Here is a 265432-nt window from a genome sequence, read left to right on the forward strand (position 1 = left end):
AGGTAAGCCACGAGTCCACGGAGCAGCACAGATCCAGTGGCTGCCAAAACAGCATTTACAATGAGAGGACAGTCCTGGATTCAGAGATGCTGTGACCCAAGCACCTTAGAAGTGCAATTGGAGTGCGCTGGCAGCTCTGAAGGTGACTTAAAGCCACCCAGAGGATACTTCCATCAAATGTGCATAGGAAGGGTTTGAAATGGAAAAAAGCAAGTTTTTTCCTGAAGAATTTTTACATTCTCATTGGGCAAATGGGGCATCAATTAAATCTGTTCCTTACAACACAATCTTTGGGACTTTGATCACGTTTTGCAAAAAGGGAAACTGAACCTGCGGTACTTAAGTGACCTGCCTTAGGGTAGTAACAGGTGCTCCGACTCCAGCGCAGCCTCTGGAAGGGCGATTAGGACAGTTTACCAAGTGCGTGCCACACGTGCAGCAGGAGCCCTATAAGTGCTACGTTGGTGGGGAATTCTCTCTCCATCTGGCCAAGTGACAGGGGCAGGCAGGTAGCCCCCGCGCTGCCTCAGTTTCTCCCTCTGCGGGCTCAGGCGGGCTCCAGGCTGGGGCGCTGCGCTGGGGCGCTCAGGGAGGCGGGCGGGTCTGGGCCCGCCTCGGACCGGGGCGACGAGGGGGACGGCCCCGCGGAGTCACGTGGCGCGGGCCGCAGCCGAAGCAGAAGTGGGAGCGCGGCGGCGGCGGGGTGCGCTGCAGGGAGTGCCGGATCCGCGGCGGACGGCGCGCGGGACCCCGGAGCCCCGGAGCCCCGACCCGCGGCGAGCGGGCGGCTGCGCCCCGGCGGCGCGGCCAGGTGAGCGCCCGGCAGGGCGGGAGCGCACGCGGGACACCCCGGACCTGCGCCTGGAGACCTGCGCCCCGGGGGCACCCGCGCACGGTGGGCAGCGTCCCGCGGGGACTTGGCCCGAGCGCCGGCGGCACGGGCAGGGGTGGGGCGCGCCGTCAGGGCTCCCGGCCAGCAGTGCCCCGGGCCGGGGTGGTGACGGCGCGGGTCCGGCCCAGCCGCCAGCCACTTCCTCACCCCGGTCGGCGCCACCTCGCGGGTCGGTGCCGGGCAGCCCGGGTTTGAATGGGAGTCGGGGCCACGCGGCGGGGTCCCGGGCTAGAGGGTCGCGCCAGCGCCGGCGCTCGGGGTTCCTGCAGCCGAGGGGTCCTGCGCCGGTGGCGCGGTCCCTCCTCATCGCCTCGGCCGAGCTCGCTGACCCTGGGGACCGCACTTCCCGTATTACCCAGGTGGTGGGGGGCGGGAGCGACTTCGCGGAAGGCGCAGACCTTCCCCAGAGACGCTCGGAGTTTCCAGGGAATTCGGGAGTCCCTCCCGCGCCCCACGACCGTGTGCGGGAGCGTATGTGCGCGCCTGTGCGATTCACGTTTGGGAACCCCAGAGAGGTCACTGCCCTCGTAGCGGAAGAATTCGAGGGTGGGATGGATCCCTTTTGCACCAGGCCTTTGGTGCCCGGACTCCGTCGGAGGCGGGGCCCAGTCATTTTGGCACCTTGTTTTGAATTTGGTGAGAGGCTGGTGGGGCGAGGGGGTGCCACTGCAAAAGGGAAAAAGGTGGCCTCGTCAGTCAGAACTTAATTTAAATTTCACTTCCACCTGTGTGATCTGGGGTACCTTGAAGAGCCCTCTGAGTCTTGGTTTCTCCCCTAAATACTGCAGGACCCCCAAGCCTGCTTCTCGGGGTTGGGTTAGAACTGGAGCCCATTCCATGGGTAGGGTACTCTGGCAGTTTCCACCCCTGGCCAAAGGCCTTTGCATAAGTGCGGACCATCCTCCTTATTGTTAGACCTGCAGGGAGGCTTTACAGAATTGGACGTTCATGTTGGCCCCAAGTAGTCGTCCTGATTGCTGACTCGTGTGTGCCAGGGCTCCGCATGACCAGCCTCACTGATGCTTAAATTGCCTAATGCTGGTGCTGCCTCCCCGACCAGGCCAGGTGCAGCAGGCGGAGGAGCTAAAGCAGGGCCCCCATGAATAGCCCCTCTGCACCCTCTTGGTGGAGCCAGTGGAGAACTACTGGTGAGAAAATTTTTGGAAACATTTCTTAGTTTAAAAAACGGTTAAAAACTCAAAAAAAGAAAAGGGTATCCTTATGTCACCACTTTAATGAACATAAAATGGAGTCATCCCTTCTCCTAGCCTCCACTGGTGACCCTTCTCTTGAGTTTGTAAGCAGACAGCTTTTAAGGAAATGTAATTTAAGTCAGGGGCTCGCGCAAAGCATGCGGGTCCAGTAGTTCATGAATCTTTCTTTCTTTTTAAAAAAAATTCTTAATATTTATTTTTTTAGTTTTTCCTTATGTGGTGCTAAGGATCAAATCCGGGCTGCACGCATGCCAGGCCAGCGTGCTACCCCTTGAGCCACATCCCCAGCCCTGTTCATGAATCTTTCCACATCAAATTGCTTATAGATCTCCCTCATTCTTTCAGTGGCTCCCCAATTCTTTTGTGTGCATCTTCCATTCAGAGATCCCTCTCCCCGCCTCGTGATGAGCAGTGGAATTGTTTACTGTTTTTCTACTACAAATAACTCTTCAGTGAACTTCTCCATGTCTCTCTTTTCTTTTTTCACACGTGTTCTTGCTGGATCAGAGCATATGCATGTTTCATATTTTAAAAGATTCTCACAGGTTGCCCTTAAAAAATGAAAAAGTTGACCCAAGGTCCGCTTGGCCTGTGGCTGCCCCCACACTCGGTTCCTTCTATGAAAATCTCGGCTGCAGCAGTGGCTGGGGCCTGCAGGAGGGCGGGCACTGCTCAGGCTTCAGCTGGGCCAGGTTTAACAGAATTGTTTCATGAAGTCCTGTACTGCCCAAAATAGGCAAAGGGCTTTGAAGAGAAGAAAGCCTCTGTTTCCTGGGCTGGGGTTCTTGTGTATCAAGTTCACTTTAAAGCAAAGGCCATGAAACGTAAAATTGACAAAACCTCTTATTATATCTCAGCCATGTTTGTATTTACACTGTAAACCATATCACACAGTTACCCATCAAGGGTGAGAAACAAAATAACAACAAATAAAAGGACTTCCAGGCTATTTCATTTTTAAAATAAAAAAGCGGAAACAAAATGGAGATTGCCTGGTGACTTGTGCTCCTCCCTGGGGTCAGGGCCTTGGAGACCTTGCCTTAGGTGCTAAAGCATGGAATTTGGTGGTTGACCCTAAAGATCTTTGGCTGAAAGGATCTCTTTCCACTTGGTGAGAGGCAACATCAAAGAGTTGGTGTTGATGGCTGAGCTGACCCCTGGGCTTCTGAGCGAGGAGTAACTGGATTCTGGGGAAGGTTAAGTCCAAGTCTCTCCCAGGGTCAGGGTTGGAAAGACCCGAGTTGCCCTGGAGACTTAGCAGTGGGGAGCTCGGGAGCTGTGTGGCCTTGGACAAGTCCCTTAACCTCTGTTGAAAGGGGTAGGGGCTGCCAGTTTAGTTAATATCTGGCCAGATTCTACCATGGGACTCTGAGGTTTAGAAGGCAGGTGCTGAAGAATGAGGGGCGTGGCACTCAGACTGGGTTCCCGTTCTTGCACCTCCCCCGGTCTGTGACCTTGAGCAAGTGGTTTCCTCTCAGGACTTTCATTTTCCCCTCAGGCATTTATCATTGAGACAGCTGATGGACAGGTGTGGCACCTGGGGAGGGCTGGTCATGGGTGCTTCCCAAGGGTGAGCTGGGCATGGGGCACCCCGTTCATTCCTTTTCCTGGCTGATGAGCAGGAGGTAACTTCGGGCTCCCTGAGGAGATGTGTTTGAGGGCTCCACAGAGTTCTTGGCGTCCTTCCTGGGCCTGCCCCAGTCTTTGCTTAGTGGGTTCTTCTGGTTGAAATCTCATTCCCTCCTGGCTCATCTTTTTTTTTTTAAAGATGGGATCCAGAGCTCCCCCAGAAGTTTTCTCTGAGCCTTCTAAGCTCCTAACCCCACCCCAGACCAACGTGGGGATCTTCTCCCTGCCCTGTGGCCCATGTGTGTCTCTGTGGCTGCCCTTGGCTCTGCCTTAGGGTTGTCAGGTGCTCACCTTGGCAGAGAGCAGGTGCAATTAGTGAGTTTATGCACTGCTAGCACGCCCGAAGGTGGCTCTGGTTAGGGCATGCAGTGGAAGGAGGAAGGGGCAAAGGGCAAGGCCTAGCCTCTCCCCATTCCCCCTCATTTGCATCCTGTTGGCATAGAGTTGGACGCTTGGTTAATGTAAGCACCAACCGGCTGATTAAGGTGAGTGTGTGCCAGGGGTGCACACACTCTAGCATCTCCTCTACCAGCTGCTCCTTGAGGGCAGTTTGCCCCAGGTTATAAAGGGAGGGGCTCAGATTTTGAGCAATTTAACTGCAGGCTGAGAAGGTTGGAAGGCCATACCACCTGGTGAACCTCTGCCGCTCACTTCCTGGTCTCTGGGCTGGGAAAGTTCTCTCTATTGCTACTTTGTAATCTTGGAGGTTACAGAGTAACAACAACTCTGGGATTTGGAGAAAAGGGAGGAGATAAGAAGGACACACAGAACAATTGATGGTAATAGTCAAATTGGCTAAATCTAAGGAGAGTCATTGTTTTAAGGGCCTGAAACATAGTATCTTGTTTAATCCTTATAAAAGACAGATGTCAGGTTTTTTTTTTTTTTTTTTTTTTTTTTTTTTTAAACAGGAGTGAGAATGAGTCCAGGGGGTTTAGGGGACTTCTTGTAGTGGCAGCCAGCTAGCAAGGTAGGCCCTGGTGGTCCATCTCCCCTCACTCTTAGATGCCATCTCAGGGGACAGTCACTGTGCCTTTGGACATTTGGGGCAGGTTAGTGGGGGAGGTGCAGAGTGAGGGCTCGGGGAACTACTGCAGGATTTGAGCAGAGGAGTGTCATGATTTGATTCATGTTCTAAAATGATCCTTCTGACCACTGGACTGATGACCACAGGGGGCCAGGGCAGAGGCAGGCAGCCCAGGGGTGGTTAGAAATTCCCTAGCAGGGTAGAAAAGGCTGCTGGGGTGGGGTGCAGTCTTGGCTGCTTTGGCTAGTCAAATAATTCTACAGGGAGAGAAGGGGTCACCACCACCATGCTGGGGTGATTTGGTTATTCAAAGCCCGCTTGACAGTTGGGACATTGAGATTGGGGGCTCCTCCCATACCTGACTTCATTTAAACCTCTGTGGCCTGCCTAGACTCTTTGAGTGGCCAGAGACTCTCCATCTCCAGAACCTTTTCTTAAAGTGCATCCCGACAGGCCTGACTTCCATGACCTGTTACCTAAGCAACCCCTCAGTTATTAAAAGCGATTCACCCCTTTATTCTGCTCTTCTAGCCTCCTATTTCTGCTGCCTTCTCCCACCTCCCCGGAGGGACCAATGATGCCCACCATGGTCAACGTGGACGCTCTTCCAGAATACGAGAAGAGTCAGATCAAGAGAGCCCTGGAGTTGGGGACAGTGATGACTGTGTTCAGCTTCCGCAAGTCCACTCCTGAGCGGAGGACGGTGCAGGTGATCATGGAGACACGGCAGGTGGCCTGGAGCAAGACTGCCGACAAAATCGAGGGCTTCTGTGAGTACCAGCTGGGGTGGCCGCGTGGCCATCTTTCCTGGCCCCAGCGCCTTCTCGTCTTCCTCCTCTGGCTATTACAGTTGTTACAGTGAATGTTGGTTTGGCATCTTTAATATAAGTGAGGGCTGGGGGTCAGAGGTAGAGCTCCTGCCTAGCACGGGGTGGGCCTGGGTTCCATTCCCAGCACCCTGGGAACAAAACACACGGACCCCAGTGTTGCCATTTGTTAGGGGTCTTGGGGAGGGGGAGGCCTAGAGCAGGTGGGGAAGTGGAGCCAGGAAGGTCCTGGGAAGTCCCAGAGGCCCAGCTGCCTACTTGGAAATGACATTCGGCCAGTGTCGGGGATGGCAGCTGTAGGGGCTGGTGGAGCCCAGCTTGCTGAGACTCCCAGCTGGGGGCTGCAGCCCAGGCCTTTGCTTCTGTGTCCAGGGGCTGAGAGCATGTCATTGAACCCTCTGTCACTTTCCAATAAACTTCTGGTCCTGGTAGAGGTCCCTGTCCTTTCCCAGCCCTGGTAGATTGGGCCATTGGCTCAGTTTCTGAAGTTTCTAAGACTGTTTCTAACAAATAAGAGTAAGGGCACTTCAACCATTTGCAGTTGCAGAATGTTGCTTTAATTTTTATTTTTATTAACTGCTTTTTAATTGAAGAATTAAGCTGTACTCTTGGGAGTTGGGAGTCAACTTATAAATGTCTTTTCCCCTGCCACCTCCCCCAGGCCCCAGAGGCAAGCTCATTACCAGTTTCTTTTGTCTTCCAGAAATATCCTGTGCTTTTGTAATGGGAGATTTAAAAAAAATGATTAATTTATTTTAATTAAGTGTATGTGGCAGCAGAATGCATTTTGATTCATTGTACACAATTGCAGCATACCTTTACATTTCTCTGGTTGTACATGATGTAGCTCACACCCTATGTGCAGTCATACAGGTATCTAGGGTAATAATGTCCATCTCATTCCACCATTTTTCCTGCCCCCATGCACCCTCCCACCCCTCCCTCCCCTTTGCCCAGTCAGAGTTCCTCCATTTTTCCTACGCCTCCCTGCTCCCTGTTACGGATCAGCATCCACTTATCAGAGGGAATCTTTGGCCTTCAGTTTTTTGGGGATTGGCTTACTACACTTAGCATGATATTCTCCAGCTCCATCCATTTACCTGCAAATGCCATAATTTTATTCTCTTTTAATGCTGGGTAATATTCCATTGTGCATATATACCACAGTTTCTTTATCCATTCATCTATTGAAGGGCATCTAGGACCCCAACTTCCTTAACAAGACTCCTAAAGCGCAAGAAATAAAATCAAGGGTTAAAAATGGGATGGACTCAATCAGTGAGGTGAAGAGAGCCTACATTTTGGGAGCAAATTTTTGCCACACGCATGTCAGATAGAGCAATGATCTCCAGGATATATAAAGAACTCAAAAAACTTAACACCCCCCAAACAAACAACCCAATCAATAAATGGGTGAAGGAGTTGAACAGACACTTCTCAGAAGATATACATATATTCAATCAACAAATATATGAAAAAATGTTCAACATCTCTAATATTTAGAGAAATGGAAATCAAAACTATTCTAAGATTTCATCTCATGCCAGTCAGAATGGCAGTTATCAAGAATATAGGAAAAAAAAAAAGAATACAACAACAATAAATGTTGGCAAGGATGTGTGTGTGGGGGAAGGCACACTCATGCATTGCTGGTGGGACTGTAAATTGGTCCAATCAATTGGAAAGCAGTACGGAGATTCCTTAGAAAACTTGAAATGGAACCATCATTTGACCCAGCTATCCCACTCCTTGGTCTATACCCAAAGGACTTTAAAATCAGCATACTACAGTAATGCAGCCACATCAATGTTCTTAGCAGCTCAATTCACAAGAGATTAAAAAAAAAAAAAAAAAAAACCACCCACAAATGAGAACTACTATGTAAGATTTCTTACCTTCATTTCTTTTTTCACTTGGGAGTGGTTCCTTATCAGGATTGCCTCATTCTTTCCCAGCCTCATAGCATTCCAGAGCATGGTCACAGTGTACAGCTCAGCCCACAGATGGACATTTTGTGCTGTTTCTAGGCATTTATTACTAGCTGCAGTAGCTACCCCTGTGTTCTTCAAAGAAAGGAAAAGCATTTTTATTGAGATAATTGCCATATCTTACATACAATTAACCCATTTAAAATGAACAGTGCAGAACTCTTAGAATATTTACAAGTGTATTCAGTAACCACAACAGTCAGCTTTAGTACATTTCGTCTCCCCAAGAGACCCCTTGTCCAAATTGTTATAATGCACGCACATACAGATAGGCAATAACAAATCCCATCATTATATGCAATGATAATGCACTAATAAAAAATAGAATAAGAAAAGAGACCCCATGCCTATTAACCATCCCACTAACCCCAGCCCCAACTTACTGTTTAAATTTCCCTGTCCTGGACATTTCACACAAAAGGGATTCTATCATGGTCTTTTGTGACGGGCTTAGTACAATGTTTTCAAGATTTATCCTCTTTGTGGTATGGGCCAATCATTCCTTTTTACAGCTAAATAATATTCTATCATAGAGATATTCTACACTTTGTCTCTCCATTCATCTGTTGATGGACATTTGGGTTATTTCCACCTTTTGGCTAATGTGAATAATGCCACTATGGACATTTGTGTAAGAGTTTTTTTTTTTTGGTACTGAGGATTGAACTCGGGGGCACTCCACCACTGAGCTCTACTCCCAGCCCTATTTTGTGTCTCTGAGTTGCTTAGGGCCTTGCTAAGTTGCTGAGGCTGATTTGAATTTTGCCATCTTCCTGCCTCAGCTTCCTGAGCCACTGGGATTATAGGCATGGGCCACTTTCGCCTGGCTGTGTACGAGTTTTTGTGTAGATGTATGTTTTCTTCCTTTGGGTATTTACCTAGGAGTGAAGATGCTGGGCCACATACTAACTAGTTTAGTCATTTTAGGAACTGCAAGATTCCAAAGTGACTGTACATTTATGTTGCCACCCACGGTGTGGTGTCCTTGCATTATTATGTGCATATATGACCATCGGTGGGTGGGGCTGGCTTTCTGGGAGACTTATGAGAGTTCAAGGGTACAGTGTATTTCAACTTTAAAGGGCGGCCTGGCAACACCTCACAAGAGATTGCTGCATGTTCCACTTCAGCCACGAGTTCCGTGAGAGCCCACACCCTCCCCCACATGCCAACGGCTTCTGCACTTGGCCATTCACAGGTCTGACAGCCTGGCGTGGTTCTGAATTTGATTTCTTGTCACCAGTGAGGCTGACGAGCTTTCTGAAAGGTCTCTCTGGCGTCAGAGGCAGCAGGTCTCAGGTGACAGCTGGAAGCCCTGCTTTGAAAGGTCCTTATGTTTAGGCAGTGAGTTCCCACTGGCCTTGCCCACCTCCCAGGCAGCCCAGAAACTGGCAGCTGTGGCGGGGCCTGTGGGATGGGAGGGAGATGGTAAGGTGGACGCCGTTTGCCACATGGAGAGTGGGCCGTGGGCTCCTTCTCTTGAAGACCTGCAGGCCCCAAGCCTGGCTGGCCCACAGAAACACCAGCCAGGGTGTTAAAAGTTCCTGTCGCTGGAACCTTCTCCAGAAGCTTATTCTAATGCACACGAGGTAGGATTTTGCTTGGAATGCCCACCCTGCCTTTTAGACAGGCATCAGAACCCCAGTGTAGGCCTGGGTGACACCCACTCCTGACCAATGCACCTGGGTGACATCTAAGGAAGTGAGTGGTTCACAGCCGTGGTGATTTTACCTCCCCCCTGCCCAACAGGACATTCGGCAGAGTCTGGTGGTGTTGGGTGGTCACAGCTGGGGACACAGTGCTACTGGCATCTGTGGTGCAGAGGCCAGGGATGCTGTCTGGGGATGCAAGACAGGCCCCAGGACAAAAAATTACCTGGGACAAAGTACTGGTGGTTCTGTGCTTGCCTCGCTTAGAGCTTTGGAGTGTCACCGGGTGAAATGGGTTTTCTTTAGACTCTGCAGAGGAGGGAGGATGGAGTTCCAGCCCATAGGAGTGGGTGACAGATGCTGAGTCCAGCCACTGAAAGACCACATGATTTGGTAGCACAGCTAGGGTGTGCGCCAGATACCAGGCAAGCAGAGAAGGTTCTCGCCTTCTGGGGTGGGGGCCAGGTGGGGAATGGAGGAGGCCTCTGATGGAGTGTTGTGAGTGAGGTAGAGATTGGCCAGGTGTCTGGTGGATACTGTATGATGCAGATGGGCTGAGATCTGGACCAGCCCTGCTGGGTGAGTCTTCATTTTTTTTTTTTTTGTGGCCTGGGCTATGGTCATTTGGTGCTCAGCTGGTATGTCACCTGGTCTGGAAATTTCCAGAATCCTCACTCACACATGTGGTACCTTGGTGTGGAAGGCTGGAAGGGCTCAGTGAGACTGCTGACCAGGGGCTTACCACATGGTGGGGTCAGGCAGCAGCTGCGAGGCATCTTATGACGGCCTTGGAAGTCCTAGGAAATCCCTTGCAGGAGCTCGGGTCACTAAGCCGGCTCAGGTTTAGTACAGGGTTGCTCCCCTTGGGAGGGAGTGGCGTGTCATCCAGGTGGGCAACATGCTATCACAGGACCTGAGAATCCTACACCTGGAATTGTGGCTCACGTTCCTGCTGTGCCCCTGGCTGGAGGTGTGGCTGGAAGTGGACATGCCACTCCATGTCCTGTTTCCATGTCCATCAAGTGAGGTCATGGTGGTTTCTATCCTATGGGGTGAGAATTAAGTGGATTTCATCTTCTGTACTTTTCTGTATGTGGGAAACATTGCATCGCGGCAACTTAATACAACAGGGGCCAAAAGTAAAAAGCCACGGGTGGGGAGTCCCCAGCCCGGCCTCTGGTGAGCGGGGGTGGGCCTTGAGGAGCTCATGGCTGTCAGCTTCCTTTTCCTTCCCACTTGGACATGTCAGCTTCGTGTTACCTCAACCAACACCTGAGGTGGTCGGCCTGTAAGGAGAAAAGTCTGCTTGGCTCCCGGTTTTGGAGGTGTTGGTCCATGATCAGCTGGCTCTGTGCTTTGGGCCTGCGGTGGCACCTCATAGTGGGAGTGCATGGCGGAGGACAGCTGCTCTTGGCCAGAAAGTGAAAGTCTGTCCTTCAAGGATACAACCCAGTGGCCTAAAGACCTCCCTTGACCCCACCTCTCAGGGTTCCCGCCACCTCCCAGTGGTGCCACGGGCTGGGGATCAAGCCTTTGGCACACGGGCCCCTGGGGACACTCGGACCCATCTGCAGCACAGGGGGTGGGGCTGGACCTGCCCTCTCTGACCCTCTGCCTTGAGAGCTAAGGAGAGAACTTTTCTTGCTCTTGAGCCGGGGCCGCTGCAGGTGGGGGGAGCTTGGGGACTGTGGTGACAGTGTGTGGCTGCTCTTCCCTTCCTGGCCCAGTGGTGCTGTCTCTTGGTAGGAAGGGGCTGCCCCTGGGCCTCTCTAGGTTGAGCCTGAGCTGTCACCTTGATCCCAGGCCTTTGGGAGGCCTGGAATGTGCCGTGGGAGCCTGTTCATGGGTCTGCGGAGGCTGGACGGGGCCACGAGCTGCTTTGGGGGTCTGGGACCGAGTCCATCCCAGCTGAACAGCTTCTCTTCCAGTTGCCACCCTTGCTCAGGCACGGTCTCTCTGTCTGCTGACTTCGGGCGAGTGTGGCCGCTGGTGGAGGAGATTGTCAAGCAGGCGCTGTGGCCGTGGAGTTAGGTTCTTGGTGCCTGCCTCCTAGTAATAGTAGTAACGTCGACGGCCCGAGGGTGCTCTGGGCAGGAGTCCCTGTGTAAGTGTGTGCTGTGCGACTCTCGCCTCCAGACGATCCTGAGAATCGGGGATCATTCCCATCTTGCTTATGTGGGGATTGAGTCTCAGAGAGGCCCAAGTGACATGCCCAAAGCCAGCAGAGGTCAGGAAAGGGCAGGACTACGACTGGAACCCGTTCCACCTCCTGTCGGAAGGTCCTTCTCCTGCTCAGGGTTGTCACTTTCTTCACAGTGTGACCAAGGATGCAAGGAGCGCCCTGCCTGGGAGCCTGCAGGGTCCTGTTCACTCTGTGCTATGGCAGGAGGGCAACGGGTCAGCGCCTGTGAGCCCGGGGCTGGAGGTGCCGAGGGGAAGGAGACTAGTCTCATCTGGGGGCCTGGCCCCGTGGGGAGTTGGAAGGGAGCCCCCGGAGGAGACCTTGAGCCAAGTGTGGGAAAGGGCCTGCGGGGCCAGGGGCGGCCAAGTCAGGTTGTCGTGGACCTTGGCTCATTCTGGAATCCATCCTGGGTTCCCATTTATTTAAAAAAAAATAATAATAATAGAATAGATTAGAAAGTTTGTGAAACAGTGAAATAGTTGTTTTCTCACTGGGTTCTTTTTTCCCATATTTTATTGGTGCATTATAACCATACCTAATGGCGGCTTGTTAATATTCACACACACACACACACACACACACACACACACACACATAGACACACACACACGCGGTGTGGTTTGGTTGTTAGTATTCCCCTTTCCCTCCTCCCTCCTCCCTCCCTCCCTGGTCTCTTTCCTCTATTGATCTCCCTTCGATTTCATGAGATCTCCCCACCATTCCCTGCCCCCCTTTTCCTCTCTACCTTCCACATGTGAGAGAAGACATGACCCTTGACCTTTGGAGTCTGGCTGATCTTGCTTAACCTGCTGCTCTCAGTTCCGTCCACTTTCCCACAAATGCCATAATCTCCTCCTTTATGGCTGAATAAAACTCCGTGGTGCGTCTCTACCTCGTCTTCATCGTCGTCCATGGTTGCTGGCACCTAGCGGGTTCCGCAGTCTGGCCCTTGTGCTGCTGTAAGCATGGGCGTGCGTGGGTCACTGTAGTGTGCTGCCCTCGGTGGCTCCATCCCTGGTCTCTGTCTCACTGCGTCCTTGCCTGACAGTGGCCCCTGTGCTGCCTCCGTGAAGCCTCGTCCCCACAGTGAGACTGGGCCGAAGCCCGAGGCCCGTGAACACGGACTTTTCAGTACAGCGGGGCGGTGGCTGGACAGGAGCACAGGCTCCAGGGGCCTGAGTTCAAATCCTGGCCCTGCTGCTTGCTAGGAGTGTGGCCTTGGACCTCTCGGGTCACCTCTTTGTGTCTCTGTAGAATGAGGATAATAAGGGGGTGGTTCCCACAGGGTCCCTGCAGGACTCAGTAAAAGGCAGTCCTGAGGCACCTCCGAGGAGCCTGGCCCAGAGGACGTGCTAAGTGTCACTTGCTGTCCCCGCCGTCGGCGTCACTGTGGATGCAGAGGGAATGGCACCACAGCAGGGCTGAGATGATGTGGGGGCTTCCGGGGCACCATGCCCCTTTCCTTCCTGGCTCTGGGCCGATGCTGCGTCCCCCTGGGGTGCATCCACCTTGGGGCCTCCAGGGTGTTCCCCTTCCTGGCCTGACAGCCCTGCCTGCCTTACGCGGGGTGGCGGGGTATTGGTTTTTCCTGTTGGTCAAGGATTGTCTTCCACTCTGGATGACGGGCACCAACGTGATTATGATTCAGCAAATACTCCAGGAGGGTCTCGTGTGTCACCCCACCTGGTGCTTGTCACTGGGGAAGGAGGTGAACAGGACGGTAGAGCTCCCTAGAGGAGCTTGTGGTCTCAGGAAACATGGAAAAAAGCCAAAACAATGCATTCTGTCTTTTTGGATTGTGATGGATGTTAGGAGTGAAAGAAACAGTGTTGTGACAAAGAGTAAGCAGCCTGTTGGTGGAGGTGACATTTGAAGAAAGACTTGAAGATGAGAAGGAGGGAGCCACGGGAGGCTTTGGAGGGAAAGCATTCCAGCAGAGGACGCAGCAATAAAGCTTCTCTAGTAAGTGAGGCTGACAACAGTAACAAATTACTACTACGACTACTTCATCTTCCTCTTCTTCTTTCTTTAACAGTACGGAAGATCAAACCCAGAGGCACTCTACCACTGAGCTACATCCTCAGCCCTTTTTATTTTTATTCTAAGACAGGGTCTTACTAAGTTGCTGAGGCTGGCCTCAAACTTGTGATCCTCCTACCTTAGCCTCCTGAGTCACTGGGTTTATAGGTGTGTGCCACTACACCCAGCTGTAAATTACTTCTTGATACAGGTTCCTCCTGCTCAAGTCACGGTCCAGTGGGATTGTGGTAGGACCGTGCAGTCTGCTGTCACCCAGCCCCTAAGGTGTAGAGGCCACTCACTGTAAGATCCTTGTGTGGTCATTATGTCGGGGAGGAAGAGTGGAAAGTGGTTCACTAGCTTTGTGCAGGTGGGGCCTGGAACCCATGTGCCCTTTCCTCCCACCTCCTGGTGACAGACCTGGCATGTGACTAGCTGCAAGGGTGGGCCAGAAGGGAAGGGGGTTTGTTGGGCATCCTTCTAGGCTCTTCCATGGCCCCTGACAAGTAGGGAGGTTGTGGGAATCTGAGGTCTTGGGGGAATTCGGGAAAACGAGCAGCCTCACGGCTGAGGAGGGCAGATGGAGACTGTGGGTGCTGGGTGCCTCCTGCTCTGTGGCGGCCCGGGGTGGAGACGGTCCCCCGCAGACAGCCTCCTCTGCCTCCTCTGCCTTCTGGGTCCTTCTCCCGCAGCCAAAGCTGGATCGCCCAGCACGACCCCCCGTCCCTACCTTGGCTGCCTGGCTGTGGTTCTCAGGGGAGGGGGAGTCCCACAAGAGCTGTCCATGGTGTGGGCACGAGTTGGCGCGCCCTGAGGTCAGTGTCCTCTGGCCTGGGCAGCTCTGGCTGGACATGCAGGTGGGTTAGAGAGGTTTCCTCTGCTCCTGGGGCTGCGGGCAGGTGCCTGTTGCAGTGCGTCCCCCTGAAGTCCGTATGTCGGGGTCCCAATCCTAGGGCTTCAGAATGTGAGCCTATTTGGAAACGGGGTCTTCGCATAGCTTAGGTGAAGTCATCCTGGGCTGGGGTGGACCCCTCATCCAGTGTGCTGGGGTCCCCACGAGAAGAGCAGAGCCCATGGGGGGAGGCAGACTCAGCTGCATGCCAAGGAGCCTTGAGGTGCCGGCCATTGCCAAAGCCAACAGAGGGCAGGGACCATCTCCCCCCAGAACCGACCAGCCTTGCTTGATCTCAGCTTCTGGCCTTTAGGACGGAGGGCCAAGCACCCCTCCTGCAGGGAGGGGAAGCCGGGGCTGCAGGAGGGGTGTGCACAGGCGGGAAGTTCTGTGGGCAGCATCTGCGCTGCTGTTTTGAGCCCCTGTCTCAGCACCACTGGGAAGAAGCCGTGAGCTGCTGCTTTCACCTTGCACAGGTTGTGTGTGCTGGTGGCCACGGGTGGGCGAGAGTTTTGGGGGCTAAGTATCTCGGTGTGTAAAGGATGTGTTCTGAGAAAACCAATGGGAACTTACTAATTTGTAGAATGGAAACCAGCAAAATTACATTAGCAGGAAGAGACCCTGCAGAGCAGAGGCAGGAGGTGCTGGTCTCGGCTGCGGCCTGGGGCCTGGTCCTATTGGCTTCCTCAGACCAGCCACCCTGGGCTCTCCCTGGCTGCTGCCAGCTCGGCGTGTGGAAGGACCTCTGCAGGGCATGGCTGGAGAAGGGTGGGGTCCCTGGAGTAGCAAGGGGTCAGGCCAGGGTGCCGAGGCAGGTGACGTGCCAGCTTCCTGTTCAGGGCAGCTCTGATCGGGTCTCTCTGACTTAGCTTTATTTCTCCTAATTAAAACAACTCCTATTCCCCCTGCCCCCTAGAAGCAATAGGATTCATTAGTAGAAATAAACTACCTTGGGGTGAGGAAAAATCCCCTTTTCCACCCTGAGTGTTTACATGCGACATCCCCACCTCCTGCCCCGCCTATTTTTTCCCCCCAAGATGTAGATATGTTTCACCAAGGGTAATCTTTCCCCGGACATGCTAGTAATCTGCCTTTTCCCTTTGGTACTCTATAGTGACCATCTTATTATAATGAATTTAAATGTTGAGGCTGGTCTAGAGAATAATATGACACACAGTCCAGGCTCAGGAGGGAGGGCTTTAGGGTCTGACTCCCTGCATTCAAATCTCGGCCCTGCCACTTCCCAGATTTATGACCATGGCCACAGTGTACCCATCCGTAGAATGGGTTGCACTGTGGGGTCTCCCTCACTGGATTGGGGGAGGTAACCATGTCTGGCGTGTTGAGATGGTGTTTGCCACGGATCTCAAGGCTTAGATGAGAGTGAGCCTCCATTGCTGTTAGCGGGGGTAGTAGTTCTATACTCTCTGGTAGGCAGAATAGGGTCCCCTAATGCTGCACTAGCCCAAAGATGTCCATGTCTTAATCCCCTGAACCTGTGAATATCTTGCCCTTTTTAGTAAAAGGCTCTTTGCGAATGTGATCATGTTAGAGATCTTGAGATGGGAGATTATCCTGGGTTATAGGTGGGTCTGATGAAGTCTCGATGGTCTGTCACATTGGAAGACGGGACCCTGCTGACTTTAAAAAATGGAGGAAGGGGCTAGGAGTCGAGGAATGCAGGTGGCTTCTACAAGCTAGCAAAGTCAAGGGAACTAGTTCTCAGAGCCTCTGGGAGGCCCAGCCCTGCTGACACCTTGATATTAGCCCGGTGAGACTGGTGTTGGATTTCTGACCTCTGGAATTGTAAGATAATAAATTTGAGCTGTCTTTTGCTATCATGTTTCTGATAATTTGTTATAGCAGCAACAGAAAACTAATACACTCTTCAAGTCAACTTGGACAAGTTATAATATTGGCTTTGGATCTTTTTTATTTGTAAGAAATAGAATATAAATAAGTTAAGTCCTTGAGTGTACACTAGCTCCCTAGAGAGTATTATTATTATTATTATTATTATTATTATTATTTTGGTATTTTGTGTACTTTATTTATGCCCTGAGCCTGTCACAGTACATGACATTTAGTAAATGCTTGCTGAATAAATTGAAAATGATAACAAAGAGAAAAATATGGTCATATTATTAATCTGATAAAGAAGTTCTAATTTTCTCTTAGTATATAACAAACCACTCTAAACTTAGTGGCTTCACACAATGATTTATTTTCTCTCTCAGCTCTGTGAACTGATGGGACTGTGTGATTTTACTTCAGATCTTTCATGTAGTTGCAGTCTCCCTAGAGTATTAGTAATTCTCACGACTCAGTATTATCATTCCATGCTTCCCCCCCTTATTTTGAAAATTTGCCAACAAATCTATGTCGTCCATGTTCAGTTTTTTTTTTAGTTGTAGTCGGACCCAATACCTTTATTTTATTACTTATTTTTATGTGGTGCTGAGGATTGAACCCAGCACCTCGCCTGTGCTGGGTGAGTGCTCTACTGCTGAGCCCCAGCCCCTTCCATCTTGTTTTGATGGACTAGAGTTTTCCAGCTTATTTTTTTAAACCAATGCCCTAGTTTTGGGGTATTATGTAGTTTTACAATTTTCAATTCATCCTGGGCATGTTCTGTCCTGGGCATGTTCCTCGGGACGTGTTACTGAGTCGCTTTTGGGAGGATGGGGAGGCTCTGAGGTGGGCTTGGGCCCAGGGGCTCCTGTTTCCCAGGAAGCCCCCGCTGACTCGCAGGTCCCCCGCTACCCTGCCCGTGTTGGGCCGCAGCTTTTACAGTCACAACTGCATCGCACAGACCAGGTCCTGCGGGTGTGGCTCCTCTTCCTTCCCTCCTGTCGGCTGTTTGTTCTGGCCCAGGCTGGGAAACCTCAGGAGCCATCAGGCCCCTCTTGGCTGGAGGCTCGCGGGTCCGCCCCAGCACCACCAGGACTGCGGCTGGAGGGGGGGCGGCTGAGCCCTTGCTGTGGCCTGGGCTGCTGATCTGCCTCTAGGTCCCAGGATCGACCCCCAAATCTGATGTTTCTCTTAGTTCTCCAGGAGAACTCTGATGTGGACGGAGAGCAGTCACGCTCCAAGGTTGGCGGCTGGGATTCAATCCTGCTTGGTCTGACTGCTGGGATGGGGACCGCGTGTCGTTTTCCTTCCTCAAGAGAAAGGCTCGGGTGACCTTCCAGTTTGGAACTGGTTCTAAAAATATATGGCTGTGCAGAGTTGCCAGAGGAGCTCAGCCTGGGATGGAAAGAAGAGAAGCTGCTTCCGCCAGGCGGTGTCTCGTCTCTGTCCTCTGTCCAGCTGCCCCCAGTAGGTGCTCGGGAGCTTTGGCTGTTGAATGTATAACTGTCACCTTGAGTTATTGATTTATAGTTTTGAGAAGGAACCTAAAATTTTATCATTTTAATTTTTGAAACAACGACTTTATTGACTCATGATTCATAATTAGGATACCATATAATTCACCTATTAAAGCGTACAACCCAGGAGTTTTTAGTGTATTCACAGACATTATTATAGTCATTTTTAGAATGTTTCCATTGTTCCTTACAAAATCCTCTTCCCATTCTTTCTTTTTTTTGGGGGGGGGAACTGGAGATTGGATCCAATGAGTGCTGAACCACATCCCAGCCCCCTCCCCTTTCTTTCATTTTTTTTTTTTTTTTTTAGAGAAAGGGTTTTTCCAAGTTGCTCAGGGCCTTGCTAAATTGATGAATCTGGCCTCAAACTTGCAGCCTTCCTGCCTCCCGAGCCACTGAGATCACAGGCATGTGCCACCACGCTCAGCTCCTGTTCCCTAACACTGTCGTCTCTGCTTCTCCCTACCCCATGACAATGATCAATCTACTCCTTGCATTTGCCTGTTCTGGACACTTCCTATAAAGGAATCACGTATCTGTGGCCTCTGGCATAAACCTTCTTTCATTTGACATAATGTTTTTGAAGTTCCTCGGCCTAGTGGCATGCACTGGGACTCCATTTCTCTCTGTGAGTGAGTAAGCTCACTGTATGTAGGGACCACATGGTATTTATCTATTCTTCAGTTGATGGACATTTACGTTGTTTCCTCTTTCTGATCCTATGAAGGACGCTGCTGTAAACATTTGTGTTAAAGGCTTAGTGTGGATATATTTTTGTTTCTCTTGACTATGTATCCAAAGGTGGATTGCTAGGTCATTTTTAATTCTGTTTAATTGTTTAAGAGGCCATGACAATCATTTTCCAGAAAAGTCCTGCATTTTATGTCCCACCAGCCACACACGAGGAGTCCAACTTCTCCACATCCTCCCAACACTTGGCATTATCTGTCATACCATCCCAGCGAGGTGACGTGCTGTCCCTTCTGAGGATACCACCGCAGCCCTCCAGAGGACCCATTTTTGCAGATGGTAACCTGTCTCAGTTTGCTTAGTGGATGTTCAGGCTTGTGTCGTGCATGAAGTGAGTCAGGCTTCCATCATTTCAAGGTTCGATGCCTCAGCCCAGGGTGTCCAAAGTTAGTGACCCTTTGTGCAAAGTTCTGGAGCTGCCGCTTCCCTTCCTAGCTGCCCACTTGAGCACTTCTGCTTCCTGTTTGACCACTTCTAAGAGGGGCCAGGAAAATGGCATTGGAAGCACTGTGGGCACTGAGACAGGGGGGTGTGTTTGCAGAAGTAGGGCACCTGGAAGGAGTGGTACTTATTGCATTGATGGAGCATCTGCCATTTGCGTTGGCCCTGACCAGCATGTGTGCAGTGAGGCGCTTGGGTGTGTGTGTGTATTCGTGGATAGTGTGTGGTCATCACCATCAGCCCGTGAGTTTTGCCCCTTTTACTGATAAGTAAAGTGAACTTGAGTGCCTTGACAAGGTTACCAGGCCCTTGGGAGGGGCTGTACCAGTCAGCCTCAATTACTGTGTGCCCAACATCATTAGGAGGTTGAAAAGACAAGCTTTAGACTGAAAATGTTTGCAAAATACACAGCTGATAAAGGATCTGTGTCCAAAATAGACAGAGAACCCTGAGCATTCAACAGTGAGAAAGCAACCCAAGTAGAATGTGGGAAAAAAGATCTGAAGAGAGGCCCGCTCTCCCTACCCCACCCATTCCCACCACCTCTCCACCCTGTGAAGCCACAGCTGGCAACTTCTGGGCCAGCGCTGTCTGGGGGAAGTATGACATATGCCACCAGTGTCGGTCATGTGTGTAGTTGAAAAGAGAAATGGGTGAAACTCACTTTGAAAATACATTTTACTTAATTCAGTATATCCAAAGTTATTTTTTAAACATATATACAATATAACCAATGAGACAATTAATGTTATTGTTTTGGGTCTGAATCTTCAAAGTCCAGTTTGTATTTTAGAGCTACATCACATGTCAATTCAGACCAAGTCAATTTCGAGGCTTCATGTGGTCAGTGGCTGCCACCATGGACACGCGGTTCTAGAATACAGTTCTTTTCTCTTTTGCATGACCCAGTTTTCTGCATGTGGCAGGTGCTGTGGTGACCGAGCTGTCACTCTGCTTGGTGAGGTCCCACGGTTTTCATGTCCCCTGGAGGCTGAAGAGTTGGACTCCTGGACATCTGTTGCCTGTTCGTCCACCTGGGCATCTGCCCTGGACTTAGGTGTGGTGCCGTGGCTGGGTCTGGGCATCCTGTTCGAGCTGTGCTTCTGCAAATTACTGGGTGGTGATTGGGGGACCTTCTCTTAGGCGCTGCCTGGGTTCTGTAGCTTGTAGCTGGGAGCTTCTGTGTTCTTTGAGACTCGGCAATCCGCAGTATCAAAAGGACGTAGAGCAGTCTGCGGACACATGTCCCAGGGTCCCACCACTCACTGTAAAGCTGATGGAATTAATTACATGGGTGTGGGAGAAAATAGAGCCCTGGCAGGGAGACCTCGAGGGCTGGAGCTGGGGTTCTCCTGAGAAGGTGGCATTGGGTAGAGACCTGGAGGAAATGAGTGAGCTCCGTGGAAACTGGGGAAGTGTGCACCGGGAGCAGCAGCACCAAGCCCGAGGGGCTGGGTGCTCCAGGTGGGAGGAGGCCAAGCAGGGCGGTGGGGGTTAAGGAGGCCACGGTGTGAGGCTTTGGAGGCCACTGCTGGGGACCTGGGCTTTTCCTCCAGGGAAGTTGGGAGCCTTGGGTGCCTGCAGCAGAGGACCAGTCCTCGCCGCTGCCGGTTCTCGGCCTGGCCAATCTCCTTGCCACCCAGGCTCCCCGGTTCACATTGCAAGTCCAGATTTCCATTTGGAGTCTTGTGACGTGATGTCAGGTGGTCCATGGGGGCCTGCAGCAGAGCCTGTCTTGCTGGACATGGTGACTGACGTGGTAACTTGGTGTCTTGAGCCAGCCTGGTCACCTGCTTACACCAGAAAGAGGGAGGAGGCTCAGGCCCAGGCGAGATGGGCAGTCCTGTGGGATCCTTGGCCAGCCACAGGCTGGGTGATACGGTCCGTGGGAGGAGGACTGAGGTCCAGGCGGCAAAAAAAGAGCCACTTGTAGGCAAAAGGGCCACTTTTGGCTTCATACAAGGCAGGACCCTCATCCACCCCCCACCTATTATCATCCCCGTTGCTGTCACCACCTGCATTGCCAGAGCTGATGCTTGTAGAGCTCTTGATATACACTCAGCCCTGTTCTGAGAGGGTTCCATGTATTATTGCCTGCTTGATCCCACAATCCAAGGTCATACTTATCCCCATTATATAGATGAAGAAAGGGAGGCACAGAGGGCAGTCACCAGGGTTACCCAGCTAGGGAAGTGGCCAGCTGGATCTGAGGGCAGCTATGCAGAACTGACCAGGTCATGCTCTGCTGCCTCTTATTCCGCTGTGCCATCATGTGGGACTGACTTGGGTGCAAGCTGCCCTTTCACTCCATCACTGGCCCTGGTCCTGGATCCTGTAGAGGAAGAAAATGGAATGGTCCACACTGAGCTGTTGGGTTTGCTCTGGGGATCTGGAGGCAATGGAGCAGTCGAGGCCATGGGTTCCAAAGGTGCATCTCCTCTTTGGTGGAAGGCTGGTTGGTAGCACAATGAGCAGCTCTCACTGGGCAGCGCTGTGCCCATGGGGGTGCATGCCCGCCTGGGGAGGGGGCGTGGTGTTTTTACTGGGCCTGCCAATCGACATCCAGGATTTTTCAAGGGATGTTAGAATTCTGAATTCCTGTGTGACTTCCCTCAATTAAAGATGTTAACAGTGGCAACATTTAGACCAGTGCATTTGACCCAAAGGCTCTGGGTTGCAGCCACTACCTTAGAGTCCTCGAGGGGCAGAGATCCTGGTCTCAGCTGAGACCCAGAATGTCTGGATACCCACCACTGCCAGGCTGCTGAGCCTCCTTTACCCTTGGCTCCCTGACCACCCACCATCACGAGCAGACAGATGAGAAATCTTCTTGGTTATTGTCCTGATGCAGCCCAAAGTCCTGTTCCTTGCGTCGGGTCTCCCTGGATCAGCCCGTCTTCATTCTGGGTTGTCCCTCCAGAGCTGGTGTGTGAGGCCTAAGGGCAGCCTGCATGTTCCTCCCAGGGCTTCTTCGTCTCCGTGGAGGAGCCTCATCCTTGCTAGGGTTGTTGCAGGGCAGCTGCCAGCCTGGTTGGAAGTCTCGCCACCTGAACTCCTACTTGCTTTTAAAGAATCGAGACTGAATTTGTACACCATAAAATTCACCCTTTTCAGGTACAAGTGTTCTCAAGGCTGTGCAGCCAATGCTGTAACTCCAGGGCATGTTCGTAGCCTCCAGTAGGACACCCCCCCCCCCCATCCTGCAGCAGCCACACTCCTCATGTTTTCCCTCCACCAGCCCTGGTGACCTTTGATCAGCTTTCTGCTGTGGATTCTGCAGTGGGAGAGCAGCACATGCTGTGGCCTCTTGTGTCTGGCGTCTTCAGCATTGTGCTTTCGGGGCTGCTGTATGGGGTGGCATGTGTGAGTGCCTGGTTCTTTTTCTATAACTGAATGGCATTCCATTGTGTGACTGGACTGCATTCAACATGGCCATTCCTTTGTTGATGGACATCTTTTGGCTCTGTGAATGGTACTGCCAGGAGCATCCACATGCAGGCTTTAGTGTTTCCACTTTTCTGGGTCATGTGCCTGGACATGGGCTCGCTGGATCACATGGTCTCCTTTGGTGTAACCTCTGGAGGGGCCACCAGACTGGCTTTCAAAGAGGCTATGCAATTTTGCATTCCATGGCTCTTTGGACTATTTTGGGTTCGAACCCTGATGCTTCAAGATCAAAATGTCCAGAAGACCCTCATAGAGAAGTGGGAGGGCCAACGGTGTATGGTAGAGGGCCATGTGGCCCCAGCTCTGCCATCGACCACATGGCCTGGAGCAAACACCTTAACTTCCATGAGCCTCTGCTTCCCCCTGCAAAACGGGGATCCTTGGGGTGCCATGAGGCTCCCATGAGATCAAGGGAGAAAAGGGCCCTGAGTGGTGAAGATGGGGGCCCACGGGGTTGGTGACTTCCTCCAGGCATTTTGGACTGTGCTTGCTGGAGTCTGCCCAAGGCTGAGCACTCACACGGCTGGGCAGGGAGGAGGGTGTGTATTTGTTTGGAGTGGCTGGGGATGCTAGTGCTGAGCTGGACCTTGTCTCCCTCCTGCCCGACAGGCTGCTGGCTGCAAATGCCTGGGGGGTGACCACCCAGCTGTGTGCAGATGGCCTGGAAGCCCAGGGGGGTGTCGCCTTCAGGGGTGCCCGTGCTGGGCGTGGAGTTGGCGCATCCAACCCCAGACTCCTCCATCCCCTCCGCGGCCCTCGATCCACACCACTAGTTCTGCATGTTCTGCACTGGCTCTGAGTTCCCTGGTGGGGGTGATGGACCTGATAACATACTCCCTTAGGGTGTGTCCCTTCCCCTGTCTCACTGCCCGTCCCCCACCTTCCAGTGACTCCTGAGGTGCCCTCCCAAAGAAGCTGCTCGCACGCCATCTTGGCCTGTTCTGGGGAGCGCGGGTGAGGACAGAGCCACCTCTGCCTGTGTCGGGAAACACGTGGGCTTGGCCACACCGGGACTCCCTGTTTCTCTGTCCCTTGGGGCGTGTGTGTATACATGCGGGCACATTTTCCTCTCGGCATCTTTGCTCATGGTTTGTGGAGTCAGTGGTTGTGAATTTGCCTACTCACCAACAGTGATCTGTGAGCCCCTAACCAGGACTCACTTTTGTGGTCATCCACTGTGCACGGTCCCCCCACATGGTGCAGTGAAGAATCCTGTGCCCAGCTGAGGTCACACACAGCTCTCTGTCCTCTTGTTCTGGCCCCAGGCTGCACACAGGTGTCCTCTGCCTTCTCTCTGGTGCCCTGTTTTCTGTTGTCTTGTGAGCTTTGGCCTCGTGGCTGCTTCAAACGGCCCCAGGCCCAGCGCTTGCTCTGCTGGGCTTTACGGCCCCTCCTGTCATTCATTCATGGGTCTTCAGTGTCCCAGGCCCTGCTGTTCTGTGGTGACAAGTAGGCCAGCACTGGTCAGATGTCCTCGTGACTGTTCCCGGTGCCTGTGAAAGTAGTTTCTGCTTCTCGACCAGGGGGTCTGGGGGAAGTTCTGCATCTGATGGCAGCCCAGGAAACAGCAACCAGACTGACTAATGGTGACCTTTCTGGCCCACAGCCACATCTAATCTGTGACCCCAGAAGGGTGTGAGCCTGTATTTCCTGGAATGACCCTGATGTGGTCCCTCTGCTTTGGGAGGTCACGTAGCTTCACATCTCACAAGCCTGGTCTCGGCTCCTGGCTCTCCCACTCAGTGTCTGCATCAGTACATCTGGGATGTGGTGGCACTGACCTGGGGCTGGAGTGAGACTGGGGGCTGGGCCGGTGCAATCTTTGGCTCAGTGCTCCGCTGGGCACTTTGGTTGGCACTACCAATAAGGAGGGGTGGCCTTGCTTCTCTTGGGTCTCGGGCTCCCCAAGGGCAAGACCATCACCAGTGGCTATCACTGGGGAGGAAGATGTGCCCCCCAGGCCTGGAGACCAGCGTTGAGCTGTTGTTTAACTTTTCTTTTGCTGCGTAACAAATGCACACGGGGCCTTAAAACAGCCAGAACTCTTGGGGCAGGGCTTTGGGCAGGGCTTGGGGTGGGGGCCCCATCTCACCTGGTGTTGCCAGGGTGGTTGCCAAGTGGATTAGGCTGAGACTGGCAGAGTGTTGCTTCCACTGTGTTCTGTTGGCCAAAGTTGGTCACAAAGCCAGCTGGACTAGAGGGATGGGAAATGGACTCCACCTGTTGATGGGAAGAGCAGCTGTCTGTAACCCACCAGAGATGGAGACCTGGTGGTCAGGGTATCTCACTGGGCCTTGACCTTGGATGTGTTATCACCAAAGGCAGCTCCGGTGCCCTCCACGAGGACAGAGGTGGGAGGTAGTGGCAGGGAGCCCAGGCTGGCCATTGGTAGGAGCCCCTGCTCGCCGCACGGCCTCTCATCTTGCAGTGGGTAAGCCCAGTTTCCTGATGTCTCTGAGACGTTCTCAGAGGTGGCAGGCAGAAGCCTCAGTGGGTACTGAGGTCCAGGCTCTGGAACTCACCGATGTCTCTTCTGTCTCTTCCTATGATTGGTCAAAGTAGGTCACCAGGCCAAGGAGGGGAACTAGATCTGTTTGCATGGTGAAAGGAACTGTGGGATATCATGGCTGTGTCATCCAGTGGCCCACAGTGTCCCCCTCATCTGCCATTCTCTTGAGGGGTGCTCACGGTCTGCTTTCCTGGCACAGGGTCCTGGGGCAGCTTTAGATGCCCATCAGTGATGGTGTTCAGTATGGCCGTAGCTTCAGCAAACACAGCTGGTAGCAGAAGTTCTCCTGGGCAAGGAGAGAAGTTCTGCCCTTCAAGGAGACACCAGATGTGCATGCAGAGCTCAGAGGGCACCTACATTCTTCTGTTGAATGTTTATTGAGTAGATACTGTGCATCGGGCCAGGGCCAGGTGAGCCCCCTTGCTTGTGGGCCAGCATCCTTAGTCCTTGGAGAAGAGTGAGCCCTCATTGAGCCCAAAGGAGAAGTCCGGTGCTGAGAGGCAAGGCGCAAGACGGACCAGGTTGCCATTCCCTCTCTTCCTTCCTGTCACGTGGCCCGGCACAGACACTTCCTCCCTGTGGGTGCATGGCCCCCATCTGTGAAGTGAGGTTGCAACACCTAGTTTGCATGGCTGTCATGAGCATCCAGGGAGCTGGGTACTCGGCTTTTAGCACCCGAGTGTCACTGTGTTCTCTTAGCCTCGCTCTCCTCAGACGAGTTCCTTTTTATCTGAGAGTCTCGGCTCAGTTTGGACCTCACTTCCTGTCCCTCTTTCTGGAATAGGGCCCTGTTGGTCTCTCACTCCATCACGCCTCTCTCTTTTGGAGGTTTGTTATGCCAGTGGTTACACTTATGGGGACATTTACTATCCTTCTCCCTTAGACTCTCAGCCTATCGGGGGGCTGTGTTTCTCTCTCCGTTGCTCCAGAGCCTTGCATGATGACCACAGACCAGGTGGGGCATGCTGTTCTCCCCCTGCCTGGGCACCAGGGACGTCCATCTGCTGCAATACCATGAAGCTCTGGAGGCCAGAGCTTTGGGAACTGTCGGTCCAGCAAGAACCATATTTCTGGAGACCTTGGTGGCCTGGACAGCAGCCAGGCCAGAGCCAACAAGCTGGGAACACCCTTCATCAGATGTGGCAGGCCTGGTTGGCGCTGTGGGCAGAGGGAAATGGTTGGAATGGCTTGCATGAGATGCCCCTTGTCGTGAATCTCCATGGAAACCGAGGGTTGCCTAACCATGGCTCTGGCATGAGGGAAAATGATGGGGAGGGAGCATCAGGGAGCTGGTATTTAGGTGGATCTCGAATGGGAGGATTTGCTTCCTCTTCCCTACATTAGTGGGGTTTTTCTGTTTTTGTTTTTGGTGGAGGAACTTGGAATCACACAAATTCAGCTTTCAGTGAGAACTCCGGTGTTCTTTCCTGTCGCTGGGTGGCCCTCCCTGGTGTGAATACACCCGGGGCTGCTCACCCACTGCCCTGAGGGCAGACCAGTTCCCATCTCTGAAACAAGGGCAGACTTTTCTCACTTTATGGGATTGTTTTGAGGATTCAGTGAGTTAGCTTGTGAGTGACGGCAAGAGGGTCCTGAGCTTGGGCTGAGAGTGGTGGTGACTGACGGAGGTGACGATGGCTTTTATCCATTGCTGTGTTAACCCCCCCCCCCCCCCAGTTTTAGTGGTGGGTATTGGAGCTGCTTTCAGTCCAGGGCTTTTCTGAACAGTGCAGAGGAATACAGCAATAAAAATGCAAATCTGTAGCTGTGGCTTTGGAGCTGCTTAGTGGAAGGTACTGCCTCCCCAGATGGGTGGCTTTTGTATTGAGGTGGGTCCTGGGACTCTGATGTGCCTGGTGGGACCCTCCTTGTCACCCTGCACCCTGCCCTGAACCTGGCGTGCGTCTGATCGGGGCTTGTCCACCAGCTTGCCTCCCTGGAGCTTCAGGAAGTGGCCTCTGTAGCAGTGAGTGCTGAGCGCTTGGCCAGGCGAGCAGGTCACCGAAGCGCAAAGCCCCAAAATAGATCTTTCTCTGCTAAGCTGCCTAGCCAGTCGGGGGTGGTGGTGAATGCTTTGCATAATTTCCTACCCAAAAGGAAAGGTTTTATTGCAAACAACCTTTTAGGACCACCCCCCGCACACACACCAAAAAAAAAAAAAAAAAAAAAAAAGAAATCAAAAAGATACAAAAAGGTCAAAATGAGGCTCAGGTTCAAATCCAAACCTACCACTTACAAGCTGTGAGATTTGGGGCAAGTTCCTTAACATCTCTGGGCCTCGGTTCTTTTCTGTGTTCACTAGTGACGGTGAGCCCTGACTCCCAGGTGTGTGTGTGCGCAGCAGCTGGTACCACATTTGCACACAGCAGAGATGCTGCCCATGGGGACTGTCTCCGTCTTGGTCTGTCCCTTTTTTCCTCTTTGCTTGTTCCCGAACCTGAGCTCAGTTCCTGTTAGCTTGGAGGCATGGCAGGCAGGAAGGGGATGGGGGTTAAGCTTTGGTTTTGACTTTCTTGGGAAGAGGTTTCCAAAGCCTCCGCTGCAGGTCACTAGCCAGACAGGTAGCACTTGGGCACTCATTCTAGACACGAATAGTGGCCTCCGGAGGGACTGAGGGCTAACCCTGGATCCTGTGGGTGTGTACCTGGCAAAGGGGCCTTTGAAGATGGGATTAAGTGGAGGAGGTTCAGATGGGAGATGATTCTGGATTATCTAGCTGCATCCAATATGGATCTTGTTAGAGACAGGCGGTTGGAGAGCGTAGATGGCGTGGCATGAAGACCAAAGAAGAGGTAGAGTGGCCATGAGCCAAGGAGTGGGGAGGTGGCTGCTGGAAGCAAGTTCTGGGGCTTCCGGAAGGAGCCAGTCCTGCTGGCCCTTGAGTGAGCTCCATGACACTGGTTTTGACTTAGGAACTGAAAAAGGAAATTTGTGTTGCTTTAAGCCTCAAAGGGTGTGGACATTTTCTGTGGCACACCCAGGGTGCTGAGCTTGCTAGGCACGTGCGTGATGGCTTTGTGGGATGGTCACCCTCAGAGGGTGGCCTTGCGTTCACTTGAAGCTTCCGTGCTCCTGACTTGGATGGTCTGGCTTCTGGGACGGGGTACCCTGGCTGCCTGGGCTGACCCCACAGACCCGGTTCTGTGGTTGGGTGGCCAGTAACGACTGCAGAGAGGCCTCCTGTGTGCACAGATGCCACCTGCTCGCAGCAGAGTGGCTTCCTGTTGCCAGACCCTGAGGGGCTGCCCTGCCACCTCACCCGGTCCAGCTGGGGCCAGGGACTCTTTGAGGTGTGAGCCTCCCTGTCTGGTGAGGATTTCAAGCTATTGTTCTCTTTAGATTTGGCAGCAAATGGCCCCTAGGGATGTGAGTTCATGGGCAGGTGTGGTGGGGCAGGCCTGTAATCCAAGTGGCTGAGGCAGGAGGATCGCAAGCTCAAAGCCAGCTCCAGCAATTAAGAGAGACCCTGTCAAATAAATAAATAAATAAATAAATAAATAAAATAAATAAAAAGGAGGTAAAAAGGGCTGGGGATGTACCTCAGCTGTTCTGTCATTCTGTGCCCCTGGGTTTAATCCCCAGTGTTTTTTTTTTTTTTTTTTTTTTTATTAAAAAAAAAAAAAGCATCTCGGCTTCTGTGGAGAAACCAGACTTGGACTTCAGGAGACTCTAGGGTTGGCCCAAGGCTCTTTGTGGGGCCGTGTTGGCTGTGTCCTGGATCCTCTTACCATGTTTCTCATGTGCTACCTTGTGAGGTAATAGGGCATTGTGGATTGGGCCTTTAAATATCCAACAATCATTCCAGTGAGGCTGAGAAAATGTCCCATGGTGGAATTGTCCCACTGGTTGCCATTTGTGACCTTTGCCCTCTGTCCTTGCTGGGGTGTCACCTGGCTGGATGGCGGTCCCCTGTGTGGGCAGAACAACAGTCCTGAGACACTGGAAGCTAATGCCAGGAACCTGTGATTGCACGACCTTGCCTAGTAAGAGGGACTCTGCCGACACAGTTAAGGCAGAGACCATGAGCCGGGAGATCATCATGGGTAGTCCAGGAGGGCCCAGTGTGCTCCCAATGTCCTTCAGAGAAGGAGCTGGAAGGTCAGAATCAGAGATTTAAAGATTCTGACTTTGAAGATGGAGAAAGAGGCCCTGAGCCAAGAAGTGCTGGTGACCCACAGAAGTTGAAAAAGACAATGAATAGCTTCTCCCTGGAGCCTCCACAAAGGAACATGGTCCTGTCAACACTTTGGTTTTAGTTAATGACATACTTCTGGGGTGAAATCTAAGCATTTCTCACCAGTGTGACTTTGAGGTCAAGTTTTTTCGTCTTGGAATTTTGACCTGCAGAATCATAAGATAATAAATTTGTGTTGCTTTATGCCACTAAGTTTGTGGCTATTTGTTATAGCAGACATACGAAACTCATACACTCTCAAATAGGCATCTCCTGAGGTCCCTTTGCTTGACCCATTCTTTAAGTATCTATGTAGCCCTGACTACTTGCCAGATACTCTGCTGGGAACAGAGGTTACCAGGTTGACCAAAGTGAGACCCCCATTTCTCAGGGGCTCAGGGCATAAAGGGGAGAGAGATAAGAAGATGGTAATGCTCAGACTGTCACATGGGGTGCTGTGAGATTGGAGAGAAGGAAGCTGGGAACCAGGGAGGGTTCCTCAGACATCTTGAAAGAAACTTTGAACTTTAAGTAGAAGTTTTGCAAATGTCCAGTTATCCCATAATCATTCCTTTACACCTAGCCATCCAAAGTGGAACTTGTCACCAAGAAATGAGGGTCTTCCTCTGTAAAATCCACTTCTTCCACTGTCCCCATCTGGGTAGGGGTGCACCACCACACTCCAGTACCCACGCCACAACCTGCAGTCCTCCTTCCTCTCTCCCCCATCTCCTACATCAGATCCACCTCAGGCTGCCTCTGTGTTTATTCCGGGTTCAGGGAAGGCAGAACTGGGAAGAACACCCAGGATAAGGTGTCCCCCTAGAGGGGCAGCAGCCTAGTGCTGAGGGCACCTAGGTTGAGGTTGTGGCTCGGGAGTAGAGGGCTTGCTCCACACGAACGCAGCCCTGGGCTCCTGGGTCTAAGTCCCAGCACTGAGTCGGGGGTGGGATGGGGCACTCTAAAGACAATCTTCCTGGGGTCAAACTCCAGCTCTGGTTACCCATGAAGCTTTAGGTCAAGTTGCTTGCTCATGTGCCTGGGAGATGGGAATAATAATGGTACCTGCCTCATAGGGATTTTTAGAATCTCACGTGTTAGAACTCAGAACCATGCAGGTCCAGTGATTGGCGTTGGTGTTTGTGGGGGACCCTTCCGTGCAGTGTTCAGTTCTGAACATGTGGTAGCCAGCGTTGTTTATTAACTGTGTCCTGAGTGGTCCTATTAGCCTCTGTCCCTGGTGCTTGAAAAGCCCTCTTAATGCGTCTTGAGGAGTCTACCCATTTTACAGATGGGAAAACAAGTCTCAAAAGGTACAGGAACTTACTGAAGCCATTCTGTTGGAATGCTCTGCCATGGATTTCTAGGACAACTCTCGACCAGCCTCCTGCTTCCTCTGGACAGCCAGGTAACTGATTAGAGCGCTTGGCCCCAACCTGCCTCCGGCCTCTGCCTCCCAGCTGCTCCAAGGGGTTTCCTTGTGCCCCATGGATTCTCTGTGACCAGGCTCCTGTTGTAGACTCAGGTTGCATGTCCCTGTTGACATTATGCCAAAATAAGACTCACTGGACTTCTGCACGGTCCACCTGCGGTGGGACACGGGAAGGTACCTAGTACATTACTGCCCACTTCAGTTGGGAAAGATTGCTGGTTCTTTTGAACAGGTGCAATCGAGTTTTTAGACTTGAAAGTAAAACTGTTTATTCCTCTAAGATCTTGCCTTCTGTGTTTCAGAGGAGGGACCGAAGACTCCAGTACCTGTAGGAGGCCAGGCAGGTGACCAGAATTAGAGCAGTGGGCCTGGGAGACAAAGGATCACAACCACAGGCTGCATACACACTGCAGCCCTGGCGGGGCAGCTGGAAAGCAGGCAGGTGGAGGCCCATATGAGGCAGATCGGTGGCTGGAGTCGCAGGTTGTTACTGTGAAATCTCATTTTTAAAATGAGCGTTGACTCATTTAAACAAACAAACAAACAGCAAGCTCGTCACCTAGCAGGGCACATCTGCAGCCCCCTGTGGTTCTCAGACCTGCAGCTCTGTGGTCTGTTTCAGCCCGTGAGCTCCTCACAGCTCGCAGCTGTCTGGTGGGGTAGCGTCCCTTCCTTTGCTTTGATCAGCCACAGTGTTGATCGATGTGTTCTTGGGGGCTTGGGGGTCGGCAGAGGATCCTGGGGAGACATGACCTTTAGCAAGTTATAAAACTCCTCTGAGACTCGGTTTGCTCATGTAGAAGGTGACCTTTCCGCTCCAGCCTTCCAAAGTTCAGTTGTGATGATGGAACAAGGACCACTTTCCAGAGGCCTGGGGAAGAGGCAGACTGACCAGGCGAGCTCAGGCAGTGTGGATTTCTTAGTGTGCGTTCCTTTTCTGAGTAAGGAAACTTAAGAAAAATGGAAAAAGGAACTGACAGAGGCCAGAGTCCTGGGGCTCATCACCAGAGACTTCTCTCCAGGGTGACACTGCCTGTCACCCAGGCGTCCTGCCACCTTGCCTACTGTTTGAGTTCTTGTCTGATAATGGTGGCTTTGCGCAGCCCTGGCTGTGGTCTGGAGATGCTCCGTCCGAGGCGGTGGGGGGTACGGGAACAGTGAGTGCGACAAGAGAACGTGCTGGTCCTCATCCTGGCAGGGTCCTTCTTAAAAACAAAACCAAAACCAAACCAGGGCAGGGCAAGCGGCAGGGAAGAGGGGCTGGGAATGAGACCAGGAAGCAGAGAGCACGCGGCCATTAAGAGACTTCGGGAATTGAGTCCAGGGCCTTAACCACTGAGCCACGTCCCCAGCTCTTTTTTTGTATTTTATTTAGAGACAGGGTCTCACTGAGTTGCTTAGGGCGGCCTCACTAAGTTGCCGAGGCTGGCTTTGAACTTGCGATCCTCCTGTCTCAGCCTCCCAAGCTACTGGGATTATGGGCGTGCACCACCGCACCTGGCTCGATCTTGTGTTCTTAACCCCTTTGTTTTTCCCTTTTAAAATGGGAAGCAACATCCAGGTATTCAGTGTAACGAATTGTCGTGAGATGAGCCCTGTGCGCAGCTTCACCCTGACCCAGGCCTGGAACGCTGCCCTGTCCCCGCTGGCTCTCACTCTTCTTTATAGCTTGCCATCCAAGCAGTGACATTTGGCCTTTGCTCCTCCATGACACCTCAGGAAATTTTCCCAACTCAGCTGATGCAGATGAAGGTCTCTGCTCCCTTTGTGAGTTACACAGCTCCCTGTCCTGGGTGTGCCTAGGACCACTCAGCTGTTCCTCTACCTTCAGGGGGATTCTGGGTTTTTGTCTGTTGATTTTTGCCTTTGCAGACTCGGGGAGGATCTCACTCTCACTCTGTTACTGTGGAGCACTGCTTATCGCAACAAATCCAAACAATGCAAATGCGAATTCAAAAGGGGCTCTTCCTTTCCCAAATCCCAGGGGCAAGACATATTTACTATTTAGTGGGTATTTTTATTTCTTAAGTGTCTTTCCTAGGTGTATTTCCACACCCATGCACATATAGTTTTTAAAAGAGACTGGAGCCACTGTCTTCAGAATTCTGAATCCAGACATACTTATAAAACAGGTATACATACTTTAGTTTTTAAACCATAAAAAAAAATTAAAAACCTGGGGCTAGGGTTGTGGCTCAGTGGTACAGCATTGCCTTGCATATATGAGGCACTGGGTTTGATCCTCAGCATTACATATAAATAAATAAATAGATATTGTGTCCATCTGTAACTAAAAAAAATATTTTAAAAAAACCACCAAAAAAAAAAAAAAACAAAAAAAAAAAACCCTGACTCCGTCAATCAGGAGTGGGACAGAGTTGCCTCCAACTGCTTTATGGCTCTGAGCAATTTACTTGAGCCTTTCAGACCCTCAGTTTCTTCATCTATTAAACAAGAGACCACCTTGTGGTCCTGCAGTCTGCCATCTGCCCCTGCTGTGCCCTGGATGGTCCTCTGGTCAGTCATGGTGGTGGCTTCTGTCTTCCTCAGGGCTATACAGTGCTCCGAGTGTGGCTGTTCATTTAGTCAGTCCCCCGCTTGTGGACAAGAGGCGATTCTGCTCATCCAGAATAGAAATTTCCCGTCCCGCTTGTTCACATGCGTGTGCTGGTCCATCTGCAGGGTAGATTCCTAGAAGCGGAATTCCACCGTATGCACAGTTCCCTTTTCCATAGATTGGCATGCCTTCCCCTCACCAACTGCATCCTTGATTTCGGGGGTCATTGATTGAATTTCTCGCCACAGGCACTTTCCCTCACACGTTTCTATGCTCAGAGCCAGAAATCGTAGTAGAATCTGGGTTTTCATGATGACGAGGGGTCTGCCCCCTGCCCTGACTTTTTCCATGTCTGTGATTTGCATTCATTTATGGGGATGTTTATTTACTTCAAATAATACATGCTTGAGATTTGACATGACAAAATATTTTGAACATAGAGAGCAGAGCACAGGAATAATAATGCACCCATCACCCCGTTCTGCAGTTCTTAACGTTTTTGTCATTGGCTTGAGCTCTTTATTGACAATGATAGATGTAGTTATAAAGCCTCTGTCATTTCTCCGGCACAAAATCATTTCCTGAGACCTGGATGTGCAGGTGCAGAGCTGGTGCAAAGGGAGTGCCCAGGAGTAGATGTGCAGTGGGGCAGGCTCAGGGTCAAGAAGGCTCCCAGGAGCAGTTGCTGTGTCCCAGCAGGCAGTGACCCTGCTGTCCCTGGAACACGCCACACACTTTCCATCTCAGAGCCTTTCACTCTCTATGGGCTCTGCCTGGAATATTCTCAGACATCAACCCTGGGGGAGATGTCCCCTCCCCCAGGGAGGCCTCCCCGATCACTTTCTATGGGAGCCCCCTCCCCCCATGCCTTACTGTGCCTTGGTGTCATTTTTGCACTGGTTTGTTCATCTGTCAGAATGTCATTCCTGGAGACGGGGATTTGATCTGCTTTGTTCGCTACTGGCTCCCCGGCTTCCATACTGCGCTAGGCACTCGGGCTCTCAGGGACTCTTTGTTGACTGATGAGGGGACGTTGCGTTGGCTGGAGGACCTGTGGGGTAGCAGCAGCAAGGGTTTGAGCGCCAGCTGTGCCTGAGGCCCTGCTGGCGTGATCTGTTGTTTCCTTGAACCCCCTTGTCAGGAGGCCAGCCCTGTCTGTCAAGTCTGTTGATGTCCCCCAGTTGCTGGTGGGGACATGGAAGTTAAAGGACTTATGGGCAGCACACTGGACATGCTGGGCGGGCTTGTGATCCTGTGTCCCCAGCTGCTGCTAGGAAAGGAGGAGGCCAGTTGTGGATTCTGTCCCCAGGCTGTGCAGTCAGCCTGGCTTTTGTACGCCCTCAGTAGGACTTGGGTCCTTGTGCAGAGGAGACTCCGGCTGAACCTGCCTGGCTGGAGGGTGCTCGGGGACCCTGGAGGCCCGACCCACCTCTTGCCCCAATCCCACCGTCTCTGAAAGGGAAGGAAGCGTCTCACCTCCTGGCTCTCTGTAACAGGAACTGCAGGAGGCCACAGTGGCCACCCAGCCTCCGTTTGCAAAACGCTGAGTCTGGTGGGGAAATGGAGGGCCGGCCTGCTCACCACAGCGAGAACTCACTGCAGAGGCCACCCGGGGGGCCAGTGCGTCTGCTCTACCCTGAGCAGAAGGAACCAGCTTCTGTGGTCTTGCAGGAACCAACTGAGCTTGGGAGCTGGGAGGTGGCTGGTTATCAGCAGTGGGCTTATCGTCTGCCAGCCTCAGTCTTCTCCTCTGATAAATGGGGTAATGGTGATATTGTGAGGTTTGAATGAGGAAATGCTCATAAGACTTGGCTCGTTGTGAATACTCAGGGATATTTGTGACTGTGGTGGTCCTCCTGTACAGGGAGCCTCGCTTTAGAAATCATCCTCGGGTGAAGCACCTGAGGGTATAGGGGTTTCCTCCATTGCAGGCTCTTCTTTTCCTATTTGAAGATAATTTGTCATTTTATTAAACGTCCAGGAGTGGCTGATATCCACTGAAGGCCAGACCCGGTGCCTACAAAGCTAGAGAAGGAGATGGCCCTGTGGTCAGGGAGGGTGACCCGCTAGCTGTAGGGAGCTGTAAGTGCCAGGTCAGGCAGGAGTTCGCAGTCCCACTGGCAACTACTCCAAGGTCCCTGTGTGCACGGTCCTGTGCTGAACACGGAGGCAATGTGGGGATGTGTGGTCACTTAAGGTGTGAAGAGAAGCTGGAAGTGTCCGGGAGAGGAAGGGGACCCTCCAGGGGAGTTGTCGGAGTTGGACCTGCCAGTCAGGGGCGCCCTGCCCTTCCCGAGCCCCTTGAATGCCTCTCCTTGTTGACCCTGGCTGCAGGAAGTGCTTAGAGCAGGAAGACTCGGCTTTGGGGTGGAGAGAGCCCAGGAAGGCTCGTGGCTCAAAGTGAAAACCAGCTCTTTAGAGAACCAGGGCCCTGGTTCCCTGAGGCTGCCCTTCCAGCCCTAGGTGGCTGGGTAGGCCTTGGCCTGTGTGTGTGTGTAGGGTCCCTGGGGCTCAGAAAAGGCTCCTGGAGACCCGGGTCCCCTCTGTCATCTGCCCCTGCCCCCTGGGCCTTTCCTGGGCTGGCTGTGTTAGCCCACGGAGCCTGAGCCAGCATGTGGCCAGTGTGACCCAGTCCCTGCAGTGAGGCGGAGGCACCTGGAACTCCTTTCCTGTCCTGCTCCCACTCACCAAGTGGGTGGCCCTGGCGTGGCAGCCCTGAACACCTTGACATCCCTCTGCTGGGAGAGACCTACCTGGCTTTCAGGGAAGGTCCCACTTAGCCAGAAGCTATCCTACTGTCCCAAGGCTTCTGAGAGGACATTGTGGGAGCGGCTCCCTGGAGCTGGAAGGGGCAGGGGAGGTGGCGGGGCTCGCCTTGTCTTCAGGCCTCTCACGTCGGCTGCCCCCACTCGGAGCCCTGATGCCTCTGACATCAAAGCCCAGCTGGGTGGCCCTGAATGGATGACGTCACCTCCCAGCCGGCTCTGGGAAGAGAGGCTGCCTTCTCAACGCTGGTGCGCAGATGAAGGAGCCGGCGACTCCGGCACCCCTGGGCACTCAGCAAGGACTGGTCTGTTCTCTGACCCAGTCAGGTGTTTCTGTCCTGAACCTGACCTCTGGGGGACTCTGTTTCTATAGCTGCTGTCGGGTGGCTTCAGAGTCTCGGCCCAGGAGCCAGCCTGCGGGGTGCTGGGACGCACAGGCTCTATGGACTGGCAGGACTCGGAACCCACTCACCCAGCCCCCCTCAGCCCGTTTCCTCCTCTTCAGACTGGAGGCCAAGAAAATGATGGCCGCTGCCTAGGGCTGTGGAAATCACGGAGCCTGCCCAAGTCACTCAGACAAATGTGGCAGAGCTGACACCCAAGCCAAGGAGGGGGCACCATGAAGCTCACCATCCTCTGCCTCCTTCTCTGAGAAAAACAGCTCCCAGAAACCGGGGGGGGGGGGGGGGCAGAGCGCCTTGTCCTGACCCTGCGGGGTAACCCAGGCCCAGAACCGGACTGCAGCCAGGACTAGCCACGTACAGTGTCTATTTCTGGGATGGACAAAGGCCTCCCCCCATCCACCCGAGGAGAGTCCTGAACGAGCTGTAGAAGCCCAAGCAAACACACCTCTTCTGCGCCCAACCAGGGAGCTCCAGGGACTGACGGGAGATTCAGCCCTTGGAGAGGGGAGCCATGCCTTGTCCCCATGGGTCCCCATCCAGGAAGACCTCCTGCCCTGCTTCCATCCAAGCCGTCCCTGCCACAGTCCTCCGCTCTGGAGCAGCCGTGGAAGGAGCCACAACTCTGAAGCCCCAGACAGCAATGGCAGCAGCTCTGAGAGCTCTCCATCCGTCACCCACAGTCCTCTTTTTCCCCATCTGTGGGATGGAGACAGTAATCTCTGCCTCATGTGTGTGCAGGTGCCAGGAGGTCCCGGGAGGGAGGACGAGGACCAGTGTTTTCCATGGGAGGATTCAATCGCAGTCAAACCTTTAGAATTTGAGATCACTGTCAGTATTCTTATAATCCTTCTTTTCCTCCAAAAAAGACATAAAAACACACAGAAAAGACAAAAACGTGAGCTCAAAGAATGAGATGTAGGTGCTCAGTGGTGCTGGCTGGGCCAGGTCAGTGCAGGGTGTGCCTCGGCAAAGGGCCGTCCTTGAGGGGAGTCCTGGTTGGCACTTCCGCAGGTGCCCAGGATACCTGGGCTCACGTTCATGGAATTGTGTTCCCAGACTCTTTGGTAGCTGCATGACCTTTACCCTTTCCGAAGAGTCCCCAGTGCCAGGCCGGGCTCTGGGCCCCGTGGGCACTTCCTTTGGGTTTCCAGGCCTGGCTTATCAGGAGGCTGCAAGAGCATCTATTTCTGGCCCAGCTAGAAATAGTGTGGCTGTTGCAAGGGTGGAGCCCAGGGTTGGTGGAGGATTGGGAGTGGCCGGCTGGGAGGAGTGAGGGCCCATCTCCCCAGGGTCCCCAGAGATGGTGCATCAGGCGCCCTGGCTTGGCATGATCTCCAGGTGCGCCTGGGGGCGTGGGCAGTGCGGGGAGCATGGTTTCCTTTTCAGTTCCTGCCCGTCTTTCTGACCAGGACAAGAACACCTGTTGTGTACTAAAATGTCTTTCTGTCTTTCTTGATACTGAGCATTTTTTCCTTGGCCTTTCAATTTAGATAATTGTGGATTCACATAAGGTTGTAGGAAATAGTGGACTTCACATAGCGTCCCCCAGGTCAACGTCTTGCAGAACCATAGAGTATGATGTCACAGATTCCCCGGTTTTCCTTGTACCTGAGTGTGTGACGGATGATCTTGTCCCCTGTGTGCTCTACCACAGTAAGGTCAGGCCTTGCAGTTGTCCCTACCATCCTCTGTTCCTCAAATGTCAGTGTCTTTTGTCATCAAAGACATAACGTTTCTTTGTTACACTTGGTAAAGTGCACAGATGGAGCGCAAGTGGCTGTTCTTACACGCGTGTCCCTTGGTGACCATCCCGTGAACGCTAGACAGTCCCTGGGCCCCACCAGCCTCCTCTCCAGGGGACCCTGCTCTGACTTCTGCTCCACCCATGAGTCTCACCTGGGGATTTGGCTCCCTTCTCCTCTCCACAGAGCATGGAGCCGAGGCCTTGGCCGTGGCTAGAGACCTGTTTCTAGATAGGATTGAACACGGTGTCTTATTTCCACTGTTCTGACTTTTTGTGATTCCTGTTACATATGGTGAGTGGTACTGGTTTTGTTTTTGCCAGAGACCTAAAATCATTCTTATGATGTGTCCATGGGAGTGAAAAAAGGTGAATTAATTTCAAGAAAAATACAGATAAATAGTGCCTGTTGCCTGTAGCTAGAGCGAGCTGTAAGGTTGATGAACGAGACATCGTTTCAGAGCTTGATGAAACCCAGAAACGGCAAAACCAAAAAAAGGGTCAGTCCACATCTGTGGGGGAAGGGGTCTTCATATATCAAGGGCTTTCCGAGGTAATTTTGATATATAGCAATGGTTTAAAGCAGAACAAGTTTAAATTCTCGCAGGCTGTATAAGGTAGTGACTGCGTCCTGTATCATCTTTTCAAGTCTTGCTCTGTCTGTGCGCTACCTGGGCTGTTTTATACCTAATGCTTGTTTTAAAATGGACTCACTTATTTTTCTTATGTGGTGCTGGGCATCGAACCCAGGGTCTTGCGCATGCTCGGCCGGCGCTCTACCGCAGGACCTAATTTGGTATGGGATGGGAACTTGATTTCACAGCCTAGATGCTAGGTGCATGTTTTGCCCAAGGTGTATTAAAATGCCTTGCAATGGAGACACGGCGAGGTGGGCTCTGCCTCAAGCCACCTGTCTCCCATGCCCCACGCACAGGATTGTTCTCTCCTGGCTTCAGCAGAAGGAAGAGCACCGTGTCTGAGTGACGCTTCACAGGGGACGTGGGAGAGGAGCTTGACGGTGCCTGCTGGGGGAATGGGCAGCCCGGGACACAAAGCTCTTTCTTCCTTTATCTCCCGAGTGTGGAGGCGACTGGAAAATGGCTACTGCTGAGGGCGTGGAGTGGGTGGGCTCTGTGCTGGGAGCTGCCCAGGGGGCATGGCTTAGGTCCAGCCCTGGCCCCTGACTTGCCCACCCCACAGGCATCTTAGGGGCAGCGCCCCTCTAGCAGGGCAGGGGGTGCCTGGTGTGTAGATGGGGTCAGAACAGGAGCTGAGTGCCAGCTCTGGAGTCGCCATCAGAGTCTCCAGTTTCCCTGCCCCTCCGTTGCAGGGAGGAGCCTCAGTTTCCCCACTGTCCCTCCAAACTCTTGTCCCTGGAATATTTCTGTGTGAGCAGAAAGCACTAGAGTATAAATTACGTAAAGATGTGAGTTATCCAGAATGTTTTCTTCATGTGGAAGCAGGCTGGCTGTCCTCACCGTCCATCAATTATGTTTTTTTTTAAGTAAGGAAGGTAAGGACATCCTCACCCCCCGCCCCAGGGGTAAAGCAGTTTCTAACATCTGTAGCTCTCAGGACAGCTGATGTTTTGTGGAGTATCTACCTGTGGGAAGTGAGCCATTTCCCCATTTTACAGATGGAAAAAGTGAAGGTTAATCCAGGATACAGGGACCCACCCACACTGCACATCCAGGAAAGGCAGAGTTGGCTTTGAATCAGGTCTGCCACATTCTCCGGAGCCAGGCTCCTTCTGCTGGTCTGTGTTGGGCCCTGGAGCCCTTTGCAGCTCCACGTTCTGTGCCTCTCGCTCTGTATCCAGCTCCAGGGTTGATGCTGCACGGTGAAAGGACCCAGCACCCCTGGTTTTTAGAGCAGCCTGACTGGTCCGCAGCTCTGGTCTTTTCACTTAGTGTGAACCCACCCACAGGGAGCGGCTGCTGAGAGGGGAGAGGAGGTCATCCTAAGAGCCAAGTTAGGCTGGACAGACCCCAGGGCCCCCAGGGCCTGGCTCTGTGGTATTTCATTGGTTTACACAAAGAAAGAGAAAGGAGACACTTGGCCACCCCCACCTGGGTCCACCTGCCAGGTCTTTGGGCTCCCTCCCAGCCTTGGAGCTCTGCCAGGGCAGGGACCTCTGTCTGCTTCACCCTGGCACCCACGGCACTCAGCAGCTCGAGGGCCTGGCTGAGTGAAGGTGGGAGTCGCAGGAGGTGGGGGGACATGTGGGCGCCAGGTCGCTTGCCTGTCTTTCCCCACTTGATCTTGATATTTTCATCAGGTTTGTTGGCAGAGGATGCCACCTAAGGACAGGCATAGGACCTGGGGGGAGGGCCGCGGCCCTGGTGTCAGGATGGGATCATGCCCCAGGGGTCTCCAGGAGCAGAGGGAGTGGGAGGAGGAAGGAGGAAGAATGGAGCCTGAAGGTCACAGGCCCAGCCTGCCCAGGTGTTGGGGGGGTGAGTGGGGAGTGAGAGGAAGAGGGGAGATGGCCAGGGGCTGGAAACCCCGAGGGTGTGTTTGAGGGTGATGGGTGGGAGGGCAGGAAGAGGGGCTGGCCAGCTCCAGAAGCTGTGGTGGGGAGGTGGCGGGACGGGGAAGACCCAAGGCCGTGCTGGGAAGGAGGTGGGGCGAGCAGAGACAGGCCTGGTCTGTGGCCGAGTTATCTTGCTTCTTCAAGCAGGAAGCCTGGCGGCTGAGCCCCACCACACAAGAACGCACGGTCTGAGCTTTGCCAGCCAACCGTAGCTGACTTTGAAATAATGTCAGTCGCTTTAATGACTGTGCTGTTGGCAAGACATCCAGCCAGTGCCGACCATGTCATCTGTCCTGGCCCATCATCCTTCCCCCAGTGATGCCCATTGTTGGGAATCTCCTGGCATCTCTTCCCATCACACAGACGGGTGCAGTGTATGAACGGGTATTCCTCTCCAGATGAGCTCATGTGCCTGGAAGCGTGTCGGAGAGCTACTTTTTTGGATAGCAGCTCACTCCATCATATCCAGTGGGTACAGACGCTGCTGGTGACCCATGCCTCAGCGCCCACCTGCTTCCTCAGTTTTGCTTACTGCTCTAGGTACCAAAAGCAGCTCACCTCCTTATTTTTTTCCACTAATACAAAGTATCTACAATAATAGATACCTAGGTATTTGATTTTCTAATAAACTAATTACTGGGCATATTTACAAAAAATATTTACAGGAATTGTTCTGAATTACTGTTTTTTTTTTTTTTAACCCTCAAACTACCTTGTACAGTACTGAGACTAGCAATGAAATAATCTGTTAAAAATACTAAAGATGTCGTTTAGATGGGACCCTGGTTGGTACCAGGTGTGTCAGAAGGGCTAGGACTTGAAAAGGACCCAGCAGAGTGGGTGGGACACCAGGTTTGATGCACAATGACCCTCGACCTCTAGAGCGTGGGCTTGCTCCTGTCCTTCACAGGCCGATGCACACCTTCCCTGGAGACTGCCCGAGAGCCTCGTAGCAGCTCTGAGATCTGGATGGTGCATTTGGGGAGAAGGTTTTTCTAAGTTCTAGTGCCTGCTCAGCTAGCGAGGATGGTGTCGGCACGCCGTGCAGTGTACACATGCACACATGCGTGTGGACTCGCAGAGAGATGCGCACGTCCTAGTAATAGAAGTTGTCATGGTTTTTTCCATGTTACCAACATAAGGATCTCTGCCTCAGTTTTCACACAGGTGAATTAGAGACCCTGGGTTCTTCCTTAGGACTTCAAAGTGTCCAGCCTTGTTTGATGACATTAATAATATTAGAATAGGTGACAAGTGATAGAAGCTTCTATATCGTCAGTTAAAGTTGTCGGCCTTACTTTCATTGGCAAACACATGCGCACACGCATGGCCACACTCACTTGATCCTCACAGAAGCAGGGAGTGTGAGCACTGTTGCTCCTGGTGTTCACACGAGGAAAAGGAGGCACTGGGGAGTGAAGCTACTGCTTGAAGCCCCGGGTGGGCTGGGTGGACCCAGAGTCCATCTGCCTAGTCACCAACACGAGGTCAGAACAGTGGCTTGGATCATCCTGGTCCTTGCTGCTCTGTGCCTTGTGGCTGGGAGGATCATTTTCTGGTGAGGCGTGCTTATGTGCTCCAGGATTGGTGCTGGGTGTGTCAACAAAGATGCTAATGAGCCCCCCAGGTCTTGCTAGTGACGGTACTTGCAGGTCAGTGACCGCCTAGCAGAAAGGACAAGAGGCCTGCCTCCCTGCCTCCAGGTGGGCCACTTCTCTGGTGTGGTTCACGCTCTGGTGCTCCAGTCATCACTTGAGCAGGGATCCCCGACTCTGGCTCGGCTTCCAGGGAACCGTTCGTAAAGTGTTAGAAAGGCGTCTGTCATGTAGGAAGCTCGGTAAGTTTTCCTCTGTCGTTGGAGCCTTGTTTTTATTCTCCAGAATGAGGCAGGTGTGTCTAAGACATCGAGGGCAGGTGAAGTACATCCAGCACCTTGTCTGGCTCAGGGCTAATGATTAAGGTGAAGACAGCCCATGTTCATGGATAGGAAGCCGGTGCGGTCAGAGACCAGTTCTTCCTGGCTTGATCCGGAGGTCCACACAGTCCCATTTGCAACCTGAGAGAAAACAGGAAAAAACCAGATGTGTTTCTTTCCCATTCTCCGAAACCCAGGACAGCAGGAAATGCCTCACTTTGAGAAGGGAAGAGCCTGTGTGCTTTTTCCTCTGTCTCTTCCCGACTCGGGGCTCAGGGCTCCCGATTCCAGACAGGTAGAGTTTTCTCCCTCATGTCAAGCACGCCATTCCGAGTGGAAGCTGGCTGTGGGTGTTTTCCGATTCAGTTCAGTTTTGGTGCTGTTTATGTGGTGGTAGTGTCAGACCTCGCGGGTTAGGGTTAAGGGCAGAGTCCCATGAGACCACCCCCGCCTCTCCAGCCCCAGGCTGTGACCAGTGCCTCTGACTGACCAGCTGCACATCAGGGTTCCCCTGACCCTTCCTCAGGATGCTACAGCGACTCACAAACCACGGGGTACTTTTTTCTTTTTACTGGTTTATTGTAAAGAACATTTCAGATGAGCAGCCAGCTAGGAGAGGTGCACAGGGCAAGGGGTGCAGGAAGGGGGCGTAGGGCTCCCACACCCGCCCTAGGCATGCCACCCTCCAGGAACCCAGAGACAGACTCGCACAGTCACCTCCACGGGTCTTGACAGAGGAGCCAAGGCAGCTCGGTGCAGAGAGGAGCCTTAGGGTGGCCTGGGTGGCGGCCTGCGTTTCCTTTTCCTCATGTGTTTTCGTGTCTCATCCTTCTTTGGGGGCTGTGCCCGTCTCCCCTTCCTGGCCCAGTGCCTTGTCCTCCTCTGTGCCAGTCTGACCCCTCTGCCCCTGTTTGCCCTGCCACTTCCTCTCTGTCCTTCCTCTCTGTCCCCTTCTCTCTCTTCTCTTTGAACAGCTCTTACTGGGCCCACCGTGTGCGGCCTCCATGCTGGGGTGGGGTTGAGGACAGAGGGCTAGCGATGCACAGACTCCCTTGGATAAGCTCTGGACTGTTCAGTGCTGTGGGTGAAGGGGAGGAGCAGTGCCTGGTATGTATCTCAGCAGGCAATGGGAGGTTGCCCGAGTTCAGTGGCAACTGACCTCACATTGGGAAGGACAACTTGGAGCTAATAGGGCTAAGAACCATTCCTGGGTGAGCTGGCAGCACATGCTAATATCCTGTGGTAGAGTGAGAATCGTAGCTAGAGCATCGGGAGTGGGCCAGGCTGGGGGGTCCACAAAGGCCTGTGGTTCCTAGTCCTAAGAATCAATGGGACATCACTGGAAGGCTGATGCCAGGAACAGCATGGGCCTGTCATAGAGATGGCTCTGGTGATGGGCTTTGCTGAAGGAGGTGTGTCGGGAGGCTCCTCAGGGGACAGAGCAGCTTGGTTGCCTATCATGACAGCTTGGGTTGTAGGGTTGGTCATGGAAATGGAAAGAATTTGACAGCCTCAGAGCAATTTTGGAAGTAGAATTAGACTTGGTGATGGTGGAAAGACAGCGTTACATTGTCTGGACATTTTTCCTTAGTTTCATGTACGTGTGTCAATTTTTGTATTATTCTTATGCAAGGTGAAAAGGTCAGATTCCCTTTAAGAGACATTTTGTGGGGAAAGAGAAAAGTTAGACTAGATAGGAAATTACAGAGCTGGGCCATGATGGCGCACACCTGTCATCCCAGCAGGAGGATCTCAAGTTCGAGGCCAGCTCGACCACTCAACAAGACTCTCCAAATACAGAGGCTGGGGCTGTCGCTCAGGGGTAGAGCATCTTTGGGTTCAATCCTCAGTACCAAGGGAAAAAAAATCATTACTTAAGTCACTGGACTCTGCCTGTCAGTCAGCTGGGTGGGTGACAGCTGTTTTTGTAAATGAACCTTGATGCCATTAAAGGCTTTAGGTAACTGCAAAGGCAGGCGCATGCGGATTTCCCCTAGAAAGTCACCAACTCCAGCGCAAGGAATAGATTTATTTTTGAGGAACAGATAGAGCCAAGATCGGAAGTCCGTGGGTGTCTGTGTTGGGTGAAGAAGGGGGGCATGCTCTACTGACCACAGTGGGGCCACCCATAATTGACAAATGATTTCTAAAACCTTTTGTTTTGAAATTGTTTTAGACTCATGTGGCTGTGGCAAAAATAGTGGCATTTCTGTGCCCGGTTCCTCCAGGATCCCCGGTGACAGTGAGTTTCCTAATGTGATGATAACCAGGGTCTCTGGGACGGTACCGCTGACTAAGCCGCGTACCCTCACGGCTTTCAGCCCCTTGGTCTGGTGTTTCCTTCCGTGGTGTTGTAGTGCGTGGTCCCATGGAGTGATCACAGGAGCAGCCGTGTGTGACAGATACACCTGGGGTCCAGAGCAAGCGCTGTGCTGACCGTCTCCTCCTCTGTCATGACCATGGTCAGCTAAACAGACCCGGGGTGAGAAGGCAGAGGCTGTCCGCTCATCCCGCCGGCCTGTCACCTGAGAATGGGCCCAGTCTTTCCTGCTGCTTCAGCTGTGACTCCAAGAGGCCTTTTCTTGTTGGGTAACATGGTGGCTGCAGCCCCTTGACGAGGCATTTCCTTTTGGAAATCACGGAGAGTAGGTCTGGGAGGTAATGCATAGGCTAATCAGCTCCGTGAAGCCATTGTCCAGTGTATACCCGTTTCAAACATCACCTTCTATGTGACAAATGTATACAGGTTTTTTTGTTAATTAACAGACAAAACATAAAATGAGCTTTCCCCCCTGTCAGACCCACCCAGCCTCCCCTCCCCAAGCCAGCCTCCCCTCCCCAAGCCAGCCTCCCCTCCCCAAGCCAGCCTCCTCTGGGCGCAGAGCTGATCCTGCCTTCCTCACCCCCGTCTGGGAATCCCTGCCTTTCCTGTTTCTCTGTTCCGTGTGTGAACTGAGGTGTAGGAAGCAGCTCTTTTGGTTGTTAAGTGACAGAAACTTGTCTCCAACTAACCTGCGCTGACTTTATTGGTTGTCGTTAAGTGCCACCTCCCAGGGTGGAGCTGCCTCAGAGCCTGACTGGGAGCAGTCTGACTCGGTGGTGTGACGGGGCTTGATGTCTCTTTCCTCGTGGCCGGCAACAGGGTGCTGCTACCCCAGACTCGGGGCCAGTCTGGCAGCAGCCCTGAAATGTTCTTCATAAATGGTCCTGGCCAGGTATGTCCCAGGAGAAGGCTTAAGGGCCCAGCCGGGGCCATGGCTTGTCCTGGGACCAGTCACTGAGCCAGTCAACGGCCAACCTGGGGGTTCCCGGGACCCCTGCTCCCCCTTCACCTTGAGGCTGAAGGCAATGGGGGAAGGGGTGAGCCAGCACAGGGAACAGGTCTGACCCAGGAAGGGGGAGTTGTGTTGTGTTGTTTTTGGGCAGAGAAAGGGAAGGAAGGGACTAGTCCGGCTTGCTGTTTGGACTGGTCCATCATTCAGTGGTCATCCTATGAGGGCCAGGGAGTCTCCCTTGGGCCCCGTGGCTGTCCTGGCCCTGTAGCTTTTCATCAGGAGGGTGGACTCGCATTACAGGTGGGCTGCTTCTGATTGGCCCGTGCTTATTTCCTCAGTGGACATCATGGAGATCAAGGAGATCCGCCCCGGGAAGAACTCCAAGGATTTCGAGCGTGCGAAAGCGGTCCGCCAGAAGGAAGACTGCTGCTTCACCATCCTGTACGGCACCCAGTTTGTCCTCAGCACACTCAGTTTGGCAGGTGGGTGTCATTTTGTGTGCCTTTCTCCCTTGCCGAGCCACAGTTTCACTCTGAGGAAGTTCTCTGGTAGCGGATGCTCATCCTTGCCACTAACATGCCTTTGGAGCATCATGGTTTTAAATCCCAGCCCTACTGTGTGTCTTTGGGCAAGCTACATAACCACTCTGAGCCACAACTGCTCAGCTGTGAGATGGAAAGAGCAATCATGCCGGCATCATGGGATTCTGTGAGGAGTTTAAGTGTCAGCCTGGCTTATGTTGAGAGTCGAATAAATGGTGGTAATGTGATTGCCACAGGAAGGCACCTTGCTTTCTACCAGAGCTCCTGCACAGAAAACTTGGTACTGATCTGAAGGAGCTGAAGTCTTACGTGTGTGTGCAAGCAAACACATGCTACACGTGCATGCACACACAGACACACGTATCCGGAGGTGAGATTTCTAGTCATCCCTGTGCATCATCACAAAGCAGAAGTGCCCCCTCTGATCTTCTGAGAGCAGATGGACAGGGTGGGCTCTTTACACAGAGCTGAAGCTGTGGTTGCTTAAGGTCCAGCCTCAGGGTATGTACAGCTGTGACTGAGGGGAGAGGAAATAAATCCTGCTCAAGTGGACCAAGGGGGACCATGGCAGCCGAGCAGTGTGGGACATCCAGTTAGGGTTGGCCAGCCCTTACTGACGGCTCTTGCCCAGCGTCTTGTGTGCCTTGCTCTGTGAGAGATGTCAGTGGGGCCAAAAGAGGAAAGACACCCAGGTGCTGCTGTCACAGAGCTCACAGTCTGCCTGGGGAGATGGCTGTGGGGACAGGAAGTTATAGCACACCGTCCCAAGAGCTGCAGTTCACAGCAGTACCCTGCAGCAGGAAAACGGGGTGCCTGGTCCCAGGAAGGCTTTGCAAAGTGACTTCTAAACTGGGTTTTAAGGCCGTTTTGATAGGAGTTAAAGGAAAGAGGGAGGGCGGTCCAGGGAGGAGGCATGGCCTGAGCTGGAGCTTGAGCAGGGGTAGTAGGCCGGAAAGGGGGAGCACTTGATTGGTGGTGTGGGGAGGGAGCAGAGGAAAGGGGCCCCTTGACATGGGCCTTCACAGCTCCAGCCAGGGAGCCCCACGCCCACGGAGCCCCACGCCCACGGAGCCCCACGCCCACGGAGCCCCACGCCCACGGAGCCCCACGCCCACGGAGCCCCACAAGCAGGCTGAGCGCGTACCAAGCTTTGGCATGAGTTCCTTCTAGAGCCCTGAATTCATGACCCTTGGTTCACTCGCTGGGACACTTTGCCCTGCTGAGCCCTGGCTTCCTCCTCCTCCTGGGGAAGGAGTGAGAGTGGAGGTCTTGGGGTGCTCCTGGCAGAGGAACCAGGTGCCGGTGCTCAGCACGTGCTTAGTAGATGGCAAGTGTCGCGGTGCTGCTCCCTGCTCCTGAGGGCTCGAGGGGCCGAGCCAGTGAGGTGGCCTGCCCATGGGCAGCCCTGCCATGGTGTCATGGACTGGAGAGGCCGGCCTCCTCTTGCAGCGAGGTCAAGCTCTGTGTGCCACCTGTTGCTGCTTCCCTCTGTCCAGGGTGCTACCTCCCCTCCCACCAGCCTCCTTGGAAACAGGAAATGTGTATGGAGGGCGCCGGGATTGTGGCGCACATCCTCCCTGGCCCTGCTTCTGATTCACCACCCTGGGCTAAAAGCAAAAAATCTTCAGTGAGACAAAACAAGAAGTTAACGCCTTGAGCCAGAGGCTCTCCATTGCGGAGATGTCCGCGTCCTAATGCCCGCGGCCTGTGCGGCCTGTGCGTGCTTCATCTGACACGGAGGCGGGGACTTTGCAGATGTGACTGAGTTCAGGGTCTCCATGGGGAGGTGATCCCAGGTTAGCCAGGACCCAGTGTAATCATACGGAGGGAAGAGTTTCAGCTGCAGAGGTCAGGGTGCTGCTGGACCCCAGCCAAGGAGTGCAGGCAGCCCCCGAGGAAAGAAGACGGGTCCTTCCCAAGGGCTCCCAGCAGGAGCGCAGCCCTGCCAACCTTTTGGGGTCTTGACCTCCATAATGGAAAGAGATACCTCCGTGTTACTTTCATCCGCTGGATTTGTGGTAATTCTTATTGTGATAGAGGCCCTGAGACCTCAGCCTGTGTTCCCACTAGCACCCCTGGGAGAGTTGCCCACCCTTCCTTCTGAAGTAGTATCTTGGGGTGGGGCCTAGGCCCTGGGATTTTGGAAGGCCACCCAAGCGATTGTCTGAAGCTGGGTCTGAGCACCCCTGGCTTGGCGTTCAGGATCCTCAGCTTGTTATCCACAGAGTAGGGCGCCATTAGGATTAGGGGTAGGGTGGGCTGCAGGTCCCAGTCTGCTCTGGCTGCTGTAACAGAATGCCGCAGACTGGGCGGCTCACAGTCTGGAGCCCGGGAAGTCTGAGATCGTACAGCCAGCATGGTGGGTTCTGGTGATGTCCCCTTTGGCTGGTTGATGGCCGCCTTCCCTGTGTGCTCACGTGGCCTTTCTCAGCGTGCGCTCGGTAGGGAGGGAGCCTGGGACTGTCCTCCCTCCTAATCCCCGTGTGGAAGACCCGTCCCTATAACCTCATCTCAGTCTAGTCACCCCCAAATGCCCACTCCAAGGCCCGTCACATTAGGACCTCAACCCAGGAATTCTGGGAGGACACACCTTCAGTCCTTCATGGCAATCAGGGGCCATGTGGCCTTGGACATATCACCAAACCTTAGACTCGGTTTTTCCGCGCTGGGGTAGTGATGGCGCGCCCCTCGTGGGCCCGTCAAGAGGAGGCAGATACAGGCAGGCTCTCAGAATGGCACCAGCTGTGTTCAGCAGTGGCCTCTGAGGTAGTTACTGCCACTCTCGGCCGGGTCCAGGTGGTATGGGAAGCCCCCCTGCCACCTGTGGGAGGAGGCCCAACTCCAGTGCAGCCTCGTCTCAGTCAGGAGCAGGCCCCAGGATGGTGACGGTGTGAAGGAGACGCCCCTGGTGGCCTGCCAACCTGGAAGACAGTGCAGCTCTCTCCCGTCCCCCTGGTCTGTAACTCTGCTGGGGTTGGGGGTTCCAGGCAGAGTCTCCCAGTGATTAACAATGCTTCTGTGCTGTCCCGCTCTCCAGCTGACTCTAGGGAGGACGCCATGAAGTGGCTCTCTGGCTTGAAGATCTTGCACCAAGAAGCGATGAGTGCGTCCACCCCCACCATCATTGAGAGGTGCCTGGCTTCCCTGTCTCTGTCCTCGCTCGCCCACCCCTTGGGCAACGGGCTAAAGGGAAGTGGGTGGGGTGTTGGGTCTTGGAGGTGCACCTGGAGCCTGGGGGCCATGGGCCCGTGGGATTGTGGGCTCTCCAGTGCTTCCAGTCGGGCCTCTGGTGCTACTCTTTAGCCTTGGCCTTCGGGTGAGCAGAGCATTGGGACCGAAATGGAAACTTCCACTGGTGTGGCCTGTCAGGAGGGCGTCCTTCTGTTAGGACTCAGTGGGGGGCAGGTGGCCCAAACCGAGGCGTCAGGGCTGGAGTTTGTCCCCTGTCACTCCCTCGTGGTTGACAGAGGCTTTCTCAGGATTGTCTCTCAAGGTGATGGTACCGATGGGATCTGAGCATGAGTTACTGCCCCCAGTAATCCAAAGGCCCCACTTCTGCAGTTTTTCTTAACCAGCTATTTGGGGACTAGTAATTGTCATTAGAAGGAAACACCGTTACGCAGAAGCCCAGCCTCTTCTTGTGGAAGGGGCCCTCTTGGGTCAAATGGAGGTCTTCACCCATAGGGAAACCTCTTCCCAAGCTGCCCAAACACTTCTTTTTTTTTTTTTTTAAGAAAGAGTGAGAGGAGAGAGAGGGAGAGAGAATTTTTTAATATTTATTTTTTAGTATTTGGCGGACACAACATCTTTGTTTGTGGTGCTGAGGATTGAACCCGGGCCGCACGCATACCAGGCGAGCGCGCTACCGCTTGAGCCACATCCCCAGCCCCCCAAACACTTCTTATTTTATGTTTTTGGTACTGGGGATTGAACACAGCGGCACTCGACCACTGAGCCACATCTCTAGGCCTTTTTTTGTTTTATTTAGAGACACTGTCTTGCAAGTTGCTTGGGCCTTCACTAAGTTGCTGAGGCTGGCTGATAACTTGCCATCCTCCTGCCTCAGCCTTCCAAGTGGCTGGGATTACCAGTGTGTGCCACCACACCTGGCCCAAATACTTTTTGCTTCTCTTCCTTTTGTCCCCATCCCTTAGAACTTGCTTAGACTTCACTATTTTCTAATTTCTTTCTTTCTTTGTTTCAATCTCTTTCCAGTTGGCTGAGGAAGCAGATTTATTCTGTAGATCAAACCAGAAGAAACAGGTAAGACCCTTGCACAGTTTTGCTGTTTTCCATGGACTCTAATTTTCTTTTTTTTTTTTTTTCCAAATGTTCCAAGGGGCTTGGAGCATGCTTTGTGGTGGACAAGGTCCTCGTGAGATCACACTTGGCTGATGGAGGGCCAGATGCCAAGCTGAGTGCTGGGGGTTAATGGTGACAAAATTTTCTTTTTTTTCCTCCACATTTTTTTATTGGTGCATATCGTTGTACAGATGGATGGATTTGTTGTTAATATTTTTAGGTGCACGCCATATGACAATATAATTTGGCTACTATCACTACCCAGCACTTACCCACTCCCTCGGTGCCTTCCACGCCTCTCCTCTACTTATCTCCCTTGGATTTTCATGAGATCCCCCCCCCCCCCGTTTCTTTTCCTTTTTCCTCTCTGGTTTCTACATATTACAGAAAACATGTGAACCTTAATTTCTGAGTCTGGCTTATTTCACTTAACAGGGAGTCTCTAGTTCCCTCCATTTCCCTACAAATGCCATAATTTCATTTTTCTCTGTTGTAAATTGTGATGCGATAAACATGGGATTCACGTATGTATCTGTAGTAGGACCTACTTTAACTTTTAGGAAACATACCGAGGACTGGTATAGCTGGGGCCTATGGTCCATTCCTAGTCTTTTGAGGACACGTCCTACTGATTTCCTCAGTGATTATACTGATTTGCTGTCACAACAGTATAAAAGTATTCCTTTTCCCCCCACATCCTCTTCAGCATTTATTTATCATTTGTATTCTTGATGACTTCCATTCTGACTGCTTTGAAGTGAGATTTCAGTATAGTTTTGATTTGCATTTCCTAACTGTTAATGATGTTGAATTTTTTTTTCATGTAATTGTTGACCATTTATGTTTCTTCTTTTGAAAACTTGTCTAATTCCATTTGCCTGGTTATTAATTGGGTTATTTCATTTTTTTTGGTGTAAAATTTTTTGAGCTCCTTATATATTCTGGATAAGACAGAGGTCAGAAGAGTAGCTAGCAAAGATTTTCTCCCACATGATAGATTCTCTCTTCCCATTCCTAATTGCTTACTTTGCTTGGCAGAAACTTCTTAAGTTGATGCTATTCCATTAATTAACTCTTGGAATTATTTCCTGAGCTTTAGGGGTCCTATTAAGAAAGTTGTTGCCTGTGTTTGAAAGTTGGAGTGTTGGGCTGGGGATGTGGCTCAAGCAGTAGCGCGCTTACCTGGCTTGCGTGCGGCCCGGGTTCGATCCTTAGCACCACGTACAAACAAAGATGTTGTGTCCACCGAAAACTAGAAAATAAATATTAAAAAGTTCTCTCTCTAACTCTCTTTAAAAACAATTATATATATATATATATATATATATATATATATATATATATATATATATATATATAATATAAATGAGAGAGAGAGAGAGAGAGAGAGAGAGAGAGAAAGTTGGAGTGTTGACCCTGTATTTTCTTCTAGAAGTTGAATAGTTTCTGGTCAAATTCTGAAGTCTTTGATCCGTTTTGAGTTTACTTTTGTGCAATGTGAGACATAAGGGTCTAATTTCATTCTTCTACATAGGGATAACTGGTTGTCCCAACACCGTTTGTTAAAAAGGCTGTCTTTTCTTCAATGTATGTTTCTGGTACTTTTGTCAAGGATTAGTGACTGTACCTGTGTGGGCTTATCTCTCTATCTTCTGTACTGTTGGTCTGTGTCTGTTTTTGTGCCAGTACCAATCAGTTTTGTTACTACAGCTCTGTAGTGTACTTTGATCACTGCAGCATTGCTTTTTTGGCTTAAAATTGCTTTGGCTACTCTGGGTCTTTTATTCTTCCACATGAAATTTAGGACTGCTTTTTTCTAGTTGTGTGAAGAATGTCATTGGTCTTCAGATGTACATTACTTTTGGTATATGGCCATTTTTTTTTTATTTGAAGGGCCATTCGTTATAAATACTGTAGAAACATTATTATACTTTGTACAATCTACTATGCAAATGATAATATAATACTGAATATTAAAGCTTCTTTTTAACATTTCATTGTGAATAAACAATGAGTCAGAAGGAGACATGCAGAATAATTATGTATGCAATTATTAAAGTGGAAATGATACTTTCAGAATAACAATCTAATAAACTTGTTGAAATTCTACATTTTTCATTATGATATACTTGACTGATATAGCAAAAGAAAATCTCTAATGCTTGAACATCAGCGTTTAAAACAAACTTGTATACAAAAAATTCTCAATATTTCATTTTGGAGGCTTCCTTATTTAATGCACAAAATCAAATTCCATTCAGTAAATACTGCTATACCAACAATGTCCTAAAGTTTTTCAGTTGTCTGCTGGTGATCCTGATCCACATACTACATTCATAAAAGCCAAAAATAAAATAATACGTAAGGATGAAATAATAACTTTAAAAAACCAATGATAATTAAAAGGTTCTAAATTTTATATTTTGTCAAACTTTACTGTATTTACTACAATTTTGGTTTTGTAGACTCCGTGATACTAAATTGCCTGTTGGATTTAGTAATTTCTCGCATCGGTTCCTGTAACTGTCCAATTTGCTCATCACGAAAGTCATTTTTTCTTCTGGGAGGGAGGTGCCAAAACATGCTCTTTCAGTTGAATTTTGTCTGTATTCATTAGCTTGTTCCCATAACATTGATGCATACACCTCCCATTCCTGCAAGAAATGCTGGGCCTCGTTAGAACCAATGGTCTTATGTCGCCTAAATTTGTCCTTCACGTACTGGTCACCCAGAGATTTAAGGTCCGGGTGGGTAGAACCCAGTATAGTTGCAAGATCCGCCTATATAAGCTATGGACCCTAGAAACATGCATTCCAGGCATTTCACCATGCGTTATATGGCCATTTTAACAATATTAATTCTTCCTGTCCACGAACATGGAAGGTCTTTCCATCTTCTGAGGTCTCCTTCAATTTCTTTTTTCAATGTTCTATAGTTTTTTTTTTTTAATTTTTATTTAACTCTAGAGATCTTTTACCTCCTTGGTTAGGTTTATTCCTACATATATTATTTTTTAGAGGTTATTGTGAAGGAATTGTTTTCCTGATTTCTTTCTCTGCAGATTCATTGGTGGTATATAGGAAAGCTATTGATTTTTGTATGTTGATTTTGTAACCTGCTCCTTTGGTGCAATTGTTTATTACCTCTCAGTCTTTTGGTGCAGTTTTCTGGATCTTCTAGGTACAGGCTTATTGTCATCTGCAAACCGTGATAATTATGACTTCTTTCTTTCCTGTTTTTATCCCTTTAATTTCCTTTTGTCTAATTGCTCGGGGTCGAATTTCTAGCACTATATAAAATAGGAGTGGTGAGAGGGGACATCCTTGTCTTGACTCAGATTTTAAAGGAAGTGCTTTCAGTTTTTCTCCATTTACCATGAGGTTGGCTTTCGGTTTTTCGTATTATAGCCTTTATGATGCTGAGGCAGGTTCCTCCGAATCCCTAATGTCTTCAGGGATATCATGAAGGGCTGCTGAGTTTAGTGGTGACAGTATATTCTGTGTGGGCTGAGCCTCCATTCCAGGGAGGATCCCAGTCCAGCTTCAGAGAGGACGTGACCCTATTCACAGACATTTGAGCACCTCTGTACCTTGGGAATAGTGGGACGCAGGATCCCTCACCCCTACAGCTTGTGGTGGGAGCGAGGCTGACAGTGAAGGGGCAAACAGAGTTACTTGGCCATGGCTTGTGGGCCGGGCTGGGCAAGCAAGCTGGGTAACCCCATGTAGCGTGCTGGACAGGACCTTGGTGGAGTATCCCAGTCAGCACACCCAGCTCTGTGCTAGGCATTTTCTTTTCTTTAACAAATATGTGGTTTTGGTTTTTCCTTAGCTGAATGTGGTGTAGTTCCAAACATCATTCCCTTATCAAGGGACAGAGTTGTTCCTGATCCTTATGTTGTTACTGTCAACAACGCGGCTCTGCAAATCCTGCTGTGTTTGTGTGAACTTGAAGGTATCCACGGGCAACATGGGCTGCTGAGTGTTGCTGGTGTGACATGTGCCTGGGCGTGGCAATGTGTGCTTCCCGCAGAGGCTGGAGCCCAGCGTTGGACCTCACCCTCTGTTAATCTGATGGGTGAAAGGCAGGGGTGTATTTTTGCTTAAATTTGCATATCCTTCTTTTGGGCAGGGTTGACCCCTTTCCTTTTCTTTCTTTTTCTTGGGGGTTATGATTCAGTTCCTTTTAATAATGAAAAGATGGAAGCTATTTATTGAGCACTCACGCTCAGCTGGTGGGCTCTGTGCACTTTGCAATGATTTTCTCTTTTTAGCTTCACACTTGACCTTTAAATTTTTTTTTCCTTTTCATTTATTCTTGGTCTAGAAATATCTGTGTCATACTCAAGGCAGTAACTCAACAGCCAGCACTTCCCTCATCTTCCCAAGAGCCTTTCCATCCTTAGAGTCCATCTCTCATTGAAGTCGGGCTTTGGGTGGCCTCTGTGGCTTCCCCTCAGTGCGGTGACAGGAGGATTTGGAGCTATTAACCATGAGGTAGTTAAGACCTGGGAACATCAGCTCTGCCTTGCTTCTTCCTCCTGGGGTCCCCTCCCTTGTCCTCCCCTCCATGTTCCCTGTCTTGTGCACAGATGGCCGTCCTCTGGGGACACTGGGCTGGAGCCGGTGAGTCCCGTGTTGCAGATTTTGTACACCCTGGTTTCCTTCAGCCTTGGAGGGGGCGCCTCCCCACTGTGTTTTCCTTCTCTGTGGTTTATGTGATTCATCATGGACACTGGCAAAGGGTGACAGAAAGAGCCATCCTGGCTACCCCTGTCCCCACCGGGGTGGCATGGGGTTGTTGTACTGGTTTCAGACTCTGCTTCTCCTTCTTATGTGGCCAAGAATTGGAAACCTCGCTGTCGCCCAGGGTGGTTCTGCAGGTCTTGTGTGGAGACTCACCTTTCCCCGCTCTGGTCCAGGCCCTCAGCAGAGAGGGCGTCCTGTCCTGGATGGGGCCCTGGGCAGGCGCTCCCGTCTCCCTCCCGGTGGCTGAACCCTGCTGCTCTGCCAACATGTGGACCATCCCACCTTTTCTGTGAGGGCAGGAGGGAGCGTTTCAAAGGGAGCTTGGTCAAGGGAGCTGTGAAGAGCTGCTCCTTTCAGTTCTGCCAGTATCTCGCCCTTTCCCGACACCCATGTCAGTGGACTGGCTATGAAAACCACGCGGCCACAAGAGGAGCGCAAGGACCGGAGGGCAGGCGTGGAGCTGGCCTGGTTTGGGTGGAGCCCTGATCACAGGGGCTTTGCTTGGCCCAAGCCACCATCTGGCTTCTTGACTTCTACAGAAGCAAAATGGACGCAGCTGGTTTTGTGGAGAACTTGATGAGCAGCCCCAACCCCCAAAAGCTCTTGCATACTTATGGGAAGCTCTTAGCTCACTGCCGAGGTAGGGACCCGTTTTCTACTGAGGTCCCTGGGGCCAGAGAAGTTGTCTAAAGCCGCCCCGCTTGTTGAGGTTGGCACTAAGGTTTGTTGTCCCGCTGTTGGATATTTTTAAAAAAATTTGTATTATTGAAAGTCGGGGAAATCTGTCCTTCTTCACCCTGACTGGTCACTTTACAATTAAAATGATAGGATTTTAATTTTGTTTTATTGTGGCAGAAGATAACGTCTCAGCCTCCTTCAGGCACGTGGTTCGGTGGGGTTAAGGCGTTCCCTGTCTGCAGCGACCCCCACCGCTGTCCGCTCCAGAAATTTTTCTTCTTCCAAGCTCAGACTCTGGAGGCATTAAGGGGCAGCTCCACTCCTCCCCCAGCTCCTGGAAGCCCCGTGCTGTCTCTGATGTCCTTAGGCCCCTCTTCTGGGTGGAATGGGAGACTCCATCTTTCCGCCCCTTTCACCCAGTGCACTGTCTTCAAGGTCCATTCCCCCCCCCCCCCGTCCCCCCCCAGTCGCGTGTTGGAATCTCCTTCCTTTTCCAGGCAGGTGATGGTGCGCTGTGTGTCTGTCCTACCACATTTTGTCTATCCGCTCTTCCACGGTGGGTGCTTGGGCTTTCTGCTCTGGTGAGTGTGCTGTGTGAGCGGGCGGGGGGGTGGTGGTGGTGGTCTCTGCCATCTCTGTTTTCTACTCTGGGTCTGCACAGAGCAGTGCAGGTGCTGGAGTGGTGGTGATTCTCCCTGGCCTCTGGAGGAGTGCTGTCCTGCTTTCCCTGGCGGTGGCACCCTGAGAGGTTCCCCCAGCCCGTGTTCCATTTTCCCCACCTCCTCACCAGGACTTACTTTGCTTTCCCTCCCTGCCCGCTGGGTGGATAGCACTGAATTTGCATAGCAGAATTGGTTTCCTTTCTCCTTCAGCTCTGCAGGGACAAAGGGGCCACTGAGCTGGGCCTTCAGGGAGGTGGGAGGGGAGGGCATTTTTTTTTTTGCAGGTGGGAGACAGGTGTGGGTCCATTTATCTCCCCGAATGCAAATGGGTTTCGTGTGGTTAGTAGCTGAGGTTTCAGCACAGTACAACTCCCTGGGCAGATTTTGTTGTTCTGGGCACTGCCTCCGCCATGGGAAATTTTTAGAAGTTTTCCTTGAAGCGGGGGTTGGGAGCTAGAGAGGGGTTTTTGAATTTGAGCAAGCCTCAGAGTCCCCTGAAGGGTTAGAATGCAGGGGCCAAGGAAGTGGACTCAGTGGATCCCGGCTGGGGCTGAAGAATTTGCTTTTTAATGAATTCCTGGGTGAGGTGGATGCCACGGGTCCAGGAACTGTTTGTAGAAGGACCCTCCAACTGCTTGTGCAGATTGGGAGCTGCTGAACACTCGCGGCTGTTTAACATAATGAAAATTAAATAGAATTAAAAAAAAATCATAATCCCAGCTGCGAGCTCTTCCGAGCTGGAGGGACCATCTGCTAATGGCTACTGGTGGAGAGAACCTAGAACACAGTCTGAAAATAGTGTCTCAGAGCCGGCATGGTGGTGCACGCCTGTAATCCCAGCCACTCAAGGGAACCAAGGCAGGAGGATCAAGTTCAAGGCTAGGCATGGCAACTTGGTGAGACTCTGTCTCAACAAAACAAAACAAAAACCCCTAAAAGGGCTGGTGTAGCTCAGTGATAGCCCTGGGTTCAGTCCTCAGTACCCTGAAAGCAAAAAACAAACAAGCAGCCCCTTGTTTGCAGAAGCCACACAAGTCTGGCAGCCATGTGCGGAGGGCCTGGATGTGGAATGTCCTCAGCAGTGGAGAAAGTTCTGCTGCTGGTTGTGTGAATCGGGACAAATGGTTTAATTTTCTTGTGCCTCAGTTTCTTCATCTGTGAAAGAGAATAGTCCTGCCTCCCAGCTGGGGTTGATCTGTGGAAACCCTGGGGCAAGGCCCAGATCATGTGACTGTCATTGTCATGGTAGAGGTCTTTGATGGCAGGGTGGGCTTCAGGGAGCCGCCAATGTCACTTGCTTGGCAGTGGCCGCCTGGGGTGCAGCGTTGAGGGACCTGGGACTTGACCAGGCTGAGAAGGGAAGAGCAGCATGATTTTGTTCAGTGATGAAGAGGGAGGGACCATTGGTGGCTCCTTGGCGGGGGGGTGTGTGTGGATTTTTGCTATCTTTCCCCAGAAGGGGGATCTGCTCTGGGCAGCTCAGGGACTGCCTCACAGAGCTGGAACCAAGGCCAGATGGCAGGTCTTTATTCCCATGCATGGGCCTGTTATTGGATGCTAGCCGCCCTGGGCGGGCGGGCGGGGTGGGGGGGGGCGTGACCTTGGGCTAGGCACTTTCTAGCTGATGATCAGCCAAGAAGGTGGAGCTGAGCTCCAGGAATGTCCAGTGCTGGCTGGGGACCACACACCCAGAAGTGGGGAAGAGGAGGGCTCTAGAGAAGCTCTGGCTCTGGTTTTGCGGTCCAAGGCGAAGCCTTTGGGACAGTTGGGCTTAGGTGTTGCAGATGCTCTGACTCTCATGCTCTGGGTCCTAGATCTGTCCCCTGGTCCTCGGCTCTCTGCACCTCACCCTCTCTGTTCTTGGACATGGGAAGCTTCTTTTGCCCAGTGGCAACCTGGGCCCCTGAGGGGACTCTGACGTCTCCAGTGTGAGCCCGGGACCACCACTGTTCTAGACCCTTTCTCTGCTGCCTCTGTGTTGCTGGCACCCACCCACGGCCCCTCCACCTGCAGGGGATGAGTCAGGAGGGGTAATGCCCCCCACCTGCTGGCTTCTCTGCCCACTAAGCCCCACCCAGCCCTTGGGGGGCTTCCTGTTCCTCTGGCAGGCAGCAGCTCACAGGTCAAGGGCTCTGATGGCAGAGAGGCGTCAGGACTAGAGTTTGAGAAGGTGGGAGGTGGGGACTCTGGGTGGCCAGAGCATACCAGCCTTCCTCAGGGGCAGCCACTGGACCATCACCTGTGCTCCCCTCTGAAAGTAACAGTGGGGCTGAGCTCCCTGTGTGCAGGAAGCTGGGTCGTTTCCTGCCCACACCTGGGGCGGGTTCCTTTGACCCTCTCTAGTCCACCAGACGCTGGGCTCTCTGGCCGGAAGGGTCTGGATCTCCTGCCTGGGGGTCACAGACTCTAGTCTCATCTGTCCCTGTGGTGTGTGCACTCCCTGGTGGCAGTCGGACGTGGCTGCTGTGGCAGTCTGGGCTGGAGTCCGAGTCTGGCGTGGGCAGGTCCCAGCCTCTCTGCCTGTGCTGCCTTCCAGGGCTGTGGAAGCCAGGGCACCTGGAGCGCACCCTGCGCCTGGCGCACGCTCGTGAGTTTCAGCTGTGGTCGCCACTGTGGGTGGGTGACCTCTTATGTCCCCTTTCCTGGGAGGCGCACTCCTCTCCTCTTGAAGTGAAGCTGACGGTCAGCGCACTGGGGGCAGTGTGTGGAGGTTGGGGCGCAGCCCTCTGGCCGCGAGGCTGTTCTGGAGTTTGATTCTGACTCTGGCTGTGCAGCTCTGGCCTCTGGTGGGCTCCCCAGTGACCCCCACCTGTTCTGAACCCTGGGGCCGCTGATGCTGCCTGCCCCTCCCCTGCCCCTCTGGCCTTGGTAACCTGGCCTGGCTTTGAGCCCCTGTGCAGTTGGTATTGGAGGTCCCGGCCATCTCTGGAGGGTGAGGCCAGCCCTCCTCATGGGGCATCATCCCCATACACCTGTCTCCTACCACGACCTTGGCCATGCCTGAGGGGTGGGGCCAGCCTCTGTCACTGGAGTCCCCTCCTTGAACCCTGAGTGTTTGGTTCCTAGCTGCTCAGGAAGCAGCTGCCAGCCAGGTTGCTTGTGGAGGGGTGGGAGAGGGGAGGTGGGAGCATGGGGCAGGCTGAAGCCTGCACAGCTGAGCCCTGGAGGCCCATGGATCTGGGTCTTTTCTCCTTTGCAGCATCAGCCTCCGAGAGTTGAAGGCCATCTTACCCCTGGTCAACTTCAAAGTGAGCGGTGCCAAGTTCCTCAAAGATAAGCTTGCGGTAAGTTTCAAAGCTGAGCCTGGGAATCTTAGGAACTCAGGGCTACGTGGTGCCTCTCCCCTGAGCCCACGGCTGCCTGGGAGCAGGGGCTCTGTGGGGCGATGCCCAGAGAGTCCTGGTCTCCAGTGCCCCTGTTCCCGTCCAGTCAGCAGATGGGGTGATGGCTGCAGACGTGTTCCCCGACCTTGCAGGCATGGCATGGTAAAGACCGCTGGGCTGTCGGCGGCAGAGCATCTGTGCTCATTGCTCTTTTCCCTGTCGCCTGGTCTTCCTGCTGCGTTGTTTCTTCCTAGTAGCTTGAACATGGGTATTTTTTGCAAAATAGTGTTTTATAAATAAGTCCTGTTGGTGTGCTCATGGGGGATGGCTCTGGATTCCCCTCACCTGTCCTCTAGCTGTCTGTCCTTCCACCTCTCGTTGAGTTTGCTTTTGTTGTCGTGTTCTGGAGCTGTTGGAGCAGGACAGTGAAGCCCCTGAGTCATGGGATATGGAGGGTCAGGGGGGCTTCTCTGGGTGGGGCAAGAATGCACAAAGATAATGAAGGACGGGCACCTTGTGATTTGACAGGAAGTGGGTACTGGATCTCAGTAGCCCCATGGGACTTGTGGCCATGCCAGTGTCAGCCATCATCCATAGGATTCCTCTGCTCATTCTGTCCTAGTGAGCACCTGGGGAGCTCACCCGTTTCGTGGCTGACCACACCATGCTTTGACCTACCCCACTGTCCCACACTGGTCCTCAACAGAAACAGACAGGCGGGATTTGAGAAGAGAAGGAAGATGAGGCGAGCATTTATCATTGATCCCTGAGTGATCAGAATCTTGTTCTTATCAGGCATTTGTGTAGCCAGGCATTTTGTGTCTGCTATCTTACTTGGTTTCAGGGAAGATAAGGAGGTTGGTGATGGGCCTCCTGTTTAATAGATGAAGATACTGAGGGTCTGAAAGGGTCAATTAAATTGCTCAGAGCCCCAAATAGCAGTTGATTGGAGCTGAATTCTGTCTGTCTGACTCCTGATTAACAATCAGGTGTTTTTTTTTTTTGAATTTATGCTTTAAAAAATGAATTATGTATATATACTTTATAAGTATGTCTGGATTCAGAATTCCAAAGAAAGTACCTCCTGCCCACAGGAGGAGGAATTGTTCACGGTGGCTCTCGGAAACCTGGCTGAGACTCTTCCCCTGGGGGCTCAGGGGAGGACCGTCCTTGGTGGCGGTCCCTGTATGTTCTCTCAGACGGGTGACTTGGGAAACTTGTGGACAGCTTGGCTCGGGAACAGAGGAGGCTCTGAGCTGTCCTTGAAGGAATGGGGTCCAGTGCCTGCAGGCGGGGCAGGCCTTCTTAGGTGGACACCCAACACTGTGTGGTCACTGGTTTTTTTTTTTGAATTTACAGGAAATTGGTGCACATAAAGATGAACTCAGCTTTGAACAGTTCCACCTCTTCTATAAAAAACTTATGTTTGAGCAGCAGAAATCGGTAAGAGGAATCCTGAGCAAAGGGTCAGATGATGCTCTCTCTCCTGTTTTGAAGCCTGGCTTGTGTCTGAAAAAACCCTCAGGAAGTATCTGACCTCCCATTTGGTCAAGGAAACATAAGATGGGAATGACAGTGACATACATTTTCATTTATTAGGTTGGCAAAAAGAGTGAACTGTGGGGGAGCTACAGGGAAAGGGGCAGGGTGGGGGCTTGAGGCCTGCGTCCCTTTTGGTGGGGTGTGAACCTAATCTGAGCCTATGAAGGTACAGAGTGCAACGACTACTGTCTTATCTCATTCTGGAAGGAAATTAGCAAATTATTCATAGCAGCCGGCTCTGCGCTGAGGGGTCACGTGTGTTTCTTATTTTAACACTTTTATTCCTATTTTTTATGTGGACTTATTTTTTCATGAAAACAGTAGACTTTTAAAATTAAGATGCACGTACATTTTGACCTGAAAGTGGCATTTTGGAGACTGTTTTGCAGGAATGAGGGCACTGGACTAAGGATGTAGTCCAGATGTTTATGTAGCTTTTCTTATGCTGCCAACATACCTGGGAGTCTTCTGAATGCCTCTCGGAAGAGGAGTAGCCTGTTGACTCATGGCTCCTCCACACATGTGCCTTTAAGCGGCTGATGACAGTTCTGTTTCTCCTAGCCTGGGAGGATGCTGGTGCTGACCTGTGGGGAGGGCAGGGAGCTAGGTCTGCTTTATGAAAGCATGGCCCACCACAGCACTCCAATGTCTGTTTGCATGCAGGTTCATGAGCCAGGAGAGAGTGAGGAAGAATACGTAACTCCCACCGAATGTTGATTTCATCCGTGTGCTGGAGGGGTTGGGAGGGTGGGCAGGAGGAGAAATTAACTCTTCTTTGAACATTATTTCCTCTGACTGGTTCCAAGTTGCAGGTTACTTTGGTAATAAAAATGCCCTGTAAAGCATCAAGTTGAAAGAGGGGGCTGTTCGGGGCAATGCCATTCCGCAGCCAGGGGGTGGCACATGTTTAATGGAGCTCTTGCTTTTACAGCTGGAAAGGGCTTTGCAGACTGTAGAGGGGTTTCCAGAGGGAGCTTCCAGGGAGCGGGGTGCACATGGGACTTGGAACCAGTGGGATCTGGTTTTTCCCGCCACCTAGCTGTGTGATCTTGGACAAGTCCCCGACTGCACCGAATCTCAGTCTTCTCTTCTGTGCAATGGAGGTGATGAGTCCCATCCCACAGGGCACTGGGAGGGTCCATGTAGGAGACCAGGAGTTTCAAGTGCCGGTGTGAATTTTATTAGATTATTATTATTGATTGTCTTCTGCATGCAGGGCAGGCTGACTATGCAGTGGGTACCTATTAGCCACGGAACTTCACAAGAGGTGGAGAAAGGGGAGAAGCCTTCCCTCTCTGCCTAGACTGGGGAAGACTCATATTTTATGGAGTAAGAAATTCAATTGCCATGTATTCACTTTTCACACATATAATAATTCATTATTGTTTTGCTAAATAAGAGGAGAAAGATTATAGGCTCTGGAGCTGGGGGAAGTGGATTCTACCCCAGTTTGATCTCTAACTGACCCGAGTGATGCTGGGGGAAGCCATCTTTATTCCCTGATGCAGCTTCTGCATCAAAATGAAGATATTAAATCAGATCAAAGGTTTCAAACTTCTAAAACTGTAGAAGTCCTCCTTTAAATATGAGACCTGAATAACAACAACAAAACTGCATGTTTCATAAAAGCTGATCACAATACTCTTTTAGGTCAGAATCTATTACTTTTATCCATAGTTCTTGAGGGTAACAAAAGTGTTTTGATGGTGACGTGCACGTGAAATCCTGGCGATGACCCTTGCTGCCTTATGCACTTGACAGTGTCTGTGATAATTTGCCTTGAAAGTTCAGGACGCTGTCCCATTGGATTAATGGCAAAGCTTGAGAATTGGTAGGTCTGTCAAAGGCTGCTCCCCCTGCCTGCACAGGTGGGGGCCTCCTCGGTGGGAAAATTGTACCTACATTGTTTTTTTGCAGTGCTGGGGATTGAACCCAGGGCTTGGCACAAGCCTACCCTGCCCTCTATCACTAGGCTATATATCCCCAGCCCAAGATATATTTCACCTATAATATGGGTTCTGTTTTTTATTTAAAAAAATTTTGGAGGAGTTACCCTGGATTGACCTCAGGGGCATTCGACCACGAGCCACATCCCCAGCCCTATTTTGTATTTTATCTAGAGATAGGGTCTCACTGAGTGGCTTAGTGCCTTGCTGTTGCTGAGGCTGGCTTGGAACTGATCCTCCTGCCTCAGCCTCCTGAGCTGCTGGGATTACAGGTGTGCACCACTCTGCGCCTGGCTGTATGGGTTCTTTTTAAAGCATGTGTCAGAGAGAAGAAATTTGAGTTTTGCAGGATCCCTGAACCTCCAGGAGTATCCCTGGGTGGGACTTTGGGGAAATTTGAACTCTGCCCAAGGTTGCCCCTTGGTGGCCAGAATGCCACATTGAGCCTGCATCTGATTGAACTTATCCTGTCCAGTGGCTTAAATATTTTAAAAATCAAGCTTTTGTTTAAAGGTTGGGAGAGCATATATTAAAATCCAAATTTTTGGGCATCCTTAAAGAAATCGAGATCCATCTAAAAATGGGTCCACAGCTCCCCGAGGTGGTCAGCAAAAGGGAGGAATGTGTCCCGTTCCTGCTTGTCCCAGCCCTGCCCAGCTCTCTACTCATTCATGTTGCCTGCCAGGCCACAGCAGTTCTGGGTCTTACATGGGAGGATATAAAGCTCCTCTGCTGCAGTTGCAAACTCAGTGGTTTAGAATTTGAATGACCAAGCCCCCAGCTGTGTAAACAGTGTTGGGCTGGTGGAGGGCTCCTTGCCCCTCCCCTAATCTGCTAGCAGACTGTCCGATTCTGAGCTGGCTTGAAGCACCTGGCAGAGAAAGGCAATAGCTTCCTGACCGAGTGGGGAGCGGGTATTATTGGATTTCTCAGGTGCCTTGGAAAGACAGAGCTGTCCTGATGACTCATGAGCCTCAGATTTGAAACTGGGGAGTGGGTTTATGCTAATCAGTAGCCAAATGCCAGGGTCTTTCCTGGCTCCAGGAAGCCTCTGCGTCCAGTGGCACCTCCTCCGCCATCCGTGTCTCTCATGCACAGAATGTGGTGGAGCTCCTGAGCCCTATCAACAGGAACAGGAAGGATGGGAAGGTGGGGCAGTCCCCAGGGGTGTCACACTGTGCTGTCTCCAGGTGTCTGGGTTTGCAGAGCCCCAGACCACCAAGCCTTCAGTTCAGCACCAGCTTGACCTGGTGACCCAAGTGCCAAGTGAGCCCAAAGAGCCGCTGGCAAAGCCACCCCCCATTTACAGCTGTGCCAGGAAAGGAAGTACTTCTGCATTTGTCTGAAAGAGTGGCCCTTAGCTTTTGGGGGTGAACTACTTCTCTGGGATGCTGATGGAAGATATGGATCATCTTTCCAGAAGAAAAATAACACACCTGTGTACACTGATGTGGACCCTCCCCTTGCTTCCCCAGCCTGTGGGCTGCCTCTGGACTGTCAGCGATATTCCTCATCCTCACAATTCCAGGTAGTTTGGCAAGAGGACCCAGGTGGCCTGGTCGCTGTTTTATATCATTGGTGTTAGTCACAGGTCAGTGGCTGCATTTCCATTTTTGTCCAGAAAAATTACTCAAATACTTACACAATTGCAGTGTCCAGACACAGACAAGGGCTGTGTGTGTGCGCGCATTTGTGTGTCCAGTGCTCAGCAGATGAGCTGGTGTGAGTAGAAGCAGGAGGAAGGTGCCCATGTCACAGGCCGGTAGAGCAGAACTGAAGCCGTCTGGCCTTTCTTCCTGCCCTTGGATTTGAAGACAAGAAATACCATCTTTGAAACACTGAGGATTTGAAATGTAGCGATGCTGGGAGGGAAGGTGGCATGGTCCAGTGGGGCTGCCCAGCAGGTTCGATGTTTTGAGAGTGATTGTCTGAATCTGGGAGCGCATGTGCAAATCTCATGCTGGGATTTGGTTCCAGAAAGATGGCCTGTGGGAATGCTGGTTCGTGGGCCAGGTTGGACATGTGAACGCACAGGGGCCTCCTTATAAGACTGGTGTGAGAGCAAGTTGACTGACACGTATCGTGAAATAAAATGTGGCTTTTCAAACCAGTGAAGTGGGCTGCTTGAGGTTGCAGAATCGTGCGTGAAGCAGGAGACAGCAGCTGGAAGTTGCGGGAGACGCCGGTGATGTGCTAAAGTGCTAAAGATCTAGGTAGATGAACACCTGTAGACCAAGCTCCGAGAGGAAGCCGATCTGATCACGAAGAGCGGTCGCTTCTCGGGAGGACTGAGAGGGAGGGAGACTTCTCCCTTTTGCTCCAGAAGTTTCTGTTCCATCTAAATGGTTACAGCTAACATGGATTCCCGTGGTGATATTTTAACAAGTCTTTTTGTTGGCATCGTGTGACTTGTCCAATATCATTTTGTGTATGTTTTCCTTTTCAGATTCTTGACGAATTCAAGAAGGACTCTGCGGTGTTCATCCTGGGGTGAGGCACCTCTATATGTCATTGCTTTTCAGGTTAGCTCTGCCTTGGGTGCAGCTGGCCTTTGTGAAGGGATACCACTGTGCCATTACTGATCTCTAGGGACAGGGTCCCTGGCAGGGGACCGGCCAGCCCGAGCAGGTGGCATGGGAGAGGGGCCACAGCAACGGGGTGGAGAGTGTTGGGTGGATGGTCCAAAAGGCTCTACAAAGAAGCCTGTTTGCCTCGGGGTTCCTTCCTAGAGTGTGCTTCCTGGACTTGACAAGTTAGCAGGGTTCCTACAGAAGCTAAAGTGAGGTTAATGGAGATTCCTGGTTAAGCAGGTTGCACTGAATTAAAGTGGGTGAAGCGTGTAGAGTGCCTCCTGGTGCCGGGCACGTGGTGAGGACTCAGGCCTATGGTGAGAGCATTATCCAAAGTCAGTGCTGCAGGACTCTCAGGACTTTCTGTGCCTCAGGAGTCCCCAGGTGGGGGATTTGTCAGGGGTCTTGCAGGAGTCCCCAGGTGGGGGATTTGTCAGGGGTCTTGTGTTTCCCAAGCCTGTCTGACCGGAAGCGTTTGCCATGGAGTGAAGTGGCACCTCAAATATGGCCTGTGGGGCACCGACAGTCCTCAGTGAGGAGTGACTTTCCCTCTGTCACTCTCTAAACTAGAGCCCCAAGATACCAATGGATGTGTCAAATGAGTGGACTTTCAGAGTTTGGGTGGAAGGGTTAGTGTGAGGCCCGCAGACTGCATGGGAATGTGTTTGTAACGAGCAGCAGACTTGTGACTCTTGGCGTTGGTAAGGGGAGCGGCTCCAGCATGTTAGGTCTCCCATGTAGTGTAAGTCCAGCTCTTTCCCACCCTCTGGAATGTGCTTCCCTGGAAACCAGCAGAGGCTTGTGCCCATTCAGTGAGGTTCTGGGCTTCTGGTAGCTGCAAACGTCCTCTCTTGGAAGCGGCTGTCCACAGCCTGCTGGGGAGGGGGTCCTGCCTGGGTTCAGAGTGAAGGAAGGGTCTCCAGAGCGAGGGCCCCTGCTGGCTCCCTGGCAGAGTCCTGCACACTGCAGCTGCTTTTCAGAGCCCCTGAGGGCTCGGCACACTCTGGGCTGTGGCTCTGAGGAGGCCCCAGGCTCTGGTGCGTTTGCTCCTCTAGCATCAGCTCCTGCTATAAATGGGCTCCACATGTGGCCCTGTCCAGCAGCGGCTGTGCACACTGTAGCCCTGAGGTCCTGCCCTCCCTGCCTCCTGGCCCCCACCCTCCCCTCTGGAATCATCACCCGCCCTCTTGCTTGGGCCCCTGCTGGACACTTTCCATCTCCATCCCACTCACCCCTCCTCCCTCTCTGGATCAATGCCTCTCCTCCAGGAGGCCTCCCTGACCCTCCAGGTCTGGGTGGGGCCCTCTGGGCTCTCCCCCGGGCAGCCCCTTCCTGCCTCATCTCTCTTGCTTGGTTCCTCTGTCTTCCCTGTGGCCATACTTCATACTTCATCCCCAGACCTTGGATGGCACTGGGAATGGCCAAATGCAGAGTCCAGGCTCCACTTTCTGAGATTCTGGTGTTAGGGCCCCTCCTTGAGACCTCCTAGGTCAAGGACTCTGCCATTCACTTGCATCATCTGGGGGCCAGCCTGGTACCTGGCAGAGTGGGGGCTGGGCACTCTGGGTGGAGCGGGGCCCCCTGTTGATATTTCTCTCTCTAATGTGCTCTCTTTCCCTGAGGGCAGCAACACTGACCGGCCGGATGCCTCTGCCGTCTACCTGCAGGACTTCCAGAGGTTTCTCTTACATGAGCAGCAGGTGAGAGAATGGCAAGGGTACTGAGACTGGGGGTGCCTTCAGGGGACACCGTGTCCACCTCGCCTCTGACTGTTATAGAACAGCAGTAGCCTCTCTGACCGTGGTGCCTCGTGCTTCAGGCTGGTGTTGAAAGCTCTGTGACTGGTGGTGACCTGGGGTCTGAAGTCTCCCTAGATACTCAGCCTTGGGCAGGGCGCTCAGCCTCTCGACCCATTTACCCTTGGTAAATAGGGATGAGAGCTCACACTGCTCTGAACTGTGGGGGGTCAGAGAAGATTGCAGCAGGGGTGTGTGCGTGTGTGTGTGTGTGTGTGTGTGTGTGTGTGTGTGTGTACACAAGTATAGTTGCATGATCTTAAAATTTCTCTTTATATTACTGGAGTCTCATTGATGTTTTCCCTTATCTATTTGACTTCTTTATCTTTTTGAATAGACTTTATAGTTTTAGAACTGTTTAAGGTTCACGACAAAATGAAGTTCATTTACGTAAAAATACTGAGTTGCCAGATATTTCAAACATACACAGAAGTAGATCGTGAACCACGCGTCTCCATTACTCAGACTTAGAATTAGGAACATCTTACCAGTTTTATTTCACCTCCCTCCCATCTCCACCAGTCTCCCTGACCTGCCCCCTTCTCCTTTCCTTTGCTGTACTTTGTGGCCTGGATTTTGTAGCCTTTGACTTATAAATGCTTCAGTAGCTCTCTTTGCACAGAAGGGGACTTGTTTTTAAAAGCCACAGCCACAGTCCTCCTATTTCACCTGACCCAGTGAGCGGTTTCTTGGTGTCTGCCACCCAGTACCCTGCCCGGGTTTGGGTTTCGTTGATGGTAGAGAGGCTAATGACAGGAGGGAGGCACGTTTTGCATAACGGCCCAGGCAGTGGCGGCAGGTCCCTGGTGCTCTGGGTCATGGTGAAAGGACTTTGATGGGCGTTGTGCCCATCATACCCTGCTTATGTAGGGCCCAGGGAAAGTGACGGAGGGTAGGCTAAGACAGAGGGGAAGTTAAAAGGAAGGGGGAAAATTAATTCTGTTGGGCACAGTTACTTGTGAGATTCTGTGCTCTTCTTTGCTTGGATTGTTCAGTTTTGCAGGGAACTATTGGAGTTAAGTTGATACAATTACTGATACCAGTAGCCAGGATGTTCCAGAACTTCCCAGTAGGCTGACTTGGGTGTAGATTTAGCCCCACCTAGTGGTTACCTACTGTATTGCAGGATTCCCCCAGTGGGCCCCAGCGGCTGGGTGCCCTTAGAGCTTAGGGTCATAGGGCCAGGAGAAAAGGGCAGGGGTGCTCTGTGCACCTGGGGAGCTGTGACATTTGTTTGGGATGGTGGTGCTCATATAAAATGGCTACTGTAGTACTTTGTGCAAATTATTACAACTTTTCTGGAAACCATTTGGCTATGTGCTGTTAAGATGAAAACACTGAACCAAGATGCGTACAGTTTGATTCAATAGTTGCCCTCCTAGGCACATGTCCCGAGGAAATAACAGCAGTATTCTAGTAGGAATGGAAACGGGGAGCTCATCCACATTTCTGGCAGGGACCTAAGTATAGCCAGCCCTGGGTGTTACTCCACAAAAAGGGGTTGAAGTTCAGCCCCTAGAGCCCCTGGGCCTGGGTTTGGTTTCAGGTTCCCCATTAGGTCCCGTTATTTAACGACAGAGGCCTCTGTTCCCTGTTTATGTTGCGTGGAGAGTATCACACACCCTCTGGAGTCCTGGTACATCCTGGATGAGTCACTCTGCTGAGTGAGCTCAGCACAGGCCCCGGCAGAGCCAGTGCCCAGGGTGACTGCCAGCACCATTTATTTTTATTCTCGTCATCGTTCTTTGTCGTTTTCATTGTCGCAGGTGCTTAGTGCAGCCACCCACATCATGTAGATGCTTTTTTCCCACCTAGAACATTGAATTGTCGTCTCCCTCAGGCAGAGGTCTCTTTGTGCACAGCCAGTCCAGTGTCGGATTATATTTGCTAAGAACTGTGCCTTTTAATAAAATCAAATGCTTCGTGGGAATGGAAGGAAGGGAGCCAGGTCCGGCGTCTTTGGGACATCTGGGCCAGACTAGGGGTTGCCATCAGTATCCTACCCCTGAAGCTTCACATTGCCTATTCAGAGATCTACGGACCACATGGAGATGAACTCGCTGCTCCTAGCCTCCGCTGTCTGTGCACAGATCCCAGCGGATTTGCATGAGGCCACGGCAGGGCTTGTTGTGGTTTTGCACCCCATGCCAGCGAGGCAGGTCTTCGCCACGCCATTTGCACCTGTGCTTCAGCTTTTTGTCTTTCCTGACACCCTCCTCTGACCCTTCCCACCCAACCACACTCACATCTGCCAGCACATTTGCTTTTATTATCCATAAGGACAGAGGTTTTAGGATATCTGAAATCCACAGTCAAAGCTGGAGTGTGTGCCACAGTTCATTCCTTTTGCCTGTGAATGTTCGGGGCTTGGGGGTTTGGGGGTGTGGAGAGGAAAACGGAGTGACCATATGCGATGTGTTCTTTTCCTAAAGGACTTTGGAATCCCAAGACTGCAGAAGCTGTTTTGGAACTGGCTGGGTATATTCCGGGCCTTAGCCATCTCTGAGCAGCCTTGCTTGGCTGACCCCCTGAAAAGAGGGCATGATCAGATTCTATTTCCTCTCCAAAGTTTAGTTACTTGGAAACTGGACTCTGCCACTTATGAGCCCTGTGGACTTGGGGTCATTTTTTAATGGTCCTGGGCTTCTGTGTTCTGTCTCTAAAATGACAGTAATAGTACAGGACTTGCAGCCTTGTATGGGCTGAAGATAGCCATTGGGGATGGTAATTGTTTGTACAAACTGTCATGAATTGAGTGTGTGCCAGGTGCCATGTTAAGCCCATAACCTTCTTCTATGTAGTCCCTTGCCGAAGCATGCAGCAGACACTATTATTATAATTTCAGTTTCATGAATGTGGACACACAAAGAGGGCATATATCTTGCCTCAGGTTGCCCTTGTGGAAGGAGAGGACGAGCCGGGCAGGTAACCCTGGCAGGCTGACATAACTGCCATGCTCCTTGGCTGCTTCATACCAACCAATGGAGTAGACAATTGCAGGGCATGCATAGGCAACCAGCTTATGGGCCAAGTGTAACCCTCTTCTTGTTTTTGCAAATAAAGTTTTATTGGAACATAGCCGCACCTATGTGCCTGCATATTGTCTGTGGCTGTGTTTGCATAGGCAGTGGCTGAATTATCACCCTGTGGCCTGCAGAGCCTAAAATATTTGTTCTTGGGTCCTTTATAGAGTCTATTTGCTGACCCCTGGCCAAGGCCTTGAAATGTGGCCCCTGATGGCCAAGGATGGCCAAGGAATTCAGAATTGGTCAATAGTTTGGTCTTTGCAACTGGATAGACCCTGAGTGGTGAGGAGTTTTGTCAGTTGTCATTTTGGCGATTTCTTGTTCTGTCATTTCCAGGAGCTGTGGGCTCAGGATCTGAACAAGGTCCGGGAGCGGATGACCAAGTTCATCGACGACACAGTGAGGGAAACTGCCGAACCCTTCTTGTTTGTGGATGAGGTGAGTGGGGGGCTCGCTGCTGCGTGGGCACGGCTGGCTGTGCCTGTGTCCTCCAGGGTTTGTTTCCTGGGTGTCTTCCCTCGGAGGGCACTGCCGTCAGCGGCCCCGGGTCCCTCTGTCTCTGGGGGGCTCCCCAGGTTTGGGGTTGTTCCTGCCTTTCCTTTCTGTGCCTGTTCCCTGTGTGGCTGTATGATCTGCCACTGGAGGGTGCCACCAGAAAGACACGTCACTGTGAACAAGATTGAAAAGTGTGGCTGGGGCAGAGATGGCTGTGTCCACCTTGCTCAGGGCAGCAGGGGAGGCCCGAGACGGGGAGGGTGGGGGAGGCTGCTCCCAGGTAGAGTGCAGCCCGGGTCACTTGGGCTTCTGATTTTTTTTTAATTTTAAGGAGTTAGGTGTTGGGATAGGAAGTGTCCTGCCTTTGGGTGTTGTGATTCAGGGAACATTCTGGGTTTTCAGTTGGGTTGTGAGTTCACAGACGTTTGTTACTGTAATGACGGAAAATTTCTGTGTAGGAAGAAAACGTTGTGGGATAAACATTAAAAAAAGAAAACATTGCTGGGAGCAGGAAGCCCAGCTTGGCTGTGGCCTTATGCCATCTGAGGCGGTGTGTTGAGACTCCGGGAAGCCATGTGTGGGTGCCTGTGTCAGAGCTGCCCTCTCCCCATGTGGGCACAGAGCAGAAACAGCCAGATGGGGTCCTCAAGCCACGGCTCTGCCTCTGTGTCTCTTTCAGTTCCTCACGTACCTGTTTTCACGAGAAAACAGTATCTGGGATGAGAAGTACGACGTGGTGGACATGCAGGACATGAATAACCCCTTGTCACACTACTGGATCTCCTCGTCCCACAACACGTGAGCTTCCTGCCAGCCTAGTGGGCCGAGGGCCAAGGGGCCAAGCCGCCGGTGCCCCAGGGGGCTGCCCTGGCAAGGCCTGTCACACAGGGTAGAGAGGGAGTGCCAGTTGCTCACACTGGAATGTGCAGAAGCTTCTGGAAGGGGTGGGGGACACAGCTTCCTCTCTAAGTTGGTGTTGGAGTAATAATCCTTTGTCAATGGCCCTAAACCCTAAGTCAGCAAACCTGCCTTTCTGCAAGTTGGGCGTCTCAGTGGACATAGCAAAGCAATTCAGTTGGCCGTTGACTGGTATTTATGGAGCGTCTGCTCTGGGCCAGGCCCTGTCCCTGGGGGGTGCAGAGAGAGAAAAGAAAGGTGGGTAGGATGGGAGACAAGGAAGGTACACCGAGTTCTGGTAGTGCTTGCCTTTGAGGGTGAGGGTGCAGTCCTGGGCTCTCAGGCACCCGAGAGTGGTAGGCTGTGCTCGCTCAAGTGTCACTGCGGGGGGTGTGGGGGGCACTGAGAAAAGGCCTGGGGGTACATCATCCTCTCAGTATCTCAGAGAGTGAAGTATTTCAGGGGAAAATCAACTCCATGGTTCTGTCTTCCCTGCCCTGTCCATTCTTGTCAGAGTGGGTTTTCCCAAACGTAGGAGACAGTAAAGGGAAAACCCACAGTCCCTTGACACGTGGGGGGCTGTGGTGAGGAGTGTATGAGTGTCCCTGTGGACATTTGGTGGGTGTGGATCACAGCAATGAATGCCACCAGCTGCTACTGGGCACCTACTCCGTGCTGCCTGCAGCCCTGAGAGCGTGCTGAGGGCCAGCACTGCTGATAGCCAGGCCCAGTGGGCGGCCGTGGGTCCTTGATTTATCATCTGCTCTTTCTCACTCCCGACACCCTTTGACCAAGTTCTAGAAAGAACACGCCATCCCAGGCTCTGGGTTGCCAGGGGCCATCATTCTCTTCTGGCAGGTGGCCTATGTCTAAGTTAGTGACCAGTGCAGCCCGGGGACTGTGTGTCTGACCAGGCTTGGTTCAGGCATTTCTGAACAGGGAGAACTCGGGGCTGTGGGGACTTGGGCTCTGATGTTCCCTGAGGACACCTTGAGGTGCATAGCTGCCCTACGTGCTCCCTCCCCTCACAGCCACCCCGCCTCCCGTCTCAGGTACCTCACAGGTGACCAGCTGCGCAGTGAGTCGTCCCCGGAAGCGTACATTCGCTGCCTGCGTATGGGCTGCCGCTGCATCGAATGTGAGTAGCCTGTCCTGGAGGAGGTGGCACAGCTATTGGGGGCCACTGCCTCTCTAGCTGCTCGGAGCTTTTTGGGTTTAAAGGGCTGAATCGGAGACGGGCAGGACGGGCCGAGGGAGGCCTGGTGCCAGGAGTACCTGTAGTGAAGTACCCTGGAAGACACCTGTCTGTCCCTGAGTCAAGGAGTGACTGCTCAAGCCTCACCCAGAATGCTTTGGGGCACCCAGAGAGTGTCCCAACAGAGTGGGAGGCTGGGCCACCCTCTCTTTTTAAGAGAAGGCAAGTAAATGCCTTCTACTTCTAGCACTGGTTCCCAGTGTGCCCAGGCACCGCGTCTCACCATCACTGGGGCATTCGTGAGCATCTGTGGAAAGGACAAGCAGGGCGTCCATGGCTGGGCCTATGGCAGAGGCCTTAGTTCTGTCCTGCCTTCTTGTCATCTGTCTGGCTTTCTCCCTTCCAGCTTCACTTGATCTCAAAGGTTCCTAGGCAGATGTATTAGTCAGCTTCTGCTTAATGTCACAAAAGGCCTGTCATAATTAACTTATAAAGACAAAAGGTTTATTTTGGTTCACAGGGTGGGAGTCATTGCTTTGCAGCTCAGATGAAGCACATCATGGCGGGAAAGCATGGTGGAGCAAACCCTCTCACATCATGTGCTAGGAGGAGGAAAGGGCTTGGGTCCCACAGTCCCCTTCAAGGATATGCGCTCAGTGACCTGAAGATCTCCCCCTAGGCCACACCTCCTAAAGGCCCTGTCCCCTCTGATTAGCACTCCCCTCAAACCTGGGACCAAGCCTCTAACACTGCCGTGTTTGGGACAGCATAGCAGTGGATTTGGCTGAAAGAAGGCATAAACCGGGGGTTCCGATTCCAGTGTTACCAAAAACACTCACCATGGTATAAAGTTTAGTAGTAATTATTCTATAGATTCTCCCAAAAAGCAAATGTGAAAAAATAAAGTCAGAAGCTCTTAGCTTAGGTGAGGAGAGGGTTGAAAATTTGGGGGTTGCTCACCTCCATAGCCTGCTCTGTTTGAATATTTCACCTGAACCTTTGACAGCCTTTTCATGCCCTCTGTTACTTCCACTGACCGAGAGGCAAGCAAGGCTTCCCCAGGGGACGTGGGAAAAGCAGACACACTGTGGAGAGCTTATTTAAAAAGAGGCGTTGGGACTATTTCTCTTTGGAGAAGCATTGGGTTATATGAGTGAGTGGGTAACCCCGGGTACACGGTGGACCTCCGTGCTCTGGAGGGGGGGGTGCTCCTCGGAGTCCTGGTCCCTGGGCTACTGTGGGAGCAGCCCTGACCTTGCTGCCCTTGACCGGATGGCTGCTGCTGAGCTGCCCTGTTTCTCCCGTAGTGGACTGCTGGGACGGGCCTGATGGGAAGCCCATCATCTACCACGGCTGGACGCGGACCACCAAGATCAAGTTTGACGATGTCGTCCAGGCCATCAAAGACCATGCCTTCGTTGCCTCCAGGTCAGTTGGCCAGTTGCCTTTAAGGGAAAGTGGCTAGTGTGGGACAGACACACACACTGAACTTCCCACCCCCTCCTTCCCCAAACACTGGAGGTCTGCACCCCCTCTTGGCCAAAGTCGCTGCCAGGGGCTGGTGAGAGGTCCACGGTGGCCTCAGCGGCGTGATGGTCTCTTTGATGTTCCTGGCATGTAACAGCACCATGAAATGGGCGCTGGGATCTCTCTCGGAGTCTGAATCCCGCTCTGTTCATTAGCAACCTGATAGGCACTCACCGTTCACTGCTGTGGTTCCCACATCTTAAAAACAGAGGTGAAATTACGCGCACCTCACAGGGCGCAGTGAAGACTAGACACGGTGATATCTACCCAGTCCTCGCACTGTGTCTGAGTGTTTTTTCCTACCTGGTAGGTGAAAGAACAATCGAGGCTTGCTGTTGGAGAAAATGCCCATTCACTGAGGAACAGCTCTGCATATTTATAGAGCCGGGGGTGGTTTGACAGTTGTGACAGTTTAATGGTTGAAGGGTTTGACAGTTGGCATGGGGTGCTTTCTGATTGGTGGGTAAGGATCATGTGAACCAGCAGGGCTAGTCTGATTGGTGGGTAAGGATCATGTGAACCAGCAGGGCTAGTCTGATTGGTGGGTAAGGATCATGTGAACCAGCAGGGCTAGTCTGATTGGTGGGTAAGGATCATGTGAACCAGCAGGGCTCACCATTGGACGGCTCTTCTGGGGGGATGGGGAAATTAGTCTTTGGAGCCGGGGCGACTCCCAACAGAAGAAACCTTGAAATCGGTGCACACATAGTCTGCATTTCAACCTCTCCCCAAAGAGGCTCAGCCCTTGCTTGTGCTGACTTCCACTGTCCGTGAAGCCATGAAGGACCCCGAGTTAACAGAGATGGTGAAATCAGTCAGACTCTATTAGCTTTTTGTCACTGTAACAAGATACCCGAGATAATGAACTTATAAAGGGAAAAGGGTTATTTTGGCTCAAAGTTTTGGAGGTTCCAGGCCATGAGTGGCCCTGTTGTCTTGGGCCTGTAGTGGGGCAGCACTTCATGGCAGAACAAGACCACTTACATGGTGAGCCAGGGAGCAAAGAGGAAGAAAAGGAGGCCAGGGTCCCACAGTCCCCTTCGAGGGCTCACCCCTGTGACCTAAGGACTTCCCACTAGGCCCCATTTCTTAGAGGTTTCCACCTCTCATCTGCCACCTGGGGACCAAGCCTTTGGGGACATTCAGCCTTCATGCCATAGCAGACTTCTTGGGGAGTGTGCTTTGATTTCCCAGTGCTTGTGGCTGGGAGTGGCTGTGCAGTCACAGGGCATGGCCTTGCTCATAGCTGAGGGAGGGCTTTGTGGTCAAAAAGGGGACCTGCAAGGCTGGACCCTATAGTCAAATGCATTGTTTTGTGGTAAAATGGATGAGTGTTCATATTAAGACGGATTTTTAAAAAGATGATAGGCAGCATCCATTCCATTCAGAGTTGGCTCCTAATGGAGTTTTCTGCTTCTTCTTTGTTCTGGAAGCTCAGTTGTGTGGACCAGGATGGGGGCTTAAATCTGTGTTTCCCAGGATTGACTTGAGGTGAAACGTGGCTAAATGATTTTATTTTAAAGCCCCCCCCTCCATTACTCTGCTTTCCACTGGTGCTGTGGCTTCCTATTTATGGTAGTGACACACCTGCATTTGAAATAGTTTTGCTTCATAATAAATGCATTGCACAAACCTCAGATGGATTCTAGATGGAAAAAAACTAGCTATATATTACATTTCTTTGCTAGTTGGGGAAATTTGAGTATGCACTATCTATTCAGTGATATTGAATTAATGATAATTTCCTGAGTTCAGTAATGGTGGTGTGGGCAGGCAGGAGAATGGCCTGGTTCTTAGCAGATATAGGCGGGGGGAGGGGGTTTCTGAACCTCCTTTCAAATGGCTCAGGAAAAAATGTAAATGAGTGCATGTATGTACCTTGGGCACATTACAAATCATATATAGGCATAGATATACTTGTTCAAATGATACACACACACACAAAATCAGTTCTTATCAGTGGCTTCTGTATTCCAAAATTTATTTCTAACTCCAAATTGCAAAGCACTTTTGAGGTCATTTCTGGGCATGTGACAAGTGGTGGGAAATTTGGGTCATCTGATGTGCACGTGCCCAGCTCAGATGCAGAGATGCTTTGCCTTCTTGTTTTCAGTCCTTGAAATGCAAACAAGTGTCCTTTTGGTCATCTCTCTCATGCCATGTTTTTCATATTTTTGAACTTTGGCTGGTGACTTCACCTTTTGAAGTGGCCCCAAGCACAGGGCAGAAGTGCTGGGTGGGGTTCCTGAGAACGAGAAAGCTGTGATATGCCCGAAAATCCATGTGATAGATCAGCTGCCTTCAAGCACAACTTCTAGTTCTGTTAATGAATCAGCAGGATATACTGAATGAGGTGTCTCCAAACAGAAGCTCATTAAAAAAAGGTCTTCAAATTAACAGTTGATAAAAATGTGACCAAAGGCTTGAGATTCTAAGCCAGTCTTTCCCCTGAGGAGTAAATGGCTCAGGTCAGTGTTGGCAGCGACTCATGGACCATGGCCCCCACAGACAATGAGATTCAGCTGTACCTGCACACACAAAATGTGCATGATGCACACATACACAAATAATATATCAGTGTATACACGTGCATACAATGCCCATACGTGTGATAGATGAACATAATGAAACAATTAACACTTTATAAAAATAGGAAAAAATAAATAGGATAAGCAGGTGCACCCAGGAAAATGCTAACACTGGGGCCTCTAGTTGACACATGAGTACTCATTGTACTTTGTTTTCACCCCTTTTGTAGGTTAGAAGCTAAAACTTCGGGGGCTTTTTTATTTTTATTTTTTTAAATTTAAAGTTGTGCATAGGTTAAAAGAAAAGTACTGAGAAAAGTTGCTGTAGTTTGTACCTGGACACAATGAACATAGGAAAGTGGCTGACTAGTGCTCTGGGGTCAGCAGGGCCTGAGTTCTGGCGCGGTGTCCACCTCCTCGGCTGAGCCTGGGCGCAGGCGTCATGGGTCCGTGTGGGGCAGCCATGGAGGTGCCCGCCCGGCTCCTGAACTGACCCTGCCCTGCTGCTGCAGCTTCCCTGTGATCCTGTCCATCGAGGAGCACTGCTGCGTGGAGCAGCAGCGCCACATGGCCAAGGTCTTCAAGGAGGTGTTTGGCGACCAGCTGCTGACAAAGCCCACGGAGGCCAGTGCTGACCAGCTGCCGTCGCCCAGCCAGCTGCGGGAGAAGATCATTATCAAGGTAGGCCGCCTTGCCCCAGGTGCTGCTCTCCTTACCAACTTCATGGCCTCGAGGTGCCTCTGTGTCCCCCTGGGTTTCAGGGGTAATGTAGAACCCACCTCCTTCGCTTGGTGCACTAGCGAGTGCGGCTACGTCCTGCGCAGGCGCTCTCCACGCACTGACCGGTGATTGGTCTAATAGGAATCTGTGATTGCTCATTTGTTCTTTGGCACCACGCCCCTCTCCAAGTGACCCCAGAAGCTGTTCCAACCCTCTGGAGTCCCCAGGCCCGTGAGGGAGGTGGATGGGACGACGGTCCTGGGCCCATGATGCCAAGGGAACATTTGGGTATTGTATTAATAGGATGGAGACCAGAAGCAGTGGCTTAGAGTATTTGAAACCATTTCTTATTCATTTGAAGGAGAATGTTCTAGGAGATTTGAGTTCCAGCCTGCAAGGTGACCCAAGGACCCAAGATCCTCACCACCTACTCTCCCATCTCCCAAGGGGTTTAACTAGGGCTCTACAGACCCCGAAGAGCCCCTGGCTAGGATAGGGGAGGGCAAATGAACTTGAGTGGGAAACGCTGCATCTTCTTTTTGGAACCGGTCTGTAAAGCTCGGGGCTTCCTTCCATTGTTGAGTGTCGGCAGCAGGCCACCTGGGCTTTGTCACCAGCAGAAGGCACAGATACTTTCATATCACATTCAGTTATTGTAGATATCTCAAAATAACATTGTGTTACCATGTGGGAATTATGGAGGTGATTAGATCTGCCTGTGCATCTTATTTAAGATGCTAATGAGGAAGCATGCCTATTACTATATTGAATTATTTTTATTTAATATCTTAATAATTGTATTTCAGTATAATTGGCTTCCCTTATAATTGTATGCATTGTTAACATTCTGAGAATGGGATCTGTAGTTTTCCCCACAGCACAAAAATGAGGACAGTCTGCCCGGGAGCCTGGTTCTCGTTTGTAGGGGAGCTGAGGCTTGGCATGTCTGAGTCCAGCTCACACAGGGTGGCATACTAGGCCTCTGGGGCAGAGCATTTCCTGTGAGCAAGAGCTGACTGTTGTCCATGGCTCTTCCTTTCATGGTCAGTGCATGTGAACTCTGTCCATGACCGTCCAATGGGGGCCGAATCTGAAGGCTGTACCTGGCAGCTGTTAGGAGGGAGATGGATTTTGTAGACAACTAGCAAGGCCACAGGGAAGGATGGACAGGTCTTCACCAGGTGCCTTGGTCCACCTCAGCACCTTTGGGCTGCTGTAACCAGTACCATATGCTGAGTGTCTATCAACAAATTAACTTCCCACTCACTGTTTTGGAGGCTGGGAAGTTTGAGGTCAGGGTAGCACTGCGAAGGCCCTCTTCTGGGTGTAGACTGCCAACTTCTTGCTGTGCTCATGTGGTGGCAGGGGCAGGGCAGCTCTCTGGGGCCTCCTAGGAGGGCCCTAATCCCATTCATGCCATCTTTACCCCGTGACCTTACTCCTCCCAAGGGCCCACCTCCTGATACCATCACATTGTGATTAGGTTTCAACATATAATTTGTGGGGGGGACCCAAACATTCAAACTACAGCAATAGGCAGGGAAGTGGGGGGGATGCCTTCCAGATGGGGGAAGTAACAAATGTGAGGTTGTGGCCATGCCAGCACATGGCACATTCCCTAAATTGTCACTGGGCCACCAACAAACATTGGGCACAGTCCCTCTGTTGTAGGAGGTCTGGTATTGTGGGGGACAGATCTGCCAACAGAGAGACGCTGCACAGTATAAGGGGGCTTTTGTCAAGCCCACCGGATGAGGGGATATTGGTGTCCTGTGGCTAAGAGTGTCAGTGCACTGGGACTGTTGGGTCAACGCCACGGGCTCCTCGGGCGGTTGTCACTGAAACACCAAGGGAGCTCCCTGCATGGTGAAAGCAGTCCAGGTGCATGGGGGCCTGGCTGGCAGGGGTCCAGGGCTCCCTCAGCATCTGGCAGGTGGGGCTTCAGGGGGCCTGGCTCACCTGAGCACATGAGGTAGTGACTGTTCTCTGTGCAGTTGTTGAGTACTTACTATCTCTAAGTGCTGTTCTAGCACACAACAGGAAGCAGAACAGAATCTCTGCCTCATGGGCTTATATGCTCACAAAAGACTAAAGACAAGCAGAATATGAGAAAAACAGAGCAGGACTGGGGCTGGAGGGTGGCAGGGATGGGAAGGTGGTGTGGCCTGTTTTTGGACCGAGTGGTAGGCACGGCCCCTCCAAGGACATGGCCTTGAGGACAGAGCTGAATGCAGTGGAGATGACCAGGCAGCGGAACAGACAGAGCCAAGCTCTAGGCAGGAGGATGCAGGTGGGCGCTGGCTGGCTGGTTGATGGGGAGGAGTTCTCTTGGATTCCAGATTTTCAATATGGGTTTCGAGAGAGACTGTGTGGATTTCTTTTCCTTCAGCATAAGAAGCTGGGCCCTCGAGGTGACGTTGATGTCAATGTGGAGGACAAGAAAGAAGAGCGCAAGCAGCAGGGTGAACTGTACATGTGGGATTCCATTGACCAGGTGGGCCTGGGTCCCTTCCCATGTGTGCTGTGGATGTGGCTTTCTGCACCCTTCTTGGAGCCCCCCTGGGGAACTCTGAAATCATGCCATTTTAAGCCAAGTGAATTGGTCTTCACAATTAAACTTTTCCATTTGCATTTTTGTCTTATTTTGAAATACTTTTATATTAAATGTAATATGTATTTACACAGTAGTTGAAAAACTCCCATATATCCTTCACCCAGTTTCTCCAAATATGAGCATTTTGCATAACCCTGTACAGTATAATGATCAGAACCAGGAAATTAACAATGGTATAATACTGTTAACTAACTTACAGACCTTATTTCAGCTTTACAAGTTTGTCTGTGACGTCCTTTCTCTGTTCTCCATGGCACTATATTTAGTTGTCCTCCAAGCTGTAATAGTTCCACTAGAAATCTTATTTTTTGAGTGAGTAAGGCATTTAAAACTCTTAGGGCCTCTTCTCGTGTCCTTTAACCTAATAGGCAAATCCATTTGGGTATATTTTTATGTATCTGTTCTTACATTTCTAGAAATAAACATAAAGGTGGTTAAAATTTATGGTAAATAAAAAGTCATAATTAAATGTTGCAGAAAATATCTTTAGACTCACTGGTTGAAAAATCCAGAAAAATCTTAAAGTAGAAGGGACAGGAAAAGATAGTCATGTGGGGCATGAAACAATCCCATCCATCATGAAAGGCTGCAAATTAAATATGCAGGAGAAAATTTGGCATGCAGGAGAAAATTTGACATTAAGTCGTATCTACTCCTAGACACACTGATTTAAAAAGTCCCAAGAATGACAAAAGAAGTAAAAAATAGATGTCTTAAAAAAGAAATGTCTCAGAGGGGAACAGATTCTGCGAAAGCACCATAAATGTCTGAACCTGGGAAGGGGAATCCCCAGTGAATGCTGGGGAGGTGCCCTGCAGGGAGGGCCCTGGGTCCCAGAGTTGACGGGGTGGAGACTTTGGGGGACTGATGCCAACTTTGCCCTCTAGAAGTGGACTCGGCACTACTGCGCCATTGCCGATGCCAAGCTGTCCTTCAGTGACGACATTGAACAGACTGTGGAGGATGAACTGCCCCAGGTAGGCGGAGACCCCGCTGCTCCTGTCGACTCCCCTGGACTGCCTTCTTGCTGGGCCTTGGTGCCATGTGGCCTTTTATCCTGATGTTGGATGGGCTCAGGATCCTCATCCCTCCGGAGCTTCCTCTTTGGGTACCAGAGCCTTGCTGGCTCTTTGATTGGCTGGCTGGCCCAGGGGCTTAACCAGTAAGATTCAAGACTCTTTCCTACCGTCTGCAGGACCCAATTGGCCTTAGGTGGTGGCCCTCGCTGGCCAGGGAGTGCATGGACATTTGGATACTCTTTCTTGCGGTGTCCCCTGGCCTTTCTGGCCGTGTCCAGCTGTTGGCCGTACCCCATACTCCCCAGGGAGTGGTTCTAGACTTTCTAGAGCAGAATCGAGGCCTTTACTGGGGACCTTTGACCCCATGTCTTGGGACTCCAAGAGGCCACCGCAGATGGGAGCTTCGAGGAGAAGGCAGGGGAGGGCAGCGGGAGTCATCCTGAGCACCCCCTCTTCTTTGTGGGCCAGGACACGCCCCCCACGGAGCTGCACTTTGGGGAGAAATGGTTCCACAAGAAGGTGGAGAGAAGGACGAGCGCCGAGAAGCTGCTGCAGGAGTACTGCGCCGAGAGCGGCGGCAAGGACGGCACCTTCCTGGTGCGCGAGAGCGAGACCTTCCCCAACGACTACACCCTGTCCTTCTGGTACCTCCCGGCCCGCCCTCCCGGGAGCTGGCGGGGATGGCTGGGGGCCTGCAGTGGGCGGGCGCTGACCTGGCCCCCCCCCCCCCCCCCACGCAGGCGGTCGGGCCGCGTGCAGCACTGCCGGATCCGCTCCTCCACCGAGGGCGGGGTCCTGAAGTACTACCTGACCGACAACCTCACCTTCGACAGCATCTACGCGCTTGTCCAGCACTACCGCGAGTCGCACCTGCGCTGCGCCGAGTTCGAGCTGCGGCTCACCGACCCCGTGCCCAACCCCAACCCGCACGAGTCCAAGCCGTAGGTCCCCGGCGGGTGGGAGGCCCCGGGGCGGGTCCACAGGTCGGAGCAGCCAGCCAGGGGGCTGTGCCTGTCCCAGGGACCACGAGAATTCTGAACCACTAGCTGCCAGACGGGCGGCTGGCCGTGGCCTTGGCCCTCTCTGTCTCCTCCCCTCCCCCCGCTGGCTCCTTCCTTCCTTCGCTTTCCTTTCTATGCATAGTCCTGTGGTCTTGGACTTCGTTCTAGAGGTGAAATTTGGCCCAATGATGTCCTTTGTCCTGTCAAAGCTCACTCTGACAGTGAACAGGAAAGGCAAATGATGGTAAGGGTATTTCCCTCATTTCTTTATTTAGCAAAGTGAGTCTCAAGTTATGTCTTGCAAAAGGCCAACACAGTGTGTAAATAACTTTTAAGCAGAATTCTATTTCTGAGGAAGAATAATTTAACTTTTTTTTTTTTTTAACCTTTCCTGTCTGTTTTCATTTGGGTCGCCTTTTAAAACTTGGTATTTCACATATGATGAAATAACCAGGACCCAAGCAAAGTCCCCCAGAACCCCCTGTGCTCTCTGCTCAGATTTCCTGAGACCTGCTATGGTTTCTGCCCCACTTGTTGAGGCTGGTCTTTTAGACTGGGCTGGATGGGTGGGTGAAGATCAGTGGGTTTATTCTTCTGTCCTTCGGGCCACCCCATTCAGTCTTCCAGTGTTCTTTTGAAAAATTACTGTCCTCAGAGCTGCGAATGGGCAGGGAAGTGCCAGTGTGATTCCCATGGCTGTTTCCAGGGACAAGTTCCAGGACTTCCTGGAGCCCATTATTTCATCCCTTGTGGGTGGGCAGCTCAGCACCCCAGAGGGCCCTCACCTGGCTCTTTTCTGTATCCTGGGCACAGCTGGTACTATGACAGGCTGAGCCGTGGAGAAGCGGAGGACATGCTGATGAGGATTCCCCGTGACGGAGCCTTCCTCATCCGGAGGCGGCGGGAGGGGACCGACTCCTATGCCATCACCTTCAGGTAAGTGGCAGGGGGAGGTAAGGAAGGGCAGGAATGGGGCACAAGAGGGAGCTTCTGGAAGAGTCCTGCGTGATGGGGTTCTCTCCCCAGCTTCAGCAGCATTGATGACTAGGGTAACAGCAAGCGCCACCTGTGCTAGTGTGTCCCAGACACTGCCTACGTCCTGTGCCAGCTCTTTGTGGCATTGGCATTACCCTGTTTCTCCAAGGTGGAAACTGAGGCACAGGGAGGGTAAGTATTTGTAGAAGCATGCAGCAGGGGCCTGGGGTTTGAACCCAGTCAGCCTAGATGTGTGATGTCATAGCTCTGGCCTGAGCCCCTCAGCATCTGCCCCCCAGCCATCTCCAGGACTGTGATTCTCTAGTTCCACCCCCAATTCCCCTCCTACCAGTGATGGGGGAGAGGGTTGGTGTTCAGACCCCAGGCGTCATGCTGGCCTGCCGCCTCCCAGCCTCAGGTTTCCTTGAGCTCTGTGCTCATGGTGACGTCATGCCATCCACGGAGTTCCTGACTGTCCCTGAACTAGGTGGCCTCCGAGGTCCCATCTGAATGAGCCTTTCACTGCAGCCTGTGATGGGCAGGGGCAGGTATTACCAGTGAGAAGACAGAGGTCCAGAGAGGACTTTGCTTTCATCTTTTCTTGGTAATAGCTTTTCTAACAGGTGTGAGCTAATATTGATGTTCTTGTGGTTTTAATTTACATTTTTAGTGATGTTGGACATTTCCATATACCTGTTGGCCGTTTATATGTCTTTTGAGAAATATTTATTCAGATACTTTGCCCTTTTTAAAATCAGTTTGTCATCATTGAGTTATTTGAGTTTCTTATGTATTTCGGATACTAACACTTTATTGGATGTTCAGGTTGCAAATGTTTCCTTATTTGTCTGGTTTTTGCTTTTGTTGCCTGTGCTTTTAGGGTTGTATCTAAAATATCAGTGTCCAAACTAGTGCCCCGGGCTTTCCCTTATGTTTCCTTCTGGTAGTTTTACAGCTTCAGATCTGACATTCAAGTCTGTTTGGGGTGAGTTTTCTATGTGGTGTGAGATTATTTCATTCTTCTGTGTGTTGGATTCCAGTTTTCTCAACACCATTGATTGAAGAAACTGTTCCTTTTGTATTGTGTGTCCTTGGCCTCTCTTCTGAAAATCGATTCCCCATAAGTGCCTGGTCTTACTTTTGGGCTATTTTGTTCCGCTGGTCTAGGGCTCTGCTTCTCTGTCAGCACCGTCCTGTTTTGATGACAAGTCCTGGGGTATGTTTTGAAGTCAAAGAGTGTGAAGCACAGCTTTGTTATTTCTGCTCAAAATTGCTTTGTCTATTTAGGATAGACTTTAAAAAAATTTAAGAGTTTTTGATTGGCACATAATATTTGTACCTTATGAGATCATGATGTTTTGGTTCATATATTCCTTGGGTGGCAGCAAACTCAGGGTGACTACATATCTGTCACCTTACACTTTTATCACCTCCTTGGTAAGCACATCAGGGTAGACCTTAAAAAAAAAAAATTGTTTTTATAAGATCTTCTTGGCTGTAAATTTAAGATCAAAATTTTATTTTTCAAAATGTTTCTGTTCTTAGAAGAGCTAGTGAGACAGAAGAGTGTTCTGTTTGGATTTTTTTTTTCTCTTTTTTCAAATGCATGAAAAAACAGAAAACCCATTTCCTTTTTGAAAAGTAATTCTGAAGTTACCTATGGGGCCACATTTGGATTCACTCTAGTCCCAGAGGTCTAGAGTGGGCAACAGTGATTTTCTTGAGGCTTTGCAGGCCATGTGGTCTCCTGGCAGCCATTCAGCCCTGCTGTTCTAGGGAGAGCGTGGCTGTGCACAGTAAACAAATGAATGGTAAATATTTCGATAAAACTTTATTTACAAAAACACACAGTAAGTCAGACTTGGCCCCCGGGCCTTTGGGCGCCGACCCCTGGTCTGGATACCTCGGGGGTTTCTACAGTCAAGCCTGTGGTGGGCAGGGAGCCAGATCTGGTGCAGAAAGACCCACGCTGTCGTTTCCAGTGCAGTCTTGTGTTCTGTAGGAGGGCGGCCACTGTTTATTGACCCAGTCCCCTCAGGGTGGATGCCCAGGTGGTTTCTAGTGGGCAGGGCCTATACAGCGAGTGTGTGGCCATCAGAATCTTGGTGTGCCAACTCCATATGGTTCCCCCTTCCCCTAGGGCCAGGGGCAAGGTGAAGCACTGTCGCATCAACCGGGACGGCCGGCACTTTGTGCTGGGGACCTCTGCCTACTTCGAGAGCCTCGTGGAACTTGTCAATTACTATGAGAAACACGCGCTGTACCGGAAGATGCGCCTGCGCTACCCTGTGACCCCTGAGCTGCTGGAGCGCTACAACATGGTAGGTGGCCAGCTTGTGATTTTGTTCATTCCTTTGGCATAACTTTGAGTACTTACTGTGTGTCTGCAGCTGCTGCAAGTCTGAGGATCCAAAAGGAACACAGAGATCCTGCCCTCCTGCTGCATACAGTCTAGCTTGGAGGAGGCAGACAATAAATAAGAAAATATACGTAGCAAGCGTCAGTGATAAATGCTAAGGAGAAAGATGGGAAGTTGGGTAAGAGCGTACAGAATACTAAGGGGGAGGTTTCAGTTTTCAAAGGGCCTGGCACGAGCTATGCAGTATCTCGGGGAAGAAAGGACAGCAAGTGTGAAGGTCCTGAGGTATGAGCCTGCCTGGAGGCACAGAGGGGAAGCTGGCATGACTAGAATCAAGTGTGCCCAGGTGGGGGTAGAATTTAATAAGGATGGGTCAGTGTGGGGCCGGTTCAGGTAGGGCCTGGTAGGCCATTGTGAGTCACTGGCTTGTGCTCTGACCATTGGAGGGTTTTGAGCAGAGCGTAAACCTGCTGTGATTACTGTGTCTCACTTCCTATGGGAAGGGTTTATTAATTTGCTGAAAAAAGGTGGACAGTCCTGACTGAGCCAGGGACTGCTGTAGACACTGGGAGCAAAGCCTGCCCTTGGGAAACTTAGGTTCTGGAGAGAAGAGAGTCGGCACAGTGACGTCATGGCATGTTTTCAGTGAAGCAAGTGATGCTGGATAGCGTGGGGAGGGTGGCGCTGCTGCAGGCTGGGGGTGATCAGAGGAGGCAGACTGAAGTGGCTGAGAATGTGAGCTGAAACCCAGTGAGTCAGCCTGGGAGGTGTGAAGGGAGCCGGGACACCAGGTAGAGGGAGTGGCCACCGCAGGTCCCTGAGGCTGCTAATGGACAGAGGCTGGCAGCCCGCTGGGGTGAGTGGGGGAGGGAACAGAGGCAGGAAGGTGGGACTCGGCAGAGGCTCTGGGAAGAAGGCCCCGCTTTATAGCGTGTGCCAGTTCCTGTGGTGTAAATCCTTCCTCGGTGGCCTCGATTTCAAGCTTCTGTGTGCCTTCCTTGAACTCAGGGACAGGAGAAGACATGCTGGAGGCTCCATGAGCCAAGAGCTCCCTCCACAGTTGGATCTTCAGGTTTATGTTTTTACAGGGAAACACAGTGCCTGGCACACAGTAGGCCAGCACAGGGCCCCTGTGATTTGGGGGAGGTTCCCAAATTGGGGAGAACTGCTCTGTAGCTTCTAACCATCTCTACCCATGAGCCACAGTAAGTTCTGTGTGATTTCCACCCTCCCCTCGGGTGAGTGCCAGGACATCTGTAGCCCTTGCTGTGTCCAAGGGCTGTTCAGGGGGCAGTGCCGTCCACTGACATCCCTCTCTCTCTTTTTTCAGGAAAGAGATATAAACTCCCTCTACGATGTCAGCAGGATGTACGTGGACCCAAGTGAAATCAACCCTTCTATGGTAAGGTCCTGCTTGCCCCATGGCAATTATACAGGACCAGAGAAGGTTCTGGAAAACCTGGCATGCGCATGCGTGTGGGCGCGCGTGCGCGCGCGCGCTCTCTCTCTCTCTCTCTCTCTCTCTCTAAACACACACACACTTTTTGTTTTTTTAATAGAAAGGATGATTGGTTTCAGGGCAAAGGTTAATAGAATCCATCCACATGCAGCTGGGCCTTGCTAAAACTCTGAGGTTTGATGAACCACCTTTGGGCCAAATGGCTTCCAATTAGAAGTCTTTCAAATGTGTTTTTCTAGCCAACTGAGCCTGTGGTGTGTGTTCCGTCTGGTTCTCTGACCTCCTCGATGCAGACGCTATCTCGCCTTCCCACCTGGCTCTTATGAACCTCCAAACAGGTGGGCATGAGGTCTGCCTTTGCTCCCGGCTCCTCCTCGCTCTGGTTTTGTCTCACATGTGGTTTGAGCAGGTGGAGGGAGAGCCACAGTGGGTTTTCTGTATGGGAGACTGGCCCTTGGCTGGTGTGCAGCCCCTGCCTAGGAAGCAGCCTGCTGGTGGCCTCTGTTAAATACAGATGGAGTTTTTCTTCTTTCCTCTCTTCCTTCCCTGCCCTTTTCTTTCTTTTTTAAAAATTTCTCATCCTTGGCTGATGCAAATCTTGAGCAAGCAGTGAAGTCCCGAGGAGCTGGTCGTCCTGCACCAGCTGGCCTCAGAGACTTTGGTTAGCACTGAAGAACATTTGGAAATGAGAACGGTCGCCCCTCTGCCCGACGTACAGGTTCTGGACATATGCCTGGGGCCCTCTGGAGCAGTGGCCAGGGGCCTGTTCGTCTTTGCCCTTGACGGGGTGTACTTTGGAGTTTATTTTGCGGGCTGCCAGCTCACATGTCCGTGAAGGTCAGGCAGATAACATGGGTGAGTGGAGCTGTCCGGGTGTAAGAAATATTTCAGTCTTTTAAATCTTCCCCCACAGTGACAAAATAGTGCAAGTTTGGTGATGAATGCCGACTGGCATTTGGCCTTTGGTCAGCTGGTCGGCAGGGGTGACGGAGCCTGCGGTCCTCTGAGGGACCCTCGCCCTCAAGGGCACCCCTCCACAGCAGCTGCTGGCATTGCCTTGCGGGCGGGCAGCTCGGCTTCGGATTTCTTGGGACAAGCCAGTAATCTGGGTGTTTCACATGAAATCTCCTAATTTTAAAACTCTGGCAACTAAGCCAAGTGGTAGAGACGGTCTCCTCTTCCACCGTGTGAGCCGTGAGAAGCCCCTGAATGCAGCACTTGATCCAAACTGCCACCTGTGATCAGCACCTCCAAGTAAGATTATTACTGTCACGGGGAAAACTGACCGAAGGAAAGAAAGCACGTGGAGGAGAGGAAGCGGTGACCCCCGGTGCCACCTGTGCCTTGTGTTGACCCTCCTTCCTCAGAGTTGACCCTCCTTGCTGCTCCGTCTTAGGTTTCCTTTGCTCATCTCTTAGTGACCATTTTGTCAAACCTGGTAGGCTGAGCAATTTAAGCAAAATCTCTATATTGGAATTTAACCTAAAAATGTTTTTAATGTTGTGAAATATTCTGGCGATTCTGCTCACTTAGCTGTTTTCCCATCAGTGGCCGCTTGGGTCATTTCTGGTTTTTGTTGTTCTAGTTAATACTAAAATGAGCCGCTTCACGCAGAGGCTCCCGGCATGTTTTGCATTCTTTTTCTTCGGTAAGCTCTTGAAACGGGAGGACAGATCAATAATCCTAGGTAACCACGTACTGGGCACTGGCAGTGGCTAGACCATTAGCTCTCATGACAGCCCCACGAGGCAGGTTTTACTTTGATGCCCATTTTACAAAGGAGGGAACTGAGGTACTTCAAGGTTAACTGCCAGGAGAGCGGTGGTGTGGCATGGCGCTGGACTCTGGTCCTGGGCAGGCTGGCTCTTGGCCATTTGACCTGCCATGTGCCTACTTGGGCATCTGGGGAATGGCTGGTTTCTCTGTAGCTTATCAGGACCTCTCTTGCCACCCAGCGGGCTGGAGGCTTCCTCCTTATGGAAGCCATATGGCACTTCCCTCTGCCACAGGCTGCTTCCCACTGAGGCCTTGAGCCCAGCTCTGGTCCTTCCACCTGCCTGGAAGCAGAGTGCCCAGGTAGATGCTCCATTTGCAGTGAGGAGAGAAAGGCAGGAAGTCTGGGTGGCCTCTCTTTGGAGGTCCTGAGTTTCTAGAACCCTCGCTGCTTTCTATGGAACATCATGGACTATGGCAACAACCCACCCTAGTTGATCCAGTTCTGGGCTCAGGGGCTTACCAGCTGTTGACCTTGGGCAGATCACCCAAGGTCATCTCTGTACCCCATTTTCCTCTTCTGTAAAACCAGCATACTACCACTTCTACCTTCCTATTGAGGTAGTTGTGAGAGCTAAAGGAGACACCGTAGGTAAAACAGGCTTAGAACAGGTCTATCTTGATGGGGTGGTAGGCGATTGTCATTCCTGTCGTTACATGCAGTACCTCATTTAATAGTCTCAGCAAACCTGGTATGTAAAATTTTAATTCCAATTTCACAGGTGGGAAAACTGAGCCTTAGTAAGCCTTAAATGTAGAGAACTGGGAAGGGGCAGAGTGATGATTGGAACCTGCGTGTCGACACCATTGTCTGCCTTGGAGAGTGGGTTGCCTGCTCCCTGTTCCCGTTTCCCTTGGGTGAGAGGAAGGGAAGCCCTAGATCTAGGTGGACTTGACAGTTCTGCCCATGAAGACTTTCTTGCCACAAGGGTGTAGTTTTGTCTGAGCTTCTGCTTGCCAAGCAGCAGGCATCCAGCAAATTCTTTGAAGAAAGATCGTATCTTAAGTCCTGTCTTGTTCCTGTCAACAAGGGCTGACCTTCTGATGAATTTCATGGAGCAGCGCTTCAGCTGTTCCAGTAAAACGTCAGGCCTTGAGAGAGGCTGGTTAGAGGGCCACCCGCCTAGTGGGAACAGCGGTGCGGCCCTGGATGGCCCGGAAACGGGGCTGTCCTTAACTTCTGGGGGCACCTGGGCAGAGCGATCCTCTGAGGACCTCAGAGGTGGTGCCTGTGGTGTGATCTGAAAGTTGTGTCCTCTCTTGTTGAGGAAACTGAGCAATACTGGGTCACACCCAGCTCAGGCCATTGTCGGTGCCTCCCGGGGACATTTGGGCCTTGGCTCCTCTGCAGTGCTGCCCTCTGGCCAGCAGGTGGCGCTGTCACCCTGGCCTCGGGAGCCTCCTCCTAAGAGGAGCCTCACAGCTGCCAGTGATGCTGCCCCTTCTCTGCGGCTGTCACCAGGCCTGACCTTTTCCTTCCTGTTTCCCTGAAAGCCTCAGAGAACCGTGAAAGCTCTGTACGACTACAAAGCCAAGCGAAGTGACGAGCTGAGCTTCTGCCGCGGGGCCCTCATCCACAACGTCTCCAAGGAGCCGGGGGGCTGGTAAGGCTGGTGGGGGTGGCTGGCATGCTTGGCAGGTGGGTGCCACTCGTCTCTTCTCGTGGCGGCACTCAGGGCTTGCTGACCTCTGCTCCCCTTGTCTGACCTTCTGGGCTGGTTTTGGCCTGCATGCTCTCCACTGGGAAGTAGGTAAGCAGCGGTGTTAACGGTTACCAGATCTTGCACACTTCACATCGTCACGTACCGGGTATCACTGCCGTCACGATGGCACTCTGTTAACTGCTTTTACGCATCATCTAACCAAATCCTCATTGCGATCCTGTGGAGCTGTGCCTGATATTGTCCCCACTTCACAATGTGGCCAATGAGTCTTCCCAAGGGTACACAGCAACAGGCACTTCCATTACACAAGCCCCATGTGTTAGGTCAAATTCAAATTCCTAGGCTATCACTTAGTCCTGTGCTCTGTATTATGGCCTCATCCTAAACTGAGGAAAGTAGGTTTTTTAGGGCAGGGGTACCTGGGTTTGCTGAGGTTTGGTTACCTCTTCTCTTCTTTCACCTTGGAAGAAAAATTTGTTGCCTAATGATACATCTTCAGGCGAGTGGTTTCTTACCTGAGAGCAGTAAGAACTCACTGATGACCAGGGGCACTGGCAGAGATTCTAGCACTACATCAGACTGGCATTTCTTCCTCCCAACATGATAGTGAGACCTGACTTGGAAATCCAACAGCATCCCGTGTTGGGGTCTTACTGTGTTAAACACTATGGTAAGCATTTCCTTTGAAAGCTCGTTTGTCCACATGATGGTGAGTTCTGTTGGTACCTGTTTTTTTATGAATGAGGAAACTGAGGCACAGAGAAGTGTAGTAAGTTGTCCAGGGTCACACAGCGGGTGATTATAGGGCCCATACTCTAGTTTCATACATAGTGAGGCCCCTCTCTGGACTTGAGCAAGGGACCTCAGTCCAGGGATTTTTAAACTTGTTTTAAAGCCAGGAGAACCCTCACTCCAAACCAGTCGTTACCTGCTTTTTATTCTGGGGATCCAGGTAACAGTGGAGTTCCCTGTGGAGTGAGGGTTTGGAGCTGCCCTGCAGGTGGCTCTGTCCCTGCTGCAGCCCCTGCTGCTCCTGCTTGTCAACAGTGTTGTCCACCTGTCTCTCCCAATGCAGGACTTAGCTTTGCTGGGGTCCCTCCCCTCGGAGTGGCACAGCCAGAATTTGGTCTCCTCGGGCTGCGGGTGCTCCCCATGAGGCTCCTGAACTTACCTCTGTGGGAGTACCAGTTCTCACTGGTGGGCAGATGATGGACTTCTGTGGAGGTGGGGGTACAGCCCAGATAATGACCCCAACTCATTTTTCCAATTCCAAGGCTTTGGAATGAGTGAAGAGATCGGCGTGAGTTCCTTTGGCAAGGGGCCCTGGGCAAGTTGCCCACCAAGGTGTCACTTCTGACTCCTTGATGGCCATAGCGCTACCTAGTGGGTTGCCCGTGTTGGACCAACTTTTCTTCATCCTCCCAGACTAGTTCCTGCAGAGCCAGGGGCACCAAATAATTTAAGTTCCAACGGGGCTACTTTTGAGAGTGAAGGGAATGTTGTTGCTAATAATTATACCTGGCAGCAGGTGGCACTGCTCAGTCCTAGGCAGATGGTGCATGTGGTCACCCTAGATACAGGGTGACCTTTACTAGCCTTTACCTGAGATGGGTGTGGAGAAATGAAGGGGAGGAGGGTTGAAATGGGCTGAGAGCTGGCAGTCACTAGGATGGTACCATCCATCTTCATTCTGCCTGTCCAGGCCCAAAATTAAAGTGCTTCCCGTCACCACAAAAGAGATTTGATCAGTATCAAGAAAGGTCTCAAATAGTGGGGAGGCAGATACAAGGTCCCACTGCTGACAGCTGGTGCCTGGAGCACAGGGAGAGCTCCGCCTGGGTGGCTGAGTCTGAGGGTTCAGTAGGAGAAAGGTGCACATGAAGGGCCTGGTGGTGTGGCAGGGCAGATGGGCTGCCTGGACATGTCAAGCTGGAGTCCGCGAGTCCCAGGGTGATACTGTGCTGGGCTCTGATTGCCAGACTGGAGTCTGGGTCCTGGAGGCTTTGAGGAGGTGCCGTGTGGCATGGTCAGAGGTCCATGTTGGCACAAGCCCCCTGGCTGCAGGATGACCAAGCTAGAAGGAGAGGCCTGCCCACCTGAAGAGACTTGGGAGAATGTGTGGTACCAAAGTCGGATGGGTCTGGCTGGACCACAGGTGTCCTCGGTATCACATGGGTGTGGGAGCAGTGCTTCAGCTGAAGGGACGGGGACCTACTCGTCCCATTCTACACAGCTGTGGTGAAGCTGGCATTTGATTCAGGGCTGTCTGGCTCCAGAACATTCTTCGTATGGTTTTTATGTCTACATTTGCAGCCCTTCTTGAAATGGGGTGGGCGTCAGCCGGAGAGAGTGGGTGGTCTGCGGCTTCCACTGAAGCATAGGAGCGCCTGACTTTCTGGGTGTTGGACCAAACATCAGCATCATTGCAACGAGGAGAGCAGTGAGCTCCCAGCAACTCGCTGGTGATTAAAACAGGAGGCAGAAGCTGCCTTTGAAATCCTCTGCTGTCACGTAATGACAGCCTCCTCTGGTCACTTGGCCAGTTGCCGCTTTTCCCCATCACAGCCAGCCAGCAGCTGAGGATCTAATGAGCGGTAATGGATTATTAATACCCATGGGCGAAGGCTCTTGATGCCCTCTGCTTTTATCCAGGTGGAAGGGAGACTATGGCACCAGAATCCAGCAGTACTTCCCGTCCAACTACGTGGAGGACATTTCAACAGTTGATGTTGAGGAACTGGAAAAACAGGTGAGTCCTGCCGTCCATCATCCTGCCTATGCTGTGTTTTGGGAGTCTGGAGCCCATCGTGGGGGGTGAATTTTGACACGTGCTGGTTGTGGTTTCTGAGATTTGGAATGGGGAAGACAGGGTGACATGGAAATCGGGATGGAACCCAAGTTGTCATGGGTGGAATTCGCTGTGACGAGCCTGTCCTACTCTAATCAGGCGGTGCTGGGCTTGAGGCTCTGAATAGGCAGCGAATCCCCACAGGAGGGAAAGTGGCCAAACAGGGATTCTGCCCTTTGCTTCAAGCAGTTTGCCAATGGAGATCATTGAGCTTGGGCAGCCAGACGTGCAGAGCGGGCTTGATGTGAGGGGTGCGGTGGGTCCAGCTGGTCGGGGAGAGGTCCTCGTGGGACTTTGCCAGCTGGGTTTCTGTTCCCCAGCCTCTGCCTTGTGCCCAGAGGCTCAGGGAACAGCCACTTTGACTGTGGGCCCAGAGCATTCATTTCCTAAGGGACGTGGGAAAATCTGGAAGGGCTTCCTAGAGGAAGGGACATGTGAGCCTGAAAAGTCAAAATGGCGGGAGGTGGGCTAAGCAAAGAGGGGGCTGTGTGAGAGCTCCCACTGAGGCCGAGGTGCGGCCCTCTTACCATGTGGGTCCTGTGTCACTGCTGTCTACAGTCACTCTTAGCCTGGTGGGGAACGGTGGGGCGGTGTAACCACCAGGTGGATTCACAGGTCTGCCCTCTCTCCTGGCAACAAGATGGTCACCGTCTCAGCTGGACGCTGGATGGTTTGGGTGTGCAGGGACCAGGAGAGCCAGCTGGTGGGGGTGGGGGCAACCAGGGCTTGGAAAGATCATAGAGCATAGCTGTTGCTCCCATAGGCCACAGGAAGCTGCAGGGGGTTCTCGAGCTGGGGTGTCGGAGGCCACATGGTCCCATTTCATAGTATTGTCAGATAAAGGGTCCAGGGCGTGTTTTGAGATCTGTTCTAGGATTCACAGGACTTGTTTCTATGGATGGGGAAAATGAAATGCTGACCCTGTGGCTCCTGCTCACCACTCAGTCCCCTTCATCTCCGAGCTTCGTTATTTAGCTCTCCCGGTGGACGGTCCTGTAATGAAAACGCATTTTAAACAATTCCACAGGCAGTGTCTGCTAAACGGTGTGCTTTGGAAACTGGTTGTCTTTTTATTATTCTTGTTACGACTGCCGTGAGTTATGTCTTGTTTCTTCACAGATTATTGAAGACAATCCCTTAGGGTCTCTTTGCAGAGGAATCTTGGACCTCAATACCTACAATGTTGGTACGTGCACACATTGTCTTAGCAAGTCCCCCAAGGCCTGACCCTGGAACCACCCCAGGCAGACGGGTGGCAGACGCTGGCCCTGTGCAGTGGGCACTGATGTCGGCTCCTGCCCTGCATGAAGCCTAGTGCATCTGGACTGGGCTGGTCAGTGATGCGGATGGAACCAGTCAGGCAGTGGGTGCTGAAGCGGTGTCTGACCCATAAGCTCTTGAGGAGTATTAGCTGCTGTCCCCAACGTCATTATTTCGGGAACTGGCTTTTGAAGCTGTTGGCCAGGCCCAGGTGAAACTCGGAGTCAGGAGGCTGGGCTTCTGAGATCAGATCTGCAACTTGGTTGCTATGAGATGGCATCCTGACACTTCTCTCTGTTCAGCCAGGGACCAGGAAACCAAGACTGCCCACAGGGGGTCTGGGGCGAGGGGGAAGTGAGGGTGTGGCCCAGACGTGGGCTTGTGCAGTGGTGGCAGGGTTGGATCTGCATGGGCTGCTGGGGCTGGCCACAGCTCCCTCGAAGTGGGGTGCAGGCAGTGAGGGACCTTCTGGGCCGAGGGCCTGGCCTCCTCCCGCTCGGGCAGCCTCCCTCTGCTGCAGCACACTGGTTTGTCAGCCTGAGCTTGCTCCCCACGAGGCCCTCCCTGAGGAGTCCTGGTCCCTGAGGGCTCAGAGGACAGTGTCCCAGCACTGTGCTTTCTGCCTGCATCACGCGGTTCTGGTTTCCCCTGGCACCAATCCAGTAGGGTAGCCGGGTACAGGAGTTTTTGCTGCCATTGCCAGTTGACAGAACCCAGCTCCTTAGTGACCACCACACCTGAGGTCCCAAGGTGAGCTCCTAGGCGCACGGGGCTGGGGGAACTCCCCTTCAGGCCCCGACACCCTGGAGCACCTGCCTCCGCTCCTGCGGAGCAGAGGCACAAAGTAGGGAGTCGCTACCAGGTCTGATCTTACCTGTGCGGCCTCACAGTTTCACTCTTCCAGAGCCTCAGTTTTGTGTCCTGTAAAATGGACACAAGGTAGTGGTACCCCACGAGGCTGTGACGAGGACCGAGCAAGACACAGTGCCTGTCACTGCTTAGAGTATTGCCTGGCCTCCAGGAGCTCAGAAAGCTTAAGCTGATCTTTTTAGGCAGGTCATCTCCCCCTCATAACTATAAGTTTCTTTTCTATAAACACGTTCTCCGTGGAGGCCTCTCCAGGCCTCTGCTCGCTGGCTGACGCTGGCGGTCCCTGATGCTTTGCTGTGGCTTCACCGCCCTGGTGTCTGCCTCCGTGTCTCCATGCTCTGCACTCCTGTGTCCGAGTCCAGGTCTCCCCCTCCTAACGGAAAACCAGTCCTTGGATTTAGGGTTTACCCCAAACCCAGAGGTCTCAGCTTGGAATCCCTCACCGAGCACATCTAGTTCTAAGTAAGGTCGGGTTCTCAGGGCCTGGGGCCTTGACGTTGTTTGGACACCACTGCTGAAGCCACTAGACACCTGGGGGCAGGATGTGTGTGGTCCAGACACTGCCTGATCGAGAGCAGATGCTCCAGTCAGTGCCCGGACGACCCGCAGAGGCGGCTTGGGGTGGTTCCTGGGAGAAACGTCTCAGGCAGCGTGTAGTCTGCTCTTTGGGGCTTCTAACAGGACCTCCATCCCCCCCCCCCACAGTGAAAGCCCCCCAGGGGAAAAACCAGAAGTCTTTTGTCTTCATCCTGGAGCCCAAGAAGCAGGGTGACCCTCCTGTGGAGTTCGCCACGGACAGGGTGGAGGAGCTTTTTGAGTGGTTTCAGAGCATCCGAGAGATCACCTGGAAGATTGACACCAAGGTAGGCCTCTGCTCATCTGGGCACAAGGTGACAGGCAGGGACACTTGAGATCCCTGGGAAGCTGGGCCCAGTCTGAGTTTTCAGAAGACTTGGCGTGTGCAGTGTCGCCTACCCAGGAAGTAGCGCCTTCCTCTTCCCCGTTTCCTGGTCCTGTGCGTCTTTCAAAGCAGCCTAGATCCTTCCACAGCCAGCGATCACGGAGCTCTCCTCCCTGGAACGCAGGGGTGACAAAGACCCACCCTATGGCACATCATCTTCTAGATGGGAATGGGCTTTTTTGGGTTCTTCGAGCATCAGAACCTGGCTAGAGTGTTTTGGGGTTCTGGGTAGGGATAGGTGGTTTGGAGTCGGGCAGGCTGGACTTTGAATCCTGGCAGGGTTGGACACCGGGCCTCTGCTTTCTTGTCTGCAGGATGAGGAGCCAAATACCTGACTGGTAGGAGGAGGTGAGGTAGGGACCGTAGCCCATGATGGCCTTGGTCATCCCTGTGCCAGGATGACGTGGCTGCCACATCTTGAGGGATGGCGTGAGGTGCTTTGCTCTTTCTTGTGGCTACAAAGCTGGCTTGCTTCTGAGGAAGATCTCAACCTCTGCAGTCCCCCATGATCTCAGGATGCAGTCCATTCTTGCTCCTCCAAAGTACTTGGAGTGCCCACCTGCCAGCAGCCTGGTAGCCCCTTGGCCACCAGGGGTCTGCTGACTTACCCTTTCTGCAGGGCAGTTACCATCTTCAGAAAGCCTGTCAATGGCATCCTCCTGGCAGGGCCTGCCACTTTCCCCTGTCCTAGAAATTCAGGGGCCTTGTCACACCACCACTAGTCACTTGGGATGACCTGTGAGCTTGTGGCCAGCAAGTCAGCTTGTTCGCATGTTCCCTGATAGGGACATCTCACCTGTCCCCTAGTTACTCAGGTCTGAGGCACAGGGGGCGCCACCGCCCTGAGGTTCATTTGAAAAATCGTCCCTACCCAGGTGTGTCCCCCTTGCTGGCTCGCTGTGATCTGTGTGATGGCACGGCCCTTCCTGAGCATGTTCTGGTTGGTCTGGGTCCTTCTAGCTGAGGGTGGAGAAAGCCAGCCTGCGAGTCCGTCCCAGCAGCCTCCTCGGGGAACGCGCCGTGTGGGCCGGCACAGGGCGTTGACTGGCCCCTGTACTTGGCGCCTCCTGGAGAAGAGTGTGGCTTCACTTGAGGTGCCCTGGCCCCTCCCTCTCCTGCCCGTGAAGTTTTCTGAAATTGAGCCTAGCTCTTCCAGGCTGCTTTCTGCTGCCTTTGATCTATATCCTCTGTAATTGGATTTTACATTTGCTAAAATTTCGTGAGAACAATCTTAGTCTTCTTATTACATTGAGGGTTAAAAAAACAGGAGTCGGCAGAGTTGACCGCGTTCTGGCTCTGGCCACAGCCGCCCTGTGTGAGGGGCTGGTGTGGGTCTGAGGGGCAAGGCCCATCCCCACCCTGGAAGCCTCGCTCCTGAGCAGGCCTCGCGGCTGCCTGGGGGCCGGCTCAGGCGTGCGTCCGTAGGTGGTCTCTGTCGTCTGTCCACACTTCGAGGTGGCCTAGTGGGCAGCACCTTCAGTGCAGAGAGCGACATGAAGCAATTTTGAAGAAGCAACTGGCATTTCCTCTTAAGCTGGTATTGTCACCTGTGAGGCTGAAAATGGGGTAAGGTCCCCACTTGTCACAGCTGTGCTCCATGAGCAGGGACAGTATTCCAGAAGCCCACCTATGGGTGGCATGCCTACTCACCTTTGTTCTAAGCAACCCTGTCGTCAGCGGAGGCAGACAGTGTTATTGCTGGGGTGTCCTGTACCCCCACACACTCACAGTGAAGATCGTGCACCAGGAGTGCAGAGCCGGGCTGAGGAGGACCTAGCGACCTGAGGTTTGGAAAGGTCCTCATCTCCTGGGAGCATTTGGCTCTAGGTGGGCTGATGTCTTAAGAAGTCATGGCGTGCTCCACGCCCACCTCCCTCCTCTGGTTGCTTTGTACCCAGGACTCCTGTGAAGCATGGGAAGGGCTGGTGAGGGTCGGGCTGGTGAGGGTCGGGCTGGGTAGAGGAGCTGGGGTGCTTCCTTGGGCATTGCCAGTCTGCTTTGGTGGCGGAGTTAACTCAGCACCCTGGTGCAGGTGTCCGCACGGAAGAGCCTGCTGCTTGCCTTTGCTTGCTCACCTGCCTAGGGAGGCGCCTCCTGGGGCCACCTGCATGGCCCCCATTACTGAGCCACGAGGCTTCCTCGTTTAATTCCTACAATGGCCCCGTGAGGGAGCATTCCTGTGAGCTTCATTTTACAGTTAGGGGATCTGAGGCTCAGACTGTAGGATTTGCGCAGGTGACCCAGTAATTCTCAGGGCCTGGTTTCCACTTTCTACCATTGTAACCACCTGAGCACTTGCTGTCTGCAGGGCCCTCCCCTAGGGGGTCACCATCTGCACATTAGCATTAAGGCAGGACAATGGAAGAGGGATTGTCAAAGCTGAGCCTGGCAGAAGCTGGCTGGGGCAGAGAGGCGTGGATGCCTTCAGGAGGGCAAGGTCCCTTCCCCTGCCCCATGAGAGCTTCCCAGAAAAGGGAGGACTTGGATGGGTCCAGGAGAGCTCTGCTGGACAGCCTAGGAGCCACCAAGGGGTGAGGAGTCTGAGGGTGCTGCTGGGGTTTGGGGACTGGCTGTGAACTGTGGTGCTGGATGTAGGGGCAGTTTAGTGACATCTTCTCCAGGGACTTTGGGTCCCTGCCCTTAAGCATCTGGTCTTCACATCAGCTGGCTGTGTTTCCTTGGGTAAGCTGCTTAACCTCTCTATGTCCATGGAGATAATTTCTGCTTCTTGACATTTGTGGACAAATAATATCCAGCATGCCTGGAGCTGAGCACCATTCCATGGTGACTATATTAAATATTCTCTTACGGTTCCCCCAGGCCAGGGAGAGGCTGATAGAATCTGAGGGGCCTGGTGTGGGGTGAAGTGAGCAGCTCATCCTTACCTGGGTGGAGTTAGATTGAGCAGTGGACCTTCTGGGAAATGCCGCCTGGGTCCGTGACCTGGGGAGAAAGGAGAGCCTCGGGATGGAGCCAGGATGGGCGGAGCTGAAGGCTGGAGCTGGCCTGTAGGGTGCTCGGGGCCCGGAGATCTGGAATTGATGAACTACCACTGGTTTCGGGGGAGGGATGGGGTGAAAGGCAGAGGTAACAAGAAAAGAGGGGTAATGTCAAAGAGGTATCCTCCCTGCCAGCCAGGCCCCCATCTACTTGTGAGAGCTGTGGCCAGGACTGGGCGGGACACCAAATCTGGGTGGAAGCTTGTTGTGGAGGAGGGGCAGGGCGTCTTCAGGACAAGAGAACATTCAGCTCCATGGAAGGTCTGAGCTGGCAGGAGGGGCCCAGTGGCTTAGGGTTGCTGGGGTGCCGTCTTGTGGCAGCAACTCAAGATGGTGGCGTTGTAACAGGAGAACAACCTGAGGTACTGGGAGAAGAACCAGTCCATCGCCATTGAGCTCTCGGACCTGGTCGTCTACTGCAAGCCCACCAGCAAGACCAAGGACAACTTGGGTAAGGCCCTCCCCGCGACTCCCCCGCCATGAGCAGGGCTCCCTGTGGAATCTGATGCTCCAGGGCAAAGCGTTTCCTGCTGGCTCTTGACTGCTCCTGGCAGTGGCTCGACTCCTTTGTCCTCGGCCCCTACTTGCTCCGAGGGCAGCCACTGTAAAAATGACCATGAATGTGGTGACTGAAAACAGCACACATCTGTTGTCACACAGTCTTGAGGCCCTGTCACCAGGCCAAAATGAAGGTGCCAGGGGCTGCAGTCCTTCCAGACCCCCAGGGGGAGTCCATTTCCTGCTTTGCACAGTTTCTGGTGGCTTCTGGCCTTCTCTTCCTTGTGAGCGCAGCAGGCCCACCTAGATGATCCAGCAGGGTCTCCCTGTTCCAAGCTCCTCAGCCACATCTGCACTGTCCCTGCTGCCCTTTAACAGCAGATTCATAGGTTCTGGGGCTGAGGTCCTGGGTGGGCCAGGGACCACTGTTCAGCCGACCTCTGAGAAATTACAAAGTGGATCTTCACCAATTCTCCATAGCAGGCGGGTCCCAGCCCTCCAGGTCCAGGGGAAGATGCTGAAGCGCAGGATGGGCCCGGCCAGGTGTAGCCAGTTTCCTTCTGGTTGTCCCACCCCAGCTGGGTGGGAGCAAGCGAGGTGACACATCCACACCCTCCCGCCTCGCCTTTTACCAGTCCAGGCACTCCTTCCTGTCACGTCCTGCCCACAGGCGGTAGCATTTGGTTCTCACTCCTCCACGATGCGGGGTTTGTGCTACTTGTGTCTCTGGCATCCTGAGGAGAGAGCCCATCTCTGTATGTTTCCTTCCCAAGACCTGCACCTTCCTGCTGCTGCCCACATACCCGTTCCCCCCCTTTCTGTCACTGTGCCACGTTAGTGCTGTGTGCTTCAAGGATGCTCATAGTTTTAATCACAAATTGTCATCCATCTAGTATGAAAGATGAGGTTCCTTTTTATTGTGTGGGGCCCCTGAGGGAGGAGTCCATAGCAGCATTTCATCACTGCCCGAAGCGTCCTGTCGAGGGACTTCTGGCTACCTTTCACCACCCGAGCACCCACCCATGGCAGCAGGTATTAGGAAAGTGTGTGGGCGAGACCTGCGAGAGTCAAGTGCCAACCACCCACCTCTGTCCACAGAAAACCCTGATTTCCGGGAAATCCGCTCTTTCGTGGAGACGAAGGCCGACAGCATCGTCAGACAGAAGCCCCTCGATCTCCTGAGGTATAACCAAAAGGGCCTGACCCGCGTCTACCCGAAGGGACAGAGAGTTGACTCTTCAAACTACGATCCCTTCCGCCTATGGCTGTGTGGCTCCCAGATGGTGGCACTCAACTTCCAGACCCCAGGTAACTGGAGGGCAGCTGGGGGCCAAATGGTGGCCGCGTCATTCCAGGCAAAGTCAGCTGGGGGCCAGTGATGTGTCTTAGGAACCGCCAGGGCTCAACCAGAAGGCCAGTTAATGCAGAGCCCAGCAGCTGAACCGAAGGAAGGGCACTGTGGCCACTGGCTGTGTGATCACGAGTCTAGCTTAAGAGAAGGAGCTGTCTTGGCTTATATAATGGAAAAGTCTAGGAGCTGACTTGTAGCTTCAGGCTCACAGGATCCAGGTGTGCAGTGGCCGTCTCGGGGGCGTCTCCTCTTGGCGCTCACTCTCCCCCAGCGGTATTCGGCTGCCGGGGAAAACCACATACACGGACTTAAATCACGGTGCTTTCACTCCTTCCATTCTCTTCATCGCCTCTGAGTGGAACTGCCATTTACTTAACAAGCCTCCCATGGAGGTGCATCTAGGCCATTGCCCATCCTTGGCTCTCAGAGGGAGCATTGCCTTTTGGACCCTCGAGTGAGCATCATTCAGATGCAGGTGACATCTGTGGGGCAAGGGTCTCAGAAGGACTGGGTGGGGCACCCGCACTTGTGTTCTCATTTGATATGCTTTACCTGCAGAAAACCACTGAGCACCTGTGTGGGGTTGTGCCTGAGCTGAGACCCTTTGCAGACAGTGCCCCCCTAGAGACAGTGGAGGGGAACACAAATGGGTGAAAGTATGAATTCATGTTTTTGGCATAACTTCACCAGGATCAGATTTTTTTTTTTTTTTAGTACTGAGGATTGAACCCGGGGGTGCTTAACCACTGAGCCACATACCAGCATGTTTTATTTTTTGAGACAGGGTGTCACTAAGTTGCTTAGGGCCTTGCTAAGTTGCTGAAGCTGGCCTTGAACTTGCGATCCTCCTGCCTCAGCCTCCTGAGACACTGGAATTACAGGTGTGTGCTATTGCACCCAGCACCAATGTAATTTTATTGAGCTTTTAAATTTTTGCCTGCTGATAAGTGAAAACTGATATTATCCTGTAGATAATTAAAGCTGCTCTTGTAGGCATTTCTCCTACCAGTGATGATGTTAATCTATTTTTCACTTACTTAGGGAGAATTTGCATTTTTTTCATGCATACCATTCATGTGATTTATCTAATGTGGTAGGTTTTTATAGCATATATTTACCACAGCTCTTAAGAGGCTAAAGGTTTATATGTATTCATTTGCTTGTCATTTGAAGTGATTTAACTTTTTTTTTGTACTTGGGATTGAATCCAGTGGGGCTTTACTGCTGAGCTACATCTCTAGTCCTTTTCTAAATTTTGAGACAGGATCTCACTACATTGCTGAGGCTGGCCTTGAACTTGCAATCCTTCTGCCTCATACTTCTGAGTCACTGGGATAACAGGCATGTGCCACCCCACCCAGCTAAAATGATTTCACTTTGATGCAGTTTGTTTTTTCTTTGTAGATATTGAGCTTCCAATTTTTAGCCTTTTTTCCCTGTCATCGTTTTGCGGTGCTAGGGATGGAAGACGGGGCTTTGCATATGCTAGGCAAGTGCACTAACCCTGAGCTACGCCCAGCCCTGTTTTAATCATCTGTGGTCCTACGGTCATACTTGGAAAAGTGTTCCTATGTCTGACATTGTCTTTTCAGTTACATACCTATTGGAACAACTGCCCCAAGTTGTCTAGGAGAGCGGTACACCGCTTCCCAGACAGCACCCCCAGCCCAGGGCCATGTCCCTGAGCGGCCTTACATCGCGCTCTCTCGGCTGTCCTTGCAGACAAGTACATGCAGATGAACCACGCGCTGTTCTCGCTCAACGGGCGGACGGGCTACGTCCTACAGCCGGAGAGCATGCGGACAGAGAAGTACGACCCGATGCCACCAGAGTCACAGAGGAAGATCCTGATGACTCTCACCGTCAAGGTAGAGCCCTCCTGGGGGCTGGGCCCACGCTGCACTGGAGGCCCAGAGGGCATCTGGGGGCGCAGTCCCATCTAGAGTGCTGTGATGGGAGGAGGGGATCTCCTTAAATCCAACCCAGTGAACTTCCCTGGTCCTCTGCGGGAGAGGCATGAATCTCTCCCTGGGTGGTCAGCCTCTGGCCAGGAAGAGAGAAAGGCAATGTGGACATGTCATCGGGTCTCAACCCAGGAGAGCTTATCCCCCTGTTGGCCAGTTTTAGGGGTCAAAGTTTACTTAATTTAACCCAACTTTCAGACAATGTGTTGTTTTTTTCTAAGAGTTTTTGGAAAGTCGAGAAGTGGATTGCATTTCTCATGAGATTAAGGAAGAAAAAGTGAAATGGATGCCACCTAAGGTCTTTGCTTAATAGGGTGCCCTGCTCTCCTCTGCCCTGTCTCAGTTCTGGGGCACCCAGCCTTGGTAGGTGCCCACCTGGCATGAGTGTGCATACCTGTGTGCTCAGGGAGACCCATCTGTTGGGTCAGATGACAAGTGGCTTGGTTCAGACTTCTCCTTCCACCTGGGAACCCCGCAACTCTCCACCTCACTTCCTTGTTTCTCAGCAGGAAGCAGTGATGGTGGGCACTCAGGAGCCACACCCTAGGGGGTTGCTGTGATTCTCCTGTGGACGAGGCTGGCTTTGAACTTGTGCAGCTGGACTCTAGACCCAAACAAAGCCCATGCCTGACTGACGTGTGGATAGGCTCAGCTGCTCATGGTCGGACCTGGGGGATCAACCTGCTTACCTTGGTGTCCTAGGTTCTTGGTGCCCGCCATCTCCCCAAGCTTGGGCGCAGCATCGCTTGTCCCTTCGTAGAGGTGGAAGTCTGTGGAGCCGAGTATGACAACAGCAAGTTTAAGACAACGGTCGTGAGTGAGTAGCCTGGGCCTTTCCTTGAAATGCCACCCAGTTGGATCACATGCTGTCCCCAGGGGACTCCGAGTGCACTTTGTGGTCTAGCCTTTTCCTGTGCCCCTCTTGTCCACCATAGTTCTGGGAGGGGAGGGGAAAGGCAAGGCCACTTGGTGAGGGCTGGAAGGCAGGGCTTTTGCTCTGCCTTGTGACACTAGGTGGGTTTCCTCTGCGACAACCCAGACCTGACACACTTGTGGATTGAAGGCTAAGAAGCAGAGTGGGGGACTTGGGGACACATGTGGCTGACTTGGCACCATTCAGTCTAACTAGGGTAACCTCAGCCATAGAGGGCAGGAAGGACCTGTCAATTATGGGCCTTTTAAGAGCAGAATCACTGTCCCTGGCCAAAGGCAGCCTACTGCACGACTGAATACTGACCACGTGGCCTTTCTAGAGGTTAGGTCCTCCCTGTCAACTCTAGAACACGCTCTTCAGAGAGCCCCAGCCCACTCCCCTTACTGGACAGAGGCCCACTTCTCACCCGTATTTCTTCAGCCTCCTGCTCCCATCACAGGAGGTGAGGTGGGAGATGTGCTCTCTTCCTCTGTCCCTGAGGGCCACGGCCACAACTGCAGCTTGCCCACTGGGAAAGGGGGTGGGGAAACCAAACCTGAAGATGATGGCTTGGATCTTCTTGGATCTTGGTGCAGACATGTTCCAGGAGGGCGGTGCGAATGCAGCCTCTGACGAGCTTTGGTCTCCTTACAGATGACAATGGCCTCAGCCCTGTCTGGGCTCCATCGCAGGAGAAGGTGACATTTGAAATTTATGACCCAAACCTTGCATTCCTGCGCTTTGTGGTTTATGAGGAAGACATGTTCAGCGACCCCAACTTCCTGGCTCATGCCACGTACCCCATTAAAGGCATCAAATCAGGCAAGAGGCATTCTAAATCAAGAAACATAATTTGGGCCAGAATTGTTCTTTGATCTGGGCTGCTTGCTTTAAAAAGAATGAAAAAGCATTTTACCTGGTTTTGATTAAATTGGTGCAAAACTGATTGGGTGGCTTGGAGCTGGGCCCCCTTTGAACATTTATTTCGTCCACAGGTGGGAGGCAAAGGGTGAAATGGGGGGTTGTGTCTTTTAAGACTTCCGTGTGCAAACTGGAGCATTAGTCTGTCATTGAACTGGTGCTGCTGCCTGAGCTCCCTGGCTGGGATTTAAGACTGATGGGAGCTCAGTCTTAGGTCCAACTCTCCTGGCCTTCAGAACTCACCTTCCTCTTTTATAAAATTGGAGTGTTGTTAATTTTCCTTCATGCTGAACAAAATCCCTTCATGGGTAGAGAAGGGTCATTTTGTGTTTGCCTGGGACCAGCTTGTAAGAACCTGGGTACTGAGATTGCCCATTGAGTCTCAAATGCTCAAGCCCCTCAGTGCAGCTGCCAGAGTCCTGGTGGGCAGGGGCTGTGGCCCAGGAGCTCAGGGCTGATCTTAAGATGGCTGTCCTTATGTGGAGGGCAGTTTCTCTAATCTCCTTTCCTGCGGGATTCTGTGTATGAGGTTTGACAACCAGGTGTCCACTGGATGTTGAATTTCTTCCTTGCCCCTCCTGGGTGTTTCTGATGAATGAGAGGTAAGTTTGGAAACCTTCTAGAAGTCACTTTTCCCTCTTTTCTAAGAAACATTTTTCAAGAGAAAGATGTTACTATCATTTTAGTCATTTATATTAAAAAAAATACAATCTCTTGGTGTTGTTGGGAAACTTAGGCCACTTATAGAACTGGACTGGATATTATTAAAACTTGGAACACGTCACGTGTTCTTGAATTTCTCGTCTTTGTATCATAAATCTGGCCATTTCTTCCACTGGGTACTAGCCCAGCTTCTGAGTAGCAGGCATACTGGGGCCTCTAATCAGCCCAAGAATCTGCATGTTTGGCCAGCTCCTCAAGTGGCCTTTGGATGACACTGAGAGAACTGCGTGGGGCCCAGGCTGCCCATCTTACACTGAGGAAGCCAGTCCCTAAGCAAGTAGGTTGAACAAGCATTTCAGAAAATGTTTAAACCCTCCGATTTCATAATTTAATGCCTATTCATTTGTAAGTTCCAGAGGCCTGATATTTGGCAGCCCTTACTGGGTAACTTGCAGATCCTGTGAACTATTTTAAACCTAGCAGTTAAGCTGCGATGCTCTAATTTGCCATGTGCTTTGTTTGGATTAGCCTCATCAAGAAGGCTTAGGAATGAGGCAGGAGGCGTAGATTTTGGTAAATCCTAACAGTCCTAATGCCATAATGGATTTCTTTTTATGTTAACTGTGCCTACCATTCCTGACAGTACTGCTACCCCTTGTTACTCTGATGTCCTCCTAAGGGATGGGGCAGGAGCCTGTACTCTCTCCCAGTCCCCTGGGGAAAGGTCAGAATGGATGGAATTTCCTTAGTGTCCCCGCCAAAGTACAGTCCACCTAGACAATGACTAAATTGGAGATATAAAGAAAGAACAAAATCTCAAGGACGATTATAGATGTGACCCTCCCCTAACTGTGAGCTATACCGGGGACCTCCTTACTCCCCTTGCCAGCTCCTAGTAGCACCTGATGCATCCATATTCATGGGAGGAATAAAACAAAATGAGTAGTGCCTCTGCGCACAAGGCATCGAGGGCCTTCTGAACTCGAAAATGAGCTTGGCATGCTGTTGTGAAGGATGCATTTAAGCCTTTCACCAGCTGGGGCTCGGGAAGGAAGGAAACACCAGTTATTGCATTAGGCTATTGCATTAGACTATTGCATTAGTCTTTCTCTTTTAATCCTCATAGTAATCCTGCAAAAGGGATTTTGTCGTGTTTGCCTTTAAAATCTGAGCACTTTGTGAATTAACTAGTTTAAGTTTGCAAGACCAGAGCTAGGACTCCCCCTCCCCCTAATTCCTCCTGTGCTGCCCTCTTGAGTCCTCTTACTGCCACTGGGTGCTTAAAGCCCCAAACACTGACCTTTTTTAAAAAGATGTCATGATTTCTCTTTCCTCTGTGATATAGAATTTTTATTCTTTTTCATTATTTTTGGTGAAACTGAGGAACACCTTTCCTCATCCTTAACTCCAGTATATGAGAAGAGCTCCCAGTGCATCATGCTGACAGTGGGCACTGAGCAGGATTCGGGGATCTGGAGACAGCTAGTCTGGGGCAGAGCTCCTGCTGCTGGATTCAGAGGCACAGGTGGAGTATCTGAGTGGCCTTCTGCTCGGAACCATGCTATTGGAGTGCACGGGGTACCTGACCGCCTCCTGGAGCACCCAACAGCATGTCAGCACTAAAGTGACTTCTTCCCTGTCATCAGTAGACTGTAGCTCATGGTCAATGCAGAATCTTAGGCCCCCAAGTTAGAATCTGCCTTTGAACAAAATTCACAGGGACTCAACATCTGGAGCAATGACAGCTGCAAGGTAGGAATTCTGTGATCTGCTATCCAAGCAGAAAATCCACAAGCCAACATCACCCATAAGGTAAAAACCAGAACCTCTCTACAGAAGAATCCTATGAGACCAATGTCCTCAGAATCCTATAGGGCAGACTGACCTGAGAATTTTATACCCACTCCAACTGTCACTCAACTGGAAAATCAAAGTCGGCTTTTGAAAATGTACAACTAAGAACATAACCAAGACATCCACAGTGAGCACTGTATAATTTAAGTTTGTGCATTTCATTTTGTGTAAATTTTATATAAGAACAATACAAAGTAATACTGGGCTCTGGTTAATGAGATGCATTAAGGGTAAACAGTGAAAGGTTAGTGGTTGAATCTAGGTGCGGGGTATACAAATGTTTCTTGTATTTTAACTTTTCTGCATATTTAAAAACATTTATGATAAAATGTGGGAGAATTATGGTTATAAAATGGAATGCAAATACCACAAATGATGTCAAGGGGGGAGAAATGTTATCTTTACCCAAATTAGGGGAAGAGAAAGAAAGGTTGGATGGGTACCTCTGCCCTCTTCCTGAGTGGCGGAAAGTGAGAGTCAGTTGATATTGTTAAAAAGTTCTAAATTGATTAGAGCATATTTTGCATGGAGAAAGAGTGTGGGTTCCCTAGCTGGACATTGCTCATCCTGGAGCATCAGTGAATACAATGTAATTAAAAAGCTTTGAAGACAAATCAGGGCCACAGAGTGAATCCCTAAATTATGTTAAATGGAAACTGTAAGGTCCTATTCATTTGTGACTTAAAAGAAGCACAAACGGTGCATTGACCATCTTGGGAAAGAGTTAACAATGGTTTGTTCTAGGATGTGGAGCATCTGGGTGGGAACGAGCTCTATTTTACTGTGCACTCTTTCATACTAAATTAAAACAAGGAAACCAACCCTCCCGATGAGCTGACTTAGACATTACTTAATGGGGTGAGAGGAGATTCAGCTCCAACTCCTCCCAATCCTAAGTAAAAAGAAACATTAAAAGGACTGTCAAACACAGGTCCTAATGGTAAACAGGGAATGGCTGCTGGAGGAGGATAATCAATACTGCCACGAGCTACCAAGGGACAGGAAGATTGGAAATCTTTAAAGATAAAACACACCCCCCATCCCGTGCCTTGTAAAAGCCTATATGGAGGACAGGGACTGTGGATTCATTGCTCCTTGGAGTCTTTAAGGAATTGAACCATAGCTGCAGTCACTCTAAAGTCAACACAGCGTGTTCTATGGGCTTTAATGCCTTCTGAATGAATCCTTTTCATTTCTAGATGGCAGATACTTAACTTTGCTTCCTGTGTGGACCTGTCTGTCGAGACTTCTAGCCTCTATACCCAACCCTCAGTGGGTACTGCAGCCCCCGCATGGGGCACTGACCTCCCTGTTCTTGGGGCATATGATCTCTGGGTACCCCAAGAGGCCACGATCAGACATTAATTCCTGCCTTTGCATTTCCCCATCCTGTTGCAGGGTTTAGATCTGTTCCTCTGAAGAATGGGCACAGCGAGGACATCGAGCTGGCTTCCCTCCTGGTTTTCTGTGAGATGCGGCCCGTCCTGGTGAGTGGAGAAGCACCAGTGAGTCATGGGGGTGGAAGTGGCTCATGATCATTGTTGGCTGATGAACTTAAGCATTCTATTTCTCAGAGAATGCTGCACAATTCTGAGAGTAGGCAGTGTAGTTGGACAGGGCGATGGTCCTTGGAAGTTCCTCAGCTACCTTTCACCAAGAACCTGGCTCTTCTAGAGAAGCTCATGTTTTTGGGTGCTTTTTTTTGTTGGTCTTGGGTCATCCCTTCAAAGGATCTGAGAACATCCAACAAGGATCCTTCTTGGCCAGTCCTGGGGAAGGAGCTACATGGATTCCCAACTCCTTTTGCACCCCTCTACTACTGGAGGCGCCTTCCTTTTGGTCCCCTTGGTTTGCCAAAACTTTGGAGATTCTTGGGTCTCTCCTTTGAAGAACCAGTTTGGGTGGGCTTGGCAGAAAGGTCTTGGCCTCATTGAATGGCATTAAAGGATATGATAACCTAAGAACAGAACACCAAACTCTGGGTAGATGGGGCTTGGGTTCGATGGTAGAAGACCTGGAAGTGTGATTCTGGAGCTTCAGAGTCTTTATGGTGGCCTCTTCCATAGATGCAGACCCATGTATGGTAAATGGTTTTTATAATGCCTGATCTGTAGTCAGTGTGTGCCCCCAAGGTCTTCCTATCCATCACAAAACTCAAAGCTCTACCAAGGGCCAGGTGAGTTCTTTGATCCCTCAAGTTCTCTTTGGCTAAGCTAAAAAACACACATACACACACAAAAAAACTGGACCTGGACCTCAGTGGTTGAGATGGGCTGGTCCTGCCCCCAGACACTCCTCAACCTGTATTTTCTGGGTAGAGTCCATACCCTGTGGTGTTATTCTTTGGCTATAAGAACTAGCCAGTGATTTGGTAATTGCTGGTTTGACAACTTTCAGAATATAGCTGAAAGCCTTTAAATGGGGAAGGAGAAGGTGTTGGTGGGTGAGGGGTGCTTTTTAACGGCCATAGTGATAGCCCATGCAGTAAAAATTCATGAACTTGACTGAGAGGCGAGAACATCAGGCTGCTTTGCATAGCTGTTTCCCTGTGCTCAGTTTTTTTTTCTGCAACCTTAGTAGTTTTCCACTCCACAGCATTTCAGAAGCATCAAGATGAAAGAGGATACAGACAGGAGCAGAGACATAAAGGCCCAGTGCCTGGGGCCAGAGACCCTCGCCAGGGGCACGACTTTTTGTTAGTGTAGTCTCATGATGATGAAATTCTGTCTTAAGAGGATACGGGGATGTATAATAGAAACTCTCTTATCTTGAAACAGAATTTAAATGTTGAACTGTAATGTTTATATGGAAACTAGTTTTCACTTGAACGTTAAATTATGGGCCAAAAAAAAAAAAAAAAAAAAAATCAAATGCCATGATTCTTTCTGTAGTAGAAAGGCTTGGTCAGGAAAATTTATATAAAGACCCCCCCCCCTCCGTTACCAGGGCTAGTGAATTAGCCAACAGACCCTGTCTGGTTGAGAATTCCTAGTTCTTCAATTTCTCCTCTTTTGGAGTGAATCATGCATTTCTTAATTTATCATTGAGACTGGGGTATTTATTAAATCTATTGAAAGACTTAAGCCAGAATTCTTGTTTTGTATAAATGGTTTAAAGAAATTGCCACAAAACCCCAGCCTAGACTGTGGGGAGTATGTATTTTTATAATTAGAGGGAGAGCGGGGCACGGAAAGGGACGGGTCTGTTTGCGTCCTTCATTTCTTAGTCATATGTCTTCCTCTGTAGCACAATACAAAAACTCATGTTTACATGTACAGGAGCTGGTGGCACCCCCCCCCCCCCCGCCCCCAAACAACCCAACCCAAACTATATCCAGACAGGTCACTTGTTCCTTGGTGGCAAAGTCACCACTGCTTTGAAGTGAGATCAGAAGCACTTTCATACTGTCACCCAGTCTTCACAAACACTCAATGACATCAATGAGCATGAGCTCTGTGTTCTTCCACGACAGGCATTGGGTGCCATCTGGTTACAAACAAGGCCACCAAGCCTGTCTTTATGTGGTTCCCTTTCAAGTCTGAATTATTTGCTTAGGACCCATTAATTTAGCAGGATGGCGGAACTGGAGCCCTCAACTGAAGCCTTGAGCAGGTAAGTGAAGGCCTTTGGTCTGGTTAAGCTGCCCCGTCCAGGTCCTGGACTCATCCCTCTGTGCACACCACACCCATCTGTAGGTGCTTTGCAGAAAGGCCAAGTGATAGCGCTTGGTTGAGATGTGGCAGGACAGTGTGTGCTGAGACTGCTCTGCAAAGCCTGCGTAAACAAGCCAGAACCGTATCAAATAATTTAAGTGATTAGGTATCACCAGCAGCAGAGAAAATTAGTATATTTAAAAGAAACTCTTGTTTATCCAGATTTGCATTCCTTGATGAGGGAAGCTTAATGCGCGGCGGCTGCTGGGGCTTTGGGTGGGGTTCCCTGTGGAAGCTCTCAGATCTGCTCTCTGAACACGTTTTTGTGGAGGGATTGTCTGAGTGTGTGCAGATATCATCCAGCTGCTGGCTCTCGAGGTTTACTTAATCCTACATCTGTCACCTGGTTCTGTGCCACTCGCAGGTGCCACTTGGCATTTCCATCCACACTGGAATGAGGGCCTTTCTTGGAAGGCAAACTGGGCTGCACTTGGTAGGCCCAGGCTCTCTCCTTGATGGCCAGGGCCGAACATCGTTTTATTTATCATTATATCCTCTGGATGCCAGGGAGAGACTTGGGTAAACAACCTCTAGCAAGATTTGTCTGAGCAAGTGATTGATCCAGTGAGGGCGGAGATGGAGTTTACTCATAAAACATTTGCTGAGACAGAGTTTAAAGCCCTAGAAAACTGTCAATAAGCACTTTAAGCCCCTTCTGAGGAAGCCATTTACATGTCGCAATTACTTTATCAATTCTCAGTCCTTTACTTTGTTAGCTGTATATGTGGTTTATTCAGAGTATTTTTAGTACCATTTTATTACCTACTATATTTAATTTGAGAACTAGGGTAAAAAGGAGGAGGATGGGGAAAAAACCCCATCATCGGCCATTATATAACCACTATTAGCACCCTGCTGTCTTTCCTTTGCCTTGTAATTTTTTGCGTATAACATTTCTGCAGTTGGACTCACGCATGTGCCCTCTTCCCACTTCACAGATGACCTTAAGCACTTTCTGTTAGGATTTTCAAAGCCATTGATGCCCGTTTCATCAGCTGAAGATCCTAATTCACTTAGCCACTCTACCACCGATGGACAGTTCGGTTGTTGGCAGTTTATAAATAATAAAGGTCCTCGTGTACCATTTTTTAATTAAAAATTATTCCCTAAGGCTAGATATTTAGTAATGGCATAATAGATCAAAGAAAAAAGGGCCATTTTCTGTGATGCATGGTGGATTGTTCTCTGAAAGGAGTTTCTTTTAGGTTGATGTTTTATCTTCATTCTTGCCTTAATTGGAAGGGACCTCCACTCAACTGATCTAAACTGGTCAGATTCAGAAAAATAGGACTAGGCAGGGAAGCCTGAATGTCCATCCTTATCCTCACCGTGGGCCAGCCTGCAGTGCTGGGGGTGTGTTGAGGACAGGACACTCACTGCCCGGGGTTCCTCAGGTCTGGATCCTGTTGGAACATGGTTTGCTGGGTGCAAGTGCTGGAGAGGCTCAGTGCCAAGACCTATTGGTGGGGATTCCAGGCCACGAAGATGTGTGAATCCTTGGGGAGAAGGCCCAGCATGCTTCAGAGGACCAGGGGCTGTACTCTCGAGCTGAACTGGTCCTAGTTTTTGAGGTTGAAAAGATTTCTTTCTACCTGGGAGACACAGAGGAAGACCCTCCTGTGCTTTGCCAGCTGAAATTTACCAGTGCTGAAGCCACGATGCCTGTATGACTACTGAACACAGAGCCACCAGCCTGCAGGGAAAAGCAACGGCGCATGGGGACCAGGGGAGAAAGACCCACACATGGACATGGAGTAGCTGCTGGCAGTTGAAGCTGAGCCATAAAACGTAAGTCTGGCACCTTCCACAGACATCGAAGCTGAGTGCTGAAAAAGGCTTTCAGGCATTTGAAACACATTAGGAAACCCTGACTTTTTGAATTTAGAATTTATTATATAAGAGAAGATATGGACATTATTGAATGAAAAGATAAAGTAGAAGAACTATTTTCAAGCTAGACAGCATCCCGTGAGATGGAAACCATGGAGGAAACGAGAGGCTAGAAGCAAATCCCAAGACAGATTTGGTTGGCCGCTTGGACCCAGGTGGAATGAGTAGAGAACATATCCACAGCCCTGGGCTTATTTTAATAAAATATTTAAATTCCAAGAATAAATAAAAAAAAAACCTTAGACTTCCCAACACAATGGCTGTCTATAAGGAAAAGTCAAGTCAGACCTGTTATCAGCACTGAAAACCCAAGACAGAGGGATGCCCCTACCCACAGGAAGACAGGGGATGTGGTGACCCCACGTCAAGGCAGGAGGAAAGCATGTGTGTTACATAAGGAAGCTCCCAGGTGGCCCAGAGTAGACGGTATTTTATGCAGAAGAGGGACCTCTAGACAGGAAACGTCTAATTCTGCAGAATTCCATCTTACAGGATGGTGACAAGTCTCAAATGAGGATTCCTGAAACCGAACACGCTCTGATGCCAAATTCCATGATCAGAAGCTGCAGAGACTCCTCAGAAGAGCCCAGGGGCTGAGAGGGAAGATGGAGGTGTCCAGCTCCTGGGTTATCAGGCAGACGGAGCACCTGCAGAGGACAAGTGCCTTCTGCTATAAAGGGAACATGTAATTTTAATTCGGATTGTTGAAAAACTGAGGCGAGCCACTGTAAAAATTGAGAAGCAGTGGCGCAGCGAGGAGAAGAGGAGGAGATAAACAAACTGAACCAGGAGTAAAAATAAGGAAAAGGATCAAAGAAGGAATTAAAGCAAAGAGTAATCAAAATGACATGGAAAGCGCTTGTATTTAATTTGGTAAGTGGGCTGAATTCTCTTCCTGGAAGGGAGATCCAGCTGTGCAGTGTTTACAGAAGTAAACCCAGGAGCAACCTGATGGAAGAGCTACTGGGTAAACTGGGAAGGAAATGTCAATATGAAGAGCACTGGAGAGCTTAAGAGGAACGAGGGGTGAGGATAAAAAATGCTGGGTTTACAAAGAAACAGCATACAGCCAGAATACATAAAATCTACAAATACAACAGATAAAAGGCTTTCAGAATTTGGATGATATTGTAGTATTCCCCTCTCCCTCCAAAAAGGATCAAAGATTACAATAATTTGACTTCAGAGATGTACAGCTTTGTATCCTACCTGGGGATAATGTGTGCTTCTTTGTCTCAAACTGTATAAACTTGCTTATATACTTGATCAGAAAGAGAACCCTAATATAGTTTTTAAATTAATGATTTTATAAGTCATTTGACAGATAAAAAGATGCTGAAAATGCAAAATATTTGAAAACAAGAATTTCCTAAATAACCAATCTAAACAAATTACCCAGAATGCAATAACACATTTATGCCTGACTGTACAGGTGTACTGTTTTCCTGTACTTGGCAGATGGTGTGATGTTTATAATCTGAAGCTACATGGGGCCCTTTCCCAACAGCACATGCTGACTTTGTGTCACTGTCACATTTTGGTAATTCTCCAATTTCAGACATTTCCATCATTCTCCTATCTATTACAGTGATCTTTGATGCTACTGTTGTAATGGCTGGGGGCACCACAGCTGCATCCATTTAGCCAGCTTGATTGATGTTGTGAGTGTTCTGACTGCTGCTCTCCCACCTCCTACAGCCTCCGCATTCCCTGAGACACAGTGATAACCCTATGATGGCCTCCCTGGGTCCAGTCCCAGGTCACTCCCTTTAAATCAAAAGCCACGAATGGTTAAGTTCAGCAAGGAAGGCACAGGGAAAGCCGAGATGGGCCTGAAGCCAGGCCTCTCGTGCCAATAGACAAGTTGTGACACAAAAGAAAAGTTCTTGAAGGAAGTGAAAAGTGCCAAGAGACTGATAAGAAAGGTTCGGTGGCCTGGACAGAGGATAGCACTAGCCCCGGTGCTCCCTTAAGCCAGTGACAGGCCCAGCTCTCTGCAATTCCAGGAAAGTGGAGGGAGGTGAGGGAGCTGCAGGAAAGAAGTTGCCTCCTGGGGTTTAAGGGAAGAAGCTGTCTCCAAAGTAATTTTTCTGTTTTTGCTGTGCTGGGGATTGAACCCAGGGCTTCACCCATGTTGGGCAACAACTCTTTTACTGAGCTACACCCCCAGCAGCCATCTCCATTACCTGAAAGTGGGAAGTTCAGCAGTAGAGCTAGCTGAGATCACCCGACAGCAGCCTTTTGATACAGATGAAATAGGCTTCTACTGGAAGAAGATGGCATTTAGGAGTTCCACAGAGAAGTCAGTGCCTGGCTTCAAGAGACAGGTTGACTCTTGTTAGGGCTGATGCAGCTTGTGACTAAGTGGAAGCCTTGGCTCATTCACCACTCTGAAAATCCTAGGCTCTCAAGGATCCTGCTAAATGGACCCCGCCTTAGGTAAAGGGAACAACAAAGCCTGGATGATGGCACACATGTTTACAACATGGCTTGCTGGAAAGCTGAAGCCCACTGTTGAGACCTACTGCTCAGGAAAAAAAGGTTCATTTCAAAATATCACCACTCGTCAACAGTGAACTGGCCACCCCAGGGCTGGAGTGGGCATGTACGAAGACATCAATGTCGACTTCCTGCTGGTGGATGGGCATCCATTCTGCAGCCCGTGAATAGAGCAGTAATTTTGATGTTCGAGGCTTGTTATTTAAGAAATACATTTTTAAGTCTGTGGCTCCCTTGGATTATGACTCTTCAGGTGGATGTGGGTAAAGAAAACAGAAAACCTTTTGGAAAGGACTTGCCATTCTGGGCGATGTCAAGAACATTTGTGATCCATGGGGAGGAGAGGTCAAAGGATCGACATCAATAGGCATTTGGAAGAAGTTGATCCGAACCCTCATGAATGACTTAAAGGGGTTCAGAACTTTAGTGAAACTTTAGATATGAACAACAGAACTAAAAGTAGGGGGGGACTTTTATAAATGGGTGAGCAAAGAAAGTGGTTTCTTGACATGGAGTCTACTTCTAGTGAAGGTGCTGTGAATAAATCGTTTCTGAAAGAATCAATCAGTGTGGCAAACTTTGTTATTTTTTTCCCCAAGAAATTTCCCTAGCTACTCCAACCCTTTGCAGCCACCACGGTCATGGAAAAACCCTTAGAAAGATTATGACTTACTGAAGGCTCAGGTGACTGGTAGTGGTTTTTAGCAATGATGTATTTTTAAATTAAGATATGCAAGCTGATTTTTGGCCATTAGGCTATGGCACATTCAACAGACTGCAGGGTGGTGTGACTGTAACTTTAATATGCAAACTTCACATGACCTGCTCTGTTGTTGTGGTCTGGAATCAAACCCACAGTCTCTTAGATTTACCTGTATTTTGAAGGGAAAAATTCTTGCCTTAAAACCTCACAGGATAAATACTACATATGCATGCCCTAAATATTCATCTTAAGAATTTTTAAAACACCAGTAGGAAACAAAAATGAAAGCCAATTAAGTGAAACACAAAAGGAGAACAGAAAAAATTAATGATGGTTTATCAGACTATTTAAAACAGCTCTTTGCTTATTTTATATGGGAACAAAGTTAAGAGCAAAATCACACTGGAATGGGTATTGGAAAGGAGACCAAACCCCAAACCAGAGCAAATTGGCAGTTGTCTTAAAGTGTATCAGTGGGATAATTGTTCTGAGAAGCAGTAGCTAGGTTAGAGATAAAGTCCTACAGGAGTCCCTTGAAGGGTATTAAAATACCTATTGGGTAAAACAGATTTTAGATCTACATGGCTTTTTAACTGAATTCTGAACCCCAAGAATATAATTCCAGTTTGACTCCATAGAAGCCACCAGCAAATCAGAAATGCTGCAGTTATCTTGAGTTCCACAACTTTCAAATCAAAACCAGAGGTAGATGGGACTCCAGTGCTCCATCCACCTACCACGGCCACAGGTCATTGTCACTTGTGACTAAAATGCATTGGCAAACCCCAAACTTCACTTTCAGCTTCTTACAGAAGCACAATATATTAAATCTAAGTGGAATTTATTCCAGGAATTCAAGGATAGTTTACCGTTGGCACAGTTGGCAACAAATTGAGAAAAACAGCAAAAGCCACTAAATGCCACAACTGTATCTGGCCAAATAATTAGCATAGATTGTGGAAAGATAAAAGGGAGACTGACATATTTGTCTCGCATTTATTAAATCTAATCACTTCTCTATTCTGGAACTAACATGTGGAAATGTAGGGCAGCAGACAGGGACATATGGGAAATTCCATTCATGACATTGACAAAAACAGTTCCTCATTTAGCAGTAATTTAAATAAGAAATTTAAATAGGAAAGATTGCATTTATATAAGGTCAAGTATAAAATCTTACTGAAAGATAAAACCACCTCGGGACAAGTAGAAATGTATACCAGTCCTTCCAAAATGGATGTTTGGTTGGAACCAGTCATCAGTATAAGCTCACAATTATGTGTCTATTGAGAAAGGTGGGAGGTATCTGCAGAAATAAATGTGTGTTTTGTTAGTTAGATAAGTGTATATCCTTGCTCTGTCTGCTGAGGGAGCCCAGAACCACTGATGTCCTAGCAATGAGCACACCTACGCACCTAGATATTGCTTTCTAAATATAATCCCCCAATAAAAGAAATCAACACTCCTCGGACAAATGATTAGTTACAGGGCTGGGATAAAATGAACATGGAACATCAGTAAATAAGTGCTGAAAAAAGGATGCGGGCACTTCAAGTGGGCAGAGGAGCCAACCGGAAAGAGCTCCAGTTACCAAAGCTGGAACAACGTGAGCAAGCAAGTAATGATGGTCCTGGATTAGAACGCACAGGGTCAAATACCTACCTGTCCCCGAGTGAAAGAGAAAAGAGATCATCGAAGCCAGATGATCCACGTTAGTGCCACATGTGACTGCACGTCCATGCCCTTCCTGATGTGACCTTCTTACCAAGAACCTTAGACAAATCGTGAGGACACACCAGCCACCTGCATCATGGGACACTACACCACACCACCATAAAACATCAGAGAGCACCACGGAAGGAAACCCCAGACTAGGGGGACCAAGGCGACGCTGGCCGAGTACAGCATGGGAGCTCTGAATGGCAACAGGGCATTCAGTAAAGTCTGCGGCTCAGCAGTGACGCACTGCTTTATCAATTTATCAATCGTGACCTTCCTAACTGGCTGTGCAAGAGGTTGATGCTGCAGTATCTGAGAACTGTGCCACTGCTGCAGCCTTTCTGTACAATTTAAAATTTCAATATAAAACAAGAGAAGGCAGCATCAGTGGGGGGAATTTTCTTCATGTTTTTCCTCTTGCTAAAGAGGGAAAAAAAAGGAAATGCCCTAAGATCGCATCAAGGGCCAGATAGAACTTAGTACCAAAGTATTTCCTAACTAGGGACTTGGAAGGGCAAAGAACTGAAAAATATGTGAGAACAGACTCAAAAGAAAACTAGGAAATATTAAAAACTTCTATGGGGGAGAGGGGGATGGTTGGGAGGGGTGCAGGGTGGGCAACACTCTTGATGGGGTGGTCGTCTCCCCTCTCACGGTTCCCTTGGGGGATGTCCATGGTGACTTTTTTTATGGTTTTATTCATGCATCATAATTACACATAATAGTGGACGCAGCTGGCAGTGGGTCTCATTTTGACATTCATAATTGCATATAGCATAATTGGCTCCATTTCAATTCCCAGCACTTGCCCTTTCCTACCCCTTGCTCTACACTGTTGGTCTTCCTTTTGATTGTTGATTGTTTTAAATTGGTGCATTATAGTTATGTATAAAAGTGGGGAATTCTTTGTGATGTATTCCTATATACATGTAGCATAATTTGGTCAACTTCCTGCTCTAATCCTCTCCCTTCCTCTTCCCTCCTCCCTTCCCCTTGGTTCCCTGCCTCCACTCTGCTGATCTCCTTTCTGTTTTCATAAGATCCCCCCCCCCCCTTTCTTATTCCTTCTGCCGCTCTTGTTTCTGTGTATGACAGAAAACATTTGACCCTTGACTGAGTCTGGCTTGTTTTACTTAGTGCGATTTTCTCCAGTGCCATCCATTTACTAGCAAATGACATAATTTCATTCTTTGTGACTGAGTAGAATTCCATTGTGTGTATGTTCTGTGACTCTTTGGAGGTCATTAAAGTGGAAAGAGATTTGCAGAGACAGGTATCCTCAGAGTCTGTGCTTTTTGTAAAGACAAATGACAAAAGCAGCCCAGAATGTATATTGATCCACAATTTTGTAGCCCTGGAGTCTCTCATAAAGTAGTCCACTAGTAGGGGAGTAGTGGTCACTAGACTGACCTCTGGAGTAGCCAGCCTGCATACACTGGTCAGTGACCTTTCAAAAATCACAAGTGGCGAAGCATTCTTTTCCCCCCACCCCACAAGCAAATTGGCAGGAATATTCGGGAATTTGTGGGCTCCCTGGGTGGCAAGGTTCAGGGACGGGTCTTGTGCCAGTCATGGCTGCACCCTAGTGCTCACCCTGCAGCTCCGTTTGCCCCTCTCCTCGCCTCATTTCAACTTTCTCTACATTACGGCAAAGGGACTTGAATTGAGATCACTAGGAACTGGGTACATCCACCATTCTTTCAGCCAGTCCCAGGAGAATTTTATATTAAGAGCACCAGCAAAAATCCTGCGGATGCTTTTGATTGGCATGGCTGGGGCACTGCTGGGAGATGATGGTGAGGAATAACACTTCGGTGATGCCTAGAACTGAGCCACTTGCGTATCCCTGGGGTCGCAGTCTACGGTACCTTGGCTTTTTTTTTTCAGGGGTGGGGAGGGAGATAACAGCTCTGTTGAGATAAAACTCATTTATCACACACTCACCCATTTAAGGCACACTATGTTTTTAGCATATCCGAAGTTGTACAACCATCCCCACAACCAATTTTAGAACATTTTCATCACCCCAAAAAGAAACTTTGTGCTAATTGGCTGTTACCACTTACCCCTCCCCTGGTTACCATTAATATACTTTCTGCTGTATGGATTTACCTGTTCTGGAGATTTCACATAAATGGCATCTTACAATATGTCATCTTTTAGCATGATATTTTCCAGGTGAAACCTATTACTGTGCCTTTTTTTTTTAAGTTGTAGATGGACACAATACCTTTATTTTATTTATTTTTATTTTTATGTGTTGGTGCCAGGGATCGAACCCAGTGCCTCACGCATGCTAGGCAAGCACTCTACCACTGAGCCACAACCCCAGCCCCATTAAGGTCCTTATAAAATCTTAAATTACCTGCTTCCTGCCTATCCTCACATTGTGCTGCTCTTTCCTTAGTTGAGCTAGTAGCTGCTTGACCTTTGCTCTTAGATAAAAGCCGGGAGGTGATGCAGACCAAGGAAAAAGCCTCTTAGATTAAGACGTGGGATCCAGGGACTTTACAAAAGGGCTAGCTTCTGTAGAACACGTAATGACTAACTGTGAGCTTTATCTCTGATAGTCCCATTTGCAAACCTCTGCCTGGGCACATGCATTAGACCCATGTCCCATCTGTTGGTTTGGAAGATGTGGTTATTTCACAAACTCAAGGTGGTTCTCGCCCCTGCCCCCAGGAGAGTGAAGAGGAACTTTACTCCTCCTGTCGCCAGCTGCGGAGGCGGCAAGAAGAGCTGAACAACCAGCTCTTTCTGTACGACACGCACCAGAACCTGCGCAGTGCCAACCGTGATGCCCTCATCAAGGAGTTCAATGTCAATGAGAACCAGCTCCAACTGTACCAGGAGAAGTGCAACCGGAGGTAGGTTAGCAGATCCTGGGCGTCTGGGCAGTGACATCGGGTGTACAGGCCAGGCTTCTGGAGAGCCCCCCCGCATGGCTTCTCTAGGAATTCTTCGTTACCCTCGCTCTAATTCTCTTGCTCTGTAGATGAACTTACAGGAAGACCTCAAGCACCTGACACTTCCCTAGATAGAACTGTTTTTCAGGCATTTCAATAATAGTGGAAATAAATGATGATCATTAACTTTTAATTTTTTATGGTGCTGGGGACTGAATTCAGGGCCTTGTGCATGCTACTATGCTAAGGCAAGGGCCGTACCACTGAGCGACCTCTGCCACCCCAATAACTACAGACTCCAAAGGAGTCCTACTGACTTCCCAAGAATGGGCTAGTCCTGTGGTTCAAGATCAGGGCAGAATCCTCCCAGGGGAGGCTCTTGTTGTGCCCCAGGCACGTGACGGCAGAGAGTGAGCTAGACTTGACATGTGGCTTCCAGCGTGCCAGATAGTGACCGAGCAACTAAAAATGACTCCGACAACCTCAGCACTGTTCTGCACTCCTCACCGCAGAGGCTCACTGAACCATTTGGCCAGCCTACAGCACAGCTCTTACCCCATTTTACCAAGAAGGAGGTGGATCTGAGTTTCAGGGTCTTGCCAGGAGCCTGGGGCCCCCCTGACTCCCAGCCCTGAACCATCCAGCCAGGAATGACTACAAATGTATGGATGGAGAAATGACTTGGAGCTCAGCGCAGAGATTATATCAAAACTGCTAATGACAGCACAATCTCTTTTCTTTCAGGTTGAGAGAGAAGAGAGTCAGTAACAGCAAGTTTTACTCCTAGATGTGAGTGTACGTGTGGGGGTATCTGTGTGTGCATGTAGGAAAACGTGCTGTTTGGTTCCTGGGAAGAGGCTAATCTGTGACATTGTCCCGTCTCCAAGTCTGCCTTCAAGATGACGTTTCTGAAGAAGCCCTAGCTGGCATGAATTGGGGTGATTTCCTGCTAATTCTTCCTCACTAGGACAACTTTTTTTAACTTATATTCTCTATAGAGAATTGCCCAAATGTGCTCATTTTTGGTGTCTCATATTCCAAACCTCATTGAATAAAAGCAACAAAAAATCGTGGTCAGTTAAGCCTTCTATGCATGACCTACACCATGAATAGGATTTCTTTTCTGGTGGACCAGATTCTACTAATGACCCAGATAATTGACTTCCACAGAAGATGAAGATGTAAGGAACTAATTAATTAGATTCTGAAAAGAATTTTAACTAAAAAGCAGATGATTCCACAAATAAGGCCATTGGTTTCCACTGCCCTGTGAGTACCCAGCTCAGTGCACATTCCCTACCGTGGGCAACTGCCTGGCTAGACAGACGTCTTGCATGGACCACCACAGGCCCCAGGAAAGAGCTGGGTGATGGCATTTGTTCATTAGGACAATTTCTGCCTTGTCAGTAGAGTTACTGGGGGTGGGAATCTTGGGGCCTCTGTTTTAAGAAGGCTCTCAGAGCTCAGGTTCTGTGGAGGCTCCTCCTACCCCTCTTCTGCCTGCTGCTGGGAGTCTCTGCCACTCCTCACGCCCAGGCTCTGTGGCGCTGACTGGCAGCAGCTGGGAAAGCCCTGGGTCCTCAGACGAGGTCAGTTGCTGGCTTAAAGAGGACAAAAGTTGAATTTGTGGGGGAATGTCTCTGGCTTGTTCGGTTTCTGGAGCAGTGAGCCAAGCTCTCGGGCATTGAGCACTGGAGTGTGGTAGAAAACTGCAGATGAGCTTCTCCCAGCAGGGGAAGGCACCGCCATCGTGACCACACAGGTGGCTCTGCATCCTGAGCTCAATTTCAACGACTTAGTAAGCCTTTTAAAGGAGAGGATCATGCTGGGTCACTAGAGTCACAAGTTAGAGTGACCTGAAACTTGAGGAAACAGGTGTACATATGAAAAACAAGTGCGGTGTAGAGGAACTAGTTAGCAGTAAACTGGTGCTTTGGTTGGGTGGAATTTGGTCCTAGAAACCCATTCAATCCTCCCCCGGTTATACAAAATGCCGGGTTCAGCGTGCATGTATTGTTGGCAAGCAGTTAATACAAGTCAGGCCCTGTCTGACCTAAAGGCACTCTCCCTCGAGTCCGCAAAAACTTACTGAGCACCTCCGTATGCCAAGCACAGTGACAGTTTTGTCCATGAGAAATATCTGTGGTTACTGGTCTCATGGACCTATATCTACCCATGAGCTCCTGGAAGAGGCAATTACCTTCCCCAAAGCCAGGAACAGGAGTCTGTTGCGGCGGGGGGGGGGGGGGGGGGGCTCTTACCGTGGGACATTATTTATTGCTCTGTGAGTTGCTGCTTTGTGTGGCAGTCAGCAACAAAAGTCCTCATAACAGTCACCGTTCAAAGCGACTTTCAAGAAAGGCAAGGAGATGAAGTGCCACAGGGAAGGAAGTTTCACACTGCCCAGCCAGTGCCCCGCTGGCTGGTGGCCCAGGCAGCTACTGGCGCCTACCCCACGAGCGTGACAAGTACCCCAGTCCCTTTTAGCCATATCATTACCCTACCCAGAAGCATCACTCTGTATTAAGCCAAATTCCAAGCCCACATCTCCTTTCACTTAAAACGGACTTTTGACTACTGTATCATTTTGGCTACTGTATCAAAGATATGGAGAAGTAGCAGAAAGACTGAAGCTTGAAGAAGTGAGGCTTGTCTTTGCCTGCTGCTGTGTGGAGAGTTGCCCAGCTGACCTCTGTGGGAAAGGCAGGCAGGGGCCACCACAGCAATGCTGGGAAGAACCTGTCTCCTCCTGGTGCTCCAGTGAGAGCCTGCCTTTAGAGATACTTGCTTTGGCTCTTCTGTCCTGCCCTTAATAGGGTCATGTATTGATTGGTTTTTGGTAATGTCAGGGACCTAAGTGAATTCTCAGGAAAGACATAGATGATATCATGTTTCTTCCCAGAGTCTGGATGCCACAAAGCCCAGTCATCTAGCCGAGATGGCTCACCATGTGACTTAAACCACTGGCTATATTGCAGGGTGATGCAACATTCCGACAGATGGCAGCAGCCCTGTGGGCCCCTGCTGCCAGTGCATGGGTGTCACATGACTTGTTTGCCAATTCCTTACATGTGCTATTGGGAATATTGATTACGACATGGAAAAAAATAAATGGAGGAGGTTGGTTGGGTTGTTAAGTTTGGGAAACTTAGGTTGTACAAAGCTAAATTTCCCCATGGTGAGACTTAGATATGCAAGAGGTAAGAGGGGTGTCCAGAATCATGTTCCCCAATTCGATCTCAGAATCCTTTGGCCAAGCAGTGGCTGAGAGATCAGTGTACATAGGAAACATCTAAGGATCTGATGGTCTATTAAGAAGGAAGCCAGGCAACAAAATCTAGTAATTTACATGTTTTCTGACCTGGTTAAAAATTTAACTCAAGCCACCAAACCAAGGCCAGTGGCCTTTGAGCCACCCATGCCATGGCAGGCCAGCCTTACCCCTGTGGCAAAGAGCCTTTCAGGTATCTGTTTTCAGATCCTTATCTCCCTATTGCACTTGTTCCCAAGAGTCATCTACCTTTAGACGATGCCCTTTTTAATCTTGCAAAAGAAAACAAGTTTCCCTCATTTCCTATCTACTAGAGACCAGGACCCAAGGTAGAGAATTCAAAATATGGATGTTTGGTCTAAACAGGGTGCAGACCTTTTACAAATTGGGCAGTGCCTAATTCTTTGCTTTCACAAAATGGATGAGAGACTCAAGAAATTTCTGTCTTTGGACATGTGCCTGTGAGAGGAGACGGAAGAAAACTTCCTCCGCTCCGGTTCCTCATCTGTGTGAGAAGGGTCATCACAGCTTCCACATGTAACAGGGAGAAAGGGCAGTCGCACCTTGGCTCATTCATTAATTCACAGGTAGATAAAATAATTGGAGGAGAAGGCCCTCACCATTTCCGATTAATAATCAATCTCCATTAATACATTTCCAGTGAAGTTTTACTATGTTTAATAATTCATGTAAAATTTGTACTCCATGTTTGCTAATCAAGCTCCATCCAGAAGACATTTTTAAAAAAGCCTAGGGCCTTATGATTATATGATATTATGTAATTTTATTAAAAATAAAATTAAAAAATATAAAAGCCCTATGTAATTAGGCTAAAATTTCGAGGGGGAAGAGGTATAAAACTACACATTCAGGGTGTAAAAGGAAATGTGGATTTCCTATTAAAAATCGCCTGTTCATGTCACTTTTGAAAGGAGGAGTGTCTGTCAAATAACTTTTATATTTAGAACCTCTTGGCTAAATTTGAAAAGGGATTTAGTGGTTTTATTTGAACATACTGTATTATAATATGCCAGCATTTACATCCTTGCAACTGTTTGTGAAGAAAAATTTTAGATGTCAATTTAAGGATATCGGAGCATGACATTTTAAGATCACTGATCCAGGGCCACCAAGTGACGAGTTGTATTTGGAAGCAAGGATGGCTATAAAGGGCCCTGATGCTTTTCACTTTAAAAGGAATGTCACTCAGCGTTTAACTTGTGAGACATTTAACTTTTTGGGAGCAACCCTAAAATATATGCCTAATATGAATGTGCCTATATGTGGTACTCTAGCTGTACCTAAAAGCTGTACTCTAGCCAACAGAAAGTTAATTAGATTCAGGAGTATGCAGAATTAAAAAAATTGACATTTAAGATTATTCAGTGAGAGGCTGGGGCTGGAGCTCAGTGGCAGAGCGCTTGCCTAACATGTGTGAGGCACTGCCTAACATGTGGGTTTGATCCTTAGCACCACATAAAGATAAACAAAATAAAGGCATTCTGTCCATCCACAACTACAAAAAAAAAATTATTACTCAGTAATTTGTTCTAGGTTTTTAATTGATCAAAATATTTTCTTGAAGAGCCAGATCACACAGTGATCCCATTTTTTCAGAAATTTCCACTTTCTTACTTTTCACTAGGCTTTACACAGCTGCATTTTTAAACTCGATTCCTTGTTAAAGCTTAATTTATTTTTTTATATAAATATACGTGCTTGTCTGGGTATGTAAAGGATTATGTGAATGAGTCACACAGATGTTGGCTATGGTTCTTGTGAAAATTAAATGGTTGTATCACATTTAAAAAAATAAAAATTTGGCCTGAATGAATACAGTAATCTGTCCAGAACTCTTGTTTTAAACTGCTATTTGATTTTTATACTCCCTAATGAAACAATGAAATGATTCAGATATGTGATAGTTATAATTCTTTTAAAAACATTATTTCCTATTCTATTTATCACATTTTCTAGGTTACAGGTCTTTTGGGGGGCAAAACTCAGATATACAATGAATATGTGACTCTTCAATTTATCTGCTTTGGAAGAATGTGTAGGGCTAGAGGGAGCACTGAGGTCGGTGTAAGTGGATTTCTCAGAACAGTGATGGGTGTCACTGGGGCTGTCAGCCACAGCAACAGTCCCTGGTGCACAGAAGCCATGTTGTATGTCCCATGACTGTTCTACCCTAGCCCCCACCACCAGCGATTAGTCACCCCACGCCAAGACTTCAGAAAGGCCTATGCCAAACCTGCATTAGGAGATGAAGCAGTAACAAGCAGAGAGGAAATTAGAGTAAATGCTTGATCATTTGGGGAAAAAAAAATGATGCAGCCATAACTCTGAAAGATACAAAAGGAATATATGTCAAAATTCTGTTTAACTCACTAATCCTCAAGGGGACCCATAAAACATTCCAGCTGGAGCAAAGGAGAATTGAAAGAACAGTGTACATAATGCATACACAGGCTGCCAGGGCCTGGTTCTGTAGGATCTCTACATCTCTCATTGAGTAACTCAATTGATTCCCGTCTGCAGAAATGCAAATTGTGACTGGGGACTCAGTTATGCATTGCCTTGTGGACACTGACCACTGATCTTGCCAGTTTGGTATCCATTGAACAAATTTATTTTAGTATCATCCATGATTTGAAATCTAACACTTGCCTCACACCACATATACAGGTTTAGCCCAGTAGATTATAGGCCAAAATAGAAAGAAAGGCAATGTTTCAAGGTCCAACCTTGAAGTAGATGAAGGCTGCTCAAACAGAACAGCAAAACCTAACCCTAGGAAGACTGCCGAGTTTGACCACCAAAGTTCAGGCTGTGTGTCTCAAAGGGCATAAATCAGAAGGCAAATGGGAAAGTGGAAGGAGGCACTTGCAATAATATACCAGACAACAGACAGACTTCAGTCAAAGCACGACTCCATCTTTCCAAGTCAATGACAGACAATCCAGTAGGGAAAAAGTGGGCATACTTCATGAGTAGCCCCTTGCAAGAGTGCATCCTGATGGCTGGGAAGCAGAGAAGGTGTTCATTATTCACAAGGGCAATACAACATGAAACCACGAGAGGCTGCTATATTCTTACTGGCGTGTTGAAAATTTAAAAGCTGGATAGCAAATGGGGCAAGAATATGGAACACCTAGCACACTGGTTGTGGGGTAAATTGGTACAAAATCCACAGACCCTCTACTGAAGTTAAACATGTACACATTTAAGACCCAGCAACTCTGCTCCTAAATATATGCCTAATATGAATATGCCTGTGTGTGCACATATATGTGCACAAAAAGATGTGTACCAGAGTGTTCATAGTACTGCTGTTCAAAATAGGTAAAACCCCCAAAGAGCTCTAATCTAGATTTTGGGATTTCACCCTGTGTTCTACTGTATATGCACAAAATAAAACTTCCTCAAAGTCAGTTTACAATAACTTCTAGTACACAGATTATAGAAAAAAGACCCTCAATTCTTTACGTATTTGTACTATCTTCCACACAGAGTGACAATATAATTTATTATATAAAGGGGACCCAGTTGAGAGTGAAAAGGGACATTATTAAAAACTAGGATAAGACTACAGGCATAAATTAGAACTGTCCTGGGAAAATTGGGACCCAGGGTCACACCTCCCATGTCAGCAGAGAGGAGTGTCACACCATACGGGCAGGTCATCGCGATGGACAACTGAACAGGATACAGAAGTAGCAGAGGGCAACAGGGCAGGGGCATGGGAGACAGCAGCCGGGGGGCCCTGCTTTCTACAGAAACATACACAACAGACTTAGGATGCTGCAAAGGGGCCTTGGACGTATCTGCAGAGTTTCAGCCTTCTGTAAGGAGGTGTTCACACACTTTACTTAGTCACTTTTAAATCTATGTTAACGAATTGAAAAGAGGTATTCTCTACGTGTCCATGGTGAACGGAGAAAGAGGATGTCGTGTACACATATACAATGGGAGTGTGTTCAGCCATAAAGGGTGGAATCCTGTCATTTGTGGCTACGTGGTAGAACTGGGGAACATTATGTTAACTGATGTAAGTCAGACACACTCATAGTTGGAATCTAAGCATGTTGATCTCTTAGAAGTAGAGAGAAGACTAGTGGCTACTGAAAGCTGGAGTGGTGGCTTGTGCCTGTGACCCCGGCTACTTGGGAGACTAAAGCAGGAGGATCTCAATTTCGAGGCCAGTCCAGGCAACCTAGCCAGACCCTGTCTCAAATAAAAAAGAAAAAGAGGTGTGACTAGGAGTGTGACTAGTGGGAGAGTATTTGCCTAGCATGCATATGACCTGGGTTCTATCCCCAGTATTGCAAACGAACAAACCACACACACAGACACACACACACACACACACACACACACACACACACACATATACACCAGTGGTTACTAGAAGCTGGTAGGGGAGATGGAATGCAGGGAGGATGGTTAATAAGTACAAGGGGGAAGTTGGACCATTTGACCCAGCTATCCCACTCTTTGGTTTACACCCAAAGGACTTAAAATCAGCATATTACAGTAATGCAGCCATGTCAATGTTCATAGCAGTTCAATTCACAATAGCCAGACTATGGAACCAACCTAGGTGTCCCTCAATAGAAGAATGGATAAAGAAAATGTGGTATATAATGAATTTATGGCATTTTCCAATAAATGGTTGGAGTTGGAGCATATCATGCCAAGTGAAATAAGCCAATCCCACAAAACCAAAGGCTGAATGTTTTCTCTAACATGTGGATGCTAATTCACAATAAGGAGGAAGGCACTAGAGAAGAATAGTGTTACCTTAGATTAGGTAGAGGGAAGTGATAGGAAGGAAGGGGAGGGGATGTGGGGATAGGAAAGATAGTAGAATGAAACAGACATTATTACTGTATGTATATATGTGACTGTATGACCAATATGATTCTGCAACATGTACACTCAGAAAAATGAGGAATCATATCCCATCTATGTATATCAAAGTGCATAAGTGCATTCTACTGTCACGTACTGTCGGCAGTCTTCCTAGGGTTAGGTTTTGCTGTTCTGTTTGAGCAGACTTCACCTACTTCAAGGTTTGACCTTGAAACATTGCCTTTCTTTCTATTTTGGCCTATAATCTACTGGGCTAAACCTGTATATGTGGCATGAGGCAAGTGTTAGATTTCAAGTCATGGATGATACTAAAATAAAAAAGACCAAAAAAAATTTTTAAAAAGAGTGGTGTTGGATAGGAGAAACAGATTCTGACATTGATGGCATAGGACAGTGACCATGGTTGCCAATATTTACCTGTGTATTTCAAAATAGCTAGTGGAGAACATTTAATATGCTCCTAGCACAAAGAAATGATAAATGTTTGAGGTGATGGATCTGCCAGTTACCCTGATCTGATCATTATACATTGTACACGTGTGTTAAGATATCACACTGTACTCTATAAATATGCTCAGTTACTACCTGTCATTAAACTTTTAAATATTAAAAATGTATTCCAAGTGTACAGAAGTAAGAGTTTGACCAACATGTTATTTTGGGGTTGACTTTCTAGTGCTGGGTGTTTTAAAACCAAGACACACCATGGTGAGCAGAAAGACACAAATGACCATTTTTCTTCCAGTATGATCTCTGCCACATCAAAAAATAAAAAAGAAAGTAAGTTCCCATTTTCAGTTTATAGCCCCAAACATGTTTGCATTGATGTATTTAAAGCCATGGTAAACAAACCAGCACCTGCTACAGAGCAGCGATCAATGAGAGCTTTCATTAGCACCATGCTCTCTGTACAGCCACTGAGAACGAGCTCTTCTCATTCACACTGCAGCCTCTGCGGCCAGCTGCTCACTGAACGTCCCGCTCCACCGTCTCACCCTCAGCTAGCTGGCCTTGCATCCATTGCTATGAACCACCAGCTCCCCCTCCACACCCTGCCGCCTCTCCCAGAGGAGCCATTCTTAATTAAGGATCCATGTGCACGGTGCCTTGCAGGTCACAAAAGGCCTTTGTGCCATTTAATCCACACAAGTTCCCCCAGGAGATGAGCAGGGAATGTATTATCTCCACTCCACAGATGGGGGGCATTTTCTCTCAGAGTCACTTTGCAAATAAGAAATGGATCCTAGAGAGGCCCAAGGACCTGCAAGCAAGCATATGACCATTACCACCAAAGGAAGGTGGAGTGAAAGCCCAAGGTGCCCCAGGGCTCAGAGACAGTGTCTACTCTCAAGCATCTGGAAGAAGTTCACTTCTTATGGGGAGAATTTAAGCATTTTAGGGCAGCTCTGCGAGTTGGACTTTGCATTTCCTTTCCTCTGGCAGATTTTTCTTTTCTTTTTTTGGAAAACCGCAAAAAAAAAAAAAAGTTTAATTTCAGAAACTGAATCCATCATTTATAAATACACTAAAGCACAGTCCACTCAAATTGAGAGCGAGCGAAGGTACAGTATTCAACAGAAGGACAGTTTCCTGGGGGGCCATGGCAGAGGAGCACATCGCCTCACCCACAGCACCCAATGGTCTGAAGAGACGTAGAATAGGAACATTTTTCAGATGTTAAAGCAAACACTGACAACTGATAATTTCACTCTGATGTCCTGGGATTCTAAAATACCCCAGTGATGGCTGAATCTTCCCTAATATAAAAAAAGAAAAATCTAAACGCCTAAGGCTAGCCTCACCACTGTAGCCTGCCAGACACCCCCATTGGTCACCACTGCCTCCAGGGCCTGGCAGTGTCCCAGCACCTGGTTCAGGGCACACAGATCTCCACTGCTCAGGGATGCTCCTGTCAGAGGCGCCCGACGCGGTCAACTGGCCCCCTGTTGCACTGCCACGCTCTGCACCGGCTGAACCCTTAGCATGGACACACTTGGGACTCTGATCTCAAGGAGTCAGGACAGTCGGGGACCTCTGAGTGAATGAATGGACCGCGCAACCCTGAATGCAAAGACCTGAAACGGAACGTGTCCGTGACCATGTCACTGCAACTGCACACTCTGTGAGTCACCCAAGTACAGTTTTGTTTTCAAACGCTTTGTCTCTGTGGTAAACAGTTAGCTTCCAGAATACTCTCTCCACTCCTCGACACATTTAGAGCCTGCAGTTAAAGCTGCTCAGTCAGGATGGCTTAAGCTCTTCCTCTTATTTACAGGTTTCATTTCACAGCCACAAAAGCTGTTTTGTTGCAATTAAAGCGATATTTAACTAAAATACAGTACCTGTTTCATGGTTTTTGCACAATTGAATAAAAAGCCTACAGGATAAGACTGTTTACATCTTGTCTCCGTTCTAGGAACACATACTTATGACCCGTAACTTTTAAAAAGCGCTGCAGTCATGAATTAAAACCTGATCACCCCACTTCACAACCGATGAGACAGGCTGCTTCCAGTGGACTCCCAACACGCTGTGCCCTGGCCTGACAGGAGTAAGGCACGTGTGACATTAGGGCGCGAGTCGGCGGGTGGCCCGGATGCTGGCCTGGTGTCCCACATGGCCCTGCTGGGCGGGTCACAGCCCTGGTACGACTGCCAGCCAGCCAGCACTGTCTGGCAGATTTTTCTAGTAGGCCTGTGCTTCACGTTGAGAGTGGTGTAAGAGACTGCAGAGGAGGCAATACCAGGCCCCAGTCACACCTGGACTCTGCTCCCAAGAATCTGATTTAGGAAGATTAGAACATGTGCAATACGCCAGTGTCAGAATGTGATTAGGCATAAAACCAAGTCAAGTGTTCTTGGGGGAGGTCTTCCGAGATGCCCCAGGGCTCCAGCATGCCATACTCCTCACAGAACAAACGAATTTCAGTGACTGTCACCCCCTGAACACACAGTAAAATAATGCTTTGTTGATATAACTTAGGATGAGTTTGTAGAGCAAAAGTTACTGTTGGTAGTTACTCATCTTTTACAGCAGCTTATTTTAATTACCAATGCAGTTTGTGTGACATTTGGCTTTGAATGATGTTTGGCTAAAACAATAAAGCCACCTCAGACACCATAGTTGAGAGTTTGGCCTTTGGAGTCAATTTGGCCTGGTTCAAATCTAAACTTGGTCACTTGCTAGCTAGGTGACTTTGGATAACCTTGGGCAAGGTATCTCCCCAAGCCTCAGTTTCCTCCTGTGTAAACTAGAGATTATAATGTACCTATCTCTTAAAATATGGAGAAAACCAATGGTTCCAAGAAATATAGAGAATGTCACAAAGAGCAAGCTCTCAACAAACAGCAGCAATTAACTATGAAGAATGATCTGAGTCACCTGAGTAATTTAGCTGACTGGGGTGACAGGTTACTACCTACCATTACCCTCAAGCTGAGCATGTAGAGAAAAATCCCCCGTGCCAAGAACGCAGTGCTCCAGCATTAGCAAGACTTCCTCTTGAAACTGGTCAATATTTCAAAATGACCCCTGTTGGCTATTCAAGATGCTAACTCTAAGAGACTGTTAGGAGCACAAGACGACACATTCTTACAACATTAAAAAGACATTTTTGGGTGTGTGTGTGAATGTATGTGTACATATACCTGTGTATGTATGTATGTGTATATATACATATATATATATATATATATTACATTTATTTATTTATTTTACTTTTAGATCTGTAACAAGTCTCCATTGAAAAAAAAAGACACCTATAATACTTTCTAGGATTAAAATCCTATATTTTACTAATGTAGAGTTTTTAAAATTATTCGCCGCCTTTAACTCGTCTCATTACTTAGAGACTTGTTATTTAGTTGTAAATTATTGCAGACAAATTCCTTGTGGTTCAAGGACACTTGTCCCAATTACTTTGCTACTTATAATCTCTTTCTAGACGTGGCCTCAGTCATAATGACTTGATGACTTGAGTTCGATCACAAAGGTATTTTTCCTGGTGTATACGGGTTCTCAATTATAGGAAGATAACGTTCTATCAATCTGTATATTCGGCTTAGAGATTTTCCATCGACTAGCCCCATTTCTGATTAGGGTTTCCTTAGCCAATGACTGTATGTGCTGAAATATTAGATAGCCAGATTTGACCAGATGGGTTTAAAAAAAAAAAAAAAAAGTGGGGCTGGGGATGTGGCTCAAGCGGTAGCACGCTTGCCTGGCATGCGTGCGGCCTGGGTTCGATCTGTCGAAAACTAAAAAATAAATATTAAAACTCTCTCTTTCTCTCTCTCTTAAAAAAAAAAAAAAGCCCTTTGGTCAAAGGATGAGGGCTCTGGGATGGCTGGAAAAGTCAGCACAGAGCTGAGGCTTGCTTCTCAGGTAAGAGAGACATTCAGGCCCTGCATAAAAAGCTGGCAGGAGGGAGGTCACTTGAATCTAAGGTCCTTCTCCCCCTTCAAACACTCAGCACCTGCTATAGCAACGCACTCTAAAGGGAAGAGCCATGCAGGAGTTCAGGAGGCTCGTACTGAGCGTTTTGCAAAGGAGCATGTGTTTGGTATCTGGCAGTATTTTTCACTGTGGGAAGATAAAAAGCACCTGGAGTGTGGATTCCCAGTCAACACAGATTTTCCAAATCAGAACAGCCAGGGGAAGAGTTTGAAGTCTGAGTATCTTTTTTTTTTCTTTATAGTAAGATATACATAAAGAGCTTTTAAATCATGAATTTAGTTACTGTCCTTCTCCAAGTTTTCTGGTTGTTACAGTAGAGGACCAATCCCAGAGCCTCCTTGTCTGCCTTTTAATGTGGATGTCAGCTCTCTGGAGTCTGTATTTTTAACTTGAACCTTAAACGTATTTATTAGGAAGAGCCACAGGTTTAAAGGAAAAGGATAATTAGGAAATCAATGGTAATCTCAGATAAGAGTCCTGGTGGATAGACTCATCCACCTAGTCAACTGCATTTATTGGGCACATAAAGGATATTCTGTGATCTCTGGATATGAGAGCAGACAAAACACACATCCTGGTGAGGTGTCTGCGTTCTGGGGAGAAGTCACTTTGTTAATTTTCTTATGGAATAAGAGAGTTTGAAATAGACTGCTTAAAGACGTGTTGAGCCCAAATATTCATGGTTTAAATATACAAGATTCAAATAAACATGATTACAAGAAAGAAAATTAATCTGATTCTGGAAGAAAAACTCAAGTAAACGTTCAGTTAGCCAGAGGAGAAAAGAAGGTCCCTTTTATCAGGAAGGGAGCACAGAGACCAGGGGAGAGGGACCGCCTTTGCAAGGCGACCTCCCTCGTGCCAAGGGGCTTATGAACCGTGGAGACCCTAAGCCAGGACTCTACCAATTCCTGGAGAAAAACCCAACTCAAGGCACCTCAAGCAGAAAAGAAAACGTTCCATGACTCACATGACGGGATGGCCGTGGGGAAGTAGCTGCAGTGATGTCAGCCGGGACCTTCTGCTTCCACTTCTTCACTCTCTGAACACGTGAGCTCCAGAAGTCCAAACACTGTCACCAGGGCTTAGGCCTCTCCATCAGGGCAGGAGAATCGCGGGAGCAGCAAACGCTGAGCCTCCCAACACAGCCACCCCAGCAGCAAGTCCTTTTTAAGTGGGTGGGGAGAGAGGTTGGAGCACGCTGGCTGGCCCACGTGGGCCCAGTGACTGCGGGCAGGATGATGGGTGTCCTGATTGGCTGCACCTGGGGGGCAGCTCCATTTCTTTCTCAGGGAAAAGAAGGGCGGACATGGGTTTTTCTCCTCAAAAAGGAGGTGGAGTATCACTGCCAAAGCAGGGGATGCTAGTAAACAGGGTTTTAATAAGACGTAAGTGTGATGTTGGCTTCCAGGGGCACCCAATGGGGGCGCCATTCACCCCACGGCCCTGGGTGCACAGGGTGCTGAGGCCGAAAGCAAAATCTGCAGGCTGCCTCGCCCCTATGTCTGTGAGGCTGGGTGGACAGAGGTTTGGAAAGGCATGTAGGGCAGGAGGCACCTGCTGGTTGTTAGTAATCCAGTAAGTCTCTGACTGAGCAACACTGTTTGGTGATTCCTCTGGAACATAGCCTGGCCTGGACCCCGGGCTTGAAAAATGTCCTCCCTAGGTATACTGGTGCTGGAATAAATTTCAAATTTATTAAAATTTTCAAAAATTTCTACTTTTTAATTGAAATATAATCATCATAATTTCATTGTTCTAATTGCTGGGCAGTGGTTAATTGTATTGTATGACAGACGGTTCTTTGGTCTTACTGTAATTGCTACTGTTCACAGTGCAGTGCCTTTTGCCCCTGTGACCAGCACTGAGGGAATCTGACTAGATTTCCTGACAGGCCCCCCTCTCCTTCTGCATTGCTCTGTGCAGGTTTGGGTGAGCCCGTCCAAGCCGAGGGCCGGGAAAGGCAGCTGGAAGCCCTAGAATGGATGGAATTCCTTAATTGCACATCTCCTGAGCTAAGAAGGAAACAGGGTAGGTCCTGTGAAGCCACCAGCTTCCATCTGAGATGCTCACGTTCCTCCCTTCCCTGAACTCACTGTCCCTCAGTAGTCCCAACCTCAGCTACGGACTCGACCTCCTTTAGGCCTGACTTAGTTAACACAGTCCTAGTGTGGGTTGGCTAGAGATGACAAGTTACCTCTGTGTCAGAAGAGCAACTGCCCTCAGAGAAGGAAGCAAGCTCGGAGTGAGGCAGGCAGGCTCCACATTGGCCTCCTGATGTCATGGCCTCGTGCAGCTCCCTCTCAAACCCATCAGGCCTGCGTAAGGCATGGCATTGTGGAAATGACAGTGCAGGGCTGAGTTTGTGGCTACAGAATCTTTTAAGACCTCAGAAAGGCCTGAGGGGGCTCCTGAGAGGACCACTCAGACAGCGAGCTTGATAAGGCTTTTCAGAAGCGAAAGTTGTTAGTAATCCAGTAAGTCTCTGACTGAGCATGTCCCTCAGTAGTCCCAACAGAAGCTCAAAGAGGTCTGTGGGTGAAGCTTTTGTGAGTTGGGGTGAACTGCGACAGGACTCGTGGGAAACAGAAAGTGCTCCGAGTAATTATATTTGCTTATATATATAATATATAATTATATTATAAGAGACCCAGTACAAAACCTTGCAGCGTCTCCAGACCTCTGAAATCCCAGCGGCAGAGGGCTGGGGATGTGGCTCAAGCGGTAGCGCGCTCGCCTGGCATGCGTGCGGCCCGGGTTCGATCCTCAGCACCACATACAAACAAAGATGTTGTGTCCGCCGATAACTAAAAAATAAATACTAAAATTCTCTCTCCCTCTCTCTTAAAAAAAAAAAAAATAAAAATGAAATCCCAGCGGCAGAAAGTAGGCTGAGGAAGCCAGGTAGCGGGCAAGGTGGGCCACCTTTCCTGGAAACAGGAGGAGGGCCTGGCGGGGCCAAGAGCCCAGCCTCCTAGGGGACCCTGGCAGTCCCCATCTTGTGGTATTCATACCTTTGTGTACGTCCCTCCCACACAGCATGGGATTGATCCATGTGACCAATACACTGTGGAGTGAGGATGTGTGACGTCTGAGGCCAGGCATGAAAGTGTGGCTTCCACCTTGCCCTCTTGGATCGCCTTTGGAGGGGAGACCAGATACCATCTCATTAGGATGGGAAGGGGGGCCTCCTGCCAACAGTCACAGGGACAGACCATCCTGGAGTGGGTCCCCCAGCTTCAGAAAACTGTCAGGCAGCCTCATGAGATGACCCTCATGGCAGACCTAAGGAAGCGCTACCAGCCAAGTGGCACCAAATTCCTGTCCACAGAAACTGAAGGTCATGGTAACTTGTTATGTAATAATAGATAACTGACAGGGGAGAGGTGTGTTTTGAAACACAAATAAACTATGCTTCAAGGAGGGAGTAGACGATGATGTCAGTGCTGTAGAATGCCCAGGCGGGTCACAGGCTAGGTGTTAGGGTTTTGATATGAGGTGTTCCCCAGAAGCTCATGTGTGAGACAATGCAAGAAAGTTTAGAGGTGAAATGATTGAGTTATGGGAGTTTTAATCCCATCACCGTGTTAATCTCCTGACAGGGATTAACCAGGTGGTGACTGTAGGGTGGTAGGGTATGGCTGGATGAGGTGGGTCACTGAGGGTGAGCCTTTGGTGAGTGGACAACTCTCTCTGCTTTCTGATTGCCATGTCCTGAGCTGCTGTCCTCTGTCATGCCCTTTGCCACATGTTCTGCCTCCTCTTGGGCCCAGGGCAATGAAGTTGGCTGTCTGTGAACCAAGACCTCTGAAACCATGAACCTTGATGAACTTTTCCTCCTCTAATTGTTCCTGTCAGGTCTCTTGGTCACAGCAATAAAATAAGCTAAAACACCAGGCTGACAACAGGCCAGAACTTTATAAACACTGAGCGTGAACTTTACAAACACCGATCATGAATTTCACTTATGTAATTAATGAGGGGAAAACTCCTCAAACCAACCAATGAGGGCCTCACTCTCCTCCAAGTGCTTGGTCTGAGAAAACTGAGACGCACCTCCGACTCTTTTGAGGGGTGTCACGGAAAGCATGTTTTGAAAGTTGGTGCTGCCTCTCAAAGACAATGGGAATGCCTTCCTGGGCTTGCCTGTGAATCAGCACCCTGTCCTGTGGAAGTGCTGTTCACTCGAGCCTGTGACTGTGCAGAGGGCAGAGAAACCTGCCCTAGGGCGCCCTGAGCCTTAGACATGCTGTGGTGTTCACTGAAGTTACTCAAGACTGAAGCAAGCACTTCCTTGTGATATAAGACTCAAGCAACATGATCCTGGAAACAACGATGACCACCACCTCACATCTATGCTGCAATTTATTAAACGTACTTTCACCACATGTTATTTTAGGCTCATAGCAAACCCTGTGAGGTCGGGGGGTGGTTTATAAAAGGGCAATGCGTGGTCTCATCCCCAAGTTCTAAATGGCTGGGATACTTGGTTAAGGCCATACAACATTCCCAGTGCAGGTCTTCTGACACTAAGTCCAAGGCTTCCTCCAAATCCCTTGGGCAGCATTCCCCAAAGGCTGTTCATCTGTTTGTATTCTTAACCACTCCCAGAGGAAGTCTAGTATAACTGTCCACAGTGACGGAAACTCCCCGGCTTTAGTACTGTCCCTCCTGGGGGCGAGAGCCTGGCACAGGGAGACTCTGTCCGCTTCCTACTCTGGTTCCTAGGCAACTATATAACTTGAACATCTTCCACGGTGGTCCCCATGGGTGGACAGAGAAGGCTGACATTGTTCCTCCTTGAACGTGGCCTTCAGAGAGCCAAAGTTCTCCCCAGTGAGAAAGCCATTGGTTGAATCATGCTACACTAAGCCATGCTACATTTTAGAATTAAAGATAGCATCATCATCTTGATCGTCTTCCTTAATCATCAGATTTTGAGCTGTTTGCTAAACTTCAGTCTATCCCGGGAGGCCAGAACTTTATAAACACTGAGCATATACTGCTGCAGGCTCTGAATGCACACCCACAGACATTCCAGAAAGTTCACTAACAATAGCCCTCTAGAGATAACATTCTGAGAAAGAAAACTCTCATGAGGAATGTTCAGTATCAACTCTATAAAAATAATGGCTTATGTGTATGCTTGTATGCTTTATTTAATTTAATCCTTAAAAGAATCCAGTGAGGCAGGACAGAGGTCTGCTAGTCTAAACACCCACATGACCACATGGGCACACAGGGGCAGTGCCCTGACTTGGCTATGCTGGCTGCTGCCTCCCTGCAGCAGTGGCCATCCTGAGGGGAAGTCTGTTAGGATTCTGGCCTATTTTGTTATTTTTCACTTTTTTCAAGTCCGTGAGTGTTTTGCATTCCCACATCAGTCAGAATTTTAGTCTATTTCAGGTAACTGCAGAATGTATGAAACAGAAGGAAGTGCATGTTTGGCCTTTGATATACTCCAGTACAACATTCCCAGCCATGCAGCCTCTCTCTGCGGCTCCAGGCCTTGCACTGCACCCATCTAGGATGCAGGGACACCAGAAGCCACACTCCTAGCTCATCTCTGCCTCTTCTCTTCTCCCAGCAGCATCAGTGTGAGGAGGATGGAAATATTTAGTCCAAGACCCTGTTCTCAAATCATAATCTGAAGTGCCCAAACCTGGCCAAAGAGAACACTGCACATCCTGAAACCAGTTCCCGAACCCATCCCACCACGTGTGAGCCGCTCTGTGTTTCCGGCTCTCCCTTCACGCTGACAGAGTCAGAGGGGCAGCCAGGTGAGCATGGACATAACCAAGAGGAAGGCCAGCAGACCACCCCAAATAAGACACTCGGAGTCTCTGCTTCCAGGACTTTTGCCATGACCCCGGGCCTTAAACCACTCCACCACTTCCTGTAGGTCAAAGGGCTGGGGCTCATAACCCAGCTCTTGCCTGGCTTTCTCTAAGCTAAAGTAATGAGTGACACCAGTTTTATACACTTCAGTGCGGGTGAGGAAGGGCTGGAAGTTGTACAATCGACCCAAGATGAAGTGGATCAGCTCTGTCAGGAAAGCAAAGCAGTAGATGAGGGTCAATGGCAGGCGGGTAGAGGGGAAGGTGTAGCCCAGGCCCTCAACCAGGGGTCGGAAGAACTCGAAGTTGTTCACGGGTCGGCCATCTGAGATGAAGTAGGGCTGCCCAGAGGCAATGTGGCCCTTGTCAGCCTTCAGTGCCTCTGAGGCCAGAATGTGGGCCTGCACCAAGTTATCCACGTGGACAAACTCCACTAGGCTCCTCGGGTCCCCGTACACAAACCTGAACAGGCCCCTCTCAATGTAACTCACTATCCTGGGAAGGTGCCTTTGCTCTCCAGGCCCATAAATGCCGGCTGGCCTCAAAGCACAGGTTCTTAGGACACCATCGACTCTTTCCAGGATGGAACCGTTTGCCTCCAGCACCTTCTTCTCTGCAATAGATTTGGTTCGAGAGTAGTGATCAGGGTGCAGGTGGAGAGGCAGGTATGGCAGAGACTCGTCCCCATTTCTGATGACTTGACCTCCGAAGACAACATTGAAGGTGCTGGTGTAAACGAATCTGGGCACCCCTCTCCTCTGGCAGGCACGGAGGAGGTTGTCGGTTCCACCCACGTTGACTTCTTCGATCAGGGTTTGGTTCAGCTGTTCTCGCCCTGACATACCGTAAGAAGCAACATGGAATACACACACCACATCCACACCCTGGAAGGCTTTCTCCACCTCAGAGAGGTGGCGGATGTCTCCACATATGAACCTGATTCCTTCTGGAATGTCTTGAGCAGGCCTGATGATGTCAAACAGAATCACATGGACTCCCTTCTGGTTCAGAGCACAGCCGAGGCTGAAATGAGAAGAATTAAGAGTTAGATCAAGTCCCCCTTGTGCTGTATCAGTCAAGGTGGCCAATCCAAGTCTTCTTGACTCATCCCGAGTGCCTCATTTTCACACATTCTTTGTTATTTCTTATTTATTTAAAATTTAAAAAGTAAGAATCCTCTCATCTACTCAAATTACAATGACACAGCTGTGAAAGAATAGCTATTTCTTACATTGTTTTTGGTGATGTCACGCTCCTCCATTTACTGGCTTTATAAAGAATTTTTCCTCAAATGGGACATGCCTGTGGTTCTCAATTTCAACGTCCAGCAATAGGCAATTGGTTCATTTCTGGTTTAACACACGTGAATGGCCAAAAGTCTACACGGTGTTAATGTCAGAATCGAAAGCTACACTGTTTTCAACAAGTACCAGTAAGGTAATTCAACACACATATTTTGTACATGAACTGACCGAAAGCCAAAATAGCCACTCCCTCCTGTAATGAGGATGGTTTCCTCTGGAGATCTCCGGGAGTCCATATGTGGCAGTCAAAAGGTAACTGGACCTAAAAGAATAAGTATGAAAATTATTATGACCCAAATGCAAATACAGTTTACCCTAATTTAGAGTTAAAAGAACAAAAAGGGGCTGGGCCTGTACTCTGTGGTAGAGTGCCTGCCTAGTATGCTCAAGGCTCTGGGTTTGATCCTCAGCACTGAAACAAATAAACAAAACCAGAAAACCTAACAGGCAGTATAATCTAGTATCGTGAGACTCTCAGATCTGGGTGCTAGTCACAGGTGTGTGACAATAGCCACCCCCTCTCTCCACATTTTGGCTTCAAATTTCTTTACATAGAACATGGGACAGTAACATCTGCCCACCTACCTGACAAGGCCAATATGAAGGAGAAAGAGGATAACACTGGGGGTGCTTTGAGGACCACAAAGCACTTTTCAAATGAAAGGCATGATGTTAATTCTTGGGAAAGGTTAGAGTCTTTTTGAAAAGAATTCATTCAAATTTGGAAGGAAGAAGCACTTCTCCCCCATGCACCAGAAAATCAAAGATAGAACTCTAAAGAAAGCTTCCAGACATCTTTTGTTTAAAATGGCATACTGCTGCAAGGTTTGCTTAATACGGCTTTAGTCCTACACTTATTTAAAAAAATGAGGAGAAAACCTCCTTTATGTAGCAAAGTACATTCCCACTCAGAAATCCTGAAAGTGCTTCAGTGCTCAATGCCTTTGGGGTCCTGCTTTTCTTTCCCCCTCATCTATGTCCCCTGCAAAATCCTCTCAAGTTTCTAAGACTCCCTTTTGGCAAAGACAAAAAAGGGGCTACCCAACTCCTTCCACATAGGGAGGGAACAGAACCGGAGGCACATAGTCCTCAAAGGCTCTGGGAATAAACGCTGAACACACGTGTGCACTCCAAAGTCAGAGGCATGGTTAGGTAGGGAGGCTGCAAGCAACCAAGGGCCCAATCCCTGCCCAGTCCCAGTGGGGGTGTCCATAACTGCAGCCACTGCACCTGTAAGTGTCCTTGAACAAGGAACTTAAATAAATTTCTCAAACTGACCTGGAGTCATAACCACTAGAAGGCTGGCCCCAGGAGTCCATGACCTAACCTGGAAAACATGGACTTTGAATGAGGACAGAGTGTACTTTGGCATCCTATCCGGTTGTGTGGCCTTGGACCAGTTAGTGAACTCTGAGTCTGCTGCTTTATCCAGATGTACAGCTAAGGATAAGCTTCCAGGGTTACAAGATCTGAATGAGGTGATGGACAAAATGCCCCCTCAAAACACCTGGCAAGTCTGACTCAGCATGAGTGTTCTACAGGGGCCATTTCTCAGATTTCCTTTTCTTCAAGCTCTAAATTTTGGGGATTTGACATCTATGACATTCCCATACACCATGATCAGATCTCTCAAATGCACAGTTACGAAGTTTCACAAGTTCTTCTGGAGATCTGTCAGAGTATCTCAGATTGCTCATGAGGCTAATCAGATCATTCATGCAGCATCAGTTGGTGTGACACTGAAGACAGGGTTCACTGAGGGGCAGTTTCAGTAGCTTGAGGGTATGCAGATAAAGAGAGAAGAAATGTTAGGGAAACTGAGCAAAATGGTGTGGAGGATGGTGTTTGGGCCACAAGTTTCCATTCGCATTTGCCACAGTTGTAAGAAAGTTCATAGATTAATGCCCCAGCCCACTACTGGTATACCCAACAGTCCACTGCCTGACTGTCTGCCTGCCCCAGCCCACCACTGGTGTACCCAACAGTCCACTGACCGCCTGCCCTAGCCCACCACTGTTATACCCAACAGTTCACTGCCCGCCTTTCTGCCTGCCCTAGCCTACCACTGGTATGTCCAACAGTCCACTGCCCACCCGATTCCTTGCTGCTGCAGCCCTGGGCCTCACATGCCAGGGAACCCCTCTGCCACTGAGCCATACTGTTTCCCATTTCTGAGTGCAGAATGCTCCAATTTGGATTCTGAGTACCAATAAAACCAAATGTAGTCAATTCTGTTATTAACAGAGTCACATGACTTCATTACACATGCTATTTACAAACACAGTAGGTGTCAATTACTGAGATTTCAATCCAGACTTCCGAATTTCACCTCCATGATCTGGGCCCAGCTGCCCTTCCTCCACCGAGGTACTCTGTGCTCCAACCCCATGGACTCTCTTTCCTCTCCTTAAGCATGCCAAGCTCAGTAGTGCTTCCTGTTCTCACCTCAGTGTGACACACAGCTCTTCCAGGTCCTTGCCTGGCTGTAGCTTTCTTTTTTTTTTTTTAATATTTATTTATTTTTTAGTTTTTGGCGCACACAACATCTTTTGTTTGTATGTGGTGCTGAGGATCGAACCTGGGCCGCACGCATTCCAGGCGAGCGCGCTACCGCTTGAGCCACATCCCCAGCCCCGGCTGTAGCTTTCTTGATACTGAGGTCTGCTCAGGTGTCACTTCCTCAAAGAGGCTCCTGGTCTTGCCATCTAACAGAGGTCCCTCTTGCTGTAAATGCTGCTATTTCTTTCACGGCACGTTTCACTATAGAGAAATATACTGCTCTCCTTCCCATGGAATGTAAGTACCATGAGAACAGAGGCCTGTCTTTTTGAGCCTAGAAGATGCTCAACAAATATTTTCTGAATTTATGGATGATTCTGAACACCATAAATTACATCCAGTTGAGTAAAACTGTACAAATTATGAGCACAAATTACGCAGGGCCCTGCAGTGTCCAACAGTCATTGTTAAGTGTATCATTTAATGTTGCCGTTTTCATTTAACCTCCTAAAAAGTACAGTTATGAAATGAAAAAGACACAAGGCTCAAAAAATAGGGGTCCTGAAATTAATGGAGAGAGGCTTTTGTAAACATCTGAAAGACAAGGTGTTAGGATTAGGACGAGCCACAGGGAAGGCTGTGTTGGGCAACCAGTAGATGGGTACAAACTGAAGCCAGCGCCAAGCTGTACTCCAGGGTGGAAGGACAGCCTTGGGTCAGCCCTAGAGACAGCTCTGCGTCCCCTTTTGGGGATCTGAACTCTATTCTGTAGGTTGATGGCTGGGAACAGTAGGATCACCTTGGTCCTCCACTGAGGAATGAACCTTTCCTTCAGGTGGGAGAGGCTGGAAACAGGCTGGTGGAAGACCTAACTTGGAGTGTTCACAGTGAGGACTAACCATGGGTGAAAGGTGACAGGTGGCAAGGCACTGAATGAAGCTGTGACAGGCAGAGGCCGGGTAAAGCCAGAGGAAGGTGACAGGGTTAACTGGATCTTAGGGTTTTGGGAAAGCTGCATCTGGCTAATAGGATGTCAGATAAGTTACAGATATTATTAATGTCTCTACACGAATTCCACCATAAGGGATCCAGAGATGGATAAGGTTTCTAAGAATCCAGTTTTTTAAATTCCAACAAAAATACTTCTAATCACTTGTTGTTTTTAAAATTACTCATTCCAGCCCAGCTACAGACCACAGGTCAATCATGGCTTATGTGTATGTTAAGCAAGACAAGAATGTGCAATTACGGATTATTAATGGTTCAGAAATTTGCCAGGTCTATTGATGCTTCTCCTCATTACCTTCCAACTAGTTCCAGAATGATCTGAAGCAAGAACTTACATAACTGACCTGATTAGGAGGGTCAGAAGGGAAAGGTGAGAAAAGTGCAGGAATTTAGACAGCAGGAAAAGCAGCTTAACTTCCAGGTCAATGACACCTTCTTGGGTTACCAGCCCTCATGGAACCATAGGGAGCCACCTCCTCCTTCTTGGTTCTCACAACCACAAGCAAAAACAATCTCAGCAAACATGTTTTTCAGACTCCCCTAAAGTCTCATGAATGGAAAGCCAGAGGGGAGAAAAAGAGTATCCATAGTTTTTATTCAGCCAGTTTTATTAATTAGTTTTCATCTGATTCTTCCTAGGGTCATGCACTCAGACCTGCCTTTTAATGGCAACTGCTTGAAGGCTCTTCCAAAATGTGGCTTTGTTCAGTAATTGCTTTCCTGTTGGGGTGGGGGAGGGTCACTTTTGACCTGAGCTGTCATTTTAGCAGAAACAGGTTAAAGTTAAGCACATGATCAAGAAAAAGGAATCTTAATTACAAACAAGGAAAAAATGAAATTTAAAATTTGCCTGACCTTTTGATAATGCCAAGGCAAAGTGAGGGTAATAAAGTTGACATCTCACAGGGAAGTTAGGAGAAGAAACTAATAAAAGATGACCGTGAGTACTTTAGATTTACAAAGACCTAATTAAATGCTAAGGATCAGTAGTAAGAACCTTGGTTTATGTGCACGGTTCTTCGGTCCTGGTGCATCTCTGTGCATTCAGAGCACAATGCTTGGTGGAACAGCGCTTGCCTTGCACATGTGAGGCACTGGGATTGATCCTCAGCACCACATAATAAATGACTAAAATAAATGTATTGTGTTCATCTACGACTAAAAAAAAAAAAAAAATTAAAAAATTAAAAAAAAAAAGCACAATGCTCTCACTCCTAGCTCAGAGCCATGTAGAAACTGAGGCACCATTAGCCCTTCAGCAGTAGGATGGATCAGAGGGAAGTTGACCAGTTCATAAAAACAAAACGTATTATACTCACTGTAACGAAGATAAAAACACCTCCAGGTGGTGTGACCCTGTGATTAGGTGTCTTAAATTTTTGCACAGACCTGTGTTCATGTGTGTTGAGACCTGGAAAACATGTCGAAGCTACAGGGCTTATGAGATGGAGCTGTTCAGACTCCATGCAGGAGGTAAAATTCATCTATTTGTGTTTAATGTGCAATTACAGATTATTAATGCTTCAGAAATTTGCCACGTCTTTTGATGCTTCTCTTCATTACCTTCCAACTAGTTCCAGAATGATCTGAAGCAAGAACTTATAAAACTGACCTGATTAGGAGGGTCAGAAGAGAAAGGTGAGGAAAGTGCAGGAATTTAGGAAGACGGACAGCAGGAAAACCTTGGATTATGTGCACGGTTCCTGGTGCATCTCCATGCATTCAGGAACACAATGCTTGGGGCATTGCCATCAAAGCAACGAAGACACAGTAGATTAAGGATAGAAACCAGATACAGATGAAAGGGAATGGGAAGTATAACACCCAAAAGGCCAAACATTTGGGAGGAAATTTAACTGACAGCACAGCATTAAGAGAAAAATTGGTGTACTCATGACATGTGGTATTTGTGCACACCACTCTGAATCTAAGTGAGGGTGGCCGGGCAGCTCTGTTTAATTCATGATCATCACCTTAGGTATATCAAATCTTCTTGTCCAGCTAGCATGTAAACCCTCTTTATTCAGATAACTGTTGCACAAAAGGTTCTTGCCATTCTTCACAAAGCTGATGAGAAAAGGAGGTACATAATTTTATAACCGATGTTTCCCAAACTTCCATTCAAGCTCCATGTGAGCACAGAAACACTTTTGCAGGGGTATCTGTGGGAACAGGGAACATCTGGCAGACTATAGACCCAGTAATGTAAATGGGATGAACCAGCAGGCTTTCCACATGTCCCCATCTGCCACATCTGCAAGGGAGAGCAAGTACAGAGAAGACCTCACCCAAGGTCAGTGTGTCTGCCACTTTAACACATCTAAGTAGTACAGCCTGCCATTCACTTAGGCACTTACTGTGCTAGGCCTGTGCTACACTCTTGTCCACAAATGATTTCACTTGATGCCCATAACAACCCTCTGAGATGAGTACTAATTTGTGGATCCCATTTTACAGATGAGAAATTGGAGGCTCAGAGATACAGAGTGACCTCAAGTCCCACCCTAGTAAATGGTAGAACAGGGCTCCACATACCATTGGAACCCAGGTGCATCTGACTGCCTGGTTCATGTCACAACCAAAGCAACAGCTGGGGCTGGGCAGAGCCCTGACCTGAAGCTTTGGGGACAGAGTCCCTGTAGACCTGAGTCCTGTATGTGCTTTCACAGTGAGGGCATTCTACAACACCTCAGGAGCCCCTGCAATTCCTGGAGGGGAAAGAAAGGGCTGCCCATCTCCTCCCACGAGGCAGAGACTAGTGATGCAGGGTTGAGATTCCTAGGCTGGAAATCAGGAAATCTTGGCTCTTCCACCAGCTCCCTGTGTGACCCGGGAAACTCATTATACCTCTCTGATTAAAAACAACAGCAACCATGGCTACATTTTTAATTCATGGTGGGCTAGGTGCTTTAGAGGGCCACAATTTATGCTTGAGGACAATCTGGAGATAGTTCTAGTATTAGCACCAGTAGATAAACTTAGTTCAGAGATAACCTTCAGCTCCTTGGTGGAGGACCTTGCCCACAGATCACACAGGTCCTAAGAGGTAAGGATCCAGGGCTTGCAGCAGGATCTGGCCGAGGTGCAAGGCCTCACATTAGGGTTGGGAGGAGGCCCTGCTCACCTGGGGCATCATCTGACCTCTATAAGGCCTGCCCTACCTGCCCGGTACTATGACTCGCCTGCTAGGTTTTACTTGACTCCGACACTTTTTTTTTTTTTTACAGTAAGTAACTCAAGTTAAACGGGAACCTCACACTGCCAACTTAGATGGGGACCCCGATCATCTGGCACAGTGAAGGCAAGGCTTCCCCCAAAGTGCGATGAAACGGGAGGACGGGGCAGAGTCCGGCGAGGCAAGGTAGGGAGCCCTGGGCGTGGTCGCCGCGGAGGCCCAGCCAGCCGCATCTGGAATCAGAACCACAGGAGGGCCGCGCCCCTCGCCCCCGGGGCTCTGCCCACTCGGCCCAGGCCGGGTCCCCGAGGGCCGCCCTCCCGTCCCTGGCCCACTCACGGCGGCGGCGGACAGCTGCGCGGCGAGGACTGCGCGAGGATGAGCTGTCCGCGCCTCCCGCTCCGCCCGCAGCCCACGCCGGGCGCCGGAGCCGTCGGTCCGGCCTCCAGAAGCCACTTCCGGGCCTCTCTAGGAAGCCTGGAGGTGTCGGCCTCTCTATGATGCGCAGGTGTCTTGTCCACCTTCACCTAGGCTGGGGCTGCAGGATCAGGCCATGATCTCCACGACCTTCCCAGCCCGTACGTTCCCGTGTCGCAAGAGTCCTTTGAGGGTCACCTCTACTCCTTTTCCCACCTGCAATTTCTGTCTTTTGACTTCCCTCTGTCTTTGTGTATCCCCAGTGCTGAGTACAGGGCTGATAGAAGGTGCTCAGCTCAGCAGTATTGCTCTGGGGAGGTGGATAGGGAGTGGAAGATGGCTGGATGATGGCTGGATGGATAGATGTGTGGAGGATGGATGAGTGAGGGATGAGCTCCACTGATGACTGAATATTTACTTTCCATGTGTCCTTTAAAGTCTGTTATCTCAGTGTCCACATCTCTGTGTGTTCTTACGTTTTCCCATGTCCCTGGTTTCCCTGTTTTTCCAGCTCCACTTGTTCTGGTCATTGAACAGGCGATGATGCCAAGACTTTGTTGCTGAAGGGACCCAGGACTTAAAAGCCACGAGGAAAGGAAGGCGGACATTCTCACGCAAAGTTCTCCCCCATCAGGAGTGGGGAACTATGGAAAGCTGCTCAGTGGACGCTCCTCCCGCGCTCCCCACACATGGACCCCTGGCTGGGAGGACATCATTTTGGTGGTTCAGAGGTCGGAGGTGTTGACTCCCTGGGCTGCTTTTGCACTGGTCCCACATTTAGACACAAAGAGGCTCATACGAATTATGCCATTTATTGCTCAGTTTTTATTGAGAACACAAATGAAGTCAAAGAAGCCTGGGAAATAAAAATTAATGAGGGCCAGGTGAAGAAAATGGAGAGAGACATTGACCCTTCTGATAAGACCTTGACTTTCCTGCCTGTCTGGTCCTCAGCTTGATCCAGTTGTAAGTTTTGAGCGACTGAGTTAAGATGGTTCCAGGTGGTTTGAAGGGATGGCTTTGCTGTGGCTTATATAGAAAGATTAGAAGAGAAGAGGAAGGTTATTAGGGGGTGGGAAACCAGCTAGATGCTCTGGGGACCAGCAGTCAAAGAAGAAAATGAGGATGCAGCACAGAGGATAGATTCCCCAGGATCCTCCAAAGGAGGTAGTGATTTATTGTGTGTTGATAAACATGAGAAATGGTGAAGTTAAGTGTTAATAGTCTGTGACACCCAGGACTCTTCCCAAATATAAGCACTTATTTTTGAAGGAAAACTATAAACTGTATAATTGCTTTCTTAGTTTCAGCTGCAATTTAGTGAGTTGATTTTGTAAAAGTGTAATATCTAAGCTAGAAATGACTAGATAAAGAATTTGACTTCAGTGTGAACTTATGTCATTGCTTATCTAATTTTGTTTCCCCGCTTTAAAAATTTCAGACAATGGGTGCATTTCAGAAAAAAAAACACCCACAAAACTATGCTATCAGACTTCCTTATAGGGATACAACATTTTGTTTGTAACAAAGTACATTCACACTTACTATTTCATCAAATTCTCTCAGATAGTGATGCTGAGGATCTAAGGTTTCAAGTAGTAGAGAGTAACTCCAGCTAACATAATTTTAAAAAGTGCAATTTGTAGAGTCTCAGAAAGGGTGGAACAACTGTATTTACTTTTTGGAAAGCATGGTTAGCTTCTGTAACAGGAAGCCCTGCAATCTCAGTGGTTTTGTGCGGTAAGTGTGACTCTGACTCTCACTGCAGTTTAACTGGGTCTGCAGGGAAGAACTGAGGGCTGTGCTCCATACAGTCACTCAAAGCCTCCTTCGCCTGCTGTGCCGTCATCATCTTCAACACGTCGACTCCAGGCTTGCCTCACAGGGGCATGTATGAGTTTGGATTCGAAACCTCTGATTGAAGTTTTGAAATTCTTCAGTCCCTTTGTAGCACTTAGCCCATCTGAAATTATCTTGCACATTGTGAGAATGAAAGCTCCCAGAGAGCAGAGACTGCTTTATTGATGGGGCATCTCTAGAGTGTCTGGACAGAGACTTTTTTTTTTTTTTTTTCAAATTGCTGAATAAATGAGCAGGTAAATAAATGTCATGTCTCTGGTTGTTCCTGTTCAAAACTTCATGTCTGCAGGTGAGGCCTTCTTTTGGCCCAGCTTGGGTCAGAATCATCTCTACTATGGTCAGCTACGACACGGGGGTGTACAAACAACTATTAGTGGCTTGCCACTATAAACTGAGGTGATGTCTCAAGAAAGGTAATCGTCATGTGCTTGGCAGATACCCCAAAGCCTTGTTACTTAAGAGTGTGCCCCAGTAACATCACCATCCCTTGGAAATTTATTAGAAAATGTTGGGTCTTGAATCTGACCAACTCTAGACATTGCATTTTAGTAGAATTTGCAGGTAATTCCTATGCACAATAAAGTCTGAGAAGCACTGCCTTAGAGGTGCTGTGACCTAGTAGTAGTACTACTGTGGCTCTCTGGAGTGGGTAAGAAGGTCCTTATGATAGTTCCAGATGACCCCTGGAAGCAAGTGCGGTTCAATGACTTGGTCAAGGCCACAGAACTAATTAATGACAGGGTTGGTCATTAATTGGAGCTTCTGGCTCCAAGTTCTTCTACATTCCACACTCTTTCTATTCTGTGCTATCTCTTGGATCAACCTATTTTTACTCAATAGCAAAAAATAATTAAAAGGGGAATAAATAGAAAAAAATTCAAGTTACATTTAAGTGGTGGTTAATGATTTCAATAATTGATTTGTTTTGGAAAAGGCAACAAGCATTTATTACTTACCGTGCATTTGATGAAATGTTTTCCCACCACATATTAAGGAACTATCCAAGTAAAATAATGAATGTTTATATTTCATTTATTTGGCAATTAAGCATCTTAACATTCTTTTATAAGGTTTTATAGCACTTATTAAGAATTATCAAGCATCCTATTTGGTTCAATGGTTTTTTTTTTTCCTTTAAAAAGCTTTTGAAGTATCTTTTTGTTAGTATGCATGCCTTTCTCAGTACTGATGAATCTGAGTGTTTCAGTAGTGCTGATTAAAACTGGGAAAGGGCTGGCTGTACAGGGCTCAAGCCTTTGGACCATTCCTAGAGGGGACACAGTGGACCCCCTGATATGCTGAGGATTGTCTGCTGTTTTAGTGATTTCAGGAATTTAGGAACATGGGTCCGTAACAAGATTAATTTGGTATATTTGAACTACAAATCAGAAATTCACTCTGATATAGGAAAGTCAAAGGTATGAATGATTGGCTCCGGTAACTGGAAGCTCAAAAGATGGATCTAGTTGCAGGGCCTCAAACTTCATCAGAGCTCTCTGTCTCCACCTCTCAGTTCCAAGCTGCTGCTGTGTGCCTTTCCCTGTGGTAACCAAAGTCAACAACTTCCTTATTCTCCAAATCCTTCAGAACGTTCCAGTAAAACTCCCAGGGAAGACTGTGATTGGGCAGTCCATGAGCCATGTGACCACCTCTTAACTGATCACTGTAGCTGGAGATGATACATTCTGACTGATTGAAACTGAATTTTGACCCACTCTGGGATGGTGTATCAGTTTCCTATTGCAACTGTAACAAGTTACTTCAAACTTGGTGGCTTAAAACCACACACATTTATTCTCTTACAGTTCTGGAGGCCAGAAATTAGAAACCACTTTCACTGGGCTAATGTCAAGGTTTTGGTCTGATGTTGGACACAGGAAGAAGGAACCTAGATCCCTGAATGACCTTATGGAGTGGAGCTTTCTCCCTAGGCTCACAAATCTAGATTACCTGTCCTCTTATTTATGGCCCTGTATATTTTTAATTGAAATTTTGAGATACTTGTAGATCCTCAAGCCATTTTAAGAAACAATGCAGAGAACTCCTGCATACATACACTGCACTCACTTTCCTCTAATGATAATAGTTTGAAAAAATACCATGACCAAGATATTGACATTGGTACAACCTACAGATCTTATTTAGATTTTCTTTTTCACTTGTACCCACTTTTTTGTGTATATGCATGTGTGTGTGTTTAGTCTTGATGATTTTATCACGTGTAGGTTTATGTATTAAGCTACTATATTTTGAGGATTTGTTTTTTTTTTGTTCAGTAGTTTAACCTTTATGTAAATGCAACATAGTAAAACATATGCCAAGAGAGAATGCTTTCTAGTATCATGTATAACTAATTAAAACAAATAAAAAAATAACAAAAGAAGAATGATGTGTCCAAAGGCAAAGATCCTGAAATGTATTGTGTGCACTGGTCTGCAAATCTTGTCTTTACTGAAAATAGTCAGCATGTATTGGACAACTGCTGTGTACCAAGCATCTTGTTAAGTGCTGGGAGAATGCAGCAAGAGGTAAGATAGTCCCAGGAACAATGACTGCAGTGGTTGTGTCTCATCCAGTGCAGGTTCCACCACCTGCTCCTGATGCTCTGCAGCCACCTGAATATAAAATATACTCATTCCATAATGGCTGCATTCCCCAGGAAACATGCACTCCTGCCCTGCATCTTCTGAACCTTCTTAGACAATGAAGCACAAAGCACAAACGTCTCTCTTATAGGAGGGACATTTCCCTCAGGACGGAGGGAGTATCTCAGGAGTCCCTATGAGAAGTTCCGGTGTGATTGGATTGCAAGAGATTACCACTGTGTCTTGGTTTGAGTCTCCCTGGAGACAGACCTTGAGAGAATTCAAGTGCAAGTAGCTTATTTGGGAGGTGATCCTGGGAAATACCAGGAGGAGCGGGGAAGTGAGACAGGGAGGGGAAGGCAGCCAGCATTAGTAAGGAAAAGAGCATTGTCCCCCACCCCACTCCCGGGGAAGCTCTGGAGTGCAGTGTGACACCTTTCTGGGGAGTTGTCCTACCTGCGGGATGAGGCTGCTGTCTTCATTCATGTCTCAGCATGGTCAGTGTTGACTTGTTATTGTTGAGGGTGTATGTGTGGGAGGTGAATTCATTTGCTGTCATTACCAGTCACCCCATGAGAAAGCAACACACAAGAACACAGCTGCTGGCTGGCATCTGGAAGCTGTGCTGGCATGCAGGGGAGGGTTGAGGGGAAGGCTTCGGGGCACCCATAGTACCTGCTACACATGGTAATCCCACAGTGCTGTGCCCTTGAGGGTCGCCTACCAGCCCCTCTCCATTGCCTCCCATCGAGGTGGTTTTCTTGGGCACAGCTCTTTAAATGTCTATTGAGAAAGTGGCATGCGAGGTGAGTCCTGCAGCACCGGAGGAGTTTGCCCAGGGAGTAGAGAAGCAAGGGAAATTTGGGTGGAAGTAACGGGGCAAAGGCATGGAGTCAGGACTGGGCTTGGGGCATGGAGAGGTGCTGGGTGTCGTGTCATGGGGGTTGGAGGAGGTACTATTTTGTACAGTATGTGTCATGATTAATCTGAAAAGGAAGACCTTGTCCTCCTGCTGGAACTGTCCCATAAGCCAAAGCAAGATAGAGGAAGCCTCTGGGAGGGCGGGGGTGTAGCCTGGATCCTCATGCTCCACCCTCTTGGTGACACATCCTCCTGTGTCACAGACATTGGCTTCTTGCTGGATCTGTCTCACGTGGAGGAAGCAGCATGAGCTAGCTTTCGGGCCTTTTCTTTCATGAGCATTAATTCTGTCTATGAGGCTTTGCTAAATAATCCCAGAGGCCCAATGCCCAATACCATCATCCTGGGGGCAAGGATTTGGACACATGAATTTAGGGGTGGGGCATAAACATTCAGACTACCCTATCCTCTTTCTGAGAATAAACTTCCTGAGAACTTTTAGAGTGACAGTAGCTGACAACTATCTCCATATCCTCCAAAGGACTCCTGCTACCCCTCCAAGTGTTTTCTCCAGGGAGCCACACGCTAGGGGTCATGGGTTTCCAACAGGATGGTTGTGATCATCTCCGAGTTATGTAACCAGTGTCTTACTTATAGTCTAGTACTTCATCCAGAGTCATGGAAGATGGGCCCTTTCTAATCTCTTAACTTGGAGGAAGTAAAGCAAGACCAGAAGCCTGGACTTTCACGTCAGAGCAGGGGAGACGCAGGGGAGACGCGGATCTGTCTCTGCATACTGAAGTCCTGAGCTGCAGCAGAGGGTGCCCACACTCCACACAGACACCCCTGGGCGGGTGAGCTGCCCTCAACACAGATCAGGTTCAAGGTTATGTGGGTAAACTTGTATAGGAACAGTCATATCAGCATTATCGTAAGAGCTCCAAGGTGGAAAGAACCCTATTGTTTATTAACTGATGAACAAAACAGAACAAAAACGGATTAAATCTGTTATATCCCGTGAATGAATGATTCGGCTGTAAGAAGCAGAGAGATACTGGTGTGAGCTACCACGTGGGCGAAGCATGAAAACATCATGCTGATATTTTCATCAGCCATTTTCAGAGGCCAGACACAAAGGCCTTCGAATACATGATTTCATTTAGAGGAAATGTCCATAATAGGCAAATCCGTAGAGACGGAAAGTGATGGGTGGTTGCTGGCAGTTGGGGATGAAACTGGGAGTGAATCATTATTGCTGATGGGCTCAGGGTTTCTTTTTGGAGTGATGAAATGTAAAGGCAGCTGCACAACTCTGAATACTGAGAGCCACTGATCAACGCTGTAATGAATAGATAACATATAATATATATATATATGAATTATATCACAATAAAGCTGTCATACAAGCGATCACACCTACAATGGTGTCAATCTCATTCTAATTTTAATGTTTGAATAGGAGAGGACAGGATGGCATATCTCCTGGGCCTTGCCCACAGAGGTGTGTGCTGAATGGCAAAATTAGCATGGGTGAAACTTTGGAAGCCACCACCTTAGAAAAATAAACATGACTCTCTTTGCTCCACTATCGTAGTATCCTGACTTTGCCCCTGAGGCCTCCATCTCACCTTCCTCATTCTCAGAGCAAGGAAAAAAAAAAAAAAAAGTACCAGGCAGGAGGCAAAAGCGAAGTTTGAATAATAAGTGGTTTCCAATTAGCTGCATTGAAAATTGAGAGTCAACTTGTATTAATTTTCATGACCAAATTACTTCATTTTGTCTCTCCTCTGACTGGGAGGGTAATTTTATGCCAGGTTTATTTTAGTCATTCTAATTATGCCTGCATCAATATTTAGTGGGTATTTGCCTAACCCGCGGCATAGCCACGTTTTTTCCTTCCCCAGAGATCGCGGTCGCACAATATTAGTAGGTGGTGCACAGTGCGGGATGCTGTTCCTTTCAGTTCCTCGCCCCTGTGTGTAAGGATGTTCAGGTGGTGTTTCCTGGGGAGCAAGGTGGAAGTATTCAGATGCTTCTGCAGAGCTAGGGGCAGCGCTGAGGGTGCCATGGCTCAGTATGTGATGCTCCCTGTGATTCTAGCACGGATGTTTTGTTAGGGATTCAGTTATAGAAGACAAATGGAAACCGACCACTTTTTGAGACTTTCCGTCTTCATTTCCTTCCTCTGGCTCCTTTTCTAGCTCCTCCCTGGGGAAAGCCCCAGAATCAACCTTCAGCTTTTCCCCTTTCAACATCTACATCCTTTCCCTGAAAGAACATTTCAACCCCCTTAGTTTCTTTCACCTCTGAACCCGAGGCCGATGACCCCCAGATGTACGTGAACTTGCAGCTGGACGGTGGTCATGGAGGTGATTGGGTTTATCTTGACTGATGTCAGGGTGGATTCCTTACTGCAGCGACACCCGGCATTGGTGGACTCTTTTGACACTCTCTTCTTTTCCTTCCTTTCCAGGTTAGTTTAATCTGACTCTGCAAAGCCTCTTGGACTCTTTCTCTCTGTCAGCTGCCTGATTTCCTGATGGACTCCTAACCAAAGTCCCACCCCAGAGTGTCAGAAAGTTCATCTCCATGGCCTGCAGGGCTTGAGAACCTCTTGGACAATCCATCCTGCGGCCAAACCACTGTGCTGCCTTCCATGCCTTTCTCCTATAATGCCAGATTCAGGGGACCCCAGTAGACCTCCAGGAGCCAAATCCGATGCAATCACACAAGAGTCTATTGCAAGCTCAAGCCTGGACCACAACTGTTTCCCACACAGTGGTCCCAGGGAGTGAGTCCCAGTCCTTTGCTCAGTGAGATTTTATAGGTTTTGGGGGGATATTCTGTGTGTCACAACATCACACAGCAAATCATTCCATACCGCGGGAAAATCAAACAACAACTCTTAACATTGATTAGCACATTCACTGGTGGGAACAATTTGGGTAGGGGTGATTGGTTAGTACAAGAGGAGGATTCCTTTGAACTGATTGGTTTAAGCCATGGGGGGTGTACGTGCTAAACTACATGGTTTCCCAACATGTTATCAACCACCATAAACTACTGGGGGGGTCATCTGGCATCCCAGGTATTTTCCCTGTCTCATGCTGATTGGGGTTGCTAGGGGGGTTGCTATGGGTCCTCACCTAGCCTGACTGAGTCAGGGTCACCTGGCACCGCAGATCTCTCCTGTTATTTGCAGACAAACAACTCAACAGGGTGGGTATGTGCCTAGAAAGGCTCTGTGGGTTTTTCCAAGGACAAGGGTCACGTCTCTTTTCTTAGGACAGGCCTTGAGATAAAAGCTGCTGTTATTTATTTATTTTCAAAAATGGAGTCACATCAGTTTCTCACTCCCTCTCCCGGGGTGCAGAGACACCCCCCCCCCCCGAACCATTCCCCTGAGTCCTACAGAATGAGCGGAAATTGAGACAGAGCCTTAGGTAAGAGAGCAGGACAACAGTTGGGCCAAGGCAGGGGAGGGTGTGAGAAACAGAGGGACACCAGGACTGCGGGGCCTTGGGAATGTGGAAGGAGAGACAGCAGTGGAAAGGTTGCTGGACTGCCTGTGGGCGTCCCCACTGAGTGATCCCCAGGACACTGGAGCGGGAGGTTGGGAGGAGCGAAGTAGGGAGGGAAGTCATTCCAGAATCTCCCCTGCAGATGCCAAGGCGTGGTGCATGGCTCCACCCTAGACTCTGTAAGTTCTCCTGGGTTCCACACAAGCATCCAGCCGTTTGCCACCCACCTGGCACCCGGCTCCTTTTTGCACTGAATTGAGGGAGGTGGTTGCACAAGCTATGGCACATAAACAGAGTTTACAGGCTGCGGCAGGCTATTGGGCAAGAGCTCTCAACCTTTTATTGCACACTAAGGACGCTAGACTCTGCAAGTTGGTGTCGACGAAAAAGAATCATTGGTGAAAGTTAGGGTGGTTTGGATTTTATACTATCAGAGACACACATAGTTTCTGATCCATAAGGGTAAACCTGACTGACCTCAGTGCATGTAGCTCAGATCCAACCAAAGAACATGCTAGTTTAGTTGACTTGGGTTAATGTAAGCCTTGATATGAGAGAGAGAGAGAGAGAGAGAGAGAGAGAGAGAGAGAATGGAAGCACTGTTTAGTTAATTAATTCATTTTTTTCATACATTCAACAAGTGTTTATTGAGTGTCTCCTATGTGCCAGGGAGTGTTTTAAGACTGTAAAAGAGATAATAATCAACAAGATATTCTGATTCTTCAAAGAGTTCAGAGGCTAGTGTGGGCTCAGACAAATAAACAAGCAATTACATAACAGTAAAATTTCTCAAGAGGTGTTCATTGTGCCACTTGGAACAGATCACCGGGTGTGTCTTAAACATGCGCTTCCTGGACCCCACCTTCACCCAGCCTGGGAGTTAGCCTTCCTGGCAAAATACCACAGAAGCTGTTTTCTCACTGCATTTTTGAAACTGCTCTGCCATAAGTATAGGATGTTATAATGCCGAGAACCTGGGTGGTGGGCGTCGGGAACGGAAGGAGGTCCTAACCCTGGGGCCTGTCCTAACCCTGGGGCCTGTGGAGGGACAATAGATGGCTTCCTTTTGGAGGTGGTGTGTAAGTTGAGTCCTGGAGGGAAAAGGGAGTGAGCAGAAGGGATGGGGAGGGAGCAGCAAGGGGCACAAAGTATGATGGAACTGGGATGTCGGGGGCCCAGGAGTATTTCCATGAGGCTGAGTTACAGAGGAGAAAACTGCGGTGAGAGGGGAGGCAGGTAAATAAACCAGGACCCCTTCAGGTGGTTTCATCGATCACGTGGTAAAGAACATCTGAGTCTCACCTCCCATGGCCATTTACCCCACATGAGTCAGGGCACATTTGTTTGGTAATTGGGAAAGTTTCTTATCTCCTTTGGAAGGGACCTTGAACGACAAGCCAGGGCACAGTCGGCTAGGATGACTCTATTTGCTTACTTACAAAAATACTATATTGAATTTTTTTGCTATGGTCTGATTATGGCCAGCCTCCCAAGGTCCATGTATTAAAGGCTTGATCCCCAGAGCAGCAACTACGGAGAGACGATGGGATCTTCAGGAGGGGCAGCCTAGTGGAAGGTTCTTAGGTCATTGGTTGTGTGCCCTTGAAAGAATACCATCAGTCGCTTGGCTTCCTGACTCATTTCTCTACCACAGAATCCCCCTGGGCCATAATGTACTGCCCTTGACAGAGACCCAAAGCAATGGGGTCACTTGAGCTTGAATTGGAACCTCCAGAATTGTAAGCCAAAATAAACCTTTTCTCTTTATAAGTTAATTGCTTCAGGCATTTCATTATAGTGACAGAAAACAGTAACACAATGGAATAGCTTGCTTTTAGATATTTTAAATCAAACACTTTTGTTCATTATCCCTAAAGGGAATTTAAAATATTATATTCTCCCTGGCACATTTTAAAGCCAATGTCTCAAAATTTTGGCTAATGTCCAAGTAGTTGTAAAGAATGGGATAACTAGCATATTATAAATGATGACATTTTAGGATAAACTATTTTTTGGGTACCAGATAAACTATTATATCATGATTTAATTATATCTAGAAGAATATAAATAGCTTGGCAGTTAATATTTTCAGCATCTTGCAACATTATAAGACACATTATAAGAAGGGTCTCTTTTTAGCAGTTGAAAATTTTATACATATCTTCTTATACCCACATTTCTAGTCTAGTGCTTTCAAAGACTTTCATGCAAAATATTCCTTACTTATTTCTTATTAGCTCCTCTTCCTATTTCTCTGTAATTGTGTGTGTGTTATGTATGTTTAGTTTTTATGCCCTGTGACCATAGGTATTTAGTCTCAAATTTCTGTTAACTCATATGCAACAAATAAAATAATATTATAAATCTAATTATTAAATATAAAGAGTAGGAACTCCCCATCCCAATTTTAAAACTCCCCACCCCAATTTATCCATGTATTCATGACTGCAGTTTGTTTACTAATAGTCTTAGATAGGGTCATCAAGAGTGTTATTTTTGCTATTTATTTTTATGGAAGTAAATAAGTAAGTTCAGCATGAATTCTATTAGTAAATTTTTATTTTTATATATGAATCTCTGAGAAGTCTCATTTGCAGAGTTTGGTAGATAGGAATACAACCAGATATAGATAGCAAACTTACCTAGTATTTCTCAAACCCACCAATATATTTCACAATGTTCATAGATGAAGAGAAACTATATGATCATATTCATAGATGGAGAACAAACATTTGACAAAATTCAACATCTTTTATGATAAAGATTCTTAGTAAATTAGGAATAGGTGGGATACTCAATTTTAAAAATTTCTTGAGTTATATATCCCAAATGAAATTTAACAATCAATTGACAACTAGGTTAGGTCCTTCTTCAATTTTTCTGAAAGCTGACAATAGGAAACAATATTATCAGAAAAGAATGTATAACTCAATCCATCTCAGTTTCTGGAAAGGAGACCAAAGTAAATTTAAACCCAAGTCAAATGATAGTCATACCTGTCATTCTCTTACTTAACAGCATCTTGTTTAATTACATGTTCTCAGAGTTGGGAAAATCAAAACTATACAAACACAACATTGTGAATGCAGTAGTTTTGACAAAATGCTTTGATTTTATGTGCCTTAAATTTATTTTAAAACAATCTTATAACTGAAGATTTAATCCATTGATCTTATGGAAAATAGTCAACATACAATTAGCAAAGCCATGATTTGTAGATTGCCGATTCAAAGTATTTGGATTTTTTTGGAGTTATATGGTCCAATCGTATTTAACAGTCAGCTGTGGGGAAAAACATGACTCTTTAGTTCAGTTCCAACAGGCACGTGAACGGGACTCTCATGACAACCACTTATTTCTGATAGACAGTGTCATAGTTTGGGCTTCTCTAACTAAGCCCCACTGACTGTGTGGCTTCTAAGCCACAGGATTTTACTTTCCACAGTCCTGGAGCCTGGACCTTGGAGGACAGGGTGCCAGGGGTTCCGTGGAGAGCCCTGGTCTACCTTGTGGACTGCCAGCCCCCTGGGACTCTTCCCAGGGCACTAAGGCCATCCATGAGGGCTCTACACGCATGCCCAGTTACCTCCCAGAGGCTCACCTCCAAGTGCTATCAGGTTGGGGGTTCTGACTTCAACTCATGAGTTTTGGGGGACACAAACGTTCAATCCATTGCACACAGACAGACGGACCATGAAGTTTGTTGTTGCCATGTGTTCACAGGTTAATTAATCCTCGTGAGAAGAGTGGGAGCTCGTTAAGTGGGGCAGGGTGTCCTGCGCAGGGCTCCTCCAGCCAGGAATTACAGGACACGGGGGAATCAGGCCAGTGGACAGCGTGTCCAGGCGGAGGAGACCACTGCAGGGAAGCTCCAAGGCGGGAGGGTGTGTGTGGGTTTGAGAAGTGGCTGAGTCCCTTGTGACTAGAATGGAGTAAATGAGGGACAGAAGTCGTAGATGTGGCCCAAGAGCTAGAGGGGCCTAAGGATTTTGGCTTCTACTCTGGGTGAAATGAGAGCCTTTGCCAGGTTTTCAGCAGATGCTGGGGAAGACAGGACCAAGGATAGAAAAGCCTCTCTCCAGGGATGAGGGGAGAATGGACGGTGGGGCGAGGGTGGTGGAGGGACCTGGTGGGGGCCACTGCAGGATGCAGGCCGCAGGCCAAGAGGACTCGGCTCGGGTCGGCTGCTGCATCAGAGCGGGTGGGAGTGGTCAGGCAGAGCCAGCAAGATGGCCTGGGTGTGGGTTAAGTTAAGAGCAGCTCGTGGGTCTCAGCGTCTGAATCAGGATGGAGCTGCCCTCCCTGAGACGAGAGGCTGTGGGTGACGTGTGTCAGGAACACGGCAGGCGGGGAGAAGGAGCTGGGGCGAGTGCAGAGGAGAGGGAGAAGGAGTCCGTGTAGGAGGGGACAAGAAGAGGAAGCAAGCACACAGGGACCCTCAGGCCATCGAGGAGGCATCTGTGAGGGGAGTGGAACTCCGCTGTGGCGGGAGGAGATGAAGGACCTCATAGTGTCCTCTTCACAGTTGATGGTGACGGTGTTGGTTTTCAGGGCTGCCATAATAAACTCCCCGGGTGACTTGAACAACAGCAGTGTGTTCTCTCACAAGTTCTGGAGGCCAAAAGACTGAGGTCAGCATGGGGGAGGGCCATGTCCTCTGAAGGCCCCGGGGAAGGCTCTTTTCTTGCCTCTTTCAGCTTATGGTGGCTTCAGTTCAAACTCTCATGACAACCACTTACTTCTGATAGACAGTGTCAAAGTTTGGGCTTCTATAACTAAGCCCCACTGACTGGGTGTGGTACCTACTCTCTACCTGTCTTCAATTGGCCTTTGCCCTGAATCCCATCTGTCTTCTCTTTTGTCCTTTATAAAGATATGCGTCATTGGATGAGGCCACTCTGATCCAAGAGGAGCTCATCTGGAGAACCTTCCCTTAATTACGCCTGCAAAGATCCATTTTTTCCCTAATAGGACCACGTCCACAGCATCCTGGAGTTAGGACATGGATGTGTTTTAATGCGTGTGGGGTGTCACTGTTCATGCCACTACAGTGCTACAAACTCTTCCTCCGCTTCATTATGTGTCTCACTTCAGCTCGCAGGCACCAAAGGTGGGAGGGATGTCAGTAATTTGACTTTATGGCTGTGACTTCTGTTCTGCCCTCAGGTGAGAGAGGTTGAGTTGCACGTTGACGTCAAAATGGTGGAGGAGGTGGTGACTGAAAAGGTGGAAGGGACACTGCCAAGGTGGGTCTCCAAGAACGTAAAAAATCTTGGCAAGACTTTCCAAGGCCATGGAATGGGGAATGGAGCCAGTTTTATTTGGATCCCAAGTTTTAGGAGTATTTGATTGATATCTGGGTTATAATGATGTAAAATATGATTAGACCATTTATTCTACTTTATAACCTGCTCTTCTTGCTTTAAAACTATTGCAAACTTTTAAAAAAAATCATTAAATATTCTTCGACAACACAATTTTTTTTTTTTTTAGTGACCAGATAGCAGTTCGTCAAATGAAAGTATCGTAATTTGTATAACGAATCCTTTATAGAAAGCCATGTGGGCTACATTGTACATGTGATAAATACCACTGAAATGAACAACTCTCTTTATAAATCATTGTGCACATCTTTGATTATTTTCAAATGGGCTCATTTTAAATAACCATGAACCATGAATTGCTGTTTTGTGATCGCAATTTCTGCTCATTGTTTTCTTTATGAACTAAAACTTTTCCTTGAGGCGAAAAAAAAAAATGGAAAAGAAGTTCTTGGAACATCTGGCTTATGGCGTAATTTACTTTTGGTATTCAGCTGTGCTCTCCAATTCTGAAATGTCTTCTTTCTAATAGAGTCACCCCAGGTTTAATCTCCCTTCTGGAGGTACACATGCAAGTGTGTTTCCTGTGCAACTGTGGCCTGGAGCCCTGGCCCCAGGAGAAAAGCAGTGCTGAAGTTCTGCGTTAGTTGCCACAAAATTATTTCTCAACTTGAAAAAGCCAAGGAGGCGGGGCAGACAACAGAAAGAATTACAGTCCAGGGGCTTTTGTTGGGACTAAAAAGATTCCTGTGACTGTGGCTGCCACTGAAGACGGTGGTGTGCCAGGTGACTTGCCCAGCTCCCCCTCCCATAACCCATCTGAGGTACATATTTTCATCTGTTACTGAAAAAAGGCTGGAGCTCCGCAGAGGATGCCAACCTCACCGTCAGTTAAGTAACAGAGTTGGAATTCTAGCCCCTATTTGTTTGACTCAAACCCACCCTGTTGTGTGTCCGTGGGGTGCCCGTGTCTTTGCCTTTTGAATAGTGGTAACATTTCAGATCAAAATTTAAGAAGCCATGAAGTTGTGTCAACTGTTTTTCTCTTTAGGGATGATGGCCTCCAACTTGCAATCCTCCTGCCTCAGCCTCTGGAGCAGCTGGAAATTACAGGGCCTGGATCACTGTGCCTGGATAGGTGTGCCCACTTTTAATTTTGCCAAGCACCAAAACTGAGCAGCCACTAAGCCATTATCTTGGGTCACCACCACGACTTCACTCACTGAAAGGTATTTTCATGCCAAAAAGGAAAGGAAAGCTATGTGCCCTGAAAGACAGTCCTTGTAATAATGAGAATTCAATCTGGTGGAAATGAAATATATTGTCCTTATTGTGCTGATCATCATCTCTCCACGGACCGGGGAGAAGTGGGCACTCTCTACAAAGCATGTCTAGAGGTTGTGCTGTCAATATCTTCACTGTTCCTCCAGATGGTGACCCCGGAGTGGCTGGCCAGCCAGTGCAGAGGGAGCTGTGTCCGGCTGACCCCTGCCCTCTGATGACCTAAACTGTGACAGCAAGGGCTCACGCCTCCTTCTATTCAGGGTGGATTTCTTACACTCAGGTCCTTGCCAAGAAGGAGGAAAGGGAGTGGAGAGAGTAGATGTGAAATTCAAGTAATTTAAAGGGGAGGACAAAAGTGGGGAGAGAGAGAAATATCTGGACACGTGGACAACAAGATGTTTACACTCGAGGATCTCTTCATGGGTTCCCAGGAAGCAGAGCTGTACGGAGAACCCTTGCCGTTCTCCAAGGGGATGAGCCAGCATAGAACTCGGGAGACTCTCATGCTGGCCTTCCAGGGAAGCCATTGTTCCCGTTCAGTGTGAGAGGCAAGGACACATTTGCAAGAGGACGTCCTCACACACTTGAGCAAGGAGATGCTGGAAGAGTGGCTGGCCTGGAGTGAACACAGTAAATAATTGACGACTAAAAGCCAGTTATTAGGTAAGTCTGCTACTGTTTAACCCCAGCTGTTGTTCCAACTCACCCTGCTGTTGAAGTCATGGATTTATGGACATAAAAGCAAAGTTGGCTTGTGTGCGGTCTCTGTAGATAACAAGGTCAGATGTGAGGTCAAGGAGAGCCAGGTCAGTGGACCCAGATGTTGCTCAGTGGTGGAGCGCTTGCCCAGCATGCACGAGGCCCTGGGTGTGACCCCCAGCACTGCCAGAAGAAGGAAAAAAGGAGAGAGAAAGAAAGGAGGGAAGTAAAGAAGGACGGAATGTAGGAAGGAAGGAAGAAGGAAAGAAAGAAATGCAAGTGGAGATGTTCTGACTTACCATAAGAATGAAATTCCTGAAGTTACACATTATTGAATGAAAACCCTGGACCAGATTTTGTACTAAACATTTGACCAGCATTAATCTCAGATGCACAGGATGAGGGAGAATGGCTAATGTTATCCCTGGTTGAAGAGCGCAGAGCCCAAGGATATGCTGAGCAGCTGGGAATGCACCGGGCTCCCACAGGAGGTGTGAGAAGGCCTCTGCCTTGGAGGCAGACTGACCGTTGACTCACTGGCAGCTCATGCACGTGCACAAACACATACACGCACACACACACCCTAGACACAGATGCAGGGACACATGCACACCCACCCCTACCTATGTATACACATGCTTGCACATGTGCACATATATATAGACACTCTGTCCGCATCCTCCACACATACAGCTACAGACACACACCCTACATGTGTGCATATGCACACACAAACACCTATGCCACATACTTTTGTGTCTCTATCTCTAGATCTATAATATGCACATGCACACACATACACATAAAGAAATACCCTCAGCTGGGGTTATAGCTCAATTGGTAGAGCGCTTGCCTAGCACGTGTGAGGTACTGAGTTCAATCCTCAGCACCACATAAAAATAAAATAAAGGCATTGTGTTCATCTACTATAAAAATATTCTAAAAAAGTTTCAGTATAAAAAAAAGAAACTCCTCCCACTTACTCCCCTCAGCCCACAGACACACATACACACATACTCCCCCACATACACAAGTGCACATGCACAAACACATGCATATACACTCTTCCTGAGAGACACACTTGTGTACACAGACACACACCAGAGCAAAAGCCCCAGTTATGCACCAAATTCTGCTGCTTGTCTCTCTGAGTGAAGTCAGGTATTGTCCCCTCCCTGTTCCTTGGGTGCTTCACTGCAAACTCCAAGTTTGGATTAAATTGGTGACCATCTGATTATATGCCTTGGGGATGTGCCTTGGGCCTGCCTTGTGGTGAGGGAATAGTCTAGAACATTGGCGCTCGCATCTCGGGCTTAAACCAGATCAGCTAGACTTCTCCCCTGCCCTTCATTGCGTTTCACTGAACGATTTTATTTGCATGAAAGGGTCCTCGTCTTTAAAAGTTTGGAAACAAGCGAACGTAGAGCTCCAGGAGAAAGGGCTGACCAGGTGCAGATGTGGCCGAGGGGCGTCCCTGAGCAGACGGAGGGGCAGTGTGCTCAGGCCGTTCTTGCCCAGGGCTTGTGTGGCCCCATCCCCTGCCCTTCACCCACTTCAGCAGACACCCCTTACACAGCAGCGCCTCCCTGTGCTGTGGGAACTGCTGAGCCAGGCGGTTTCTTTGTTTAGTTGAAGTCCAATTATTTCGTTAAAGCCCCGGGAAATTGTTAGTCAGAATCACATCAGGGATTTCTAAGAAGAATATGCAGGAAGAGGTTTGTAACCTAGAAACTGAAAATCATAAATGTCGCTGCCACATCCACCGTGCCATCGTGCCAGGGCAGTGACGTAGGTTGCCGACAACACAACGAAAGTGCCGGGAGCCAGTGAGCGAGACCTAGGATTTACTGGGAAGGCTTACAAGAGACCAGAAACTGCCCCAGGAGGAGTGCCGTGGTGACGCCGGTAGGGAGCACCCCTGTCCCTCATGGTGCCCCTCCCCCCCACGGTGATCTGTCCAGGGGTGGCTGGCTGGACGAGTGACGCAGACCCTTTCCACAGTGCCCTCGGTTCTGTGTCAAGGGTTTTATAGGTCAGACTGCAGGAGCAGGGACACCATCAGCATCAGCTCCCATAATCTTAGAAAAGGAAAGGTCAATCATTAGGTATTAACACAGTCAATAAATAAATAAGTGATCAGGTTAGCCTGCTTCTGCATTTTGATAGAATGACCATACAGATAAGAAGGATGCATAAAAACAGTGACTTTGCATTTCAACCAGGGTTTTGACAAGGTCACTCAGGTATCATTTTTGGTAAGATAAAGAAATGTGATTAATTCAACTTGGAAAAAGGTGGCCCGTGGTCTGTCTCTCATAGCTAGAATTGCCAACCTGTTGGTCTGTTTCTCTGACAAGAATTTAAGCTCTGTGAGGGTAGGAACCTTGTCTATTTTATTCATCACTAAGTTCTCAGTACTAGAGTAGTTCCTGGCACATAGTAGGAACTCTCATCAATATTCAGTGAGCTAATGTTTTATTAAATATCTTACTTAAATACATAGAAAATGCTATGGAAGAGAAGCTTGAGAGTTCTAGTTCTAGTGACATGGTGCTGAAAGGGTAGAACAGTGGACCTCGTCTTAATAGAATGAAATCTAGAAGGTTTCCACTTTGAGTCAAATAAAATGTCTTAAGAATAGAGGGAGTTGATCCTTACCACAAGATATTAAAAAAAGACTTCAGAACTTTGCTTCTGGGGATGGCAGACAAGGTAATTGGGATCAACATTCTTGCTGAAAGTTTATTGAACAGAGCCTGATAAAACATTTATAAAAAGATCCCCTCAAAACCATCAAAATGCTGAAATAAAACAACTACCAAAGAATTAATATAGTCAATATGGCCATAGTGCCAAAAGTAATGTACAGATTCAATGCCATCCCCATCAAAATACTAATGACATTTTTCATAAAACTAGAAAAGCAATTCTTAAATTCATTCAGAATTATTCTAGACCTAGAATAGCCAAAGCAATACTAAGCAAGAAAAGCGAAGCAGGAGGCATCACAATAACTGACCTGAAATTATACTACAGAACTGTACAGCAAACCCAGCCTATGTACTGGCACCAAATAGACCCGAAGACCAGTGGAACAGAATACCAGACACAGAGAAAAATCCACATGCCTACAGTCACCCGATACTTAACAAAGGTGCCAAAAATATATGTTGGAGAGAAGACAGCCTTTTTAACAAATGGTGCTGGGAAAACTGGACCCTTGTCTCTCATGCTGCATAAAAATGAAATGGAAATGAATCAGAGACTTAGAAATTAGGCCAGACAGATTTAAATGAAACACATCAATATTTGCATTAAATGTAAATAAGCCAATCTGGCTGAGAAGAAGATTGTCATGTTGGAATTTTATAAAGTTCTCTCTGCCCCCTCCCCACTTATTTATATTAGTATGGACTCATGGAAATTTATTTAGATTTATGTTTTGGACAATTCTTCACATGTATTATAGTTTAAAACAAAAAGTTAAAATGACAGAAAAATACCTACAAAATCTGGAATTTTATTTGATAAACTTCTATTATGGAGCCAATAGGGCACTACTGTCAAAAGGGCAAATGATTCTTTGGATGCATAAAGGAGAACATAGCTTCAGGATGGGGATGTGATAATCTGATTCTATTCTGTGATGGTTGCACTGTCCTAAAATTATGGTGTCCAGTTCTGGGTCCAGTCTTTCAGGGGGAATTAGCAGCTGGATGCTGCCATTCTATGAAGGATCATGCTGCTAAAGAAACGTCAATTATGTCCTACGATAAATGAGATTGGAATTAATGGTAATTGTGGGGTTTAGACATCTTCACTACACAGTGTTGCAAGAACAGGGGGAAAAAAAGACTTGATCCAGCTCCAATTTCTGGTTGTCCACTGCATGTGGTTGTCCCTCTCACTGTATGAAAGAAATGCTTAGTATTTGCTCAATTACAATTGTATACTTAAAATATTAATTATTACCCAAGCATTCAATGAAACCAATAAAAATGTGCATCTGGCAACATCTCCCCAATGTCCCTGAGATTATCGGTTATGACCTGTACCGATCTGTTCGTGTCTTGAACTTTAACACCAACATGTGGCTGTCCTCTGCTTGCTGGATTGTGCCACGCTACACATGCACCATAACAAAATATTCTTCAACAACATAATTTTTAAAAGAATGTTTGAACTATTAAAAAATGTGACTGTTTCAGGAATTTAGTACAAGGTAAGACATGTTCTACTGTGTGCAAGGGATATTTGAGAGAACCAGGGAGCATCAGCCTGGAGAAGACATGAGAGCAGTCTTCAAATACCTGAGAACAATAGAACCAGCCGTCCTCTGTGTGTCTCCAAGTGGGAAAGGAAGACAAAGGCCAAGGTTGAGTTGAGCCTAGAGGGGAATGTTGTGTCACCCTGAGCCACTGGGACCTGGATACGCAGCCTGCAGGGGCAGTGAAGGGCCTGATCTCGGGCAATAGTGAGGATGACCACTTGGTGGGGATGTTACTGAGAGAATTCCCCACTCTAGACGGGAAGTTCCTTCTTCAAATTCCAGTCCAAACTTGAGTCACTTATTCTAAGAAAGTGTGCATTTGGGGATTCTCAGCAATATTTTTATTTTATTTTCTTTTGCCCAGATTGAGAAATCCTTGCCTTTGGTAAGACTGTCTCATTTTCAAAGAGGCCCCCGTCCTCTGGCAGAAGGACCTAGCACACCAACACACTGGCGTCGATAGCAATAATTCATCCAATTGTTCTCTTTCTTGGAAAGCTGCACTCAGGCTTGCCAGGCACAGGGCACCAGCCAAGCACGGATGTCCTCGAGGATCTAGCTCCAGGACAAAATGATGGGGACAAAAAAGAAGACAGGCTTCCACCAGCTGGGTGGCGGAGTCGTCATCCAGACCAGAGCAGCTCTCAGACGGACGGGGAATTCAGGGCTCAGAAGGGGTTGGGAGAGTTTTCAGCCTGGAAACGCTGCAATCCCACCTGCCCCCCAGTTGGTAGAGAGCCTTCCTTTTCACCCCACCACGGCAGCCTCCCGAGAGCTCTGGGTCATTGGCTCTGCAGGTCAGGAGCTGGGTCCCTGTGGTTCCCCACTGAATTCCACCCTGGCTGGTGTGGAGCCAGACACCTAGAAGGCACTCAGTAGAGACTCGCTCCTCCCTGAGGCCACTTATGATTTGGTACACAAGTGTACCAGGCACCAGGAGAGGCATCGAGAAGAGAAGAGCGGAGGGAAAACAACAATGAGGACAATTGAGACAAAGTCCTCGCCCTCAGGAAGTCCACTGTCTAGAAGAAGAGACAGAGCGTTTTCCTTAAATGAACTAATGGAGTCCGTAATTGTACTTTGGGCTAAGTGTCACGAAGCAGCTGGATCAGGTGTGGGCACAGAAGATGCTCAGGGTGGGAGGTGAAGAGGTGACATCAAGTGGCAGTCTGAAGGACCCAGGGGGATGAGCTGAGGGATGGGTGGAACGGAGAACTAGTGACTAGGGAAGACACTGGCAAGGGTGTCCCTTCTTCTAACTCCAACTTCTTTTAACTTCTAAGCTCCGCTGACCATGAGGAAAGTGGCTTCCCTTTATGACTGCCTGTCTGTGCCAGGAGCCCTGCAGGAACTGAGTGGTTTGCTTCGTGAACAACCACAGGAGCAGGACTTGTCTCCACCCTCCTTTGACAGATGGGGAAACTGAGGCTCAGCGAGGGCAGTTAACTTGCCCTCACAGCCAGCAAGTGGTGGAGCCAGGCTTCCAACTCAGCGGGATCAGGGACACCCTCACCTAGGCTTCCACGTCGTATGAGGACTGCCGTAGGACTGGGCTTCCAGCCAGAGGGAGAGCCACATGGCTGCCTCCCAGAGAAGAGTCACCTGGTCTCAGGTGGGTGGGCACCTGTCAGAAGACCTACACAGGTATGTTTGGCCCAGCCCAGGGGTGGGGGTCGCTGACAAAGTGCCAAAGCCCCCTGTAAAGGGCTGCCACTTGTCCGGCATGTCCACGAGGGAAGGCATTTGTCCACTGGATCTGACAACAGATTCTCCTGGCTCGTGAGGGCACAAGACCCAAGAAAGGTGCCCTGACCCTCCATGGCACAGCCAACAGCAGAAGTGGGGTCTGTGGAGGGAGAGAGGGAGAGTCCAAGGCCAGCCAAAGAGAATCCCAGATCCTTATTAGGCTGAAGCTTTCTGGCTTGGAGTTGGCAAAACCTTCCTACCATGGTACCACGAAGCTGGGAGGGCAGTGTGAGTTGCCACCTCCCGAGGGTTCTAAGATCACACAGCTCACAGCAGGCGTAGCTCACAGGCTAACCCTTCCCACCCCTCTCCCTTGGGTCTTGAGATAGCCTAAGCCAGGCCGACCTGGCCTCTGAGCCGCCTTCTCACATCATGTGCGGCTGGGTTCGACCCTGCGCCAACCTTGCCTCCCCCACGGCAGCCGCAGCACCTGGCTTCTCCCCGCCACTCCTGCAGGAGCCCGTGGTCAGGACAATTCCACTGGGTTCTACTGGACACTACATGACCTCCTCTTGATTTTTTTTTTCTTATTTGTAAAAAGCAGACCACTAGCATTTGAGAGGCTCTTTCTAGTATTCCAGGTAGAATGAGACCACGGGATGAAGTGACCCCCACGAGACCACCTGGTTAATGAGCCGGGAGCGAGGTCTGGCTTTTCATTCTGGCAATCGGAACTCGGAGTGCGAGCTCTTCTGTCTCTCAGGCTCCCCCAACGCCAGGACTTTATTAGAATTCTAAACCCTTCCCAGGAAAGTGGCAAGGTCAAGGCCCACCTTGCCCAGGGGAGCGGCTCCCCCTGGGGCCATCAGCCTTGCGCTGTGACCTGCATGGAGCGGCAGCCACAGCATGCCTTTTGAGCTGTTGAAATGTGGGTATGGGTCTGGATTCACCAGTCTTGGCTAAGTGTGGCTTAGCCTCTCCAGACTGAATTTTCCCTTTTAAAAACTGAGTATGTTGATTTCTACCTTAAAGAACTACCTTAAAGTATTTCCTAAAGTGCAGATGAGGCAGCAGCAGGGAAGAGCAAGCTTATGAACCTGCTGATTGTGTTCCATTTCTAACCCAAAGTGGGCAGTGGAATAGTTAAGGCTTTAAAGTGCTGAGTTGAGGCTGATTGGCTCCAAGGCTGTGTGATCTTGGGTATATCTCTTGATCTCTCTGTGCTCTAGCTTCTTCCAAAACTGCTACAATAACAGAATCTGTTATAAAGCTTTTGTATTCAGAGAGACTGAGCATGTTGACTGCTGAGCCCCCCTGCCCGGAACAGAGCGTGGCATAGGAGTCTCTCAATAAAGAGGATGAATGAGTGGAGTAGCTGAACACAGCCCTGTCACAATGAAGCACCAGTGCTGACTGTGCTCAGTTCTGTTGTCATTGTTCTCATTTCTCCCTGTCATATCTCCCCTCCGGTAAGACTGAGGACTCTCTTCCTCTGGATCCCCTCTCCTCCGTCCAGCCCTGAAACCTCTTGAGTTAGAGACAGGAGTCCCGTGGACCTGGGCCAGATCAGGGTTGCCTCCCCCGACCACGATCCACCTTCCAAATCTCACTGACTGCTTGGGTTTACACACACGCGCGCACGCGAGCACACACACACACACACACACACACACACACACGTACAGGCTCCTGAGTCAGAAAAGGGACTGGGAGGCTGACTCACTGTGAGCTCTCAAAGGATAAGAGACTATGCTCCTGTGAACCGGAGGGCTTGTTAGTTTCTGTTCGGTTCCAAGTCTGTCAATTATTATCCAACTAATCATCTTTCCAGAGGTGGAACCATCATTAAAATAATCAAATGTGCATGTTTGTCTCTGGGAGAGCGTGGGGTGTGTGTGTGTGTGTGTGTGTGTGTACAGAAGGGCGGGAGGGGGCCTGATCAAAGAGGAAGGGCCCTGGTATTTATATTGCAATGCACACGGGTTTAAATTAGCCAGTGGGGATATGTGTCTGGGTGATTACACTTAATCCATGCTCATTCAAAGGGTGCTGGGCCTGTGTCCGCCCCCCTTCTCTCCTCTCCATTCATATAACCCCAGCTGCCTCCTGCTAGCCTTTGCCCACTAGGCTTGCTGTCCCTGAGTGCGTGAAAGTGTAGTGAGTCGTGGAGAATGAGCATGCCTTTCTCAGAGGCGGTGTGGCTGTGCCTGGCTGTCACTGCAGGTGTGGGAGGCATAGCTCTTTGCAAATACAAGAGCCCTGGGCAGCTGGGAAGCCAAGCGGTCTGCCTCGCAGCCCTCTGGGGAGGGATTTGCCTGCTCAGACTGTCCCTCTTCTGGATCTTGCTTCTTTTCTCCCTGTCGTGTTTCCTCTTGTATATGCGCTCACCGAGCCAAGAGTTGTTACCTGTGGATCAAAAGGCCATCCTGGTGACAGGTAAGTGGAGGCACTGCCTTCGCAGGACTTTGTCAAATTTGGCTTAAGTATAATATATTTGGCATGGACTAAATCAGAGCACAGACCCAAGTGTTTTTCTTTCTTTCTTTCTTTCTTTCTTTCTTTCTTTCTTTCTTTCTTTCTTTCTTTCTTTCTTTCTTTCTTTCTTTCTTTCTTTCTTTCTTTTTTTTCCCTTTTTGCATGTTTTTCTTGCTGCATTATAGTTACACATAATAGTAGGGTACATTTTGACATATTCATACAATCATGTCATATAATTTGCTCCATTTCAATTTCCAGTACTTAGCCTTTCCCTTCCCTTGGTCCCCTTTCTCTACTTTATTGGTCTTCCTTCTGTTAATTTGTTGTATTTAAAATTGGTGCACTATAAGCAGACATCAAAGTGGAATTCACTGGGGTATATTCATACATACACATAATGTGCCAATTTTATCTGTGGTTCCCATACATTTTTGGTGCACTTTCTTCAGGAGGTGAACTGGAAGGGGCTGGTGGTAAGAGAGAAAGTGAAGGTGAAGTCACTTTACCAATATTTTTGTTAGTTTTTCAGGAATAAGAACTAATAAATTCAAAACTGCAATATTTCAGGTTTCCTTGCACTTGGACTTCTTTAGGTTCTGTGCCTGGTCTTCTTCCCTAGGAAAGCTTGCAGAGCCAGGCTCCCCTGTACCTTGCTGGGTCTCTGGGGACTCACCTGTGCAGGAGACTTTGAGGTTTGCCCTGCTGCTGTCAAGAACCCTGCATCCTGTCTGAACTTTTCCTCTTTAAGTGTGTCATTAGACTGCTAATGCTACTTAATTAGACTAAGTTGGCAGTGTGTCCAGAAAGCTAGTTGCTCATTAGCAAAGCTGCCAGCTTTTCTCTTCTTTTGTGTTTTATTTCACTGCAAGTGTGAGACCAAATTAAATTCCTTTGACTTGTAAAACTGGCTTGTTTGGTCGCAAAGTTGTAGCTTGGATAGAGCTTTGTTTAGGATTACCCAGAGTTATCCTAACCCAGGAAGTTCTGGCAAGTTGCAGAAAGGCCATCAGCTGCAGAATCTCTGGGAGGTGCTGGGAGGTGATCACCCCCTCCTGTGCCCTGCTGGGGTGGAGGCCAGCATTGTTGTGGTTAAAGAAAGTCAGTGGGGTGACAGTCATTGAGAAACAGATTTTAAAGTGACGTTTTTTTTGTTTTGCTTTTTACTTTAACCCAATGACAAAATTCTCTCATGAAATGCAAGTTGGTTCTTGTTACGAGTTTTGAAGTGTAACAGAAGATGAGCTTCTTTAGATTAAGGGAAGAAAAGTCAAAAGTAGGCAATTCCGTCAATCCGTGGGACATTTATCTACAGGACTCTGGTCTCACCAGGGGGTCTGTGTCTGGGAGGCTGTTGAGTCTTTCACTTTATCACTAGAATCTCAGATGGTCAATGGGTGGTGGGGGAGGGGGAGCTGGCGTACAGTTCTGTTCTATGTAGAATAGTGGGCACCCAAATAATTCCAGGTCAAATTTATTGTTTGTGCTTTTCCAGTTGCATGGAAGAAGACAGAACAATTAAGTATGCTTCAAAACAGCTAGCAATGCCATGGTTGCCACTCAAGGTGTGTCTTTCCTACAGGTCCAAACATTCCTGGGGAATCCCATTTGGGATACCACTTCCATGGTTCAAAAATGGAAAAATTCAATCTTAGGACAAACTCAGGACAACTTTAGGGCAACTGAGAAAATAGGAATCCACTTTTGCTTGCTTATCTTGTCAACATTTTTTCACCCTGTGCTTTAGAACACATAGCACCATGCTAATCTCATGAAACCCATACCCAATCTAGGAGCACATGACAGCCTTTGAAATTTTTGTGTTCATTGTCCAGTAAAATAACTGAATCAATTAAGCACTTCAAGTCCCCTGACTAATTTCTAAATAAAATTCTCAGCAATTAGAAAATTTGGAATTAGGAAGAGAGCTGTGTGTACTTGAGGACCTGGAATGTCACAATCAGGTTCCTTATGGTTTTCAAGAAAGTTACAGTCTAAGTGTCATGCTAGAGAGGACTTGTACCCTTTGCACTACATGAAGAAACTTCAAATAAATCCTTTAGTTAGATAGAACTCATTTTAAAACCTGAGAAACCACCTTGAGTTGGAATCATCTTGTTTTCAAGCTGGCTTGTGTTGTAAGTTGGTACGCATTTTGGTGGGATGGGGTGGGGGAAGATGTCACAGCGAACATAAAGAGGCTTAAGCATTCTTTTATTTGATAATTCAAATCTTGAAAATTCTCTTAAAGATATCATCTGGGGGCTGGGATGTTACTCAGCGGTGAAGTGCTTGTCCAGCACTTGCAAGACCATGGCTCGATCCCCAGAACAGCCCAGAAACAAAACAAAACACACATACTTGAAATCGAGAGAGAATAGATGCAAAACAAAGTGGCCTCTTCAGCACAGTCTTATTTAAAATAGTGAAATATCAAAAGCAACCGAAATGGTAGCAGTCTATTGCACATCCTCCTGGTGTGACAACGTGCAGCCATTGATGTTGACAACCACGAGGACTGTGTTACAGCATGGAGAACCGTCCAGGCTGCAGGAAAATACACCAGAGAGCCAAGTGTTTGAGCAAGAGGTGCCTGGGCGAAAAGCCGCGGGAACAGCTGGAAGGAAGTAGTTTGTAAAGGGCAGAGAGCAGGGAGGCGTAGTACCAAGAAAATAGTTTGTAAATGGTTAGAGTATTGAGATGTTTCCCCACTCCGGATTTCAGATTTCTCTAACGTCATCGTATGACTTGTATCATAAAAACGTTTAAGAGAGAGAACATTAAACGGGTCAAATTCATTTTAGTTTCTATTTAATTATCAACCCAGGTAAAGGACAATTATAAAGACAAGTTCAAAAAAATCCCTTTTTCTCCCTTTGAGTCTTTTATTTTACTTTGCTATGATGTTCAAAGCTCTTTCACTTCAGAGACAGTATAATTATAGTAAGAAGAAGAAATAAGCCTGCGGAGAGTGTTTTGAATGGATTTGTCTCCAAGGTTCCTGGAACTACAATGGTCATTTGACTTTTTAAAGGACGGTATCATTAACGAAGAGCAGAGCAGAGTGATGGCGAAAACATCTCACGCACAGCATGGTCAGACAGGTGTGGGCGGAAGCCTCATCCACCTTGCCTCAGACTGCGATCCCCCAACCCTGCTCCCCAGGGGCAGGGCAAGAGGTGAGCGGCCTGGTGTGAAAGACTTTTTTTTTTTTTTTTTTGGTGGTGATGGTGAGGTTTTTCTAAGGAAGATGGACAGGGACGACGAAGATGCCAAGTGAGGCCTTCAGCCCAGGTGGGTGCGGGGCTCTGGGGCTCTGTGGGTTTCACATCCGAGCTACCCCATTAGGGTCAGGGAGTAGTCTCATCACATCTGCCAATCATTAGTTAAGGGCTGCCCATCTTGTGGCCCACCAGTCCCTGGGAGTGCCCACTTCTGGCTCCCTGTGGCACTGGCGGTGGGCTCTTACATCCTGGGGCTGCTTGGGGAAAGGGAACAGCAGGCTCTGGTGAAAGTGGCAGGGGTCTCAGGCATCCTATGCTACACACCTGTTACTAGTCTGTGGTCTTTGATACTCAATTTTGGGTTATTGGATTTCTGACCCACCTGTTCCCAAAGCCATCCTTTCGACCACCAGGGCTGTAGCCACAGTTGGTAGTAGACCGTGAGGCTACCGGGACATACAGATTGAATAATCTGCAAGCAAACATTGAACACCCACCATGTGCACATGACTCTGCTTTGCCCAGAACTTGACAGTTGAACAATGCAGGAGACGCATCCGAGGGATGAAGAAAGGAGAGTGTCATGGACAGGGATAGCGATGTTTGAAGAGAGTGACAGTTTGAGAGATGTCTTATGGTAAGTGTGACTTCAGAATGAATTCGAGGGCAGTGAAGGTGGCTCAAGTAGAATGTCACTGACAGGTGGAAACACAGAAGTAGAAGTTGCTAGGTTTGGGGGTGGAGGCTGGAGAAGAAGGAGTGGCGCAGTGACGCAGTGACGGTGGCTCCTAAGGGAAAGGTTGCTGCGGCACCTTGCTGTTAGGGAGGCAACGCGGGCCTGGGAGAGCCTAGAATCTTTTTCAGATTATTTATGTTTGGCCGTGTTGGAGAATTGAACCCAGCGCCTTGCACATGCTGGGCGCTGAGCCACATCCCTCTTTTATCATGCAGTTTGAATTTAACCATCTCCAGGGAAGCATGGCAATGATTGTTACACTCAGGTCGTTTTGAAAAAGCGCCAATGGTGATCTCACCGGGCATTGTGGATGAGGAGTTTTGATGGGGGCATATCCCATGGGATGAAAACCCATCCAACTGTATTGTAAGCTGCCTGAGGGCAGGGACGGGATCTCTTCTATGTCCACGTCCCCCTTCTCGGACTCAAGGCACAGTGGACTCAAGACGATGAGAATGAGTGAGCCATGTATAGTGAGTCATGCTGAAGAAATGTCCTTACCCCCTTTTCTGGTCATTGGCTGGACACAATAGGACTGTCCCAATTTGCCCACGGGTTCAGCATTTATCTCTGCTGGCTCTTTTTGCTGGTGTCACCTGTACAGAAAGGGCAGTGTGACACGGCAGAGCTCTGGGGGGGCCCTATTGTTCTCCAGCCACTTAGTTGATGGCTTGCTCTGCACAGGGCTTTGTGTTACTTGGTTCTGAGTGGGCTCCTACTGACCCAGCATGTGGCCCGAGCGAGTGGGACAGCTGCTGAAGCTGCCCTCCAGGGTCACCAGAGCTTGACTCCAGCTCCAGCACTGCCGACCCTATTTCCTCCAGGGCCTGGCCTGCTCTGCCCCCCAGGATGCTGCACGTTCTTCCCCGTCCCTTTGCTCTTCCAGGTTGTCCCGGCTTCCCCGAGGGTGACCTCTAGGGCTCTGTCCTTTGCCCTCTTGTTTTGCTCCATTCTCTACCATGTAGCAAAGTCCCACCTGACTTTCTCACCTGTTGAGGACTGGCGTGTTCTTGGTTTGGTGCAGCCAATGTCCTTATGAGCTCTTGACCCATTTCCAGGATTTTAGCCTGAAGCTTTAAACTTGGCTTCATGCTCTAGGACACTCTGACCACCTTTCCTCCTCCTTCTTTTCCTTTCCTTAACTTCTCTGGTTCCCATCTTTCCTCTAGGCTGTCTGTCCCATCTCCCGCCCCACCTTCCACTACTTAATGTCCGTCACTTGCTACAGGTTTCCACTACATTTTTTTTATGGTTCTGGGGATGGAACCCGGGGCCTTGTGCATGCTAAGCATGTGCTGTGCGGCCAAGGCACACTCCAGCTCCAACTTCACTTTTTGCTGATTTCTTCACAGGCTCATCTAACTCTGTCTCCCCTCCAGGTGCCAGCACTCCCTGTACCCCAATTCTCTGCATTGTCCGGTAGGTGCCACGTACTCTTCTCATACTGTCCTGTAGCCATCGTGTTTGCCTGGAGGACTTCTGCTACGGTCTGTGTTCTGGTGATGCTCACATCTCTCTGTCTCGCCCAGACTTGTCTCCTGCTCTCTGGTTGCTTATCCATAGCTTCCTGAAAGCCACCACTTGAAGGTCCCAGAGTCAACACGCCCCAGCCTGCACTCAAACTTTCTGCTGAGTCCTGCCATGTCTCTGCACTCTCTGCTCAGCCAATGGGTCCCTTGCCGACCCCCCGCCTGCCCAAGTCAGAAGGTTCACAGTTGCCCCCTATTAATCCCCCTATTAATCTACCACTCAGAACTCGAGAGCTCCTTCTCCTCTCCTGTCCCGTCCAACCAGTTGCTTGCTCATGCTTCCTGGCCTTTCGTTCCCTCTGGACTCTCTCTTCTCTTTTCAATCCCTACTACGTCTCCCTGTGTCCGAGGTCTTGTCACTTCTCATTTGAACTATTGTAATAGAGTCTTGGTTGTTCTTCTTTGCTTTGTCTTGGTCTCGAAAATTATCAAAAGGTGTCTTGTTTACAGCCTCCTGGACACGGCTGCCTGTCCTCTTGTTCATGTCAGTGTCTGGACCTCTGTGGCCCCACAGATTTCATGCTTTATGCTCCTAAAGACGAACCCTTCCCAGGTGGCTCCTGTGCCCCACCCCTGCCTTCCTGATTTTGGTGTTCCACGCTGGGCCCTCCCGGGTGGGGGCTTAAGTTAGACCAGGGAGTGTTGATGTTTGTGTTAGGACATGGTGAAGATTCTGAGTAAGACCAGTGCAACAACAAGGTGGACAAGCCAGTGAGTGGCTCAGCCAGTTCCAGGAGGAGATCGTGTCCTGTTTGGGTGATCTGGGGTCACATGGGGCTTCTGTCCATGCCCCATCATCACCAAGTGACAACCTCTTTTTAACACAAGACCCACTACATATACCACTTTGGTGCCCCCTGGCCTGCCCTGACCCATGGCCATGCTCAGATCTTTTTCTGAGTCAGCACTGCCAAATCCCCTGGACTGCGTGTCAAGGACAGGATGTGTAAAAGACATGCCTCCATCAGAGAACAAAGCCCAAGCTCAAGAAGAGGAGGTATTGTGGCTCTTTCATAGCATATTCTTTATGTCAGAGAACTCAAGGTCCAGGGACTGCAGAGGATTCATTTCAGTGCCCAACATGGCCTTTGAGGGAATGAAACCCAAGTTATTTGTTTATTATTATTTTTTTTTATGGGACCAAGGTGCTGACAGGTGAATTGAAGTATCAGAGAGGGACCTGGGATTTGTTGAAACTTGTCTTTCAGAGTCACGTCGGTAGGGCTTCTGTGGCCAACAGAATCAAAGCAAACCTTGGCATCACCAACAGGAGGACTGAAAACAAAACCCAAACTCTGCTGTTTTCTTGAAACAAAGTCATAACACACATGCATCAGTGATCCTGGCTGCAGGCCCAGCCTCGTCCTCGACGGGGGGAGGCAGTGGGGTTAAAATCAGGAGAGTGATCTGGCAGCCAGCTCCTGCCTTGCCAATTAGTAACTTTCTGCCAGAAGAAAGTTAATTAACCTGCCTGAATCTCGGTGTCCTCTCCTGTAAATGGGCCAGTCCCGATACACCGATCCCATTGGGGTTGTCCCCAGGATAATGCACTTGGGATCATATATATGCAGGGCCATCTGGAGCTGGCCACTCTTCTCAGAGGTCAGGGTGGGGATGCTGATGAGAGTCCCGAAGGAGGCTCCAGCTCTGATGAGAGTGTGTGGGGCTGCAGCGGACCACGGGGTGTGAGACTCGGGGGGTCACTCAGGATGCCCCCACCCCACACCCACACCTTTTCCTATTGGAAGTTTTAGAGAAGTCTCTAGAATAAACCACATAAAGGCTGTGTCTAAACAACAGATAGTGACCTGAGGGGTCATCGTAGGGGAATGTAAAACCCTGATGACCAGGAGAAATTTCCACTCAGTCACCATCAGCTTCCCAGGACACACCTGGCAGAAGATGGGGTCAAACACATTGATGTTTCCCTGCCCAGCCAAGACAGGCTGTCTCAGATGGCCCCTGGCAGCGCCTGTCTGCCTCTGGCCTCTCTCCTTTTCTCTGCTCCCATGATGCCCCCACAGTTTCACCTGCGGCCCCCCCGTAGCTCCATTCCGAAGGTAGCATCAGTGTTTGAAGCTGTAAACCAGACACCCAGGGATGTCAGCTGGTCCTGACACCCAGACGCTGGGGAGAGGATGAAGGGTGGTGAGCCAGGAGGAGTGTAAGAAACACCACCTGCCTCCTGAGCAAGGTGAGTTTTTTTCTGTTCCCATAGCAACACAGGATGGAGACAGAACTGGCTGCAGAAAATGGCAACCGATACCTGGATACTTGGCCTCAGTACCTAGGAGTGGGTACAGGGTGGCGAGTCCCACACAAACTGGAGGATATGGCCCCTGACCACAGAAGGCAGCTGCTTCTCACCTCCTGCCAAGTATTGCCAGCTGGCTAGATTTTTGTGATTCTTCGTGAGAAGCAGGAAATTGTGGACTTCTGTGTGTAAAAATCTCCTATTTAAAAAAGGTGGTAATGATTTCCTTCTTATATTTTAAACAATCCCATTGGTCCAACAAAACATATCCTCATGGCCAGATGTCAGGCTGCAAGCTCTGCGTTGCTTCCTTTAAATTCTTTAGAGAGGAGCAGGAAGAGAATGAACTCGTCCCTTGCTCCCATGACTGCATATCTTTACATCACTTGATTCTCTTCTGGTAGAATCCATGGATTTGCTGTCAGGGCGTCTTTCTTCTTAGGCTTACTGCAGACTCCTTCAAGGAAGGGTCATGGGAGGGTCAAGGTGTTAACATTTCCCCCTGGATGCTATGGGCTGAGGCTTCCACAGCCTCCCCCCCGACCACTGTGATGAGCTTGGTGCAGGCTTGCATTCTGCTTCCCAGGCAGAGTATGGACATTGGCAATTGGCCCAACCTCCTTGTTGTAGGCCAATCGTGATCCTGGGGAGAGAGAAAATGGGGAGGAAGCAAGAACATGTCATTCTGCTACCGTGTGGTTTAAAAAAACTCAGATGAACTTTATTTTAAACTGGCCAACTCCCAACACCAGAATGTCCTCTTGGGGATCATTCCATTTAACGGAGTGAGGTTGTTTGAATAGCCCTAGTGACAGGGAGCTCACTGCCTATTGAGGGAAATCGTTCTGTTTGTATACAATGAGAACAGTTGTAAACATCTTCCTTCTAATGAGCCGGTTCTTCCTGGGACTTGGTTCTGCCCTTGGAAATCACACAACCCATGTCAAATACTCCTTGGCCTGGCCATTCTTGAAGCATGTGAAGATGGACTGCATCCTACCATAGCCAAAATCTTCCTTGAACTAAATATTCTTCTTCTTCTCACCATTTCTCCCACGGCCCAGTTTTCAGAACTTTCACCATCCTCTTGGGTTTCTTCTGGCCCAACTCCTGTTTCTTGACTCCTCTGAGATGTTGACTCAGGGTCAACATCATGAGCCAGTGAGATGAATTGAATCAGAACTAAAGGGGGTTCTTCACTGGATGTCACTGCTTAGTTTGGTGGGGTGAATTCAGGACTCCCATCTCCCCAGGGAGTCCTGCACTCTGAGAAGGTGGGAGGAGCAGGCAATGATCAGATGCCACCTTTGTTCCTGATCGGAACTTCCTGGAGGAAGCGGCATTGCTGTAGTGACCAAGGCGCGGCTGGTCAAGGCAGGGTTGGAGAGTCTCTGGCGGTGCTCACAGTGGCTCAGCGTGGTCACCTTGCAGACCGTGAGGCAGAGAGGAGAGCCTCTGAGGGACACTCTGGCCTCCTGGGTTTCCTCTCTACTTCCCAGCCCTCACTGTTGGCTTTGAGTTGTCCTTTTGGTCCTCTGCTGGAGAAAGAAAGACTTTTGCACAAGTCCGAGTGTTTGGTCCAGATCTTTCTGTCAAACTCACCAATCAGATACTTTACTCCATCTCCTCAGGGAGCAGAGAGGGAGGAGCCACAGCAGCTAGGAGCGTCACACTGATAATGTCCCCCCATACAGCAGGAAACGTGAGAAGTGGGGAAGAAGTGTTCCTTCCTCGATTTGGGCTCAGAAAATCAACTCTGGGTGGAGGACCCTATGTCTAAACTGCAGCTTGTGTGAGAACGGCCAGGGAAGCATGACTGCAAACACACATGGAGTCAGTGCTGGACTGCTGGCCCACAGCCACCCCTCCCACACACCTCAAGCTTCCGTCTTAAGTTATATGATATCTAGGTGAAGCCAGAGACCACTCACCAGGGCTGGGCTCTAGAGCAATCTGCTCCATCTCTTTGAAGTTAATCTCTCTCATCATATGATGGGAATCATGGCTGCTACCTCTTCTAAGGGTTAAGTAAGATTGTGAATATGTGTCACTGACTGAACATAGTGAATGATTCATGCAACAAGAAAGTCTTTAATTCTTTTCTTATCTCTTCCTGTCCAGCCATCCCCTTGACAAAGAGACCAAAGGGCAACAGGAGGAGTTCAGCAATTCCACCTTTTATGTATTCCAGATGAGGCCTCTTGGGCCTTAGGAGGCGGCCCACTCCTATGTTCTTTTGCATTCTGACCATTTTTGGCTGGCACACCCTCTTTTTGCAGCTAACTTCACAGGCCCAAGTGTTATTTGGGTTTTCACTTACAGATGCTTTCCCTGCTTGTGGACAGGGCTTCTCCAGCGCCTGGTCACTTGGCTGTGTGCTGTATCGACACTTGGTTCTTTCTCTTTTAACCCTGACCTCATCTGAGAGCATCCCCCTGTGACCACTCCAGCCTCCTGTGTTTCCTCCTCTGAATCTTCTCAACCCTGATCCCTGACTCTGAGTTGTCTTTTTGGTTCGAAAGGAGGCACTGGATTGCACAAGCCTCTGATCTAGGCAAAATGGTCATCTGTTTCTTTTCCTCTGGGATCCCAGCTCCCCATGACAGGACATTCCCTCTCAGGCTGGGCTGGAGGGTGCTGGAGAGGAGCAGGGTGTGCCGTTGTTTTGAATGACCGCCTGTGGATTGCCTGCTGTGTACACTTGCCATATAGTGGGGGGAGAGACAGATGAGGACCTGTCCTCGTGAAGCTGACTCCTAGTTGGCAAAGATGACACAAACCAACCAACGAACAGAGTAAAGGATTTTATTTCCAGCAGCCAAGCCAAGGACACTGTTTTGATTTTGGTTGACTAGATTTGATCACCACCTGCAAAATAAATAATATAAAAAAGGAAAAGTGCAGTTAATGCCATTTGGATTGCCCAAACTGGGAAAAGGCAGCTAGCCTGTCTTCCCACCAATCCTACAGAGGTGACCACAAGTCACAGAAACAGAAGCCAGGAGGAAGACACATGCAGATTCCAGTAGGATGTGACACTGGGAGAAGACACCGCAGTGCAGTTTCTTTGGTGCCCATCTGGGTCAGGGAATCATTTCTCAACATGAGGAAACTCCGGATTCAGAAAATCTGTTATCAGGAAATTTGCTTTTACTTTTAAAAGGGCTCTGTTTCAGTCTCAGCACCACAAGACCCTCCAGGCAAGGACAGTGGTGTCACCAAGGCTTCCCTTGTATGGTGAAGAGCCTTTTCCACATCAAACTCCCTTTAATTCTCCCCAAGAGCTTATAAGATGATTTTTAAAGCGTTAACTATACAAAAAGAAGAGCCAGTGGACACAATGTGACCAATACTCATATTGCTAAAATGACCACGATCAAGATGTCAATGAGATGATCTCTGTTATTAACTCCACGCAAAGAAGGAGATGTTGAGGATTTTCAGCTTACATAACTAAGATCACGTAAGGAATAAGTAAGTGATGGTGTTGGGAATCCAAGTGCCCCGTAGGCCATCTCTCTTTTCGCTCATGGAAATAAAATAAGCAGTGCAGTCAGGCAGAGATCAAGTGTGGGCACTTCTGAGTCAACAGGACGGTGATGTCAAGGGCCTCAGGAATCTGGGCTTCTGCATTCAGACTTGGCTCCTGTAGCAAAGCTGGTTTTTGGCAATGAAAAGAGAGGCTCCCCAGCAAGGCTCCCTTCAACAGCATCAGAGGACACTGAAGACCCAGCAGCAAGGTGAAGCACGTCCCCCTCCACTAGCAGGGCCAGCAGTTCTCTCGGAGAAGCCACATGTGCCCTGTGCCAGGAGCCTTCTCATTACTCATCTGCCAATCACTGTTTTCCAAACATCCCCAGCTGTGCTGTTGTGACTTTGGCTCCCTCTAGATTCTTATTTCAGAACCTACATGGCATGCTGTGAGGTGAAGCTTCAGGAAGAGCTCGAGGAGGGAGCTCGGCCGAGGAGGGCTTAAAAAGAAACAAGAACTCCGAAAAGGGCTTAGAATCCATGCCCTCCCAATTTCACCCATATTTATTGAGCACTCTGTGACGGGTACTGAGAATACAGTGGCAAATGGCAAGCATCCATTATATTTCATGAGCTTATGATGTAGTGGGGGGATGGGGCAGAAACCAGGACATTACAAGACAGTGTAACATGTGACAATTCAGAGAAATGGGCAGAAGTGAGAGGAGGTAAGAGGAGGCTGGGCAGAGGCCGTGAGTTGGGGGGTGGGTAGTCAGCGGGTTGGAGGGACTTTATGGTGGGAGAATCACAGGACTTGCTGCTCACGAGACCTAGCAGAGGAGAGACCCACTGACCATTGCAGTTCCCCATCGCAACTCCCTCAATGCCTCTTGTAATCCTTCTTTTGAACGTCTGGCTTGACAGGTGGACTGTAGCTCCATGAGAGGAGGCACTGACCCCTGTTGTGGATGGTGTCCAGGAAGGGGTGCTCCAAGAAAGAAATGCAGAGAGTGATTTTCACCACAAAGAGGAAGAGCAGTTCTTGAGAGAGCCCGAGGAAGGAGCTGACTTTGGAGAAAGGCCATGTCTTTTGTTTGAGAAGTGTTAGATCTGACAGGCCATCGTTCTTCTATTCATATGGAGATGTCCAGATGAAAATGGAGAAGTCAGGCTAAAATTTAAGAAAGAGCCCAGGATAGGAGACAAAATTAGGCTCAGTCTTCCACATGGGTAGGACCAATAAAGCCCAGGAAGCTAAAAAGACATCTGAGCACAGAGTATGACAGAGATTAGGACAAGGAACTGGGCAGCAGAGTCCACCTAGGTCTATAGGCTAGGAGGTGGAAGGTGGGATAGTGTTCCAAGGAAGAGGAAAGTTCCAAGGGAGAGAGTTATAAACAGCATCTGACTGGAAGCAGAGCCTGACGGGATGAGAAGCTACTTCTGCATCCCACAACAGAATTGGTCTCGTGAAGGGTATAGGAAGGAGGCCCAGTGCAAAGCCGGTGAGTAGAAGATGTTACTGGGCAATGCTGAAGTTTTGGAACACCAGTAGAAAAGGGAAGGAGCAAGGTGTAAATCAGCAGTAGGGAACAATAACACAGTAACATCAAAAGAAAAAATTGGGGGAAAGGAGAAAATCTGGAGTGATTTGGAGGTCCAAAGAGAGGTATTATGGTTTGGAGATGAGGTATCCTGCACAAAGCTCATGTTAGTCCATGTGGGAATGTCCAGAGGTGAAATGATCAGATTCTGAGAGCTGTAATAATCATGGGTTAGGCACATGATGAATTAATAATTTGAATGAATTACTGGCTGGTAACTATAGGTAGGTGTGATGTGGCTGGAGGAATTAAGTAACCAGGAGCATGCCCTTAGGGATTATATGTCTTGTCCTTGGGTCCTCTGCTTCCTGGCTGCCATGAGCTGAGCTGCTTCCCTCTGCCATGCCCTTCTGCATAATGTTCTGTCTTATCTTGGACCCAGAGCAATGGTTTTGACAGACCAGGAACTGAACTTCTGAAACTGTGAGTCCAAAATAAACTTTTCCTCTTTCAAATTGTTCCTGTCAAATGTTTCAGTCGCAGTGTCAAAAAGTTGACTAACACAAAAAAACTCAACAAAGAAGACATTGACCACATTAAAAAAAAGATTGTGATACTTAATGACGTAGGAGACAAAAGAAAAAGTAGAAGCCACGGGTGTCTCAACTTTTGCCCTACTTAGTTTACAGTGAAAAGCTATTGGTTGTAACTAAGCTGAGAACCTGTCTGGTCCTGAGCTTTGTGTTCTTGGTAGGATTTTGATGGCGTCTTTAGTTTTGTTGCTTGAAATTAAACTGTTTCAATTTTCTATGTCCTTCTGACTCAATTTGGGTAGGCCATATAACTCTAGAAATTTGTTGATGTCTTCAAGATTTTCTATTTTATTACAGTATAAATTTTCAAAATAGGTTATGTTTATTATCTATATTTCAATAGCATCCGTTGTGATATTTCCTTTTTTTGTTGTAACTTTTAGTAATTTGTGTTTTCTCTCTTTCTCTCTTTTTTTTAGAGAGAGAGAGAGAGAGAGAGAGAGAGAGAGATAATTTTCTTAATATTTATTTTTTAGTTCTCGGCGGACACAACATCTTTGTTGGTATGTGGTGCTGAGGATCAAACCCGGGCCGCACGCATGCCAGGCGAGCGCGCTACCGCTTGAGCCACATCCCCAGCCCTCACTCTTTCTCTTTGTTAAGTTGGCTAAGGGTTTATCAATTTTATTGATTTTTTTCAAAGAACTAACTTTTTGTTTTGTCGATTTTTTGGATTGTTTCTTTTGTTTTAATTTCACTGATTTCAGCTCTGATTTTTAATTTCCTGTCTTGTCTTCTACTGCTTTTGGTGTTGGTTTCTTCTTTTTCTAGGGCTTTGAGATGTAATGTTAGGTTATTTATTTGTTGACTTTCTATTCTTTTAATGAATGAACTCAATGCAATGACCTCTTCTCTTAGCACTGTCTTCATAGTGTCCCAGAGATTTTGATATGTTGCTTTTCTCATTTTCCTCTAAATATTTTTTATTTTGTCCCTAATTTCTTCTGCTATTCATTCATCATTCAATAGCATATTATCCCAGGTATTAAGTACCTTTTTAAAAAAATTTATCATTGATTTTTAATTTCATTCCATTATTATCTGATAGGATTCAAGGTATTCAAGGTATTATATCTCTCTCTATATTTTTTTTGTATTTGCTAAGAGCTGCTTTGTGGTCTAAGCTATGGTCTATTTTAGAGAAGAATCCATGTGCTGCTGAGAAGAAAGGGTACTCAGACATTGATGGGTTAAATATTCTATATATGTCTGTTAAGTCTAAATTATTAATTGTAGTTTTCAGTTCTATAGCTTCTTTATTTAGTTTTTTTTAAAGAGAGAGAGAGAGAGAGAGAGAGAGAGAGAGAGAGAGAGAGAGGAAGATAGAGAGAGAATTTTTTTAATATTTATTTTTCAGTTTTTGGCGGACACAACATCTTTGTTTGTATGTGGTGCTGAGGATTGAACCCGGGCCACACACATGCCAGGCGAGCACGCTACCACTTGAGCCACATCCCCAGCCCCCTTTATTTAGTTTTTGTTTGGAGGATCTCTCCAGTTGGTGATAGAGTTACCCAGTATTATTGTGTTATGGTCTATTTGCTTCTTGAAATTGAAAAGTGTTTGTTTGATGTACGTAGATGCTCCATTTTTTGGGGTTTAAATATTTACAATTGTTATGTCTTATTGATATAAAATTCCCTTAAACAGCATGAAAAGTTGTTCTTTGTCCCTTCTGATTAACTTTGGCTTGAAGTCCACTTTATCTGATAGGAGAATAGAAACCCCTACATGTTTATGAGATCCATGTGAGTGATATGTTTTTCCCCCATCCTTTTACTTTCAGTCTGTGGATGTCTTTGCCTATGAGGTGAGTCTCTTGGAGATAGTATATTGTTGGGTCTTGTTTTTAATCCAGTCTGCCAGTCTGTGTCTTTTTATTGATGAGTTTAGGCCATTTACATTCAATGTTGTTATTGAGATAAGATTTTTATTCCCTGTCATTTTGACTTATTTCTGGTTTTTGATTTGAATTAGTTTCTTCATTGATTCACTGTTCTTCCTCCCTTTGCTGGTTTTCACTTTTATTTTTCATTTCTTCTTCATGGAATATCTCATTGAGTATGTTTTGTAATGCATGCTTTCTATTTGTGAATTTTTTTAACTTTTGTTCATCATGGAAGGTTTTTATTTCATCATCAATTTTGAAGCTTAATTTTTTGGATATAGTATTCTTGATTGGCATCTATTTTCTTTCAGAGCTTGGTATATGTTGTTCCAAGACCTTCTAGCTTTGACGGTCTGAGTTGAGCCGTCAGCTGAGATCTGGATTGGTTTTCCTCTAAATGGTACTTGTCTTTTTTCCTCTGGCAGCCTTTAAAAGTTTATCTTCATTCTATATGTTAGGCATTTTCATAATAATGTGACTTGGTGTGGGTCTGCTATATTTTTGTATATTTGGGGTCCTGTAAGCCTCCTGTATTTGATTATCCATTTCATTATTTAGATTTGGAAAATTTTCTGATATTATTTCATTGAAAATGTTGAACATTCCTTTCATTTGTATTTCTGAGCCTTTATCTAGCCCAGTAAATCTTAAATTTGGCCTTTTCAGTTTATCCCATATTTCTTGGAAATTCTCTTCATGGTCTCTTAAGATTTTTTCTCCATGGTCAACTTTGTTTTCAATACTATACATTTTGTCTTTATTGCATGAAATTCTGTCTTCCAAGTGATCTAATCTGTTGTTGATGCTTTCATTTGAATTTTTAATTTTGTTAATTGATTCCTTCATTTCTAGGCTTCTGCTTTTTTTTCAGAATCTCTATCTCCTTATTGAATTAATCTTTAACTTCCTGTATTTTCTCTCTGATTTCACTCCTTATACTGCTCTTATACTGATCTTTGCAGATCATTTTAACTATGTATATTTTAAACTCCTTCTCTGACATTTTTTCTACTGTGGTATCAATGAATCCCGTTATTGGAGCACATTGATTTATTTAGGGTGATTTTTTTCCTTGATTTTTCATGTTGTTTGTGTGTCTACCCATCTAACAGCATGGATCTGAGGTGGTAGAGTTTCTACCCTGTGGACTTATATTGTACCTGAAGGTTTCTGGTAACTCATTGTTTAGGGGGAGGCAAATAATAATAACAACCAATGCAAAAAACATACAGCATTAAACAAAATAGTTCTTACTATGACATCTACAGTGTTAATTATCACAATAAACAGAAATGATATGATCAGCCCGGCATGGTGGTACACACCTGTAATAAGAAGCGGCTGTGCTGCTGGGGATCTCTTCCTTATTTTAACATATCCAACCTCTTGAGCCATGATCTCTTTTGTATGTCCAGTTTTAAATTCCAGTAAAGTCACCCTCCCCAACTTTTTTTTTTTTGTTGTTTACCCACTTTGTTGAGAAGCTGCCTGCCTGCTTTCTTGGTTTCACATCAGGGAGCAGCCAAGAAAGCGACCTCCTCTGCTCTGCCATCTTGAAAAACTTCTCAGCTATTGATTATAAGGGAAATTTACTTATATATAAAATCCACAAGCTGTGCATAGGGGTCTATACCTATAACCCCAGCTACTTGGGAGGCAGAGTTAGGAGGATCACAAGTTGGAGGTCAGCCTGGGAAACTTACTGAGACTCAAAACTTACTTACTGAGTCTCAAAATAAAAAATAGAATAGGGCTGGAGATATAGCTCATTGGTAAAGCACAACTGAATTCAATCCCCAGTACCAAGAAAAAAAAACTTCAATCATTTGTGGTGCCAGTTGTGGTCATTGGATAGTTATGAGAATAAAATGAAATAGAGCTGGGCGAATGTTCAGTATTATACCTGGCTGCATAGCAAACAATCAAATGAGATGGAGAAAAGCAATAAGGCCGTCAGAGGAAGCAACATTAAGGAGATAATACCAGCTATGTTCTGGGTTGAAACAGAGCCTCTTGAATTGAGCTCTTATCTCTTTGTTCATGCCAAGTTCAATTACTCTCTTCTGTTTATGCCAGTTCATCACCTTCATCAGCATTTTCTATGAGTAAGTATTTATTTGCTGTCGTCTTCCCCCTTGAGCACTAAATCTTTATGGGGACACTTTGCTCTCCTAGGGGAGCATTTGGCAATGTCTGGAGGTAATTTTGGTTGCCACATTGGGAGGCATGGGAACTAGCATCTTGTGCTGAGGCCAGGATGTTTATCCCACAATGCCCAGGACAGCCTCCACCACAGAGCATTAATTACCCCACATCAATGGTCAATAGCTCTCAGGTTGAAACACCTTGACCTACAGGGTGAGCTCCCTAGACCCAGGACCATGACATTCACATGGATCATGGTACCCACCAAGCACCAGGTGCAAAGAAAGTCACATGATGGTTTCCAATAATAATAGGAAATGGAGATTGGACTGGACCTTGAAGAATAGGCCAGGTTTGCTTTATCTTCTGCTTTGAGTACACAGTGGCACAGGGTGCTGGGGGTTGTTTGGAAAGAAAGTTCACAAAGGAAAATGCAAATATTCTGTCTCTCAGAGGATGGAAGAGAGGAATCAGCCCCAGGGTGTCACCAGGAGACTGACATTGCTATAAACAAGAGAGTCTCAGAACCAAAGGTCTGGAACTGCAGGTAACCAAGAACACCCGCGGCTCATTGTTTTGACAGATAGAATTCAGCCACCCACAGAAGCAGCAGAGACAGAATTGTAAAAAGACACAAAACAGAGAGAGTTCCTTTGGTAATGCACAAAGGTGAGGCTTCTCAGCCCGCTTAGGGGCTGCCATGTACACAGAGCTCCCCACCTTGGGACAGTTTCTCAAGGTTGGAAGATGGATGTCAATAGTAGTGTGCATTAGAATCACTGGGGGGCTCTTAAAACACACTGGAGCTCAGGCTTACCTGATCTAAGCTGTGTGCCTGGGCATTGGTGTTTTTTTGAAAGCCCCCATACCAGGTGAAGTTGATGTAGCCCTACACAGAGAACAAACTACAGCTCAGAACTTTGCATAAACGATTGCTCTTTCCAGCACCCTATGTGCCCAGTTTCATTGGGTGGCTCACACTGTACCGTCTGAGGCTGAGTTCTTGATCCCTCTCTTACCTGGCCCTTGGTGGGCTGTATCAGCCAGCACTGTGGAGTGACCTGAATCTCAAGATTCAGTGCTGGTCAAATCTACCCTCATTTCTTCAGGGCCGCACTTTGGCCTCTGGGATTCTGCTTTTGGCCCTTCACCCCCTTCTCTGTAGAGCAGCCAGAGTGTCCTTTTGTCACTTACGACCCTTCAAAGGTTTTCCACTATGGAGAATGAAAACGGCAACTTCTGTATAAGACTGAGGCTGTGTGTGGTCTGGCCCCTCCTGTCACATCCCTCCGTCTCCTTCTGAGCTTGAAGCATGATTTTCCAGCCATGCCTCATGCTGTTCCTTGCACTGGAGTGCTCCCCCATCCTGGTCTGGATTCTTTATCACCTGCACATTTTAGTCTAAACCCAGGTCCCCCAGCCTTGGCACCATTGATGTGCCGGGCTGGAGAGTTCTGTGTTGCTGGGGCTGTTCTGGGCTCTGGTGGGCTATTTGGCAGCTCCCTCAACCTCTCCTCACTGGATGCCAGTAGCATTCCACTCCCCAGTTGTGATGACAGAAAGGTCTCCAGACACTGCCAAATGCCCCAAATTGCTGCTAAATACTGGCTTAAGCATTACCTTTTAGAACAGGTGTTCATTGGTCTCTAGGTTTTAAAAGTCCAGCTGTTTTTCTCAATCCCCAAGTTCTATTTGTTACTTTCATAGCCTTTTTCTTGCCTTGAAATTACATCTATAATTAGCTGTTAAGATCTGTGCCCAGCCCCTCTAGACTACCTTGACTCTCACTCAGTTCTGTGATACCAGCATCGAATACAGCTCCTTCATATACAGCATATACTTAGAAAAGTGAACTAACAAGTGCAGATCTGGGAGAATGGACTTAGGAGCGTGTGGGAACGCTGCCCATGGACGCAACTCTGGGGGGTGGTGTTCTAGTGCAGCAGAAAGAATGTGGACTTTGAAGTCACTGAGTTCCAGCTTCACTGCTCTGCCTTCTACTGCGGCTTAACTGACATCTCAGAGTCTTAGTTTACTCATCTGCAGATTGGGGATGCTCTGGGTGGTCGTTTTCCCTGCTAACTCCTGGGCCCATTGTGGTTTAGATGCTCCTCCATGTGCCCTTGGAACCTGGCACAGGGCTCCAGGGGTCACCATTGCCAGGGTCAGGCTCTCACTGTATGCTTGTACTTCATACAGAGCCAAGCACATGGCAGATGCTCAGGAGATGACCTCGGTGCCGCATGGCCAGGAACCAAGCTGTATCCACAACTTAACAGTCTGCTAAAACAATTTCCACAGGGGCTGGTCCCTGAGAAAAGGAACCAATCCAGGTCCTGCCTTGGTTGGACTGAAGAACTGGGGAGGCCACACTCCTCTCTGTTCTTCACGTTGGGATTCTGGCTTCTTGCAGTGAACTGGGAAGGTAGGCCAGCATCTGGGGACTTCACTCTCTTTCCTTATGCCACATCCTTTGCAAACAGTGAATTTAACAATCATATTGACTGAGCACCTCTGACACTCCTGGGGATTGAGTGTGGCAATAATACCCAGTGACTCCTCCTTGGCCAGAATAAAGTTATCTTCATGTTTCCAAAGTGGTGCTCAAGAGGGGTTCCCACGTGTAAGGCGCCAGTGAGTTCCAGTTTGTCCACAGTGGGATGCTCCTTTGCTCCCTCTGAAGGCACTTCTAGATGTTTGGAAATTGAGTCAAGGAGGCACAGCCCCCAGGGCAAGCTTTTCCTTAGACCAAGTCACCCCAGTCCCACTGGGTCACCAAGTGATAAAGCTGGGATCCAAATTGAGGCCTTGCCTACATCTCAAATTTTTTAATGATCAAAATTGATAATTGAGGGGAAAAGCACCCCTTTCTTTAGCTTGGGTGGGGTTGACTGTCATCCAAGGCCACATGTAGGAGGAAAAGGTCACTTCACCTGCTAGGGCTGAAGTCACAAAGGACAGGTTGAGTAGCCCTTACTCAAAATGCTTGGGACTAGAAGGGCTTCAGATTCTGGAGTATTTGCATGTAAAATAGGGAAATATCTTGGGGGTGGGACCCAAGTTTATATATTAATTTATGTTTCCTATATATATATACTGGGTACAGGTGGCCTGGAGGTAAAGTCATACAACTGTGTATCTGTTTTGACTGCTGTCTGTCACATGGAGGTCAGGTGTGAAATTTCCCACTTATCATGTCGGTTCTCAAAAATTTTTGGATTTTGAAGCAGTTCAGATTTTGGATTTTCAGATTAGGAATGTTCAACCTGTACCACAAACTTATAACAACAGAAATTTAGTATCTCACAGTTCTGGAGGCCAGACCTCTAGATTAAGCTATTGGAAGGGCCACATGGTGTCTGAGATCTCTGGGAGAGGCTCCTTCCTGCCTTTTCCAGTTTCTGGGCACCCAGGTCATCTTTGACTAGTGGCTGCATCTCCCTTATCACAGCCTCTGTCTTCACATGGTTGTCTTCCCTCTGGGTCTGTGCCCAAGTTCTCTTCCTCCTCCTCCTCCTCCTCCTCCTCCTCCTCCTCCTCCTCCTCCTTCTTCAATAAGGACACCAGTCTTACTGGATGAAGGTTCTACTCTTGTGCATTATGCTCTCAACTAATTACATCTGCAGCAACCCTGTCCCCAAATAAGGTCATTTCCTGCAGGACCTGGGCCAGGACTTCCAACATTTCTTTTTGGAAGACACAATTCAACTCATAACATTCCCCCACACAAGATGGGGTCTGCATTACCAGGAAAAAAAAAGGGCGGGATGTGGAGTCTGAGCCGATGTGTTGGCTATGGGTGATCCACACAGCACCCACCCCCTCTGCCACCTTCTTCACTGTGTCTGACCCCTGCCCACAGCATGGTCTGGAGGTTGTAGAAAGGCAGGAATAAGAAATCACAGTGTTTAGTTCCCCCTGGTGCCAACCTATAAGGTCACTATGGGCTGCCTGTGTCCCTTGCCTGAAGGTTCAGTGTTTCTGGATTCCAGGAACTAATTCCTTCTTTTGCCCCTGCAGACCTTGGAGAGTGGATCTGGACTTGTACTTGCCTAGAGGTTTGACTCTTCCCTTGTTCCTTGTTAAGCTTTCCTAAATCACCCCATTTGTCTTTCCTTTACGGTCGATCCTGGTACAACAACAAAAGCAAAAGGTGACCGCCACACTTCTAGGAGATGCCAGTTCTATGGTTGTTTCCTGATTACCTGAATGGTTTGCTAGCGCTGGGTTGATGGGCCGTGGTCGTGACTTCTGGGTCTCCATATTTCTTGGTGTGGCAACTCGTCATAAGTCATTAAACTTAAAATGCTTTGTAAGAAATCCTTTTCCCAGTGGCGCAGTGTGGCAGGTGCAGAGTCAACACATCCAAGCGCATCTGGGAGTCTGTGATAAAAGCCATCTTTCCTGAACCACAGGGAAAAGAAGCCAAACCAAAAGTCTTCGAGGAAGGAAGATTGGGAGAGCAAGCATTCTAGACAATTTGCCTTCAGTAGACCTCTTAGGCAGAGACTGCAGCAAAGAGACCACTGAAGTACCACCAGTTTTTCATTCTTCTGAATTCAAAACCAATAGCAGAAATGGAAAACTAAAACAAGAAATGCTGGCATAACCATTGATAAATTTTGCAGGATTAGAAAAAGGTGCTGGCTGTGGACTCTGAGTCCTCTCCTGGATGCAAGCCCCTGGGCCAGGTGCTGGGTTCACCTGGCTCTGTACCTACCTGCAGCACCCAGCCCATTGTGGGGCAGAGAAGCCAGTGGAGACAACTTGGTGATGGCTGAGGTCTAAAGATGTTCTAAATTAACTGTGAGACTTTGCCCAAAGGAGACTGTGCAAAGTCTAGAGAGAAAGCTTCATCTCTGGTTGCTCCTGGGTAACAACACAACACTAGATGTGGGGTGGCAGAAGGGTAGAGTGTCCCCTTTTACATCACATGAGGAAGTTCTAACATGGATGCATAACCGTAGGTAGAAGTTTGTTATTTTTGATTTAACTCAACAGTTGTGAGTTGAGTGGCTGATAATCAGGGACTCAGATGGTGCCATACCCAGGAGGTGGAGATATCATGTGCTTGAGCCCCATGTGACAACCCATGGCCCTCCCAGCCTGTTTGACAGTTCCCAAGCTCACCTTTGCAGGCCACCTCTGGCTCTGATTGGTCCTGAAGGTGAACTCTCGTGTCCTCTCCCGTTATCACCCCAAACATGCCAGAGCCCGTCCCTTAATTACTCACCCTCAACCTGCACATTTAAAAGGAGATAAAGAAAAGCTGCATTAGATCAGACGGGGGTGACTGACTGGAGAATTCAGGGCTCCTCTTGCATATCAGGAATTTTAAAATTAGACTGCCTGTTCCTTTCTTATCTTCCTTTTTATTGGGATGTACTTAACATATGAAACTCACCCTTCACAGAGTACAGTTCAGTAATTTTTAAAGAATAGAATCACAAGTTACACATCCATAACTACCAACTACAGCTTTTATCAAAAGAAACCCGTAAACAGCCTGTATTATTTCCATTTATTATTTTAATTTTAACTTTATTTTTTGCAGTACTGGGGATTGATTCCAGAAGTGCTCTACCACTGAGCTCATCACAGTCCCTTTTTATTAAAACTTAGGATCCTTCTGTCTCAGCCTCTCAGGTAGCTGGGATTACAGGAGAGAGCCCTGTACCTGGCACAGCCTGCCCTATTCTTAAAATGCCACCTAGCCGTTTCTACCAACTCACCTTCTCTACTCCTGGTGGGTTGCCTTCTATCCCTGCCCATCCCACTTAATCTCTTTGGGGGTGTCATTCTCTCTCTCTCTCTCTCTCTCTCTCTCTCTCTCTATATATATATATATATATATATATATATATATGTGTGTGTGTGTGTGTGTGCGTGTGTGTGTGTGTGTGTGTGTGTGTGTATAACCATAGGTAGGTAGAAGTTTGTTATTTTTTATTTAACTCAGCAGTTGTTGCTGATAATCAGGGACTCAGATGGCGCTGTACCCAGGAGGTGGAGATATCGTGTGCTAGAGCCCCATGTGACAACCCACTGCCCTCCCAGCCTGCTTGACAGTTCCCAAGCTCATATATATATATATATATATATATAGAGAGAGAGAGAGAGAGAGAGAGAGAGAGAGAGAGAGAAAGAGGCAGAGATAGAGAGTGCTCACAAGTCATAACTTAAAATTTTCAGATAGTCACATTTTAAAAAGTAGAAAGAGAAATAGGTGAAAATAATTTTAGCAACACCTTTTATTTAAAGCAGCGTGTCAGTGTATCGTCTCCACATGCCGTCGATATGCGCACTGTGAACGAGCTGTTTTGCTGAGCGGTTGCTGTTGCGAGGTGTTCCCTCCGGAGGGTCTTCTGTGGCCAGCTCCACCCAGTCATTCCTCCCAGGGCTCAGTTTGGCTCCTCTTGGGGGCACTTGTCACAGGCAGAGTTCGTTCACTGTTCCTGTTGTGTGTGTGGCGTCTGCGTCCAGCACTGGACGGGAAGCTTTGTGAGGACAATGCAGTGGATGGAACTGTGTGTCCCCCCCCCCCCGCCCCATTCAGAGGTGGAAGCCCAAGCCTCTCGTGTGATGGCCTTAGGAGACGAGCCTCTTGGGAGGTGATTCATGATAGGGTTACTGCTCTGATGAGGAGACAGACACACGAAGCACACTCGCTCTTCCTATCCCTCTCGCTGCCATGGGAGGACACAGGGAGGAGGTGGCCATCTGCAGGCCGAGAGCCCTTACCAGAACGTGGCCATGCTGGCACCTGGTCTCAGACTTTGGCTTAGGACTGTGGGAGAATGGACTTGGGTGTTTAAGCCACCTGTTTGTTCTATGATAGTTTTACAATCTCAGGCTGAGCTGAAGAGTAAGCAGGTGACACCTTCCTCCTCATGAGTGATCCCAGTGCCAAGCACCGGAGGGCACATTTGATAAATGAATAAACGAATTCTTACAAGTAGAGAGTAGTAAGGTGCAGCAATAACCTCTTAGAAAACTCACCCAGAATATTATCCACTAGGAGACTTCCTTTTCAGGGATTTTCAGAAAACTTGGAGGTTGTTGTCCTGGGAATAGGAGGGAAACTTAATTGCTCATAACTCACAAACACCAAAACTTGGTTCCCTTGTCTGAACTGGGGATCAACCCTGCGAGCTGTAAATAGAGGGCACCTAGTGTGTGCGAGGCAGTGGGTGCTGGAGATTGAGCTGCAGGGCAAAGTTCTTGGGCTCATGGAGCTTGGCGTCTACTGCAGAGGCAAACATATAAAAATTAATGGACCAACATTTAATATAACATCAGGTGGTGGTAGAAATGATGAAGGAAATGCCGAGGCATCTTGGGGCTTGGTCATCAGCACAGTGCTTCAAATACAGTGAGTGCTCAGTAAATAGTGGCCTTTGATATTTTTATTTAAGTTATGATTCACTCCACCGTGTCTAAACTGATCCTTTCAAAACCCAAGTCAGTTCAGGTCCCTCCTTTGTTGGACACTTTCTGATGGCATTTCAATTCATTTTACAATGAAACCCACAGTCTTGGGCAAGACATGAATCAGGGCTTCTCAACCTGGGTGCTGTTAACTCTTGAGGTCAGATGGTTCTTTGTGGCAGGGATGGTCCCATGCACTGTGCAATGTTCAGCAGCGTCCCTGACACTAGAAGCCAGTAGCATGTCCCAGTTGTGATAACCAAATTTGCTAGACATTGTCAGATGTCACCTGGGATGGGGCATGGGGGTAATTGTCTAAGGAGAGAGCCACTGATCTAAAAGACCCACATTAACTAATCTTGAGCTCCTGCTCAGATTTACCTCCCTCTATTCTCTCCCTCACTCTGCTCTGGCGAAAATGACCTTTTTGGCTTCCTCTGATTAATTATGTTCCTGTCTGAGGGCCTTTGCACCTGCTTTGCACTGTGCCTGGTAGGCTTTTCCCTGGAATAACTGTTCAACTGTGACGCTCTCAGAGGTATCCTCTCTGACCCCTACACAGAGTGTGATATGCAGGAAATGACAGCCACAGTCACTGTGCTGCTTCAGATGCTCCATCATCAAGAGACACCATATGCATTTGTTTGTTTTTAGGATTTACCCATCTTCCTCTACAACGCAGGCTCTGTGGAGTGGGGACTTGGATGGTTTTATGTTTTTCTATGCCCCCATGATCTAGAAAAGAACACAGCACATAATAGGTGCTTCATAAAATGACATTGGAAGAATGGGTTGTATAAATGACTAGAAGGGCAGGTGGGAACACATAGCATGGGTTATACAGGACTTGGGTGAGACGGTGAAGGAGCCAGCCAACTGGAACGAAAGTAAATTCTGAGGTTGGGGAATATGGAAAGCTTGATAGGATGTAGGCAAATTTCAGATGTAATTGAAACTTAGGCAGGGTACCTTGTCTACTACATATCAGGCAAGTGGGAGCCAGAGTAGGTTCATAAGTAGGAGAGAGATGTGATAAAAGTGAGAAGCCTAAAAACGATGCAGGGGAAGCCAGAAGCCAAGTAGAAAATTACTCCAATGTTTTGGGCGTGGGTAGAGAGAGCTGGTAAATAGATTCCTTCTCATTGGTGAGACATGCTGGGCCGAGGAGATGCCAAGAGGACCGTGCATTCATTCAACAATATCCATGGCCATGGGAGAATGAATTGCGGCACGAAGCCAAGGGTTTGCCATCCCTGGTGTGAGACATCAGGTCCAAGGCAGTGATTATTAGTGAGACAGAAAATGCAGACCTATGTAAATCATAGATCTTCTGGATTTATGAGCAGCATTTTAGTCAAATTCGGCAAGCAGCATTTTGTAACATTATACGTTAAAGGCAGCTGAGTAAGTTTTTGATCATGTGTTGGTAAGAATGGCACCCTGTCAGTCAGGAAGCAGGCTTCTTGTGTGAACGTCTCTCAGGGACAATAATAAGGCTGACCTTGGGAAATAAGACTCTAGATAAGAATAGCGGAGGGGAACTAAGCCACCTTGGGATAATGGGCCATATCTCTAAGTAGTTTTCCCTTCTGGTTATTTTAATCTTAAGTAAATTTACTCTTCCGAATAGTACTGTACTATTTTTATGCAGTTACTTAGCATGTTTTTTTTACAAGTGTTACTTTGCTTGTAACCTTTCTTGTAAATATATGGTTGGAACCTTTAAAAAAAATTCCACCAACCAAACCGCATGAAGACTTGGGAAAATGAACAAAAGAATCCAGCCACAAAGAGGGCTAATACATGCATCCATTTATTTAAAGCAAAAAATGGTCAAAACTGATTTATGCTTTTAGAAGTCAGGATAGGATCCTTGGGGGTTGGGGATGATGGGAAAGAGGCACGGGAAGATTTCTGGTGAGTCGGTTATGTTCTGTTTCTTGATCTAGGGGCTGGTTGCATGAGCAGGTTCACTCTGGATATTCAGTAATCTGTACACTTAGGTTTTGAGGGTACTTTTCTTTGTGTATATTTACTTTAGTGAAAAGTTTTTAAATAAAAAAAGGAAGTTTCTCAATAATGGTGGTTTCAATGTTACTGCCTAAAAGTCGCTATCAGGTGAATATACACTGGTTGTTGATTTGCAGAGGTTGACTATATTTAGATAGAGTATGGTGGGTAGGAAGAAAAAACTCGTGCTTTAGAATCTTGTGGAGGTGGATTCAAATAGAATTTCTTCTCTTGTTAGCTGGGTGACATTGGTAACTTTTTATATTCTTCCAGAAGCTTCATTTCCTTATCTGAAAAATGGGGAAAAGATAGGTGCTAACAGAAAAAAGCTCTAAATGGCTAAAGTTGAAAAAATTTGGGCACTAAAATAAAGTAGTATTGGATTTTCTCCCAAAGTATAAAATAAATATTCATGAATCCATACTGATATAAATAAGTGACTGACTGAATTAATAAGTGAGAACAAAAATCTTCTATGCAGAATTGCAGATAATTGATGTAGCTTCTCTGCCCTAAGGGAAATAAGGACCACTCAGTCCTGAAGTGTGTGCTGCACCCAGTGACCTCCTTTCCAAGGGTGTCAGGCAGCAGGTGGGAAAGAGTGAGGAGAAACCTGACACACATGGCTCCTTCAGGTGATTGAGCACAAGGAAAAGCCTGAGAAACTGTCACAGCTCAGAGGAGCCTAAGGAGTCCGGATGATTAAATATAAGGAGGGTCCTGGATGGGACACTGAGCTGAAAAAGGACATTAGGTAAAAAGTACTGAAATCTTAATAAAATGTGGAACTTAGTTAATGATACCGTGATGACATTAGTTGTAGTATGTAACACACTGTTGGAAGATATTAATAGGGGAAACCATAGGCCAAGAATATGAAAGCTCTCGAATACTACATTCCTGATTTTTCTGTAACTCTAAGATTGCTCTAAAAAAAGCACAGGGAAAGACCTATGTTACCTTTCGATCACAGGCATGAAATTTCACACTTAATCATCAGGCTCCCACACCCCCTGGGCTTAGTTCCTTTATTTGGGTGAATGTCCTCAGTGCCTGCCTTCCCTGCCATTTCTACATGTCTGTGTCACTCCACCTGGGTCCTAAGGTCAGTGTGGGTTTTCATGGTGATCGGATCCAAGCTGAATGCTGAATTAAAGTCATATCTGTACAGCTGGCTCTCTGAACTTGTAGGTTCATAGCTGTAGACTTGAGCTTTCGGAGGTCAAATATACTTGAAAAAAAATTACATGTGTACTGAACATGTGCAGACTTTTTTCTTCTGCTGTTTTACTGAACAACATAGTCTGACAATTTTCAAAGCCTTTGCATTGTATAAGGTTTTATAAGTCATCGAGAGATGATTCAAATATATGGGAGGATGTGTATTTGATATATGCAAATATAATGCCATTTTATATATGGACTTAAGCATCCACAGATTTTGGTATCAGCAAGGATACTGGAACCAGTCCCTCAATCCCAGAGACAACTGGATTCCAGTTTTCTTTACAAATATAAATTTGAGAAAAATTTAATAGGCTCATATGAAAAAAAATTGAATGGATGAATATTGTCATTAAAAAAGAAAGGATCTGGAAGAATAGATCTCGGATGCACCATTGGCCGTTCTAAAAGAGGCTTCAGAGGTGTAAAAACCAGATACAATGGGTAGACCTGGTTTGATCTTGAGTGTGATCAACTGTAAGAAAGTATGTTTGGAAAACATAACAAGAAGTTTTGAGTACATTTTGGGTGTGACATGATCTTAAAGAAGTGTTGATTTGACCAGGTTTGCAATGATACGACATTTTAGAATGGCCTCACCTATGAGTGGAATATATTAACAGGTTGACAGGTTTATAGGTAACACTTATGATCTTAAGTGTGGGATTTATTAAATTATGGCAACAGTCCAGAATAGGCAAAAAGGAAAGCCAACGCATGATTCTGGGAGTAGGAGGGGAGAGAGAAAGGATAGGTGGTGGGAGGGGGAGAAATGGGGATGATTAGAATCAGGTCATGCAGCCTGGGGTTGCAGCCTGGGGTTACAAGCTTGAATCTTTTTCTGCGGCTGTTGGAAAGCACTGAGGTTGTGAAGCAAAAGAAAAGTAGGCTCAGAGAGACCCTTGGGATACAGAGGGAGGCACAGAGGGTCACGAAGTTGGAAGGACATGTGCAGGTCAGAGGAGGGGCAAGACACAGCCCAGGAAGCCAACATTGGCAGGACAGCGACACTAAGCCAGGGGACATGTGGTATCCCTGGACTATGATATTTTTGTATAGCTGGCTAGTCATTTTGTCATTTGGCAAATACTCACTTGGCAACTACAGTGTGTCCGGCGCTGCTTCAACTGTAGGGGTCAGAACAGCAAACCATATAGCCCAGCAGGAGTTCATGCTGTTTCAGAGGTGATCGCGTTCCTCCTCTTCCCTGCCAAAATTCTTTTCCAGAGAACATTCCTTCGGGAGGGACTTTGATTCTTTATAAACTTTGATGATGGCCCGTAAATCCCAGAACTTTTCTATTTATACCATTCATCAATATTGTTAATTTTTTTCTAAAGTTGGCCTTCTCCCTGGATCAGGTTTTTAACTTTGGCACTATGGACCTTTGGGGCTGGATCGTTCTCTGTGGCGGAGTCTGCCCTGTGCCCCAAGGATGTTGAGAAATATCTCTCTGATATGTTTGTTAGGTTTTCATGACTGTGACCAAAACAGCTGACAAGAACAACCTAGAGGAAAAAGCATTTATTTTGGCTCACAGTTTCGGAGGTGTAGTCCATGGTGGGTCCACTCCATTGCTCGGGGCCCAGGGTGAGGCAGCACAAAATGATGGAAGGGTGTGGTGGAGGAGCCTGGCTCCATTCTTGGAGGCCAGGAAGCAGAGAGAGAGGAGGGGAAGGGGACTCAGGGCAGATGAACCCTTCCACGCCACACCCCCAGGGGCATACTTCCTCCAGCCATCCTGCTGCATCCCTCCTGCCTATAGTGACACACAGTCAGTCCATTCAAACTAGGACAGATGAGATTCGGTTACACTCTCACAATCCACTCATTTCACCTCTGAATATTCCTGAAGGACACAGGAACTTTGAGGGACACCTCATATCGAAACCAAAACACATGGCCTCCACCCACAACCCCAGTGTTGTTTAGGGGAATTAATAAATGTTCCCTGAGGAACAAAACCCCTACTGAGAATCAGCACCCTACATCAGTGTTCCTCAACCCTGGATGCACTCTGGAATCACCTGGAGAGACTTAGAAATGTCACCTATGAGTACTGGCCTCTTCCCAGACTAATTAAATGAGATTCTGGGATGGGTCTTGGGCTTTGGCATTTTTCAGTTTCTAGAGGGACTCAGGTTTGAGGACCTCTGTCCCTGGTGGTCAGTTCCTAAGTCAGGGACTGTCTTTAAGGGTGGCATTGCTAGGACCCAACCCAGTGACCCCTGAGTAAATGAATCAATGAATGAAGGGAGGTGAGAAGAGGCCAGAAGTATTGGGAGTGAGCAGTGGCCTTTGGGGTAAGCCAGCTCACCTGTTTGCTTATTGTCATAGATTTAAGCAGTTGGATGAGACTTTCCTGTTTTATTTCCTTTTGGGGAGGGCAGCTAATAAATTTAAGAAAAAATCTTCCCTGGATGTTCTGAGAGGAAACAGATGGGGGGTCTTGGCTGGTCCCTAACTGCTGCCAGCAGAGAGCTCTTCACCCTTGTCTGGATACTCAGTTCATTGTTTTCTAATGTCCTCTTGCCTGGCTGGGAACTCCTGAAATTCTGCATATCTCAGCTGACCACACCTCAGTCCCAGGGGCATGGACTTCAGGGATGTCAACATCGTGAGTCACATGTAGTTCTTCTTAACTGAGAGGCGGGGTGACACCCTGCTCTGTGTAGACCTCCACAGAGGCTATATGAAAATACACAAGTCATGATGTCCACATCTGGGAATGCCTGGCTCCAGTGTGGGCAATCTGGGGGCAGGTGAAATTGAGCTGAGCTGTTTTTTTTTTTCTTTTTTCTTTTTTGTCATAAGGTACAGAAAAGGAAATATGGAGATAGATGTCCAAATTTTAGGATTGGAATTTGTGGGTCCTGAATGGGTGTGTGGATTGGGAGAGAAGATGTTGGTTTTGGGTGACTGGAAGGAGGTGACATTGTGTAGAACAAGGAGTTTCAGAAGGTGAAGCATTGGGCATGAGCAGCAATGAATTGAACAGGTGAGAGTAGAGCAGGAGGTGGGTTTCAGGAGAGGTTGAAGTGTCTTGAGTATCCATTTCCATGAGTCAGCTTTCCATGACTATAACCAAATACCTGAGACAATCAGCTTATAAAGAGGAGTGGATCTGGCTCAGTTTTGGAGGATTCAGCCCATGACTGGCCCCATTGCTTTGTGCCTCTGGCAGGACATCATGACACGAGTTCATGGCAGAGCAAACTGTTCACTTCATGGATGGGAATGAGAGGGGCAGAGGAAGGGGTAGGATCCTACGATCCCCTTTGATGACCAGAAGCCCTCTCCTGAGGCCTTGCCTCTTAAAGTTCTCCCTTTCTCCTGAGAGCACTATGGACTGGGGCTAAGCCTTTGTCACATGGGCTTTTGGGGACATTCTAGATCCAAACCGTAGCACCACCATTTGCTCAAATCCAGCTGGCCCACTTTGGCTGCTTATTTTTTGGCAAGGCTTAGAGGCATTTCTTCACACACCACTGAGCACAAACCCATTGCAGTTCCCCTGCTGGGAGAGCGGTGGTAGGGGGTCTGTGTGGTCGCAGTGGTGCCCAGCGTCCACCCACTGTGAAGGGAGCGACCATCACTGGTCCCTAGTTTGCTCATGCCTCCCCTTACCCACCTGGAGCTCACAGAGATGACGAATCCCAGCAGTAAAAGAACAACTTCAGAAAGAGTGCCTCTGGGTTTGAGGCTGACCCTGGGTATCCCCTGGGTAGCCTTGAACAAGGATTCTCTCTGCGTCTCAGTTGCCCGTGTTAACAGAGGGACAGATTATGGGGCAGTCGCTCCCGGAGGTTATGTTCCATGGAAAATATACTCGTTTCCATTAGAAATGGGACGTGAAGGAGCAAGCTATTTTCCAGGGTCTCTCCACCCAGCAGAAGGAATCTCTTAGGAGTGCTTCCAACAAGGGAGGTGGGGTGACAACCGTTTATTCTTCCTAATTTAGAAGTTGAGCCCTTTGGGGCCTCAGGGAAGTCTAAAGTGCACTAGTTTTGTTTTATTTACCTGCCAGCTTATCGTACCTTAGCCATTTTATGGTACCCAGACAATGTCAACATGAGGTGGTAATAGATGGATTGCCCAAGCCTTATCCCAAGGGAGGGGAAAGGCCTTTCTCTACGAGTCTCCCACAGGCTTCCAACCAGATAAACAACTCTTGGTCCAAGTGAACTTTGTAAGTGGGACAATGTATGTCACAGCCTCAGCTCAGGGCCCCAGGCAGGGCAGGTCACGTGGGGAGCCTTGTTCCCATCTGAGGGGGTGCCACTGGGGCTCGGAGCCTCAGCTCGTGAGTCCCCGGTGGCATGGGCCTGCTTGATCAAGAGAAGCCGTTGTTTTGGATTTTGCGGGTGAAAATTCTCCTGCTTTTGAGTCTTGGTTCAAATTTTTACAAAGCAACCTTGTGTGGGCCAAATGGAACACATATTCAGACCATGTCCTCTTCCCGAAACACAGTAGGTCTTCAATTTCTGGCTGTCCCCTGCTAGAAGTGGACTTCACTATGAGAAGGAGCCTCTGAAGCAGCAGGCCCCTGAGGGGCTCTGCGTGGGGCTGCTGTGGGTTGGAGACGTCACTGGCACAGGAGGGGCTCAAAGGAACTCTGGGACAGAGCCGTGTCCTTGGCTGATTGGTTGCTGTGGTTCTGATAGCTGAGACAATCTTCTGCAGGGAGAATCACACTGAAACCCTTTTTGTTCTAGAAACTAGAAGTAGCCAATGAAAGCGCTGCATGGGTTAAAGAAAAAAATTTACTCTTCAGTGAATAAACACCAAGTTTGCAATTGCTGTGTGCTGGGCATTATTCTAATCATCTTAATATATTGAATCATTTAATCCTAACAACTTTCTGAGCAGGTCCTCAGCAGGTCCTTTGCAGCACTCATCTTACAGATGAGAAAACAAATGCACAGAGAGGCCCCGTGACTTGCTGAAGGCACACAGCTGGTAAGTGGCAGAATTATTTGAACCCAAGTCTGCTGGCTCTAGAATGTGGGCTTTCACCATTTCTTCCAGGCCACATTTTATTTTTTTTTTATTTTTATTTTTATTTTTTTTATTTTTTATTTTATTTTTTTTTATTGGTTATTCAAAACATTACAAAGATTTCAGAATCACATCGGTTACACATCCACATTTTTACATAATACCATAATAGTAACTGTTGTATTCTGCTACCTTTCCTATCCTCTACTATCCCCCCTCCCCTCCCCTCCCATCTTCTCTCTCTACCCCATCTACTGTAATTCATTTCCAGGCCACATTTTAATACAGAAATTTTTATCTAGCAATAAAAAATTAGGATTCTGAAGACTATGTAAAATATGTAAAACTGCTTTATATAGTATTAATTTAAAAAGTAGCTGGCAAATTTTATGTGTGCTATAATCCTGTTAAAGAACTACCTTTTTCGGGGGAAAAAGACCAGAAAAAAAAAGGAGAAAATTATGAAAACTATGCAAGATTGTTGAGGACATGGACAATGCCTCTTCCATTGGTCTTGTTGACCACGAGGTTTCATTACTTATACGACGCGTCAGAGACTAGATACCTTTCACGGATCTTTAATTCCTCTCCCTTCTTCTTTCTCTCTGGAAGGGCCCTCACTTTTGTCAATGAGCCCTCACGTCCCTTCACCCATCCCTCTCGGTAGGTAGGGTGCGTGTGGCCTGAAGAAGTCCCCAACCTGCGTTATTCACAGCCTGCCCCCTGGAAGACCTGACGGAGGAGTTCCCCAGCCCACACAGAGCACCCCGGTGGCAGGAGCACAAACACACTTAGACACTGTACAATTGTGAACGCTTCCATATTCAAGATGATTCACAATGTTTCCATTTTGCACATCAATCAAGACTTTATCAATACTTTAAAGATCAAGTGCGATTTCGGATTTACTCCAGTAGTGCACAGACCAGACTCTAGGCTCATTGCTTGCTCTAAGTTGATGGGTCTCCAGCCCGCTAGAGAGAGAATGGCCTCAAAGGGCACAGCGAAAACCAGCCTCAGCGGTTTTCTGCCCTCTCTTAGGAGAGGCATCTGACTCCACAAACATTAGTTGATTTGTTGAGCGCTTTATGCATCAGGAACTCTCAGCCTGGTGAAAAAGGACCTTCTTTGTTCTGAGGCACTCACCTTCCAGAGACCTCTAAAATGCTCATCCATTCAACACATGCTCTTATTGACCACCTACTGGGTCGTGAAGGATTTTAATATTCTCTCCCCCGGGGTGTTCTGACCCTAAGCCATGTCTGGGTCTAGACTGCCTCTGCTGTGTCCTGGCCAAGAGATGGAACATTCTGTGCCTCCGTTTCCTCCTCTGGTCATGATAGCATTTCTTGCCCCGAGGTGGCTGGAGCGTTCAGGGAGTGGGCCTCTGCCAGGCTGGCCGGCGTGCAGGAAATGTGTCAACCCCTCTAGGAATGACTGTGCAGCTCCTGGGGCATCCTCTGCCCTCTCACACGGGCATCTCTGCCCTCAGGATTTCCAGAGCACATAAAGCTTATCTCAGTGGAGAGGGGCTCTTGGCCACCGACTTTCCCAAGGTCCCCTGATACCCGCACAGCTTCAGGGTCGCCCCCCTCAGCACAGCCTGATCTCCCACCCTGCACATCAGAAGTGACTTGGGGTTGGAGTCAGCAGGCTGGTCCCTGCTACTGCCGACATGCCAGGCCTTGTGTGAAACCCTCTGTCTCTGTGACCTCCTCAGTTGACCTAGGTGGGAGTGGGGAATGCTGTTAGGACCCCACTTTCCCACAGGAGGGGGAGGCTCCACAAGGTGCCATGTTGTCTCCCAAGGTGCAGAGGCAGCCAGGCAGTCTGATTTTTAACCAGGACGCTCAGCAGACCATCATGGGGGAAAACTCTCCATTTCCTAACATTGTCTATTCAAAGTCCTGAAAACCAGGAAGGATGACAGTTTTTCAAAAACAGACCTATAGAGTGATCACTCCAGAGATGCTGTTAGGCACTTCACAGATATTAACGATACAGGTTCTATTATTAAACCTGTTTTGCGAATAAGGAAACTCAGGCAGAAAGGTAGGACGGACAGCATCAGCAGGGATGTGGAGTCGGTTTGCACCCACACAGTTGAGCACAAGCAGATGGTCTCTTGTAAACTCCGGGTCCATTCATTCTCCTCCAGATCAAAACAAATCATGGGTAGTTAGGAGAAGCTTTATGCCTGAGGATTACTGCAGGAGCCTGTGGGACTGGCCAGGCTGGGACCCTGTGATCTGCAAAACATCTCAAGGATCAGGCAAAAAGAGTCTGGTTTCATAGGGAGGAATAAACAAGTCCAGAAGGAACTGGGCGCTGGGAGTCCAGATAACTGGAGCTGCAGGATCAGGAGGGGCTGTGGAAAGGGGGTGGCCTTCTGGTTCAGGCTGAAGGTGGGCCAGGACCTGGAGGGGAGGAGAGAATCCTTAGGTTAACAGATATTTAGCTGCAGTTGATCAGTGGGAACGAGCAGCTCAGCTAATCTCTTACTACGTGACAGATGAGGAGTCTGGCAGCTCTGGTCTAGAACAAGGGCACTCTGAGTCTTATCTAAATCCCGCAGGGAGAGGAGAGCCCTTCATGTGAGCCCTTCCCAGAACTCGGGGGTGGAGGATTTCTTAACCCTCACTGTTCTCGGGGATCAAAGGACTTGAGTCGCGTTTGTTGTGATTCTGCTCGGTTTGCGGTTTGCGTCTAGCACCTGCTCTGTGCCAGGCTCGCCCTGGGAACTTTCCTAAGACCTCAGACTCATGAAGATGGTCAAAGGCACTGCCTTGGACACCACCTGCCAAGTCACTCTACACTCAGAAAAAAGTGTAGAGTGGGGTCAAGGTGAAAACAGCTGTTCCTTGCTCTTGTCCCTGCCACCTGGCTTCTTGCTTCCAGGTTCCTCTGTGTGACACAGCCTGTGTCACTCCTTTTTTTCCATCGTGAATAAACCATCGTAGGCAAAGACCAAGTTCTGTTGATCCGTCCCGGGTGACAGGCGTGGCTTACTTCCCTCTTCTGGGCTCTTGTGAAGAGCGTAGCCATGGGCACTGTGTACCTCTTGTGCTTCTCTCGGGTGTACCCTAGGAGTGGATCGCTGGGTCACCTGGGGCTCTGTGTTTAGCTTTCTGAGGAAATGCCAAGAGGCAAGTGTTAGAGTCTATAATAAGGAAAAAAGGTGGGGTTTAGGAAAGATACTGAAACTAATTTGAGAAAGAAGTGGGGGTTATAATCAGGATGTGGGGTGTCTCTAAGCCTGCATGTGATGGAGGTCACCTGAGGTTCACCCCAAGCTGGGTGCTGTCTTGAGCCAGAAGTCTACTGTCCTACTTCTGTGGATACCATGGGACGTGAGACTCTATTTGTGGCTTTGCCTGTTACCATGCTTCAGAAAAATGCAGCAATGTCTCCGGTGCGTGCACGGCTTGTGAGACTCCTGTCCTCCTGGGCAGCCTTAGGCCGCTGGTGCTGCTGTAACAGGACACCACCGGCTGGGTAATTTCTAAAGAACAGGAGTTTATTTCTCACAGTCTTGGAGGCTGGGAGTCCAAGGTCACGGTACTGGCATCTGGGGTTGAGAGGAGTCTTCTTGCTGCTTCCTCACATGGCAGAAGGCAGGATGCACTCTCTCCTCAAGGCCTGTGATTTGGGGACCTATTCCCATTCATGAGAGGAGGTGCCCTTGTGGCCTAGTTAAGGTTTCACCTCTTACCACCATTACATAGACCTGAATCTTAGCAGGAGCACATTCAAATCACAGTTCCACAGTGCTGAGTGGGGAAAGCTGGTCGCCCTGGCTGGGTCAGCCCTCATCCAGTGGTGGAGTCACACAGGACACTGGTGAGCCCGAGGATCCCTGTGGGGGAGGGGCAGCTCTGGCATTGTGGGCGGGGGCACACAAGGAAAGGCACTGACCGCACCTGCAAGTGGGGCACAAAGGCCAGATGAGAAGAAGAAAGTGCAGAGTTCATGCTTCTCTTCAAAGTTAGCAGCAGATGACAGAAGCTGGGCCTGGGTGCAAGTGGACAGTTGGTGTACCTTTGTGGTTGGCAGCCTGAACGGGTGGAGGAGCCTGTCTGCGTGCAGAGGTCAGTAGGTGCTGCAGAGAGCTGGGCCTCGGCCAGCGTCTCTGTAATGCAGAACTGTTCTCTTGGTGCAGAGGGAACATGCTAGTTAGTGTCCCGAGATCACACACCACCTTGAGGGGAACCAGGAGCCTCCATATGTCCAGCTGTGCCAATGATGCAGCAGAGGGTAGGGTGGGAAGCAGAACAGAGTGGCAGTGGCAACGAACACCTGGCTTCCCCAGAGAAGCGTGGACTGGCTGCAATCCTGGCTCTAAGCTACCTTCAGGTCAATTCATATCCTTTCGGGCCACAGGTATGGGGAGGATACCTGACCACAGTCCCCAAGTACTGACAAGAGGGACCCCTCAAGGCTTGCAGGAAAGGTCACATGACATAGCCGATGTAAACGTTTTTCTCACTGTTGCAACTGTAGAGACAAACTAATTGTTACATGTTTGTTATTTTGGGATAACTAATTGTTACCCTTTTCTTATGCTCAGGGATTTCATGTCCACACTCTCTTCAACTTTAGAATTTTAGGTATCTGTACTTGTACTTGTGGGTGGGAGACATTTTTCCTAGGGTCCACAATATCATCCAAGTGGGACTGGGTGAACCGCCATCTCGGCTTCTGAAAGAACTGACACATCTTCCCCTTATTATGTTACCTTGTGTCCTCACAGAACAGTGTGCTTATGGCCCTCTGTCCGGGCTGCTCTCTCTCTCAGGCAGTGTCTGCAGATGCTAGGCAGGCTGGCCTCTCTTTCACGCCCTCCTCTGTCCTTGCAGGGCTGGCCAGCCTCCATTCTTATCAGCATGACCTTTGGAAAAAGGAATTACACAAGAAAAATCAGAACTTAGAGCAAAAATAGAAAATATTACAACATGCTGCTGGTTTTCTCTGTACTCTCTTCTTTGGCCACAGCCAATCCGGCACCACTGTCTCCCCAGTCTTGCTCATTGTCCCTATGTCCATCTTCTCCTTCCACACCCAAGTCTATACCTCCCTTTCATTATTTGGGGAAGTTGTCTGCCTTGACTTTTCCACCCATTTCCCTGCTTAGCAAACTTCCCAGGACATCCCCTCTTCAGAGAACCTGGCTGTCCCTGAACAGCACGTGAGGCTTTCCCTGTTCCGTCATCTCTCCTGCTGCTTTGGTTTGTGCTCATGCTGTCTTGCTTTGGCCCTTTGCAGGTGGTGACTCTGGGTTCGGCCATGGTTTGGCTAAGCATCTGGACAAGCTGGGCTTCACGGTATTTGCCGGGGTTTTGGATGAAAAGGGCTCAGGAGCAGAGGAATTGCGAAGATCCTGCTCCAAGCACCTCTCGGTGCTGCAGATGGATGTCACCGACCCGCAGCAGATCAAAGATGCTCACAGCAAAGTCGTAGAAAAGGTGCAGGACAAAGGTATTGCTAAACTACCTGAGCCCTGGGTTGCCCGTGCCTGCCTTACCAACACCCAGCTCTCTTTCTGGCCTCCGATGAGCATATCACATCCTGTGTCCCAAGCTGCCAGCTAACAGCACCTGAGAACATCTGCACTGAGCCCTGTCGCATGATGTGGCCAATGTAGACACCCGGATATTAGGAATGACTCAGATACAGGTCCTGTTCTGGGGCACTTGCAGAAGTCTCTGCCCCTCTCCCTCTGAGTTCCTCTCGGTCACTCTCCGCTCCCCATCTCCTCCTCCAGCAGTGTTAAATGCACCAGGCTCCCCAGCTTGGCAGAAGACACGGCACGGTCATAGGCCTCTGTTACCCTCTGCTCTTTCTTTTCTCTCTCTTCATGGCAAGCTCTCTGCAGCCCATCACCCTTGCTTTTTACTTCATGCCCAAGTGATAGTGGACTCTTGCATGCCTCTCTAACTGACCTGGCCAAGGTCATCGGTGTTGATCTGAAGTCCAACATCTGAACTCCTCTCTGGCATGCTTTCCTCTTCGACTCGCAGCTCTCTAATCACCCTTTCTGCTTCTCCTGGAAGAGCTTCTTTCTCTTCTCCCCAGCAAATGCGAGTGCTTCCGAGGCTCCACCCCGAACTTCCTACTCACACTGTGACCATCTGTGGGGGGTTGGAACTACCAGTCTCGGGTCCAGGATGGAACACATAACTCACAGGACCTGCTGCAAAATGAAAATGAGGGGCCCTTGTTTAAGAAATGGTTGAGAATTTAAGACAGTGACAGCAGAGAATTAACCAAGGGTGGGCCCCTTCCGAACTCCCATGCCCTATGACATCACAGATCCCACAGTCCTGGGGTCTGCCCTGCCTGGATTCTCCCACCCTGAAATCTAGTCAAATCATCAGTGTCCTTTGGGGAGCGCCTCAGCTGTCAGTGGTTTTAAGGGTCCCTGGGTGATGCCAGAGTTTGGTGAGGGTGGAGAAACACTGATTTATGCCACTGGCTTCCAGAGCTGTGTGGACAACCGGGCTCTTTTTCTCCACATCCAGATCTTTTTCCCTTGGTGCCAGTCTGCAAATCAACGTGCCGTCCCACGTTTCGCAGCTCAGATGCTGGTACTGCCTCCTAATCAATCACTGAAGCCAGCAATCCAGGGGTCACTGTGACCCTCAGCTTTCCCTTGATCTTGCATCTTGTTGACTCCTTATCAGTTCCGCCTCCTAGACACTTATCGTCCAGCTGCTTCCCACCAGCTCCTAGAAGTGGTAGCTTATTGCAGGCCCCCACCATCTCCGCCTGAGTCCCCAGTGACCTCCCTGCAACCCGTCTTCCCTTCCCCACCACTTTCCAAAGGGAGAGTAATCTTTACCACATGTGTGATCCTAAAAACCCTTTGACATAAAGAGCCTCTGCGGGCTCAGTTCCTGCCACGAGCCAGGACTGGGGATGGACATTTGCCTTCTCAGTGGTTCACTGGCTGCTTCAGTGGCTTCCTATCTGTCACCAAACAGAACTGAAACACCATCATCAGGATTAAAAGGACTTTCAGGATAAGGGCCCCTGCCAGATCCTTAATCTGCAATACCTGCTTGTCTATGTAATAAATTCTGAAGGGTTTCCAGAACAGGATGTATAATTCCCACCTCTGCACACCCAGCTTCCTCCTGCTTGACTTGGCCCCTCACCTCCACTCCCTTTCCCTAAGACCGTTCATTGCCTTTGTTCAACAGTGTCTTCGTGGTCGACTCTGCTCTTGTAGGAGAGTGCACACGTGACATCTCTTGCATGACCTTCCTGGTAACTCAACTGTCATTATTTGCTTCTTCTTCCAGACACTTCTTCATTATATCTTGCTTACACCTCTTGTACTGCACTATTGTAAGTATCTGCCCATCTCCCACTCCCCACCACTGTGTTCCTGGAGCACAAGAACCACATATGTGCCAGGATTCTTTCTGTTACAAGTGACGTAACCTAATTCAAAATTGCTAAAGCAAAAAGAAAGATGGATGGAGTTGTAAGATGTATTTGTTGCTTATATAATTGAAAAGCCTTGTTGATTTCAGGCATGGCTGGATCCAATATCCATTTCTTAGTTCTGCTCTCTCCTATGTTGGCTCTAGTGGGAGGCTTCCCATGGAGGCCTCTGGCACTTCCAGTTTACAACCCCTTTTCAGCAAGTATTCCTAGAATAAAGAGATAATGGTGACTGCCTTGGTTTGTACTCAAGGGATTAACTAGTATGCAGAGAACACTTAGAAGGGTCCCTGGCACAAGGCACAGGCTTAGTAAAAAGCTTGTATTTCCACTCACTCAACATTTGGAGCAGTAAATCCTAAGTAAATATCTAAAACCTGAAATGAAAAGAGAAAAACTAAGTTGTTGGTCACTAGGGATCCCTTTTCAGCAGTCCTTTTATCAGAGAGGCAGGGTTCTTGGCCTGGAGTCTTGCTGTGGCATGGGTTGGGCTCATCCCTCTCATGAGTCTGGTTCCATGGCTTCTTATTCAAGGTCAAGTTCAATTCAGAACCTTTTTGTGAGGTCCAGAAGGACAGTGCTGAGCACCTGGAGAATGGAAATCCCAGTGTCTAGACAGGAAGGGGACTGGCTTCCCTGGTGTGAACACCGGCTATTTTGTGGCCAGCATCCCTACTCTGGAACAGGATGGCCAGGACACCTTCTACTTGCTCTTTTTGGGGTCTCTCTAACTTCCATATCCCAAGTCAAAGAGGAACTGGAGCAGAGGCACAGAGCTTTACCATGACCAGGGAGTTTATTTGTCAAAGAACCACTGGGGACCTGGAGACAGACCAGTAGGTGCTGTATTCCTACAAAGCATGTTATTGACTCAGTGTTAACAGACTGCTAATTATTAACTAATATTAATTATGGTTAAGCTGTTATTAAGCTCCACAGGTATAGTGGGCTTAGTGGCCAGCTTAGAATTCTAGAGCAGTTAACAGGTACCAAAACTCAGGTAGATAGAAGAAAAAGTTCTGGTGCTGCTGTATATGTTATCCCTAAACCCCTGGCAATTGCAAATCTGTTCTCCACCTCTTTAACTTCATTATTTAAAGAAGGTTATCTAGGTCTGACACCCGTTCTTGTGTGGCCTATGAGCTAAGAATGGCTTCTATATTTTTAAGCAATTAAAAGAAATCAGAAGAAGACACATGGAAATTATATATTATTTAATGTCAATGACCATATGCAAACTCTCACCAGAGCAGAGCCACTCTGGATCACGTGGCCTGTGGCTGCCCTTGCCCCTGTTGTAACAGCAGAGTTAGGGCAGCAGCACCTGCAAAGATGAAATGTTTACTTTCCCAGCGTCTATTCTAGGACATTATCAAGCTCTGGCCAGAGGTGTGCATCTGGCTGGGTAGGCTGAAACCAGCACTTGCTACGAAGGTGACATCCTCCCACTTGTCACCTAATAGCTGTTGAGCTCTTCCTATGTGCCAGGCACCCTCTCACTTAATACTCACCATCACCATTGTGTGCAAATTCAGGTAAAACTGGTGTGCAAGAAATGCGATTTTATTTTCTATAACTCAATTTATGCTTAGAGCCATCTTTCTGCCATGTGGCAAAAACAATATGGGCCCCTTTGAACTAGGTCTCATTCTCCTGGGGTAATGTTGAAATGACTGGGGTTTTCAATGGTCAGTGCTTTATTCTGGTCCCTGCTGAGAGGTCCCTGCTACACGTAATCCTCATGCAGTTTGGCTGGCACCACCTCCTTGTTGCCATCAGACAGGCACCATTAGGGCCGGTGCTGTCCTTCCTAGCCTAAGACCTGTTTGCCTCCTCATCATGGGTCCTCACCCCCTGGTGTTCCTCAGGATCAGGGAGGGCAAGTTGTATCACAGATGCTGAGCTCAGCAACACTTCCTGATCCAATGTTTCTGATCCAGCGGGTCAGAGTGAAGTTCAAAAGTTTGCATTTCTAACAAGTTCTCAGTTGATGTTGCTGGGTGGGGACCACACCTTGGGGACATCTCCCACCATGCTCTAGGAACTCACAGTCTGCTCAGGTCTATCAGATCTTAGCATTTCTACTTCTCCCAGATCTTTACCTCTGTTCCTGTTCCCCTCAACCTCTCCGAAAAAACCAAAAGAAAAGAAAAAAACCCCAAAGAACCCCACTAGTGTTGTTATATTTCCTCTTTCCTGTCATTTAGAGAATAGTTCCCAAGCTTCCTTGAACCTTGGGGAATTTTAGAAACCACTCACGCCTGGGTTCTGAGTCTTTCCCACCCCAGAGTTTCTGATCAACTGGGCTGGGACGAGTCCTGAGCACTGGGATTTCCCAAAGCTCCACACAGGATTCCAATGTGCAGTGAGGGTTGAAAACCACTGTTTGTGCAGTGGTTGTCCATGGGTGGTCTGGACTTGCAGCACCAGGGAACATGTTAGAGACACAGATTCTCAGGCCCTGCCCCAAACACCCTGGCTCAGAGTCTCTGAAGGCGGAGCCAGCAGTCTGTGGGAACATTCCTGATGGTTCTGATACACGTCTGGGGGTTCAGGCTGGTGCAGAGTATAGGGCTCAAAACCCTAAAAGCAACCCATAATTATCCCAGGTCTTTGTTCTTCCCGTCTAGTTTTTTCTGTTTCCCTGAACTAGGGAATCGTTACCAGATCAAGGATGAGAGAAGACAGGCTCTAGTTTCATCCTACATTGTTGCAAAGACATCCTACTGTCTTCACCCACTCCTTCCTGGGGGAAATGGAGGAAGCTCTTGAACTTCAAAGCCAGGCAAAGATATTCTTATCCGCTGCTTGTGCCCCTTCCCATATATGAAATATAGCCAGTTTCCTGGGTGCAGGCAAGGACTTTGAGGCAAAAGGAAAGACCCACAAAGCATCCCTCCCCTTTTTGATATTTCGCAGATTGATTCTGCACACAGCACCCCATGGTGGGTGGTTTTGGTTACTCGTGGAGACTGTTTGTCCTTTGACATGCGGGTCTCCAGAGCTCTCCTGTCCTGCCCCTCCTCACAGCTGCTCCTTTCTGCCCCCAGGACTGTGGGCCGTGATCAACAATGCTGGGATCCTTGGCTTCCCTATGGATGGGGAGCTCATTCCCATGTCCGACTACAAATCCTGCATGGCCGTGAACTTCTTCGGAGCTGTAGAAGTCACCAAGACGTTTTTGCCTCTTCTCAGGAAATCCAAGGGGAGGCTGGTGAATATCAGCAGCATGGGAGGTGAGTCAGCCTCGTCACCCATGGTCATGGATGCCTGTTGCAAGCAGGGCAGACACGGACAGGGCTGGGTCAGGATTAGTCAGTTTGAATATCCCCAGCTGATCTTAACAACAATGAGACCTTTCTCTCCTTTCAAATCCTTTCATGCACAAACTCTTATCCACTTTCTAATTCATCTATTCATTACTGGGGATTTTAGATTTCTTAAGTATCTTCATGCTGCAATAACCAAGGCTTTCCTGGATTGGGACAGGAAATCCCACATCACAGGTGACACCGGTGTGGCAGGAAGCCTGTGTCCAACCCTCTGTGCACTCAGCATGCTGCTGCTGCTCTCTGCAAGCTGGGAGTAAATCCTTCCCTCTGTTGGTCCTGTTGGTGCCCCTATGTTGCCCACCATTGTTAAACCCAGGATCATTGGTGTCATGCAGACAGGCACAGCTGGGTCAGGATGTGACATTTGATGACTTTCTCAGTCATTCAAAGGCTTCGTCGTCTCCCTTTCCATAAACAACACCCGTGCCTGGCATGTCATAGGCTTCCTTCTAGAACAGACATTTTCAAATGGTCCTTCAGATCCTTCCTTAGCTTTGGGGAGCGCTCACAAGCTCTCTCCAGTGACGGGGTGGGTGAGAGGGAAGTCACGGGGTTACGCTATGAACTCCAGAACCCTGCCTGCAACCCTACCTGCGTCCAACTTGTGTAATTTCTTTGTTTGGTTTGGGAGGAGTGGACCTGCGTTTTGCAATATGAACAAAGGTTCCAGACGAATTTCTTTTTTTGTAGGGCATTTGTATTTCTGAGACAACCATCGCTGTCCGTCACATTCTGCTTCCTGTCTCCTAACTCAGTCACTTCCTTGAATCTCACTGTGGTGTGTGTCTTTGTTCGGTGTCATTGGTTGGCCTGAGGCAGAAGAAGGGAGAGGGGGAGGGAAGGAAAGATGGGGAGTGGGCGAGAGAGACAGATTCCAGGGGGGTTAGGAGCAACCAGTGTTATATTTTAACTTATATGACCACTCCTAAATTTTTCCAATTTCTGTTTACTTGGAGGAAGCAAATGAATTCTGAGGGGAACCCCTCCCCCACCCCCACCACGACCTAGCAGCATTTTACCCTTGACTTTGTTCTGAACTTGGTCTTGATGTGTTTGACCTCTGTGGAAGCGTCACCTCTCTCAGCTCCCTGGTACAGTCTGGTACTCCTGGCAAAGTCTCAAGTACACCTTGCCTCACTCATTTAACAAATATTTACTGAAATGATTGATCATGCCTTTCTTGGCACATTGACTAGGATATTTTTTCCCTTTTCTTTCCACCTTGTTCCCCACTTTGAGCGGCTCAGTCATTTGAAAGGTTTCAGGTTAGTTATCTCCAACATGCAGGATCGGTGCTGTGGGCCCAGCGTCTGGTAGCACCAGCTCAATTAATAAAGAAAGAAATGCAGACGGGTGAGTGAGCAGGAAATGGAAGATGGGTGAGTGAAGGGCTTGCAGGACAGAGGTCACCCTTTTGGGTGTCTCCAGCGTGGCTTGAACACTCTTTTCAAGCCAGAAATTCTTTCTCTGATTTCTTGTATCCCTTTCAAATAGTAACCTTGAGTGTTAAAATAAGTCACACATCTCACATCTATTCTCACTCCAGGGTTATGCAAACTCTTGACACCTGACCTCACTATTGCATTTCTTGGGGATCAGCACCAAGCCAACATGGCTGAAGCCGGTCTTGCTCTCAGGCTATGGAGCCTGCAGTCCAGGCTTCCTCCGGTTTTGCATGGTTCAGAGCTGGGAGCCTTTTTGTTTTGTTCCTCCCTGTGTGTCCCTGAAGTGTACAAAGTTTTCCTTCATCGTGTCCAGATTTGAATCCTGCCCCAGAGAAGCTCTAGAAATGATCAGGTTGATAGGACTTAGGAATCACCCAACATACCAGGAGATCAGCCGAGATGTGGAGGACTGTGTACCCAGCAGGGCAGGGAGCTCGAGAGCAGACAGAAACACAGCTCTTAAAATTGATGCTAACACTTGGAGCTCTGTGTTGTCTGCCAGGGCTTCCGGGAGAAAACGTAGGTATGTTAGCAACGGATGTTTCTTTTCTCACAGTTCTGGAAGCTGAAGTCCAAGATCAGGGTTTCTCTGCGGTCTCCTTTGCTGGCTTGTGGATGGCCACCTCCTCATGCAGACAGTCTGTGTGTTTGCATCCCAGGGGTCTCTTCCTCTCCTTGCAAGGATGCCCGCCCTACTGAACTGCGGTCCTATTTAACCTTAATTACCTCTAGTCCTATCTCCAAATACAGTCAGTCACACTGAAGACACTAAGGGCCAGGGTTCAACTTACAAATTGTTCTAGGAGGAGGTGGGGCCCCAATGCAGTCCCTCACACCCTCACAGATGAGGAACACAAGGAGAGACTCCTAGCACTTTCTGGAGAGATTTTACACCATGTTGAATAAACACTCAGCAATTTATTGCACCCCAAAGGCAAAGCCCAAATAAAATAATATTTCCTTTTAAAGACTCTGTGGAAAGAGGGAGTGGAGGTTAAACCCCATAGCTCACAACACATTTTGGTGCAAATGCCCTGTGGTCTTCAGTTGCTGGCCACCTCGCCTTGGGTCACCTCCCCTTCCCCATGCTTCCAAATCTTGATGGTCCCTTTCCTTTTCCTCTTTCCAGCTCTTTCTCTACCCGCTCCCAATGCCCAGCATATTCATCCACCTACTCTGGGCCGCTCAGTAAACAAAACCCCCCACGGGCTCTGCCTTCCTCAGGAGGCAAGAGGGTGCACAGGAGGAGAAAGGACCCTTGTTACAAGTGGTGTTTGCCGGCCAGAGTTCAGTTGCCTGCTGTATTCACCTCCTGTCTGCATCTCACGAGCAAATGGAGGCCATCCACGTGAACTTGCCACTCCCCTCTCCTTTCTTCACCCCTGCTCCTCCTCCTGCTTTCCTTCCTCCTCCTCCCTGCTGGCCCTTCCCTCTCTGGGCCCCTCCCTCTACCCAGGGCCCCAGTCCAGGGATGATTCCTTATCAATCGCTTCCTCTCTGTCAGGGTTGGGTCCCTGGGGGAGGGGGGGCAGGGTGCTCCACTCCACCTCCTAATCGGGTGACACTCCCAGAACCCTCCTCCCAGAACTCCCAGAGCCTTTCTAAGCTCCCATTTTCTCCCCACGAAGTGGAGGAAACCAGAGTGCTGACCACCCAGAGGTGTTCCGAGGCTTCCATAAAATAATCCACCTGAAGTTCTTACGTGGTTCCTCATGTGAGGGGTGGACAACCCCAACAGGCCACTACTTCCGGATGGGGATGTGCCTGCTCTAGGCGACTTTCCCCTGTAATAATATAGCCATCGTCCCTCCCACACCAGAATTATGCTCTTTAACCCCCATCCTGGTAAGGCAGTTGGATAATCTTCCTGATCCTGAGGCCTAGGAGCTTTCTCTGCCTGTTTTCCTCTTGGGAAATAACAGAGTAGCCACTCCTACACATTTGCATGCTGAGCTTCAATGAGAAGGCAAATGCTGTTGGTCCTGCTTTGCATTGTGCTCTGCTGAATCAGCTGGGTGACCTGGGGCAGGCCCTCTGTTTTGTCTTGACTCTATTTTATCATCTGTTAAGTGGGTGTGATGTAACACCTGGGAGCACTTTTCAAGGGTGCTAGGGCATCTAGGGCATCCGGGGGCAGTGTTTCTGAACCTGTGTGCTCTTGACATTTTGGGGAGAGGATAATTCTTTCTGTGGAGGGTTGTCCTATAGTGGGGGTGGTGTTTGGCAGTGTCCATGTCCTTCACCCACTAGAGCCTAGTACCACTTTCCACCCCCATTGTGACAAATCTTCAGCTGTTGTCACATGACCCCCAGGGTGGGGGGTAAAATCCACCCCAGTTGAGAACCTACGGTCTCAGCTGTGGGTTTAAATGCATTGCAGGCTCTGAAGACTGAACACAGCCAGTGATAAATTGAAAGTATCCATCTCAGTCTGTTGGTGTTGCTATAACACAGAACCTAAGCTAGGCACTTTTCATAAAGAGTTTACTTTGGTGGCTGAATTTGGGTGGCTGAAAGTCCAAACATCATGGGGCCAGTGTTTGGCAAGGGGCACCCTGGGCTGCCTCACAACATGGCGGAGAAGCAGAAAGGGAAATGACCATGGGTATAAGGGGCATGTGTGCAAGGGTGGTCCATGATGGCAAAACTTGTTCTATAGCAACCCATACTTGGAGGACTAAGCCAGTCCCAAAGCCCAATCTTCTCCTGTGGGGTGGCACCAGCCCATTCATGAGGATGGAGCCCCAGTTTCCTAACTGCCTTTCTCTAGGCCCAGCTCTTCAGTTTTCACCACTTCAACACCCACGCACTGGGGACCAAGCTTCTAGCACATGCACCTCTGGGGGACAAACCACATCCCGTCGTATCCCCACCCTATGAGAGGGACCTCTCAGTTACAATAATCTTTTCCCACCTTCTCGAGCTGATAAAAATCACCTTACACTAAATGAAGCAGCCTTAGATATCCCTACAAGTCCATATATTCAAGGGATACAGTGAAGTTCGAGGTTTAATCTAACTCAGCCTAAGGTTGACCGTGGGGCCATTCCTAGACTTCTTGCCAGCTTGCTGCCTCAAGGGAATCTTTTGGAAAATCAGTCAGCTGGACTCCCAGCTGCTTCCTGACTGAGCACGCCAAGACTGAGGCTTACCTCCCCGACACTGTCCACGGCTGTCGGGGCAGTGGGCAGTGGGCAGTGGGTAGAGCAAGGCTGAGTGGCGCTTCCATGCTGTCCACGGTGGGGCGTTAGGTGTTTACATGTCTAAAGTCGTGCACTTCTAACACCTGCAGGATGCAGAGATTGATTTTTCATGTCGGAACTCTGCTAGCCCAGATTCAAATAGCGGGAAGGTGATGGAGTCAGGGTGTGAAACTGGGTGTCTCTGTTTTGCCCCAAGTTCTACATCCTTCCTGCTTTTCCAGGCCATCAAAGAAGACCCTATCAGACAAGCACGGGCATAAAAACAAAACAAAACAAAACAAAACAAAACATCCCTAACTCTGTTCTACTTAAATGATGATTGGGAAGGGTTGGCGGTTTAGGGCTATCTCCTACATCAGTGCTTCTCAAACATACAAATGTTTGAGGGACTCACCTGTCAAAATGTAGAATCTGACCGAGTTGTTCTGGGAGGAGCCCAAGACTCTGCATTTCTGTGCTGGTGTCTGAGTGATGTTAATGCTACTCATCTGTGGGCCGCTCTTTTAAGCTTTAGCTGCATGAGAATCATCAAGAGGGCTTCTACAAACACAATGTCTGGAATTGAAAGCCACAATAAGCTAATGTGCCCACTAAGATGGCTATACGCAAAAAAAAAAAACCCCAGAAAACAACACAGTCGGGTGAGGACGTGCAGACACTGGAACCCTCAAACTCTGCAGGTGCAGCTGCTGTGGAAAGCATCTGACAGATCTTCATAAGGTAGACAGAAGGACCGTGTGGCCCATCAATGCAACCTCTAGGTGTATACCCAAGAGAACAGAAAACAGATGAACAGGAAGGGCTCTGCAGAGCAGCATTACTCACAATAGCCAAGGGTAAAACAACCCGAACATCCAGTGAATCATTGGATAAATAAAACATGGCGTACCCATGCAATGGAATATCATTCAGCCTCAAAAAGGAGTGAAATACTGATTCACGCTATGGTATGGATGGACCTTAAAAACATGACGCTGAGTGAAAGAAACCACACACAAGGCCACCTACTATATGATTCCCTTTATAGGAAATATCCAGAGCAGGCACACCCATAGAGACAGAAAGCAGAATTGGTGTTTGCCAGTGTAGTGACTGTTTAATAGGTATTAATAAGTCTCTGGTTTCCTTTGGAGGTGGTGAAAATATTCTTGATGGATAGAGGTGATGGCTGCACAATTCTGAATGTATCAAATGCCACTAATTTGCATACTGAATTGTATACCTGAGAATTAAATGGTGAGTTTTACCACCATAAAAGTTTCTGGGCCCCAAGAATTTCTGACTCAAGGGTTTAGAGTGGGACCTGAGGATTTCCTATAGATTCCTAGATACTGCTGCTGCAAGAGGCTCTCACTTACACTTTGAGTGACAAGGTCCTAACTTTGCGATAGACAGCAGCTCGTCAAAGTCCCAGAGACTGTCATAAGGAAACCACCAGATGCAATTTTAAGTTTCTGCTCCTCGAGCCTAATAGAAATCAGCAGACCTGCCTCTCCTTAGGTTATGGAACTGGTTTGTATTCTTCAGCTTGGAAAAGTACCATGCAGAGCAAACTTTGTTGCCTTGGGTTATCTACTTGACTTTGGAGGAGGCAGAAGCTGCTTGAAAGCCCTTATGGTGCTCTCCTGAGTGCCATGGGCTCAGCACCTTGGTCCCCTTTCTTGATGGATACAGCCTGGGGCTAAAGGGCTGAAAGATTTCTGCCCCCTGCTGTGTTAGTTGGGTATTGACTTGCAAAGCCCTTTCTCTTAGCTTTGGGTTGTAAAAAGAGGGATCACTATGGAGGTGCTGCTTTTTGTGGGTCTGTGGAGTTTCTGAGGTCCTGTGAAATCTCAGCTGACATCAAGACCCTTGACTGGTAGAACTTCAGGGAACATTGCTAACTTTGGCTTGTGCTACAACAAGGGAGCCAAAGACTGGCTTTGACTCCATTCTCGGGGAAAGAGAGAGCATCTCAAGTCTTTTGTAAGTTCCTAAATGGTAACTTCAGGTGCCCTATTTTTATCCTAGTGATAACATACCACAATGTAAAGGAAGGACAACGACCACTCATGTGGTCAACAAAGTGAATTCTGGATTTATTCATTCTCCAGGCAGGGAACGTGGGGTCAAGGAACTAATTCACTGAGTGCTCCTAGAGGCAGAAAAGGTGAGGGGGATGACATTAGTGGTCGCACAGGGAGTCAGGACAGCAGGTCTGCCAACTAGGTCAAGGAAGGGCTGTAGGCGGTTGGTTAAAACAAGTCCTGCTGTTGACAGGTGAGTTTGTCTGCTTGGGCTATCATAATGAGACACCTTAGATTGAGTGGCCACAACGACAACAGAAAACTGCTTTCTCACAGTTTTGAAGGCTGGAAGCCATGGATCAAGGTGTGGGTTTCTGGTGAGGATACTCTTCCTGGTTTGTAAATGACTGTTTGCTCTCTCTGTCCTCACATGGTCTTTCCTTGGTGTGTGTGTGTGTGTGCAAGGAGGCAGGGAAGGAGGATAGAGAGAGAGGAAAACACACACACACACACACACTAAAATGAGGCATGCCTGTGTTCTGACCTCCAGGTCTCATTCCAGAACTGAGGGAGGGGTCTTGACCCCTATTTAATAGGTAGGGAGATAAAAGACCAGGGAAATTCATTGTCACACAGCCAGAGAGAGAGAGAGAGAGAGAGAGAGAGAGAGAGAGAGAATGTTTCTGGTTCTTAAAAGGACACTAACCTATCCAAAGAACACCAACCTATTCGATTAGCCCCCCCCATCCTGATCTCATTTAACCTTCATGACTCCCTTAGAGGCCCCGTCTTTGAATACAGCTACATTAGGGCGAATATAGCTACATTAGGGCTAGGGCTTCAACATATGAATTTGGGGTGAATGCAAGTCTTCGATTCATAATAAGGGGCATTCTGTTCACCAATAGCAGGTCTCTCAAAGTGCTTCAGTAACGCAAGATGAGCCAGTTCTGCTGCTCTCCTGAATGACATTGTGCCTTTTGTTAATCCTATCGTATGCTTGAAATTCTGTTCAGGGGGTAGATCCCATATTCCCACAGTTAAGTAAAAATTAAAATGAAACAAGTCAATTTTGGTGCCAATACCAGCACCAAAGACCCTTATCTTGTTACTATGGCTCTGTAGTATACTTTAAGGCTTGGTATTGTGATGCCTCCTGCTTTACTTTTCTTGCTAAGGGTTGCTTTAGCTATTCTGGGTCTCTTATTTTTCCAAATAAATTTTTGACTGCTTTTTCTATTTTTATGAATAATGTCATTGGGATTTTAATAGGAATTGCATTAAATCTGTATAATGCTTTTGGGAGTATGGCCATTTTGACAATATTAATTCTGCCTATCCAGGAGCATGGGAGACATTTCCATCTTCTGAGGTTTTCTTCAATTTCTTTCATTAGTGTTCTGTAGTTTTCATTGTAGAGATCCTTCACCTCTTTTGTTAGGTCGATTCCCAGGTTTTTTTATTTGTGAATGGAGTAGTTTTCCTAATTTGTCTTTCAGTGGATTCATTGCTGATGTATAAGAATGAATTTGATTTATGGGTGTTGATTTTATATCCTGCTACTTTGCTGAATTCTTTATTAGTTCTAGAAGTTTTCTGCTGGAATTTTTTTGATCCTTAGATAAACAGTCATGTCATCAGCAAATAGTGATAGTTTGAGTTCTTCTTTACCTATTTGTATCCCTTTAATTTCTTTCTTTTGTCTAATTGCTCTGGCTAGAGTTTCAAGCATGATGTTAACAGAAGTGGTGAAAGAGGACATCCTTGTCTTGTTCCAGTTTTAGGTGGGAAGGCTTTAAATTTTTCTCCATTTAGAATGATGCTGGCCTTGGGTTTAGCATATATAGCTTTTACAATGTTGAGGTATATTCCTACTATCCCCAGTTTTTCTGGTGTTTTGAACATGAAGGTGTGCTATATTTTGTCACATGCTTTTTCTGTATCTATTGAGATGATCATATGATTCTTGTTTTTAAGTCTATTAACATGATGGATTACATTTATTGATTTCTGAAAATTGAATCAACCCTGTATCCCTAGGATGAACGACCCTTGACTGTGGTGCACTATCTTTTAAATATATTTTTATATGTTATTTGCCAGAATTTTATTGGGAATTTTTGCATCTATGTTCATCAGGGATATTGGTCTGAAGTTTTCTTTCCTTGATGTGTCTTTGTCTGGTTTTTGTATTAAGGTGATGTTAGCCTCATAGAATGAGTTTGGAAGGATTTCCTCCTTTTCTACTTCATGGAATACTTTGAGGAGTTAATTCGTCTTTGAAAGTCTTGTAGAACTTGGCTGAAAATCCATCTGGTCCTGGGCTGTTGAGGCTGGTACACTTGTGTTCATTTCATCTTACACCATCGGGGATCATTGGCCTCAATGACAGCACCCATGAGCTTGGGTCTGTTGGGTTGGACCCTACAGTAGGCCATTTTTGTGAGTAAGAGGTCTAATGGCAATTTCACAGGGTTCAATATAGTACATTAGATAAATAGGTCTTGAATGTTTGGTCCAAAACGTGATTTTTTTAGATGACACTGTGGGGTGTAACGTACTCTCATCATTCTCCACGTCAGACTCACGGTCCCTCTTGTGCTGATGTAACTGAATACCTGAGACTAGGTGATTCATAATGAACAGAAACTCATTGGCTTGTGGTTCTACAGGCTGGAAAGTCTAAGACAGAGGGGCTGGCATCCGGCAAGTGCCTTCTTTAGCAGGGGGTAAAAGCGTAAAAGAAGGAGAGAGAGGGAGGGAGTAGAGGGGGGCTGCACACTCTCTTCTGTGACAAACCCCTCCTGACATGATGGCTCAGTGTCCTGGCCTAGTCGGCTCTCATCAGGCCCCAGTCTCCCAACACTGTTGAACCGAGGACTAAATTTCCAGCACATGCTTTTGGGGGGACACATTCAAACCAGCACTCTCCTCATCAACAAGGTGGAACGTCACCAGGAAAGCTCACGTTCAGAAATATGTGACCAAAACCCTAACGTGGTACTTTAAGTTTTGGAGTTCGAAAGAGTCACTTGGACTGGGTTTTAAATGCAGATGGTGACTCAGGTTGAGGTGGGTCTTAACCACCCACACAGGATGTGATCCCAGAGACGCTGGAGCAAGGGCGCCTGTCCTGCTAAGAAACCCTGGGCACACAGAGCCTGGGCTGTCAAGGTTGGATTGTGAGGAACAGAGTAGCACTAACAATGGGAAGCCCTGACATGGGGCCTGATTTCTGCCAGGCACTCTTCTGACCTATTAATTCATTGAAACTTCACAACAACCCTCTGATGCCTGTATTATCATTATTCTTAATTTGCAGATTAAATGGCAGAGTCACATAAACAACAAAGCCACTTTCCTGAGAACAGGTGGCTAATGCCAGAGCTGTGATTTGAACCCAGGCAGCGTTGGCTCTAGAATCCAGATCTTGACCACTGCCCTCTGCTTGCCTGCCTCCTGGCTGGGCAACCTCTGTCACCCATAAACTCACCAAGCAGTGAAAACACAGATCAATCCCCTAGACTGTGGTTACTACACAATTCAATAATAATGTAATGTCTTTGGTTTCTCTCGCCAATAATAGACGGAAGTGATTAGATTTTTGATGCAAAGGTTTTGTAAACTAAAAATCACCTAAATAAAAGCAACTGTTTATCTGTGTGGCCGGAAGGGAACCAGTTTAATGAGAGCTTTTTGATGCCAGATGTTCTATTTAAATTACATCAGTTAAGCCTTGGGGCTCTTCATTTGTAAGTGACAGGATCAAACCTCAAATTAGCTTAAACCAAACATGGAAGAAGAAGTTACTAGCTTACCGTTTGGCTGAGACCAGGCTCCAGGACGAAGTCGTCACAATTTCCCCCACCTCTGTCCCCTTGTCCCTTGTTTTCGCAGCTTACCTTCTCCTGTAGCAAAAGCAGCCCCCTAAGAACCAGTCTTCCTCCAAAGATGGTGTGATAATGTACTGAAGAAGCCAGGAAAAAATATTCCAACCATCTTTTCTCCATCATACATATCAGTTCTCCCCAAAGGACTCTGGCTCACCGTGGGTCATGTGCCCACCCCAAGCTGAGATAGGATAGAAGAGATCAGAAAGTACATGTAGAAAAGAGACACAAGAAGGACAAGGAAATACATTTTTTTCATAAGTTCTACATATTTTTCTAGGCATCTCACTTCCTATGCCAGTCTCTCTTCCAGACCTATCAGTCTCAAATTCCTGGTCAATCTGTAAATCTCCATGGAAACTGTTAATGAACCTCCCAACAAGTAGATTAAGCAAAGAGAAACATAGAATTTCCAGCATTATCTGTTGATCAGGTACCGAAGACCACACCAACCTAGGATCCAGCAATTGATCAGACAACATAAACCATCTTGAGATCGCCAGGCTGATATCATATCCTTCCCATACCCACCTCTCACCAAGTGTCCTTTAAAAGAAAAGCCAGGACCCCCAAAGTGTGTCTGCTACTCTTGAGATGGCCCACATTCTTCCTTGAAAGTGTACCTACATTCCTAAATAAACTTCTATGACTCTATTTGGCTCATGCTGAAATTCTTTTCTGTAGTATGAGCCAAGGAGTCCACTGCTCCAGAGTCAAGATCCCCCTTCCTTCCAGAACTCCTCTGACCCTTCTCTGGAGACATCTCTTCTCCTTTGGTAGACTCAACCTCTGTGGCTAGGCAATGGGTTATTATGACTGGTCAGCGTCTTTCTCTAGATGAGCAGGACAGAACCATTGATGGATATCCTTCTTATCAAGAGCGGGAGACGAGGTAAGCTATGCCCCAAAAGGAAGTTCTGTGACCAGACTAAATCATTCATAATAATGTAAGAATAATGGTGGCATTTGACATGAACTATGCTGGCTATTTGGATCTGAAATGTACCCTGAAGGCTCATGTGTTGAGAGCTTGGTTCCCCATGCAGCAATGTTCAGAGGTGGGGCTTTGGGGAGGTGATTGGATAATGAAGGCTGTGACCTTATTGATGGGCTCAGAGCTGATGGCATCATTGGGAGGTGATGGAAACCGTAGGAGGTGGGCTACTAGAGGAAATAGGTCCCTGGGGTGTGCCCTGGAAGGGTGTGTCTTCTCCCCAGCCACTTCCTCTTTCTTCCTCTGCTTCCTGGCTGCCATGAGGTGAGCAGCTGTTCTCCATTACACCCTCTCTGTCCCGATGCTCTGCCTCACCACAAACCCAAAGCAATTCAGCCAAGTGACCACGGACTGAACCGTCAGGAATGTGAGCCCAAATAAGTCGTTCTTCTTTAAGTTGACTTTCTCAGGTATTTTCTTGTAGTGATGGAAAGATTACTAGCACAGTATCTGTACTTTAATGCACTTTTTTGAATTGAAAGTTTTATTGAGTTCATTGTAGATTTGCCTGAAGCTGTCAAGAATAAGAGAGATCTTGTGTATCCTTTACATATCATATCCCAATGCCCCCAATTATAGTATGATATTATTAGCATATTGGTATTGCTAAAATTCACCAATTTTCTTCACATTTACCCAGTTTTACTTCTACATGTATGTGTATGTATGATATGTGTTTATGTATGGTTCCATGTAATTTTATCATTCCATGTTATTTATTATTATGCTGTGTGACTTTCACACAATTGAGCCTCAATCCCCAATTTAAGATGCAGTTTTGTTAAGTACCTGGCAATGATCAATGTCCCCACTCAGATTACCTTTAAAAAATAGACCTAAGCAATGCACCATGTCCTTGAGATTCCTGCTCCTCTATGGGTAGATAGGATCTCATTTTTTTCCCCATATTTTTTTTATTGGTGCATTATAGTTGTACATAATGCTGAGACTCATTCTTATATATTCAGGCATACACATAATATAAAAATACAATTTGGCCAATATAATTCCCTAGTATTTCCCCTTCTCTTCTCTTCCTTTCTCCCTCTGGTCACTTTCCTCTACTGATCTCCCTTGGATTTTCCTGAGGTTCACTCCTATCTTTCTTTTCCTTTTTCTTCTTTAGCTCCTGCATGTGAGAGAAAACATATGACCTGTGATTTCCTGTGTTTGACTTATTTTCCTTAGCATAATGTTTTCAAGTTCCACCCATTTTTCCTGCAGAGAACTTTTATCTTATGGCTGGATAAACTTCATTGTGCATATAGATCTCATTTTCATTAGCTATTCACCCATTGACAGACACCTAGGCTGGTTCCATAGCTTGGCTATTGTGAATTGTGCTGCTATACACATGGGTATGCATGTGCCTCTATAGTATACTGATTTTTATTTTTAATTTTTTTGGTAGTGAGGATTGAACTCAGGGGTGCTTTACCACTGAGCCACATCCCCAGTTCTTTTTACTTTTTATTTTGAGACAGGGTCTTGCTAAGTTGCTGAGGTTGACCTCATACTTACAATCCCCTGCCTCAGACTTCTGAGTTGCTGGGATTATTGGCATGCTTTAAAAAACCTGGAACTTACTTCAGTTCTTTAGGATAAATACTGAGGAGTGGTATAGCTGGGTCGTGTGGAGTTTCTCTTCCTAAACTTTTGAGGAATAGAACTGATTTACTGATATACTGATTTTATGATATACTGATTTTCATAGTAGTTGTTCAAGTTTACAATCTGAATAGTGTAAAAGTTTTTTTCTCCACATCCTATTCAGCATTTATTACTATTTGTATTCTTGATAACTGCCACCCTATCAGGAGTGAGATGAAATCTCAGTGTAGTTTTGATTTGCATTTCTCTAACACCTAACAATGTTGAATATTTTTTTCATTATATATATATATATATATATATATATATATATATATATATATCATATATTTTTTTGAAAACTGTTTACTTCATTCAGTTATTTGTTTATTTTGGTGTTAAGGTTTTTGAGTTGTTTATATATTCTGGATATTAATCCTTTGTCAGAAGAGTAGTTAGCAAAGATTTTCTCCCATTCTGTAGATTCATCACATTCTTAATTGTTTCCTTTGCTGTGCAGAAACTTGTTAATTTGATGCCATCCCATGTACTAACTCTTGGAATTATTTCCTAAGCTTTAGGGGCCCTACTGAGAAAGTTGTTGCCTGTGATTATACACTGGAGTATTTTCTTCTTGGCGATGCATAGTTTCTGATCTAATCCCTAGGTCTTTGATCCATTTTGAGTAGAATTTTGTTCAGGGTGAGAGATAAGGGTCTAGTTTCATTCTTTTTAAAAACTTTTTAAAAATATCTTTATTTTATTATTTATTTTTATGTGATGCTGAGGATCGAACCCAGGGCCTTGCACGTGCTAGGTGAGCACTCTACCGCTGAGCCATAACTCCAACCCTAAAAACTTTTTAAAATGTTTATTTTTAAGTTGTAGTTGGACACAATACCTTTATTTTATTTATTTATTTTTATGTGGTGCTGAGGATTGAACCCAGGGTATTGCATGTGCTAGGCAAGCACTCTACTGCTGAGCCCCAGCCGCAGCCTTAGTTTCATTCTTCTACATATGGATAACCTATATTTCCCAGCATCATTTGTTAAAAAGCCTGTCTTTTCTCCAATGCATGCTTTCAACCTATTTTTCAAGGAACATGTGACTGTAAATATGTGGGTTTGTCTCTGTGTCTTCCATTGGTCTATGTGTCTGTTTTTATGCCAGTATTATGCAGTTTTTGTTACTACAGCTCTGTGGTATAACTTGAAGTCAGATATTGTGATACCTCCAGCATTGCTTTTTTTTTTTTTGGCTTAGAATTGTTTTGGCTTCTCTGGGTCTTTTATTCTGCCAAATGATTTTTAGGACTATTTTATCAAGTTGTGTGAAGAACATCGGTATTTTGATGGGAATTGCATTTAATCTATGTATTGCTTTTGAAATATTGGCCATTTTAACAATATTTATTCTGCTTATCCAACATGGAAGGTCTTTCCATTTTCTTGTGTCTTCTTCAACTTCTTTTTCAGTGTTCTATAGTTTTCATTATGGAGATATTTCACCTCCCTGGTTAAATTTATTCCTATGTATTTTGTTGTCTATTATTTGGTCCTGTTTCTCATTTGCTTAAGTACTCTTTAATTAAGATTTGTACATTTTTGAGCTCTGGGGTTTGTTTTTGATTCTTCTCTGTGTAATATTTCTTTATATATTTTATGTAGTGCTGGCTTAGTATTTTTGAATTCTATTTAGTTTTTTGCTTATCTTGGAAAGTTTTTATTACTACTTTAATTCTGACGGATAGCTTTGATGCATATGGTGATCTTGTTGACTTATTTTCTTTTAGGGCTTGGGACATACCATTCCAATTGTGACCTGACCTGATATTTTTTTCTCTTGAGTCTTTTAAAATTCTATGATTGGGGGCTGGGGTTGTGGTTCGGTGGTAGCGCGCTTGCCTAGCATGCGTGAGGCACTGGGTTCGATTCTCAGCACCACATATAAATAAATAAAATAAATGTCCATCAACAACTAAATTTTTTAAAAAAAAATAAAATTCTATTATTGTTCTCTTTGTTAGGTATTTTAATTATAATGTGTCATGAAAATTTTTTTTTCCAATATTATCTATTTGGGGTCTGAATGTCTCCTGTATCTGAATGCCCATCTCACTCTCAAGGTTTGGAAAGTTTTCTGTTTTTATTTCCCTGAAGAGATTAGTCATGCCATTAGCATGCATCTCATATCCATCTTTAATTCCAATGATTCTTAAATTTGGTCTTTTAATGTTGTCCCAGAGTTCTTATATATTCTTATCATGGTTACTTCTTTACTTTTTAAAAATACTGTCTGAATTTTCAAGGCCGAATACTTTGTCTTCCAGCTCTGTGATTCTGTCTTCAGTATGGCCTACTCTTTTAGAGAGACTTCCAACTAAGCATTTTATTTGATTTAGTATACATTTCAACTACAAGAATTCTGTTTGGTTCTTTTTCAATAGTTTTATCTGTTATTGAATATTTCTTTATACCCTGTACTGATCTCCTTAATTCATTTAGTTGTTTTCTGTGTTCTCTTGGAATTTATGGGTAATTTGAAAATCATTCTTTTAAATTCTTTATCTGATATTTCATTCACTTCAATATCTTTGAAGTCAGTTGCTGGTGAATTATGAAATTTAGGAGGCATTGTATTACCTTGTTTTTCATATATTTTGATTCCTGTGTTGGGTTTTATGCATCTGTTAGGATGTAATTCTCTTCTACTTTTATGAATGGATATTTTTAGCACAATATTTTCCTGCCAAAGTGTCCTAGAATGATCTAGATTGAGACCCATTGTAGTGGTATTCACAGCCTTTGTGTTAATTCTCTCTGTTTTTGTTGTAAAAGTGGATGTTCATAAATGGAACCTAATGTTTTTTTGCTAACCATTCCTACTTTTGCCAGTTTGGAATTTTTGTTTCTTCTATTCTTTGTATTAAAGTTTTTTTTTTGTTGTTGTTGTTGTTGCTGGGAATTGAACCCAGGGCCTTATGCATGTGAGGAAAACATTCTATCAACTGAGCTATATCCCCAGCTCTGTATTATAGTTTTACTTTGAGTATGGTTAATCTGTGAGTGGCAAGGTGTGCTGTATCTGACTGGGTTTAGTTCTGCAGTTGAATCTGTACCCTGTGAATTTGTAGTGTCCCTGTATATTCCCAGAATCTCACTGAAAAGAGGGAAACAAACAATAGCAGCAACCAATGTACAGAATTAAAATAAATGCCTAGTGCCGATTATGACATCTACAACGTTAACTACCGCAATCAGAAATGTTGGGGACAGCAAAATAATAAATAACCATGAACTAGATTTGGCATTAAAGCAGGTTTTAACTGTGCAATCCACAGTATTGGTATTAGTATTAGTAACTGCAACAATGTGAATGGTAGAGGCAGGAGTTCTATCAATCAAATAGTTTTAAAAGATGCTAAAAATACTGTTCAGTCAGAGAAAAGAAAATGTGATAGGAAGATAAAGAAAACTTATAATGGTCAAAATGTGAATAGAGAGAATGCAGAAGAGATGTAGCAAATGATGGTTATAAAGAAGGAGGTGTTAAACAGAATAAAACACAAAGGGAGGGAAGAGATTTGACTGTTAATGGGAGAATAAAGTAGAGTAAGCGAAAAAGAGAAACAAAGAAACAAAAACCAAACCCAACCAAAATAAATTTTAAAAACCCCTAATTCTAAAAATAACTATTGTGAAAAAATATTCAAAATGAGAAAAAGAAACAAAAACGTATATATATATATATCTATATCTGCAAACTAACCAGCACAGCAAGCACACGCGCACACACACACACACACACACACACACACACACACAAACACACACACACAATTCTTAATGAAAAATGTAAGAATTGTCTCCAGTGAGGTGGTCAAAGTTGTTGATGAGGATGGATGGTCACTGCCTATGCCCGGCTGACCTTCTTTGTTTCTTCTGGGGCTATGGAGGGTGGTGCGGGGAGAGTTTGTTAGTAACTCCATCCTCTTTTTGTATCATTTACCAAACTGCCAAACTGGAGTGGCCTAAAACTGAAGCTGGTTGAAATAGCTCTCAGCTTTCCCTTCTCACCAGCATAAAGGAGTACCATGAAGGGAGTTTGTCTGGGCAGACCAGATTAATGCGCAGACCAGATCAATGCACGGGGAAAAAGGCTCGGGCTGCCACAGAGTTCTGGGACTTGAGGAGTTTGCTGGGTGGTATCTTCTCTGGAAAGATCAAACATGGACGCCTGAGTCACTTCCGGATCCTAGAGCCTAAACATGGATGCCTGAGGAACTTCCAGATCCGGGAGCCTAAACATGGACACCTGAAGCGCTTCTGGACCCAGGGGCTTAAACATGGACATGTGCCTGAGGAACTTACGGATGCTGCGGCCTAAACATGGACGCCTGAGGCACTTCCGGATCCTAGAGCCTCAACATGGACGTGCACCAAAGGAACTTCAGGATCCTAGAGCCTAAACATGGACGTGCAAATAAGGAACTTCTGGATCCGGGGGCCTAAACATGGACATGTGCCTGAGGAACTTCCAGATGCTATGGCCTAAACATGGAGGACTGAGGCACTTCTGGATCCGAGGGCCCAAAGATGGACGTGCACCTGAGGAACTTCTGGATCCGGGAGCCCAAACATGGACGCCTGAGGAACTTCTGGATCCTAGAGTCTCAACATGGATGTGCACCAAAGGAACTTCAGGATCCTAGAGCCTAAATATGGACGTGCAACTAAGGAACTTCCGTATTTGTGGGCCTAAATATGGACGCCTGAGGAACTTCCAGATCTAGGGGCCTAAACATGGACACCTGAGGCACTTCCGGATCCTAGAGCCTAAACATGGATGTGCACCTGAGGAACTTCCGGATCTGGGGGCCTAAACATGGATGTGTACCTAAGGAACCTCCGTATCTGTAGGCCTAAATATAGACACCTGAGGAACTTCCGGATTCTGGTGCCTAAACATGAATGTGCATCTGAGGCACTTGCGGATGCTATGGCCTAAACATGGATGTGCGCCTGAGGAACTTAAGGATCCAGGCGCCTAAACATGGACTTGCACCTTTGGAACTTCCGGATCCGGATCTGGGGGTCTAAACATGAATGTCTGAGGAACTTCTGGATCGGGGGCCTAAACATGGACGCTTGAGGCACTTGTGGATCCGAGGGCCTAAACATGGACGTGTCCCTGGAACTTCTGGGTCCTTGTGCCTATAAAGGGTAGGGCATGACTCTCAGAAGGGACATGGCCCATGAAGGGGAGCTGAGTATGGGGCCTGTTGGGGGCAGACTGAGCTGTCGCACCCTGAACTTGAATGTGACGGTGGCCTCACTTCCCGCCCTTCCCCTGGGTGTCACTTCCTCCCCTTCCAGGCAGTGCCGGGGAGGAAGTGAGACCAGGCACAGTGGCCAGGCCCTGAGGAGGGACCCATCTTTCTCCTCGCTTAACCAGGCGCCCGGCCTGGCTGGGGACAGGGATGTCTTGTGACACTGGCTGCCTCCTGCATCCTTGCCCCAGGACCTCAGGGACCACAGCGGGGACAGTCGTTGACATGATTCTCCCCTGGCCGCTGACCCTCAGCCCCGGGGTCTGCCCAGGGAGAGCTGTCTCCCAGAGGGTCAGGGGGCCCCTGTGACCCGCTGCTCCTTACCCACCATCATCCTGGGCGAGCACAGGTCAGGACACCAGACACTACTGAGAGTGACATCTTCTGGATAGGTGGCTGGGGACTTTGCTTCTGTCCCCAGGCCTCAGACATGGGAGAGATGATCCCTCCCAGAGACAGAAAATAACCCCACACTGCCCAAGACTTATTTTTAAGCTTTGGATTCTGAAATTTTCCTGCTGCCACCTTCTTTGTGAAGCCAGTTTTTCAACAGAGACAATATTCCAGGGGAAAACAAACAACAACAACAACACAGAGTCAATCAAACCAAGCTGACACATCTGGTCCTCCAAGAGAAATCTGGATTGGAGGGAGAACAGCCATTCTCAACTGGCGAAATAGTGAAGTTCCCTTGTCCTTATTTTGTGTAAGCAAAATAAAAAAACTGATGTTAACTCATCAAATTATTTTTGATGAGTGCTTGGCTCATAGGAAAACTGATTCTGTTTTATGGAATGAAGCGTTACCTGATTTTAAAATTAAAATGAAGCCAATTAGGATTGTTAAAAAAAAAAAAAGAAAGAAAGATCAGATCAACATATCTCTGGGCCAGGCAGATGCTGATCTCTGCTGGGAATCTGGATCTCAGGAGCTCCCAAGAATTCTACTCTCAGGGCAGTGGAGCCAGCCCTCCACAGGTCTCTCACACCTGCTGCCATGGACATGGCACTCCCAGGCTTAGTCCCTGAGTATTCATGCCCACCTGTTCTGTTTCCTGCCCCTCTTTAGCTGGTCACATGAACTTCCAGACTCAAAGGGAAAGCAAATTGCACTCCTACTGTATCTCTGACTTGAAAACCTGGGTACAATCTTCTCTGTACTGTTTCACTCACATTCTGCTAAGTACACCTTAGGCCACACAGTAGGCCCTTTCCAGGGCAGAATGCAATGTTTGCTATGATCTCCTGGGTTCCCACAGCAGCAGGCTGCTGCATGGCCTCCTCAAGATGGCGCCCACCTCAGCTCTCCATCTGCCAGTTGAGAAACCCAGATCACTTTTCAAATACCAGTTTGATGTACAGCCTCTAAATTAGTTCAAGTTCGGGAGCTTTTTTATTCTGTGGATTTTTCCATGCCAAATTTGTCCACTGTGTTTCTCTGTTTGTGTTATACCTCCCCTTTCTGATGAACCAGTTAGCTGCCACCATTCTAATTGGCTTGCCTTCAGAGTATTCTTTCTTCTTTTTTTCAATGTCCCCGAAGCTTTGAGTCTCTAGGAGACTTTAATTGTCCAGTATTGAATTTCAGTGAATTCCCTGTTTCACACACGTTATGAGAAGCAGGACTCTCACTGCTTGAATCCTGAGTCACAGAGCAAATGCTGAATCCAGTTTTTTTCTGGGTGTCTAGCTAGAGCACCTGAAAGCCTACATATGAACAAGCATCCATCCTACCTAGGGCAGAGTGTGAGGTAAGGATGTAGGTCAGCCTTAACCAGTGAGCCTTAATAAATGTCAGACGCGAGTATGAGCTGTGTTATAGGGATTCAAATATTCATTCTGCAAAATTTAACTTTTGAATGGAGGTAGAACTTAAGGCAAGAGACTTCAATACTAAGAAGCTCTTCTCCTATGGATGCAGCATCTCTAACTGAGGAAGGACAAGAAACTCTGCAAGGAAAAAGTATCAATTGCAAGATGCTATAGTCAGGAGAAAACACACATGCACACACATACAAACTCCATATTTGGTTTGGTAAGAATCGCTGGAGGCTGGGAAGACTGGCAGAACCAGGAGGTGTGGGAACATAGAAGCAAGGAACAGTGGAGTTCCTCCTTCCGCTTCTGAATATTGCACAAATGTCCTGATAAAGTGAGGATGAATAAAATACCCTCTCTAGCTTTTGCTGAGGTATCCATGGGCTTTTGAAGTACAGTGACTTCTCTTCCTCCTCCTCCTCCTCTTTCTCTTTTAAATTGAGGCAATGCAATGGGAATACATTGAACTGACCTTATTTAACTTGTACAGTTTGATAAGTTTTAAGTGTCTATACCCATGACACCATCACCACAGTCAAAGCAGCGTATGGGTGTATCCTCTGCCTGAAGCATCCTTGTCCCCTTCCTAATCCCTCTTATTCCTCCCCATCCTGGTTATGAGTCTGCTCAGTCTGCCATATCAAAATACCATAGGCTGGGTGGCATAAACAACAGAAATTCATTTCTCACAGTTCTGGATGCTGGAAGTGAGATCAAGGTGCCAGCATGGTCAGGGTCTGGTGAGGGCCTCTTCCTGGCTTGCAGATACTGTCTTTTCATTGTGTTCTCACATGGTGGAGAGAGAGTGCACCATCTTGTGGGACTTCATAAAAGAGCACTATTCTTGTGATGAGGCTTGGCCTGCAGTTAGGTGCTGATTTAATATTTATTGGATGAATGAATAGAAGCATCATTTTTGATTTTTTCCTCCCATTATTCCCACAGGAGTGTTTCCAATGCAACGGTTGGCAGCTTACAGCTCATCGAAGGCAGCTCTCACCATGTTCTCATCAGTTATGAGACAAGAGCTTTCCAAGTGGGGAGTAAAAGTCTCTGTCATCCAACCTGGAGGTTTCCGAACAAGTAGGTGCCTGAGAGCCCTGTGATGTTCATTGTGGAAGGAAGCCCGAGGGTCCTCTGGGCCTGATAGGGCATGAGTTGAACACCTTAGGGTTGTCAAAGATAAACACAGCCAGGTATTAGTTAAAGTGGTGAAAACATATATTACTCAGTAGTAATGACAGCTAAGCTCCATTCTGATCTGTGCAGATGGCATTGGGGTGTGTTGAAGGGAAGATGGAGACGGGTAGAAAGCAGGGCTCAGTAGAGTCAGACAAGTGGTAAAGTACAAAGAGCTGGGCACTGTGAATGGAATGAAGGTAGGATTCAATACTCCCAAAGAGGCTGGGAGGCTGAAGCCTCAGCCTCCTGGGTGATTCCATTTCAAAGGAATGGCTCTCAGGTCCTTGAGGGAGGTATTTCTGAGTTCAAGAGATACAGATTCACACTTAAAAGACCTTTTCAAATGCTTCAAGAAAGTGGACCCAGGAACCCATCAAATTGTTTTCGTGGAAGCCTGGAGGCTCCTCAGGCAGGCATTTTAGTGAGGAACTGGTGTCATCTGAGGGACAGGGCTTGCTGGAAGCTATGTTAGAGGGTGGCCAAGTCTTTAGTACAGGGGTTTTGGCAGAGTTATCATGTGACCAGCATGCTGTAGCTCTCCATGTCCACCAAAGAGTTCAGAATGAGTGGTTTCATCTAAGACTCGAGAGGTAAGTACCAAGCTCCTTCACATAGGGTTGTTTCTCTGCTTCCTTCCCTGGACAGCTGGAGTTAGCGCAAAAGCTATAAAGCAAGCAGAGGCCATGCGGGTATGAAACCAGGTGTCCCTTGGAACAGGGCCTTCCTAGGACTCACACCTGCTTCCTGGGGGCTGAGTTTTGTTTGACCTGGGAGAAAACAGCTAAGAACTGTCTTGACTGACTTTGACCAACTTTGATCATTTTCCCTACACCACCCAAACCTCTCTTCCAATATGTTATCCATGAACCTCTTATCAGGTTTGTTGATTTAGATTCAGAACTTATTTTCCCATAGAAGTCTGAGTGGATATGTTGGTAACATTTATTAATTCCCCATTCTCATTGGCTCAAATGGTTTCATTCCTCCCACTTCTTTGTGTTTGGAAAACAGTTATTCTCCTCCTAAAGAAAATGACCCACCTCCCCTGACTCCTGGAGATTTTCATTCTCACCTCTCTCCTCCTGGAACTTCTGAACTCTGAGCAGAGACAGGCCACCCCAAGGCCCAGTCCTTTTTTTGGGTCATCAAAATTTTAATCGGTAATTTCAGTGAAGATGTAAAATGTATCTGTGACTAAAGACCAAATATCAGGAGGCTCTACTAACACAACAAGAATAAGCCCTAAAGCTTCGAATATTAGCCCAAAGATAAATTCTGAAAATAAAGACTGAACTTTTGGCTTGAAGCACTTAGCAGCTGGGAACTTCACAGCTTATGGGGGTTGCTCAAGACACCAGAGGGCTGTTCTAGGAAGAGTGGAGAGAAAAGGACATTGGCCATCTAGGTTGAGAGGAAGGAGCAGCTGGTAGACGTGCAAAGAAGATGAAGCATTGGGAGGGGTTTGCAACTTGGGGACTCCACGGGAGGGAGGAGAATTGAGGGGAGTTGGTGGAGAATGGGAGTTGGTCAATGATGAAACCAGGTGTTCCAGACAATGGGCCTGGGAGGGAAAGGGTATTACAGAGAGAGGGAAGCCAGCTGGAGCTAGTGGAGGAGGGAGATGATAGACTGGGTCTTGCCACCTGGCAGGACGATTTAAAGTTTGGTGCATAATCCCAGGAAAAATTCTAGCACACAGATGTAAGACTCCATTTGGACCAGAGAACAGCTCTGCAGTTAAATTGTACTTTCAGGGATTCAGCAAAACAATTATACCTAATATTTCTAGGGATCTGCTCTTATCAGGCATGGGCTACCCACTTCTCACCCACTACATATTCCTGGTGTAGCTGATCCTTATTGTTTAAATGGGGAAATATATCTCATATATAGGAAAAAAGCAGACAAACATGTATAGTTTAACCAGTTATTATGAACATTCGTGTACTTAATGCTAAGATAAAAAAAAAAAAAAAAGACCATTAGCACCCAGAAGTGGTTACCCAGGAGGTAACCACTCTCTTGCACCTTTTAATGGTTATTTGTTTGCTTTTCTTTACAGAATTAACATCCACCCAGGTACCCTCAAACAACAGAGTTTGGTTTACTAGTTTTTGAGCTTTGAATAGAATGAATATGCATATATCCTTCTGTCACCCAATACTGTGATTTTACACCTCATCTATGTGAGGTGTAGCTGTGGCTCATTTGTTTTTATTGCATATTCTGTGATTATGCCACAACAAGTTTTCTATTGTTGATGAGATATTTGGGTCAGTTCTAGATTGTGGACAATGCATCTCTGGACTTTCTGGTACATAAACTGGGGCTTTGGTATACGTGAATTCTCCTGTGACATATGCCCAGGAGTGATCACAACAGCTAGATCAAAACTTTACCTAGCTTCAGTTTGATGGGGGCAAATTGTTTCCTAAAAAGTTGTTCCAATTGTACTTCCACCTTTTCTATATATGTTTTATTTTTTAATAAGCACATAACAATTGTGCACATTTGTGGGGTACAGTGTGATAATACAATATGTGTATATGATGTGTAATGAGCAAATCAGGGTAATTAGCATTTCCAACTTCTTAAATAGTTATCATTTCTTCCTGTTGGGAGCCTTTGAACGCCCATCTTATAGTTTTTATAAAATATATAAGGCATAGTTTTGATTGACATAATTCTCCAGGTGAGGGATCCAGGAGTACTATGTCCCAGAGCCGGTATTTGGCACACCATGTGATGGGGGAGCAGCAACCAGATCCCCCCAGGTGCAATGTCTGAGTTCAGGTCCTTCTTTCAATTTAAAAATCTATACCTCTTCCTGTTAGTCACCTTATTATAAAATAAGCAGGCATTGCTGTTATATATTTTAGAGTAAATATATATTATTTAATTTTTATATAACAAGCTGTCATTGTCTCTATATTAAAAATACATTTATACTTAATCATATGTAATTTATGTTAAAACTTAAATCCACATTTAAGTTATATTAACATTAAATTTAATCTGCATTTAAAAAAATATATAGATATGATATTTTAAGTTGTATATTTTTAACTAGAGATAGGTGTTACTTCTGTATTTAACAAATTATATATGTATACTACATAGGGGCAGGTATACTGATAAAATAGGTTATATGTAATATATGTTTTATTGTAGACATATTATATGTAGTAGTCACCAAAGACATGTGCTAGAATGTTCGTGTCGGCCGTTTTTTGTAAGAGCGGCAAGTAGAAACGACACACATCCTTGTGGCCTTCTACTGGACTGCATTTATACGGGGTTCAAACCCAGGCAAAATGAACCTGCCTGTCCGTGGGGACAGTAGCCGCTGGGAAGGGACCGAGGACTGAAGGGCAGACCTCGAGTCGGGTCCTGTTCTACTCTTGGTCTGTCGCTGATTCTGTGGATTATCAAGTTTGCAAAAACCCAATCACGAGTGCTCTCTATGTTGGTTGAAAGCCAACGAGAGCCGCTGAGGTTGAGGCTCAGGGACAGAGCGCTCGCCTAGCACGCGTGAGGCGCTGGGCTCGCTCCTGCGCACCACATAAAAATAAAATACAGATATTGAGTTCACTACGACTAAAATATACACATTCAACAGCAACAACGAACGCCCTTAGGAAGCACTATTGGGAATGGCTTTTGTGCATGTCGGTCCTCCCGTCCTTCCCAGCAGAGGCCAATTCTACACGCAGCTGCTTCCCCGGCTCAGCCAGGTCCTGGCTCCTGACCCTCCCTTTTTTCTTGTGTCCCAGATATAGCGGGCACAAGTGAGAGCTGGGACCAGAAAGAGAAGGTTATCCTGGACCACCTGCCCCCAGAGCTGCAGGAGGACTACGGCCGGGACTACATCCTCCGGCAGAAGAATTTCCTCCGGGGGATGAAAATCTACTCCACCTCGGACATCACCCCGGTGATCCGCGACGTGGAGCACGCTGTCTCCGCCAAGAGCCCCTCTGCCTTTTATGCACCCGGGAAACTGACCTCCCTGTTTCTCAATATTGCTTTCTTTTTCCCTACCAGCTTCCTTGATTATTTTGAGAAAAAACAAAATACCCAAGGAAAGGGTGTGCCCACAGCTCTAAGCACGCCCAAGGAGAACAAGGGCAGAATGAAAGCAAAACCGGGCGCTTCCCATTAAAGCCATTTCCTGCTTTCCATGCCCTCCAAGTGTGTTGGTGGGCTTGGAGTTGGCGAGAAACAACCCCGCGGAGAACACCTGGTACCTGCCACGCCCTGGATTGTTTCGGATACAGGCTACCTCAGAGATAACTGCGGATGGGTTTCAGACACTCAGTAAAGTGAATGCAGCAATAAAGCAAGTCACACGAGGGTTTTGGTTTCCCAGTGCATGTCAAAGTTGCGTTTGCCCCATACTTAGTTTATTATGTGTGCAAGAGCTTGATGTATAAAAAGTACTTACCTTAGTTAGAAATATTTATTGCTTAAAAAAAAAATTACCAATCACCTGAGCCTTGGGCAAGTCACAGTCCTTTCTGGCCTTGGATGGTCTTGCCTCCACGTTGCTGGCTACTGCCTGATCGGGGTGGTGACTGCTGGAAGTTGGGATGCTGGTGGCAGTTTCTTAAGACAGTGAGATGGTGGCAATTCTGTCACCTCTTCAGGCTTTTTCTAATCTTAGTTCTCTATTTTTCACATCTGCAGTTTCTTCTGCCACTGAATTCTTGAAGCCCTCCAAGTCATCCATGGGCATTGGCAGCAACTTCTTCCAAACTCCTGTTCATGTTGATATTTTGACCTCCTCCTATCAACCAAGAATGTCCTTAATGTCACCTTCAATGGTGAATCTCTTCCAGGAGGTTTATCCACATCCTTTAGAAGAATCACAATCCATGGCAGCCACAGCCTTACAAAATGTATTTCTTAAATAATATGGCTTGAACATTAAAATTACTCCTTGATCTGTGAGCTGCAGAATGAATGCTGCATCCACCAGCAGGAAATCAACATTAGTGTCTTTGTGCATGTCCACTCCAGCCCTTGGGTGGCCAGGTGCACTGTCAATGAGTGGTGATATTTTGAAATGAACCTTTTCCCCCCCCTGAGCCGTAGTTCTCAACAGCAGACATAAAAATTTCCCAGTAAGCCACATTGTGAATACATGCGTCCTCAGACTTTGTTATTCCATTTACAGAGCACGGGCCCAGTTGGTTTAGTAACCTGCTTAAAGGGCACAGGGGTTCTGGGAGGGTAAATGAATAGTGGCTTCAACTTAAGATCACCCGCTACATTTAGCCCTAACAAGAGAGTCAGCCTGTCCTCCGAAGCCTCTCCCTTTAGCTGTGAAAGCCCTGGATGGCATCTTCTTCCAAGGGAAAGCTGTTTCGTCCACACTGAGTACAGAGTGCAGCTGTGGAGATGGCTTCTTCCCTTAAACCCCAGGAGCCAACCTCTGTTAGCTCCAGCCTTTCCTGCAGCTCCCTTGCCTCCCTCCACCTTCCTGGAATGGCAGAGAGCTGGCTCTGGCTTAGGCTCTGGCTTAAGGGAGCACCATGGCTGGTGCTACCCTCTGTCCAGGCCGCTGAAACTTTCTCTAGCCTAGCAGCAGGCCTTTCTGCTTTTTTATCAGTCATGTGGCACTTTTCACTTCCTTCAAGCACTTTTCTTTTGCATCCCAACTTGACACGAGAGGCCTGGCTTCCGGCCTGCCTCAGCTTTCCCTGTGCCTTCTTGCTGAGCTTAACCATTCCTAGCTTTTGATTTAAAGGGAGTGACCTGGGACTCTTCCTCTCACTTTGACACTGAGAAGTCATCATAGGCTGTTGCTTGGTCTCATTTCCATGTTGCTGTGTGTTGAGGAGTAGGGAGGCCCGAGGAAAGGAGATGCAGGAAATAGCTAGCCAGTAGAGCAGTCAGAGCTCAGGCGACATTTGTCAGTTCGCTGTGTGTGGGCATGGCCCGTGGTGCCCCAAACCGATGACAATGGCAACATCAAATATCACAGATCATAACAAGATATAATAGTGATAAAAAAGTTTGAAATATTGCTAGAATTTCCACAATGTGATGCAGAGACACAAAGTGAGCACAACCCATAGATTTGATTGACATGGGGTGGCCACCAACCTTCAATTCCTAAAAATGTAATTTCCGTGAAGTGCAGTGAAGGAGAGCACAATAAAATGAGGCATGCTTGTGCTCTATCCTCCAGGTCTCGTTCCAGAACTGAGGAAGGGGTCTTGACCCCTATTTAATAGGTAGGGCTATGAAAGACCAGGGAAGTTCATTGTCACACAGCTAGTGAACAGCAAGCTGAAATTCATACCCAGGAGGAGCTCCACTGCCTGCTGAGAGAGGAGGAGGAGAGAGACAGAGAAAGAGGGGGCAAAGAAAGAGGGAGCGGAAATGGCAGGGGTGTCACCCAACATCTTTCTCACTGTGCATTGATATTCCGTAACTACTGCCTCCAAGGTGCTGCATTTGTTGCAAATCAACAGGGCTCTGTGTGCCTTCTCTTCCTTCTTCTACCAGAAGCTCTGGTTATAATTGGATGGAGTCTCTTCTCAAGCAGGGACCCAGAGCCCTCTTTGCAGACCCAAGGCAAGACGATGACTGGTTTAGGCCCCTTGAGTATCCCAGTCTGGAAAAGCCAGAATGATTACCCAGAGGAACCTGGCTGATTGAAGGGTGCAATATCAGATACTGATAGAGGTGTGACCAAGTTCAGCTGGATGTGGCAAAGGGGCAAGCTGTAAGCAGAGGCTCCCCAGAGAGCACCAGGACACCTTGTTCACTGCAAACCTCCCTTTGTCCTGTTTCATGTCTAGAACATGGAGGCCCTTTTTTATTTTTCATACAGATCTTCTGGAAGGAGATTAAATGACAACACTCTGAAAATAATGACAAAATGGTAGAACAAATATTTTTTGAAACACGAACAGTACATCTTTTTTTTTTTTTTTTTTAAGAGAGAGCGAGAGAGAGGAAGAGAATTTTTAATATTTATTTTTAGTCTTCGGCAGACACAACATCTTTATTTGTATGTGGTGCTGAGGATCGAACCCGGGCTGCACGCATGCCAGGCGAGCACGCTACCGCTTGAGCCACATCCCCAGCCCCAAACAGTACATCTTAATGGCTGTCCATGTTGACTGTCCAGTGTTCAACATCATTGCTTCCAGGCAGAACAGGTGAAAAAAAATCAAGATGTGTCAGTTACCATAACAGGCACTTTCTGGAGATATGTGTTGTCAGAGCCAAAGCTGCTAGTTGCATGATTCAGGTGCTGTTGAGAGAGCAAAAGATATGAGTCCAAAGTTTAGGAGAAAACTGAAGATTGTGTATTTTACCAAAAGCCAGTGGCTCTCAAAGTGTGGTCCTTGGACCTGAAGTATCCTCTTGACCTCAGAACCTGTTAGAGATGCAAATTGTCTGGAGCCACCCTAGTCTGGTATGAGGTTGCTGTGGCTGCTACAACAACTAGCATCTTTTTTTTTTTTTTTTTTTTTTAACATCTAGTATCTTAACCCAACATAAATATGCTCCCTTATATTTCTGAAGGCAAAATTAAGTGGTCAGCAAAGCCGTGTCCCTTCTGGAGGCTCTATGGGGAATCCATTTGTTGCCATTTCTTGCTTCCGAAGTCCTGCAAGCCTGTGCTTGTGGCTGTATCGCTCTGGCCTCTGTTTTCATTATCACACTCTTAATGCTGATCCTCCTGCTTCCCTTTTATAGGAACTCTTCTGGTTACTCTGGACCCACCCAGATAATACTGGGTAGTCTCATATCAAGATTCTTAATTCAGGGAACAAAAAAATTCTTCACTTAGCCACATCTGCAAAGCCTCTTTTGTCAGACAAGGTAGCATGTTCATGGGACTGGGTATCAGCGAGCCGTGATCTTGGTGAAGTATCCTTGTTCTACACCTAATGAACCAGGAGCTCTGGTAGTAGGCCAGCAGCTTGTGCTGCAAGGTGCCCTCCAGGTGACGCACACCCACAGTTAGAGACATGACTCTAAGCCACAGGGTAGTAGTTTGCTGGATATGTGATCAGGCTACAGAGGAAAGGAGGAAAGTTCTTGGAAGAAGTTAGAGAGAGAGCTAAAGATATCCAGAGAGCTGGGCCATGAGTGGGGCCTACTTCTGTTCTGCAGCTTCCCAGACCTTGAAAACTCTCTGAAGCACAGGGAGAAGGTTCTGAACAGAGATCCAGGCAGGTCTGAGAGTCCCGGATCAGAGAAGCTCCTGTCTGATCCCCTGTAGGATAGCTCCCACGTCTCCTCTCAGGACAGTAGACCACAGAGTGGCCTGTTTAGCCAGAGAGAGACTGATGACCTCTCCCTGCGTCCCCAGTGTCTTAGTCTGTTTAGCTGTTGTGATGAAATGCTGTAGACGAGATGGCTTCTAACCCTAGAAATTCATTTTCCTGGGTTCTGGTGGCTGTGAAGGCTAAGATCAAGGCTGGCAGATTTGGCGTGTGGTGAGAGTCCTTTCCTCATAGATAGCACCTTTTATGTGTGCTTGCAAAGGAAGGGATGATTGAGCTCTGTCAGGCCTCTGGGATAAAGGTGTCAATGCCACCTTTGTAGGGCTGACTTGACCACCTGCCATGGGCCCTACCTCTTCATCCTCCGATCCCACTTTGAGGATTTCAACATACATATTTGTGGGGATGCAAACATTCAGACCACAGCACCCATCATAACCCCCTTGACTGAGTGGGAATGGAGGGGTCTGGAAAAGTTGCTGATTCCTAAAGTGAGTAAGGAAGAGAGCTTGGAGTTAAGAATCAGGATACCTGTAGGGTGGAAGGGGGAGGCTGTCTCAGAGGCCACTGGGTGGGCAGTGCTGAGCTGGGGCTAAAGTAAGAGGTGAAATCTCAACTGGAGGATGAGACAAATAAAGTACAGCAGGCTAGACACCTAGATCCTGGAGAGAAGAATTGGAAAAAGAGAAGTGGAAAGAATCCTGAATCAACCCCATTTAATCTAGAGGACCTTGTTTTAAACCAGAAGGGACTAAGTTACCTGAAAGTTTTAACAAAGTTTCCATTATATTTTATTTCTAGAGTAGCACACAAAGTTTCTCAGAAAACAGAAGAAGTGTTACATAGAAAAAGCTTCATGCCTTGACCATGTCTAGGCAGCAATTGAGGTCCTTGGTTTTACAGTGAGAGACTAGTAACAGCTAAAAGCAGAGGGGAGCCCCCAGTACATTGTCACAGTCTTGGAAGATGAAAAGGTGACATAACAACAGGACTACTAGCAAAAATGACCCCCACCCAGCTCTGCTGTCCTGGGCAAGAATTGGATGAAGGTGATTTGTATTTGAACCCATGCAACTCCTGCCCGCTCCTCTTTGTCTCTTCCCTTTCTGGATTTTCCCAATGCTGTTGGCAGGGAAATGGGCCATTCTCACAACAGAATCAGGGTAGTAAGGAGGAATAGGAAAAGCACACAGCAAAAATACGGTTGATTTCAACATCGGGAGCTGGTTAAAAAGTGTACAAGTTAGCTTAATTGTATTATTGCAGTAGGACACTGCATTTCATCATTATACTGTGATAGGTCACGTTCTAGAAAGCCATTCTGATGCTTCAGTTCTGAGAATGAGGAATTGAATTCCATGCCAAAATTGCTGAAAGGATGGTGACAACTCTTGCCCAGCCTGTCAGTGGAACTCCTGTTATTGCAACACATGCCTGAGACGATCAGCTTATGCAGAGAAAAGGTTTACTGTGGCTCACAGTCTTGGAAGGCCTAACCCATGCTCAGGTGGGCCTGTTGAGTTTTCAGGCAGCAAATTATGGCGGAAACATGTCAGAGCAAACTCTCTCACCTCATGGCAGAGAAGTGAAAGAGGAAAAAGAAACCAGGATCCCAGAATTCCCTTTGAGGGCACACACCCAATAATATGAAGACCTCCCATTATACCCCACCTCTTAAGTACCCGGTCACCTCCTAATAGCACCAAACCGGGAACCAAGCTTTTAACACACCGACTTTGGGAGACGTTTCAGTACAACTGAATGTCCCTGAACCAGCTCACACATAATGCTCCACTCAGGGGCTTAGAATCTCTGGATCCTTGCTCTAGTATGATTTGTCTTGTAGGCCATTATCCCCCTCCAGGACATGGTGGAAGAAAGCAGCTCAGGACAGGGGCAATAGGAAACAACCCTGTTCACCAGGGACAACCCCCCACCCCCCGACCCAAAGATCCGCTCTCAGTGACTCACCTCCTCCAGCCACATTCTGCCAACAGTTAATCCATTCAAGTGGATTGATGCATTGCTTCAGTTCAGGCTCTCACACTGCAATCGTTTCACCTCTAAACTTTCTTGCATTATCTCACACCTGAGCTTTTGGGGGATGCCTCTTGTCTAAAGCAAACAAAGGTTTAGTGCAATGCCCAACTTAAAATTCTACACCAAGACACAGGAAGCACAAGGAAGGTGGGCAAATTGGAGGACGACTTTGAAGACTGTGGATAGAGGGATCTCAATATGTTTGGAGTGTGATGTTGCTTATTCTTTTGCCTGTCTTCCATTCCTTCTTTCTGGTATTTTGGTGAGACTCTTTCAAAGACCCTACCTCCTACCACAGGGATGGGCATTTGATTCATGTTAGCCAATCAGTCTACATCTTTGGCTTCTGTGATTAATTCAAGAGTGAGCACAAGACCTAAGAAGGACTAATCGAAGAATTTTTGTGGGAGGATTGGATGAAAGGAAGAAAGGATGTCATTTTCAGCTTTTGAGTTGCATTGTCCAGGTTAAATCAAATCTTCCAGGATACACCAAGAGGAGAATCTGGTAGAGAATGAAGCCAGAATAGAGAACACAGTACAACGATGAAGGAGAGGCAAGGTGTGGTGATGTATTTGGAGCTCCTTGCTGTAGCCATACCTGAAGAGGTGCCCTTTGGATTGATTTCCAAGTTGTGTGAGCCAATAAATTTCCTTTAAATCATTTCAAGTAGGGTTTTTATCTTGTAACAGAATTGAGACCTGATAAACACATACTTTCGGGACAGTCCAGTGAAGAATGAGAAATAAGATAAGGCTTGACAGAAAAAATGGGCAATACATCAGTGTCCTAAGGAAGAAAGAAAGAGATGAAACTAGCGACCAAAAAAGAGAAGGAGGTAAGGGTGGGTGACGCTGCTGTTCATCAGTCCTCCCCTATAGAACAGCAACTTTTCTGATAACATTTATTCTGGAGCCTCATCCCCAAAGTCTGACAGCACAGTCCCTCTGCAACAAGGTGAAACAAAAATCTTGCTGAGTCCACAATGGAAACTAAAAATTTTAGTGGCTCACTGGAAATTACAGATCATCAGAATCACACTTGGCCAGGATAACAGTGTAAGGTACATTGTGTCTAGTGTGATAAGCTATCCTGTCCTGGATCGTCATAAAACTTACTTACTCTATTGCAAAATATAGAGATGACTCAAGTGAGAATCCAAGCCTAACATGTAAATCAGGAAAATCAATAAGCAAATGCATGGCAAATGTCCTAAATTGTTTGTTCATGGCAGAAGTGTTCGCCAGAGGAAAGCTGCTCACCTCATGGTAGACAGGACATAGGGGACACATGGTCAAACCAGGGATAAAAGATAAACCCTCAGGGCATGCCCCCGTGACCCACCTCCTCCAGCCATGCCCCACCTGCCTACAGTTACGAGCTAGTAGTCCATTCAAATTGTGAATGCATCAAATAGATCAATGATGACAGTTCTCATAATCTCATTCTTTCACTGTCTGCCCTAACAGGAGATTCTGGGGGACATTTCATATTCAAACCCTAACAACGTCCTAAACATGCTGTGCTTTAGACTTGGTATGGTTTTCAGGAAAAACTTAAATGTTTGGGCAAGACAATTTCACTGATGAAAGCAAAATGTGCATTTTCATCTTGAATACCCGTGACAACTAGCAAAATAAACCTGAACACTTGTAAAAGGGCTGGGTCAACGCATGTCATTTCCACTTACTGCTGGATCTTGTATTTGGAAGGGGAGGTGTGGCCCAGCATCCGCTTACCTTTCTATTGGAGTGAGATCTGGTGGAAAGCAATGCCCTTCCTCCAAGGATAGATGCCCCAGGGTCTGAATCCTGCCTCTCCCACATTTTCAGGGTCTCAGACTCTGGCATCTGACCCTCCTAGGCAGGGAATGGTGACTCAAGGATATCAAGGGTGGTGTGGCACCTTCCCAAAATGACAGGTGGGCTCCCCCAATTCTTGGCTCTTTAGAAACAAGTGGTCCTGCAAATCCAAATTTTCAGGCCTGGTCCTCCAGCCTGGCTTTGACTATGTTTCCCACATGCATTTACATAGCTCCCAATTTGATAAAAGAGAGCTGGAACTCAGTTTCTGTTCCTCTCCCTGCAAGCTTGACATTCTGATTGATAATCATCACCATCATCATCATCATCACCCTCACTATATTTCCAAAGTCCCACTCCTAACGGGCAGCCCCACACCTTTATGAGTCCTCGGGGTGAATGACTCCAAAAAGGATACACCCTCCCAGAAGCCCCTACCTGTGATGAGAGGTATGGTAGGTGTGTTCCTCTTGCTACTGTTCCAGTAGTGCACCCTGCCTCCCTCCCCGCCCCCTCTCCTTCTCCCTCTCTGTCTGTTTCTCTCTGGCTCTTGGTGGAATGGAGCCCCAGGCAGGCCCTGGATTCCTGTTTCTCTTTTTTAGTTTCCACTGAGAAACATCCTTATAACTCCCAGTCCTCAAGAAGCCTCCCCAGAAAGAAGCCTGAGGGTGTCATATAAGAGAGAGACTAAGGTTTGACCTAAGTAGATTGGAGAAGATGGAGGGGAGCTGGGTGATAGAGGGGGCACTTCCTCTGGGGGCTTAGACAGGGGGTGCAGAACTGGATAGACTCTAGGGATCTCCCCCGACCTCGCTTTAAGGTCAAAGACTGCCGTCTCCCACCCCCCGATTCTCAGAATTGTGTTTGTGAAGTGTTTTGAATCCTGGTTGGCACAGCTCCTAACATTCACAGTTGGTGGCAGAGAAGTAAAGCAGTATGGTAAGGGGCTTGGAAGTGTGCAGTCTATGGACTGGATGTGTCCTCCCCAAATTCATGTGTTGGTATCCAGCCCTTCAGAGATAGGCCGGGGAGGGTGGAGTCTATGCAAGAAAAGAGTGAAACACTCTTTTCTCTCTCTCCCATGTGGGAACGCAGAGAAAAGGCAGGTGCCTGTGAGCAGGACATGGGGCCTCACCAGACAGCAGATCCACTGATCTTGGACTTCCTGGCTTCTAGAAGTTGGGAAACAAGTTTCTGTTGTTTAAGCCACCCAGTCTATGGTAACCTGTTATAGTGTTACCTGGGTCCTTGGCCAGAGACTTGGCTCCAGGGGTCCCAACAAGATGGATTCAGTCATCTATCTTCATCTGGAGTAAGAGAAAAATGATATAAAAAGAAAAATGAATTTATTTGCAGCTTGGTCAAATTTGGAGGAAAGCTAATCTGCCTTTCCTAAACCCATAAAAGTGTTAGAATTTATAGAAGGGATCATTCTTACAGAACCCAAGCCAAGAAATATGCATATGTATATTAATCTGGGCTGAGGCCAGAGGTAGGTTGTAACTCTGCTTCTTCCTGCCCTGCTGGAGTCCTCCTGGGACCAGGGACCGGAGTGTTGGGGTGCAGTTTCCCTTCAGCTTTAGTTTTCAGCAAGAGATGACCACCTGTGGGAAGCTAAGCTAGAGAAACAAGTTAAAGAGCAGCTCAGCAGGACAATGGCTGATTCTTTCAAATCTTTTCGTTTTAAAAGAGTAGCAGTCACCCTAGGAAGGCAACTGTCACAACAGCAGCAAGAACAAAGACACAGAGAATTGGGTTCCAATCTTGGGCCCGCTGCTCCACCACTAGGTGACCTTAAATAATCTGCCTAATTTCTCTGCACCTCATGGATTTAAAAAAGTGTTTCTTTCTACTCTAAAAACAGGGCAGTGGTAATGATAATCTCGTGACATTGTCGTGAGGACTGGCTGATGGCGATGCCAAGGCTTTAGCCAGCACCTGGCATTTGACAGGGGCTTGATGGACATGGTAGTAACTGTGGTCATGGTCTTCTCTCTTTTCTGGAGGAGGACGAGGTCACCTTAGGCTGAGGTTGGAGGCTCTGAATCTGCCGCCATGACTTTAGGAGCGCCTGAATCCAAGTGGACTTTGGTCACTGATTCGCGAATGCTCCTCCTCCTGCAAGGGCACAGGGGAGTCCTTCATGAACACACCCCGTGCTCACACGCCACCTCCTGCTCAAAATCCCCACGGCCACGTTTTCTTCTTTTATGAACAAACAAGGAAGCTCACATCTTATGCTCTTGGTAAAAATTTCTATAGTCTTTTTTTTTTTTTTTAAGTTAACAAATCATTTATGTCTTCCTCTGTACCAGAATTCTGCTACCCATTCATTGCTTACACCAACCCTACGAAGTAGGTAATACCACCAGCTCCATTTTTAGGTAAGACAACAGGCATATGAAGTTAATTTTCCCAAAGTCACATAGCTAATGAATACTAGAATTGAACTTTTAAGCTGTGTGTTCCACTTCAAAAATTTAGAAGGAGCTCTCCTTGGAGCCAGTTTCCTGGGTTCAAGTTACAGCTGCATTGCTGAGCTATGAGATCTTGGGGATATTGTTTGGCTTTTGTGGTATCTCAGAACCTCTGACAGTGCAGTGGGGAGGAAGATCACAAATGGTGCTTTGCTTACGGAGCAGCTATAGTATTAAATAGCTTAACTATTCAGAACTGAACCTGGTAAATAGTAGGAACACGACAGGCATCTGTTATTATCATTCTATGCAGCTAATTTTGGGGTGCTATAGTAATGATGGGAGGGAAGCTCAGACATGAGAGCATTAGAAAAGATGTTGAGATGTGGAGCAGGCTTTGGACCGTGTCAAGTTTTATGTTAGCTCACTTATTGGAGTTGGGCTTGAGGTGGAAATTATATCCTTACATATTGTTGGTGGGGTTTCATCCGATCACTATAAAGTTTTCTGTGATTTTGAAAGGCAAGATGGTCTTCTTATCACTAAACAAGCAGGTGGTCCAAGCAGACCATGCTGAAATACATATCCCCACCTGCGGGAGGCTCCTTGGCTGCAGGGATGAGCTGCAGGATGCAAGCCTGGGGACCACACATATTCTCTTCCTATGGACTCAGGCATGGAAGAAAAAAACTCACAACCTCTGTGCCCTCACCTGCCTCCTTCCATCATATCAGGGAATAATTTTCAGAAAAATGTTAAAATCTTGTACAAATACTCAATTAGCACACATCACAGTTTCATTTACCTCGTTAATGAGAGAACCAGTGAGATGGCAAAGTGGTCTCAGAGAGGAGATGAGAAATTGGCATATAAAATACAGTGCTCTTGGGCTGGGCCTGTGGCTCAGTGGTAGCACACTTGCCTGGTATGTGTGGGGCAGTGGGTTTGATTCTCAGCACCACATATAAATAAATAAAATAAAGATCTATCAACAACTAAATCAATATTTAAACAATACAGCATTCTTTAAGAAAAAGGATGCTAGAATCCCATTGCTAAATTACATGTAAAATTGGTTAAGGTTGTATGGAGTAATTGGGGCTATATTCTCTAGTGATCAGAAATCATTTGCATCCCCAACTGGACAAAAATATCTGTATTCTGTCAGTTTTCTCCATATTAATATCTACCTTTAGAGAGCTGAGTCAATAGGCAAACCTAGTCACTTCCTCAGCCAGGTGGTCCTTACGTGGGCTTTTACACAATGTCAGAGCACACAAAAATACCAAGAATATCTTTTTTGTCTTAGTTCCAAATTCTTGATGATTTTTCATAATGATAATCAGGATACTCTTCTACCAACCTTGATATGGCCTCGGACTCTTTCTCGGCATTGTGTTCCACATACCCACTGACAGTCTATGAGAACTGGTGCCGGGGAGGAAACTGATTTGCCATCCACTCCTTAGAGACCACAGTGGATGGGCTTAGACCTTCAGACAGCTTCTCCATGACTGGCTGGTGCTTACAGTGGCTTAGTTAAAGATGCTGCTTAGACATGAGGAAAGACCTGAAGAAACATTAGCTCTCATTGAAAGAAGGCAGGGGGTCTAGGGAAGCCATGTCTTTTCTATCAAAGATGGGTGTTCACTTGCTCTTCCCAAGTCAGGATTTCAAAGACAAGAGACGTGGCTTCAGAACACTGCGTCTCATGCTGATGGGTTGTTCTGATTATAGAGTTCTGTGCTAAATGGGTGATAAACCTGGAAGGGGGTGGGGCATTTTGATCCTAGTGATATTGGGTGTTGCTAGTGACCTTTTAGAGGTATATGATCCATGAAGCAAATGGGTCTGTTGTAATCAGAGAACAGGAACATTGGCTCAAGAGGAGAGGAAATCATCATTCATTCCTGGGTATCCACTTGACACGGACTATGGGCCTAGCTTCACCGAAGTCCATTGGCAGCTGTCAGGAAGTCTCTTTTCCAGAAGCAACAGGAGACCTGGAATTACATGTAATCAATTCCCTAAGTGGGAGAATTTCCTCATTTAAGAAATTCTAAATTGTCGAGGCCTGTGTGCCCATTTCCATAAAACCCTGTCCATCTGCAGGAAGAGAGAAAAGTCAAGCAGTATGCAAATGCCCTTCTAGGAACATTCTTCCTTAGAGCTATGGAGTGTTTAAACTGTCAAAATCCCCTGTTCGAAAATTACACTCGACGTTTATATTTCTTTGAATAATTGGAGAAGAGATAGTTCATTAGTGTTTCAAATAAGGTACAAGAACAATAATTCAGGGTCATCATGGCTGTTTCATTCTTGTCCTCAATGGAATGACAAAAGGGAACAATGCAGTTTTCTTCTCATGATGGAAGCAAGAACACTGTAAGCCATCTCTATCTCCTGGAGGCCTGGGACTTCTGCTTCTCATAGGTGAGAGAGCCATCCCCACCTTGTTGAGAGATGGAGGACAGCCCACTTAGATAGCCTGTGATGAAGCAGCTGCAGGGGAGGGGGCAGCAGCTGCAGAACGAAGGAGACGCCCCCCCCCCACTCCCAGAACTCACTGAGTGGTAGGAAGATAGTGGCCCCCAGTCTCTGAGGCTCCATATACAGGGATTCAACCAACGCAGACGGAAAATACCCGAGAAGAAACTGCTTCTGTACTGGACATGTACGGACTTTTTCCTTGCCGTTGTTCCTACACAGTATACTATGACTGTTCACAAGGCGTTTATATTGCATTAGGTATTACAAGTCATCGAGAGATGATTGGAAGCATACGAGAGAGCATGTGCAGGGAATACGTAAATACCACCCCATTGTATATAAGACTTGAGTGTCTCTGGATTTTGGTAGTCATGGGAGTTCTTGGAACTAATCCCTCTCTGATGCTGAGGGACAACTGTACTGTCCTCAGACCCCACAGGGCTAATGTGAAAACCAGAGAGTATCAATCAGAGAAACAAAGATCAAAGGTGAGATGATTTTTAAAAGAATTCACCATGAAAACACTAGTCAAAAGAAAGTTGCTGCTATGGTTTGGGTCTTAAACATCTCCTAGCCATCTAGGTGTTAAAGGCCTGGTTCCCAGTGTGACACCATCAGGAGATGGTGGAACCCTTAGACATGGGGACTTGATGGAAGCCTTTAGCTTACTGGGGAATGTCCTCAAAGGGGCCTGTCTTGCTTTCTTACTTCCTGGTCGTGAGGTCATTGGTTTTGCTCTGCCATCCATTTCTGCCAAGATGTGCTCTCTTGTCACAGGTTCAAAGCAACAGGGGCAAACAGTCATGGACCAGAACTTCCAAAACCATGAGCCCAAACAAACCTTTTCTCTGTATAAGATAATTATGTCAGGTATTTGTTACAGTGATGGAAAACTGACTAACACAAATGACGTAGCTATACTAATACCAGGTAAAGTAGACTCTAAGGCAAGAAGCATGTCATAATTTCATCACATATTCCATGTTTTATATATCCCATGCTCCCTATTTGGAGCTCAAATGTCTCTACTTTGGGACTCCTGGTGGTTCTGCCTTCTCTGATCTGATCTGGGGCACAGATATCAAGCCAGGTCCTAGCTGTCCCTTCACCCACCTTCAGCCCCCTCCTTAGGTCTTCTCTTTCATCTCTCACCCACTGCATTACCAGAGTCTTCTCCCATGCAGCCCATGTTTTTTGAACTCTGACCCAGTGTGGGGCATGGTGCTGTGCTAGGCACTGGGGGCATGTCTGGGGTCATGAAAGAGGCATTTCTGCTGTCCTCGGAGTTGACGTTATAATGGGGAAGAGAAATAAGTTGAAAATAACCCAGTGGCTAGCTGTTTAATACAATCCTTTGAAACTTGTGGTCAGTGCTATTAAGCTGAGGACTCAGGGAGCTTTATGTACCTAATCACCGGGGCCCCTGGTTTGAGTTGTTTCCCACCAGGGCAAGGATAGGGAGGGCCGGTTCTTAAATATATATATATTCCACCCACCAAGCCAACCACCGCTGGTACTTCTGAAAAGATGCCAATAGAAGATGAAACCCTTGGCAACTGGCCCAGGAGGTGAAAGAGGGATGTCAGGCTTTCGCGAATAACTGCTGGGAATTTTCAGGCTGCGCAAGTGCCTCACTCAGACGCCTGCTGCTCCTCGACTTTCTGCAGTCCCAGGCTGACACCTGTGGAGGACACGCAGTTCCTTTCAGTCCTGATCATAAGTCAGCTTCAACCTGGAGAGTCAGCCCCGGGTCCAAGGCTCTGGACCACTTGTAGGAGCCTGTGTTCTGGTTTGAGGTGACAGGCTGTGGAATCAATTTTATCTGGTAATTGGTTTTGAAACACCTGAGGACAGGCCAGGTGCAGAGCCCAACAGGGAGACAGGGCAGCTCTAACCAAAGCTGAGTGAATGGAATTTACTGGGCAAGGACGGGGGCTAATTTCACATCATGTAGCTCACTGAACAGTTAATGGGTCTCACTGAAAACTGGTCCGTGTCTTTAGGCTGACTGGTTTCAGTCCTCAGAGAAATCTGTAAGGCAACAAGCAACCTGAGTGTTGTGGGGCTTCTAAATCAGGCAAAGCAAGTGTGTCTTCCTGCCTTCCCCAGGCTGTTTCTGGGTAGAAGCTAGCCCATATGATGCCATCTACAAATCAGTGAAAGAGAGTTCTGAGAATGCACAGAGTGGTAGGGAGGGCAGGCTGGATTGCGGGCCCTCTTGGCCTTGGCAGGGTGTGCTGTGAAGTGTGCAACTTACCAAAATGTATGCAGGCCTCGCTGAGCTTTGTGCTCTCCAGGAAGTTTCTGTCATTCATCTGGCAAACTCAGGGGAAAAGGTGGCATCCAGCTTTCATTCCACACCCTGGTGAGGCCTTCGGCTCTGGGGGAACCAGAAATGGTTCTGGATCCTGAGTAGCAGGAGCCCAACAAGCACACAGACTCCGATGGAACATCCAGAAGGCAGGGCCGCCAGGAGTGACTCCTTACCTCTTACCTTACTTGCTCTCCTTGACGTCTTGCCTGAGGCAGGCTGGCCGAGCAGTGGAAGATGAGGAGACGGAGGTGGGAAGCCCGGGCAGGCTGGATGGAGGGAGGCACCGGAGGTGGCGGGAGGAAATGGGCAGCATTCAGTGAGTAAGCCAAGAGAAGCTCAGCATGGTGGGTGGAGGCGGGTTCAGAGCAATGAGGAGGAAGAATCTTGGCTGTGGAATGTTGTGCCTTGTTCAAGGTGAAGTCTGTGGAATCCAGAAAGCTGAAGCTGCTGAAGCTGCTGGCACCAGGAAGAAAGGGACCCCAGCCCTTCACATACCCACATGGGAAGTAAAACTGCTCCACTCCCCGTCCTCAGGAAAGTGCAAACTGCAACTCAGTACGAAACCACTTCCTGAACAGCAGTATGGCTGAAAGAATAAAGCAGGTGATTCCACGTTGGTGAGAGCGTGCAGCAGCCTGAGTGGCCGTGCGTCACTCATGGGACAATCTGACACAATCACCGCATTAGTTATCCAGGCTGTCAAGCACCACAGGCCGGTGGGATGAACAACAGACATTTATTTCCTCACCCTTTTGGATCCTGGAAGCCCACATCAAGGTGTCAGCAGGATTGACTTCTTCTGACTCCCCTCTCCGTGGCTTTTAGATGACTGTTCCCCTCATGTGGTCCTCCCTGTGTCTGCGTCATATTGGGTGACATATTGGGTGAGAGCCCACACTGATGACCCTACTAACTTTGAAGACACTGTCTCCAAATACAATCCCACTCAGAGGTCCTAGGGCTGAGGACTTTAACACATGGATTTGGGGGGAATACAATTGAGTTTATAACAACCACTTTGAAAACCTCCTGGGAGGATCTGCTAAAGCTGAAAATACCCATATTTTATAAGCCATTAGTTTTTTTAGGCATATGCTCAACAAAAATGCACTCTTATGGGTGCCTGAAGACATTCAAAAGTGTTCACAGCAGTCCTGCTTGAGATAATCCCAACCTGGAAACAACAGAAATGCCAATCCACAGCAGAATGAATCAACAGTGCTGTATTCATACAATGGAATACTCTGCAGCAATGCAAAGGAGTCAGCTACGTCCACACAATGCAGAACACTGCTGAAGCTCACAGATGGAATTTTGAATGAAAGAAGTTAGATGCCAAAAAATGAAATTATGTATAATTCCGTTTATTTAAGCTTTGAAAATAGTCCAAGCCTGATGCATGCTCTTGGAAGCTGGCACAGTGGTTACTTTGGTGGGGGGGTGTGCCTCAAGACTGAAAGCCGGCTCCAGGGGGCCTCTGGAAGGCGGGTCATGTTCTGTCCCTAATATAGATGTCGGTTACTAGGTGTGTTTGTTGTTTGAAAATTTATTGAGTCTCAGAGTATGGTGTGCATAATTTTCAGTTTTGCACTGTAGTTCAATAAAAAGCTGATAAAGGAGAGAATCTTTGACCATAGAAATCTATGGAATTGGAGACTTTCAAAAGTCTCTGTGCTTGGGTGATAGCAATGTTATAAGATCCATATCTTCAATGGAGAGATTGTGTTGGATCTCTAAGTTAAATGGGTAAAGAGCCGAGGCCTAAAATCTTACCTCCCTGAACAGGGTACGGGGCCTTCCTCTGAGGAAGTATCATTTAGGCTGAGAACAAAGAATGAGAAGAAATCAGATATAACCATTTCTAAAAAAGATTTAAAAATTGAGTAATTATTTATCCTTAAGCATATGGCTCCATGAGTTTTGAAAAATATTCACATATGTGCATTGCACGCCCAGGTGGGAATAGGGGTCAAGGGTCACTTTCTCCCATAAGGAGGTCCCTTTGATCCTGTACCATTTGCTGGCAAGTCTTGTCCCTGTGAAATTGCTGTGATGTCTTTGTAAAGAAATCACTGACGGTGTAGATGTGGGTCTGTCTCTGGACTCTTCTATTTCTACCCTGTGCCAAGGCCATATGCTTTTTGCTTATTTATTTTTCTCTCTGTGTGTTGGGGACGGAGCCTGGGGCTGTGTGCATGCTAGTGAAGCGGTCCGACAGATTTGGACCACCAGATCTATTTCTATCTTTTATTGGATGAGCTTTCTTTGACTTCCTATTTTTAACTTAACATATTTGATTTCAACTCTTTTGGTGTTTTCTCAAAAATATACCATGTACACATAATGTATACAGATTTAAAATAATACCTACATAAGTTTACATTTTTAGTCTCCTGGTAAATAATATGCAGACCCTGGCGCAATTTTGGTTTTCCTCAAAATGTTCCCCTCCCATTCTCCATGCAACTTGTTTCCTGGAATGATTTAAAAACCAGGTCTTTAAACTACTTACAGGTAGTGAATAATTACATTTTCCAAGTAATTACACAATTTGCAATCAATGTGTATTTAGATTTTTGAACCAATATTTGCCATTTTATGTCCTTACTAATGTTTCTAGTCTTACACACTCTATTTTATCAAGTCCACTCTCTAACACTTCTTTCAGGGAGGGACTGTGAAGAGGAATTCTTGTTATTCTCTATTTTTAAAAGCAAGTTTCAGCCCAGAATTCTACACCCAAATGACCCCAAATCAGGAGCTGTTCCATTTCTAAGGTCTGGTTCCTGAAGAATTTAACTTGTCCAGATCTTCACAAGGGCCATGCATTTTGATTTCTGCTTTCTACTGGGGCTAAGTTCCCAGTGGCTCCTGGAACATTTTGTCTGTTGCTTTCTGATTAGGCGCTGTGTTTTTTAAACGTGAGTGTTATTCAGCATGGGTTTGGGCCTCCACCATGAGCAGGGGTGGTTTGAGTCAGAGAAAACAGCCTGGGTGCTGTCCTGGTGCAGCAGGGGCTTGGAGAGAAGGCCTGTGGCCTTGGGAGGAAGCAGGGAGCTTGTGCATGCGATTTCAAGTGCAGGCCCCGTCACACAGGGCCAGCAAGGAGTTGTGAATTCACGGTGTAATGGAAACCCACAGACACATTTTAAGCAGAGAAGTGACCTGATAGACTTCTCAATTTATGAAGTAACTTGGCATTTACTGCTGTCTTTCTCTCTGTCTTTCCTTGTCCAGCTTTTTAGAACCCTTGGTGTTACTTTCACATACTTATGTCTGTTTCCACAGCTTCCAAGCATTTACATTCTGAGAATGCTTTCCATAATATAAATAAAGTCTCCAACATTAGCCTGCAGACTATAAGAAACCATGTTAAGGTGCTTGTTTAACCCTGGGGTTATAAATTGCATGACTCATACGAAGCAAAAATATAATTTGCATTAGATTTGGCCAACTTTTGGTTAAATTAAAATACAACAGGTAATTATTCAAGAAATGCATTGCAAGAAAAAGAGATGAAGCAGGAGCCTATAGATTAAAAGAGTCCTAAAAGAAATATTTACAGTCACAATATAGAGACTTTATTTGGAATCATGATTTAAACTTAAAAAATAAAGCATTATTGGAACAAGACAGGGATGTCCTCTCTCACCACTTCTATTCAATATAGTTCTCGAAATACTGGCCAGAGCAATTAGACAGACAAAAGAAATTAAAGGCATAAAGATACAAAAAGAAGAACTTAAAGTATCACTATTTGTGGATGACATGATCCTATACCTAGTAGACCCAAAAAGTTCTACAAAGAAACTACTAGAGCTAATAAATGAATTCAGCAAAGTGGCAGGATATAAAATCAACACGCATAAATCAAAGGCATTCCTGTACATCAGTGACAAATCTTCTGAAATGGAAATGAGGACAACCACCCCATTCACAATATCCTCAATAAAATAAAATAAAATAAAATACTTGGGAATCAACCTAACAAAAAGAGGTGAAAGATTTATATAATGAAAACTACAGAATCCTAAAGAGAGAAATAGAAGAAAATCTTAGAAGATGGAAAAATATACCCTGTTCATGGATAAGCAGAACTAACATCATCAAAATGGCAATATTACCAAAAGTTCTCTATAGGTTTAATGCAATGCCAATCAAAATCCCAAAGGCATTTCTTGTAGAAATAGATAAAGCAATCATGAAATTCATATGGAAAAATAAAAGACCCAGAATAGTAAAAGCAATTCTAAGCAGGAAGAGTGAAACAGGCAGTTTAGCAATACCAGACTTCAAACTATACTACAGAGCAATAGTAACAAAAACAGCATGGTACTGGTACCAAAACAGGCAGGAGGACCAATGGTACAGAATAGAGGACACAGAGACCAATCCACAAAATTACAATTATATTATATTTGACAAAGGTGCTAAAAGCATGCAATGGAGAAAGGATAGCATCTTCAACAAATGGTGCTGGGAAAACTGGAAATGCATATGCAACAAAATGAATCTGAATCTCTTTCTCTCACCATGCACAAAAGTTAACTCAAAATGGATCAAGGAGCTTGATATCAAAAACAGAAACTCTGCGTCTGATAGAAGAAAAAGTTGGCTCTAATCTACATATTGTGGGGTCGGGCTCCAAATTCCTTAATAGGACACCCATAGCACAAGAGTTAAAAACAAGAATCAACAAATGGGACTTACTCAAACTAAAAAGTTTTTTCTCAGAAAGAGAAACAATAAGAGAGGTAAATAGGGAGCCTACATCCTGGGAACAAATTTTTACTCCTCACACTTCAGATAGAGCCCTAATATCCAGAGTATACAAAGAATTCAAAAAATTAAACAATAAGGAAACAAATAACCCAATCAACAAATGGGTCAAGGACCTGAACAGACACTTCTCAGAGGAGGACATACAATCAATCAACAAGTACAGGAAAAAATGCTCACCATCTCTAGCAGTCAGAGAAATGCAAATTAAAACCTCCCTAAGATACCTTCTCACTCCAGTAAGAATGGCAGCCATTATGAAGTCAAACAACAACAAGTGCTGGTGAGGATGTGGGGAAAAGGGTACACTTGTGCATTGTTGGTGGGACTGCAAATTGGTGCGGCCAATTTGGAAAGCAGTATGGAGATTCCTGGGAAATCTGGGAATGGAACCACCATTTGACCCAGCTATTCCCCTTCTCGGACTATAGAGATACAGCTACATCGATGTTCATAGCAGCACAATTCACAATAGCTAGAATGTGGAACCAACCTAGATGCCCTTCAATATATGAATGGATAAAAAAATGTGGCATTTATACACAATGGAGTATTACTCAGCACTAAAAAATGACAAAATCATGGCATTTGCAGGGAAATGGATGGTACTAGAGCAGATTATGCTAAGTGAAGCTAGCCAATCCCTAAAAAACAAATGCCAAATGTCTTCTTTGATATAAGGAGGGAAACTAAGAACAGAGCAGGGAGGAAGAGAATGAGAAGAAGATTACCATTAAACAGGGATGAGAGGTGGGAGGGAAAGGGAGAGAGAAGGGAAATTGCATGGAAATGGAAGGAAACCCTCATTGTTATACAAAATTACATATAAGAGGAAGTGAGAGGAAAGGAAAGGAAAAAAAAACAAGAGAGAGAAATGAATTACAGTAGATGGGGTAGAGAGAGAAGATGGGAGGGGAGGGGAGGGGAGGGGAGGGGGATAGTAGAGGATAGGAAGGGCAGCAGAATACAACAGACACTAGTATGGCAGTATATAAAAACGTCGATGTGTAACCGATGTGATTCTGCAATCTGTATACAGGGGAAAAATGGGAGTTCATAATCCACTTGAATCAAATGTATGAAATATGATATGTCAAGAGCTTTGTAATGTTTTGAACAACTAACAATAATAAAAAAATAAAGCATTATTAAATAATAAGAAAATTATAATGGGATATTGTGTGACACGAAGGAATTATTAATTACTTTAGATGTGATAATTATACTGATTGCTCTTTTAAAAACCCTTATCATATATATATATATATATATATATATATATATATATATATATATATACACACACACACACACACACACACACACACACTATGACATTTTGAGATTGAATTTTCTGACTTCTGGGATTTGATTCAGAATGATATAGAGAAGGGTGGGTACACAGAGTGACAATGGGAAACAAGATGGCTATGAGTAGATAATTTTTGACCTAGAGAATGGGTATATGGAGGGCTGGAGTCGTGGCTCAGCTGTAGAGCACTTACCTAGCATGTGCAAGGCCCTGGGTTCAATCCTCAGCACCAAATTAAAAAAATAAATAAAATAAAGGTATTGTGTCTGACTGTAACTAAAAAATAAATATTAAAAAAGAGAATGGGTATATGGAAATTTATGAAACTAATCTGTCTACCTTTTTATAGGATTGAAATTTATAAGGCTGAATTATTCAAGAAAAATACTAATCTGTCTACTATTTATAGGGTTGAAATTTTCTACAACAAAAATCTTTGAAAGAAAATAAAAGTAATTTTTATTTTTATTTATCCTTATTTATTTTGAGATTTAACTCAGGGTGCTTAATCAATGAGCCATATCCACAACACTTTTTATGTTTTATTTTGAGATAGGATCTCAATGAGTTGCTTAGGTTCTTGCTAGTTTGCTCAGGCTGGCCTTGAACTTGAAATCTTCCTGCCTCAGCCTCCCAACCCACTGGGATTATAGGTATATGCTACCGTGCCCACCAAAAATAATATTTAAACACGCAAGTAACAAAATGTGAATTTAATCAATATGAAATTGCCAGATAAAAATGTCTGCAAGGCTTCTTCTTTACAATTATTCTTTTTTTTTTTTAATTTCATGTACCATCCACCATCCATCCATTCAATAATAACCACTTATCCACTATCTATCTACCATCCACCTAGCCACCTATCAAATCTTCATCCATCCATTCATAACCCAGCTAATCATCCATTCGTCCATTCAATAATCATTCATGGGGCTCAGGTTATGGCTCAGGGGCAGAGGGCTTGCCTTGTATGTGAGGCACCTGTTCAATTCTCAGTACTGCATATAAATAAAGGTCCATTGACAAATAAAACCATTAAAAATCGTTCATATATCCATTATCCATCCATCCATACATACATCCACCCATCCACCCATCCACCTATCTATCCATCCAATCTTCATCCATCCATTCATTCATTCTGTATCTACCCACCCACCCATCCATCCATGCTTTCATCTATTGGTCTATATCTGTCTGCCTAGCCTTTAATTATCAATAACAATTGCTCAAATGTCTGGATCAGTTTCTCCCTTAATTTGCAGTTCTTCAAAAGCAGACCCTCAGATGAGGGTTCAAGTGCCAGCAGTTTATTTTGGAGGTGCAGGACAAACTTGGAGTCAGAAGGGAAAGCAACCAATAAGCTGCCTTATGAGTCAGGTCAGTACTAAGGGAACTTGCAGCCTGGGCCCTGGAAATTCTACAAAATAGTGCAAAACTCTCTTTTGAGTGGTGATGGGCATTTTTGACACCAGCTGTGTTCAGCCATTAGCTGGGGGCTCTTCTGAGAAGTTAAGTTTCAAGCACTCCCATCGAGCTGTGTCCAGGCCAAGTGCTCTTCCACAACTTTGGAAAAAGCCATTTCTTATGATCTTTGTATCAGGTATTTAAATAGGGCCCAGCAGACTGAAAATAGGTCCTTCTTGAGCCAGGTATTGTGATACATGCCCGTGTTCCCAGATACCAGCTACTTGGGAGACTGGGGCAGGAGAATCACTTGAGTCTGCCAATTCACGAAACAACACAGTGAGATCCCTGCTCGAAGCAGAAGGAGAAAGAGAAGTATCAGGAGGAGGAGGAGGGAAAAGAAGAGGGGGAGGAG

At 47.9% G+C, this 265432-nt stretch overlaps 3 protein-coding genes, 1 long non-coding RNA gene and 1 pseudogene across 11 annotated transcripts; 2 read left to right on the forward strand and 3 right to left on the reverse strand.

The window, feature by feature from the left end:
- The first annotated feature begins 727 nt into the window (after window positions 1–727).
- On the forward strand, window positions 728–122841 carry Plcg2 (phospholipase C gamma 2). Its single transcript, XM_076837622.2, has 33 exons — window positions 728–811; window positions 5294–5532; window positions 45969–46112; window positions 49210–49303; window positions 50388–50435; window positions 59762–59846; window positions 61245–61328; window positions 65820–65863; window positions 67571–67643; window positions 71102–71203; window positions 71940–72058; window positions 73210–73295; window positions 74660–74780; window positions 77920–78088; window positions 80517–80621; window positions 81629–81718; window positions 82229–82404; window positions 82501–82701; window positions 83575–83697; window positions 85877–86057; window positions 87426–87497; window positions 90822–90931; window positions 93644–93740; window positions 94959–95025; window positions 96675–96832; window positions 100278–100380; window positions 101526–101735; window positions 103501–103646; window positions 104445–104559; window positions 105310–105477; window positions 109492–109580; window positions 121300–121484; window positions 122268–122841. The coding sequence occupies exons 2-33, from the start codon at window positions 5337–5339 to the stop codon at window positions 122308–122310; spliced, it is 3804 nt and encodes a 1267-aa protein (XP_076693737.1). The 5' UTR covers window positions 728–811; window positions 5294–5336; the 3' UTR covers window positions 122311–122841.
- Window positions 52920–53295, reverse strand: LOC143383274 (succinate dehydrogenase assembly factor 3, mitochondrial pseudogene; annotated as a pseudogene).
- A 15120-nt stretch (window positions 122842–137961) lies between the features above and the next one.
- Window positions 137962–141521, reverse strand: Sdr42e1 (short chain dehydrogenase/reductase family 42E, member 1). Its single transcript, XM_077105795.1, has 2 exons — window positions 141434–141521; window positions 137962–140984 (listed from the first exon to the last, which is right to left on the reverse strand). The coding sequence occupies exons 1-2, from the start codon at window positions 141499–141501 to the stop codon at window positions 139889–139891; spliced, it is 1164 nt and encodes a 387-aa protein (XP_076961910.1). The 5' UTR covers window positions 141502–141521; the 3' UTR covers window positions 137962–139888.
- A 28831-nt stretch (window positions 141522–170352) lies between these two features.
- Window positions 170353–242566, forward strand: Hsd17b2 (hydroxysteroid 17-beta dehydrogenase 2). 8 transcript variants are annotated; one of them, XM_076838005.2, is made up of 5 exons: window positions 170353–170409; window positions 211233–211445; window positions 216467–216652; window positions 237971–238108; window positions 241981–242566. In XM_076838005.2, the coding sequence occupies exons 2-5, from the start codon at window positions 211376–211378 to the stop codon at window positions 242364–242366; spliced, it is 780 nt and encodes a 259-aa protein (XP_076694120.1). In that variant the 5' UTR covers window positions 170353–170409; window positions 211233–211375; the 3' UTR covers window positions 242367–242566. The 8 variants fall into 8 exon arrangements, with proteins under 8 accessions (XP_076694120.1, XP_076694115.2, XP_076694121.1 ...); XM_076838000.2 differs by lacking the exon at window positions 170353–170409 and adding an exon at window positions 172623–172887; XM_076838006.2 differs by lacking the exon at window positions 170353–170409 and adding an exon at window positions 209753–209810.
- Window positions 206209–212054, reverse strand: LOC143383441 (uncharacterized). Its single transcript, XR_013089148.2, has 3 exons — window positions 211910–212054; window positions 210706–210858; window positions 206209–208387 (listed from the first exon to the last, which is right to left on the reverse strand). It is a non-coding gene; the product is annotated as an uncharacterized LOC143383441 (long non-coding RNA).
- Window positions 242567–265432: the final 22866 nt, after the last annotated feature.

The sequence above is a fragment of the Callospermophilus lateralis genome, chromosome 18 (assembly GCF_048772815.1).
Source record: "Callospermophilus lateralis isolate mCalLat2 chromosome 18, mCalLat2.hap1, whole genome shotgun sequence".
NCBI classification, from domain to species: domain Eukaryota; kingdom Metazoa; phylum Chordata; class Mammalia; order Rodentia; family Sciuridae; genus Callospermophilus; species Callospermophilus lateralis.

Excerpts from the sequence above, each read along its gene's own strand:
- Plcg2 (XM_076837622.2), top strand. The coding sequence starts at position 5,337 with ATGATGCCCACCATGGTCAACGTGGACGCTCTTCCAGAATACGAGAAG. Across the intron at positions 49,304-50,387 it reads ACCCCCACCATCATTGAGAG|TTGGCTGAGGAAGCAGATTT; the intron begins GTGCCTGGCTTC and ends ATCTCTTTCCAG. Across the intron at positions 67,644-71,101 it reads TTCTCTTACATGAGCAGCAG|GAGCTGTGGGCTCAGGATCT; the intron begins GTGAGAGAATGG and ends TGTCATTTCCAG.
- Sdr42e1 (XM_077105795.1), bottom strand. The coding sequence starts at position 141,501 with ATGGACTCCCGGAGATCTCCAGAGGAAACCATCCTCATTACAGGAGGG. Across the intron at positions 140,985-141,433 it reads AGTGGCTATTTTGGCTTTCG|CCTCGGCTGTGCTCTGAACC; the intron begins GTCAGTTCATGT and ends TTCTCATTTCAG.
- Hsd17b2 (XM_076838000.2), top strand. The coding sequence starts at position 172,623 with ATGAGCATGCCTTTCTCAGAGGCGGTGTGGCTGTGCCTGGCTGTCACT. Across the intron at positions 211,446-216,466 it reads AGAAAAGGTGCAGGACAAAG|GACTGTGGGCCGTGATCAAC; the intron begins GTATTGCTAAAC and ends TTCTGCCCCCAG. Across the intron at positions 216,653-237,970 it reads GAATATCAGCAGCATGGGAG|GAGTGTTTCCAATGCAACGG; the intron begins GTGAGTCAGCCT and ends TTATTCCCACAG.